Source organism: Symphalangus syndactylus, chromosome 20, assembly GCF_028878055.3.
Source record: "Symphalangus syndactylus isolate Jambi chromosome 20, NHGRI_mSymSyn1-v2.1_pri, whole genome shotgun sequence".
NCBI classification, from domain to species: Eukaryota; Metazoa; Chordata; class Mammalia; order Primates; family Hylobatidae; genus Symphalangus; species Symphalangus syndactylus.
The window spans coordinates 56,131,903-56,375,695 of NC_072442.2; the positions used below are offsets into that span (position 1 = coordinate 56,131,903).

General features: G+C 39.7%; 1 protein-coding gene, 2 long non-coding RNA genes and 2 pseudogenes across 7 annotated transcripts; 1 reads left to right on the forward strand and 4 right to left on the reverse strand.

The window, feature by feature from the left end:
• Nucleotides 1-26,874: 26,874 nt before the first annotated feature.
• Nucleotides 26,875-45,110, reverse strand: LOC129469523 (uncharacterized). 2 transcript variants are annotated; one of them, XR_010118399.1, is made up of 3 exons: nt 44,714-45,110; nt 44,071-44,207; nt 26,875-26,977 (listed from the first exon to the last, which is right to left on the reverse strand). It is a non-coding gene; the product is annotated as an uncharacterized lncRNA (long non-coding RNA). The 2 variants fall into 2 exon arrangements; XR_008653062.2 differs by lacking the exon at nt 26,875-26,977 and adding an exon at nt 41,608-41,951.
• A 64,096-nt stretch (nt 45,111-109,206) lies between these two features.
• LOC134735363 (uncharacterized) lies at nt 109,207-111,262 on the reverse strand. Its single transcript, XR_010118400.1, has 3 exons — nt 110,939-111,262; nt 109,633-109,680; nt 109,207-109,317 (listed from the first exon to the last, which is right to left on the reverse strand). It is a non-coding gene; the product is annotated as an uncharacterized lncRNA (long non-coding RNA).
• Nucleotides 111,263-115,439: 4,177 nt separating this feature from the next.
• Nucleotides 115,440-240,738, reverse strand: MAP2K4 (mitogen-activated protein kinase kinase 4). Of its 4 annotated transcripts, none has more exons than XM_055258036.2 (12): nt 240,535-240,708; nt 228,876-228,908; nt 203,958-204,060; nt 177,703-177,877; nt 163,465-163,584; nt 151,286-151,405; nt 148,749-148,800; nt 145,787-145,914; nt 133,817-133,894; nt 129,879-130,027; nt 119,373-119,418; nt 115,440-118,100 (listed from the first exon to the last, which is right to left on the reverse strand). In XM_055258036.2, the coding sequence occupies exons 1-12, from the start codon at nt 240,647-240,649 to the stop codon at nt 117,987-117,989; spliced, it is 1,233 nt and encodes a 410-aa protein (XP_055114011.1). In that variant the 5' UTR covers nt 240,650-240,708; the 3' UTR covers nt 115,440-117,986. The 4 variants fall into 4 exon arrangements, 3 of the variants coding, with proteins under 3 accessions (XP_055114011.1, XP_055114012.1, XP_063484402.1); XR_010117955.1 differs by lacking the exon at nt 115,440-118,100 and adding an exon at nt 129,582-129,672 and having other exon boundaries at nt 240,535-240,711; XM_055258037.2 differs by lacking the exon at nt 228,876-228,908 and having other exon boundaries at nt 240,535-240,738.
• Nucleotides 136,279-145,772, reverse strand: LOC129470327 (dynein light chain Tctex-type 1-like; annotated as a pseudogene).
• Nucleotides 182,065-182,156, forward strand: LOC129470783 (uncharacterized; annotated as a pseudogene).
• Nucleotides 240,739-243,793: the final 3,055 nt, after the last annotated feature.

Here is a 243,793-nt window from a genome sequence, read left to right on the forward strand (position 1 = left end):
TCCCTCTCTCCTCCCCAACATGCTCGACTGCAAAGTTATGCCTTCAGATGTCACCACAGGGTGGCCCTCCGTGCTTTAGTTACCCACAGACTTCAGCAGACTCCTCCTCATTTCTTGAAGATTTATTTCTTAATTCTCTAATAATAATCCTGCCATAATTCCTGGTTATTTAAAATCCAAGTCAATGATTCTTCCAGAAGCCTGGCCTCCCAAATCCTTATTCTTGCCTCTAATTATACTGTCCTCTGCCTTCTCCCAACCACCACTTTATGGTCATGCTTTGGACATGATTATCACCAATAACTGCACCCACTACTGCACCATCCCAATCGCTGGCACCTAACAACTCTCTCATGACTGCCACCTACTTTCTCAGCAGTTCTTTTGAATGACTGCCAACTGCAGCATCCTTCAATCCCATGAGGGCCTCAGTCCACTTATCCAATCAGCGCCCACTGTCCTCCACCCTTCTCTCATCCTCACTTCCTCTCACCCAGCTTAGATTCCAGAATCTATCTTTGTCATCACTTGTATCTTCCCTCAACTCCCTTCCTTTTCCTCTCTCCATTTATCACTCTTTTTCCCCTCTCTGACCCAGAACCTGTGCAGTTCAACATGGCTGCAGAAATCTATCCAATCATGCTGACCTGAGTCCATTTTTCGATCAATGACCACCAATTTCAAGCAAGGGCTGCTCAGCCATCCGACTGTATTTCTCAAAACCAGTCATTCTTCCATGCACCTGGGGAACTCTTTCACATCATCACCTCTATCTTCAAGTCTTAAAGAACTCCCTACGTTCTTCACAAGTGCCCTTACTGCTAATCTATCTGATGAAACAGAAGTCACAACAGCAAGCCTTCCATACGCTCTTACCACCCTCTCTACCAAGCTGCCCTTTGGAACCTCCTTCCTTTGCTGCCTTCCTGTTTCTATGGGTTAATTGCCTGTGCTCCTGGACTTGATGCTGGATCCATAACTTCTCACCTGGTCAAAGCTATGGCTTCACCAATCCTGCCATCTCTCCCCATCATTAACTTTTACTCTGTTGCATCATGTCCATCAGAATATAAAATGCTGTATTACCATCCATTAAAAAAAGAATTTCTCCCTTGGCCCTAAATACACTTTTAGCTACAGTAATTTCTCTGCTCCCCTGTAAAGGCAATTTTTTAAAGGAGTTGGAGATGCTGAATGTGGCCCTATTGAACCCACTATAACCTATTTTTAATTCCATTTGTTCCCTAAAAATCCTCATATCAAAGTCACCAGTTATTTCCACATTGCCAAATCCTATGGTCAGTATCCCGTCCTTACTGTACATGATGCAGATTCTCTGCCCCATCTGCAAAAACTCCCTTCGTCTAACTCCACGGAATCCTCTCTTTTCTTGGTTCTGTTCCTACCCCATTGGCCACACATTTTTGATCCCCTTTGCTTGTTCTGCTTCACCACCCCAGCCTCTAAATGCTGGAGAACACAAGGAGCAGTCCTGGAGCTCCTTCTCCAGCTCTACTCATTCCCTTGGTGATTAAACCCCAAACCGTCTATACCGATGACTTCCTGAATGCTGGATTTGTATCTCCAACCGCCTATTTGCTATCTCCACTTGGATGCCAAAACTCATCTCAAACTTTGCATAACTTAAATTCAACTCTTGTTTCTGTCCCGGTAAAACCTATTCTCCCCATTTCTATAAACAGCAAATCCATCTTTTCAGTCGCAGAAGCCAAAAGCCTAAGAGTCATTGAGTCACCTCTTGGTTTTACATCCTATGTCCAATCCACCCCCCAATCCTGTTGTCTCCTCCTTGAAGATATGTCCCAAGTCCAATCGCCTCTCATCACTCTACTCCAGGCCACGGTCAAGTCTCTCTTGCAATGGTACCCCCATTTCTGCCCTCACCCCATTCAGTCTATTCAAAAGACAGCCATCAGAGTGGGCCTTTCAAAATGTACAAGAGATTATGACACGCTACTACTCAAACCCATCAAGGGCTCTCCATCTCATATAGAGGAAGAACTTCATAATCTGTCTGAGCTTGGGCTGTCTCTCTCTCTCTCTCTCTCATCTGGCTCCAGCCACATGGGCCTCCTTGTTGTTTCTGGAACATGCAGAGTATTCTCCCACTCTCTGCCCAAATGGCTCTCTTCAGATATCTGCATGGCTCATGCCCTCCATTTCTTCAGGTCCATGGTCAGATGACCGTTATCAGGCCTCACCTGACCACCCCTATAAAACAGCAACCCACCACCACTTAACCTTTCCTATGGGTTGAATTGTGTCTCCCCCAAAAATGTTGAAGTCCTAATCTCCAGTATCTGTGGACGTGACCTTATTTGGAAATGGGATCTCTGCAGATACTCCCATTGAGATGAGGTCATTAGGATGGGCCCTAATCCAACATGACATGTGTCCTCATAAAAAGAAATTGGGGCTCTGAGATAGAGACACGGGGAAGATGCCATGTGAAGACTAGAGTCATGCTGTCACTGTCACAAGCCAAGGAACCACCAGAAGCCAGGAGAGAGGCCTGGGACAGATCCCTTCCCAGTGCCTCAGAGGGAGTGTGGCCCTGCTGAATTTGATCTTAGACTACAGAACTGTGACATAATAAATTCCTGTTGTTTAAGCCACCTCATCTGTGGTAATTTGTTTCAGCAATCTCAAAGCAAAGTAATACAATCCTTCTTCCCAGATTTCTTTCTTTTCGCTACACCACACACCCAGCTGATACTTTTTATTTTGTTTATTGACTGCCTTCACCAAGAATTGTTTTCTTACAGAAGATAGGAGAGACTATATTATCTTTATATAGAGAACTGTCTCTCTCTCTCTCTCCTCTCTGAATAGATACATTAAAGACAAAGAAAGAGAGAGAGAGAGTATTTGGGGCTGGTAAATTCTTTCTGGACCATATATAGCAGGGTATCTCTATACTGCTATATTCCCAGAGCCTAGAAAATTGCCTGCCTGCACCTAGGAAATGCTCAGTAAATACCTGTCGAATAATTAAATAAGGGAATGAATGAAGTCTTTCAACAGAAATTGGCCACCTAGTCTGTGTGAAGAACTGAGCCGAGCACTATGACATTATGAATAAGACAAGAGAAATGCATTGAGAAACAGAAAAACACATTTCCTTTCATACTTTATGGTCTACCCAGCCTCGGTATTTTTCTATACTCCTCAGTAATTGGCCTGATGAGCCTTCCCCAAGCAGTCATATCCCCACTGTTCTGGGCTTCCAGATTGTTTCATGAAGCGGTTTCCTTGTTTCGTAAAGAAGAAATGTGTCCAAGATTTTTTTTTTTTTTTTTTTTTTTTTTTTTTTTTTTTTGAGACGGAGTTCACTCTTGTTGCCCAGCCTGGAGTGCAATGGCACGGTCTTGGCTCACCACAACCTCTGCCTCCCGGGTTCAAGCAATTTTCTTGCCTCAGCCTCCCGAATAGCTGGGATTACAGGCATGCACCACCATGCCCAGCTAATTTTGTATTTTTAGTAGAGACAGGGTTTCTCCATATTGGTCAGGCTGGTCTCAAACTCCCGACCTCAGGTGATCCGCCTGCCTCGGCCTCCCAAAGTGCTGGGATTACAGGCATGAGCCACCACACCTGGCCGATTCCCTTATTTTTAATTTAAATTGTGCTACAAGGCATCGTGTGAGCAAACTAGTCTCAATTACTTCCTTTTTATTCTTGTTGAATCTTTAACTGATGGTTCCCCCCAAAAAACAAACAAACAACAACAAAAAAAAACCCACCACCTCTCTCACCCATACTGTATGGATGTCAAGTGATTTTCTTGCTTCTGTTCTCATTTTTTATATAAGTTCAGCCTTTGCTGCAAACTCTCCACTCACATCTTTGCTGGAGCACCAGCTCCTTCATTTCTTAAATTCCCTGAAGATTAGCGGATTAAGATTCAAAGATGAGAATCTGGTGAAAAGAAAATACTTTGATATAAATTTGATGAAGAAAAAGAGAAATGTTGCAAGCTTTTTTCCATAACTGTTTCTTCTCAACTATACTGCAAGTGTGTGGCTTCTTTCCTCTCCTCCATGATCATTCTGGGAAAATGAAACCTTAAATCTAAATGGACTCAGAAAGTCTCAGATTTTAAAGTCAAAATGATGAATGTCAACTCCCATACCCCAGTTGTAGCAGCAGTTAGTTTCAGTGAAATGTCATGTTTTTTTTCTTTTCCTGGCTGAGAAATCATCAAAATGTCTAACAAAGAAATATACCAGTATAGACTCTCAAAAAAGAGCATTCCTCAGAATCCAACTGCAACATGTTCCCTACTCCATGCAGCCTTCCCAGAAAGCATCTGAGTTAAAGGCTCTCCCTTTTCAGCATGCAAAGGTCACAGTGTTTGCGCACCTTGGACTCAATCACATCTGCTTTGGCCACTGTTTTCCTCTACATGCCATATTGCACTAATTATTACTATTGCATTATTTCCTTTTTTATTATTATACTTTAAGTTTTAGGGTACATGTGCACAATGTGCAGGTTTGTTACCTATGTATACGTGTGCCATGTTGGTGTGCTGCACCCATTAACTCATCATTTAACATTAGGTATATCCCCTAATGCTATCCCTCTCCCCTCCCCCCACCCCACAACAGGCCCTGGTGTGTGATGTTCCCCTTCCTGTGTCCATGTGTTCTCATTGTTCAATTCCCACCTATGAGTGAGAACATGTGGTGTTTGGTTTTTTTGTCCTTGCGATACACATGCACACGTATGTTTATTGAGGCACTATTCACAATAGCAAAGACTTAGAACCAACCCAAATGTCCAACAATGATAGACTGGATTAAGAAAATGTGGCACATATACACCATGGAATACTATGCAGCCACAAAAAATGATGGGTTCATGTCCTTTGTAGGGACATGAATGAAGATGGAAACCATCATTCTCAGCATTATTTCTAAATTATAAATGCTATGAAAAATGGAGTCAGTGCCCTTTTAAATATTCATCACAGTGCCTTGTACACCACAGAGGAGACTCCCAATAAAGATTCGATTAGTGCATACAGGAATAGAAAAGGCACGTCTTTAAAAGACAGATAGCCTAATCATCTTAGAAGAACTAAATCTATTCTGAATGGTGGGCTCCCTGCAGGGAGATACTTTTACTACTACTCTACCACCTGCACTTTTCTCAGAATCGATGGCATTTGTGCTCAGCCTATTTCATCACAGAGGTTAAATTCCACCACCATTTATAGGTAAACGTAATATATATAACTCCACCACCATTTATATATATGTGATATATATATAACTCCACCACTATTTATATATATATGTGATATATATATAATTCCACCACCATTTATATATGTGATATATATAATTCAACCATCATTTATATATATAGTGATATATGTGATATATATGAGATATCATATATGTGATATGTGATATGACATATATTATATATCACATATATCTGAATAGGATATATAATATATATGAGATACATATATATAATATTCTGCCATATGTATATGGTGAGCCCTGGAAGTCTGTGTAGCTAGGCATATATGTGATATATATGAAAAAGAAAATTCTTACACATATTACAATATGCATCAACCTTGAGGACCTTATGCTAAATTAAATCAGTCACAAAACAAAAAAATACTGTATGATTCCACTTACAGGATGTATCTAGAGTGGTCAAATTATTAGACAGAAACTAGAAAGGTGGTTGTCAGGGACTGAGAATAGGGCAAATGCAGACTTAGTGTTTCCTGGGCGCAGAGTTTCAGTTTGGGAAGATGAAAAAGCTCTGGAGACGGATGGTGCTGATGGCTGCAGACCACCATTAGGTACATTATGAATGTACTTAATACCACTGAACTGGACCCTTTTGAGATGATACATTTTATGTTATTTGTATTTCAACACAATTTTAAATTTTTTATGTTGGGTTCAGAAATAAAAATAATTTGAGATCAGGAAGAGCAGAAAAGGCATCACAGATGAATACACATTGGGGTAGCTTGACTGGACCTCCAAAGTCAAGTAGAAGTCCAGCAGGTGGGGGTGTTAAGGTGCCACACATTCCAGGAAAAGGAATTGCAGGAGAGGGTGAAGCTTGCTTGGGGATGCCTGGAAGTCTGTGTAGCTGGTGCAAACAGTCTGCATGGAGAACTGATGGAAAAAAAGAATGGAAAGATGCACCAAAGAGAGTGTGCAGCCAGGCGCAGTGGCTCATGCCTGTAATCCCAGCATTTTGGGAGGCCGAGGCAGGCACATCACCTGAGGTCAGGAGTTCGAGACCAGCCTGGCCAACATGGTGGAACCCCGTCTCTACTAAAAATACAAAAATTACCTGGGCGTGGTGGCGTGCGCCTGTAATCCTAGCTACTCAGGAGGCTGAGGCAGGAGAATCACTTTAACCCAGGAGGCAGAGGCTGCAGTTAGCCGAGATCACGCCATTGCACTCCAGCCTGGGCAACAAGAGCAAAACTCCGTCTCAAAAAAAAAAGGAAAAAAAAAGAGAGAGAGAGAGAGAGAGAAAGAGTGTGTGCAAAATCTTTCATGGCAGGAGTTTGGGCTTTCCTCTCTGAGCTAGATGTCAGTCAGTTCCCCAAGGCACCCGTGGGCCCTCACATCTCTTAAAGGAGTCACACTTCAGTTTGGCCTAAGAGAGAATCTGAGTCAGCCTTAAGTGGAAAATGCTCCTACCTCAACTAAATCACAGCAGAGACCTTGCTTGGCTCTAAGTTTCCCACTTCCCAGGTCTAGGAAGCCTACCTTGCTGCCCAGACTTGGCCAAATTACCATGTGTGCCCCCTTTCCAATAACCCCAAGATCTGGCAAAGGCTGTAGCTCCAGGCAGCCCCCCTTAGACCCCTGAAGGGAAAGCATTGAGGGCGGATCTCTCGGCAGAGAGCATGGCTATTCTTGCAGCAACCTAGGGGGAGAAGGGCAGCCTGTCTTCTGGAGGGAGCAGGTGGGGGAAACTTGTAGGGATAACAGTGTAGCCCACAACAGTCAAGGCCTTCGGAGCGTACACTGCTGAGATCCAGCCTTCCCAGAACACAGGAGGAAACCTGGCCTTCTCCCTGCTTTATCCCACCGTCTTCCTTAGCACATTGCTGGCATGACACTGTTTCGTAATTATTTAATAACATTTCTCTCCCTTCCCAGTCTGTGACTTCCTCGAGGAATGTGGCCATCTCTTAATCTTTCTAGTTGTAGTGCCCAGAAAAAATGCTCAATAAATTCAATGAGTGAACGAATGAGCTCCAATCTTGAGGATAGCTTTCTCCTGCTGATACTGTTCTCTCTGAGAAAGATCTTGGATTTACACAACAAACTTTTTAAGTGGAAGTATACATGAGCTTTCCAACAGCAAACACCCATTGGGCGAGGAATACCTGAGACTCTCACATCATCTGGTCCAATTGCAGCAATGGTGAGGAACTTCCGGAATGCTCAGGAAGTTCTGCAACTGAACTCAAAGACACCTTCCCCAAGTAGGGTCCTTGGGACACTTTGGTCTTTAGAATCTTCAACCATTTCTGCTTCCTGAAGAGGCTCATTGTTTACATGTCAAATCTCAAAAGATACTGTCTCTGTATCTTGGTTTTATTGACTTAACATCATTTTTACCTTCTTGCTTCCTCTTGAGCACAGTAGCTATAATGTAAGTAGCTTTTACCTAATAATAAGTATGATGGTGACAATGTCACTGCTGCTGATGATAGCTAACATTTATTAAGCATTTTATTAATGCATTTATTAATGCTATATGCCACGCATTCTGCTAAGTGTTTTACGTACATTATCTCATTTATTCCTGGCAGTAATATTAAGGAGTTACTTTTATTATCCCTACTTTACAGATGAGAAAACAGGCACAGGAAAATTAAATAATGTACTTAAGATCATACAGCTGGTAAGGAATAGATTGTTATACAGTATAGTATGGTTCAAAAATTTTCTAGGCTGGACTTTCTAAGCCAGATGGACTGTTTCCCTTGAGCTAGTAAGTCCTTTCTGACAATATTATCTCCATCCCCTGATGTAAAACTGCATCATTAACCAATGCAGCAGAGAGTACTGATTAGAGATGGGCTGTGGAGTCATGAGTTCAAGCCCTGACTCTGTCATTTAGCAGCCTGCTCGTCTCCCTAAGACTCCATTTCCTCGCCCATAAAACAAAGATTTAAGTAAAAACTCATTGTGATGGTTGAATAAGACAGTGTATGGAAAGCACTTGGCATGTAATAAAGTTATTCCACAGTAACCATTAACTTTATTCTTATTTGGTGCCTGCACAGACAAGGAATGTCACTGTAGACTCTGGCTAAGAAAATCTCAAATAGTTTAGTTTCTAGGAGCCAGGCAGGTGGATAAAATCAAGATACTGATCAAGGAAACACCTCAACACTCCAGAGAGGTGGACATAATTATTTACTGTGGTTCTGAGTATATAATTTATAATATGTAAAAATGGTAGCTTCTTGAATTATCCCGGACAACATCAGAAGGTAGTCAAACAAACAGGCTTATGGTGCTGCCCCATTCAGGGGTACCAGTCTCAGAAAAGAGCATGCGGGGTGATAGCCTATCTGAATGGCATCTCTGGGACATGTGCAGTGTGGTTGGCGTGCCAACAAACATTTGCTCACCTCCTCCTGTGGCCCATCTGTCCTCCAAAGTTTGATCACCTTGGGAAAACCAAGGTTGGATCAGAAACAATGATTTCAGTCCCAGTTTCACAGCTGACTGGCTGTCTGAGCTTAACCAGGTTATTTAACTTCTCTGAGCCTCGTGCTATTTATCTTTACAACAGAGATGATCACAATTGTCACATACAGGTGTTGGGAGGATTAAGTGAACTCATTATGTAACAGGACCCATAAGAGTCTGGTAATCACTCCGCTGGTTCTATAAGAGTAGCAGTTTGTGTTGTTTGTTATTTCATTTATCAGTGCAAGAGCTATTAGCCAGAAGGATTCTAAACGATGCTGAGCTCAAAGCAGGTCTTGCAGCTGATACAATACGGCCTGAGTAAATGTTCTCCTTACAAGACACCAGCTTTCCCCACATGAAGGTGCCCCCTTAATTATAAATAAATTATAAGATGTAAATCATTATAATAAAATTATAAAATGTGTTATAATATATATTTAAATTATATAATTATAAATAAATTTCGATTATCAATAAAGTTTTGTGCAATCAGATTCCTCTAAGCATCAAACATATAGTCATGTTTTTTCCCTATTTTGTCTTGAGTCATTTGAACAAAGAAGACAAGCCCCTCGGTAACCCTGCAGTGCTTAATGACTGCCACTCCCAGTGTTCCCACGACACTCAAGCTTCCCAACTTCAGCTCTGAAATTAGGTTTGCAGATAAAGGCACCATTAAGCAGCTCCATTTACCTCTGCAGTAGCAAAAATCTTACATAAAAGGAGACACCAAGAATATGCATTCTGCCCAAGGATGAGTCCCCAGCGGCCTAGTTCCTCATCCAAGAGAAGCTTCTTGATTCTCCAGGTCCCTGATCTTGCTGCTGCTGCTTCTCTCCCACCACTCCCCTCAAATGCAAAACACGGCTTCATCTTTTGTGGTTACAACCTGAATGATGTGACCTAGCATGTGCAAGGACAAATCCGAGTTTAGAAAATGTGACTCGTATCCAGACCCAGCTTCCAAAATCACCTTTGCTTCCTCCCACAGACTATCAAACTGCCCCTGCTGATAACACTCCCACAGCTGATGCTTCCTGGGTTTGTGGGCTTTGATTTTTCCAGAATGTTCCTTGTTCCTTTCAGAATTATATTTGCACTACTTTCTGGAGGAGTAGAAAGTTTACATAGAACTCTTCCTTCTGCACAGATTTTATAAATCACAGTGAGGGGTTAAACCTGTCTAGCCATATGCGAACACCTTATCTTAAACATTTAAAACATCCTTCATAAAATGTTGCCAGTGGTTAATTTTCTGGCAATTCTTCATAAGATTTACATCTCTACTCTTCATCCATAAGTACAAGATAATTAAGACATATTCAACAGGAGAATAGTGACATACCCAAAGATATTAATTTTAGGAAGTATTTAAGTATTACGGTATTGTACTAGAATCTCTGTCACTAAAATAGAATCTAGATGTGAGTTGTTACAGACTGTCACTTCGTAACTTCTGGTTTGTAATTTTAGCACTTATCAGGGTCTAGTAGTCAGACAGTCTTGTAATTGGGGTACACTGCCACCAAGTGGCAGTAAATGCCATGCTCACATTGAAATAAAAATTCGTGCCTCAGATTCATAGGCCAATTATTCAACAAATATGTAAACCAGGGATTGTCTACTTTTGAATGCAAAAATTTGTGTCTTTTTTTAAATAACTGAAAGTTATAAACATTTTAAGAAAATTTAAATCAATTCCAGAAGGAAAGAAATATGTGCGCTAACCAGTATCATTTAACTGTATGCAATTATTAAGCACCTACTACTGGTTTTCAGAAAAGGCCCCAAAGATAAGCAAGAGCATAGTCTCTGAACTAAAATTACAAATCCGAACATCAGTAATTAATTAGTCATGCACACAAATAACTGATTCACAGCTCAGCAAACATTTCCAAGCATGCCAGCCTCTGTGTGTAAGAATGTAAGAAGGCCTATAAAAAAGGTACTTAGAAAATGCTATGAGAACATAGAAAAATATGAGATTTATTCAGGCTGTGAAATTCAAGGAAGGATTCTCTGAGAAGACAAAAATTTGCGCATGGCTTAGAGAAACTGGTTAGCTTTTGAAAACGAAATATGGTAAAGAAGGGCATTCTAGACAGACAAATAATACCAGCAAGGCACAGAGGTCGAAAGCATTTGTGGAGAAGGTGAATAGTCTGGTTTGTCCTAATGTGGGAGAGGTGAGCCTTGAAAGATAAGCCGGAGTGGGAATGCGAAGATCCTTGAATGCACATGAACACAATGGATTGTCCACCATATGCAATGGGGAAGGCTTTCCAGTGGAGAAACTGTATCCCACAGCTGTGCGCCAGCAAGAACAATCAGCTGAAAGCAGGGAAGATAGAGGAGATTGAGTTTGGTTGTTTGGATGGCACATGACAGGAGCTCATTCTCACTTTATACCAGGACCCCAAACATTTGCAGAGTTTTACTTTTGTGGGTATTGTAAGGTATGTGGAGAGGCAAGAAGAGAAGGCAAGGGAGAGAGGAAGGGAGGGTGGGATAAAAGCGGAAGGTCTGATGACAGCCTTCAGCTGTCGGCTGCCCAGTTCTGTGCACTGCCAGGCAATAGTTGGAGCTCCAACCTGTTCCAACAATTTGGAGGTAGAATTTGGAGGTGGAATTCCTCAAAATTGATTTCTGAAGGATACCAAACCCTGAACACACACTAACACATTTAAAAACTACTTCTTCAAATGGATTTTGAAGAAATAGCAATAGATGTGCCATCTGAGGGAAGATAGCTTTTAAAAATAGAGAATGCCCCAAACAATAAGGATGGAATCTTTGTGTAGGGCAAAGACACCAGTCAGCAGTTGGGTACATCCCTATCACAATTCCCACATGTGCAGCAGAATCCATGATCAGAAGCTCAATCAAAAGCCAGAAAAACCAACCTTTTCTCCTGGGAGTCCACCAGTGGGAGAACTTAAGTGAGGTTGTTTTAGAAACAAAAGGAACTAGAAACAAAAGGACCCTGCTTCGATCTCCTTTAGCATCATCTCACAATGGATGGGACCTGCTGAAACCCGGCAGGACCGTGCCAGACTGGGAAACATGACACGCAAAGAGCATTTGTCTTGCAGGAACTCCACCAGATTCTTGGCTAGAGAAAGGGGGCCAGGTGTGGTGGCTCACGCCTGTAATCCCAACACTTTGGGAGGCCAAGGCGGGTGGATCACCTGAGGTCAAGAGTTCGAGACCAGCCTGGCCAACATGGCAAAACCCCGTCTCTACTAAAAATACAAAAATTAGCTGGCCGTGGTGGTGGGTGCCTGTAATCCCAGCTACTTGGGAGACTGAGACAAGAGAATCGCTTGAACCTGGGAGGCGGCGGAGGTTGAGTGAGCCACGATCGCACCACTACAGTCCAGCCTGGGGGATAGCGTAAGACTCTGTCTCCAAATGAAAACAAAGAAAGTGAAAGGGTGCCATTACCAGGTTTGTGAACTTGAGTAGAGAACACCTTGGCAGCAGAGGAAAAATAAGCACACTCCTCTTAGAGAGCTTACGGTGCTGGTGCCTGGAAGGGCTCCTCGTGAGGTGAGTCCCTCAAGAACGACAATTGCAGTCAGACATTCAGATCCGCCTGCCCTCTGTGAGCTTGGCACGTCACTTAACATCTCTCAGCCTCTGTTTCCTCATCTGTACAAATGAGAGTCTGAATTCTGTAGTTCAATGGAGCTGTGAAAACTAAACAGGAAGGTGCAATATGGGGGAGTGAGCCTGCAATAAAACGAGCTTGGTGTTCATGAGGGATTCATTACATCCCAGGTGATGTCACATGGAGGTAAGACTGGGGTCTGATGGGCTATTCCTGCACAACATTGCTGCCCTCTGAGGGACAGGACTTCAAGAAACTGTCAGGCTAGCGCTGAATCTTCAACACACATAATCAACTTTTGCACAAACCATATCTGCCTGTGGCTGTGCATGTAAGGTGGAGAGGATATAGTGATGGAGTATGTCATGAACAGCAATATCCCAGGCTCTGCTGCCTTTATCTGCTTCTGTACATCAAGGTCCAGGCAGAGGGTGTATAGAGCTTTTGTACAACAACCTTCCCACCCGCCAAGTACTTCTGGGAGTTCCCAAAGGGTGTCTCCATGTGATACACCCAAGTCCAGTCAGCTAACACCTGCGTCGGCCACTCTCCCTCCCTCACTGCATGAGGGGACCCCCATGTCACACACAGGCAAGCTACCTCATTAGGGCACTGTCTATACTCGACAACCAGGCTCTACCATCTCAGGGACAACACTGCTTTCCTAGGAACCCACCCTAGGCCGTAGCTACTCTAAACCGCCTGCAGAAGAAGAGACAGTGCCAGCATGGCAAATAAAAGATTACCATAAATCCTTTGACCCTCCTTCTCACTAAAGCTGGGCTTACTTTCTCTGCCTTCAAATCCAGGCTGGCCTGCAACTACTCTAACCAAGACAGAATGTGAAAGCAACTCCATTTCACCCTGCAACAAGACTGGCAGCTGCTGCCTTGGTCTCTTGAAGCTCTGAGCTGCCAGGTTGAAGCTGAGTATCCTCCCACTACCAAGCAGAGAGTCCCCAGAGAAGAAGCAGGACTCGGCTGAGCCAAGCCTTCCAGCCATCCCTGCCAGTGTGCCGGGGATGTAAATGAAGGCATCTTAGCCTAGAAAAGCATTAGCTAGATACCATCACATGGCCCAACAGACGCCACTCGAGGCAGAAGAATCACCCAGCCGAGGCCTGTGCAACTTCCTCACCCACAAAACCATGAGAGCTAATACAATGGTGGTTGTGTTAAGCCACTGTTTTGGAATAGACTGTCCTGCAGAAACAGATCATTGAAACAGCCTCCCTCTCTCTCTGCTTCACTGTTTGGCTGTTTCACTCCAGCACCAAAGCCACGCCATTTGTGTCTTGCCTTCCTTAAGACTGTAGGTCACTGAGATTTATTTCACATCCACAACCCACATTAGAAATCCACAGTTTCCCCCCAATACCCCTCAACCATGGGGAGATCGGGCTAGGAAATAAATATAAATAACACGCTCTGCTTTCAGAATTACTCATTCCTCCAACAACTATTAAAGGCAACAAAGAATGTGCCTGACCCTTGTACTCACTCAGAATCAGTTTTCTCACTGGAAAGTCCTTAGACTCTCAAGCAAAGGCCCCCATGGGAAAGGGCCAGCATCCCAGCAGAGAACACAGCTCCAGGTTAAGCTGGAGTATCTCTATGCAAAATTGTCTGTCCATTAGCAAAGGACACGTCCCTAGCAATACCCAAGGCTTTGTCTGGATCCCAGGAGGTTTCATTTCTCACCCATCTCTCTTGTAAGAGAAGTGAGACACCTCGCAGGCCTCTTTCCTCCCAGGATGTGCCTGGATTTCAAGAATTTGAAAGGGTGCTGTTAGCACAATCCAGGCCTAGGGTTTTCAATAGGTTTTGGCACATCAGCTGAACACGTTGGAATATTGTCAACACAGATCCTGGAGCCACTCAGGGCTGTGCACGGGGGCAGCAACAGGTCAGATAAGATCTGTTTGACATTTTGCTTGCTGAAAAGCACGAAGTTCTCTCCATGCAAATGCTTTTCATTTCAAGATAAATAGAGAATCTAGGTAAATAAAGGGTTGGGTTTTTAACGGTACTTTAGATGCACAACTGGATGTCAAATTGGCTCCATGTGGGGATTCAGAGCCTAAAAATGTATTAGACTAGAACATGCTTGCATTTCCATGGGACGTTTAAAGTTTTTATGCTTTACTATCAAATCAGTGCCTTCATAGGGAATCCATACAAAGTGACAAAAACACACTATCTACGAGATGATGGAGATTCAGGAACAGAAGGAATGGCGTAGTTTGTACTAATGTGGTGTGAATCATATGGTGGCTTGTCATTTTTATAGCATTTATAGTTACTTGTCTCAACAATATGGTAAGGTAGGTATTAAATCCCTGTATATTATAGGTGGACAAAGAAGTCCATAGAAATCATGACCAAAATAATCAGTGACAGAGAAGGAGCTCAAATATGGCTTTTCTGAAGCTAGATCTGGACTCCTTATGTGCACCTGTCTACCTGTAATGAGCATCTTTTGATTTTTCCAACTCAGATTTCATAGCCTCTTCTTTTGTTACTAGCCCTTTATTTTCCTCTGGGAAACCACTCCTCATTCTTTATGACACAGTTTTGATGAGAATGTCAAAGATCCCCCCAACCTCAAACCTCTGGCCAAGGATCCTCCCTCCCTGGAACCTGACTCCTGGGCATACAAAATGCTTTGGCAGCTGGAAGCCAACAGTAGCTCTCTGTCTTTCAGAGGCCTAACAGTCACTTTTCCTTCCCCTTGAGCTACTCTACACACATTTCACAGATCGTGGTTTTGCTGATATCAACCAGTCGAATTCTATTGCCTGCAACCAAAGAATCTTTGGACCCTGAGCCCCAGTCAACAGTGTAGGCCATTTCAGCATTTGCTGCTTTAATTTCTAATAGGAAAGTCAGATAGTATGCAATGTCATGTTTTTCACTAATCACTGTATAGCAGAACGGTGAGCTATTTCCTGTTGTCTCAGAATTAACAGCCAGCACGCAAAGCTGAGGACAAAGGGTAAAAAGTAACATACATTCTAAAAAGACCCAACAACAACCAGAACCCCTCCACCCCCACCCCCGGCCCCCCGAGCTCACTATGAGATAATCAGATTGGCTTTATTAATCATGTCTTTTCTTTTCTGCATTAGGGTGCTCTGACTTCTTGGGACTTTGCTGACCCTTGGGAGTGCCCTTCCCAAGGTTAGCTCATTCCTAGATACAGTAAATGCGTCAGGTTGAGCATGTCTTTCAAATGCGAACCAACCAATCCAGAGCCTCCATCCCCAGCCACCTCCTCTATTGGGCGCTCACACTCTGGGCCACACTCCACCTGCCCTTAATCCCCCCAGGGCCAGGTCCCAGACAACTAGGGACAGCCCCATGCCCCGAGCCTGCTGAAATCATGCAAACTAACCAATCGTAACCCTGCTCACCCTGCCTCACCTGTTCCTTCTGTGGAAACCCCAGTAAAGGCTCTTACTCACACTTCCCCCCCTCCCTCCCTCTGCCTCCTGACCCACCTGGTGCTTCCCTGTGTGGCCCTACATGGCATCCAGTGCCCCCTGCTTCTACAGATCTGTGAGTATAAAAACTTGTTTTCATGACAGTCATTTCTCCGTCTGCGTGTCTTACCATACCAAGGTAAAATAAATCCTAGGTACCCTTAAAACACTGTCCTTGCTCCACAGACACTCCCTACCTTGCCTCCCTTTTAAAGGAGAATGAGTGGAGGAAAATTGATTAGGCACAGGCCGTTGTCAGCCTCATGACAAGCAGTGGCTTTCCTCACTCTTCCCCAAAGCCAAGCGAGGGGCATTATCCAAGATCATCTCCTACAGTAATGATGGGGGCCTGCAGGAAGGGGTACTGGCACCGGCATTCCATTCTCCAGTTGGAGATCTCCATCCATCATAGCCTTAATAACAGGAGAAAAGAGAAGTGGAGGGAAATGGGAGGGGGTCGTGGAGCAGCCTTTGGCCCACTGGCATGGCCAGGATGCATGAGTTTCCCATGGCTGAGCGGACACTGTGGAATGTAGCTGGGCTCGAGCCATCTTTCCGGTACCCCACCAAGAGGGCTGCCTGCCAGGCGAGTAGACTTTAATAATGGAACTGATGAAGAACGGACATCAGTCCAGAGCCAGAGCGCCTGTGTCAGGGAACTGGGCAGTGGGGAGACCCCACAGGGTCTTCCAAAGAACTCAAGCAGCACCCCTAAGACAGACAGCACTTGGATACCTGCCACCCAGCACTAAGCCAGGCAGTGTCAGCCAGAGAAGCAGCAACTCCAGAGGGGATTGTAAACGGGCCCAGCTGAGGAGGAAGGTTTGCCTTGGTGATGATGATGGATGGGGGATGGGAGGTGGGCGGCGACAGTGGCCTTTGGGGGAGCAGTGTTAATGATTGGGAGGGGTGCAAATGGAGCTTCTGGAGGACTTTCTATTTCATAATCTGGTTTACACAAGTGTGCTAGTAGAAACTCAATGAGCACATTATGATTTGTGTAAATTTCTATTTGTATGTTGCATTCCAGTTTAAAATCCACTTTTAGGCTGGGTGCTGTGGCTCACACCTATAATCTCAGCATTTTGAGAGGCCGAGGCGGGTGGATCACTTGAGGTCAGGAGTTCAAAACCAGCCTGGCCAACATGGTGAAACCCTGTCTCTACTAAAAATACAACCACAACAAAAATATTAGCGTGGTGTGGTGGTGGGCACTTGTAATCCCAGCTACTTGGGAAGCTGAGGCAGGAGAATCACTTGAACCTAGAGGCAGAGTTTGCAGTGAGCCGAGATCGCAACACTGCATTCCAGCCTGGGTGACAGAGTGAGACTCCGTCTCAAAAAAATAAATAAATAAAAATAAAATCTACTTTTAAAAAAGGACACTCATGCCTAGGCAACGTAGTGAGACCGTATCTCTACTAAAAATTTAAAAACAGTAAGCCAGGCATAGTGGCATGCATCTATAGTCCCAGCTATTTAAGAAAATCACTTGAACCCAGGAAATTGAGACTGTGGTTAACCATGATCACGCCACTACACTCCAGCCTGGGCAGTGGAGCAAGACCTCTGCCCAAAGACGAGTCCTCCACAACCCAGTTCCTCATCCATGTCCTGCTGATGCCCAGAGTCCCTGGTCTTTCTGCATCTTCCTTTGTATCTCTAATATACCCTCAAATCCAGAACACAGGACTTTGTTTCCTTTAGTACTTTTGGATGGTTCTTTCCCTAGCTTTGGGGACATTTCTTCAAGTACTTGAGCTACTCCGCTCTCATCTAAGGCTCAAGGGGGACCCTCTGCAGATCTCTGGAGCTTTCTCTCCATAAATCCCTCTCCTCTCTTGTATACATGCCCTATGATATCCAGCTGCCTTGCGTTTCCACACTCCCATCTCTGTCTTCTCAACACAGGGAGACCATCAGCTCTGCCCAAGTTCCTTTCCCTGTGCTGCAGCCTGGAGACTTTCTCCAGGCAGTAAGCTGGGGCCATCATAGGGCTCACCCTTTTTGTTTCCCCCATTCTGATCCCTGTCCTCTGCTACCTGATTTCTAATGTCCAAAAACCCTTGTTTCATATATTTTGTCTTATTTTTTAGTTGTTTCTGGTAGAAGGATAAATCTAGTACTAGTTACTCCATCACGGCCAGAGCAGACATCCCTGGACTTAATTTTTTTTTTTTTTTTCCTTTGAGATAGAGTCTCACTCTGTCACCCAGGCTGGAGTGCAGTGGCTCAATCTCGGCTCACTGCAACCTCTGCCTCCCGGGTTCAAGTGATTCTCCTTCCTCAGCCTCCCGAGTAGCTGGGACTACAGGCGCCCACCACCACACCCAGCTAATTTTTGTATTTTTAGTAGAGACAGGGTTTCAACATGCTGGCCAGGCTGGTCTTGAACTCCTGACCTCATGATCCGCACACCTTGGCCTCCGAAAGTGCTAGGATTACAGGCATGAGCCACCGCGCCTGGCCCCGTGGACTTAATTTTAACAGTGAAGAATCGCCCCAAAATTATGGTCTGTGCTCAAGATTTACTAAAAAACAGAAAAATGAGGCTGGAAGTCAGATTGGAGGCATCATTTAGAGCAAAAAATAAAAAACTATTTCCATCAGAATTCCACTGAGTCCAGGCCAGTGATTAAACAGGTTATGTGCACTTGTATTTTATTAATATATTAGTACTATTTCATATTTAATATTTCTAATATGTTGTCTATTTGCTCTTTTTAAAGTTGTGTCCATGTGGACGATTCTGTCTTAGATTTTAGTTAATGGGGAAAATGAAGGGTAGTTCTCTAAGCTGTGCCAAATGTACTGACCCTACCGATAGGAACCGACAAGTGCTTGGGCATCATGATGATAAATATGGACATTTAATGAAGCAGAAAGTGTAAATACCATAAGCTAAAAAGGCTTTACCGATAACATTCTCTAAAAATGGAAACTTCCCCAAAGATGCCCCCTCTTCTGTGTCTGTAGAAACCGCAAGAGACTGTTAGAGAATTATATAGAGCCATTACAGTACAGATCCAAGCCAGCCTTTGCAGCTAGCTCATTGGCACACCAGCTCAGCAGCTCAAATTTCACAGAGCTTGCACTGCATCCTGGCTTTCTGCTAGGATGTTGGGAATAAAAGATACAAATAATACAAGCCCTCTGATTCGATAAATCAGGACTCATAATTGATCAGGAGAGCAATGATAGGAAAATAATTTCTGAAAATTGGGCTGGGCATGGTAGCTCATGACTGTAATCCCAGCACTTTGGAAGGCCAAGGCGGGCAGATCACCTGAGGTCAGGAGTTCAAGACCAGCCTAATCAACATAGTAAAATGCCGTCTCTACTAAAAATGCAAAAATTAGCCGGGCGTGGTGGCAGGTGCCTGTAATCCCAGCTACCTGGGAGGCTGAGGCAAGAGAATTGCTTGAACCCGGGAGACGGAGGTTGTAGTGAGCCAAGATCGTGCCACTGCACTCCAGCCTGGGCAACAAGAGCAAAACTCTGTCTCAAAAATAAAAATTAAAAAAAGAGAATAATTTCTGAAAATGGAATATGCATGTGTTAAACCTTTTATTTTATCTTAACATTCAAGTGTATCAATCGTGAATCACCAATCATTTGATATAGGGCCAAGGCCTTTGAACAAGTTAGCTAGTAGGGAGTTCTACCTCACCTTTCTCACAGAAGCAATACCCATAATGAATCATCTATAATTCCCAGTTTTGATATCTTTGAAGTGGAGTGGAAACTTATAGATACTTGTAAAGCAATCTAAATTAAAAGTTCTCAGGGTTTTGGCCAGGCACGGTGGCTCACTCCTGTAATCCCAGCACTTTGGGAGGCCAAGGTGGGTGGATCACAAGGTCAGGAGATCGAGACCATTCTGGCTAACACGATGAAACCCAGTCTCTACTAACAATACAAAAAATTAGCCGGGCGTGGTGGCGGGCACCTGTAGTCCCAGCTACTCGGGAGGCTGAGGCAGCAGAATGGCGTGAACCCAGGGGCGGAGCTCGCAGTGAGCCGAGATCGCACCACTGCATTCCAGCCGGGGCAACAGAGCGAGACTCTATCTCAAAAAAAAAAAAAAAAAAGTTCTCAGGGTTTTTTAACAGGTTTGTTGTTTGTTTGAATCCTTCGCTCTTACAGTTAACCAAACCATATCCAGTTTCACAGCATTTTTTTAAGTAAGTTCACTTTATCAAATTCTTTACAATGCTTCCAATATGGTTTTCAGAGCATCAATGCCCTTCTTGTTCAAATTTCATTATTTTACAGGACAAGTCTTAGTACCAGGTTTACTTACATAACTAAGTTTGAGAGTAACCACATTCACTCCTGGGAAGCACAGACCGATGGAAACAGAAGGGTAGATGTGGTACTAGAGCTCACCAGAGCTCTGCTGCCATTGTGACTGTGACTTACAGAGAGGATGGCGTGAATTTGTTCAACCCAGAAACTAGGTAATGAAGCTTGATTAAGACTGCTTCTTCTGCAGTCAATCATTTTTGTTCATGCTCTGTTTGATCAGCTGAGGGACAGCCACATGGAGATGTCCAGTTTCATATTTAAGAAGAATGTCTGGGCTGAAGATACTGACTTGGGGAGTCTTCTGCATATAGGAGATGGTTGAAGCCGTGTATGAAGGCGACAGAAACAATGGAAAGCGTAGAGAATGAGGGGAAAAGAGCACAAAGGTAGGGTCCACAGAACCTTGACATTTAAGAGACAGCCAAAAAGAAAATGTTGAAAGCAGGAGTCACTTTAGATGGCCCCTAAGTCTGAGTTACCATGGTAGCTAGTAGGGCAGGCAAGCCAGGGCCAGTCAATGAAGGATCAATATTAATCAGCTTCTCTGATAAAACTAGCAAGAGTTAGAAACATGCAGACTCTACAACTCACAGTTAACACCAAGAGCACACTAATAAAAATGGGGACACAGTCAAGCTGGCTCTCAAGTTCAGGACTAAAGAGTTTGAATAAACATCTACTCTGCATTTGATAAACGCCATCTCTACTCTTCATTTTGGACTAACATAACATTGCTACTGTAAGAATGAACAGGCCGGGCACAGTGGCTAACGCCTGTAATTCCAGCACTTTGGGAGGCCAAGACAGTTCTATCACTTGAGGTCAGGAGTTCAAAACCAGCCTGGCCAACATACTGAAACCTCGTTTCTACTAAAAATAGAAAAATTAGCTGGGTGTGGTGGCATGTGCCTGTAATCCCAGCTACTCAGGAGGCTGAGGCAGGAGAATCACTTGAACCAGGGAGGCAGAAGCTGCAGTGAGTCGAGATGGCGCCACTGCACTCCAACCTGGTGACACAGCGAGACTGTCTCAAAAGAAAAGAGAAAAAGAAAAAGAATAAACAAAGAAAAATCACTAAATAAAATGAAAATATCTAGCAATTCAAAAGAAGAGAACTAGTAAGTTAAAAACATGTATTAGTCCATGAAATAAGAGAAAACTTTGAGGAAAATGTCTTGGCATTCCCAGTCTCATCTTAAACTTCTGTTCCCAACTGCCTCTGAGTGGAATCTCAGTGAAAGTGAAGGGCAAATTGCATCTATAAAACTAGAGAAGAAACAGAAAAAAGGCTGAAATCAGGAAAAAGTCTGAAATTAGGAAAAAAATACCTGGAGATGGAAAATATAAACATCAAATTTTAAAACACAGTGGAGGTAATGAGCAGCATATTATGTACTGAAGAGAATTAATCAGGGAATTAACACCAGCTCAAGACATTCTCCAAGGATTTGAAGCAAAGAACAAACAGAAGTTTCAGCCAATGTACTAAGAAAAAGTATAAACATTAAAACAAAGGAATGAATTATCATAATTTGAAAATTTCATAGTTGTAATCTTCCCAGAAATTACCATTGTTATCATTGTAATTTGCTCAAAAACATCTAAAAGCAAGAACTAAGACATTATTCAACTAATAAGATGATTCAATTAAGTTGACTATTTACAAAGGCAAAAAAACTTAAAAACATGAAAAGCTAATTGAAAACCATGAAAGTTAAATTAACAGTAAACATACAAAATGTATCATCAGTAGTTATCAAATAAGTGCTTAATAAGACAATGGTGTAGTATTTATTATTTATAAATTAGTAAAAAATAATAATTTATCATTGTCAAGTATAGAGGGAAATGAGCCTTCTGACAAATAGGTGGTGGGAAGATAAATTTATACAACTTTTAGGCAATCTTTTCGTGTCTTAGAATTTTTGCACACATTTTGATCTGGCAACTCTACTTCCAGGAATTTATCATAAAGAAATAATCATGGCTGTGCACAAAGATATAGCTACAATGGTTAACATTATAGACTGCCAGTAATGGTGAATTATTGAAAATAATCTAAATTCCAACAATAGGAGATTCACTAAATAGAGTATGGTATAGCTATATGGTGGGATGAATATATACCCATTAAGATAATATAATACAAAAAAATAATAAAAATGTTTAAAATAAAATATGTAAAAGGGAATTTTAAAGTTCTATTTTTTAAAATTCCATTTTATTTTAACATATCTATACATATCAAAAAAAGAGAGAGACTGGAATTGTTTACACCAAAGTGTTAAAGTCTAAATGATACAATCATGACTTTTAATTTCTTAATTTTTCTTTCTTGTGTTTTCTGAAAATTCTAAAATTAGTATTAAGCAAATATTTTAGAAGCTATCTTAATACTTTTCCCTGAAGTCTCTCTCATAGTTGCAATTTCAAATTAAAATTGCGGATATGACAGAATTTTGAATACAGGATAATAATCTGGTTCACCTCTAATGTGCAAGATTTTACACGTATTCAAATATTATATACATGGAGGCACGAAAAGATCAAAGAATGTCAAAGATGTCAGCGTGAAAACATACATCTCTGTGCAGATTTGAACTTCTATATTTATAAAAGTACAAAAAAAAAAAGACTACAGATAAGAGATGATAGAACTTTTAAAGCTAGAGCCTTGCTGATTTTTCTTTTTTTCTGTATAAATATTAGCTGAATAAGTAAGCTGCTCAGTAAGGCCTCCAACCAGTGGGAGTTTCATAATTTGAAAATTGCATAGTTGTAATCTTCCCAGAAATTACTTCTGTTATCATTGTAATTTACTCAAAAAAAAAATTAAAAACAAGAACTGTTTTCTGTTCCCAAGGTAAATAAACTAACTGCCTCTGAGTGGAATCTCAATGAGAGTGAAGAGCAAATTGCATCTATAAAACTAGAGGAGAAACAGAAAAAAGTCTGAAATCAGGAAAAAAAATACCTGGAGATGGAAAATATAGACATCAAATTTTATAAACATCTCATTTCTCTGCATTTTTCCTATGTTCCTTACCTACTCTGCCCCTCCCTCACTCCATTTCTTCTGGAAGCCACCAAAGGTAGGGTAGCCTCTTGTCAGGTACCCGTCACTGCTTGCATGGAAGGAGGAAGGGATTTAAACTCACCTGGTTGGCACAGTTCCTTTGAGCTACACTGTCTGTCACGAGAGGCAGCTGCTTCATCACCTAGGTGTCCCTTCAACTCACTCAACTGTGCACATACTTTTCTAAAGCAGGTGGTTTAGCTTTATGCAGTGTGGCCTCTGCCCTCTCCTGCATATCTCAAGACTGCAGTGTACTCCATCAGTCAATTTGTCTTAGCCAGGGCAGAAGAGGACATGGGGCATGATTTGAGGGAATACCATTCACAGCATCCCCAGGAATCGATTTTACAAAGTATAGGCGTAGTCTCAAGGGAAGGCATTTTCTTACCTTTGTTTGTTGTCTCTGGGTTTGTGTCTGTATGAATGGAATGCTTCCACTCCAGGGCAGCTGGTTTATTTACCTTGGGAACAGTTTAAGACGACTCCAAGCGGGCCAGCAGAAATTATTAAAGCATTAGGGAAATCCCAGATCTCCTTTGGGCTTAATGCCAGGATCCCAGAATTTGAGGTCTAAAATCTGTCCCACTGTACCATGATTCTACAGACAGTTGGAAAGTGGTATAAACAAATCAACAAGCCTGGGTCCTAGAGGTTGAGAAGAGAATAAATGATCTTCCCTTCATTAAATCCTCGTCACCCCCTAACATCATACCATAACCTTAATTCGCTTTTGCATTTCCCATTACTCTCTTTGTGACGAGGGAATTCAAATGGGCATTGAACATACCCGTTTGACACATAGGTGGGTTTGTACGTGTCCTACACAAAGTGGAGGGAAGGGACCTTTCTGAGCCTGGAGTCAGCTTACCCTGTTCCATCAGCGTCAAAGAGAAAGCCAAACAGACTCGCAAAAAGTTGGCTTCTGCCAAAGGGTTCCTCAGGAGTGCAGACAGACAAGCAGCAAGGCTCCTGGGTCTGAGAACTGCCCTTTTTCACCAATGTCAAACACGTTTCACAGCTGACCTGCCAAGAATGTGGATCCTGCTTCAAGATACACAGTCTGAGACAGCACACAGCAGCCAAAAGAGGGAATCTCCATTTAGCCTGAATTCTAGTGTATCCCTACAGATGGACACTGTGTATATGGACTGGCAAGTATCCCAGCCCTTGGCTGTGCTCTAAAAGTTAAGGATTACTTCACAAGTAGATTGAAGAGATAAAGCAACTCCTCCAAATATGCCTTTGTTTTCCCTGGGGATTTGTAAAGCTCAGTTGATGGAGATTTGCAGGGTCAAACCTTTATGAGCGGTTTGACTAGGACAGGTCCCGCTGCAATTATATCTCCACAACAGAGCCCAGAGGCACCCATGCTATGGAACTCTCCCTGGATTTAGAGTGTTTAAACTCCACCACATTGATCATTACCTTTTCTCTATGTGTATGGCCTCTAGGTCTGTTAGATCAAAACCAAGGGCACTGTGGTGTTACAAGACAGCACTATACCAGGAGTAAAGAAATCTAGGTGCGAGTCCTAATTTCACCACTGATTTTCTCTGTGGCCTTAGAACATCCATTTGCCCTTACCTAACCTTAGTTCTCATATCCTTAAAATGAGGAAAAAGGAAGGACATGGATGAAGCTAGAAACCATCATTCTCAGCAAACTAACACAAGAACAGAAAACAAACACCACATGTTCTCACTCATAAGTGGGAGTTGAACAATGAGAACACATGGACACAGGGAGGGGAACATCACACACCGGGGCCTGTCAGGGGGTGGGGGGCAAAGGGAGGGAGAGCACTAGGACAAATGCCTAAGGCATGCAGGGCTTAAAACCTAGATGACAGGTTGATAGGTGCAGCAAATCACCATGGCACGTGTATACCTATGTAACAAACCTGCACATTCTGCACATGTATCCCAGAACTTAAAGTAAAATTGTTTTAAACAAAAGAGAGAAATAATTTTAAAAATGAGGAAAAAGAAAGATAGCTTTTTAACTAGAGGTCCTACACAGACTTGACATTCTATGATTTATTTTCCTGCCCAAATACCCAAAAATACCTGATCATACCAGTATAGTGGTGAAAACAGCTGTAAATCTCAAGCTGGGCAGAAGCCCTTTGCAGGAGGCATAACCAAATCTTGTGTAGCTATTAGCAGAAAGTAGTCTAAGAAGTAGCACTGGAGGGTGGAAACAATAGTCCTCTCTCTCTCCCAGAGTTCCGTGTTGCCTCTATGCTTCCAAACTAGAATATCTACCAAAAAGAGCTTCTAAGAGAAGTAGGCATAAGCCTAGTTTTCTATGTTAATGGCCTACCATCACCTAGACCTGCCCAAAGTACCCAAGAATCCGCCCCTGGGTTCCAGTGTTATTTGCTGCAGCAAACCTCACTGTTGCAACACATATACCTTACTAATTCCCATTTCTGCATTAGACTTACAAATCTGGAAGGCTCTACCACTTCCTCCACAAATTAAACAACATAAATAGCATGCCTACTCATGAAAAGAAAACGTACATCTGTATTAGAAATCCAGAAAAAAGATACCAAATATACATACAAGAATAAAATATGCTAGGCAAAACACCATCTATTAAATTTCAAAATCACAATGCAATTGATCATTATATTTTTAATTACCAAAAACTCTGACATTTAGAAGATGTAGAAGACCTTTATAGACATGAAATTATACGTTTTTTGTTTTGTTTTGTTTTTAGAGATGGAGTCTTGCTATGTCACCCAGGCTGGAGTGCAGTGGCATGATCATAGCTCACTGCAGCCTTAATTCCTGGGCTGAAGCAATCCTGCTCTGGCCTCCCAAAGCCCTGGGATTATAGGCTTGAGCCATCACACCCAGAAGAAATCAGGAAAATTCTTTTAAAAGGTTTTTAAAATTTTACCTCCAAAAAGACTTTAGACCCAGATGGTGTTATCAGTGAATTATTTGGAACTTTCATGCAAACAAACAAAAATATCTAAGTCATTCTAAAGGATGGAACTAGAAATCACAAATCACCTAGTGGCTCAATTCCAATGAATAGAGAAGAAAAGACAAAAATGTAACTTTATAATGGAGAGGACTTGCCAGCATTACCTTCACTAAGTGACCAAGGTTCCCTCTGATACAATGTGATGAGAAGGGCGCTTCACATCTATGGCTGCGTTCCCAAAAATCCATAACCCCGATCAAATTAGGAGAAAAATACAACAGACAAACTCAGACTGGGGGACAATCTACGGGATGCCCAGCCAGTACTCTTCAAAACTCTCAAGGTCATTAAAAACAAAAAAATACTGAGAAACTCACAGACCACAGAAGCCCGGGAAGACGTGAAAACTTAATATCATGTGGTATCCTGAACTGGATCCTGGAATAGAAAGAAAACATTAATAGAAAAAACGTTGAAATCCAAATAAAGTCTAGAGTTAATTTAACAGTAATGGAGCAATGTCTGTTTTTCAGTTTTAACAAATGTACCACGGTAACATACGAAACTGGGTGGGGGGTATCCAGGAATTCTTTAAGCTGTCTTTACAATTTTTATGTAAATCTAAAATTATTTCAAAATTAAAACTATAAGTAAAAAGTTAAAGGGGAAAATGTTTATGATAATCGCAATAGATACAGGGGAGATATAAGGCAAAAAATAAAACTTACGGTCTGTGGCTTAGATGCTTATAGGATCTGTGGGGTGTGACTATGCTCTAAGAAACTCCCATCCAAGATTTCAGGGGAAGCTGATAAGCTAGAGGCATGGAGCTTCACCTAAGGTTAAGAAGATAAAAGTAGCATTTGAGTTTCCCCTATGAAAGAAAGAAAACTTCGGGAAATCAGACCAAAATCAGGCTCCAATTTAGGGACCCAACCCCTAACTACTTCTAGTGAGTGTTCTCTTTTATCTTTTTCTTCCTCTGTAAATTTTCATCAAGGCAAATCCTGAAACCATTCTATGAAAAGTGCAGGATTTCGGTACCCTCACATCAAAACCGGTCTCTTGTTTAAACCACCTCAATAAAACATGCCCAATTTCAGGACTCCTCCCCTGACCCCACGGGCACCTCTGATACAATCATCTGGATATAATCTCCAACCTGTCCTCTCCCTTGCACATACCTGGCAGTAGAGGCTCTCTTTAACATTGAGAAGTGAAGCCAGCTGAGCTTCTGGGTCGGGTGGGGACTTGGAGAAGTTTTCTGTCTAGCTAAAGGATTGTAAATGCACCAATCAGCACTTTTGTGTCTAGCTAAAGGTTTTTAAGTGCACCAATCAGTGCTCTGTGTCTAGCTAAAGTTTGTAAACGCACCAATCAACACTCTGTAAAAATGGACCAACCAGCACTCTGTAAAATGGACCAATCAGCAGGATGTGGGTGGGGCCAAATAAGGGAATAAAAGCAGGCCACAGGGAGCCAGCAGCAGCAACCGGCTGGGCACCTTTCCTTGCTGTGGTAGCTTTGTTTTTTTGCTCTTTGCAATAAATCTTGCTGTTGTTCACTCTGGGTCCGCGCCACCTTTATGAGCTGTAACACCCCGAAGGTCTGCAGCTTCATTCCCGAAGTCAGCAAGATCACGAACCCATGAGAAGGAAGAAACTCCGGACACGTCGGAACGTCAGAAGGAACAAACTCTGGACACACCATATTTAAGAACTGTTAACACTCACCACGAGGGTCCACAGCTTCATTCTTGAAGTCAGTGAGACCAAGAACCCACCAATTCTGGACACAACATGACCCACTTTATGCTTTAAGATGACCACCTAATCTCATTAAAGCCAACTCATTTTTCACTATCAACCTTTAGTCACTAAGAATTACTTAGTTGCTAGGTTTCTGCCTGAAACCCACATTTTGATTCAGCATATGTCAAGTATCAGAAAAAAAGAAGTGACTTCAAAATAAACAAAAATGCAGAGGCATTCAATGTGTCTAATTCTTGCTGGCCACAGCAGTTACTACCACAGAGTCTTCTGGGAGGGGCCGTTGTGTTGAAGGAGGCTCCTGCCTGATGGAGGGCATCAGGCAGTGGGCTCTGTAGAGCCAGAAACAGGTGGACGCCTTCTGTGCCCAGCTCAGAGTCCTGCACCACTCCAGGACTGCGTAAGACAAGAGCTACTGACCCAAGTTCCACTCATTCCACTCTGTGGGGCAGAAGCGGGGGGCCTTGTGCCTCTCCTGGAAGGGCTCTTGGAGAAGGAATTGGAGTTACGTACAAGTGATCTAAATGGGAAGCTTTTCTAGAGACTGGATTAAATTTACGTGATTTCTCTTTCCCTTTAATTCAGGCTGGGACTCGTTTCTTTCTGGTGGGTCACAGCTGCCCAGATGTTGCAACTGATTTTTATGTTTCTGTAGAGAAGTATTTTTCTTTCATCTTCAGGATTTTTTTTTTTTTTTTGAGATGGAGTCTCACTCTGTCGCCCAGGCTGGAATGCAGTGGCGCGATCTCGGCTCACTGCAAGCTCTGCCTCCCGGGTTCACGCCATTCTCCTGCCTCAGCCTCCTGAGTAGCTGGGACTACAGGCACCCGCCACCACACCCAGCTAATTTTTTTGGGGGGGGTTGTATTTTTAGTGAAGACGGGGTTTCACCATGTTAGCCGGGATGGTCTTGATCTCCTGACCTCATGATCCACCCACCTTGGCCTCCCGAAGTGCTGGGATTACAGGCGTGAGTCACCTCGCCCGGCTATCTTCAGGATTTTTTTTTGCCACCAAAAGAAAACATTGGAATTCTGTGTTTCCTCTTGTGACTTCCCAGTGTTGACAGTTAAGTCCTTAGTGTTGTAGGTCCCAGCCCATCAATACTATATCGAACACTGTTATGCACATAATGCAGCACTGTGACCTAATTTAAATAATACTTTTTTATTATTTATACTACTATATATAATATACATCAACACTTTTGCCGTATAACCTAAGTGATAACTCTCTTTTAGTTACCTGCCAAACTCTGGACTTGGTTTATATTGCAGTGAATGCAGTTACAAAGTTGTAATGGTGTCCTTTTTTTCCTTTGTAACGGAATGTGTAAATCAAAGTATATGCATTGTGTGGTGTTCCTGTTTCTGGAGTTTCATGAGAATTTACACATGGCATTCAGTGTTCTGTATAGACCTGCCTACCTTTGTGAATTCATCTGTTAATCCCTCTTCCTTTGAGAGCACCTGCGGTGGTGGTGAACTCCTTATGTTTTCTCTCTCTCCTACTGGTTATTCTTGAATTAAGCACCGACTTGTCAGCTCGGTTGCTTTATCATGAATAATGTGTGTGACCTTGCAGTTCTTCCACAGTTCAGCAAACAAGTGCTAGCTTCACTGATCAAAAATTAAGGAAGGAAAACACAGTTTTTAAAATGATCCATCTTTTAACAGCCGAAACCGATGTGTCTACGGTGCTGCATCTTGCTGTTGTACTTGCGAAATCAGACCTGTGTGAACGATCATTTCTGACTTAACCGTGAGATGATCACGAGTACCCTTCCGGTTGTTTTATTAGCACTGAAATCAAGACGATTTATTTGGAATATATACAACAGCGTTTTTCCACTGTATTTCATTTGCAAAAGTTGAGAACTGCTTTCTCTACCTTTTGCAAAATAATTGATATTCCATATTGGATTCTCAAAAACTTCGATATGGTGAACCTATTAAACCTAGAAATTGTATTCATCCTTTCATGACTGTGGCCTGAGTTCCTCCTTTTTTTAGATGAGATTTAGCACACTCTCAGTTATTTAAACATGTAATATTTAAACATGCAACATTTCTTGAGTATGTATGTTGAGGCCATCTGAGCTCATAGCTGATTCAGTAACCAGTTTCATGCTGTGTCATTCACACTTACTACTTAATACTGCCATGGTAAAAATGTGGAGGAAAAATGTATCCTTGTGTGTCTGGGAAGCATATACACTTGTACATTTTTTAATACTCTGATTCTGTAACATTTCTGAGTTTTGTTTTGTTTTACAGAAAAAAAAACGTGATAAAGCGATCAGAAGACCAAGAGGTTTACTACTGATGCTTAGGGTCGTCTGACCTTGGCTGGCCAACAGAACTACGCGGCCAAATTAATTTACAAGAGTAGTAATTTTTCAAAAGCTAATTTTTTTCTGTATTTTCTGGATGAAACTGCCAATATCATGAATAGAAAGGGAGGACCATAAAGAAGAAAGAACGTGATGTTCAGTGATGTTCGTGTGAACCTAAAGAAATAATGTGGAGGCAGGCGCAATCAGCCCAACCCTAGGGACTTGATGGTGTTGCTTGGAAGGCATCCATACCTGCATTTTGCATTCTTCGTATGTAATCATATTGCCAAAGACAAACTATTTCATCATTTATTGTAAATAACACTTTTCCCCAGACCTACCATAAAGTTTCTGTGATGTATTTTTTTCCAGTTGCAATAAAAATTACTGAGTTGCATCAACTGAAAAAAAAATAAGCAAAAATGTTTACTGGGTGTCCTTTCAATCAAATACCAGGTACATCCTTCTGAGTTACTTGATCTACAAAGATCTGTGCCTTGTTGCTACTGAGAAATTTTACTGCTATGTAAGTTGTGGAAAACTGATAGTAACGCAAATGACTCTTGTCCATAAAAATACAAATGGATTTGTCTACTGGAGATGCAGTTGGTTGTTACTCAGTGGATATTAACCATTTTGCATATATTAGAAAATTGATTTTAGTATTTGATTGCCTATGTGTGTGCATTCTTTGAGTTCTCCTTTGAACTGGTTTAATCATCTTACTGGTCCTCTCATTAACAGTTAACTGAAATGTTTTATAGAATTAATTTTATGTTTCTATGGCAGTTGTGATATTTACCTTTCTAAAAAAATGTTGTCTTTTAATGCAGCCTATTATGCTCAGATCAGTGATCAGCAGGAGTACCTAATTTGGGTATTTGAAACTAGTACCTAGTTTCAGCAAAGATTCTCATGGCTAAGAAACATGCGAAACTATCAAACATCAAAGGACCACTTTAGTTTGAACAACAGGTACTTCGACAGTAGTAACCATAGACCAAAAGCCACAGAGGCCTTGCCTACACTCTGCTCTGTGCTAGGCCTTTGGAACACTGAGAAGGCCCTGAGTATGGTAGAGGGAATGGGGGAGATGAGAGAGCCCCAATTCTGTCTGAGATGGAATCTCTGCCCCCCAGGAGGGAGGAGCCTCAACGTAGATTTTAATGTGAGTTGATGGAATAGTATTCACACCTGCTACATTGGCCTTTGGGAAGTAAATGGAAAAGACTTACGCTGTGGATGGATTTACAGATTTTGAACATGCCCCCCATTGAAGGGTTGGGGTCTTTTCAGCCTGACTTTAAGGTAGACTCTCTATCCCTATCTTATTCTGTCCTTTTGACCATCCACATATATGTTGGATCTTCTTTCCATCCAATTTTTCTTTCTTAAAGTGTAATAATAGAATCTGTATACAGTCTTCAGGTGTTGATTTAAGATGTAGCTGTTCGTTTTATTAACAAAACCCTTTGCAACAACCCTTTGTTAACTGCCCAAATTAACAATAGACTACAAGCTCAGGTCACAATAAACAATGACTTCAGAGTCCTTTAACTAAACTGTAACTTGAAGCACCCTGCCCTTCATCATAGGCATGCAAATTGATAGTTCACTCTAAAGGAATTACAGTGCATTCATCCATATTAAAAACAACTTTTTCTGCTACCATTTATTCTCATTACATTTGCACTTATCTACCTAAAAGAGATGACTTTTTTATTTTTTATTTTTTTTTTTTTTTCTAAGATGGTGTTTCACTCTTGTCGCCCAGGCTGGAGTGCAATGGTGCAATCTCGGCTCACTGCAACCTCCGCCTCCTGGGTTCAAGTGATTCTCCTGCCTCAGCCTCCCCAATAGCTGAGGTTACAGGCACCTGCCACCATGCCCAGCTAAATTTTTTTTATATTTTTAGTAGAGACAAGGTTTCATCATGTTGGCCAGGCTGGTCTCGAACTCCTGGTCTCAAGTGATCTGCCTGCCTCAGCCTCCCAAAGTGCTGGGATTACAAGCATGAGCCACCACGCCCGGCCAAGAGATGACTTTCATATCAAAACATGATCACTGTGGGTTTTCTCCTACAGATGGTATATCATGACACTTCGTAAGACTTGCTTTGGCAACACGCCCAAAAGTTCCACGCTGAATAGCGTCCATCCCTTCCCTTCATAGCTACAAGCCATTCCCTTATCTCACCTAAAACAGCCTCTGTTAACTCTAAAAATTTCAAAGATGACTTGAATGTCAAATTAGATATTTTTAATTGTACTGACATATAATTTGCACCCATGTGCAAAAGGCTTAAGCATCAATTTGACTTTTACACGCCCTTCTACTATTTTTGAAAACTCTCATAAGTGTTACGCAATGTCCTTTTTGGATTAGTGCCTCCCCCTCAATTGTTGGTTTGTTATAAAGGAGGTGACTCGGTTCTTCATCATGGGCTCTGTCAGCATCCTAGGATTTGGAAGTCACTCTCACTGGATGTAAGTACTCGGTAAGGTCCCCGGGTCACTTTTCGTCAATAGGGCTCATAGTTGAAACCTATGAGCACTGGACCAGCAATAATGAGATGAAGAAGAGGGACCATTTTTCTATTAGTGCTCCCTTTATTTTCTAGGGAACATCTAGACTTTGGCATGGCCATCATAAGCCCTAGGGACTTAGTCCTACTCTTACGCGATGTGGCTTAAAAAAATGGGAGGCTGTCAAGTGTCGTGGTTAAGATGACAGCCTCTATAGCATGGATTCAGAAGCTGCCTCCACCGTTTAGTAGGTATATGATACTGAGCAATCTCCCTAGCCTCTCTCAGCTGCAGCTTCCTCTGATGGAGTGAGGGCTTTGGATGCTAGCAGAGTCCAGACTTAATGGGACTAGCAGTAGGGAGTCACTTGAGGTCCCTAAAACAAGAATGTAATCTGTAAAATGGGAGTAATGCTATGTGCCAACCTCATAATTTCTCAGATAATTAAGTGAGTTCAAATATGTAAAGCTCTTAAACCAGGACTTGACACACAGTTAACGCTGTAATAAAATTTTTTTTAATTCTCATATGAACTGCCGTACTACCCAATACCTCCAACTTTTTCATTTGCCATGACTTTCTTCTAACAGAGACAGGCAAATCCAGCAAGAAGTCTTCTCATAGGCTGTGTCTCTAAGACACAGAAACCACTTCCCAATTAAGTGAAAAAAAAAAAAAAAAAAAAATCCATGGCCAAGACATTGACTGATTGAATTTTCACGTTTCAATCGGCTGTTGTCAGCAAAGCCTTGTTAATGAGCTGTGATAGCAAGGCTAATGCTGTAGACAGCAAAGTGGAGCCCCCCAGCTCAGAGCCTTTGTGCAGTGTCCATATATAACTTAAACGATCAATTATGCCTCTGAAATTATTTGGAAGAGTCTCCCTTTTTTTTTTTTTTTTTTTTGAGATGGGATCTTTCTTTGTTGCACAGCCTAGAGTGCAGTGGCACAATCTCCACTCGCTGCAACCTCCACCTCCCAGACTCAAGCGATCCTCCCTCCTCAGCCTCCCAAGTAGCTAGGACTACAAGCGTGCATCACCATGCCAGGCTAAATTTTGTATTTTTTGTAGAGACAGGGTTTCGCCCTGTTCCCCAGGCTGGTCTTGAACTCCTGAGCTCAGGCGATCTGCCTGCCTTGGCCTCCCAAATTGCTGGGATTATAGGCATGAGCCACCGCACCCGGTCTTTTTTTTCATGACTGCAAATCTTTTGACAGATTTTCCTTCATTCCTTAGTCAATACTATTTCAAACTAGCCTTTCCACAACTGCCAAAAGAACCTTCCACAATCATTACATTCTCATTTCAGGACCTCGAGTGGCTCCCTACTGCTAGTGTCATCAAGTCTGGCCTCTGCTAGCACCCAAAACCTTCACTCCCCATCAGCCTCTGCACCACTCCAGAGTCATCTCTCGTTCTTCAACTCACTCTTCTCCAACCAACTTCTCTGCTCATCCCTCCCTCTAGGATGCTTTCTGTGACATCCTTAGCCCCCAGACTCTTCTTCTCCTCTCTACAAATCCTTTTGTCCTTTTGTCTTTGACCCAAACCAAGCACAGACCACAAGCAACAAATCTTCCAGCAAGGACTGTAGGCTGGAAGTAGGCGGGAGGAACAGATGGCAAGCAGATATGCCAGACTTCAGAGTAAGAATAAAGCAGCAAGATTCAGGCCACACAGTGAGCGTCAGTGTCCTGAGAGCTGGGACCAAGAGGGAAACAAAAAAGGCTGCGTCGGCATTGACCTGGGAAGCACAAAGTTGAGTGATCGTCATCTGTCCCTGAGGTGGAGAATTTTGCCTCTTTTTTCTGTGGAAGGGTATTCTGATTTAGAACCACATGATAGGTGATAAGTCATACACTGAGATCATGCAGAGTTGTATCTTTATAATCCAATAAAATACCCCCATCGCCTACTAACTGTTTCTTTCCTGTGTGCACAGAGCACTTTGTTTACTTTGCTACTTCATTTTATTGTACTAGAATACATGGCATTTTCACCTGTACTTGGCTGTGATTTCCTTGAGGAAAGAGACTGCTTTTTTGCTTATTTGGTTTTACCAAGGAAAAATCCATTTAGCTGCAAATGATGAAAAATGTGATTACAGTGGTTTAAAAAAATAGATGTTAATTTTCATCACTTAATAAGAGATCTGGAGGTAGGTTATCCGGTGGTTACTCAAACATAGCCTTAGAGACCTGGGTTCTTTCTTTTTACCACCTTTAGCACATTGACCTTTGTCCTTAGGCTGTGACCTCAAGGTCACAAAATGGTTGCTGTATCTCCAAGCATCATAACCAGCTTCCAGGTCAAAGGGACCTTTCTTTCTCTTTTGTTTTTTTCCTTTATTGGTCAGAAAAGCAAGAAAGTGTTCATTTATATCCCATTAGCCAGAACTAGGGATCAGGGCCATTCCTAGACCAATTGCTAGCCAAGGGGAATGAGACAACTAGTTGTGACACACGCACAAGGCTCCTCAGCCATGACTCAGAGCCAGCTTTGCCAAACAATAACTCTGAATTTCACCTTTAGGGAGAAGAGCCTGCCCTTTCTGAGATCAAAGCATCTCCATAGCTATGCATCCAACACAATAGCTAACATTTATAAGTACTTACTAAATGTCAGACGCTGTTCTTAAGCAGTTACATGAATTCTCATTTAATCCTCAGAACAACCCTATGAAGTAGGAACTGTTATTCATCCTGTTTTACAGATGAACAAACAAATGGAGGTGCAGAGACATGAAGTAACTGGCCAAGATTACGCAACAAGTAGGTGACAGAACCAAGAACAGAACCCAGGCCTACTGGCCATGAAGTCTGCGTTTCTGCTATGTTCCCCAGCTGCTCATCTCTCTCCTATGCCACACAGGGTTAGTAAAGTCCGTTGAATGAATGAATAACTGAATCAATGAATGCACCTTCCTCCAGAAGGAGCCCTGAGCTGCTAGGGTCTTCCAGTGCTGTTTGAAATCACTGTTCTTCATCCATCTTCTTAACGAGGTCAAAGTGTTGTTATATGTACAAGATTTATTGCAGTTCATTGTGCTCTTGGGGCAAAAAAAAAGTCTGAATTTTTTTCTGGGTTTCCTGCCCAACAGAAACTAAGAAAAAGAAGTCTGCAGAAGTCTGAGCTTTATCAGCAGACTGAAGTAAAACAACTGTACATACATGTGAGTCTTGGGCCAAAAAATGAACAAAATGCAAAGCATGTCCAGACTTCAGCTAAATCCTTGAAAATTGTAGTAGCATATCCCAGCCTCATTAAGAAAGGAGGGGAGAGACACTAAAGGGTCATCACAGATCAGAGAGCTGGGCTGTAGATACCGTCCCAGCACAGGACGAACTCCAAGGCTGCAGCTGCAAGATGCCAGACTTCCAAAGGACAATTGAGCAGTTCTGGCAAACATTTCAATATTTTGTCTACCCGGTGCAAACATCTAGACTGTGAATAAGCGATTGAATTGTTCTGGTTTCATATGGAGATTTGGCACCACTGCAGATGTAGCTACAGGCCTCCTAAGAACTTTCAGAAAGCACTGAGATTCTGCCTCTAAGTGGAGACCAAGACAAGGCTGCACAGCCATCGTTTGGTTTGCTAAATAGTTTTAATGTCAATTTCATCTATACAGGGTTGCCAGACTTAGAAAATAAAAACGGAGGATGCCCAGTTCAGTCTGAATTTCAGATAAACAGCAAATAAATGTTTAGTGTACGTACATCCCAAAAAGCCTTTGCCGACCTGGGCATCCTGTATTTTACCTGGCAGCTGTCGTCTTTCAGGACACATAAACCCAGTTACGTTTATGTCACTCTGCTCTAGCCCCAGCCACAAAGATGAGGCAGGTTCTCCTTTCCTTGTGTTCTCAGCCACACACAAATGAGAAGAGCACCTTGAGTGGCTATCAGGGGACCGGAGCTTCGTCCCAGACCAGCCACTAATGAGTTGTATGAGCGTAGACAAATCATTTTCATGGCCTCATCTATAAACTAGAGGCTGAAATTCTGAAAGTACATAATTCTTCTACTACATCCCTCTGAACCACACTGGGGGCTGACCAGTGACAGGTGCATGGCCACATTTAACCCTCACCACAGCCCTAGCACAGTGCACACCAGCAAGTGAGGAGCCCAGAAAGTCATAAGGTCTCCAGGGTCCAGCCACTGTTAACGGTGATGCTGTAATTTGCCTTTGTATTCTACGAAAGTGGAAATCCAGATACTCGCAGCTAAGCCAGGCTAAATTCCACTTCAGTGTAAATGATTTTCTACATGATGACACAAGAATGAAGGCAATTAGGGGAGGAGGCAAGTTCCCCTCTTGGAGAGCCTTGCGAGCTTCACAGGCCACCTGGCCCTGAGCAAGGGAGAAGCAGCAACTTCCGATGTCAGCTAAAAGAGAGGCAAGGAAGTCGCCAAGCTAGCCATGAGGCCAGACCACACACCAGGCGCTATCGTCTAGGAAATGTTGGAAGGGCTACTTCTCCTCCCTGTCCTCACAAGCTGTTGCCTCCCTCTGCCATTGCCTCACCCTAACTCAAGCCTGTGCCTCTTCTCATTTTCCCTTTTCTGTCTAGCTCTTTGGAGCTGCTAGAATGAAGTGTTAGGAACATCCTCTCACTTTGAATGCCCTGAGAGCTCAGCCTCCCTCCTGGCAACTGAGCACACTCCTGAGCTGTAGGAAGACTCTCAGGAACCTCTGGTATTCAGAGACTTTTCAGAGTTTGCAAAACCCAGATTTCAGTTCTCACAAAGGTCATAGGAGGTTGATTCATTCCATTGTGAGTATGGTGGCGTCCTCTCTCCATTTAAAGGTGTGAGAGCAACATGGTTATAGAAAGCAGCAAAGCCATGACTCCCAGACAAGTGTTCAGATTCTATGACCACTGTACCTTATGGATGCTAACTTGTCTACATGACAAGTTATGACTTGAGTATAGGACAATATTCCGTGACTGTGATGGTTAATTTTATGTGTCAACTTGACTGGGCTAAGGAATAAAAGTATTTCTCAGCGTATTTGTCAGGGTGATTCTGGAATTAACATTTGAACCAGTGGAGTGCGTAAAGAAGATCCATCCTAACCCATGCAGGTTAGCACCACCCAATCCACCAATGGCCCATCACATCCACCGAGGGCCCACCCAGCCCACCGAGGGCCCACCCAGCCCACTGAGGGCCCATCCAGCCCATTGAGGGTCCATCTAATTCACTGTAGGCCCATCCAACCCACTGAGGGCCCACCCAACCCACCAAAGGCCCAAATAGATCACAAAGACAGAGACGGCAAATTCTTGCCATGTTTGCTGGGACATCCAGCTTCTGCCTTCCTGGCTTTCGAGCCTTTGGACTCGGACTGGGACTCAAACCACAGCACCACCCGATTCTCAGGCATTCAGACTCAGACTGAACATTACACCACTGGCTTCTCTGGTTCTCCAGCTTGCTGATGGCAGATTGTGGGACTCCTCAGCCTCCATAACCAAGTGAGCCAATTTCTATAATAAATTTCCTCTTACATAGAGATATCTGTAGATACAGGCATATCTATAGATAGAGTCAGAGACATATCTATAGATAGATAAAGATATAGATAGAGATGTTCTGTTTCTCTCGAGAATCTTAATATGTGACTGACATGTATATAGGCAAATGACAACACAACAGGAAACCATCAAAACGGGGTATTACCTGTAGCACTCCTCAACAGCCGAGCTAGGGAGAAGGTACTGAATGGAGGTTTTTTACAAGGATTCAGAGTTGACTGTGGTTTCGCCTGCACTCTCATTCAAACATACTGAGAACTAGCTAAAACAAACAGGGAGTGGAGACAACCCTGTTAGAATTACACTCACTCTGGGCAACTGCTTTTCTAAAAATAATTTTAAGTTCTTGCCATCCAACTGGAGACAGGAAAATACTCCATTATTCAAGTCCCACAATTTTTTGCTGGGAAAGGAGTGCGCAGTGAGAATAGTTATTAACTTCAGGAAGTAAAAAGCAAAATGCAGCTTAAAACACATTTGTTTGTTAAATAAAGACTGGATATAAACTCAGATCTTGCAGCTAAAACTACAGTCCTTCGTGTATGGAAAGAATGCCTGAGAAATGCTCTGTGCCCTGATAAGGAAGTGTAAGAGGCCCACCTCTGGGGACTGGAGATTAACTGTAAGAGTGAAGTGAGGAGGAGCCGGCTATTCTGGGAGTCAGATAACAATAGTATTTTTGATTTTCTTTCAGTCTGGGCAGAAGCCATTTCTCAGGTTTAAAAGCAATCATAGTTACACGTTGTTTATTTCTCAATGAGATTTCATCAAGATTTACTGTGGTGTTATTCACAATAGCCAAGATATGGAAACAACCTAAATGTCCTTCCGCAGACGAATGAATAAAGAAAATGTGGCATATATACACAATGGAATATTACTCAGCCTTTACAAATGAAGATAATCCTGCTATTTGCAACAATATGGATCTACCCAAAGGACATTATGCTAAGTGAAATAAGCCACATTCAGAAAGACGAATGCTGCATGAGTCCACTGATATGTAACATCTAAAATAGTCCAGCTCATGGAAGCAGAGAGTAGAATGATGGTTTCCAGGAGCTGGGGAGTGGGAGAAGTGGGGAGATGGTCAAAGGGTACAAAGTTCCAGTTACGTAAGAGATACAACACACAACACAGGGAGTATAGTTAGTATATAGTATAATTAGATCTGTTAAGAGACTAGATCTTAAGTATTCTTACCACAACAATAATCATGATAACGGAGATGGGAGGAAACTTTGAAATGTTGAATATGTCTATGGCCTTGATGGTGATGATGGTTTCATGCTTTAATCTTTTTTTTTTTTTTTTTGAGACGGAGTCTCGCTCTGTCGCCCAGGCTGGAGTGCAGTGGCGTGGTCTCAGCTTACTGCAAGCTCCGCCTCCTGGGTTCATGCCATTCTCCCGCCTCAGCCTCCTGAGTATCTGGGACTACAGGCATGCACCACCACGCCTGGCTAATTTTTTGTATTTTTATTAGAGACAGGGTTTCACCGTGTTGGCCAGGATGGTCTCGATCTCCTGACCTCATGATCCACCCATCTCGGCCTCCCAAAGTGCTGGGATTACAGGCATGAGTCATGCTTTATTCTTATCCCTAAACTCATCAAGTTGGATATATTAAATACATATAGCTTTTTTTTTTTTTTTTTGAGATACAGTTTCCCTCTTGTTGCCCAGGCTGGAGTGCAGTGGCATGATCTCAGCTCACTGCAACATCCTCCTCCCAGGTTCAAGTGATTCTCTTGCCTCAGTCTCCCGAGTAGCTGGGATTACAGGTGCCCAGCTAGTTTTTGTATTTTTAGTAGAGACGAGGTTTTGCCATGTTGGTCAGGCTGGTCTCGAACTCCTAACCTCAAGGGATCCACCTGACTCGCCTCCCAAAGTGCTAGGATTACAAGCATGAGCCACTGCACCCAGCCCTATGTATGTACAGCTTTTTATATATCAATTGAACCTCAATAAAATTAGTTTTCAGTAAGAGATATAGAGTCCTGTTACTGTCATTCAAAATTGTTGGCAAAAGAAAGTGTCTTTTCTCTGTCCTTTTTTTGCCATTTCAGAGAGGCAGGAATGGAAACCAACATTCCCCAAGCGTGTTCTGTGTCTCAGATGATCAGATGCGGGAGGCAGCCTCACGTATGCTACCCTCTTTCATCCTCACGACATCCTATAAAGAAACTGAGGTCCAGAAAAGACACAACCTGATCCACGTTGCTCTTAAAGAAAGAGAAGACTTGGACTTCAGGCCCCAGGCAAAGCAGGACACAGCACTGCCACAGCAACCTGTCCCACCTGCACAGTGGTCCCAACAGGTCCCAGAAACAGGAGGGAAGGATGGGGGGCATGAAAGGAACCTGCCTGTAGACCTGGCTGCCTCAGAACGCATGGGTAGTTGGCTGGTGGTGAGAAGCTGCCTGCTTTCACCTTTAGAAATCACTGCTATGGAGGCAAATCATTTCTCCCAGCAAGCCTGCACCCTGCAGATCTGACTCTATGTCTATCCGTTCTTTCATTTCTCTACCTTGGTTTTCTGCTGTCAGTTTCTTCCTCAAGGCATACTGGCCTTGTTTATTGGTCCTGAAGTATCCCAAGCCAATTCTTGTCTGAGGACAGGTGAACCCCCAGTTCCCTCAGCCTTGAGCACTCCCGCCCCAGACATTTCATGACAGGTCACCTCTTTCAAATACCAGCCTCATTGTCACCTTCTCGGTGAACCTTCCAGAAGCATCCATATTAAGTGAACACCACACCTGCCTCAGGCTCCCTCCGTTACACTCCCTACCTTCATCCACAGCACATGTCACCGTCTGAAATTACTCTGGTTACTTATGGTGAGGCTTATTTAGTGTCTGTCCTCACTCCTCAACTAGAATGTAACCTCCGCTGGAATGGGGAAGCCGGTTTGTCTTTCTTATCGCTATATCCCCAGCCCCTAGGACAGACAGTCCATAGCATGAGACATCACTTGATCATCATTCATCAATCACTGTTGATTGTTGATTAGTGAATGATTAAATGAACACCAATACCCAACTCCAAAAAAGAAAAAACGGATCTCTTTATACGAAGATGGAGCTGTACGTAAGTATTATTGAAACCCTGTGGGTGGTTCGACTTTGCAGCCAGCACTAGAGAATCCTTGCTCTGAGGCAGATAAAGAACTGGCTCAAATATCCACCTCTTTGGGGGAAGGACTGTAGCATATTTTTACCCACCTTGGCAGGAAGAAGTGAATCCATATTCCTCCCCATTTCTATGAAATCAGCCATCCACATAAGTGCCCACAGTGATAGGGATGGGACAAACGCATCAGCTAGCTGTCATTTTGGAAAGCAAAGAGCAACTTTTCACCATCAAACCATGACAATAAAACAGGTTAATGGCCAGGGAGTTATGGGGGAGAGAACTGTCGGGAGCATGGAGAGCATCCTAGAAGGCCAGGCCCAGGAGTGGAATTGAAATAAAGGAACGATAGCAACAGACATCACGGCAAATAACTAGCACAGGCATCGAGGGACAGAAAGGAAACGGTCCCTTTGGACTGGAAAGCAGATCCCCGTGGACAAGTCCAGGTGAAAGGCAAAAATGAGATGTCTTGAAGGGAAGATCGGGTTTCCTTCTTGCAACTGCTGGAAAACGCATGCCAAAATCCAAATTTGTGCTGTGTCCGTATCTGCCAATGAATTCTTCCTCCCCTACTCTCTCCAATCCTGGCCAAATATGACCTGTGGCTCTGTGCTCACACTTAAACCAGAGTTTTATATAGAGTAGGAACGTAGAAACTATTAAAAGGAAAGCAGGCTGCTGTGACCAGAAATGCCATCTTGATAGCATAAATACACCCTGCCCCAGACGTCACTCCCTATGGCTCTATCTGACCAAAATCTGTGTCACTCTCCATTTACTCCACCACCCGAGTTATACCCCCACAGGGTACCAAGCATGAAACAACTCCAGTTAAACATCACCCGTTTTGCAATTTCTCTTTCAAGAATTATTTGTCTCCTCCCATTATATTCTCAGTATAGAATAAGCACTTAAATGCATTAAGGAGGAAGGAAAAGAAAATGTGGGAAATTTCAATGAGAAAGAAAATTTCCAAATGTCCAAACTATTACACGGGCTATCCTTGCTAATAGGATCAGCAAGGCTATGCTGTGGTAACAAGTTAGGCTAAAAATTTCAGTGAAGATTTACTTCTCCCTTATGCTACACATCCAGAGGGGGTTGGTGGGAGTCTCTGCACGAGATGGGAAAGCCTGGAGACCTCGTTCCCACTCAGGCACGTTTCAGCCCAAAAGTGATGTGTGTCTCTTCCATTCCACTCATTGGCCAGAATTAGTCACATGCTCCCAACCCATCTGCTAGGAAGGCTGGAAGTACAGTCTTCCCCAGTGTCCAGGGAAAGGAAAAAACAAAGCAAGTGAACCTGTGGCATTGTCTCCACCTCGATAGGACACAAAATCAGGGAGCCCTGGAACATCCGAGGCTTGAGCCTAGAACTTTTGGCTCAATAGAGCCTGTGGGAGGAGCTACTTTCCAAGAGTTCTGACTCCCCACCCTGAGGCTTTAAGAAGGGGACCAAAACGCTCCTGGGCGAGACTTGTTTCTGGATGTAGGACCTATCCTGGATTTCCTTATCTATGGATGGGACAAGGCCACATGGGGAGATCTGCATCCCCTTTAGTCTCAGAACATTGGTCTCCCTTCCTCCTTTTTCTCCAATTAGTCAGTAAAATGCATGTGCTGTTAGCACTTTCCCTGCAGATTGATGCTGGGTCCTGATCATAGTAATCCAAGAAGAACACGGGGGAATCTGAAAAAGGTCCTTCTTGCTGAGTAGTTTTAAGTGTCCACCCTTCTTTGGGGACTTTCCTATGCTCATGGGCACGTGTTTAAAAAATACTGAGAGACCACTAAGACAAAATGAGATTGGTGGAAGACCCTACCCAGAACAAATATCATTGAATTGGGGGCAGAAGTCACAATTGCAGCTCATTCCCCCAACCTGTCCAGATACGCCAACCACAAATTATGATGAATGGGTTAAGTGGAGAGCAGTGAGTAGATGACTAAGATAAAATTATTAAAATGCCACAATGGTGATACGGGTCAGGGAGCCCAAAGGGATTCCTAGCCCTCAAATTTGAAATATTATTTGAACTGTCCCTGTGATACCAGTGAGCATTGTGAGGCCAATAGCATTCCCTAAAGTCACCAGATTGTTCCCTGCTCTCTTGAGAGGTATCTGCACCCCAGAAAGGACACAGCTAGAAAGAGGTGAGGTGGAATGAGAAGGCCAGGCTTCCGATGAAGGTAACACTGAAAACTTCTAATACCCAGGCCTAGGCATCAGCTCACTGGCTGCCACCAAAGTCCCTAAGGAAAAACAAACATTAGGCTGGGCATGGTGGCTCACACCTATAATCCCAGGACTTTGGGAGGCCAAGGTGGGTGGATTACTTGAGGTCAGGAGTTCGAGAACAGCCTGACCAACATGGTGAAACCCCGTCTCCCCTAAAAATACAAAAATTAGCCAGGCGTGGTGGCATGAGCCTGTAATCCCAGCTACTTGAGAGGCTGAGGCGGGAGAATTGCTTGAACCTGGGAGGCAGAGGTTGCAGTAAGCCGAGATCACGCCACTGCACTCCAGCCTGAGTTACAAGAGTGAGACTCCATCTCAAAAAAAAAAAAAAAAAAAAAGAAAAAACAAACATTAGAAAAGTGTACTTGGGAGAATTCACTTACCTCCTGTGTGAATCCCTCTTTTTCCTCTGGATTCTCCTCTCCTGCTTTCTCATCTTCTTGTGCACCAAGACCCATTCAGGTCAGACTTCCCCCAAAACGGCCTTTGTTCTTTACTCAAATACTCAGAGAGTGTTCATCTGCTTATTTAATGAAAATAATTGTCACCAAATGTGAGTTGCATATTGAAGGAGCAACTCATTAATAGAAATGAATCCACAGCATGGCAGAGCACAGGCAGGCAGTGTCTAGAACAAAAGCAAGAGCCCCTCTCACCAGGCCTGGCGGCACACCTACCCTGGTCAGAAACCAGCCACCTGTAGCAGGGACCATCTCAATACTGCGTACTCTTTAACAGCTTTCCTTCCCCACTTCACCTTCTTTCTCTATTTTGCTCGTTCTCAGAAAAAAACACTCACACAGATGCCTTATCTCGGGTTCTGCTTTGAGGGAGAGGCAGGCTGCTGCTACAGGTGTTCTTAAGAAATAATTTCCAGGCAGCTAGTAAGGGTAAACGTTCTCGGTGGAAATATTCCGGTAATAAAAAAACAGCCCCCGAACCATCTCTTTTCTAACAGAAAACGTGGCTTGAAGGGCCGGGCATGCCGGCCATTTAGAAACTTGGTTCACTCAGTGTGGCAATTACCGCTGTCTTTTCCTTGTCACTGTGTCCAGAATTGGTGGGTTCTTGGTCTCACTGACTTCAAGAAGCCTCGGACCCTCGCGGTGAGTGTTACGGTTCTTAAAGATGGCGTGTCCGGAGTTTGCTCGTTCTGACGTGTTCGGAGTTCCTTCTAGTGGGTTCGTGGTCTCGCTAGCTCAGGAGTGAAGCTGCAGGCCTTCGCGGTGTTACAGCTCTTAAGGTGGCGCGTCTGGAGTTGTTCGTTCCTCCCGGTGGGTTCGTGGTCTCGCTGGCTTCAGCAGTGAGGCTGCAGACCTCCACGGTGAGTGTTACAACTCATGAAAGCAGCGTGGACCCAATGAGTGAGCAGCAGCAAGATTTAATTGCAAAGAGCAAAAGAACAACACAGGCACACGGAAGAACGCGACCCAAGCAAGTTGCTACTGCTAGCGAGGGCAGCCTGCTTTTATTCCCTTATCTGGCCCCACCCACATCCTGCTGATTGGTCCTTTTTACAGAGAGCTGATTGGTCTGTTTTACAGAGAGCTGATTGGTCCGTCTTGACAGGGTACTGATTGGTACATTTACAATCCCTGAGCTAGACTCAAAAGCTCTGCACGTCCCCACTAGATTAGCTAGATACAGATGTCCATTGGTGTATTTACAAACCCTGAGCTAGACACAGAGTGCTGATTGGTGTGTTTTCACACCTTGAGCTAGATACAGAGTGCTGGTTGATGTATTTACAATCCCTTAGCTAGACATAAAGGTTCTCCAAGTCCCACCAGACTAACTAGATACAGAGTGCCTAATGGTGAATTCACAAACCCTGAGCTAGACACAGGGTGCTGATTGGTGTATTTACAAACCTTGAGCTAGATACAGAGTGCCGATTGGTGTACTTACAATCCCTTAGCTAGGCATAAAGGTTCTGCAACTACCCACCAGACTCAGGCGCCCAGCTGGCTTCACCCAGTGGATCCCACACGGGGCTGCAGGTGGAGCTGCCTGCCAGTCCCGCGCCGTGCGCCCGCACTTCGGCGGTCGATGGGACTGGGCACCGTGGAGCAGGGGGCGGCGCTCGTCGGGGAGGCTCGGGCCGCGCAGGAGCCCACGGCGGGGGGAGAGGGAGCTCAGGCATGGTGGGCTGCAGGTCCCGAGCCCTGCCCCGCGGAGAGGCACCTAAGGCCTGGCGAGAAATCGAGCAGCAGCTGCTGGCCCAGGTGCTAAGCCCGTCACTGCCCGGGCCGGCGGGGCGCGCCGGCCGCTCCGAGGGCGGGGCCCACCGAGCCCACGCCCACCCGGAACTCGCGCTAGCCCGCAAGCGCCTACGCCCGCAGCCCGAGTTCCCGCCCGCGCCTCTCTTTCCACACCGCCCTGCAAGCTGAGGGAGCCGGCTCCGACCTTGGCCTGCCCAGAAGGGGGATCCCACAGTGCAGTGGCGGGCTGAAGGGCTCCTCAAGCGCGGCCAGAATGGGCGCCGAGGCCAGGCGGCACCGAGAGCGAGTGAGGGCTGTGAGCACTGCCGGCACACTGTCACCTCTCATCGCCAGGTGTACCAAGTGTCATGGCCACCTCCAGATAACACCGTGTGTTCAGAATATCATGGCAACCCATATTTGCATATTTAAAGGGCTAAGGTTGCAGGGCCAGGTTTTTCACGGGTTACGTAAATGACACACCTGGTCAAACCAATCCCCTGGGCCCTATGCAAATCAGACACTACCTCCACCAGCATAGGAATATAAGCAGCCACTTTTCCACCGCACACAGGGTTTTCTCTTTGTTCGAATCCCCCCTCCCTCTGTGTCTGTACAGGGGAGCTGTCTTCTTCTTCCTTCCTTCCTTCTTGCCTAATAAACTTTTCGCTCCTTAAAACCACTCCACGTGTGTCCGTGTCGTTTTATCAAAATCGGTGCGAAACTAAGAACCATGGTGTTCCTCCAGCCATTGAAGCCGTATCACCGGGACAACTAGGCAGGGAACGTTGTTCTGACTATCCTCACAGCCCATCACCTTCTTCCTCTCTTAGCCCCTCTGGCCCCACATATTCCACCTGCTTCCAGGAGATCAGCAGTCCAGGTCCACAGCCCCTGGCAGCAGCACCCCTGGCCCCTCCGGAGCCCAGTTCTGCGTCTCCTGTTTCCTGTTCATCTTGACTCTTCTGCTCCTTCTGTTTCCTGTTCATCTTGACTCTCCTGCTCCTTTTCTTAAGTGTTTTTTCCTGCATCAATTCATTTTGCCTTCTCTCTTTGTATGAATTTCCTATCTGCTGTAACAAATGACCACAATCATATTGCCTAAAACAACAAACATTTATTATCTTACAGTGCTGGAAATCAGAGGCCTGAAATGGGTTCACTGGGCCAAAATCAAGGTGTCAGTGGGGCCATGCTGCCTGCAGGGGCTCTGAGGGATAACTTGTTTTGTTGCCTTTTCTGGATTCTAGCAGACTGGTGAATTCCTTAGCTAATGCCCCTTCTGCCAATCACACCACTCCAGGCTCTGTTTCTGTGGACACATTCCTTCTCTGCCTCCCTCTTCCATCTTTTCGGAGCTCCTATGATTACACTGGGCAACCCAAGATAATCTCATCTCAAAATCCTTACTTTAAGCACATCTGCAAACTCTCTTTAGCCCTGTAAATTAACATATTTGCAAACTCCTGGGATAAGCACTTGGATATCTTGGGGAGATGGAAGATACGTTACTCTGCCTTCCACATTTTTTAAACTTAGAGCATGGTTTTAATAATTTTTTTAAAACCTAATGCTTCCAAATTTTGCTCTGTGTCCATCTCAGGATTATAAAACGTACTTGCTCAATTTAGAAAGTATCTCCTCTTTAAGAGGGATTCATATAGCTAAAAATGCACAAGTAACTTGCTAAAGAAGTCACCTCACACCTCCCCTGCTGGCATGCAAGAACTTTTTTTAAGAACTTAGAACCTGGCATTTACATTTTAATATATTAACTTCCATGCAAATTCAAATTCACATTTTTAGGGGGTGGATCCTTTAGATAATTTCATCCCAGAAAAAAAAATAGCAATGTATTATTTCCTTATAAATTTCCAAGAAACTGGCATTTTAAAACATCCATTGTTTTCTCCTAGAGAAAAAATCCTCAAAGTCAAGAAGCTCTGCCTCAGATCTCATATTTTCCTCTTTTGTTGCAATGGAGTTGGAAAACAGACCCTTGCTTATGCATAAAAATCTTTCATATATGTAATTTTTCCTAGAATCACAGAATTTAGGGCCAAAAGCAACTGTATGGATCATATTGTTAATCTCCTTCATTTCCCAGATGAGTAAACTGAGGCCCAGAAAAAGGACGTTCTCAAAATCAAGCTACCATGTAAAAGTTGTCTGCTTTTAGGTGCCTCTGCTCAAGGAGAAAAACTCCCAATTCTTTTCATATTTCTCCTACCATTCTCGCCTTCCTAGCTTCCATCATTTTTCCTGGGTTTCCTTGACCTCCCTGCAAAGATCAAGTCTTCCACATGGGCCAACAACGTCATTTGGGGCCTGGCCATCAGAACACCACCCTCCACACAGCTGTGAAAATTCTTCCAGTCCAAAGTGCATTCCTTGGCAAGTCTGCTGGGAGGGACGCTCCAAGGTAAAATCCGTCTCCTTCTCTTTCAGCAGACACAGTCTAAGGGTGAGGCACAAACGTGTGTATTTCCTTTTGTTCATACACCCCTTTGCGAACTGCAAAAACCTAAACTTGGACCCACTGAAGTGAGCAAGACACTGCACAGGATCTATGACACCAGAGGCCAGGAAGGACACAAGAGGGTCAGGTCCACGGAGTCCCGAGGAATCGACACGTACATACTGTAAGTCTGCTGCAAAGACACATGGCCGATGCCCTCATTCGTGTGAAATCCCCCTAGCTCAGTTTCCCGGTGTCCACAGTGGGGCTGTGGCACATGTTTCCCTGCCCAGCCCATCAAAGGCAGGCTCGCACCCTCTCTTCACCACACATCATATGACCCCATTTCATTTCATTGCATGCTCACCTCATTTATTTATTTGTTTCTGTTCACTGTCTCCTCCCTCCTTCCACTGTTCCCCACTCTCACCACAAGAGTTCTCTGCAATTCGCTCATGTTTTCATCTTAGCTCATGTCAGCTTTGCCTTCCTCATGATGGTAGAGTGGCTTCCAGCAGCAGAAACTAGGCTTTATGATTCCTCAAAGAGAGCCATTTCCCACAGAAGTCCTGAGTTTCTTTTTTTCTTTTTCTTTTTTTTTTTTTTTCTGAGACAGAGTCTTGCTCTGTCACCCAGGCTAGAGTGCAGTGGTGCAATCTCGGCTCACTGCAACCTCCGCTCCCCCAGGGTTCAAGCGATTCTCCTGCCTCAGCCTCCTGAGTAGCTGGGATTATAGGTGCATGCCACCACGCCTGGCTAATTTTTGTATTTTTAGTAGAAACGGGGTTTCACCATGTTGGTCAGACTGGTCTTGAACTCCTGACCTCGTGATCCCGCCCCCCCCCACCCTTGGCTTTCCAAAGTGCTGGGATTACAGGCATGAGCCACCGCACCCGGCCCCTGATTTTCATGCTACCAGAGCAACTCTGAGCCAATCCCTGTGGCCAGAGGAAAGCTATGGGCTGTGTCTTAGTTCATTTGGGGTGCTCTAGCAAAATACCATAGACTGGGTAGCTTCTAAACCACAGAAACCTATTGCTCTCGGTTCTGCAGCCTGGGGAGTCCAAGATCAATGGGCCAGGAAATGTGGTGTCTGGTGAGGGAGGGCCATTTACATGGTGGGAGGGCCAATGGGGTCTCTCTCGGGCCTCTTTAATGAGTGCTCTAATCCCATTCGTGAGGGCTTTACCCTTGTGATGTCATCACCTCCCAAAGCTCTCACCTGTTAATACTATCACCTTAATGGGGTAAGATTTCAACGTGAATTTTGGGAGGACACAAACATTTAGACCATAGCAGCCTGTTTGGCTAATCCAAATGAGATGGGATTTCCTAGATGTGCTTATTCCAAGCAGGGCTTACCCTGGAACTCCAAACAAAATGCTATACGGCTACAAAATGCAGGCAGACGCTTCCTCCAAAGGGGAAGGAAGCAGAAAGGAAATGGATACCAAATGTGCCACCAGTGAATGTCCACAGCTACCAGCCTACCCAAATCTGTTTCCACACCACCACTGTACTCCTGAGTCCCAAACAGGCTGCACACATTTCTGGCCAAATTATTAGTCTATGTACACATAGATTGTACTTTAAATAACATAACTTTTCTAATAATGAAGAACTGATTTTATGAGAGACTTCTGTGATCACCTGAAAATATGGTTGCAAAATTCTACTTTGAATGGCTCTATCCATCTGTAGCTGTAGTCATACATAATCTCCAAAGAGTTTTTCCCAAACCTTAAGCCGCTGCTTCATTAGGGCAAATGAGAAGCGGGGTCCTGTGGCTAAATGGCTTTTTGCAACATCCAAAATGAGTCTTTGACTTTGAATCATTAAAAAGTTGGTCTTGATTTAGAGAATTGCTTTCCAGGGAGGAAGAAACTTTTGGCTGCATTCCTTCATGAAAGGGATGGATCAAGATGTATCTGGACAATGTGTTCAGATAAAAAAAAATTTAGAGTGGCTCGTGTGTTTGGGGGAAAAAAATGAAACCCTGAATTTTAGAAAGTTGAATTGAGGGCTGTAAGTTTTCCAGATTCATACCGTTTTTAAATTTTCTGTACATAATTTGTAGATTTATTTGTCTCCTAGGTTTGGGTAGAGTGAGTATTGTTACAGAAATAAAAGGTCACTGTATTATTTTCTGGCAACAAAAGTGTATAAATGTATTGAATCGGGTTATAAATATTTAACAGGCTTAATGTGTTTAATGCTATACTAGTCCTAAAGGAAGTAAGAATACAGACCAACTGAGTAGAACAGAAACAGGGGTTTTAGGAAGATGGACCTCAGAATATGGACTTCTCATTTTTTGTTACGCCCACCCCTTTACTTTCTCTCCCTATGCTATGAGTTGAATTTTGTTCCCCAAAAATCGAAAATTAGCCAGGCATGGTGGCGCATGCCTGTAATCCGAAATTTAAAAGATTTTGATCACTTTTAAAAATAATTGGAATGGTAAGGCTGAAAGAACTCACTTACCCTGTGCTATTGCAGGTGAGGAAACCAAAATCCAAAATGGTGAAAAGACTTGCTTCAGCTCCCTGATGCTCAACTCAAAGCTCTCACCATCCTAACACAGCCTTCTTCTGGGAGGTATCTTCTCAGGCAACTACCATCTCAAGTAAGCTATTCAGTGCTCCTGGGTCAACCTCACTCAAAGGTTTAAGGTATTGTTTTTCCAACATACTGGGCTCGTATTTTACTAGTGTATTCATAGAAACACAAAGGATTAATCAGGGGAAGAAGTTTGAACTCTGAGCCTCAATTCAATTTTATACACTTCACATGAAGATTTTCTAATAGTAAATGTTTCTCCAACAGTTATAGTTTCCTCCTTTACAAGCAATGGTCCCTGTATTTTGACAAATGGGTATAACTGCCATACTAGCCCTAAAGGAAAAATATGGGAAATTTCAAGGGCCAACGTGAGAACTTTCTCACCCTAGCAGTTTACCCTGGGATTCTCAGCACTGAGACACAAAAGCAGTCCTCAAGCAGGTGGCTGGAGCTTGGCTCCTAGCAGATGGTCGAATCGGTGAGGTCGGGGAGGAAGGGGACTGACTCTAAGGCAAGATTTCTGGACATGTGAGGCTCATTGTGTGCTGGGCAAGAAGCCGAAGAGGCAAGATATGTATCCTGTTGGGGAGGGCAAGAAGGTCAGGGCTGTGACCTTGTGTGAACAGCAGACCTAGGTGAGTGGGCTGGGGGGGGCACCGAGGAGGAATGATGAGCAGGATCCATCATGGCGACCAAGACATAAAGTGGGTGTGAGGGTGGAGGGCAGTCTTCAGGAATGGAGCAGAGAATTAGGTAGAAGTTCAGAAGGTCAAGAGTCTTTGAAGCAGGAAGTTTATACCAAAAGTTTATTGAGGAAGTAAGGATACAGACCAACTGAGTAGAGCAGAAACAGGGGTTTTAGGAAGATGGACCTCAGAAGATGGACTTCTCACCTTTTTGTTACCCCCACCCCTTTACTTTCTCTCCCTATGCTATGAGTTGAATTGTGTTCCCCCAAAAAATATATGTTGAAGTCTTAGCCCCCAGCACCTCAAAAAAGTGACCTTATTTGGAAATGAGGTTGCTGCAGATGCAATACATAGTTAAGACGTGGTCATACCGGAGTAGGGTGGGCCCTTAATCTAATACAACTGGTGTCCTTATAAGAAGAATGACATTTGGGCCAGGCACGGTGGCTCACGCCTGTAATCCCAGTGCTTTGGGAGGCCAAGATGGGCAGATCACTTGAGGTCAGGAGTTCGAGACCAGCCTGGCCAACATGCCAAAAACCCCATCTCTACTAAAAATACAAAAATTAGCCTGGCATGGCGGCGCATGCCTCTCATCCCAGCTACTTGGGAGGCTGAGGTGGGAGAGTCACTTGAACCCAGGAGGCGGAGGTTGCAGTGAGCCGAGATTATGCCACTGCATTGTAGCCTGGGCAACAAAGTGAGACTCCATCTCAAAAAAAAAAAAAAAAGAGTGACATTTGGACACAGACACATACAGGAAGGAGAATGTCACAGAGGAAAGACAGCCACGAGAAGACACGGAAAAATTGGAGCTTTGCTGTCACAAGCCAACGACTGCCAAGGGCTACTAGAAGCCGGAAATGGTAAGGAATTATCCTAGAGGCTTCAGAAGGAGCACAGCTTTGCTAATGCCCTGAATTTAGACTTCTGCCCTTCAGAACTGTGAAACAATGAATTTTTGTTGTTTACAGCACCCAGATTGTGGTAGTATGCACTATTTTTATAATTTTTAACCTCAACCAATTAAAGGAAAGAGAAATAAAACAAAGATATTTCCAACTAGTTTTTAAGTTAGTCAAAGTCTACCCAGACATCGGCTGTCCCCAGGGCAGGCTCTGGTTTTGCCGCCCATCAACTCTGGTGCAGGATCGTCTTTGTGGTGAAGAGAGGAGGGAGATCTCAATATCAATTTTCCTGAAGAAATCTTCTTCACCAAAATCTTTTCTTGTACATGCTCTTAATCCTTTGGATTAAGGAGGCAACCTCTGCCTCCTGGGTTCAAGCGATTCTCCCACCTCAGCCTCCCAAGTAGCTGGGATTACAGGCATGTGCCACCATGCCCGGCTAATTTTTGTATTTTTAGTAGAGATTGGGTTTCTATTCTTCAAGTAGTTGAGAGAGTCTCAGTGTTTCTGAGCAAGTTTCTCAGAAATTCCTGATGAATATCTGCATGTGGAGATTTGGCACCTGCATTTGAAAGTTCATATCTGTTGTAGCTTGGTGCTTAAACAAGACTTTGTTTTAACAACTGTTGAAAGATTAAAAAACAACAGAGGCCTGCAAATATGATCAAGGAATGAAAATTTATTTTTAAATATTAAGAGATATTGAAAAGAATCAAATACGATTTCTAGAAATAAAATATGTAAGAATTGGGGTTTAAAATGGGATGGATGTGTGATGAGGTAAGGTTTGACTGCCACAGAAAGAGGCCTAATAATCATTCAACAGGTTAAAAAAGATGATAGTTTAATTCCCTCTCATGTACAGTCCGAGGTGAACATTGCAGCAGGCAGACTGCTCTGCTCTGAGTGGTCATTGAGGGACGCAAGTTCCTTCCTTCTTCTTTCTCAACTATCCCCTAGGACATTAATCTCAGCTGGTCACAGGTGCAGGTGATAAGATAGTTTTTATTTTTCAATGCTTTTCAACCATTCCTTTTTTAAAATGTAATAAAATGAATTATCAGAAAAATGACTACGTTTGGGTATTGTGACAATGTTGAATTACTGCCATGTTTTTGAGTGCTTTCCTTTCCATTTTCCAACTTATCCCATTGCAAACCAGTGACAGTTTAAGGACTTGCTGTGTTCTGTAGACAACTTTAGGATAGCATTATTCTAGCTCACAAGAAGGAGAAAAGTTATAGAAGAGATCCACCCGCTCCGTTAACATGGCCCACATTACTTCCAGTCACATTCTATTGAAGCATTAGTTACCTGGCCACATCCAACTGCAAAGGTGTCTGAGAAATGTCACCTAGCTGAGTATTCAGGTGTCCAACTACAGTGTCATTAATACAAAAGAAGGAGATAATGGACTGTTGTGTTCAGCAACTTGTCTCCATCACAAATAGATCTCAAAGCATATTGGACAGAGTGTATCAGAATAGTAATAACTTAAAGGCTAGAAACAAGAAAATTATTCAGAAGTTCCCCCAGAGACAAAGAAATAGAAATACAAAAGAGATGAGTCCTGAGGAAGTCAATAGGCTGTGTCTTAGTCTATTCTAGCTGTTATAACAAACACGTCATAGACTGGGTGGCTTATCAACAATAGAAATTTATTTCTTACAGTTCTAGAGGCTGGAAAGTCAAAGATCAACGTACTGGTAGGTTTGGCTCTTGGGGAGGGCCCACCTCTTGGTTTATAGATGACTGTCTTTTTGCCATGTTTTCACATGATGGAAGAGGCAAGGGAGTTCTCTGCGGTCTCTCTCTCTCTCTCTTTTTTTTTTTTTTTTTTTTTGAGATGGAGTCTCACTCCGTCACCCAGGCTGAAGTGCAGTGGCCTGATCTCGGCTCACTGCAACATCCACCTCCCAGGCTCAGGTGATTCTCCTGCCTCAGCCTCCCAAATTGCTGGGACTACAGGCAAGTGCCACTATGCCCAGCTAATTTTTTGTATTTTTAGTAGAGATGGGGTTTCACCATGTTGGCCAGGCTGATCTCTAACTCCTGACCTCAGGTGATCCACCTGCCTCAGCCTCCCAAAGTGCTGGGATTACGGGCATGAGCCATCATGCGCAGCCTCTGGGGTCTCTTCTATAAGGGCACTAATCTCATTCATGAGGTTACTGTTCTCATGACCTAATCACCTCCCAAAAGTCTCTTCTCCTAATACCATCACACTGGGGATTAGGTTTCAACATATTAATTTTGACTAAACATTCAGTCTATAGCAGTCAGAAGGGGTAGAAACAACATTTAAAGCAATACAGGTCAAGAATTTCCCTGAATTGTTGAGAGATACCAATACTCAGATTAACAAAGCACAATGAATCCCAAGCCGGGCATTGTTATAACAGCTTTATGTATTAACACATTTAATCCTCATAGCAACCCTATATGGAGGTGCTATTATTATTAGCATTTTACAGATGAGGAAATTCGAGGCACAGAGAGGGTAAGTAACTTTCTCAGTGTCACATAACTAGCAAGGAGCAGAGATAGTTTACCAGTCTCCCACGACAGTGCTGTATAACCTCTCAAAAAAATCTTCACTGTTTTAATGTAATAACAAAGGCATTGCTTTAAAAAATAAATATCTTGACCGGGCACTGTGGTTCATGCCTGTAATCCCAGCAGTTTGGGAGGTTGAGGTGGGCTGATCACTTGAGGTCAGGAGTTCGAGACCAGCCTGGCCAACATGGCAAAACCCTGTCTCTACTAAAAATACAAAAATTAGCCTTGTGTGGTGGCAGGCACCTGTAGTCCCCGCTACTCAGGAGGCTGAGGCAGGAGAATCGCTTGAACCCAGGAGGTGGAGGTTGCAGTGAGCCAAGATCGTGCCACTGCGCTCCAGCCTGGGTGACAGAGCAAGACTCCATCTCAAAAATAAAAATAAAATAATAAATATGTGGAATGTTTTTATTTATGTCTAATTATTTACCTTAAAACTTTCCCTTGGTCAATAAATCAAAGTATGACTCAACTGTAAATCTTCCTGGGAAATATGGCTGACTTGGTGCATATTTCTATAAATCTCTCCTAGGAACCCACCAAAAATAATAAAAAATAAAACCAAAGAGTATAGAAGAAAAATTGTATTAGCAGTGAAGCTGGGAAATGGCGACCTCTCCACAGCACAAACTGAAGACTCTATAGCAGAACTTACCTGTCTTCATCTAATCACCAGAGACACCAGAGGACTAGAGGTCACACGTGCATTGCACTTGATCTCAGCCAAAAGCCAAAGAAGCGATTCACACATTAATTGTTGTTCTTGTTGATCATTGTGGAGATGCCATCTTCTGTCACCCTAGAGGTGTTTCAAGGGCCTGTCTTACTCGGCATCCCAGAGAGACGGAAACACAGTACACTTTCCTATGTTCCATTTTCTCTCTGCTTCTCAGAATGATACCTCTCTCTACTCAGCCCCAGACAACAGGGAAGCTAAAGGACTCCTAGCTCCAACTCCCTTACCAAGAAGCTTTGCGACCTTGGGCAAATCACTTTGCGTTACTGGACATGAGCTTCCTCATCTGTGAGAGGTTTGATTTGCACCAGCAGATTTCAGACCTTTCCAAGACTCAAATCTTCTTCTCCTTGCAAAACTTGAGACAGAAATCACATATGTAGAATCAAAAAGAAAAACAAAGCACTGTGGCTGAATCAGAGGAGGGATGGAAGCCCCGCCAATCAGGCCTTCAAGTTTCATCCCTCAGATTGGGTATTAAAACCCTTCGGCTCCTCAGAGCAGCTTGAAAACCACCAGTTTCTGTGCACTCTGACATCCTTTTCAGCTATGACAGCTGATGATTCCTTCACAAGCCAGATGACTACATATTGGTCTCTGCTCTACTCTTTGAAAAAGAAACATTAAGGGTGGAGAGAGTAAGAGGCAGAGGAAGGGGAAGAGAGGAAGAAGGAAGAGGAAGAAGAGGAAGAGGAAGGGGAGGAGAAAGAGGAAAGGGAGGAGGAAGAGGAGAAGAAGAGAAGAAGAGGAGGAGGAGAATAGGGAGAGGAAGAAAGAGAAAAAGAAAAACTAGGTATTTTTTAAAAGCTACAAGTTATTTTCAGGCTTGAACCCAAACAAAATCTGACAACTGTCTTTGCTTTGAGATTAATTAACATGAGATAACTAAACAGGACATTTATTAACAAGAATTATGTAGCCATATCCCTTTTATGCACCATCCTATTAATGTGTCTTGCAAAGTAAGAGTCATCTATGGGTCACAGATCTCACCTGGGGAACAGGGAAAGGGGGAAGCAAGAACCCCAGATTGGTGATGACAGCTCTGCTTTAAACCAAACAAACATGTCAGCATCTAGTTTTTTCCACCTGAAAATTTATATCATCACTCTATGTAAGCAAATCTGAAAAGTACCAGCAAACTGGAAACATGGAACAAGAACAAAAAGCCTCTTTTGTCTTGAGGGCAACAAAATAAAGTGGGCTTCTTTTTTCAGACCATAAGAAAAGAATTACTCACTTTAAGCTCTCAAGCTGACATTTTCATGAGAAAACAAATTTGGACAATTTCATTTACGGCTTGCAAATACTGAATGACCTGGAGAGCAAAACAGTATTTCCACAGACATCTGACCTCCTCTTCCTGGCCCATACATGTTAATTCAGCCTTGCCTTTTCTCTTCCCTATATATCCCTAGGGATGCCTTTGGCATTTTTCTATTTATTTGGGGTGATTTGGAGAGTGAGTATTGTGTCTATCTGCCATATGTTTCTTCTCAATGTCAGTAGCAAAGTAATTCTTACACTTAAACTGTACTGACGGCTATTAAGATGAGAATGCAGTGATGTTGCAGAAAATGGCCCATTAGTTCAATGTCGAAGAAGCTATCCCTTCTCAGTGCACACCATGACGGGCCACTGATCAGCCTCCTCCCACCAACAGGGGTGCTCCTCACCACCCACTTGCCCACGTCCCCTGGTACTGTCCAACTCAACCCATAGATCCTCAAACCAATCTTACCGTATTCCATCCAATCCAAGATCTCACCAATTCTAAGATGTACTGTTACTTTATGTAACTTTAAGAAATAAAAATCTCTGCTGATGAAATTTTGACACTATGCTTTCTTAATGATTAATGCTTAGAATTGTTATTTCATGCTTCTCAAAGAGTTCTTGTAGCCTTCTTTAGACATAGGACTGAATCATTTATTGCTCTTATGCCTACATAAAAATGAAAATACATGCCGAACTCATTGATTACGGTATTTCCAAAATCTCCTCGCGCTGAGAGTCTGGCACTTCTGAATCGCGTTCAGCTCTGAGACATCGGTGTCTGTGTTATTTCACATCCTCTGAGCTTTCTTTCTCTGAGCCCTCAAGAGTGTTGATGACTCGGTATCTTCAGTTCCCAGCTTCTCTATTGCCTTCTAGATTTTTTTTTCCCCAAGGCCTGGACAGGCATTCTCAAATTTTTGATGTTGGCACTTTCTCGGCCTAACCAGAAGGTGTCAGTGGGAGTTTTTCAGAAGGCAATTGAGACTGATAAGCCTCCCTCAGATGGCTCTTCAGTTGTCCAGCCATGCCATCACCAACAACAGTAGAGATCTCGTGAGTCCGGGCAATGACAATATGTCACGGCTGCCACCTGACCAAAAGTGATCGTGAGATGGCTATCGATTCTAAGCCTATTCCAAAGTCAGAAAGGTGAAGATCTGAAGAACTATGTGCCATAACATTGAGGAACTACAGTGTGTATACTGTTTTCTCTGCAGTGTTCTTCCCTGCACTTCACTCAGTCAGTAGACTACTGCCGTTCAGTTCCCAGCTCAAAGGGTGCTCTCTCTGGGAGGCCTTGGTCTATCTGGCCTCCCTTCAGAGCCTGTATCTCAGTCTGTAATTACACATTTACAAGGGTGGTTACAATACCAAGGGAGAAATAACATATTAAAAGAATGAGGATGTGAATTCCTGATTGAATTTGCATGCAAATGCACAGCCATATTTGTAGTAAAGTTTTATCCAAGTATAAGGAATGGACATCATCATCACTCATTCACACATTTATTCATTCAACAGCTGTTTATTGAGCACCCTTATGTAGTGTGCATTTGTGTAGAGGAAATAGATAATAAGCAAATAAGTGTATAATATTTAGCCCCAGCAATATATATAGCAAGACCCCGTCTCTAACAAAATTTTAAAAATTCGCCAAGAATGGTAGTGTGTGCCTGTGGTCCCAGCAAGAGGATTGCTTGAGCCCGATAGTTCAAGGCTGAAGTGAGCTGAGATCATGCCACTGCACTCCAGCCTTGGTGACAGAGGGAGACCTCATCTCTAAAATATATATATATATATATTTAAATTTATGTATATATAAAATATCACATCATATCTATATTGTGTGTGTATATATATACACACAATATGGTGTGATATATAATACAGAGTAATGGGTTATATCTAAGAAGATAAAGCAGGAAGAGAGAATGGGGCTATAAAACAGCTGTTGTAGATACGACTTCCAGGAAGACCTCTCGGAGGAGTTGACATTTGAACTGATCCCTAAATAAAGAGAGAAGAAGCTCATGGAAGTATCTGCTGGAAGAGCATTCCAGGCAGGGTGTGAAGACAAAAGCCTGGACATGGAAGCATTTGGCATGTTTGAAGGACAGCAAGAGGGATATGTAATAGGAAGTAGTGACAATGGGTGAAAGCCCTTCCTCCGGCATCCTGAGCAAGGAAGAGGGGAGTCACAGATACCCTGAAGGCCACGTGAGAAGTACTTGGGACTGGATAAGCGGGCTGGTTGTGCTGATACGTACTCAAGGGCCCTTTGACTCAACCATGATGATTTCCTCAGTGATTTTAGGGACAACATCCCAAATAGTAACATGAGTGAGCTTCACCACTCCCCTTTCCATACCTGGCCATCACCCACTTGAATTCCCACCTACCCAGAGTTCCTATGGCTAAGGACATTTGTGTCTTAGGGTCATCTTCACTGCAGGGCGCGGTGGCTCACGCCTGTAATCCCAGCACTTTGGGAGGCCAAGGCGGGCAGATCACGAGGACAGGAGATAGAGACCATCCTGGCTAACACAGTGAAACCCCGTCTCTACTAAAAAATACAAAAAAAATGGCCAGGCATGGTGGTGGGCACCTGTAGTCCCAGCTACTCGGGAGGCTGAGGCAGGAGAATGATGTGAACCCGGGAGGCAGAGCTTGCAGTGAGCCGAGATTGCGCCACCGCACTCCAGCCTGGGTGACAGAGCGAGACTCCATCTCAAAAAAAAAACAAAACCCCTCTTTACAATAAACATTGAACAAGAGGAGCATGTAGGGCACAATTTTTCTTTATCCCCCTTTCACTTTCAGTCATTCCCTACGGGACTTGTTAGCCTCCTGGCCCTGGATGAAACCTCGAGGTGACTCTATAGACACTCATTCTTACATCTGGGTGGGAAAAGTAGGTAGCATTGACACAGCGTCAAAGAGAGGAATAGCAGAATTGTTATAGTCATCCTGAAATCAATTTGTCATAGAGGCCTCATAGTAAGCCAATGACAATGGGATCATATCCAGAAGAATGTAGGTCCAGCCCAGACGACATCAAAGGTCTGCTCTGACTTTCAAACAGGGGTTCCTGCCTAATATTTCCAATGAAAAGCCAAAAGCAGGGTTGGGCCTGCAGGACAGACCAAAGTGCAAGGTGATCAAGGAAGGCCATAGGAGCTCTGCCTTCGGAACAGACAACCACGCTTGCATCCTGGCTTATGTGTTCTTTCAGTTTTCAAATCATTCTAAACAAACCCAAATTTATATTTCTAAATTTAGCAGCCCCCAGTTTGATCCTGATCCTGTCTGGAGACTGCATGGCCTCCTGCCAATGATTAAATTAGTCTGTGGGATATCTATTGCTGTGAGCTAACCAATGGTCATGTGATATTTTTAGCAACCGTAATATAATGTTGGTAGAATTGTGCATTTTTATGACTTTGTAATCTCTAAAATAGTTTAGAAATGGTGTCCCTTATTAACCCCACAATGGCCACAAAGGCAATAATAGACAGAGACACACTGGGAGCTCGATTCCTGAGACTGGTAAGGTCAGAGTACATCTGTGTGTCAAGTTCCTCCAACAGACACCACCCTCAGGCCGTGTTGGGCAGGGGTCTCTTCTTTCTCTGATAAGCGATTTCTTTTGTCATGCTAGAAAAAGAGGTAAGCAAGAAGTAGGGAAGGTCAGGTGCGGTGGCTCACGCCTGTAATCCCAGCACTTTGGGATGCTGAGGCAGGCAGATCATTTGAGGTCAGGAGTTCAAGACCAGCCTGGCCAACATGGTGAAACCTCGTCTCTACTAAAAATACAAAAATTAGCCGGGCATGGTGATGCACGCCTGTAATCCCAGCTACTCAGGAGGCTGAGGCAGGAGACTCGCTTGAACCCAAGAGGCAGAGATTGCAGTGAGCAGAGATCGCGCCACTGCACTCCAGCCTGGGCAACAAGAGCGAAACTCCATCTGAAAAAAGAAAGAAAGAAAAAGAAAAGAAAAGAAAGAAATAGGGAAAGCGGGTGAGCGCTCTTCCTAAACTAGCCATGTCTGCGTGCCCTAGCCGGCCCACTTACTGCACTACATGCATTTCTCAGGGCCCCCACCCGCCCTATCCCTGCTGCACTAATTCCCACTCCCAGAGCGCATCAACACATTCCCACGGCTGTGGTTTTACTCACACAATCACTTCTGCCCAGAAGCTTTCTGCAGCATCTCTGCCTACAAAGCCACTCTTTAAGGCCCAGTTCAAATCATGCATTTTCCAAGAAGCCTTCTCACACCATCCCAGGCAGAATTCCTCTATCGCTGGTCTTTATATAATGCCTTTAATGATAGAGAAGAAATCTTCTCTTCTTTTTTTTTTCTTTTTTTTTGAGACAGAGTTTCGCTCTTATTGCCCAGGTTGGAGTGAAATGGCGCTATCTCGGCTCACCGCAACCTCCGCCTCCTGCGTTCAAGTGATTCTCCTGCCTCAGCTTCCCAAGTAGCTGGGATTACAGGCATGCGCCACCACAGCTGGCTAATTTTGTATTTTTAGTAGAGACGGGGTTTCTCCATGTTGGTCAGGCCGGTCTCAAAATCCCAACCTCAGGTGATCCGCCTGCCTCGGCCTCCCAAAGTGCTGAGATTACAGGCGTGAGCCACCGTGCCCAGCCCAAATCTCATCTTTTAAAGTGCTGTATGACGGTCATTTGAAGCAAGGAAAATCTGACAAACTGTCTCAGCCAAGAGGAACCTAAGGAGACAAAGCAACTCAATCTAATATGGTTTCCTGGATGGGAACGGGAAGCAGAAAAGGGGCATTAGATAAAAGCTGAGGAAATCTGAGCAGAGGCTGGGCCTTGGCTAATAGTAATGTGTCAATAGCAGTTCATTCATTGTAATGCATGTACCACACCAGTGTAAGATGTTCCTAATGGGGGAACTGGGTGTAGGGGATATGGGAACTCCCTGCGCTATCATCACAATTTTTCTGTAAATCTAAAGCTGCTCTAAAAGAAAATGCTTACTAAAAAGAAGAAAATGGGAGGCTGAGGTAGGCGGATCACAAGGTCAAGAGATCAAGACCATCCTGACCAACACAGTGAAACCCTGTCTCTACTAAAAATACAAAAATTAGCTGGGCGTAGTGGCACGCTCCTGTAATCCCAGCTACTCGGGAGGCGGAGGCAGGAGAATCACTTGAACGCAGGAGGCAGAGGTTGCAGTGGGCAGAGATCACGCCATTGCACTCCATCCAGCCTGGTGACAGAGCAGAACTCTGTCAAAAAAAACAAACAAACAAAGAAAAAAAAAAAAAACCACCTCTGCCAGCCTGCTGTGTCATTGTTCCTGAAGAACAGAAAGGACCACCACAGTTGAACCTGCTAAAAATTATTAAATCAACAGACAGTCATTGCCGACCTCATCTGCCCCAGGAGAGTATACAGAAGAGCCCAGAGCATAGGGAACAGGTCCCTGGGGGCAAAGCCTTCTTGTTCATCCCGGCTCCAAGTGCGTTAGGGGCCCAGATCTCTTCAAATATGTGAAAATGAAGATACCATACAAAGGCAGAGACTGAAGGATGTGTGACACTACAGACATGTACAAGGTCTTTCTGAACAGAGAATAAAATGTCATTGATACAAAAAAAAACTATACAAACCTTTAGGGAAAGTAATATTCGAATATCTATTACATTTAAAAATACTTATGCCATTGACAAAGCAGTTTCATTTGGGGACTCAACTTTTAAAAACTGGTAGTATAGGGCTGGGTGCGGTGGCTCCTGCCTGTAATCCCAGCACTTTGGGAGGCTGAGGCAGGAGGATCACTTGAGGCCAGGAGTTCAAGACCAGCTGGGGAAACATGGCAAAACTCCATCTTTACAAAAAATACAAAAATTAGCGAGGCATAATGATTCACACCTGTAGTCCCAGCTACTTAGGAGGCTGAGGTGGGCTGTCACTTGAGCCCAGGGAGGTCAAGACTGCAGCAAGCCATGATCATACTACTGCTCTCCAGCCTGGGCAACAGAGAAAGACCCTGTCTCAAAGAAAAATAACAACAACAACAACTAATAGTAGCAAGCCAGACATGGGGCTCATGCCTGTAACACCAGCATTTTGGGAGGCCAAGGCAAGAGGATTGCTTGAGGCCAGGAGTTCAAGACCAGCCCAGACAGCAAAGGGAGGCCTCATCTTTGCAAAAAGTTTTTTTTTTTAAATTAGCCAGATGTGGTAGTGCACATCTGTTGTCCTAGCTACTCGGGAGGCTGAGGTGGAACAATAGATTGAGCCCAGGAGTTTGAGGCTGCAGTGAGCTATGATCACATCACTGCACTCCAGTCTGGGCGACAGAGTGATTTAAAAAAATAAAATAAAATAGGCCAGGCACGGTGGCTCACGCCTGTAATCCCAGCACTTTGGGAGGCCGAGGCAGGCGGATCACGAGGTCAGAAGATCAAGACCATCCTGGCTAACACGGTGAAACCCCGTCTCTACTAAAAATGCAAAAAAAAAAAAAATTAGCTGGGTGTGGTGGTGGACGCCTGTAGTCCCGGCTACTTGGGAGGCTGAGGCAGGAGAATGGCTTGAACCCGGGAGGTGGAGCTTGCAGTGAGCCAAGATTGCACCACTGCACTCCAGCCTGGGCGACAGAGTGAGACTCCGTCTCAAAAAAAAAATAATAAAATAAAATAAAATAAAATAAAATAAAATAAAATAAAATAATTAAGTAGCAGATCCTGAGAACATGCAAACAAGGATCACTGAAGGGGCTCAGACAGGGAAACGACTGATTGTCAACAGGAAAAGGTCCACTAGTTCTGGTATAGGCAAGTCACAAGATTGCGTTGCAGCCATGAAAAAAAAAATCAACTTTTAAACTGAAAGGGATGTTTCTGATGTCTCAAGTGAGAAAATTAAATCATAGAGCCATGTAAGTGGAACCAGTTTGGTCAACACAAATAACTGCCGGTGGCTGGGGCAGCAGTAAATGAGGAGTGAATGCTTAATAGGTACAGGGTTTCTTCTGGGGGTGATGAAATTAATTGTTCTGGAATTAGATGCTGATGCACAACATTGTGAATGTACTAAAAGCCACTGAATTACACACATTAAAATGGGTAAAATGTTGAATTTTATGTTATGTATATTTTACCTCAATCAAAAAACTAGTAACTAATTCATGTCTTAGTCCATTCAAGCTGCTATCACAAAATACCATAAATTGGCTGATAAACAATAGAAATTTCTTTCTCACAGTTCTGGAGGCTGGGAAGTCCAACATCAAGTTGCTAGCAGATTTATTGTCTGGTGAGGGCCTGTTTCCTGATTCCCAGGTGATGCCTTCCTGCTGAGTCCTCATATGGCAGAAGAGGCAAGGGAGTTCTCTGGGGTCTCTTTTATAAAGGCACTAACCCCATCCATGAGGGCTCTGCTCTCATGACCTAATACCTCCCAAAGGCCACACCTCCTAATACCATCACATTGGGGGTTAGGTTTCAACCTGTGAATTTGCGGGTACACAGCCATAGCAACTGGTAAATCCCATGTCTGTGTATATTTTCCAAGTACTGCTCTTAGCGTTCCTTTGCAGGGAAAGAGCTTCTTGGTAAAGAAGACACTTGGTATCGATGAGGGGTCTATGGAAGGAGAAAGAACCTCCCAGTCCTGTTTGGAACCCAGGGTTTCTATGCAAGGAAATGAATCTGCCAAAGGAAAATGGCAGGAGTAGGGGAGAGGCCTAGGGGGAGGATGGAAGAGGCTCAGGCCTCATGGCTGGGGCTGAGAGGGGAGATTAGGGAGAAACCTGTGGAACTGGCATGTTTTAGGTAAACCCTAAGTGCTGAGAATTTTACCCCTCCACCATCACATCCCACAGCTCCAGTAAAGCATCAGACATGCTCACTGACACTCAGCAATGCATGCTTAGAGTGTTTAATTTTCAAGTGGAGGCCAAGGAAGGAGATGAGCTTTGTGTGGAAATCCAGATGCAGCCAAAACCAAGAGCACCCATGAGGCTCAGAGGACAACCTTCAGTGGGTTGACTTCTTTACAAGTCATGTCCCTTCGTACCTCGGTTTATTGAGAGCACACCTGCTCCCAGAGGACATGGTTAGGATCTTGTTCATCTTTAGGGTCCCCACAGTACTTAATACCATGCCAGGCATGCAGTAGGTGTTCAATAAACATTTACTGAATTGAATTGAATAAAAAAATAGATTTGCCTTTTCCATTCTTTCTTATCGAGAGAGAAGTTCCCAGCTTCCTGATACTGACAAAGTTAATGCTCATCCCCAACATCCAAAGGACTTTAAGGCCTCTGTCCAGTCTCTCTGTGACTCTCCTGCATCAGGGCTTTTCTCTGTGCAGCCCTGCCATGCAAGAGCAGGCACACAGGCACCTAACACATGCTTACACCCAGTACTCCAGTCTGTGGGGATTCTATTCAGGCCACAAGCCAGGATGTGAGGATAAACTGTCAGTGCCCCTCATGAGCAGCACAGAATCCGTTGAACATTTTCCAGGCTGGAGTCCACTTCTACCTTCTGGTTCCTTGTGCACCATTTGTAGATTTGCAATCTGCACCCGCTCTGCTGCCCTGAGAAAGAGGCTGCAAAACATACACATGAGCAGATCACATATTTGGCCTCACACCACCTGGAACAAGTTTAAAGTCAAGGTAACAGCCTCTGACATCTGCTTAGCTCTGTACAGTTTACTAAATTCTTTTATGGGCAGTATTATTTTGACTTCACAATAACCCTAGGAGGTATGCAGGGCAGGTTTTATTAGCCCTATGCCATGGATGATCCAACTGAAGATCAGAAAGTTGGAGCTACAGCAAGCAACGGGGCTCCCACTCCAAATCTAAATCCTAGGGATAGTTTTGTAAGTTAAGTCAACCCTTTTGGGAACAGAATCTACCAGGTTAAGCCAATGTGTTTGTTCATTCATTTAATCATTTCTCCATGTTTTAATCTTTGTGTTTCTCCCATCTGGCACACTGTTTAACACATTACTAAGCCTCACTAAATGTTTTAGAATTAGTCAAGGGTACATTTCCTTCTGTAACAAAGGAGCACGCCATCAAGTTGCAATGATAAACAGGTAAATAATCACAATTTGGTGTTATAAATTATTATTATATTTACTGACTCCATTAACGCTTGTTGAGCACTTACTATACGCGAGGAGCTGGAGAGAGATGGAGAGGCAGTTGCAGTGCTGAATTTAAGCGGTCCGTGAGAGTTTGACTGCCTGGATCAAATCCCAGCTTTGTTATTTTAGCTTTGGAACTTGCACAAATTATTTAACATTACAGAGCTGTTCTTTCCTCTGTAAAATAGAAATAATAAGACGTATTTCACAGGGTAGTTGTGAGGATTATGTTAGTTAATAGATGTAAAAGTTTTGAAATCGTGCTAGGTATGTGGTAGGTCCTTAGTAAATGTTAGCTATTATGACACCAGTTATTACTATTAGGAAGCAGTGATGTCAAAGGCGGAGTCTACAGCTAGAGGGAAAGTCAGATTTTTTTATTGCAAATTTAAAGTAAAATCTATCATTTGAAAAATAATTACAATACACAGACATACATATAGCCAATTGATTTTTGAGGAAGACGCAAAAAGAATTTGATGGGAAAATGAGAACACTTTCAACCAATTCAAACAAAACAAAACAAAAAAATGAAAAAAACCCGCTTCAATCCTTATCTCACACTATATGCAAAATTTAACTCATAATAAACCACCGGCCTAAATATAAAAGCTAAAATCACAAAACTTTATCCCAAAACATTCCCTCATGCCCTTTTGTAGTCAATCCTCTTCCCCCAGCCTGAACTCCAGACAGCTAATTATCTGCTTGCTTTCTGTCACCATAGCTTTGCTTGTTTTTTTAAGAAGGTCACGTGAAGTAAAATCATACAAGATTTAGTCTTTTGTACCTGGTTTCTTTCCTTAGCATAACGCCTTTGAGATCCATCCATGTTTTTGCATGTTTCAAGGTTTGTTCGTTTTTACTGCTAAGTGGTATTCCATGGTACGCATATACGACAATTGCTTATCCATTCACATTCTGATAAACACCCGGATTATTGTAGGTTTTGGCAATTATGAGAAAAGCTGCTGTGAACACTGAGGTACAGCCCCTTGAGTGAGCATGTTTTCTTTTCACTTGAGTAAAAATCTATTCATAAGGTAGGAAAATGTTTAACTTTACAAGAAATTGCCACACTGTTTCCCAAAGTGGTCATCAAATTTTGAATTCCCACAGTCTCTAAGACAAATCGGGGGAATGTGAGGGCATGCAGACCCCTGACCTAGCCTCTGACCTTCTGACAAGACACACATATGGGACAGACCAAGAAAAAGAGCAACTTTTCCTTCTAAAATAGAAGTCTTTAGGAAGACAGAGGCAGAATTGTCCAAGATCAAACCTAAGGCAGGGCCTCATGTTGGCCTAGTCTCAAAACATCTTAAATGCAAAAGAAGACAATTTTCTTACCCTCCAAGCTCACATTCTTCACTTGTGGGCTCACCCTTTGGCATACAGAGTTGCAAATATTTAGGAAACAAGAAGTTGGGGACTATTGTATATATATAAAGACCAAGGGTCCTCCTCTTGAATTGTTTTTATTATAAATGAGGATTTGATTCGTATTTGCCTCATTTGTTTAAACTCATCAGACAAGGGCTGAAGTCACAGTGAAATCCAATAGTTTGCTGAAATGCTAAAGGAAGCTAAGAGCAGTGGAGCCCTCTGTGAAGATGCCCTCTGGCAAGTCCCGCACTGACCACATCAGCCTCGAGGCCACTCAGACCCAGGCACACCGGTTGTTAAGCCCATCAGAGAAAGAGGGCGGTGTGAGCTAGACCGGGCTTCAGGTAGCAAAGGGAACACGGCAGACCTGAAGGTCTATTGGTTGCTACTATGGTTATAGATTGTTGCAGCAAGTGGCTACAGGGTCAGAGTTTGAACAAGGGGCAAGGGATTCCAAACTATTAATACATACTTCAGAGCCCCAAGACTCCCCTCAGTGGACATGAGGGAAGATGAGGTTCCCTGCTCTCTTTTCCTCCAATGAAAGCAGCTATGGTTTTAAGTATTTTATATATTTGGGTTTGCATAAAATTTTGCTTTTTCTTTTTTTGTAAAGGCATTTTCTTGAAAAAAAAAAAAAAAAAAAAACTTGAAAATTGCTAGATCAGAGCCAGATCCAAAAATCAAACCTCTACAGGGGCAGGCTGGTAACCTAAACGAGCGAAGCAGGCTGAGGAACGTACAAAGGGGAGTGGTGGGGACTGCGGCACACTGGCACGTGCATGCTTCCTCTAAAAGGTAGCTGGTAATCAACTCCTGCAGGTTGTTGCTCTGGGAAAATCAGAACCCAGGGCTGTCAGATCTGCTTATTTTCAGGAGAAGCCAGAAAAACAGATTTTGTTATGTAAAATCTCTCAATTATTAAATGTCATCAACCAATGCAGCTTATTTTAGAATATTCTAAAATAATGTGCAAAAATGCATATCAATGACCTGGATTTGGCTTCTAGGTAACCAACTAGCTCTGGTCTGGAAAAATATTACAAACAATAGTAGCTTTCCATTATTTGGGGATTCCACCTTCCATGAAGGTAGGAACTATTTCTTTTTATTTTCCTTTAATCATTAAATCCCCAGTACTTAGCCAAGGGCCTGGCATATTTGGTGTGCAAATATTTCTTGAATGACTAACTGGGTCACTTTTATCTGGCTCTCCCTGCACCAAGATAAGGCTAAGATCCCAAACAAATCTCCCATCTTGCTCTAATATTCCAGGGTGACAGCCCTGTTCCTTCAGAGACAGCTAGTGCTCAGAAGGCAGAGTGAAGCTGGAAGGACACAGATGTGGGAACAGATCATTCCTGGGTGTGTATTCCTTGCACATGTGCATCTTTCTAGATATTGGCAAATATATATATTTATTTATTTATTTATTTATTTATTTATTTATTTTGAGATGGAGTCTCATTCTGTCGCCCATGCTGGAGTGCAGTGGCATGACCTCATCTCACTGCAACCCCTGCCTCGTGGGTTCAAGCGACTCTCCTGCCTCAGCCTCCTGAGTAGCTGGGATTATAGGCACCTGCTACCACGCCTGGCTAATTTTTTTCATTTTTAGTAGAGACAGTCTCGAACTTCTGACCTCGTGATCCACCCACCTCAGCCTCCCAAAATGCTGGGATTACAGGCGTGAGCCACCACACTGGGCCTGGCAAATAATTTTTAAAAGACAGGCTGAAGCTCCACTGGTCAAAGGCACCCCTCTTCAGTTCCCAGGCATTTTTAGGAAAAAGTAACTTGTGCTTCATGCCAGGAAACCGTCTGCCACCGATGCAGGACAAGCAAGCTCCAAACTGGGGCTCAGCCCAGGAGAGTTCTTGGCTTCACTGAGGAAAAAATTTAAGAGGAAGCCAGTGGTAGAAGCTTTACTGAGGTAGCAGTGTTACAGTCCTTCACTGCTCTTGCAGAGCAGGGCTACCCCTTAGGCAGTGTGAGGGGTTAGCAGCTCAGAGGCAGTTTTGCAGTCACATTTTTTTTTTTTTTTTTTTTTTTTGTGAGACAGAGTCTCACTTTGTCACCCAGGCTGGGGTGCAATGGCACAATCTCTGCTCACCGCAACCTCCGTCTCCTGGGTTCAACCAATTCTCCTGCCTCACCCTCCCAAGTAGCTGAAATTACAGGCACCTGCCACCAAGCCTAGCTAATATTTGCATTTTTAGTAGAGATGAGATTTCACTATGTTGCCAGGCTGGTCTCAAACTCCTGACTTCAAGTGATCCACCCACCTCAGCCTCCCAAAGTGCTAGGATTATAGGCATAAGCCACTGCACCTGGCCTGCAGTCCTATTTATATTCACCTTTAGTTATATGCAAATTCAGGGGTGGATTATGGAGAAATTTCTAGAAAAGGTGGTGACTTCAGGCCATCAGGTCATTGCCCTGGAAAGGGACAGTAACTTTCAAGTATTGCCATGCAATGGTAAATTGTCACGGCACACTGGTGGGCGTGTCTTATGAAAAGGTGCTTCCACCCCGTCCCTGTTTTAGCTAGTCCTCAGTTTCGTCTAGTTTTCAAGCCCGACCTCCGGAGTCTGGTCCCACCTCCTGAGTTGAGTCTCGCCTCCTACCTCACTATCATCATTCATACTTGAGGAGGATAGAAGCCTCACTGTCCTCTAAGGAGGAGACGCTTGAGCAAAATCTTGAATGACAATGTAGACAGACATCAAAGCAGGGTCAATTTCAGCAGGGGATCCAAAATACCAAACACAGGCTTTCCCTTTGACCAACTCCGCAGGACTTACAAAGGAAGTAATGGAATGATTTTGTGGCCCATAGCCCACCTTGAGCTACCCAAAAACTAGAGTTAAAGTTGGAAAAGTTGGAGAAATGGTCTTTGAGATGGGGTGGTGAGGTCCCTTGTTGGAGGGATATTTTCTCTTCACCTAAGCCTAGTAAGAATTCCAGGCACCGGCCGGGCGCAGTGGCTCACACCTATAATCCCAGCACTTTGGGAGGCCGAGGCAGGCGAATCACGAGGTCAGGAGATTGAGACCATCCTGGCTAACACAGTGAAACTCCGTCTCTACTAAAAATATAAAAAATTAGCCGGGCATGGTGGCAGGCGCCTGTAGTCCCAGCTACTCGGGAGGCTGAGGCAGGAGAATGGCATGAACCCGGGAGATGGAGCTTGCAGTGAGCTGGGATCGTGCCACTGCACTCCAGCCTGGGTGACAAAGTGAGACTCTGTCTCAAAAAAAAAAAGAATTCCAGGCACCATTCTGGATGCTTCCCTTGCATCCTGGAGTTTGGCTAGCACAATGGACTGTTCTCAGGAACTTTCAGCCTCCCTATAATGGTGTCTCTTTCTAAATAGGAGAAGCTGTCACTATGAGCCAGAAGAGGTAGACATGTCCACCCACATCAGCACAAAGATGCACAACTGTTTCTAATGGATCAGGTATGGGCCATAGGAGAGAGTGGACATTTGTAGAAACACTCAAATACTGCCCCTGAAATCTGCCTGGGGAAGAATGAGGACCCCAGCCTGGGGTGGAACGCTAGATCTGGATTCCTAAGAATAGCAGCAGAAAACAAAAATAGCATATACTATAAGAAACTTGGTCAAATATTCCCAGTGAAGACCCCAAAGGGCCCACAAATGTACTCCAACAAATGGAGTCAGCTTTGCATCTACTAATTTGCTGTGGTCAGAAGCAGTCAACTCACATTTATGTAAATACCAGTTCTGCTAGACCTCTCCTGGACCTCACCTGTCCCCATTCCCTTACCCCCATTCTGACCTGGAAGGTCAGAAACCTCAGCTAATAAGCTGGTGGCAGGGCAGGAGGAAGGAAAACACAAGATGGGGAACAGAAAAGAAGCTTCCCACTCGCTCCCGACTCCCCATCTGACCCAGTGCAGATATGCACGCACACACTCATACACCATACACACACACATACATGAACATGCACACGTATGCACATGCACACATATGCACATGTGCACGTGCATGCACACATACATACACATGCATGCACACACATAGCATACACATGCCTGCACACATACACATAGACACACACATACACCTACACATAAACACATACACATAAATACACATACACACCTACACACACATACCTAGGCATACATACCTACATATATATACACACACACATATATACACATACATACATACACATATACACACATCCACACACACTATAACTTCGACAATAGGCATAGCTGGGGTAAAAGAGGGGACAAAACATTTACCTTGAATAAAGTTGGGTGCCTTTTTTTCCTTAAACATTGCCTTGGGCTGGATATATTAATTACTAAAATAAGAATTATTGTGTGGTTAAAAAAAATGACTGGAGGACTTTTTAGTTCCGAAGAATGAGCCGGCAGACTCAAACACCCAAGATTTCATTAAAAGGCAGAGGATACATTATCCATAGACAGCTGAGGAGGAAAGAGTAGCACTATTCAAACAGTTGTTTTTTTTGATGTGTAGGAGGCAGAGAAGGACATTCCCGGCCTTGGCAATGGGAATACACAAAGATCTAAGGTGTGAGTGTATGAAGGAAGAACAAGCAGGCTGGCGTGGCCAAAGCTGTGTGGAGGGGCATGGTGACAGACAGCATGGAGAAAGTGGATGGGGCCAGCTCACAGGGAAGACAGGAGATGCTTCTAAGTGAGTTATTTTTAAAAAAATTTTTCTATTTCCATAGGTTTTTGGGGAACAGGTGGTATTTGGTTACATGAGTAAGTTCTTTAGTGGTAATTTGTGAGATTTTCGTGCATCCATCATCCAAGGAGTATACACTGTACAAATACACCAAGCAGAATTTGTTGTCTTTTATCCCTCACCCGCTTCCCACCCTTTCCCCATGAGTCCCCAAAGTCCACTGTGTCATTCTTATACATTTGCATCCTCATAGTTTAGCTCCCACTTATGAATGAGATCATAGATATTTGGTTTTCCATTCCTGAGTTACTTCACTTTGAATAACAGTCTCCAATCCCATCCAGGTTGCTGCAAATGCTATTAATTAATTCCTTTTCATGGCTGAGTAGTATTCCTTCATATATATATACCACAGTTTCTTTATCCACTCATTGATTGATGGGCATTTGGGTTGGTTCCATATTTTTGCAACTGCGAATTGTGCTGTTATAAAAATGCGTGTGCAAGTATCTAAGCGAGTTCTCGATTCTGACTGAGAGAGAAGGCCTCTAAGAAGGCAAGAAATGGGCTGTTTTGATGCTCTCAGAAGGTGAACCTGGTGATGGTGTGGACAGAGACTAACCTTTGGAGGTCATCACAATACACAATAATACAGTGAAAAACAATGACCTGGGTTAGAACAGCCGTAGCCGGACTGGGAAGATGGATCTGAGGATCTCTCGGGAAGCAGAATTGACAGGAACCACCCACTCTTTGGATAGGAGAAGTAGCGGAATGGGAGAAGTCAAGGATAGCAACTTGTTGGAGCTTGAGCAACAGGGAACTGAGTGACGCGAATAACCTGGCTATGAAATCGAGACGATCTTGCATTGGTGCATTGCACAAAAGGAAAGATAAAATCAAGAAGAAGAAATTTGGAAGGAAAAATAATGAGTTCAGTTTCTAACATGTTGAGTTTGAGGTGCTATTGTCAGGACAGTCTTGGGAAGACATTTGAGAAGCAGCTGGACATTCAGGTCTTGAAAGTCCAAAGAGACCAGGGCTGGTGACCAACAGGTCTGTTCTCCCAGCTCAGAGTCCTCCCCAGGCGGCAACTGTGGTATAAGACACGCATCCACACTTGGAAAATTGTCTCAATTATTTTTAGCACATCTTAGAGGTAGAAGAGAAAAATGGATCTCCTTTGACATTTTCATTACGTTCATTCTAAAATTATACTCTCTTGATTTCGAAGGACTTCCAGTGCCTTGTGTTGATATATAACCACATAACTTTACTCTCTGTGTATAATGCTGAATTACTTACTCCTCTTCCAGGGCTCAGTTCTGACATGGGATGTCAAACAGAAATAGAACATGCATCTCCTGCATCTGGGGGTAAAACCTTACAGAGAATTCTATGGGCTGCAATAAATAATTCCTGATCTTCCTGGAAAGGAGCTCTGTGAACAGACAGGGTAGGGTCACTGCAGATTTATGACTGCATCCTTGAGGCAGCAGGCTATCCACAGCCCAGGGCAGAGGCCTACAGACAGGTAGGAGGTCCAAGGAAGCCATGTTGCAAAAGGACAGTTGGCCCTAGGGCTGTGACACCTGGCACCTCAAGAGCCATGTGACAACAGCTAGGAGATGTTTTCATTTCCTAGCCTTTGTTACTGCTACTTCCACTGCCAGAAAAAGAACTTGAGGTTTATTGAAATGTGAGTGTGTTTGCTGACAGTCATTCAAGCCTGATACCAAGGACACTGAGAAAAGCTTCTATTATGGTGAATAAAACTTCTGGCTACTCAGCATGCCCAGAAGTTGGCCTCAGATGAACTGTATCCTGGGGGAAGTCTGCCTCTCCATCTGCCTTCTCCTCACTCATTTTTCTCATTTTCCACTGCATTCATCTGTCTCTTGGCTTTCTTATTCTCCCTTTCTCTCTCTTTCCCTCTCTTCCCCCGCCTAATTTTGCTATGAAAACCTCCTTCTTCTACATAGTCTTGGGTAAATTACCTTACTTCTGAGGCTGTTTCCTCACCTACAAAATAATGGTGTTAGACCAAGTGTTTCTCAAACTTCAATGCCTAATGATTCATCTGAAGATGTTCAAATATAGATTTTGATTTAGTAGGCATGGGCTAGGGCCCGATATTTTGCATCGCTAAAAAGAACTCCCAGGTGATTGCAATGTAGTCCACATTTTAAGTAGGAGAAAGAATCATGGATGGCAAAGAATCCTCACCTGCAGTGCCATCTCCAGCAATACTGGGAGTACCAGGATGCCTTTGACCTCAGTGCGGGGGAAATGAACGTGAACCATGCATTCAAAATGAGCACATTAACTATTTGCCCTTAATGGAATAAATCATCTCTAAGCATGCTTACAATTCAGTGCTCTGAAACATCTGTAGTTTTCTTCAACAAGGGGCACGTCTCAAAACCTGTCCATGTATGAAAGAGTCTGATGACCTCATTGGCTGTGTGTTAATGATGGACTATTGTTGAAAACCTTAAAAAAACAAGGAGAACAGACATAATAAAGGTAAAGGTCAACAAGGCACAGGACAAAGAAAATTATAGACAACTAACAAAACAAGAAGTTGGTTTACAGAAAAGGCTCATAAAGATAAAATTTTGGAAAGAATGATTAAGGGACAAAAAGAAGGTGCAAATAAACACAATAGAGAATATAAATGGAGAAATAACTATAGATACAAATGATGTTTTAATAATTTAAAGGAATATTATGAACAAGTAAACACCAATAAATGTCAAAACCCAGAAGCAATGAATAATTTTAAAAGTACAAAATGCAAAAAAATTAAACAAATGAATAGAAAATGTATTTATACCAGTAATGCTTAAGAAATTTAGAAAGTAATAAAAAGACTTCTCTCTAAACCTCATACCCACACAAAGCCAGGTCTAGGTTTTACAGGTTTGCTACCAAACTTTCAAATAAAAACTGATCTTTATGTCAAACAAGTTGTGCCACACACACACACACACACACACACAAAGAAAACAGAAAAAGAAGGAAAGCTGTCTCACTCGTATGAAAAAAAGTATAACTTTGATAGCAAAACCACACAGGGGAAAATCAAAGAAAGAGGATTATAGGCCAATTTTACTTATGAATGTAAATGAAAATCCTAAATAAAATATTGACTACTACTAAAATCCAACATATATTTTAAAATAAGCCATCATAATCAGACTTTACCTCAGATATTAGAGGATGATTCAACATTAGAACATCTATAAATCTTACTCACAAAGATAAAGTAACACAGAAAACTCAGAAGATTTTCTTAGTAGACAATGGAAAGCATTTTTATAAGCCAATACATTCTCATTTAAAACTCTTATAAAACAGGAATATAAAAGAGGTTCCTAAATTGATAAAGCCTACCTACAAAAACCCTATAGCAAACACACACAATGGAGACACTTTAGAAGATACAAAAGAAAGCAAATATACTTGTTGTAATCACTACTTTTGCCAAGCTTTGAAAGGTCTTGTGTAATTCATTAAAATAAAAAAAAAGAAAAAGTCAAAAGATTGAAAAAAGTGAGAAAACTTGCAATTATTTAAAGACATAATTTTTTTAAATTGTTTAAAAATCTCAGCTTCCAGAAGACAGAATTATTTTTTATTTATTTATTTTTATTTTTTTGAGACAGGATCTCTCTCTGTCACCCAGGCTGGAGTGCAGTGGCATGATCTCTGCTTCACTGCAACCTCTGCCTCCTGGGTTCAAGGGATTCTTGGGCCTCAGCCTCCCGAGTAGCTGGGATTATAGGCATGTTCCACCATACCTAGCTATTTTTTATATTTTTAGTAGAGATGGGGTTTTGCCATGTTGGCCAGGCTGGTCTTGAACTCCTGGCCTCAAGTGATCTGCCCACCTCGGCCTCCCAAAGTGCTGGGATTACAGGCATGAGCCACCATGACTGACCCAGAATGATTGTAAAAGTTGCAATTCTTTGAACTCATTTACTTAGAAATCTCAAAACAATCAAACTAATGAATGTTTGTTGAATTAATGAGAAAATGAATGAATGAATGAGATGAAATGATGCAGCAAGATTTCCTGACACAAGATCAGCACATAAACCTAACAGCACTCAAGAACCACTCTGGAATGGCAATCTGAGAAACTCCACAGGACTTCCTCCCAACGAACAGCCATAATGGGTGAAATTTATAAAACAACCAACTAAAGTCTCCAGAAATAATACTAAAAACAAATGGAGAAACATTTATTTAGAAAAAAATCTACTAAATATCAGTAAAACAGTGAGAATCTGGTATTTTAGCTGCAACTCAACTCTTTTTTTTTGTTTGAGACGGAGTCTCGCTCTGTCGCCCAAGCTTGAGTGCATTGGCACGACCTCGGCTCACTGCAAGCTCCGCTTCCCGGGTTCACGCCATTCTCCTGCCTCAGCCTCCCGAGTAGCTGGGACTACAGGTGCCCACCACCATGCCTGGCTAATTTTTTTGTATTTTTAGTAGAGACGGGGTTTCACCGTGTTAGCCAGGATGGTCTCGATCTCCTGACCTCGTGATCTGCCCGCCTCGGCCTCCCAAAGTGCTGGGATTACAGGCGTGAGCCACCGCGCCCGGCCTAGCTGCAACTCAACTCTTTAGAGGCCACTCCCCCTGCAACTCAGTGTGACAAAAGCTCAACTCTGGGCAGATGCCACCAGGAACAGAGCTCTTTCTCCCCCAGCTCTCAGTCCAGGGGTACAGTTGCCCCTGGGAGAAGCATATCACCAGCAGTTCTCATCCCTCTCCCCCAGCTCCATGTTTTGGAAACTCTATTGAAGGAGGATAATACCCAGAGATCTGGGGCCCCCTTCCTCCACCCAACCCACATGTATAGGGTGAAAGCTAGACACAGCAGGCCAAAAATACTTGGTTCAGATCGCCCTTTCTTTAGCTCACTTATGGAGTCCATACTCCATAGTGAAGGAGATGAACCAAGAAAACCAGAGATTACCACCCATGCCCAGGGCTATGCTCATAAAGCAGGGATATCACACCAAGGTAAGTGGACCATTGCCCTGCTATGGTTTGACAGCATCCCCCAAAATTTATGTGTTAGAAACTTAATCCCCAATGCAACAGTGTTGGGAGGTGGGCCTTATATGAGGTCATGAGGACTTACAGGCCTTATAGGTCATGAGGACTTTGCCCAAGTGAGTGGACTAACGTCACCATAAAAAAGACTTGTGGGAGTGGATTCTCTCTCTGTCTCTCTTCTACTCTTCTGCCATGTGAGAAACAGCATTCCTCCCCTTTAGAGGATGCAATGTTCAATGTGCCACCTTGGAAGCAAAAACCGGACCCTTGCCAGACACCTAACCTGCTGGCACCTTGATTTTGGACTTCCCAGCCTCCAGCACTATGAAATAAATTTCCGTTTTTTATAAATTGCCCAGTCTGTGGTATTTTGTTATAGCAGCACAAATGGACTAAGACAATCCCCAACCCCAGCTCCAGAGCAATGATGCAAAGGTTCTGCCCAGTGGGTAAGGCAGGCCATAAGAACAGAGAGCTGAACTCCATACCTCTGTCAGAGGAGATTGATTTTATCTTCAGCAGACGGTATGGAAGTTCAGGCCTAAGGGCACTTGCATCATTAATAAGAAGGATTTTGTTAGTGAGCAGTTAGAGGAAGCTGGTAGCTCCAGAATAGCAATAAACAAGCAAAACAGTAGATCAGCTAGTTTACCAGAGAGAACCAGGGAAGACAGAAAGACAGCTAAGAAGAGCCATCGTGGGAGTAATACAAGCCTCAAAGACTGGCCTCAAAAACTCATCCCTCCAGGGCTTGACCTTAATTGGATCAGACTGTAGAGCAATGTATGCCCAGGGGCATTGTTAAAAACAATAGAATGACCAGCTAGCCATGGTAAAGAACAATAGAGGCAGACCAGCCAGAAACTTACAGGAATATCAGAAAAAGGGAAAGTCAAGGAGAGCCTAAAATCACTGTCATCCCTAAAAATAAGAATGCCCAAGTCTGTGCCATTTGAGGAAAAACATTCAAGGTTTCACACTGCATGAAAAATTAACTTCACTGAACTAGTGCAACAAAGTCACTAAACAAATAAACTATCAAATAACAACACCACAAAGCCCTTCCTGAGGTGGGGGTGGGGGTAGACAGGAAATCAGTATTCAGATTCGCTACAATATATTATCTGAAATGCCTAGTGTTCAAAAAAAAGAAAGAACAAATAAGATTTTCAAAGATGTAAGAAAGTGTGCTCCATACACAGGAATAAAAGCAAACAACAGAAACTGCCTTTAAGTGGAGGTCCAGATGTTGACTTGGTAGATGCACATTTTAAAGGAGCTACTATAAATATGTTCAAATAACTAAATGAAACAGTGCTTAAATGATTAAAAGAAGATATGATAACAATGTCACATTAGATCAAAAATAGCAATTAAGGTAGAATTTAATAAAGAACAAAATGGAAATTTCAGAATTAAAAACTAGAAAAACCAAAATGAAAAATTCACTAGAGGGGCTCAACTGTAGATTTCAGCTGTCAGAAGAAAGAATCAAATCAACAGAGGGAAAAAGAGGCTAGGGAAAAATAAACAAAGCCTTGGAGAAAATATGAGACGTTATGCACACCAGCATATGTCTGATGATAGTACCAGAAGGAAAGAAAAGAGAGATCCAGAAAAAAAAATTTGAAAATGTAATAGCCGAAAACTTCCCAAATATGTTTTTTAAAATTAATATATGCTTACAAGAAGCTTACCAAACTCCAAGCGGGATAAACACAAAGATACATAATAGTCAACACATTCAAAGACAAAGAGAAAATTAGGAAACCTGCAAGAGAAAAAATAATTCCTTGCATACAAAGGAATTCCAATAAGATTAATAGCTGACTTCTATCAGAAACAACGGAGACCAGAAGGCAGTGAGCTGGCCATATTCAAAGTACTGAAAACAGAAACTGTCAACTAAAAGTATTATATCCAGCAAAACTATGTTTCAAAAGCAAGAGAGAGATTAAAGCATTCCAAGATAAACAAAAACTGAGAGAATTTATTGCTAGCAGACCCACCTTACAAGAAACTGTAAAGGAGGTTCTTGTGAATGACACAAAGTAATAATTCAAATTCACAAGAGAAAACAAAAAGCTCTGTTAAAGGTAATTATGCAGGTGAATATAAAATACAGTATATGTGTATATGTATTTTTTCTTCTCTTAACTACTTAATAACAATTGCATATCATTGTGTTCACGTGTCTGTGTGTCTACGTGTGTGTGCGTATTTGTATTGTTGGGCCTGTAGCACATAGAAATGTAATATATTTGACAATAGCAGTACAAAGGAGATGGTAATAATAAAGCTGTATTGTAGTAAGGAAATAGCACCATATAGTAAGTTGAATCCACAGGGAAAATGAAGAGAATCAGAAGTTTAAATAATAGGACTAATATAAACTTTGTAAATATATACTTGCTCTTTTCTGTTCTCTTAGCTTCTCTAAAAGACATACTTTATAGAAGATCATAACTATAACAATGTATTGATAGGTTTGTAGCATATATAAACATACTATATGTAACAATAGCACCAAATAGTGAGTAGGGAGTAGAACTTTATAGGTGTAATATTTCTATATCTCACTGGAATTAAGAGAGCAGAAATCTGAAGTAGGTTTTGATAATTTAAGATTTATATTGTAGCACGAGAGCAAGCATTAAGAAACTATCTCAAAAATATAGATACAAAATATAGAAAATATCTCAAAATTATACATTAAAAGTCAGTTAAAAATTAGCATGTTACAATAGAAAATATTCACTCAATGAAAAACAAAACAGTAAATGAGAAATAAGAAGGAAAATTAGATGAAATATATAGAACACAAAATATCAGACAGTTATCAGGTATAAAAAATAGAAAGAATAAATAAGGCCTAGTATTTGCTAGCACAATAAGGTGACTATAGTCAAAATTAATTTAAATGTACATTTTTGATAACTAAAGGAATATAATTGGATTGTTTTAACACAAGAAATAAATGCTTGAAGTAATGGAGACCCCATTTACCCTGATGTGATTATGATGCATTGTATGCTTGTATCAAAATATCTCATGTAACCCATAAGTAGATAGACCAACTATGTACCCACAAAAATAAAACATAAAAATAAGGCCAGGCACAGTGGCTCACACTTGTATTCCTAGCACTTTGGGAGGCTGAGGTGGGCAGATTGCTTGAGCTCAGGAGTTTGAGACCAGCCTGGGCAACACAGTGAAACCCTGCCTCTACAAAAAAATACAAAAATTAGCGATGTGTGGTGGCACACACCTGTAGTCCCAGCTTTGGGGGTTGAGGCAGGAGGATCACTTGAGCCTGGGAGGTCAAGGCTGCAGTAAGCCAAGATTGCACCACTGCACTCCAGCCTGAGTGATAAAGTGAGACTCTGTCTGAAATAAAAATAAGAAAAATATCAGACGTAAATTAAGTTATATTAATAAGTGTATAATTAGAAAATGGATTAAGCAATTCAATCAAAAGACAGAGATTGCCTGACTAGATTTTTAAAAAACAAGATCTAACTATATGATCCAACCACAGGAGACATACTGTAGATTCAAAGATACAAATAGTTTACAAAAGAATGGAAAAATATACACCATATAATAGCAACCATGAGAGAGCTGGAGTAGCCACATAATAACAGATAAAATAGCCTTTAAAACAAAAATATGTTACTAGAGATAAAACAAGATATTTTACAATAATAAAGGCATCCATCCAAAAGGAAAATATTACCATTATAAACTTACAATGCACCTAGCAGAGCCCCAAAACACGTGAAGCAAAACCTGTCAACTAGACTCATTAGACATCTATAGAACTTTCCTCCATCCAGCTACAGCAGAATACATATTCTTCACAAATGCACATAGAACATTATCCAGGATAGACCATATGGTAGCCCATAAAACACGCTTCATTCAATATAAGAAAATTGAAATCATATAAAGCATGTTTTCTGAACACAGTGGAATGAAATTAGACATCAGTAACATAAGGAGACAGAAAATGCCTAAGTACGTGGAAAATAAACAACACTATTAAATGGCTAATGAGTCAAAGGAGAAACCATGCAAATTAGAAAATAGTTCAGGGTGAATAAAAACAAAAACATGACATACCAAAACTTATGTGACATAACTAAAGCCAGGCTTAAAGGGAAATTGTAACTGTAAATGCCTATATTCATAAAGAAGAAAAATACCAGATCAATAACCTAAGCCTCCACCTTAAGAAGTAGAAAAAGAAGATCAAACCAAACTCAAAGCAAGCAGATAGGAAGATATAATAAATATTAGAGCCCAATCAAATCAAATAAAGACAAAAAACTGCAGAGAAAAATCAATGAGACAAAAGTTCGCCCTTTGGAAGTTCAACAAAATTGACAAACCTTTAACTAGACTGACTTTAAAAAAGGAGAAGAGACTTGGATTAGTAGAGTCAGGAATAAAAGAAACAACATTACCAATGACATTACCAAAATAAAATGGATTATAGGTGAATATTATGAACAACGTATGCCAACAAATTAGATCATTTCGATGAGATAGACAAACTCCTAGAAAGATACAATCTATAAAAACTGACACAAGAAGAAATGGTAAATACCAGTAGACCTATAACAGGTAAAGAGATAGAATTAGTAATCAAAAAAAGTTCTCAAAAGGAAAAGTTTATGACAAGGTTATTTTGCTGGTGAATTCAACCAAATAATTAAAGAATTAATATCAATACAATTTTATTATCACCCATCTCCTTTGTACTGTTATTGTCAAATATATTACATTTCTACATGTTATAGACCCAAGAATACAAATACACACACACACACACACACACACACACACAGAGACACTCTTCCAAAAAATAAGAGTAGGAAACACTTCCCAATTCATTCAATGAGATCAGTGTTATCCTAATACCAAAACCAGACAAAAGCATGACAGGAAAAGAAAGCAATCTATCAACGTACCTTATAAATTGCTTATAAAAATCTCCCTCCCAAAAAGTACTATCAAATCAAACCTAGCAATGTATAAAAATTATTATACACCATGACCAAGTGAGATTTATCCCCACAATGCAAGTTGGCATAGCATCCAAATTCAATTAGGATAATACATCACATTAATAAAATATAGGACAAAAGCACATGATTATCTCAATAGATACATATGATATTGTGATAGAATAAGGAACATATATTTGGACTTCATCTTCTGTTCCTGGCACAGAGCTCCTAAAATCCTTGGAATTTCCTTAGTGATAGGAGTAAAAATAAAGCTTTGCTATTTATAATAAGCCCCTTTCAACTATACCTGAAGTGATGCTAATGAGGAGACCCTCGAAGGAGCAGGGCTGGTTGCTAGAGGAACTAACCACGTGATTAGAGGGTTTTAGCCCCAACTGTAGCCTCTGGGGAGGGAAGTGGGGGTGAAATTTTGACTTCATCTCCAGTAGTCAATAATTAATCAATCGTGCCTATGTCATGAAGCCTCCATATACACTTTTTTTTTTTTTAAGACAGAGTCTTGCTCTGTGGCCCAGGCTGGAGTGCAGTGGCATGATCTTGGATCACTGCAACCTCCGCCTCCCAGGTTGAAGCGATTCTCCTGCCTCAGCCTCCCAAGTAGCTAGGATTAAAGGTGCCCACCAACACATCTGGCTAATTTTTTTATGTTCAGTAGAGATGGGGTTTCGCCATGTTAGCCAGGCTGGTCTCAAACTCCGGACCTCAGGTGATCCGCCTGCCTCGGCCTCCCAAAGTGCTGGGATTACAGGCATGAGCCACCGCACCCAGCCCGTGTTTTCCATGGTAGGTGATATAGGCAAAGATGAATACTTTAAACGTATCTGTGGTAATAGTAACACAAAAGACCAAAGTAATAGTAAGAAAACTGCCATGAGGCCGGGTGCGGTGGCTCACGCCTGTAATCCCAACACTTTGGGAAGCCGAGGTGGGTGGATCACCTGAGGTCAGGAGTTCAAGACCAGCCTGGTCAACATGGCAAAACCCCATCTCTACTAAAAATACAAAAATTAGCTGGGCATGGTGGTGCATGCCTGTAGTCCCAGCTACTTGGGAGGCTGAGGCAAGGAGAATCGCTTGAACCCAGGAGGCGGAGTTTGCAGTGAGCTGAGATCCTGCCACTGCACTCCAGCCTGGGTGATAGAGAGAGACTCTGTCTCAAAAAACAAAACAAAACAAAACTTTAAATGATGAGGTTTGGAAAGCTTCCAGGTAAGTGAGCACAGAAAGGTGTGGGAGGGTGGCCTTCATAAAGAGGGCACAGCGGCTCCACACTCCTTCCCACAAACCTCACCCTGTGCATTTCTTCTGTTTGTCTGTTCCTGAGTAGGCTTTCTAGTAAATCAGTAAACATAAGTGAAGCACCCTCCTTAGTTTTGGGACTCATTCTATCAAAATTATTAAACATGAGGAGGGGATCATGGGAACTCTCAATTTCTAGCTCATTGGTCAGACGTCTGAGTGACAACCTGGGCTTGAGACTGGCCTCTGAATTGGGGACAGTCTTGTGGAGGCGATCCCTTAACCTGTGGGGTCTGTGCTAACTTTGAGTAATTAGTGTCATCATTGAATTGTAGGACAGCTGTTGGTAACTGGTGCATCGGAGAATGGCTTAGTGTAGGAAAACCTCCACACATTTGGTGTCAGAAACGTGGGTGTAGAAGACACAGTTTTTTCTTTTAACACAGAAAAAGCATATGACAAAATCAAATGCTTTCATGATAAAAATACTAAACAAACTAGGGATAGAAGGAAACGTCTTCAACCTAATAAAGGGCATCTAAAAACCCACTGCTCCGGGCCAGGTGTGGTAGCTCATTCCTGTAATCCCAGCATTTTGGGAGGCCGAGTTGGGCGGATCACCTGATGTCAGGAGTTCAAGACCAGCCTGGCTAATATGGTGAAACCCCGTCTCTACTAAAAAATACCAAAATTGGCCAGGCATGGTGGCACATACCTGTAATCCCAGCTACTTAAGAGGCTGAGGCAGGGAGAACTGCTTGAACCTGGGAGGCGGAGGTTGCATGAGCCGAGATCACGCCACTGCCCTCCAGGGATATCCACTCTAGCCATTTCTACTTAATATTTTACCAGAAGTTCTAGCCAAGGCAACTAGACAAGAAAAGAAATACAGTCATGGATCACATAGCAACGTTTCAGTCAACAACAGGCCACGTGTATAACAGGCCCTGACTCATAGGTGACCATCTTTTTGCCATGTCCTAACATGGCAGAAGGGGCCGGGGATCTTCCCAAGGTCTGTTTGATAAGGGCACTAATCCCATTATGAGGGCTCCATTCTTATAACCTAATTTCCTATTAAAGCCTCCACCTAGTCATATTATTATGTTAGAGATTAGGATTTTAATGTCTGAATTTGGAGGACACACAAACATTCAGACTACAGCAGATGCCATTGCAGGTTTTTGAGCAGCAGCCTGCCTGATACTATTAAGATTTCTTTTCTTTTCTTTTTTTTTTTTTTTTTGAGACAGAGTCTCTTGATGGCTTATTAGGACTCTTGTTGTGTGTGTGACAGGGTCTCACTCTTTTGCCCAGGCTGGAGTACAGTGGGGAGATCTCGGCTCACTGCAACCTCCACCTTCCAGGTTCAAGCGATTCTCCTTGCCTCAGCTTCCCAGGTAGCTGGGATTACAGGTGACCACCACTACACCTGGCTAATTTTTTTTTTTTTTCTGTATTTTTAGTAGAGACAGGGTTTCACTATGTTGGCCAGGCTGGTCTCGAACCCCTGACTTTGTGATCCGCCCACCTCAGCCTCCCAAAGTGCCGGAATTACAGGCCTGAGCCACCGTGCCCAGCCCTGTTAAGATTTTTAACAACATCACTCTGCCACTGTGCAGGGAAGGCAAGGTTAGATCGGGGGAGACCAGTTAAGAGGCTGTTGCAATAACCATCGTAAGATGGTGGTGGGAGCGATGGAGGCAGCAAGCAGTGGGTGGATCCTGGATTTATTCTGAATCTAGAGCCAAATATTTGATGCTGAATGTAACGTGGAGTATGAGAGAAAGCAGAGGTTTAAGGGAAACACAAAGGTTTTGGCTGAGTAAATGGATAACAGAGTTGCCATTACCTGAAATGGGAAAATCTGTTGCAGGAGCAAGTATGAGAGAAGATAGGAACTTGGCTTTAAATATCGAGAACATGAGATGTCTCATAGGCTTCCAAGTGGAAATGTTGCATAAGAAGTTAGATAAATAAGCTAGAAGTTCAGGGGAGAGATCCAGGTTGCCAATATAAATTTCAGGTGCCACTGAAAGCTCTGAAATTGAATGTGATCATCAACCGAGTATGTACGTGTGCGTGTGTGTGTGCGTCCTTATTTCAACGTATAAGTAAGTTTCTTGAAAACAATGCCCGTTTGCCTGTGTTTCATAAGAACCGTATATACAACAAGGCAACAAATGTCATGATATGTATTACCCATATCTGTTACCCTGCTACTTGTTAAGCACAGACCTCAACAAAATCAGAAAGCATAACACAAGTTCATCAGCAGAGAATTTGAGAACAGCAGGATTATTTTAAACTCTACACAGACACACGGCAAACAGAGCAAGTTTAGCTGTGCTTGTAACCTAGTAGGCATTTAACTACACTTGATTTGTATTAAGTAATTTGTCAGTGAAATGGGAAAGACAGTCTCTAGCCTTCACACTACCAGTTACTTGTATGACTATGAATAAATCATTTCTCCTCTCTGAACCTTTCTTTCTTTGTATGTAAAAGTAAGCGAGTGGAATTAGATGACCCTCAACTCTCCCTCTCTTAATAGTCAGCAACTAAAATCTTTTCTAAAATAAACCTTTCCTGAAACCTGCTTGTTTTACAGCTGTATGGCTCCCCCAAGTGGTCAATGAAATGAATGTAACTGAAATGAATGCCTTGTGTTTTATGCAGTGGTTATTAATAACTGAGTTCATTTATTGATCGTTCGTCACGTGTCAGACACTGTAGTAAGCATTTCGGGTGCATTTTCTCATTAAATTCTCACCAAAGCACTATAAGACAGTTACTGTGTGTATATCCTCATCTGTAAGAAATTGAGACATAGGATTCCACGTAGCAACAGGAAATGATGATCCGGGATTGAAACCCAGGCAGTCTAAATCCAGACTGTGAACTCTTGACAACTAAGCTGTCCAGTATAAGTCACTGTTCAGGGGTAAGAATGGATGAACAGCCAAGGCTGGAGAAGCTTTTGGGGTATTGGCCCTTGACTTGGAGAGGTTATGAATGGCTACCTGCCTGTGGAGAGACTTGGCTTGCTGTCTTCTCACTTCCTGAGGTCAGAAAGGATTTCAGAAGCCAATCAAGGTCCCCTTGAAAAACCATTGCTATCCATGTTGTCCAGGACCCCAGTGCTATAGGAAAGAAGGCAGGCTTCTAAAATCCATCAGGACTGGAAGAAGCATCTTCTACTCAGGCAGTTTCCTTAGATCAACGTCTTCAATAGCACAATTAGAAACTGCATAGAAATTGACTTGCCTTGCTTTGCTTGTTTGCCTCCAGGTAGTTTAGGGGAGCCTTTTGGTTTTAAGATTTAGTAAAGTGACCAAGATAAGCAACTAATAATTAGCTGAGCCTGTGGAATCCAGGTTTTCTGGACCCGTATCCCGTTCTTTTTCCTCTTTCACCTGCTATTTTTAAAAATAATTTTCTAACTTCAGTAAAATTTACCCTTTCCGCTGTACATTTCTATGAGATTTGACAAAGCATAGCCATTTCTTCAACTTTTGAGTTCTTTCCCCAATCCACCCGCTGTAGTTAACTTTTCAGCACCCTCAGGGAGTGTGGCCTCTTGTATTCTGCCTGGAGTTTTTAGTTGTTGTTAATGGGAGAGATAGTTGAAGTGGGCTTCCTGCCTCTCTGCCAGCCCCGGAGCCCTCTAGATAGTTTTAACATTTTGGAAAGAACAATCTGTTTGTATAGTAGTTGGGCTTAGTATGTAAGGAAGAAAGAACTTTCCTTACTGGCTGGGGAGCACGTCATGGATTGGTCCATGAAGGGGTCCCAAGGAGAAGGAAACAGGAACCAGAGCCAGGTAGCCCCAGGGCTCAGACTGAACCTTCAGGGATGCTCAGATCTAAGGCCTTCAGCAAAGGTTGCCTGGGTGGTTGAAGGAATTTCACTCTATGCTTCCAGGCCTGTAGCCTGTCCGTTTCTCTTCCTACACGAATGGGCTTTCCTTTCTACGAACATTCTCCACCATGTAGCTTCTGCTCACAAATGGCTTCTGTTCCCTTGGAATTTGACTTATGTGTGACTTACACGTCATGCTTCCCCTACGCAGGCGTTCCGTATTTCCATTTTCTTTCAGCCTCAGTTCCCACCGCCACCTACTTATCTCAATATTTCCCAGTTCAAATTCTTGACAAAGAATAAATAATTTGTCCACTCATCGTTTTCCATCAGCCCTGTCATAGCCTTGCCTATGGCTCAATTAATTCTCCATTGTCCAATAAGTTACAACCAGCAGGAGAGGGTAGAAGGTATTGTCACCTGTTACTCTGTGGAGGCCTGAGGTTGTTCCTGTCTTCGCCCTATCTAGAATAATTAGAACTGCCAAGGTTCTTCCTCTACTATTTTTGTTGTTGTTGTTGTTCTCTAACAGCTTTTTCTCATAATTTTTTATTGTGGCAAAATACGCGTATCATGACATTCACATATATTTAAGTGTACAGTTCAGTGATATTAAATACACAGGCGAGGCCGGGCGTGGTGGCTCACTCCTGTAATCAGCACTTTGGGAGGCTGAAGTGGGAGGATGGCTTGAGCCCAGGAGTTTGAGACTAGCCTGAGCGACATAGGGAGACTTCATCGCTACAAAAAATTTAAAAATTAGTTAGATGTGGTGGTGTGTGCCTGTAGTCCCAGCTGCTTGGGAAGCTGAAGTGGGAGGATCACTTGAGCCCAGAAGGTCGAGGCTGCAGTGAGCTGTGATTGCGACTGCACCGCTGCACTCCAGACTGAGTGACAGAGTGAGACCTTGTGTATAAATAAACAAACAAACAGGCATACCTCAGAGATATTGTGGGTTTGGCTCCAGACAACCACAATAAAGCCAAGCCAATATTGCAATAAAGTGAGCCACACAAATTTTTTGGTTTCCCAGTGCATGTAAAAGTTTTGTTTACAGATTCTGTTTTTTTTTTTTTTTTAGACAGTTTCACTCTTGTTGCTCGGGCTGGAGTGCAATGGAGCAATCTTGGCTGACTGCGACCTCTGCCTCCCGGGTTCAAGCCATTCGCCTGCCTCAGCCTCACAAGTAGTTGGGATTACAGGTATGCACTACCATGCCAGCTAATTTTGTATTTTTAGCAGAGACAGGGTTTCACTGTGTTGGCCAGGCTGGTCTCAAACTCCTGACCTCAGATGATCCACCCACCTCAGCCTCCTGAAATGCTGGGATTACAGGCCTGAGCCACTGGGCCCGGCCTGTTTACAGATTCTGACGGTGCAATTGTTGTCTAGGTGGGGAGACAGATCCCTGGCGCTTCCTACTCCTTCATCTTCTCAGACTTCTCCTCTCTAGAATCTTTTAAAAATTTTTACTGTGAAATATTTCAGATAAATAAGCATATATAAAAGATATATGTATGGTTTTTCAAATAAAGCAAACATCACTGTACCCACCACCATCTGGCTTAAGAAACAGACTTAGTCAGACACGGTGGCTCTCATCTGTAATCCTAGCACTTTGGGAGGCTAAGGACTGTGGACTACTTGAGCCCAGGAGTTCAAGGCCAGACTAGGTAACATGGCGAAACCCCATCTCTACTAAAAATACAAAAACTAGCTGAGTGTAGTAGCACACCTGTAGTCCCAGCCACTTGGGAGGCTGAGGTCAGAGCATCGCTTGAGCCTGGGAGGCAGAGGTTGCACTCCAGCCTGGGCGATAGGGGGAGACCCCATCTCAAAAACACAAGCAAACAAAAAACAAGAAACAGACTTAATACTCTAATACTCTCTTAGAGGCAAGCTCCTCTATGCCCCCTCTCTTCCTTTCTCTCCAGAGAAGACCAGCATCTTATATTTTGAGTTAATCATTCTTTTGCTTTTTATGAATTTTAATATCTTTAAATGTATTCCTAAAATATATTTTAGTTTTGCCTGATTTTGAACTTTATATAAATGGGTTCAAACCTTATATAGCCTTCTATGACCTGCTTCCTATATTCAACGTTGCTCTTTGGAGGTTCATCTATGTTGATGTGTGGAGGGATTTTTTTTTTCATTTTTAATTCCTTGCAACATTCTGTATGTATATATATCTGTATATATGTCTATATATGTATAATTACACATTTGTTAATATTCTATAATATATGTATAATTATACACATATAGATGCCCAATTATACATCCATTCCACTGTTAGTAGACATTTTAGTATTTCTGAGTTCTGTTTTTATAAGCAATATAGACATTTGTACATACTGCCAATATATTGGCAAGAGTTTCTCTGGCGTACATACTTAGGGCGGGTTTCTGGGTCATGAAGTATTATTATTCTCAGACTTATTCGATTACAACATTTTCCCCCCAAAGTATTTATATAGATCGACTCTCCCAACAATAGGAGATGAGAGTTCTCACAGTTCCACATCCTTCCCAACTTTGGTTTTGCCCAGCTTTTTGAGTATTTTCAAATAGTTGAGTATGAAAATGGTATCTACAATTTGCCTATCAATAAGAACAAGCTTCCTTTCATATGCTATTAGTCTCCTGTTAAAATGCCTATAGATGGGCCAGGCGCAGTGGCTCACGCTTGTAATCCCAGCAAGGCCGAGGCAGGCGGATCACTCCTGAGGTGGGTGGATCACTTCCGAGGTCAGGAGTTCAAGGCCAGCCTGGCCAATATGGTGAAACCCCGTCTCTACTAAAAATACAAAAATTAGCCGGGCGTGGTGGCACATACCTGTAATTCCAGCTACTCAGGAGGCTGAGGCAGGAGAATCACTTGAACCCAGGAGGCAGAAGTTACGGTGAGCTGAGATCACACCACTGCACTCCAGCCTGGGTGACAGAGCAAAACTCTGTCTTAAAGAAAGAAAAGAAAATGCCTATAAATGTTTTTACACTTTTTTTACTGATTTGTTTCTATTTCATTTATTGATTCACAGGAGTTTTTTTATATATATATTTTAGATGTCCCAAGCCTTCAAGATAATATTTTCTGTTGTCTTCTAAAGTTTTAAAATGTTGCCATTCACATTTTCATTCTAGATCTATATGTAATTGATATTCGTATATGCTATAAAATTAGGTCTCTAAGATCACTTTTTTTTTCCATTTGAAAGACTTATTGGCACAGAACCATTAATTTACCTTTCTACACAGAGAATTTCCACTCTGCCAAAAATTAAGTTTTTTATGCATGCTTGAGTTTATTTCTGTGGTTCTATTCAATTTCATTAAAAAAATGACTCACAGGGCTGGGCACGGTGGCTCATGCCTGTAATCCCAGCGCTTTGAGAGGCCGAGGCAGGCGGATCACGGGGTCAGGAGATCGAGACCTTCCTGGCTGACACGGTGAAACCCCATTTCTATTAAAACTACAAAAATTAGTCGGGCACGGTGGTGGGCACCTGTAGTCCCAGCTGCTCGGGAGGCTGAGGCAGGAGAGTGGCTTGAACCCAGGAGGCGGAGCTTGTAGTGAGCTGAGATTGCGCCACTGCACTCCAGCCTGGGCTACAGAGCAAGACTCCATCTCAAAAAAAAAAAAAAAAAAAAAAGTCACAGCATGTCCCGCTCTTATTCTATTATCTGAAAAATTGGGGAAAATTTGAAATTGTCTGTTCTATTGTATTTGGTAGAACTACCACTAAAACCAAGCATTAAGGTATGGTATGTTTTTTAATATTTTAAAATTATGTTCCATTGACTTTAATAATTGTAGAACTAATGTTTTCTATTTATCCTTGAATAAGTTTTGGTAAACTATAGTTCTCTATTTGTTTTTTTTTTTTTTATTTCCACTAAGTTTGCAAGTTTATCAGCATACATTTTTTCCCTAACATTCCACTGTTTAGTCTCTGCAGCAAGTCTAGTTACAGACCCCTATTCAATCCTAGTGTGGTTTGCACCTTTTCTTTCTTTACATAGAAATAGAAATCTTACCAATGGTTTATCCTTTCATTACCCCTTCCAGATAAATACATTTTTTTCTTGATTGATCCTCCCTATTAAATTTTGTCATTGGATTCTCCCTCATTTATTTCTGCGATTAATAATTTCCTTCTGGCCAGGCGCGGTGGCTCTCACCTGTAATCCCAGTGCTTCAGGAGGCCGAGGCGGACGGATCACGAGGTCAGGAGATCGAGACCATCCTGGCCACATGATGAAACCCCGTCTCTACTAAAAATACAAAAATTAGCTGGGTGTGGTGGTGGGCACCTGTAATCTCAGCTACTCAGGAGGCTGAGGAAGCAGAATTGCTTGACCATGGGAGGCAGAGGTTGCAGTGAGCCAAGATTGCGCCACTGCACTCCAGCCTGGCGACAGTGAGACTCCATCTCAAAAAATACTACTACTACTACTAATAATAACTTCCTTCTGTTTTCTTTTACTTTTTATTCATTCATTTATTTAAAAATATTTATCAAGAGCCTATTCTTTCAATACAGGTCAGTATTATGAAGAAAGGGTACAGAGTGAGATGAGAAGGCCTACTTATTAACAGACATGTGGCTATGTCAGGGAATCACCTTTCCTCCAAAACAATGATGCTTCCTTGTCTTAACAAGATCAAAACTATAATATCTCCTTTCTTTCACATCTACAAACCTTTTGTTGCAAGGCATAGAGCATAAATTGAACAGCGAATCAGTTTATTACAATTAATTTCTTTTCATCTTTTATCTTAGAATCAGGGGTACATGTGCAGGTTTGGTATATGGCCATTTTATGTGGTGCAAGGTTTGGGGTATGATCAAAGCTGTCATCCAGGTAGCGAGCATGGTACTCAATAGGTAGTTTTTCAGTCTTTCCCCTACTTCTTCTCTTCACGCTCTAGCAGTTTCCATTGTCTACTGGTCCCATCTTTATGTCCATATGTACCCAAGGTTTAGCTTCCACTCATAAGTAAGAACATGAAGTATTTGATTTTGTTTCTGTGTTCACTTAGGATAATGGCCTCCAGCTGCATCCATGCTGCTGCAAAAGACATAATTTCTTCCTTTTTATAGCTGTGTAGTATTCCATGGCATATATGTATGACATTGTCTCTATCCAATCCACCATTGATGGGCACCTGGGTTGATTCCTTGTCTTTGCTATTGTGAATAGTACTGCAGTGAATGTACAGGTCCGTGTGTCCTTTTGGTTAAATGATTTATTTTCCTTGGGGTATATACCCAGGAGTGGGATTGCTGTGTTGAATGGTAGCTCAACTCTTAAGTTCTTTGTCCTTCTTTCTATTTTCTTTAAATTTACTCTGCCATTAAACAAACAAAAATCAGCAAAAATATAAAAGTTCTGAATGACAAAGTAAACAAGCTTGATCTAATACCCATAGAAAATTCTGAACCTAACAATTAGAGAATGCACATTTTTCTCAAGCACTGAGAAAAAAAGTTGTTTTTTTTTTTTTTTTGAGACGGAATTTTGCTCCTGTTGCCCAGGCTAGAGTGCAATGGTGTGATCTCAGCTCACTGCAACCTCTGCCTTCCAGGTTCAAGCAATTCTCCTGCCTCAGCCTCCCAAGTAGCTGGGATCACAGGCATGTGCCACTATGTCCGGCTAATTTTTTCTTTTTTTTTTTTTTTAGTAGAGATGGGGTTTCTCCATGTTGGTCAGGCTGGTCTTGAACTCCTGACCTCAGGTGATCTGCTAGCCTAGGCCTCCCAAAGTGCTGAGATTACAGGTGTGAGCCACCGTGCCTGGCCAGAAAATTTTTTTAATGATCATTTATCATTCCTAAAAAAGTTCAATTTCAAATAAGTACTATATGTACTAATACCTCTGACTGCAATATAATTAAGTGACAATTTAATAACAAAATATATTTGAGAATATTAAAACATAATGCTAAATAACCCCTGGAGCAAAAAATTAATCACAATTGAAATTTGAAGGAAACAAAACAGAAATATAGTGAAACCACTATATATTGAAATGTATGGTATGCTTCAATACCTATACTTAGAAATGTATAGCCTTACATGTTTACATAAAAAAGAATAAAGGTTCAAAATTATTGGGTCTAATGTACATGTTAAGAAGTTAGAAAAATAACAACACTGTAAACCTAAAGAAAGTAGATGATGAGGTAATAAAAATAACAGCAGAAACGAATAAAATAGAAAAGAAAAGCAAAAGGTGATTTCAAAAAAACTAACTCAGTAGACAAATCTCTGGTAAGATTAATCAACGAAAAAAAGGGAAGATGAGAAAAATATCACTAATGAAAAAGGAGAATTGATGTATTGTATTAAAAAGAAAAGTATTGGCTGGGTGCGGTGGCTCACGCCTGTAATCCCAGAACTTTGGGAGGCTGAGGCGGGTGGATCATGAGGTCAGGAGATTGAGACCATCCTGGCTAACACGGTGAAACCTCATCTCTACTAAAAATATAAAAACTTAGCCGGGCGTGGTGGCACGTGCCTGTAATCCCAGCTACTTGGGAGGCTGAGGCAGAAGACTGGTGTGAACCTGGGAGTCAGAGCTTGCAGTGAGCCAAGATCATGCCACTGCACTCCAGCCTGGGCGACAGAGCAAGACTTCATCTCATAAAAAAAAAAGTATTAATATTCATATGCCAACAAATGTAACAACTTAGATGATATAGAGAAATTAACATGAAAATGAATGAAAAAGAAATTTTTTAATTTCATAAATCATCCTCTAAAAAATTAAAGCAGGGCTGGATGCAGTACCTCACACCTGTGGTCCCAGAATATTTTGGGAGGCCAAAGTGGGAGGATCACTTGAGCCCAGAAGTTCAAGGCTGTAGTGAGCTATGGTGGCTAGGTATGCCACCATACGCTGCACCTTTTCAGGAGCAGCACCAGGGCTTAACACACTGTGTCGGGGGCAGGGGGATGGTACAAAGGAAGTAAACTTCACTAAACTAATCCAACCAGTTGCTAAAAATGAAACAGGCTAATAAAAAACCCCAGAGGGGAAGGATGAGTGCTGATGTTGCTACAGTACCTAAAATGTTGAATTTCCAACAAAAACTTAAAGGCATGTAAAGAATCAGAAAGTATAAACCATACAACATAAAAATAAAATTAAAAACAGGCAACATAAACTTCCCATGATTACAACCAGATATTAGATTTAATACAACAAGATTTCAAAATAGTCATTATAAATATGTTCATGGAACTAAGGAAAATATAACTAAAGGAGTAAACAAGTATGATGACAAAGTCACATCAAATAAAAGATACCAATAAAGAGAAAGTATTAAAAAGAAACAAATGCAAATTATAAAGTTGAAAAGTACAACTGAAATTTTAAAAAATTCACTAGAGAAGCTCAACAGTAGATTTGAACTGGCATAAGAAATAATTAGCAAAACTTAAGACTGATCAAACAGATTATGCAAGCCAGAAAAAGACAGAAAAAAACAGAATGAAAAATATGAACAGAGCTTCAGAGAAATGTAGGACATCATCAGTCACATGCATTTATGTAATGGGAGTAACAGAAGAAGAGGAGAGAAAGAATATGAAAGATTATTCAAAGTCATAGAAGAAATTTCCCAAATTTATTGAAAAACAATAACCTACACATCCAGGAAGCTCAATGAACACTAAACAGGATAAACACAAACAAATCTAGAAACAGATGCATCATGGTAAAGATGCTGCAATTCAAAAAAGAAATAAGGGGTTGGGGGAAGAAGGAAGAGAAGAAATCTTGAAAGCAGCAAGAAAAAAAAGGAGTCATCAATTACAAAGAAACTCCAATAAGATTAACAGCTAATGTTTTCACAGAAATTGTTGAAACCAGAATGCAATGGGATAACATATTTAAAGTGCTCAAAGGAAGAAACAAAACTGTCATCCAAGAATCCTATATCAAGAAAAGCTATCTTTTAAGAATGAGGGAGAAATAAAGACTTTCAAGGATTAAGAAAAAACTGAAGTAAAGCATTATGGAAAACAGTATGGAGGTCCCTAAAAAAAAGTGAAAATAGAACTACCATATAATCCAGCAATTCTACTTCTGTGAATATATCCAAAGGAACTGAAATCAATATGTTGAAGGGATATGTGCAATTCCTAGTTTATTACAGAATTATTTATAATAGCCAAAATATGTAATTGATCTGAGTGTCTATCAACAGACGGATTGATAAAGAAAATGCGGTAGGCTGGGCATGGTGGCTCACGCCTGTAATTCCAGCACTTTGGGAGGCCAAGGCGGGCAGATCATGAGGTCAGGTGATCAAGACCATCCTGGCTAACACAGTGAAACCCCGTCTCTATTAAAAGTACAAAATTAGCTGGGCATGGTGATGCGTGCCTGTAATCCTAGCTACTCTGGAGGCTGGGGCAGGAGAATCGCTTCAACCAGGGAGTCAGACATTGCAGTGAGCTGAGATGGTGCCTGGTGACAGAGCAAGAGTCTGTCAAAAAAGAAAGGAAGAAAGAAGAAAGAAAAAAAGAAAGAAAGAAAGAAAGAAAGAAAGAAAGAAAGAAAGAAAGAAGGAAGGAAGGAAGGAAGGAAGGAAGGAAGGAAGGAAGGAAGGGGAAGGGAAGGGAAGGGAGGAAGGAAGGAAGGAAGGAAGGAAGGAAGGAAGGAAGGAAGGAAGGGGAAGGGAAGGGAGGAAGGAAAGAAGGAAGGAAGGAAGGAAGGAAGGAAGGAAGGAAGGAAGGAAGGAAGGAAGGGGAAGGGAAGGGAAGGGAGGAAGGATGGAAGGAAGGAAGGAGAGAGAAAGAGAAAGACAGAAAGAAAGAAAGAGAAAGAAAGAAAGAAAGAAAGAAAGAAAGAAAGAAAGAAAGAAAGAAGAAGAAAGAAGAAGAAAGTGTGGTAGATATACAGAATGAAACACAACACAGCCTTTAAAAAGAACAAAACTGTCACTTGAGACAACATGGATGAACCTCGAGTACATTAGGCTACGTGAAACATGGCAGGCACAGAAAGACAAATACTGCATGATCTCACTTATATAAGGAATCTAAAAAAAATTAATTCATAGAAGTGGAGTGGAAAATGTATAGCAGAGGTCGGGGAGATGTGAGGAAACGGGGAGTTATTAGTTAAAGTGTACAACATTTTAGTTAGGAGGAATAAAAATTACTTTTTTAATAAAACAGCCTCTAGAAATGGTTCTGACAGCAAAGAGTAAATGAAGAATCATCTATTCAAGAAAACCTGCAAAACTTCTGTAAGACAGAAGACAGTCTGTTATTCAACAATTAAATATACATTTATCTCAAATGCACATAAAATATTATCTAGGGTAGACCATATACAAAGCCATAAAACATTTTAATACATGTAAAAGGACAGAAATAACACAAGGAATATTCTTTGAATACAAAGGAAACAAATTATAAATTGATAACCTGAAAAAAATTGAGAAACTTACAAATGTGTGAAAATAAAATAACATACTCCTAAATAACCAACAGGTCAAAGAAGAAATAAAAATGGAAATCATAAAATGCATTGAGATGATAAAAATGAAGACACAATTTATGGGATACAGCCAAAGCAATACATAGAGAAAAGTTTATAGCTGTAAATACCTATATGACAATCTCAAATCAATAACCTAATCTTATATATTAAGACCCTAGGAGATGAGCAAACTGGACCTAAAGCAAGTGAAGGTATGAAAATAATTAAGATCAGGGCAGGAATAAATGAAATAGAGAACTGACAAACAACGGAGATAAATCAATAAAATAAAAAACTTGTTCTTGGAAAACAAACTTGGCTAAACCGACCCCAATAAAAATACAGAAAACTCCAATTTCTAGAATCAGGAATGAAAGAGGGTATAGGACTATAAACCTAAAACAATAAAAAGGATTAGAAAGGAATACTAATTAATGATTATATGCCAAAAAATGAGATAACTTAAAAAAATCCCAGGAAGACACAAAATACCAAAATTAATATAAGAAGAAATAGACAATCTGAATAGACCTTTAACACCTAGAAAGACTGAGTTAGTAGTTTTAAAATTACTCACAAAGAAAATATCAGGCCCACAGGGCTTCACCTATAATTTCTACCAAATATTTAAATAAGAATTAATACCAATTCTTTATTTCACAAACTCTTCTGAAAATCGAAGAGGAGAAAACACTTCCCAAATTATTTTAGAATAAAATGACAAAACCAGACAGAGACATCACAAGAAAATAAAACTATTTATCTCTTAAGAATACGTACACAAAAATTTTTGACAAAATGCTAACAAATCAAATACAGCAACATATAAGAATTACACACCATGACTAACTAGGATTTATCCCAGGAATGTAAGTTATTTCAATATCTGAAAATCAGTTAATGTCATACATATCAATAGAATAAAGATCACACAATCATGCCAATGGATGCAAAAAGAGCATTTGACAAAATCCAGCATGCCTTTATGGTATTAAAAAGAAAAAAAAAAAAAAAAACATGACCGGGCACGGTGGCGCACACCTGTAATCCCATCACTTTGGGAGGCCGAAGTGGGTAGATCACCTGAGGTCAGGAGTTTGAGACCAGCCTGACCAACATGGAGAAACCCCATCTCTACTAAAACATTTACCAGAGATTTTATCCAGAGAAATTTGGCAAGAAAAATATATAAAAGGCATCTGAATAGGAAAGGAAGGCCAGATGCAATGGCTCATGCCTGTAATTTCAGCACTTTGGGAGGCCAAGGCGAGCAGATCACTTGAGGTTGGGAGTGTGAGAACAGCTTGTCTGACATGGTGAAACCCCATCTCTACCAAAAAACACAAAAATTTGCTGGGCGTGGTGGCGTGCACCTTGAGTCCCAGCTACTCAGGAGGCTGAAGTGGGAGAATCACTTGAACCTAGGAGACGGAGGTTGCAGTGAGCCAAGATGGTACCAATGCACTCTAGTCAGTGCCATTCAAGATGGCACCAGTGCACTCTATGTCTAGCTAGACTTTGTCTCAAAAAAAAAAAAAAAAAACCCAGATAGGAAGGGAAGAAGTAAACTATCTTGTATATAGAAAATATGAATTAATCTACTTTTTTAAAAAAGAATTCGAATTAATAAATGAACTCAGCAAGGTTGCAAGATACAGTATCTATATAAAAATCAATTGTATTTCTATACATTTGCAGTGAACATCTGAAAATGAAATTAAGAAAACAATTCTGGGCCAGGCACAGTGGCTCACACCTATAATCCCAACACTCTGGGAGGCCGAGGATGGAGAATCACTTGAGGCCAGGAGTTCAAGACCAGCCTGAGCAACATGGCAAAACCCCGTCTCTACAAAAAATAAAAAAAAAAATTAGTCAGGTGTAGTGGTGCATGCCTATAGTCCCAGCTACTCGGGAAGCTGAGGCAGGAGGATCTATTGAGCCCAGGGAAGAGAAGGCTGCAGTGAGCTGATTGTGCCACTGCACTCCAGCCTGGGTGACAGAGTGATACTGTGAGGAAGGAAGGAAGGGAGGAAGGGAGGAAGGAAGGCAGGAAGGCAGGAAGGCAGGAAGGAAGGAAGGACCTAATAATTCTGTTCATAATAACACCAAAAAATAAAACAAGGCCAGATGCGGTGGCTCATGCCTGTAATCCCAGCACTTTGGGAGATCGAGGTAGGAGGATCATTTGAGGCCAGGAGTTCAAGACCAGCCTGGCCAACATGGTGAAACCCCATTTCTACTAAAAATACAAAAAAATAGCCAGGCATTGTGGTGCATGACTGCAATTCCAGCTACTTGGGAGGATGAGGCACAAGAATTGCTTGAGCCTAGGAGGTGGAGGTTGCAGTGAGCCAAGATCATGCCACTGCATTCCAGCCTGGGTGAGAGAACAAGTCTCTGTCTCAACAAAATAAATGAAATAATAAAATAAAAAAGTAAAATAAAAAATAAATAAAATGAAATATTTAGGAATACATTCAACCAAAAAAGTGCAAATCTTATACCCTAAAAACTATAAAATATTGTTGAAAGCAATTAAAGAAGACCTAAATAAATGGAAAAACATCCCATGTTTATGAATTAGAAGACTTAACATTGTTAAAATCATAAACTGATACCCAAACTGATCTAAAGAATGAACACACTCCCTCTAAGAATCTCAGCTGACTTCTTTGTATAAATTGAAAATTTTATCCTAAAATCTGTATAAAATTGCAAGTGATCTAGATTAGCCAAAGGATATGATGTGTGTCCCATCCAAATATGTTGAAATGAGATCTCCAGTATTGGAGGTGGGGCCTAGTGGGAGGTGTTAGCTCATGGGGCAGATCCCTCATGAATGGCTTAGCACTATCCCCTTGGTGATAAATGTGCTCTTGCTCTGAGTTCACATGAGATCTGGTTGTTTAAAAGAGTCTGGGACCTCTCCCACTCTCTCTCTCTCTCTCTCTCTCTCTCTCTCTCTCTCTCTCTCGCTCCTGCTCTTGCCATGTGACATGCTGGCTCTCCATCACCTTCCACCAAGATTCTTAGCTTCCTGAGGCCTCACCAGAAGCAGATGCTGATATACTTCATCTACAGCCTACAGAACTGTGAGCAAATTAAACTTTTCTTTATAAGTTTTATAAAGAAGTTTTATTAACCTTTTCTTTATAAATTACTCACCTTCAGGTATTTATTTATAGAAACACAAGAATGAATTAATACAGATAATTGGTACCAAGGAGTGGGGCATTGCTACAAAAATACCTGAAAATGTGGAAGTGGCTTTGCAACTTGGTAATAGGCAGAGGTGGAAGAGTTTGGAGAAGATGATAGAAAGATGAGGGAAAGTTTGCAATTTCTTAGAGACTGGTTAAATTATTGTGATTAAAATGCTGATAAAAATATGGACAGTGATGTCCAGGCTGATGAGATGGAAATGAGGAAATAACTCCAGTTATTGGAGTTATGCCCTATCAACTGGAGTTACCCATGTTATGCCCTAGCAAAGAACTCAGCTGCATTGTGTTCATGTTTTAGAGATCTGTGGAAATTTGAAATTAAGAGTGATGATTCAGAATATCATAGAAGAAATTTCTAAGCAGCAAAGTGTTTAAGAAGTGGTATGGCTGTTTCTAACAACCTATTATCAGATGTGGGAGCAAAGGAATGACTTAAAGTTGCAACTTACATTTAAAAGGGAAGCAGTGTCAACATTTAGAAATTTTGCAGCCTGGCTTTATGGTAGAGAAACAATCCAAGCAGGCTGTGGAGAAACCAGTTGCTAGAGACATTAGCATGACTAAAAGGGAGCAAACTGCTAATATCCAAGACAATGGGAAAATAGTCTCAAAGGCATTTCAGAGATCTTCAAGGCAGCCCCTCCCGTCACAAGCCCAAAGGCCTAGGAGGAAAAAATAGTTTCAAGGTTCAGGACTGGGACTCTGCTGCTCTGCATTACCTCTAGAGGCTGCTCCCCATAACCCTGCTGCTACAGCTCCAGCTGTGGCTCAAAGGACTTCAGGTATACCTTGGGCTCCCACTTCAGAGTATGCAAGCCATAAGCCTTGGAAGCTTCCATGTGGTGTTAAGCCTGTAGAAATACAGAATGCAAGAATGAAGGAAATCTTGGTTTGGCATCTGCCAGCTAGATCTCAGAGGATGTATGGAAAAGCCTGGGTGCCCAGGCAGAAGCCTGCTACAGGGTTGGAGCCCCCATAGAGAAACTCCAGGGCAATGCTGAGGGGAAATGTGGGGTTGGAGCCCCCTACACAGAGTCCATACTAGTGGAGCTGTGGGAAGGGTCCACCACTCTCTAGACCCCAGAATGGTAGGTTCACTTGTAGCTTGCACCCTGAGCCCAGAAAAGCTGTAGGCACTCAACTCTAACCCATGAGAGCAGTCACATGGGCTGTGCCCAGGAAAGCCACAGGGATGAAGCTACCCAAGGCCTTGGGAGCCCACCCCTTGCACCAGGATGCAAGATACAGAGTTAAGAATTATGCTGGAGCTTTAAGATTTAATGTCTGCCCTGCTGGGTTTCAGACTTGCATGGGGCCTTTTACCCTCTTCTTTTGGCCAATTTCTCCCTTTTGGAATGGGAATGTTTACTCAATGCCTGTACATCACTATTGTATCTTGGAAGTAAATAATTTGGTTTTGACTTTACAGGCTCATAGATGGAAGAAACTTGACTTCAGTTTCAGATGAGACTTTGGACTTTAAACTTTTGAGTGAGTGATGCTAGAATGTGTTAAGATTTTGAAGAACTTTGGGGAAGGAATGATTGTATTTTCCAATGTGAAAAGGATGTGAGATCTAGGGGGAGCAGGGGAAAAACATGGTTTGGATGTGTGCCTCCTCCAAACTTCATGTTGAAATGTGATCTCTAATATTGGAGGTGGGGCCTAGTGGGTGGTATTGGATCACGGGGGTAGATCCCTCATGAATGGATGGCATGGCACCATCCTCTTTGTGATAAATGGGCTCTTACTCTGAGTTCACATGACATCTGGCTATTTTTAAAAGTCTAGGACCTTCCCCCTTTGTCTCTTGCTCTCCCCTTGCCATGGAACATGCTGGCTCCCTGCTCCCTGTCACCTTCTGCCAAGATTATAAGCTTCTTAAAACCTCCCCAGAAGCAGATGCTGGCACTGTGCTTCCTTTATGTTCAGCCTGCAGAACCTTGAGCCAATTAAACCTCTTTTCTTTATAAATTACCCAGCCTCAAGTATCTCTTTATAGCAACATAAGATGGACCAATACACTAAATAATCCTGAAAAAGAACAAAGGGGATGACTCATACTTCCCAATTTCAAAACCTACTGCAAAACAATGATAATCAAGACAATGTGGTACTAGTACAAGGGCTGATATATCAATAAATGGAGTAAACTTGAGAGTCCACAAATAAATCCATGCAACTATGGCCTACCGATTTTCAGCAAAGTGCTAAGACTGATCAGTGGGGAAAGAACAACTGGATAGCTACATAAAAAAGAATGAAATTGGTCTCTTATTTTACATCAAATACAAAGGTAACTCAAAATGAGTCAAGGATATAAGTGTAAGAGTTTTGCTCTTTATAGTTTTAGACTATGAAACTCTTAGGGAGAACAAAAAAAGTAAAGAAATCAAAATCCTCATATACTGCTAGTGAGAATGTGAAATGGTACAGCTGCTTTAGAAAACAGTCTGCCAGTTCCTCACATGGTTGCACATAGTGTTAACATATGGCCCAGAAAATCCACTTCTAGGAATACTCATAAGAAATGAAAACATACATCCACACCGAAATCCACACATAAATATTCATAGCAGCATTATTCATAATAGCCAAAAGGTGGAAACAACACCACAAATGTTAAGCAACAAATAAATGGATTAACAAAGTGGTATGTTCATATAATGGAATATTATTTAGTCATACCCATATTCGTACAATGGAATATTATGTAGTCATAAAAACAAATGAAGTACTAATATATGGTACTTACATGAACTCTGAAAATCCATTAAGAAGCCAAACATAAAAGTCCACGTATTATCTAATCCCATTTATGTGAAAGTCCAGACCAGAGAAATCTATAGAGGGAAAGTAGATTAGTGGTTACTTAGGACTGGGCAGGGTTAGAATAAGAGAGAGCTTGTCAGAGTATGGGAGTTTGTTGAGGTAATTAAAACATTCTAAAATTGACTGTGGCAATGGTGGTACATATCTTTGAATATACTAAAAACTATCAAATCGTACACATTAAATGGCTGAATTATGTGATATGTGGATTATAGTTCAATAGAGCTATTTTTAAAATACATACGGAGGAAAAGGGTGTCAAGAATAACCAAGATACCTGTTAAGAAGAGCAGAGAGAGGGGATCAGATATGAGGATTTATTATGGAGCTGTAATAAAGACAGTGTGGTATCAGTTCAGGGATAAATAAATTGGTCAATGGAATAAAACAGACAGCCTAAAAATGCATGTACGTTAGGAACATTTTCATATGATAAATATGGAATGCATGATCGATATGAAAAGGAGAGGTTGATTGTTTAATAAATCGAGCTGGAAAAAATGATTATCACATGGAAAAAATTGAAATTGAATTCCTACCACACACCGTTTACAAAAATCAATTCCAAATGGATTTAGGGCTTAAACTCAGTAATAGCACTTTAAAACTCTCAGTATAAAATACAGGGTAAATGAGAAAGAATAGAGAACCCAGAAATAAAGCCACACACCTACAGCCATCTGATATTCAAGGAAGTCAACAAAAATAAGCAATGGGAAAAGGACTCCCTATTCAATAAATGGTGCCAGGATAACTGGCTAGCCATATGCAGAAGAATAAAACTGAACCCCTACCTTTCACCGTATACAAAAATTAACTGAAGATGGATTAAAGATTTAAATATAAGACCTCAAACTAAGAATCCTAGAAGAAAACCTAGGATATACCATTCTGGACATTGGCCTTGGGAAAGAATTTATAACTTAGTCCTCAAAAGCAATTGCAACAGAAATAAAAATCGACCAATGGGACCTAATTAAACTAAGGAGCTTCTGGACAGCAAAATAAACTGTCAATAGACTAAACAGACAACCTACAGAACAGGAGAAAATATCTGCAAACTGTGCATCTGAGAAAAGTCTAATATCCAGACTCTATAAAGAACTTAAACAATTCAACAAGCAAAAAACAAATAACCCCATTAAAAAGTGGGCAAAAGACATAAGAAAAGACACACATGGCCAACAAACATATGAAAAAATGTTAAACATCACTATCATCAAAGAAATGCAAATCAAAATCACAATGAGATATCATCCCATATGAGTCAGAATGGCTATTATTAAAAAGTCAAAAAATAACAGAAGCCGGGCGCGGTGGCTCATGCCTGTAATCCCAGCACTTTGGGAGGCCAAGGCAGATGGATCACGAGGTCATGAGATCGAGACCAGCCCCACCAACATGGTGAAACTCCGTCTCTACTAAAAATACAAAAATTAGCTGGGCGTGGTGGTGCATGCCTGTAATCCCAGCTACTCGGGAGGCTGAGGCAGAAGAATTGCTTGAACCTGGGAAGTGGAGGTTGCAGTGAGCTGAGATCGCACCACTGCACTCCAGCCTGGTGACAGAGCGAGACTCTGTCTAAAAAAAAAAAAAAAAAACAGATGATGATGAGGCTGTGGAGGAAAGGAAACACTTATTCACTGTTGGTGGGAATGTAAATTAGTTCAGCCACTGTAAAAAGCAGTTTGGAGATTTCTCAAAGAACTTAAAACAGAACCATTTGACCCAGCAATCCCATTACTGGGTATATACTCAAAGGAAAATAAATCTTTCCACCAAAAAGCCCTATGCACTCGTATGTTCATTACAGCATTATTCACAATAGCAAAGACATGGAATCAAACTAAATGCCCATCAAAAGTGGATTGGATAGAGAAAATGTGGTACATACTACACCATGAAATATGTCATAGCCATAAAAATAATAAAATCAGGTACTTTGCAGCAACATAGAAGCAGCTGGAGGACATTATCCTAAGCGAATTAATGCAGGAACAGAAAACCAAGTGCCACATGTTCTCACTTATAACTGAGAGCCAAGCATTGAGTACACATGGACATAAAGATGGGAACAGCAGGCACTGAGGACTAATGGTGAGGGCAAGGGCTGAAAAACTACCTATTGGGTACTGTGCTCACTATGTGGGTTATAGGATCGTTTATACCCTCAATCTCAGTGTCACTCAACATACCCTTGAAACAAATGTGCACATATACCCCTTGAATCTAAAATAAAAGTTGAAATTTTAAAAATTTTAAACAAATAAAATATGAGTTAAATATTTTTAAATCTTAGTATTAAAATCTTCTTTTATCTTTTTTTTTTTTTTTTTTGAGACGGAGTTTCGCTCTTGTTGCCCAGGCTGGAGTGCAATGGCGCGATCTCAGCTCACTGCAACCTCCGCCTCCCAGGTTCAAGCAATTCTCCTGCCTCAGCCTCCCGAGTAGCTGGGATTACTAGCCCCTGCTACCACGGCCAGCTAATTTTGTATTTTAGTAGAGACAGGGTTTCTCCATGTTGCTCAGGCTGGTCTCAAACTCCCGACCTCAAGTGACCTGCCCACCTCGGCCTCCCAAAGTGCTGGGATTACAGGCGTGAGCCACTGCACCTGGCCTTTATCTTTTAATAAGATACAAGATCTATAAATTTTTATAAGTACTAATGTCTGAATAATTGGTGTTCATAACTATTGTTCATCAAAACGTATCTTAAAAACATGAAAAGAAAAGTTACTAAGAGAAGATATTTTCAATACACACCTATGAACAATTTGGATCAATAATATATAAATGACAATAACAAATCAATAAGGGAAGGATAAGTAACTTAATGGGAAGATGAGCAGAAACTTGAGTGAGGAAACGTATCTGTCCAATGAGCATACATAGACTGCTCATTGTTAGTGATCAGGAAAAGTCATATCAAGATCTCAATGCAATACTATTTTAAACTGTGTCAATTGGGAAGAACTTAAAAGTCTGAAATATCAAATGTTGGGGAAGATCTGGAGAATAAATTGGTGTAACCAGTTGGGAAACCATTTGGCATTACCTTTTAAAGTTGAGCATTCACAGGCTTTATGATCCAGCAATGTGACGATGTAGCAGCAGAGTTTCCTATATCAAAAGAAACTCTGACACTTGTACAGCAGAACACATATACAAGAATGTTCATAGTAGTACAGTTCACTAGAGAAAAATCTGGAAATAACCAAAATGTTCATCAATGGGAAAGTGGATTTTTTTTTAAAAAAAAGAACATGTAATGAAATATTATACATCTATAAAAAACAATATGAAGCTTAGCAAAAGGTTATTAAGGGAGAAAATCCCAAAATATTATAGATATGGCTTTTTCATAAAATATAAAAATAGAACCTAAACTCAAATATATATCACATTAACAGAATTGAGAACAAAAACCATATGATTATTTCAATAGATTCTGAAAAAGTGTTTGATAAAATTCAACATTCCTTCATGATAAAAACATGCAACAAACTGGGTATATAAAAGGAACATACCTCAAAACAGTAAGAACCATATATGACAAATCCATAGTTAATATAACAATGAATGGAGGAAATTAAAAGACTTCCTTTTAAAGTCTGGAACACGACAAGGATGCCCACTTTCACCACTTTTACTCAACATAATATTGGAAATCCTAGATAGGGCAATTAGGCAAGTGAAAGAAATGAAGCACATCCTAATTAAAAAGGAAGAAGTCAAATCATCCTCCTTTGCAGACAACATGATCCTATATTTAGAAAAACCTAAACTAAAAAACTGTTATAGCCGACAAACTAATTCAATAAAGTTGCAGGATGCAAAATCAACATATAAAAATCAGTAGCATTTCTATACACCAACAGTGAACAACCCCCCCGCCCAAAAAAAAAAAAACAAAAAAAAACAGCCAGGCGCATTGGCTGATGCCTGTAATCCCAGAACTTTGGGAGGCCAAGGCGCATGGATCACTTGAGATCAGGAGTTCGAGACCAGCCTGGCTAACATGGTGAAACCCCGTCTCCATTAAAAATACAAAAATTAGTCAGCACAGTGACACATGCCTGCAGTCCCAGCTACTGAGGAGGCTGAGGCAGGAGAATCACTTAAACCCGGGAGGTGGAAGGTGCAGGGAGCCCAGATCACACCACTGCACTCCAGCCTGGGTGACAGAGGGAGACTCCATCTCAAACAAATAAATACATAAATAAAAAAATAAAAAATTAAGAAAGCAATCCCTTTCTTAATTGTAAATCTTTGTAGTAAGTTTTCTTTATTGTAAATTCCATTTACAATAGATACAAAAAAATACCTTGGAATAAATTTAACTAAAGAAGTGAAAGATCTCTATAATAAAAACTATGATCAACACTGATTAAAGAAATTGAAGAGGAACCAAAGAAAAAAAAAAAAAGAAAAGAAAAGACATCCCATGCTTATGGGTTGGAAGAATTAATATTGTTAAAATGTCCAGTCAAAACTATCTACAGATTCGATGCAACTGCTATCAAAATACCAACCACAGCAATTTCTAAAAATCCTGTAATCTGTATAGAAACACAAAAACAAAAACACAACAAATAGCCAAAGCAATCCTTAACAACAGGAACAAAGTTGAAGCCATAACACTACCAAACTTTAAAATATACCACAAAGCTATCGTACCAAAAGAGCATGGTACTGGCATAAAACAGACGTGTAAACCAATGGAATAGAGTAGAAAACCCATAAATAAATCCACGCATTTATAGCCAATTCATTTTGACAAAGGTACCAAGAACATACAGTGAGGAAAGGACAGTCTCTTCAGTAAATGGTGTGGGAAAACCAGATGTCCATATGCAAAAGAATGAAACTAGACCCCTATCTCTCACCATATATAAAAATCAAATAAAAAAAGAGTAAAGACGTAAATATAAGACCTGAAGCTATGATACTACTAGAAGAAAACATTGGGGAAGCACCTCAGAACATTAGTCTTGGCAAAGATTTTTTGGGCAAGATCTCAAAAGCACAGGCAACTAAAGCAGAAACAGGCAAATGAGATCACATCAAGCTGAAAAGCTTCGGCACAGCAAAGGAAATAATCAACAGAATGAAGAAATATTACACTGAATGGTAGAAAATATTTGCAAACAATTCCCCTGACAAGGGATAGTACCAGAATATATAAAAAATGTAAACAACTCAATAGCAAAAAACAAAACAAAACAAAAAACAAACAAAAACAAAAAAAAACACACCAAGCAACCCTATTTTTAAAATGGGCAAATGATCTGAAAAAATATGTAAAATATTTAATATCATTAATCCTAAGGGAAATGCAAATCAAAACCACAGTGAGATATCATCTCACTCGTTAAAATGACTACTATCTAAAAGAAAATAATGATGCTGGCTGTGGAGAAAGGGGAAGGCTCATACACTGTTGGCAGGGAGGTAAATTAGCATTGCCGCTATGGAAAACAGTACAGAGATTCCTCAAAAAACTACAAATAGAGCTACCATGTGATCCAGCAATCCCACTGCTGGGTATATATTTAAAAGAAAGGAAATCTGTATCTTGAAGAGATATCTGCATTCTCATGTTTATTGCAGCATTATTCACAATAGCCAGGATATGAAATCAATGTTAGTGTCCATCAGTGGATGAATGGATGAAGAAAATGTGGTATACATACACAGTGAATATTATTCAGCCATAAAAAAATGAAATTCTGTCACTTGCAGCAACATGGATGGAACTGGAGGTATTAAGTGAAATAAGCAAAGCACAAAAGACTACTATTACATATTCTCACTCATATGCAGGAGCTTAAAAAGTTGATCTCATGAAGGTAGAGAGTAGGATAATGGTTACCAGAGGCTGGGAAGGGTGAGGTGGATGACAAAGATAGGTTGGGTAATGTGTACAAAAATACAGTTAGAAGGAAGAAGTTCTAGTGCCTGATAGCACAATAGGGTAACATACTGTATTGGGTTGTTCTTATGTTGCTCTAAAGGAATACCTGAGACTGGGTGATTCATAAAGAAAAGAGATTTAATGGGCTCACGGTTCTGCAGGCCGTACAGGAAGCATGGTGCTGGCATCTGCTTGGCTTCTGGGAAGGCTTCAGGGAGCTTTTACTCATGGTGGCAGGCAAGCAGGAGCAGGTAGGTCACATGGCCAGAGCAAGAGCAAGGTGTAGGGCCAGGGAGGTGCCACACTCTTTTAAACAACCAGATGTTGTGAGAACTTACCCACTACCAAAGAGATAATGCAAAAATCATTCATGAGGAATCTGCCCCATGATCCAAACACCTCCCACCAGGCCCCACCTCTAATATTAGGGATTATATTTCAACATGAGATTTGAGGAAACAAATACACAAACTATATCATATAGTTAACAATAACTTATTGTATATTTTTAAATAACTAGAAAAGAAGATCTGGAATGTTCTGAACACAAAGAAATGATGAATATTTGAGGTGATGGATATCTTAATTACTCTGATTTGATCATTATACATTGTATGCAAATATCAAAATATCACATGTACATCATAATTACATACCTTATTATGTATCGACAACAAAATATATCCATGTATCCATTCATTCACCTATCAGGGGAGGGAGGGGGGAAAAGATATAACAAACTAATTAGGAGGAAAAGCAAGCAAACCCTTACCACCTGGATTCAGGATGATTACCTTTTGTCAGGAAAGGTGGGAAAATGAGATACTGAGTAAAATGTATGGTTAGATATAGGTTATTGCTAAAGTCATAACTTCTGTTTTCACAGGAGTTCATTGCTTTATTATTGGTTAATATAATGTAATAACTAACCACATATCTAAATTAAAGCAAGAGAGGAAATAGTCACTGGCTAGACAACTGCTTACCAACATAAAACTCATGTTTTTATTCTTTCTTTGCTAAAATGAGAAGGGAAATTCTGTGTGTGTGTCAGGGTGGAGGTGATAGGAGTCTCCATCCCATCATTCACTGAGTTTATTATTTCAATCTTTATATTGCTCAATTATTGAAGTTTTATTTGATCCTTTTCTTTTCTTCTAAATAGACTTGATAGTCTCCTTTTCCTGGCTCTTTCAAGCTTTCCTTTTATTTGAACATATTAAACATTCATTTTATATTCTGTATCTGATAATTCAAGTAACTCTTACTGCTTATTTGCTCTGCTAGTTTTCACTCATGGTATCTTGTGCATTTGTGACTTTTTTTTTTTTTTTGAGATGGAGTCTCGCTCTGTTGCCCAGACTGGAGTGCAGTGGCACGATCTCAGCTCACTGCAACCTCCACCTCCCAGGTTCAAGCAATTCTCCTGCCTCAGGCTCCAGAGTAGCTGGGATTACAGGCATGCACCACCATGCCTGGCTAATATGTACCACATTTTCTTTATCCAGTCTGTCCTTGATGGGCAGTTGGATTGATTCCACGTCTTTGCTATTGTGAATAGAGCTGCAATGAACATACATGTGTATGTATCTTTATGATAGAATGATTTATATTTCATTGGGTATATACCCAGTAATGGGATTGCTGGGTCAAATGGTATTTCTGCCTCTAGGTCTTTGAGGAATCACCACACTGTCTTCCACAATGGTTAAACTAATTTACACTCCCACCAACAGTGTAACAGTTGACTTGAGATATGGCCATACTTCCTGAAGTAATTAATTCTTTTAAAATTTGTATTTTATTGTAATTTGTATTGTATTTCAAATACAAATAATTTGCCTTTATTTGTATTTTTAGTAGAGATAGGGTTCCACCATGTTGGTCAGGCTCTTCCATAGGACTGCTGCAGTTTGCTGGGGGCTTGCTCCAGACCCTAGTTGCCTCAGTTTTTCCCAATACCTGGAGGTATCACCAGCGAAGGTTATGAAATAGCAAAGATGGTAGCCTGCTCCTTCCTCTGGAAGCTCTGTCCCAATTGAACAGTGACCAGTTGTCAGCCTGAACGCTCCTGTAGAAGGTGTCTGGAGACCCCTGTTGGGAGGTCTCAGCCAGTCAGGAGCAATGGGATCAGGAACTCACTTAAAGAAACCATCTGGCTGCTTTTTGGTAGAGCAGGTGTGCTGTGTTGGGGGGACTCTTCCTTGCCCAGACCACTTGGACTCTCTAAAGCCATCAGGCTGGAACAACTGAGTTGATCAATCTGCAGAGATGGTGGCTGCCCCTCCCCCTGGATCTCCATCCCAGGAAGAGATCAGAGCTCTGTCCATATAACCCTGGCTAAAGTGGCTGAAGTTCCTGCAAGGAGGCCCCACCCAGTGAGGAGAAACGAATTGGGGTCCCACTGAAAGAAGCAGTCTGGCCACAATCTGGCAAAGCAGGTGTGCTGTATTGTGGGGGACCCTTACTCATCTGGACCATTTGGATTCTCCAAAGCCATCAGGCTGAAATGGCTGAGTCAACCAAACTGCAGAGATGGCGGCTCTCCCTCCGTTCAGGGAACATGGTCCCAACTCAGGCAGACTCCAGCCTGTTGCCATTGGTGGGCTGGAATTCCAAGCCAGTGGGTCTTAACTTGTGAGGTGCCGTGGAAGTTGGACTCACAGAATGATGCTGCCGGGCTCCTTGGATTCAGCCCCTTTCCCCGGGGTATGTACAAACGGGTTTCCCACCTTGCCAGGGATCCTGGGAACAACGAATGTAAAACTCCTGAGTCTGTGTGTGTGTGCCTCAGTGGCCAGTCTGCCAGAACTCCACACAGCTCTGTGTATTGAACCCAAGGCCTTGGTGGTCTGGGCTCATGAGCAGGTCTCCTGATCCATGGGTTGCAGAGATCCATGGGAGAAGCATGATTCCCCAGGCAGGGTCGCACATTCACTCATTGCTTCCCTTGGCTGGGTATTGGGGTTCCTTTGGCTCTGTGCCACTCCTGGGTGGGCCATTGCCTCACCCTTCTTTCCTCAGTTCTTCGTGGGCTGTTTGCCTAGTCAGTCACAATGCGAGAACCTGGTGATTTCAGTTGAAGGGGCTGAATTCACTCACCGCTTTCATTCCTCTCCCTGAGTGCCATGGACTGCAGCTGCTTCAGCCATCTTGGCCTCTCTCTGTGTTTGTGATTTTTGACTGTGAGCTATTCATTTCCCTTTGAACCTCACCTGTAGTATTCTTTGAGGCCTGAATTGAAGGAGATTTTCTCAGAAGATAATTTTTATTTGCTTCTATTGGCCACCTACATACTACCAACCTAGGTCCATTTAAATTCTCTGGTTGAGGGTTTTGAACCACAGAGATAGTGAATTTAACCATGAACCCACATGGAAGTTGACTTGTGGTTATGGATTCTTGGAAATTTCCTCCAACATACGCCAATATGAAGGCAAAGATGTTTCAATTCATCTCCAACAGATTTTCGTTGGAGATGAATTGAGCGTTTATTTTCCTATTTTAAACTTTGTATGGAGCCCTTGGGGTCTCAGCTTTATTGGAGGACTTCCTATTAGATATCCCTCAAAGCTCAAGGTTCCTAGCATTCAGCAGAAACTTTCAGCATGAAAGACCTACTTGTTGGCACTTGGTCAGGCAAGTTTCAAAGAAAGGCCCTGACATCTTCAGACACAAAAGTTGATCCTAGCAAGTTTTTTTTTCTGTCCTCAATTGAAGCAACTCTTCATGCTTTGGAAATGGATTTACTTTCTAGAAAAAAGTAAAAGCAGGTTAGAATTCAGAGTCCCTGCTTCTATTTATGTGGGAGCTTGACAGATTCCTTATTTTTTGCCAGCTCAGAAAAGCATTTAAAAATAAATATTTTTATTTTGTAATTGCCAGTGTAGTTACTCCAATTGGGAGTATAATTAATAGTATATAACCTAGCATTCTGTCAGAAATGGAACACACTAGTACTTTCTTAATGGCTACTGACAATTGACTACTTTTGTTTACACAATACCTAAAATTTGATTGCTAACCTTTTTGTGGTAGGATAGCCCCAATTACAAGCCATGTTCACTTTGGGCATTTAACAGAAGTATGCCATGGATACATTAATCCAATTTATTTTGCATTCTAGGGGAAAATCATCTAAGCTAAATAGAATAAAATACCATCTTCAACAAGTGTGATAAAATCAGGTGTATGTGGCCTTTCTAACAGAAAGTCAGTATCATAATATGACAGCCTAGGCTGACTAGAGGACTGGATCATAAATATGACTAAGACTGACTTCAAATTACCAAGTAAGAAAACATATGAATGACCATAACTCAACATGATCAAATGTAACATAAATATATGTAGAAATACATATTCTGTTCTCTTGAGCTCAAACAATAGACTTAGGAAAGGGTTCCTAAAATGTCTGACATTAACCTAAGGTCTTAAAAGATGAGTAGGTGCCTTCAAAAGGCAAGTTAAAAAAAAAAAAAGAATTCCAGACAAAAGGAACGAGCTTATGCAACAAGAAGGCAAAAAAGAGCAAAGCAGATTTGGTGAACCATGAAAGGTTATGAATGGTGCAATAGATGGTATAAAACAACTCAAACCACTCAAACCAGAAAATATTATTCCAGGCTTCTTTACCCCACACTTTTGATTGGGAACCAATAAAGTATCTTGTAAAATCCAGCTAAGACAGTTGGATCGAATCAATTAAAGGGAGGCCAGGCATGCTGGCTCTTTGTAATCCCAGCACTTTGGGAGGGCAAGGCAGGTGAATTGCCTGAGGTCAGGAGTTCGAGACCAGCCTGGCCAACATGGCGAAACCACATCTCTACTAAAAATACAAAAAAAAATTAGCTGGGCGCAGTGGCAGGCGCCTGTAATCCCAGCTACTTGGGAGGCTGAGGCAGGAGAATCGCTTGGACCTGGGAGGCAGAGGTTGGAGTGCACCAAGATTACGCCATTGCACTCCAGCCTGGGCGACAAGAGTGGGACTCCATCTCAAAAAAAAAAAAAAAAAAAAAAAAAGAAAAAATTAGCCAAGTGTGGTGGTGTGCACCTGTAATCCCAATTACTTGGGAGGCTGAGGTTGCAGAGCCAAGATTGCGCCATTTGCATTCCAGCCTGGGCAACAAGAGCAAAACTGTCTCAAAAAATAAATAAAATAAATGAAAGGGCACTTTACTCATTCTCAGTGATTGCCACATTAACATTATCATGCTAATGGATTCAGTCCATGACACTGAATTCTCAGGTGTTGCACTTAAGAATTACAACCTAGAGTTCCTCTAGTTAATTCTAAGGTAATTACACAGTTGCCTTTGTATGGATCATTTTGTACGTAAGCCCCACTGTGGCCCCCAGAGCCTCTGCCTTCAACTCATTTCCAAAACAACAAAGCAGGCCCTGGTCAGGTTTATGAACAGAGTATCCCCAACTATATTCATTCTTCTCAACTCCACAACACTTCTTTAATAGCAGTGCTTTTAAATTAACGTAACTTCTTAGGGTAAATGTTATAGCCTTGAATTTGAATCTTGGCTCTGCTCCCTACTGTTATTTGAGCCAGAACTTCACTTCTCCGGACCTTGGTTTTCTTATATCTAAAAGGGGATACAGCCACTTGATTTTAGTGGGATGCATTTGGAATCAAATGAGATGAACAAATACAAGGCAGTGTCCTATGAAACATGGAGTGTGTAGTCTCTCATGCCAGTATTGAAACCCAATGAGTACCCTTTCCCTTAGCAGCTGAGGCTTAGCTGGAGAAACCAGAATTCCTGCTTTCACACCCCTCTCAGGGAATGTTTGATACCACATCTGGCTCTGTAATAGTATCTCAGGTACAGTTAGGAGCAGGCACAAGGGTAAGGTGCAGAGTCACCATAATATCAATGAATCTGTTATCTGATCAATCACTGGTCAGAGGTAGAGTACAGCAGATACATTCAGTGCTGGAGCCGCAAAGTGCTTTTCTCCAACAGTTTTCAGGCTCCCATGGCTTTTTGTTCACTTCCATTGTCCTCTCATCCATAAACCTCCCAGGTCTGACCCCCACAGGTCTTTTACACCCACAATCCTCCCTACCCTTCCTAAGGTAACAGTGAGTGATTCCAACCCAGTAATCTAACCTGACATCTAATGCTCACCTGGCAGCTGTAGCACCAAGAGCCGAGAGCATGGCTGGAAACCATACACAGGGCCCAGATAGACCTACAAGCTGTACCTCTCCACCATGACACAGGTTGAAGAACTGTACCCACTTCTTTTAGCATTAAGAAAGCTGGGGCAGGTCAGGACAACAAACAAAGAAACTCAAGAGACTGTGACACCTGTTTAAGCAAAGCTGTGCTTAACAGATACATCTGTGGTTTCAAGAAGGATAAGCAAAAAGGGTAGCCACGAGAAGGAAGAAGAAAAAGAAAGCAGCCATAAAACACTTTCAAAAGGAGGTCATTTTCCCCCGGTGTGAAATGCACAGATAATTTAATGTAATTTATTTGATTTTCCCCTCTCAGGGTCTGATTTCAGAAAATCAAATTACAAAGTCATCATCACATCCTAGATTTATTACAACTGACCTGCAGGCAAAAGGATAGAACTATTACATAAACACTTCGATTCCATGTATATATCTTAAATAGAGGAGGAATTCAAACAAGAATACAGGATAAAATATTCCAAAGCTCCAAGAAGCAGTTATGTTACTGAGCTCCATATTTTACAGACAAATAAGGCAATATCCCTGCACATTAGCTTTTTGATAATTTTTATACATTTTTCTATGGTACAAGAGAAAAATAACCAGAGCTCACAATGTACAGTTCTTACACTATTTTCACAGTTTGTGAACACTATACACCCTTTTGTTTTAATAAAGATACATTGTAATAAACTCCTTGCCCTTAAGTTTATAGTTTATAATAATCTATGATTAATACACTAAAATTGCCTTTTTATGTGGTCATCCACACAATAGAACGGTCAGATTAGCTCCTGGACAGTCAGAATTGCTTTTATCTCCATTTGCATAATGGCAAAGTGACCCTATGCTGAGCCAGACGGGAAGTTGACAGCAGAGAAACAGATTCCTCTTGAGTCCCCGGGAGCAATGGAGGATGATGGCTTGCTGTGGTGGAAGGGAGACATAAAGCAATGTCTCCTTTCAGAACAGTGGGAAGTCTAAAGTTTAGGATACCGTGGGGGAGAAGATAGGGAAATGAGGCAAGTAGATCAAAGAAATAATCACTTTTGAATTCTGCAATTTACAGGGATGTGACTTTAAACAGCACCATTCTCCCTTTATTGATAGTATTTATGACTGTCACTCTGAGAGGAGACACAGCAATACCTGCCACGATTTGGTTCTGCAATGGCATCACCTGCATCTCAGGCCATGGCTGTTTTATATTCCAGTGTGCTTGAACCACTCACAGTGCTGCTTCACTGTCATACAAAGCGTAAGGTTCAGTGCCAGGGTGGCCCAAATAAAACCTAATGAGAACCTGGCTAATGAGTAAGTGAAGAAGCACAAGATACTTAAATGGCCTCTTGTAACAGTGCTGAAGGTTTTGTTTTGCTTTTTGTATTTTTTTCCAGTAGAATTCCAATGCCAAGAAATGGTGGTGGACTACGAGAGGTTCTAGCAGGTGATGAACGTAAAGGCTGCCGTTTCAGATCCTCATCTGGTCCAATGTGTCTCTAGAAAACATGCCTCTTTATCACCTACCACATCAGCTGGGCCCCACTATTCTTAGCCTTTTAAACACTAGCGCACATGAGAGATTTGGGGCTAAAAATCCTTGGTAAGGAACATCCCTGCTAATTGTAAAGGTTTTTTGATATAGAAAAAAGGCAAAATATTGGATTAAGCGAAAGTCACATAGCGACAATAGACCACACGGGAAGGGAAAGAGATTCGGAAACTGAAGACCTGGACCAGTGATGGCAAGAAGCTAACAACTGAGATTTGGTCTTTTGCTGCCTACTAGAAATCTTTATCTAATCAATCAAGGCACATTGCTACTAGCTACTTCTCCCTGTTAGTGAGTTATGATGGCTAAAGTATCAGGCTTGGGACCAAGGGGAAATATATAGCTGCTACAAGTTGTTCCAGATAAAATACTAGAATTAAAAACATCTGTAAACTTTGCCTTCTGTACTGCTTTCTTCTTTCAGTCCTGGTGGTTTGTGGCAGGTGGAACATCAAGTTGGCAGCACACCAAATTCTGAGAATGAAAAATTCTTAGGATCAGCACCTTCTTTGACAAGTGGCAGACTCCTGAGTCTTCTCAATGAAAAGTAGGACTGGTAAAGGAGAAAAGAACACATTCTGTCCTGTCTCAATATTTTAATGTTCACCTCTTTGAACGCAACATGGTTTTTGGTAAAGATAAATTCATTCTAATTTAACATGATATTTCAAACAGGAAATTTGGCTGAGCACATCGATCCCCAAACATCAACTGTAACTGTAAAGCAACAGAATATCACATCAGTAATCTATTGCACTTGGTGAAGAAAGTAAATTCCTCCTTTGTCTCCCAGCTCCAGAAGGCAATGTGTCTCGTTGGCTGTGCAAGCTCTTCTCACTCAAGCCCGAGTTTCTATGTTCAGACATAGTACATCCATCACTGTGTCCTTCCAGGATTTGGAAGTCTGACAAAACACCATTCCAGTAGCTGCATCTCCAGGTTCTGAGTCTAGAAATGAATTTAAGATGTGATCTAATCACAGTCAACAACTTGATCGTACTGACTTCCACATTTCATGAATATGTTCATCACAAAAGAGCAGGATGAGGTCTCTCTGACCAGCACTAACACTGTGTGATCAATCAGGTATTACAAGGATGCACGTTCTAGGTGACAGGAGTATACAGACATGATGGAAACGAACACCAATCTTATTGCACATGGTGTCTGGGCGAGCAATAAACACTGTGATACGGGATGAAAATTCTTTACGTCTTGCTTCCTCTCAGCCCTTTTTTCTAGAGTCTGATGTAGCAGCGATATCAATCGACATACATGGGAGAGCTGGGAGTAGCTGGCATTTGATCCAGGATTTTACAAACATAGCATGCGACCTCAACAGCACGTTCTTCATACATCAAAATAAAGGGATGTTTCTGCAAGAAAATTGAAAACAAAAAAGTCAGAAGTTTGTACGACAGCCCAAACTGAACATTTTCCAATTTCTATAGAACACAGAACTCCAGGCTCCCAACCACACATAGCTGTGAAATACCACAACACTACAAGTTCAGGGAGGTGAGTATGGCCTTTATTCCATGCAGATATGCTAATGGGCATGGGCATGCCTAGAGAGGATATGTGGTAATGATTTCAAGGTGCCACCTTGGCAGTGAGGTCTGGAAAGTTATCTGTATACCAGGGAGTGTTTGTTGAGGAAGACAGCCGAGTTGTTACTCAGCACAAAACGTAGCTGGAGCCTCCACCACACCATCTAAGAGCTAGGAAGAATGACGCAAATACCAGTCACTATTCCTCTTGGGACACCAATATAAATCTCAACCTCCATTTCCCCCATATACAACAGGAGGATCTTTTTACAAAAAGGTCGCAATCCTTTTGACCTCTTCTTTTGACCTTTTAACAAAAAGGCTGTAATCCTTTTGACCAAAAGAGGCCCAAGAGAAATTTGCCCCAGGAGCTTCTTCCCTGTACTCTCCAGAGCTAGGGTCCCAGTATCTGCTTCACTAACCCACCTTTTAAAACTCCATCTCTAGCAACAGTTTTCTTTTACAGCCTAAGTATGTTGACTAGATATTTTTACAGTCATTGGTGGACTGTGATATCATATGTTCGTCACAACATCCTTGGAGAGCTAGTAGTTAAATGTGACAAACAAATGGATCTTTTCTTAAAATACTCCCACATTATTAGATTACAATACTTTCTCCCTGCCCTACCAATGCCACACCCAGTAGACTGCTTAAAACACCCAAGTTCCATGGGATGAATGAGAACTTTCGAAGAAATGAGAATAGGCTGTATGATGTAAATTTGTGTGAGTTTTTATAAAGGCAGAATAAACACAAACTTTTCACTGATTTTTTTCTTATGGCTGCATCCCATATACATAGACTATGCAGTGGAAAATGGCTTCTTAAAGTGAAAGTCAGAATTCTTTGGGGGTAATTTTTATAACATGTTAAGACCAAAATTTTCCATGAGAATTTAGCTAGTATTAGTAGAAAAATCGTAACTACAAGTTTTCTCTTTCCAAATCTTTGTTTAAAAACATTAACAAAAAACACTCAATATAAGTTGAGATGTTTGTTTATAACAGAGAGGCCCACCGCTTGCTTAGTGAACCAGCATGTTAAGAGAGTTCCGGGGTGAGGATGTACCTACAATCCCCACAGTCCCACACTCACCAGAAGCTCTTTATACTTTGGCCTTTTGGATTCATCCTTCGTAAGGCTAAAATAACATAAAAATAACATTATTAAAATGTAGATTCATTTGCCTAAGTATTTTTCTTTTCACAGATGAAATATTACAAAGAATGAAATAGTTCTTTCCTTCAGATCCAAAGTAACAATGCAGACAGCCTGCTAAACACAGTAAAGCACATACAAAAAATTATGACAATCTATAATCTGAAGATTCATCTCTAGGATAGTCAGTGTAGGATGATTAGTTAAAAATTAGAAAAAATATTAATTCTTGAAAATTGACTAAATTGTGGCATAGCTACACAGAATACTACAGTTAAATATATAAATGTTTTATAAGTATAAAATTATTTGTGTACATATATGCTTTTCTAAATGTAAATAAATAGGTAGACAGATACTTATGCAGATACTACCCAAGAGAAACCAGCAATCAAGTAATTCTGGGAGATAAATTATATATACATTTTTATCAATTTATCCTTAAGTTTTTAAAAAGTTTATACTCTGTATCTCAATATGTTCTTTGGTCCAAAAGTTTAAAACAATATAACTTCGCTAAAGACTATATCAGTATATAAAAATGTCTGCTCTGTTGACATTTTCTCCTTGAATTCTACCTTGCCTAATTAAAGCTGCCAAAAGTATTTTCATTTTGTTTATATTTACCTCATCTATCTTTGCCCATATCTTAATCACCATTCCCTTCCAACCTCAATTAATATTTTACCATCAAACATGAATTAATATGGGTAACATAGTTCACCTCTTTCTAAACTCATTGCTGTTTTCCGTATCCCACAACTTCTGTAATGGATACTGCAATGTGCTATGTAGATTCCCTCTTTAAGAAGGAAGGACTTATTCTTTCACTGTGGGGCATGCTGCCAGCAGACGACCCTTTACTATCAGCCTCTTCAGGATTACCACAGCTAAAGAGAGCCACCTTAGCCCTCCTGGGACAGCCCGACTCTAACGACTGATCCACAAAAGTGAATAAAAATCCAAGACCCTCATTCCAAGGCGTGTCAACATAGAGTCGGCTGAGGCCTTCACTGACACAGCACTGCAACTCAACTTCTTCTGCCCAATCTCATTTCCTTCTCATTGGTAGTGCTGATCCCAAGATCACTACCTAGTCAACTTCCTACACTCTTATCTCTGTCTCGAAAGCCTGCTTTCCAGGTATCCAACCTGTGACATCCTTCTTCTGGGTTAACTTTTCTTCTTGGTCAAATACAGTTGGCCGTTGAGCAACACAGATTTGAACTGTACAAATCCACTTATACGTGGATTTTTCTTCTGCCTCTACCACCCGGGATAGCAAGACCAACTCCTCCTCTTCCTCAGTCTATTCAATGTGAAAACAAGGATGAAGATCTTTATGATGATCCACTTCCACTTAATGAATAATATATTTTCTCTTCCTTATGATTTTCTTAATAACATTTTCTTTTCTCTAGCTTACTTCATTGTAATAATACAGAACATAATACATATACAAAACATATGTTAACTATGTTATCAGTAAGGTTTCTGGTCGACAGTAGGCTATTTGTTAGTAGTCAAGTTTTGGGGTAATCAAAAGTTATATGCGGATTTTTGACTGTACAGGGAGTCAGCACCCCTAACCTCCACACCGTTCAAGGATCAAAACAGTCTATGAATTGTAAGTGCTCAGTCTTCCCATTCCTAAAAATGTCTGTATTTCTTCCTTATTGTGAATATTTGAGTGCCTGAGTCTAAAACTTTAGGACCAGGCTGACAATTATTTTCCCTCAGCACTCTGGTGCTGTGACTCCACTTTTTCCTGCAACTATTGTGGCTGGGAACAAATCTGCTGTCAGTCTTATTATCAATCCTTAACAGCTAATCTGTTTTCTCTTCCTGATATTGCTTGGTAATTTTGCTTCAATACATAAATGATGATAAACAAAGGTATAAATTTAAAGGTAAATTTATACCTTTATCATTTATGTATTGAAGCAAAATTGCAGAGTATCAATTAAAATTTACTTTTAAATTTATATTTAAATTTATCTTTAAGCTTATACCTTTGTTTATCCTACATGATAAAGAGACTTCACTTTCAATCTGAAAACCTATACTAAATCAGTTCTCAAATGTTTTCTTTCCCCTATGATCTCTGTAAACATTGCTTCTCCACTTTCAGAGTTGCCTTCTCTATTTCCATTACATGCATCTTAGAACCTCTTACTCTGCAATCTGTTCTGATTCTTTATTGTTTTTCATATAATCTGTGTCATGCTGGGGGAACTTCTCAGCTCCACTTTCTATTTCCCTAATTTTGTCTTCAATTATCTCCAGTCTAGAGAACATCAAGTCTGTTGTGTCTTTTATATCAACAGCTATGATTTTTCCATTTCCAAGACTTCTATTTCCAACTGCTTCATTTCTTCCTCAGTTTTAATTGAATTTATACCTTTATTTCCTTGAGCATCCTAAATATACTGATTTTCTTTTACAGCATATTTCAGACAATTTCATAAATCTATTTCAACTTAAGTTTCTGTTCCATTTTGTTAAATGCTTTCTTAGCATTACACTTCAGTATTCAGGAATTTTGATTTGCAGACTCATTTTGAAATAACATGCTTACCCTCCACGCATATCCATTCATTTGTTCAACACATGTCTGAGTGCCCTACTAATCACTATGAACTGAACTGGGAGCCAGGGATACACACATAGAGCCGTTTTACAGTTGCCTCTATTTCACAGGGCCACCAGTATCAAACAGGGTCCTGTAATGGACCTTTCAAGTTCCACTCCTATGTTGGTATTAGGACAATTACAGTTCCAGTCCTCTGGTTGCAAAACCAGTATCTAAAGCCTTGTCCTTGTATAGTACCATAGCTTGCTTAAAGCTGTGGCCCAGGAAGTAACTGACATCATTTTTTTCATTCTCCAGAATGAAAAATGACCTGGAATCCAGAAAGTCCATCGCATCAGATCTACACAGCATTTTGTAAGTATTTTTGTTGTGTTTTTCACCCACACAGATGTTTTCTTTGCTTTTTTTTCATCTACTGGAGCAGAAAATTATGTCAGTGTATAAACTTATGATGCTATTTGGGTGGAAATCTTAAACTATTAACATTGTCTTCTGTTTCTGAATTACAGCTGACATTAATAATCTGTTATCAATAATTACATTAGCTCCTCTTAGACTATCTAATAAGGTAGCCGTTAGCAAAATTAATTCCAATAAAAAATGTATTTCCTTAGTTACATTAGCCACATTTCAAGTGCCAGCAGCTACCACACTAGACAGAGCAGATTATCGGACATTTCCATCATCTCAAAAAGTTCTATTGGGAGAGCTTCAGCTCTATCTTCTAGTTCATTAATCTCTCTTCAATGATATCTAATCTGTTGAATCCAGCTATTGTTTTATTTTATGCCTTTTATTTCTAGAAGTTCTATTTGGTTCTATTTGTGTTCCCTACTTCTATTTCTAAGCTGCCTCTTTTTCTTTAAACTTATATATTTTTTTAGTTTCCTTTCATTCCAATATTTGAAGCCTTTGCAGATCTATTCCTACTATCCATTGTTTCTGATTCTCATTTCTTTTGTGAGTGTTGAGATTTTTTTGTGGACTACATATTCCACTTGACTTTATTTTTTGGAATCATTTAGTCCTGGGCTGAATGATTTGCTTTTGCTTCTGCCCATCAACTGCGGGCAAGAGGAGGGTATCTTTCCAACCAGGGACTTTGAAAAGTAATTTTTCTTAAAATTAAATTCTCTAAGTATTTTTACCATATTCAATATGAATGTAGATGGCAAATCTACATTTGCTTGGGTTATCCTTTTAATTTACTTTGACTTTTCCTTCTCTCCCATAATCTCCCTCCCTGAATTTCAGTCAACTTCAGAGCTCCATGGATTCCTCAGTTTTGCACCAACTCTTTTACATTTTAAGAGGGACTTGAGGTGGGGCATGGTGGTTCACCCCTGTAATGCCAGAACTTTGGGAGGGTGAGGCAGGCGGATCACCTGAGCTCAGGAGTTTGAGACTAGCCTGGCCAACGTGGTGAAACCCTGTCTGTACTAAAAATACAAAAATTAGCTGGGCGTGGTGGTGCGTGCCTGTAGTACCAGCTACTCAGGAGGCTGAGACAGGAGAATCACTTGAACCTGGGAGGTGGAGGCTGTAGTGAGCCAAGATCATGCCACTGCACTCCAGCCTGTGCGACAGAGCCAGGCTCTGTCCTAAATAAATAAATGGCACTTTAAAATGCTTATCCAGGCCAGGTACAGTGGCTCACGCCTGTAATCCCAATACTCCAGGAAGCCGAGGCAGGAGGATCACTTAAGCCTGGGAGTTTAAGACCAACCAGGGTAATACAGTGAAATCCAGTCTCTACAAAAAAATTTTTTTAAGAAATTAGCCAGGTGGGCTAGGCGCGGTGGCTCACGCCTGTAATCCCAGCACTTTGGGAGGCCGAGGTGGGCGGATTACCTGAGGTCGAGAGCTGACCAACCTGACCAACATGGAGAAACCCCAACTCTACTAAAAATACAAAATTAGCCAGGTGTGGTGGTGGGCGCCTGTAATCCAGCTACTCTGGAGGCTGAGGCAAGAGAATCGCTTGAAACCGGGAGGTTGAGGTTGCGGTGAGCCGAGATCATGCCATTGCACTCCAGCCTGGGCAACAAGAGCAAAAGTCCGTCTCAAAAAAACAAACAAACAAACAAAAAACAAACAGAAATTAGCCAGGTGTAGTGGCACATTCCTGTAGTCCCAGCTACTTGGGGGGCTGAGATGGGAGGATCGCTTGAGCCTGGGAAGTTGAGGTTGCAGTAAGCTGCGATCATGCCACTGCACTCCAGTCTGGGTGACAGAGTGAGTGAGACCCTATCTCAAAATAAAATAAAATGCTTATCCAGCATTTTAGTAGTTTCAGTGCAAGTGTTGTCCAAGATATCTAACGCACCAAAGTAATGTGAAGTGACCACATTCATCCTGTTACAGCTGTTTCTCTGCTCTTCAGGTATTGCTGACTTGGTGTTTTGTATACATTTGTGTGCATGTGTTTTAATTGAAAACTTGTCAAGTCTGATCTTTTCTCAGAATACACCTAGATGTGGCTTCCCTCTACTCTTGTTTAATTTGGTCTGGTATTTTAATCTAAGAACTTGAGTTATTCTTCAAGTAGAAGGAATTTTAATTCTTTGTCTACAATCAGTTAAATAGAATATTTTGGATTTTTCTTCTCTCTTACCATTTACCTCATGTTCATCTTTTTATCCCTTTATTCTTAAAGATTAACTAAAGGGTGTTACTTACAGATCTGGTTAACCTGCAATACTCAATCGGCTATGTGCCACCATTTTCCCCCATTCAGTTCAGGAATCATGTTTACTATCTGAAGATAACGTTTCTGGAATTCAAATTATTCCCTCCTTACAATTTTTTATCTTGAATTTTTTTCTGTGACATTTTAAAGGAAATACTTGTTTACATTTTTTAGGTACAATTCTCCGAATCACTGAATGTTTTCATCTGTTAGTGATTTTTCTTTATCACAGTTAATCTCAGCTATGGATTCAGGTAACTCTGAGAAACCGGTGGAGAGCCACCATTGCAGCATTATCACCTAGGTGGAGAGCCACCATTGCAGCATCATCACCTAGGTGGAGAGCCATCACTGCAGCATCATCACCTACTATAGGGATTTATTTTTTGCATTTGCTCTAACAGCGTGCACTGTGTTCCTGCCCTCTACACAACACAGGCATTGCCGTTAGAAGTTATTTCAGCAAAGCTTGAGCTTTTCTTTACAGGTCTTGCCTGCTAAGAGAAAGGCAGGAGTAGATACTACCACACTGTCCCAGCTGCCTGTGAGACCTAGCACAGAAGGCATTTCCTTAAGACATTTCAGGATCGAGCTTTACTTCCTAATTAGCTGTCCCACAAGTTGCCTCTTCTTCCAGGTCTGCTGCCCAAGCTACAGAGTTGTTTATGGGTCTTATATCCTCCTAGTGACTTTTTATATTCCCCTCTGCACACGATAAATTTTGGATTAGGCAATCCATCCCTGAATTCGGTCTTATCCACAGCCAGAGTTTCACAAAAATTCCTCAAGGATAACATTTTCTTTTCCCCCAGGACAAATAAAGAATTTTTCCCCTTAAAAAAAATTCCATTGGTGATTTCAATATATAGTTAAATTGGGAAACAGTTTAAAATATGGGCTGAGATCTGAGGAGAGCAAAATCACTTGGTGACCACTGAACAGGCCCTAAAGACAAAAACTCCTTATCTGAGCAATTTAGAAGGGAGCAAAAACCACCCGATGACTATCAAACAGGCAATCTGGAAGCAAAATTCCTTATCTGGGGAAAATCAGAAGTAATTAAACTTCCCAGCCTGGCACAGTGGCTCATGCCTGTAATCCCAGCACTTTGGGAGGCCTAGGCGGGCATTATTACTTGAGGTCAGCAGTTCAAGACCAGTCTGGCCAATGTGGTGAAACCCCATCTCTATTAAACATACATAAATTAGCCAGGCATGGTGGCATAAGCCTGTAGTCCCAGCTACTTAGGAGGCTGAGGCAGAAGAATCGCTTGAACCTGTGAGGCAGAGGTTGCAGTGAGCTGAGATCGCGCCACTGCACTCCAGCCTGGGCGACAGAGCAAGGCTCCATATTAAAAACAACAACAACAACAACAACAACAAAACCCAAGAAGTAATCAGACTTCCCTATTATCTAAAGCAGGCATTGGTTCCAGATTTTTTCCCCCCAAAAATTTTGTAAGTAACTAGAATTTCTATACGTCTCCAGAATGCCACATCGAAATTCACTGTGCAACACTTGCTGACATTAAGGAACCAAAATTACTATAAATGTAATCATGTATTGTGACCTACGTGGTTAATATGGTCCAAATTTCCCTCAAGCTTTAAGGTCCGTAAATATCCCTAAGGAAAAATCCACTGTGGCATGCTCAGCACCCTTCTGCACTCTTCTGCAGCATTCTTTCTTTCTAATAAACTTTCCTTTTTCAAACCTGTACTGTTGTCTGTAAATTCTTTTTATCAACCCATGAGTCGACCATTTCCCAATGCCGAGGACTCAGATACCTCAGTTGGCAAGGTCTTCCTTTTGAACCATTAAGTCTTATCCTTTTTTTTTCCTTAGAAAAACTTTTAATTGAAGCAGACATACACAAAACACAGCTCCTAAGTGCAGAACTAAAATAAAAGTTGACAATATTCTGACTTCCAATACCTTATATTGTTTGCTTTTAACTTTCATATAGAAATAGAACCATACATGCTGCTTTCTGTCTTCTTTCACTCAACATCATTCGTGAGATTTACTGAAGTTGCTGAGTGAAGCAATGGTTCTATCTTCTCTGATGCTATATACTGCTGTATACATAATGCTACAACTTATTATCTGTTCTACTGCGGGCAGTTTCTAATTGTAGGTTATAAATGTGCTTTTCTGGACATTCTTACATGTGTCTTTTAGTGTATTTATGTCCACACTTTTGTTGGATATATAGTTAGAAATTGAATTGCTGAACCATGGTGTATACATCAACCACATCAGATCAGCTATACTGGATATTGCTCGTTTTTCAAAGGAACTGTACTAATTTATACTCCTACAAGTTATGTATGAGACTTCTGGTTGCTTCAGATCCTCATCAATACTTGGTACTGTCAGTATTTTAAACTGTGGTCATTCTGGTAATTATAGTGGTATTTCACTGTAGTTCTGACCTGCATGTCCCTGATTACTAATAACGCAGAATGAATGCAGTAAATTGAGTATGTTTACTGGCCTCTTGAATATCATCTTTTAAGTGCCTTTCAAGCATTTTGCTATTTTTGGTTGTTATTTTTAATAAGTGTTTTACATTTTTAAGTATTCTTTACATATTCTGTGTAAAAGTCCTTTGTCGAATATAGGTATGAAAAATATCTCCTCCTACTGTGTGGCTTGGCATGTCATTCAGTGCTGTCTTTTAATCAATGGAAGTTCTTAATTTTAATGAAATCCAATTTTTTTATCTTTCTCTTAGGTTTGGCTGCTTTCTACGTTCTGTTTCAGAAATCTTTACCCAAACGTAATGAAAACATTCTGCCATATTATCCCGTATGTGCTTTTAATTTACATAACTGAAGAAATTCAGTTTGGCAGAAACCATTCAAGGAGAGGGAAGTCATGAGAAATGTGGCCAGAGCGGGCCGGGCGCAGTGGCTCATGCCTGTGATCCCAGTGCTCTGGGAAGTCGAGACGGGTGGATCACGAGGTCAGAAGTTCGAGACCAGCCTGGCCAACATGGTGAAAACTGTCTCTACTAAAAAAAAAAAAAAAAAAAAAATTAGCTGGGTGTGGTGGCAGGTGCCTGCAATCCCAGCAGTACTCAGGAGGCTGAGGCAGAAGAATCGTTTGAACCCGGGAGGTGGAGGTTGCAGTGAGCCGAGACCGCATCATCACACTCCAGCCTGGGCAACTGAGACTCCATCTCCAAAAAACAAGGGAAAAAAAAAAAAAAAGAAATGTGACCGGAGCAATAAACCAAGTCCAGATCATTATGGGTTCTGAAAGCCTAAATTAATTAATTTTAAGGACAAGAGGAAGTCTCTAGGATAATATTTCTCAGTATTTTTTTCATTATTTATCCTCCCCATCATGAAATTTAAATATGATAGATACAGTGCATATCTGTTTATATTCTATGCGGCCCTTTGGAGGACTAAAAACCATTATACAATCTAAGATTTTCATTTCTCCAAGATCAATTTTTGCCTCCTTAGGGTCAATATCACCCTGTTAAGAATGCATACTTTAGACAGAGAAATAACATGATCAGATATACATCATAAAAAATACAACTCTAATAAAAAGGGGAATAATTTGGAACAAGGCAATATTGGATTATAAGAAAATCAATATTGGATTATGAGAAATCTGAATGATCCAGGTTAGAGATTACAGGCAATGTCCAAGACAAAGAGTGGCAGAAAGAATGGACAAATGTGAAGAGCTAATATGAGCAAATTATGAACATAAGTACACTTCAATGTCGACTTTAATGATTTGAAATGACATGGAACTATGAACCTACTCAGGGAAAACAATGGGACTCCAATGTCTAAAACTGTCACTCTATTACGGCATCAAGGGAAACAGAAATAAACATGTACAAGTACCAACACATACAGAACAAAACCAATAAAGAGATCAAGAAATTAAAAAGAAACCCTGATGGAAGGTTCACAGGTGATCATTTTAGATATTATACTCTATGACTTACACAGATTATTTTAAGCAAATATGTCATAAAAATGACATACATAAAATGATCACATTTATGCAATTATATAAACTATCCATATTGTGTGCAAATTAATACAGAATTGATTGTTTTTTAAAAGGAGGAAACAGCCAATTTCAGTCATCCTTATGTCCTTCTTCTACCTAGAAAATCTTGAAGTATTCCTCTCCCCTCTGAAAAACCAACACAAAAGTAGAATTTGGTTACAGAAGATGAAAGAGACTTAAAAACTATAGTCAAACAAATATTTTTTAATTTTTCATACAAAGGAGGGCAATGTTAGATCCTGATATAAGTCTATAAGACCTAAAATGAGTAGAGAGAAACTGCATTCTTAGCAGAAAAAAATTATGAGAAACCAAAAGGTATTTTCAGGAATAAACAGAAGATACACAAAATGCTCTGAGGCTTTTTGTTCATAGCATGTCTTATATTTAAATCATGTTGGATAAACAAAATAAATGTCAAAAATATTCAAATGATAACACAAAAAGATTTTATTTAAAAGAGACTAAAACAGTATAAAGCATGATTATATTACTGCATATCTGCATATGTTTATTCTTAGGTGCTACATATACACAAACACACAACAAACTATTAAAAAGGTAGACAACAACAGGTGTGGGGTTCACATCCTCCTTGGAGTAAGGTTTCAGAGAGCAAAGATATATAGTTCTACCAACTACACTTTGCATGTGGATGTGACCCTACTACATATAACCAACTGTTTTCTATGTTCTGTCAGAACAGAGATCCAACCCTGAAAGTCTGATCTGGCAAGGTCTTGATTCAGTAAATGCTTCCAGGTGATTTTGGTGCAATTGCACTGTGAGAACCACATTAGAGTAAGATGATCAGTCTCACCTAGAAGTTTAACCTGGTATTTCTTGTACCAGGTACTGGAAGTCTGGAGACAGCAGCTTCTCCACCACTCATGGCTGTTTTTCACCAATACCTGAGTAGCAGAATAAGAAGATGATGCCTCTCCCAGCTAGCTGTAATCTTCCATACAGCCACAGTGATCCAGAGTCCCAGCTTGAAAAGTAGGGTGATGTGACCACGGGTCCCCTTCCTCCATGTAAAGTACCAATGCTGCTAAGACCAAGTAAATCTCACTATTCTCGCCATGTGTGTTCGAACATTCATAAATCAGGTACTCACCACAAGTTGACAAAGTTGATGAAACTCGGGGAGAATTCCCTTTCCTCGGAATTACTCAGCTGCGGAGGATCTCCTTTCACGACTTGTGTTAGTTGATCAAATACACTATTCCACTTTGGATAAGGAAATCGGCCCGTGGCCAACTCATACTAAGAGAACAAAGAGGAAAGGGCAAAATACACCAGGCATCATTTACTACTCCCCACTGGAACGGCCACAAAAAAATCTAAACTACAAGCAAAACTCTTGTAAAGCCTTGAATTAAACACAGGTTAGCTTGGGGAGGAATCTTCAGAATCATAAAGGCTAAGTAGAAGTTATATTTAGAAATCAAGATAATATAGAGAATTCTGAATCAACCAAATTCAAAGACTTGGAATACATGGGAACACAAAACTTAAGCCTAGACAATGTCCCTAAAATGCATGCTCCAGGGCAGCCTCTGGTTCTGACTTCTTTATAAGAAAGTCTGGAAGACTGGTTTTAGAACTATTTTAGTATACAATATGCACAATTTGTAGCCATCTTAGAGGAAGGCCTTGGTCCATAATAGTGGTTAGATTCCTTTTTACGGCAAAAGAACATCCAACAAACAAAAGCCTAATCTGAGCTTGGAGGAAACAATGTGCAAATCCTGCTCTACAGCTATTCTGTAGATACTACAATTTCAACCACAACCAGATTTTACAAGTAGTGAAGAAATCAAGTCAGGGTCAAACCCTGCACCCTGAAGCCCCAATAAAGGGCTCAGGACAGTACCTCTAAGCCACACCAGAAGAGATCCGAAGAGTCTTACGTATGTTCCAATCCTATCAAGGGTCAAAAAAAATATATTCTCTAATAACCAGTGAATCGTATTCTCATCTATCTCCCTTTCTGTTCTGAAAAATAATGAAAACCTACAAATTAGGCCGGACGCGGTGGCTCACGCCTGTAATCCCAGCACTTTGGGAGGCCGAGGCAGGTGGATCAGGAGGTCAGGAGATGGAGACCATCCTGGCTAACACGGTGAAACCCCATCTCTACTAAAAATACAAAAAATTAGCCGGGCATGGTGCCTGTAGTCCCAGCTATTCAGGAGGCTGAGGCAGGGGAATGGCACGAACCCGGGAGGCGGAGTTTGCAGTGAACCAAAATCGCGCCACTGTACTCCAGCCTGGGGGACAGACAGAGACTCCATCTCAAAAAAAAAAAAAAAGAAAGAAAAGAAAGAAAAGAAAAGAAAACCTACAAATTATGCTTTTTCCAAGAAACGTATTTAAATCTGCACCATGGCATAATGAATCCCATTTTACATGCACTAACAGGTTACTGATAAATGAGGATGAGGCTCCAAACATATTACAGAGGAAGACGGCATACAGGAAGAGAGAGAGAACTCTCAGAACACTGATTCCGTTTCCTCCCTAAAGGATGCCTCTGTCAGCTCACTGTTGTTTCTAATTACACACATGTGTGCACAAAAGTAAGCAGGCATGCATGCATACACACACAGAAAAATGTATTCCATTAGCTGAAGTTTCTTTTTGTTAAAATTATAAATGCTTTTCAAGACATAAACCTTCCTGGTTATTCACAGAATTAGGAATAACTTCATTAGATTCCTTCTTGTGTTTTAATAATAGAAGGAAAAGTTGGCTGCATATCATAAAATAAAGGACTTAGGATCTTAGAAATTAATTTCATACATTTCATAATTTTTATAAGATTGTCCCTATGAAAAATAAATTATGAACCAACTGTTAAGTACAGAATACCTTTTAAACAACAAGGTTTAGCTAAAAGTACTAAAAGAAACTTGCTAAAAAATTTTCTGTTAAAACCTTTCACAAAACAAAATTTTCTTTCGGTAAAGAAGTACATACTTGCTTTTAAAACGTAATTGTTTAGTCATAGATAAGTATTTCTGAATTGTAAATATCCTGTGTATGCAAATAGTTGCCTCAGCTGGAAGCTCTAGGTCTTGCTGCAGTCTTTGGGACCAGTTGCCAAACCTAAAAGATGCCCAAGATCCATGTTCTCTCCTGTTTAAAGAAGAATCTCTTCTTTTGCTGGTTGGCTTCACAATGAGAAAAGATTCCAGAAGGTATTTCCTACATTTGGTCACAAAGTAAAGTAAATGAAAGCCCTCTGCAGAGGTGAGCTGTTGGCCTTCAACTCTCTATACGAAGAATTCTCTAGGCCTAGCAATATGATTCATCAAGAATAACTAACAAGGGTATGTGCTTCTGATCACAGAGAAGATCCCAGAAACATGTAATACCAATAAACAAATGAAGATTATTTAATAAGCTACAAAAAAAGCTTATTGCTCTGAACCTGTGTATTTCTGGGATATAGAGTCTTAGGTAGCAAAAACTGAAAATGGGAGAAAACAAAAGAATAGGATTGGCCTGCCTACCTACAGGACAGCCTCATCTAGGGATAAGAAAATTCACCTTCAATGTAGAAGCAGCTAAAGAAGCTATCCCAAATCAGAAAAACCCAGCAAGTCCTAGTAGAACAGTAAGCACAAGAAAATAAACCTAAGACTTCAAACAAAATTTGGTAAAAAGGAAATGAGCAAAGATACTGCTAGAGACTAAATGTTTGTGTGTCCCCACCCCCCAACAAATTCATATGTTGAAGCCAAATCCCTAATGTGATGGTATTTGGTGGTGGATCTTTGGGAAGTGATGGGGTCACAAGGGTGGAACCCTCATGAATCTAATTAGGGCCCTTGTAAGAAAGACCCCAGACAGCTCTCTTGCCTCTTCTGCCATGTGAGACCACAACAAGAAGACGGCTGTTTATGAACCAGGAAGCAAGCCCTCACTAGCCACCAAATCTGTCAGTGCCTTGATCCTGGACTTCCCAGCCTCTGAAACTGTGAGAAATTTCTGTTCTTGATAAGATTATCGCCCAGGGGTCAGCATTTGGTTGGAGCAGCCTGAACTAATATAGATATTTTAAATGAAACCAAAATTTCAATACAGTCCATAGGTAAGAAAGAAGAGTTTATATAATTGCGCTTGCTGGTTGCAAATTAAGTAGCTTTCTTATTTTTCTTTCTCAGTGTTGTTCTAAGGTAGAACTTTCATTTAGAATTATCACCTAGGTAGTTCTTGTCTGACATGGTTTGGCTCAGTGTCCCCACCCAAATTTCATGTCGAATTATAATCCCTGTGTGTTGAAGGAGCGGCCTGGTGGGAGGTGACTGGATCATGAGGGTGGTTTCTAATGCACCATCCCCCTAGTGCTGTCTCATGATAGAGTTCTCATGAGACCTGGTTGTTTAAAACTGTCTGGCACCTTCCCCTTCACTCTCTCTCTCCCCTGCTCCTGTACGACCTGTGGAGCTGTGAGGCAATTAAACCTGACTTCTTCATAAATTACCCAGTCTCATGTAATTCTTTACAGTAGCATGAGAATGGACTAATATACTGTCCCTCAAAAACTGAATTACTTTCAGCTCATTCACTTGTGATTTTTCTATTCAGTGAATAGAATATTGCAAGTAGAAACTATTTTCCACACATAAAAATATGTATACTTAATATACACACTATATACAGTATTACTGGACATACTACACCTTGCCTGAGGTGGGAGAAGCCTATGTGCCTTCATCAATGAATTGACTGCAGGTAAGCTGGCTTCTCCTGTTCCCATTCTGAGTGCAGTTGCAGATAATAGTTGACTCCTATTATCTGTGGCCAAGAGATCCAGTTAAAACATTAAAGGGCTCTAGACACTTCACATAACTTCAAGGGAAATAATCAAGTCTCATTTGATTTTTAAAGTAAATAAATACATGCTTTTTTATTTTCAGCGACTTAAAACCATAGTGTCTGTGATTATAGTTCTTAACGAAGAGGGAAGTCTAATTAAGTTTTCTTTCACTTCTAAATTTCTTATTGTTACGCTACTGTGGCAAGGTTGAATCAGCATAAACATACCAATGTGATCCCCAAACTCCAGACATCAGAGCGGACATCATATCCTTGTCGTGATGCACTTGGGTCTATTCTTTCAGGCTGGAACATAAAGACAAGTGTAAGTTACTAATTGCCTTACTCTCAAGGAATAGGCAAATAGAAGCGACAGCTGGGTAGACAGCCAAAATGCCAGTATATTCCTAGAGGAATCCACATCTAGGGTCAGAATGGAAGTAATAGGAAGTCATCATTATCATAAAAACAAACAACACAAAACTCAATGGCTACTTCCATAAAGAGAACACTAAACAATTCCCATTTAACTACTCCCCCCAAAGACTCAAAAGCATTTACAAAGCTGAAGCTGAGGGAAGAGGGAGACAAACGAAGAAAACTGGAAAACATAAAGAATCACAAGGTCACCAGGTGCGGTAGCTCACGCCTGTAATCCCAGCACTTTGGGAGGCCGAAGCAGGCGGATCGTGAGGTCAGGAGATCGAGACCATCCTGGCTAACATGGTGAAACCCCTGTCTCTACTAAAAATACAAAAAAGTAGCTGGGCATGGTGGCAGGCGCCTGTAGTCCCAGCTACTCAGGAGGCTGAGGCAGGAGAATGGCGTAAACCCGGGAGGCGGAGCTTGCAGTGAGCTGAGATCACGCCACTGCACTCTAGCCTGGACGACAGAGCGAGGCTTCATCTCAAAAAAAAAATTAAAAAATAAAAAGATTTAAAAAAAAGAATTAGGTCAAATTTGTGGCAATGAGTGACAAACAAACAAAAAAGACTGTCTTCGATCTTTAAAAGACTTTGTTCGGTGGATGAGGCCATAACCACAATATATTTGAGACACAAAAGCAAAACAAAAGCTAAATTTATCACAATTATTCCACCCATACTTCATAATAAAGCTAAATTTATCACTACACATATGTGTAAAGATATTTGTCTGTTAGTCATTTGTAGCCAAATTAAAGCACTGCCAAGACAGTAATATATTATCCTATGTACTGCAGAAATCATTTTTGGTAAATTCTGTGAAAGGAACATCTTTACATTTCCTTGAAATTAGGGACCATCTAAATGATGTGTCAGGAAAAGGGAAGAGAGAGAGAGGGTCCTGGTGGCACAGAGTTGACAATGGATCCTTCGCTAAGTCTGAAAGTAACTGCTGTTGAAAGAAATGCCCAGAGAAGCATAATAGTTGACTGTGTTACATTCTCTGCCTGTGAGCATCAACTAAAGACCTCTGTATATTGCTTTGAGCATGAGTACTGTGCTGCATAAAATTCACTGTAAGCTATTTACTTTGTTTTTTGTTGTTGTTGTTGTTGTTGTAAATATATGTATTTGCCTGATAAGGTACACATTAAAATCCCAGATATTCAACCAAGAGAAAAAATACTCCATCCAACATCATCAAAATCAACATTTCCCCCAAACTAGCATGGAACATTCATTAATCCTGACCACATTCTGGGGCATAAAACACACCTTGTTTTAAAGGATGGAAAGCATGCAAAGCATGTTCTCAGATCACAAAATAAATAAATTGGAAATCAGTAACAGGAAGATATCTGCAAAGTCCTCAAATATTTGGAGATTTAACAACACACCTCTAAATGACAAATGGATCAAAAAAGTCTCAAAAAATAGTTAAAAAATTGAACTAAATGAAAATGAAATTACAACTTACCAAAATTTGTGGGATATAGCAGAAGTAGTGCTCAGAAGAAAATTTATGATGTAAAATGCATACATTAGAAGAGAAGACATCTCAAATCAAGCCTACTTTATAGCTTAAAGAATTAGGAAAAAAAGAACAAATGAAACCCAAAGCAAGCAGGAGGAAGAATGTAAGAAAAAGTAAAGTGAAGACAAGTAAAACAGGAATAGAAAACCAATAGAGAAAAGTCAAGAAAACCAACAGTACTTTGAAAAGATCAATAAAATGGACACACCTTTGGCTAGACTGACCCACAGAAAAAGAAATTATTAAAATCAGAATGAGAGAGGGGGCATTACTACTGTTCTTACAGAAATAGATGAAATAGAAATATTTTCTGAAAATGAAAACCTACCAAAAAGAATATCAAAGTGTGAATAACCTTTAAACTATGTTACTTAATGAATGTTATTAAAAACCTGCCCAGAAAGAAAAGTCCACACCCAGAAGGGCTCACTGGTGAACTCTTCAAATATGCGAGAAATAACACTGGTCTTACGCAAATTTTTTTTTCAAAAAAATGAGAGACGGTATGCTTCCCAACTCATTTCACGAGGCCAGCATAACGATTTTTGAAAACCTGACAAAGTCATTACAAGACAATTAATAGCCCTTGTACACAAAGACACAAAAATAACAAAATATGAGCAAACCTAATACAGCAACATACAAAGAGGTAATGTATCATAACCAAGTAGAGTTTATCTCAAGAATACAATACTAGCTTAATACTTGAAAATCAATGCAATGCACCATTATTTATAGAAAGGAAGAAAATAATGTGATCATCTCAATAAATTTAGAATTAGCATCTGACAAAATTTAAAACCCACTAATAACAACAGAAATAACAACACACTAAGAGAAGAAAACATCTTCATTTCCATAAAGGGCATCTAAAATAACCAAGAGTTAACATTATACTTACTGGTGAAATATAGAACACTTTCTTTTTAATTAATATTGGGCATAAGGCAAATACGCCTACTATCACTATTCAGCATTCTACTGGAGGACCCAGCCAGTATAGAAAGGCAAGGAGGAAAACAAGCATTACCTTTATTCACAGACACAGAAAATTCCTACTGAAACTAATAGTAAAACTAAACTAGCAAGGTCACAGGGTCCAATGTTAACACATGCAAAGCAGCTCTATTTCTATATAATAATAGCAAGATATTGGAAAATATTTTTAATTCCATTCCCAATAACAGTATTCTAAGACAAAAAGAAATCTGAGACAGGTCTCGATCAATTTAGAAGTTTATTTTGCCAAGGTTAAGGACATGCCTGAAAGGGAAGTTTGTGCCTTTCTCCAAATATGATTTTGAGGGCTTCAATAATTAAAGGAGAAAAGCAGGCAGCAGGGGGACGAGGGAGGGTGTGATCACATTACTGAATCCATATGTTGCAAGAGAAAAGGAGCAAGCACGGAATAGTCGATTATGTATTCCTCTCATCCTCAGTAAATTAGCACTTAAATAAGATAAGGTGAACAGAATAGCTACCTGTGGAGATATTTAACACTTTATCTGTAGCTATCTGCTTAAGAACAAAAGGAAAGGCAGTTTTTTATTTACATCACTCAGCTTTCATCTGAATTTTTTGTTTTGGCATAGTAAATTGGGGTCCCAAGTTTTTATTTTCCTTTCACAGTATCGAAAAAACATGAATTTCTTAGAAATAAATTTAAAAGGTCTTCAAAAGCTGCACACTGAAAACTACAAAACATTTCTGAGGGATGGCAAGAAGACCTAAATGAATAGAGAAACATACCAGTTTCTATTCTGCAACTGTTTTAACTGCTTAAAAAAAAGGAATGTCTGTAAACATTAAATAGTAACCATTATGTGCTTTGCAATGTTATGCAATAAAAAGCACTCCTCACACATGAAGTATGCATGTCTAAAAATAGTTGTAGTCTGAATCTAATCATGAGGGAACAGTCAGATATTATAAGAACGCGAGACTTTCTGAAAACACTTCCAAAACCGCCAATGTCACAGAAAACAAAAAGAATGATCAGGCCCAGTATATATTAAAATAAAGAAGGTAACAACTAAAATCAATGTGGAATCCTTTTTCTTTTTTTTGAGACGAAGTCTCGCTCTGTCGCCCAGGCTGGAGTGCAGTGGAGCGATCTCGGCTCACTGCAAGCTCCGCCTCCCGGGTTCACGCCATTCTCCTGCCTCAGCCACCTGAGTAGCTGGTATGGAATCTTAATGTGACCCTGGATTGACAGCTAAAAGAGTTTTTTTGACATATGGGAAATCTGAGTATGAACTATGTATTAGATAATACAGATTGAGTATTCCTCATCCAAAATCCTCATCCAAAAAGCTTGGAACCTGAGTGTTTCGATTTCGGATTTTTTCAAATTTTGGAATATTTGCATATACATAATAATACATCTTGGGGATGGGACCCAAGTCTAAATGTGAAATTTATGTTTCATATACAACTATATACATAGCCTGAAGGTAATTTTATATTATATTTTAAATAAATTTGTGCATGAAACAAAGTTTGTGTACACTGAAGCACCAAAAAGCAAAAGTGTCACTATCTCAGCCACCCAGGTAGACAATCTGTGGTTGCTGGGCATCACCATCATTCCGGACTCGGAATTTACATGCTATTAATAGGCAATCATTGTCTTACACTTGTTCACACACAAATACTTAACAGTAAAAAATATGACGTATCAATACAGTGAAAAACAATGAGTTCTGAGGAACTAATCAGCACAGTAGCATCGCCAGAATACCTGCATCAGCTGTTCCACAGCAGCAACAACAAACAGCTGCAGGCTTTCAACCTCCAACTACGATGCTGTGTTTTGATTAAAAGGCTATTTTACACTGTATTTTATTTTTTTAGGTGAGAAGAAACATCAGAAGCATTTGAGGGGCCAGAAGTGGGTCCTCTAGTAATGAGGAGGCATTCTGCTAGATGGCTTTGTAAAATGTTTCCTCCCAAGTCATCTGCCTCGTTAACAATGGTTTTTGTCTCAGGAGTCTCTCTTCAGCTTTATAAATTGACATGATTTCTTGTTGTGTTATGAATGCATACTGCTCTAACCCTTTAATAAGTCCATTACACATTTTAATCAAGAGCATTTTTTCTTTTTTTGGGGGGGGGGATGAGGGAGCTTGTTTCCATTTTTTTTATTTTTATTTTTTAGTTTTTTTTCTTTTTATTTATATATATGTTTTTTGAGACAGAATCTTGCTCTGTTGCCCAGGCTGGAGTGTAGAGGCACAATCTCAGCTTGCTGCAATTTCTGCCTCCCAGGTTCAAGCAATTCTCATGCCTCAGCCTCCTGAGTAGCTGGGATTACAGGCATGTGCCACTGTGCCTGGCTAATTTTTGTATTTTTAGTAGTGATGGGGTTTCACATGTTGGCCAGGCTTGTCTTGAATTCCTGGCTTCAAGTGATACGCCTACCTTGGCCTCCCAAAGTGCTGGGATTGCAGGCATGCGCCACTGTGCCTGGCCTAATTTTTATTTTTTTAAAACTTTTACTTTAGGCCCAGGATTACACATGCAGGTTTGTTATATAGGTAAACTCATGCCACAGGGGTCTGTTGTACAGAACATTTGGTCACCCAGTTACTAAGCCTAGTACCCGATAGTTATTTTTTCTGATCCTCTCCCACCTCCCACACTCAAGTAGGCCCCAATGTCTGTTTTGTTGCTCTTTGTGTCCATGTGTTCTCATCATTTAGCTCCCACTTATGAGTGAGAACATGTGGTATTTGATTTTCTGTTCCTGCATTGGATTGCTAAGTATCCTTAGATATTAATGGATGGCCTACAGCTCCATCCATGTTCCCACAAAGGACATGCTCTCATTCTTTTTTATGGCTGTAGAGTATTCCACAGTGTGTATGTACCACATTTTCTTTATCCAGTCTTCCACTGATGGGCATTTAGGTTGATTACACGTCTTTGCTATTGTGAATAGTGCTGCAATGAACATATGTGTGTATGTGTCTTTATGACAGAATGACTTCTATTCCTTTTGGTATATACCCAATTCCAATAATGGAACTGCTGGGTTGAATGACAGTTGTTTTTAGCTTTTTGAGGAATCACCACACTGCTTTCCACAATAGTTGAATTAATTTACATTTCCACCAACAGTATATAAGTATTCCTTTTTCTCCATAACCTCACCAGCATTTTGTTGTTTTGACTTTTTTTAACAGCCATTCTGACTGGTGTGAGATGTAGCTCATTGTGGTCTTGATTTGCATTTCTCTAATAATCAGTGACATTGTGTTTTTCATATGCTTGTTGGATGCATCATGTCTTCTTTTGAAAAGTGTCTGTTCATGTCCTTTACCCACTTTTTATTGAGGTTGTTTTCTTTCTTATAAATTTAAGTTCCTTATAGATGCCGGATATTAGAACTTTGTGAGACACATAGTTTGTAAATATTTTCTCCCATTCTGTAGATTGCCCGTTTACTCTGTTGATAGTTTCTTTTGATATGCAGAATGTGCACTTTGTCTATGGGCATTTCTTCCTCGGTGTTAAAGTCATCTTCATTATCACTAAGTATCACATTTACCTTGATTCAGAACCATTTCAGCTATTTCATCATTGGTCAATAAATGAAAAACTGAAGTTTCATTATTTGATAATAAAAACTTTGATATCCCCTTCTTTCAGTTTACTGACAGACTCTAAAGATGTATTTTTTGCATAAAAAGGAGGTCAGATATCATTTTTTTCTCACTTTAACATATGGAATCCATCCAAGTCACTACTTTGTTCATCATCATCATCATCATCATCACTGAATAGTCACAGGCCAGAGGTTATGCCAAGCAGGCACAACTGTGTCTTAGTCACTGTTGGCCAAGTGCTGGCAACAGCATGTATGACATCCTTCATGCTAAACGCCTTCTGAAAACCTTCCACACCCACGCCGCTGTTCACTGCTGCTAGCATGATGTTCAAGAAAGTGTTTTTATATTTACCCTTCACTGATCTAAGGATATCCTGGTCACATGGCTGAACTAATGAAGTCCCATTTGGGTGAAAGTACATGGCATAAACATTATTTTTTATGAGAATTTCGGTTGCAGCATAAGCAGAACAGTTGTCAATGGATAACAAAATCTTTCACTCTTCTTTCAGTCCAGCTTCCCTGCAATAAGCGTAAGGCACTGGAACAAAATGTTTATGAAGCCAATCAGAAAAAGGTATCCCGAGTGATCCAGGCCTTTTGATTAGCATAATAATGGACTGGTAAGACATTCACTTCTTGAAAACAGGAAGGATGCAAGCTTTTGCCTCCTATAGATTTATACCTATATGGGCCTACTGTATTAACACATCCCATCACAGTTTTTCTGCCCTTGGCATCCTTAAATCTTGCAGGGGCTGTCTCATCAGCTGTAGTGTCTTTCTGGGGCAATCATGCCAAAACAGTGATGTTTCATCAGCATTATACCTGTTCTGATGTTGAATTTTCATCATCAATAACCCTGGTGAATTCATCAATGAATTTCTCCACTGCTTCATGATCAGCAGATGCTTTATCACCATAAACCTTTAAAAAGTTAATGCTATGTTTTTTCTTAAATTTCTATAACCAGTCTGTTGAATCTTCACAGTTCCCTTCAATTTTCAGTTCTTCATGATAGATGTTCATTTCACGATGAGCATACCATCAAGTGGCATGTGTTTACTGTGAGTCTGACAGATCCACTCTTTTAATACATTACCAAGATCTTCATTTTTAGCTATTATGCGGTGTTTTTCTATTTTTCAGTAACTTTTGTTCATCACTTTCAGCACAGAACTTCAGCAGTTTCTCCTTCTGTTTCTTCAGGTCATATATGGTGCTCATACAAACACCACACTTTTCTGTAAGACATTTCACATTTACACCATTGTCCAGTTTCTCTAACAGCTTGACTTTCTGTGCTATAAACATAAACACTTCCCCTTTATCCCCTTTAACAAACTGCTGTCTCTCTAGGGGTATCTGCAGGCCTCTTTGACATTTTCAACATTAACTTTAAGCTACTGAGCAAAAAAACCCCAAAAATACAGTGAGTAATGCAGATAGGTCTTGGCCCCATGTGGGGTATAGTGTGGAACCTGTCATTAGCACATCTGGCCTGCATACATGCCATTTTATTACCCTTTGTAGGCATGCTTATGTGGGGAAAATCTGGGCATGTGTGGAAAAGATACATTGCAGCTAAAGGGGGCCACAAGGGTCTTTTTTTTTTTTAACTTGTGGTGCACTTGCATTTTGAATGTGACCCATCGCGTAAGGTCAGGTGAATTTTCCACTTGGGTCATACTAGTGCTGGTAACGTTTCATATTTGGGAGCATTTTGGGTTTTGAATTTTTGGAATGGGGATGCTCAAAGATGACATTCTTGTTTGTTTTTTTTTAGGTGTGGTAATGATATCGTGGTTATGTAGAAGAATGGTCTTTTTCTTGGGAGATATGCACTGAAGTGTTTAGAATAAAATGCATGATATCTGCAACTAACTTTCAGGTGGTTTGGCACATCCGTACCCACATACAGAAATTGTCTTGTGCAGCAAGACAACATTTTGGTCAACGACAGACCACATATACAAAGGTTGTCCCATAAGGTTATAATGGAGCTGAAAAATTCCTATCTCCTGATGACACTACAGCCCTCATAATGTAGAGTGACACATTACTCACGCTCGTGGTGATGCTGTTTTAAACAAACCTATTGCACTGGCAGTCATTTAAAAGTATAGTACATACAATTATGTACAATACACTATACTTGATGTCCCTCTACTTATTAAAAAAAAAAAGTTAACTATCAACAGCTTCTGGTAGGTCTGTCAGGAGGTATTACAAAGAAGGCATTGATATCATAGGAGATGACAGCTCCCTGTGTGTTACTGCCCCTGAGGACCTTCCAGTGGGGCAAGATGTGGATGTAGAAGACAGTGATTGATCCCGCCCATGTACAGACCTAGGATGATGTCTTAGTTTTTAACAAAAAAGCTTAAAAAGAATAAACAAGTAAACAGAATAGCCTTACGGAATAAAGATATAAAGAAAGAAAATATTTTTGTATGGCTGTACAGTGTGTTTGTGTTTTAAGCTAAGTGTTAATACAAAAAAGTAAAAAAAAATTTTTTAATTAAAAAGTGTATAAAGTAAAGAAGTTACAGTACACTCAGGTTAATTTATTACTGAAGAAAAAAATTTTTATAAATGTCATGTAGCCTAAGTGTACAGTGTTTATAAAGTCTACTGTAGCGTCCTAGGCCTGCAAATTCACTTACCACTCACTCACTGACTCATCCAGAACAACTTCTAATCCTGTAAGCTCCATTCGTAAGTGCCTTATACCAGTGAACCATTCTTTATTTTTTATACCATATTTTTTAGATTTGAATAATTTAGTCTAACAAAAGTATAAGGTATGGAAAATTAGTGTATCTGAATCATTTCAGAGAGTATAGCAAGTTTCACACTAGCAGATTTCAGATTTTAGCACCTTTGAAAAGAAATATTCAGAGCTACAAGTGGCAATGCAGGCTGCAGGCGACCTACAGGGATACTCATCTGACTTCAGCACACAGTTCATGTAACAGTGCGGTCATTTGTTTTTTTCTCTACATTTTGAGAGTGCCACAAAACAGACTTAAAAACAACGAGAAAAGAGTTCACTCAATTCATAGCTGGTGTTAGAAGATGAACTACCGGAGGAAGGTCATAGGCTGGACTAGGAGGTCCAATACACAGTCCAAAGGTGCCGACGATGCAGTACATGGTTTTATTCTCCCATCGCACAGTGCAACTCCTGGCAGCAGAGCTGTCCCAGAAGCAGGAACTTGCCATGTGTAATCCAGCTCCATTCTTTTGCATAATTACACAGGTCACAATGTATTTAAGTGGTTTTCCCAGCTTGGTGAGTTGGCTTGAAGTTTGTTCTACTGCATTTGTTGTCCACTGGTTCACTTTGCTGGGTTGATAAGCGATACCACCAATTGTGCTTTCTATAGCCTCTTTTACAATTTGCTCACTTCATCAACAACAAAAGCAGTCTCCTCTGCAGCCTGGTAGTCTTCCATCTTTCCTCCGGCCTGTCGCCTCTACCTCCTTTATACCATATTTTGACCGTACCTTTTCTATATTTAGATACACAAATAGTTACTGTTGTGATATAATTACCTACAGTATTTAGTACAGTAACATGCTGTTATAGGCTTGTAGCCTAGAAGCAATAGGCTGTACCATATAGCCTATGTGTGTAGTAGGCTATACCATCTAGGTTTGTGTAAGTACACTCTATGATTTTGCACAACAAAATTGCCTAACAACACACTTCTCAGAGCATATTCCCATGGTTAAGCCACATAAGACTGTGTACCTGTATGAGGGTATGGAGTTGGGAAAATGTTTACAGGAAATCAATTTATGGGAAAATTTATGTGTAAACTCTACATTTTATTTACTTTTTTATGTTGCACAATCTAATGAGTAATCCTAAGTCCTGTAGACTAAAGACAATTATAAATCTCAAATAAAATGATATACCTCCGATAGGTTTTGTCAATATTTGAAGAAAAGTCAAACCACTTGAAGGCTTTTAAAATTAACATTGATTGAGTTCTTGTCTATCTATAACAGGCTTTGAAAGATGAGAATGGACAGAAGAATTTCATTTGGTCCAGTAAAGATTAGAGGCAGACAGTTTATCAGCCTTTGTGTTCCACAGATGAAGGTCAGCAGGAAAGCAGAAGTCTTACATCTCCTGGGCCTGCAAAGCATATCTCTCCACAAGAATGAAGAAAGTCTGTTTTAAAGAAAGTCTGAGTCTTTCTTTAAAAGCTGAATTCAAAATATTCTACTTTATCTGGGCTGCAATTGCATTTTCAAAGCCTGCTTCAATCAAATATAATTCTTAGTCAGTGTCACACAACAAAAACATTTAGTCACTGTTAGTATTGAGACAAGCCCTAAAACTGTAGATAACAATTTCAGTTCATTCTCAGGGTATCCTTAATAAATATGTAAATCACATTTCCCAAATGGTCCATGTCTAATTTTTTTTATTTCTTGCCTTTGAAATGATTGTGCCATTTATCCCTAGTTATCACGATAAACAAATGATCTTCCAAACTGAGTCAAGAAATCTGTGCAGCCAGTCAACATCCACAAAACCAAAAGTTTAAAAGGTCTTACCACACAGGTTAGGTGTCTACACACACACACACACCCCTTTTACATGTTCATCTGAAGAAAAAGTGATATGGGAAGATATAACAAAACCAAAAGAGGATTGAAAAATGCAGTAAGTTGAATTTGTAGTAGCACTAAGCCTACCCATTCATAAACAATCTAGAACACCTATAATATCTAGCCTGTGACTCTTACTTTTTTGTTATTTATAGACTAGGTTTGAAAACATATATCAAGGAGGAAACCAAGAAAGAACAATTTTATTCAATTCTAAGCTTATCTTTAGTTTAAAAGAATATACAAAGATGGAAAGAAATGCTGCTGGCAGGAAGTCCTCAAGAAACAACCACAAAGCCTTATGTGTCACATTTAGTAGTGTGCTGGTCCCCAAAGAACCATGGCAACATTGAAGAAAGACATTAACACCTAGGGAAATGTCTGAAATACAGACACTACATTTTCATTCAAATACAGATCAAAATCCAGGCTGTAGGAACACTGTATGCAAATATACTGGGGTAAGATGAGTGTGATATCTATGGATGGATAGTGTACATCTGTCTCTTTGCAGGAAAAGAGGCTCCAGGTTTCAAAATACTGAAGGCCTCTACCTTTGCATTTGTTGGTATGCTTCATCTACCCCTAAAAAAGGGACTAACAATATTCAAAACATACAGCTTCAGACTCTGTTAATACATAGTGAATTCTGCTAATGAACTCAAGGCTTCCCATTTGTCTCACTAAGGGATGGTGGGAACTTTCTGAGAAGTTAACATCTGTTTAATGAGTTGAGTTGAATAAAATGAAAAAACAATAATCAGAGAAGACCACAACTGCTAAATACCAAGTAAGAGAAATAAAGCAAGACAATGAAGCCAGGAGCTGACTGGGATAATTTAGCAAAGTTTCATGGAGATGCTAGGACCTGAGCTTGGGCCTTAAGGTAAGGGAAATATTCTAGCAGTTTCATGGTAAAACCATATGACTAATGGTCAGCACAAAAGAGCACAGGCTCTCTGTGCAATGACTATCAAGCAAGAAGGCCTGGACTTAACACTTACTGCCATGTATGGCCTACAGCCAGCATCTCTTGTCTTGGCAATAGAGTCCACAAGCTGTCCACTGATGCCGAAGTCACAGAGCTTAATGTTTCCACTTCTGTCCAGAAGAATATTGGAAGGTTTGATATCTGCAAGACATAGATATTATTCAGGATACAATTAGCTTCTTCCTAAGTTATATAAGGCTTCACTTTAAGCAAAAATATTGAAAAACCTTAGACAACATAAGTGGTCAAGTCCTTAAATTCAGATATATAAGAAGTAAAAACATCTTCATTTATCACATACAATAATTATTCATGTTTTAAACATGTAGCTTTAATAACTATAATTGTGTAAATGTAACGGCAAAAGTCATTTCACAAACATCTTATTAATCTGTAAGATACAGATGGGGATTGATTTTTCTCTTAACATCTTCATATTTATAAAACACAGAAAAAACAATGGTTTTCTTCTATTGAAAATGAGAAAGGAAAACAATTTTCTGAATGCCAGTGCTTAAAAACTGAATATCAAAAAAAATTTTCACAAGAAATTTAGGCATTAAATTGTTTTCAAGAGGCTTGCACATTGATTTACTTAGTCCAGATTCACTGCATAACAGTCAAAATATAAGGAATGTCAAATATCTTTCTCATTGAGTCAAGTCACTAACAGTATGTGCCAACTAATTCTCTATCCATAGCTCAGTCGTTTTATCCATGTCCTTGTCACTATCCTGGCTCAATGAATAAAAAATAAGGTTTTAAAATATAGGATGCAGAAAACATCTAAATGTAACTCAGAAGGTGATCCACAAAAAAATTCAGTAAAGATCTCTTACCATGATTGAAACAGCTGTGGGCCTATCAAACATCCATTCCTAACCATCCATGCTTTCTTTTTTTTTTTTTTTTTTTTTTTTTTTTGAGACAGAGTCTCACTCTTTTTTACCCAGGCTGGAGTGCAATCCCCACTCACTGCAACTCCGCCTCCCAAGTTCAATCGAGTATTCTGTTTCAGCCTCCCGAGTAGCTGGGATTACAGGCATGCGCCACCACACCCGGCTAATTTTTTATTTTTGGTAGAGATGGGGTTTCACCATGTTGGCTAGGCTGGTCTCAAACTTCTGACCTCAAGTGATCCAGCTGCCTTGGTCTCCAAAGAGCTGAGATTACAGGTGTCAGCCACCACGCCCAGCCCCATCCATACTTTCTAAAAGAACCTGTGTTTTATTGAGGTATCTCTTCTCATCAACATCCACACTTCGAAAACCTGGCTGTTGGCTGGTATAAGTTTTATAAGGGTAGTCTCATGCTTCTTGATAGTAGCTGCTTTAAGGGCATGAGGCACTTCTGGTGAATGAGCCAAGAAAAGGTATTAGAGACGTGGGAAAAGTTTCCATACTCCCTACAGAGCTGCCACAGCTTGAGAGCACCTCTTCTTCACGAGGCAGCCACATCTAGACATGATAGCGGGAACTGCTCTAGTTGTTACTACCCTGAGGACAGAGGTAACACATGAAGGAGGACAGAAGCAAGAGGAGCAAACTTGACCCTTAGTCATATTGTGCTTTGAGCCACCCCATCTTTTGACTTATTATAACAGATAATGAATTTCCCTGAAGTTTAAAGAGAGTTATCAGGATTTTCTATTACTTGTAATCAAAAGCACTGACTCCAACAAAAAAGCTAACTGATCCTAACTGATAAAAGATGGCTTTAAACTCACTACTTTATTTAGTAAGAGAACAATAAAAGTTACTTCTGAAGATTTTTTTATTTTATTCAACTACTCCCCAGGCAGTACCTTGGTGCTTTACTGTGATCAGTAAGTATCCCTAAGGTAACTATCAAATGCCTCAAAGGTGCTACTCTCATAATTATAGAACACAGCTAACAAAGAAGGGAAAAAAAATTATCAAGCCAAGCACAAGAAGAAATACAAGAGAAACATAGAATTTTGTTTAGGGACCTAACTCTATATAATTTTAGGCCAAAAGAAAAAATGATATTATTTCTAACAAACATTAAGCCAAACAAAATTAAATAAAATTTACTGATGTTCAAGGTTCACTAATTTCAGTGGCCTAGTGTCAACCACAAACAAAGGAACTTAAATATATGGTCCAATTACTAATTTCTTTAACCACTAGAAATTGTCTCCCAGAATTAGAAATTTTTCACTTCTCTTCATTTTGACATTTTACTTACCTTCCTATTTACTGTCAGGCTAAATCACACACTGCCACGTACTGTCTTAGGTTTTTCCATTACAAATTTGCTGAGGGGTAGTGATCCGGTGTGTTTCCTCAAAGCCAGCACCTCATTACCCTGAGTCTAGCACAGTAATAAGTAAAGCAAGCACTTCATCTATTTGCTGGATTAAATTCAGGATTCCCACAGGGTTACTACTTTTCTAGGTTTGGCCTTCAACTACATCAAATGCTTCATTTGAATATGTATCTAATAAGGGCAAGATCACTGTTTACACAAATACAACATGCTTTAGAGAAATTTCAACTTATAATACTAATTACAAGATTTCTCTCAATTTAGAAACATCCTCTAATGTGAAGAAGAAACAACAGACAGGGATAGCGTGCCTTTAAAATGCTTGAGGGTACTATCCCTCAGATTCTTCTTTGAATGTCCACAGGACCACCTCGATGCCTTATTTGTATGCAAAAAAACATTATCTATTAGGCAAATGAATAATTATTTTCAACTAATAGTAATAACAACGTGCAGCAAAATCTATTTCAGTTTCTAAGTCCAACATACTAAGATAGACTGAAATTTATTGAATCCCAAAGAAAAAAATAGTAGTAATAGAGTTTTAGAGTACATAAAGCATTTTTTGCTAAAAATACAAATATTTTAGGAAAGTTTATACAGTGACACTGTAATTTTCAATTACTGTTTCACCAATTAGGAGAAAAAGGTTAATTTCTATTAAAAAAATACCAATCCATACCCACCTCTGTGAATTATTTTCAAGTTTTCTTTTAAGTGGTTTAGTGCTTTCACAGTCTAGGGAGAAAAAGGAGAGACGGGATAAACAACTTGTTTCTTTTTATTCAAACAGCACAATAGTTTATCACAAGTAATATCCCGTGTAGTCCTTTGCATACATTTTAAGCTTAATATTTCAATATTTTGTCATTCCTTGTTAACCAAAGATATTGAATAATTTTAGATCTAAAAGCTTAGTTGCCTTTATATGCTGTTCCCTGACAGCTCAAACAAAAAACCCAGTAACTTAGACTTATAATTTAATAATTCATTTAAAATTTTATCTTTTTTTCTATCTCCAACCTAAAATTTCCTTGTTTTTTTTTCCCCCTTTTAATTATGAGACTGGGTCTCGCTCCCACCACAGCCTCCCAAGTAGCTGGGACTACAGATGCATGCCTGGCTAACTTTTTACATCTTTAGTAGGGACAGGGTTCTCACTATGTTGCCCAAGCTGATCTCAAATTCCTGGGCTCAAGTGATCCTTCTGCCTCGGCCTCTCAAACTGCTGGGATTACAGGCGTGAACCATTGTGCCTGGCCTCTAAAATGTTCAAAAATAAAAACAGGACAACAATGATCACTGAGTTGGTTCCATTTCAACTAGGAGTAATAACTTGCAGCAAAATCAATTTCAAATAAGTCCAGTAGTAAATAAAAAGTTTTCTAAACTCTCAGTTCCTCATCATCATCCACCCTCATTGGATGCTAAGCCTTCAAGGTGATTTTTGAAGAGCTAGTGTAACTCTGTTCACCACCGTGGGAATTTATCCTGTTGCCTGGTCCCTGATCATGATAAGAAAATTACATATTTCTTCAGGAAGGGAAGGAAGAGAGACACAACCTCAAACTAGAGGAGAACTAAACAACAGGCCAACCATTTGCTGTAAGGTGAAGTCTTTGCTGACGTCAAGCTGCTAGGTACAAGAAATGTAGAACACGTAAATTTGTTGTGAATAGCTATGCCTGTGTGTTCGCTGGTTTATTAATTAGCAAGAAGAGACTAAACACAAAGTAATTTTACATGTGTGCTTAATATATATAAAGTGATCACCAAGTCTTGACTTAGGCAAATATGGAATAAATCATTTTTTACAGTATATATTCTTTATATTGCAATATATGATAAAATAATTTTCTGTTTTCGAATTTCATGGTCACCCTGTTATACAGCGGTTAAGAGCAGGGTTCAGGGATCAGGCTGCCCGGATTTAAATCATTTACCACTTACATACTTCAAAACACATTAATTACTTAATCTGTCTATGCTTCAGATTTATCATTCATAAAAATGGGGTAACACTATTTACCACATAGAGTTGCTATGAAGATTTAATGTCACAAACAGTTTGATGCAAATAAGCATTTAATAAACATTAGCTATTACCATTTTTCTATTATTATAATTATTACGAATAGTAACAAGTTTCAAGATAACACGGGTTTAATATATTAGAGAGAGATGGCTAAACTAATCACTGTAAAATTTCATATATCCTGCTAAATAACGAATAAGTTTCTAGTCTAAGTTAGCTTCTTTTTATACAATTATTTTAAGAAAATTTGAAAATAAAATGATTTCATAAAATCTTATGAAATTATTTGAAAGGGTATATATCTTGGTGAACTACATTGGAGGGGGAGTATACAGGTAAGGAAGAACTAGGAAATTACATGCAACCAAAGTATCTATTTTATAATTTCCTGTATGATTTAGTTTACATATCAACTAACCTAGAACATGCCATTAGCTCAGATTCTCAGGAGTTTCTAAGAATCTTATGAATTTTGCTCTATAAAAAGTAAATTATCTATTTCCTTTAGGAAAAAAATTTTACAAACATTTGCCAACTTAAAGATTCAGAACAAGAAACAAAGTGATCAATTCACTTTCAAAACTATAAACGCATATGTAAAAAAGTACCTATTTTCTTTTTTGGTACTCTGGTAAAAGTGAATTAACCAAATTTAGTAGTAACACTGGCCCCTGAAACTGCTAGTCAAAATTTTAAATAGTTTAGACTGAATAACCAAAATCTTAAATCACAGTAAACATACTTTGTCCAAAGGCTTCAATTATGGAGTAACCAAAATCTTAAATCACAGTAAACATACTTTGTCCGGGGGCTTCAATTATGGGGCTTCAAGGAGACTGCTGTGTTTCTGATTAATTTCAGGATAACTGTGGTAATATAACCTATTTTAAAATAGTTACAGCAACAGGGAAAAAATGAACAGAAAATTGCTTTTCCTAGCTTTATTTACAGAACAGTCTGTTATGACTCATTGAGATTCAAAGGGAAAGGACATTGGCAGTATTTATCGAGACCATTATGACCTATTGTGTTAACTACCCCACAGAAGTGACTTTGTCTCTGGTTATTAACTATGAATTATTTTCAGGAAGGTACTGTGAGTGACACTCAAATATGTGCATTCAAAACTCCAGCAGCATCTCTATATAACTATATATACAATGAATAATTTAAAGACCAGGTACTTACTGCTAAAGTGATTTTGCCTAAAATTTCTTCTGGAATAACATCATCTAATACACTATATACATATTTGTAAAACTTATCAAACGAGGTAGACATGAGTTCCATACAGATCCAACAGTCACCCTATAAAATAACAAATATCTGTTATTCTTATACATCTTAAATATCACCTTGCCTTTACTTAAAATGGAAATACAATAGAAAGGAGCAATCTTATTCTTGTTTATTTCAAATGTCAAACTAGTAATAATTTTTGTTTTCTTGTTAAAGCCTTCAACAGAATATTCTACTCAGGTTGAAACATAAACAATGTAGTTAAAGCCAATTTTCCCACTCTTTTAATTGTATCGACAGGGACAGGCTTACACAGAAAACTTCTGTACTTTTATAAAAATTTCAAATTTTGCCAAAATAGAAAAAAAAACAGGAAATGTGTAGAAAACCATTCTTACTAACAATGAAAATAGATGACAGTAATCTTAAGAGACTACATAAACTTCTTAAATTAGCCAAAAAAAAAAACCAAAAAAAGGAAAAAGACAAAAATACATAAAGTAAATCCCATGCCTCAAGACCCTATTCAAATGCCACCTTCTCAGTGAGGCCTACTTTAAGTGATGCAAAGCGCAAGTCATCCCATCAGGCACTCCCTTATCCTGCTCTGTTCTGTAAAACCTTCATCATCCTCTAATGTAAAGTGTAATTTACTTATTTATTATGTTTGTCTCATATATTCCCTACTAGAATGTAACCTCTGCCAGAGCAAAGACTCAATAAATACTTGTTAAATGACTGGATGCTGGCTATAATTAAACTGAATCATTCAAACATTTCTTGCATTATAGATTGTTTTAAACCAATTTGAAAGCAATTTGACAATAAAACAGAAATAAATGTGTTGATACCATTTTATAGAATCATCCTATGACTGGGAATGTAACTTAAATGTTCCATAAATTACAAAAAGAAAAAACAAAACAAAACTAGAAACCGATGAACTATCTCACAAAAGAGAATACAACAACGTTAAAGAGATTATCTAAAATCAATTTTTTTGAAAATGAATACAGTTCATGAGAGAGATGCATGAGTCATGAAAAAATAAAAAATAAAAGCAGACACCATGATTATAACTGTAAAAGGACAGGATACACAGATGAACAAGAACTACAAAGTACCTTACAAAAATGAAAATACTATCAAAATGATTTTTAAAAAATTATCTTATACAGTTCTGTATCTTGTTACTTATTTATAAATACAGCTGTATCATCAAAGATTTTCTACCCACTAATCTCCTATCCTTCGATTATATAATAATTATATAATCAATCCTATCCTTGGATTATATAGGAGATTAATGCCTGTTAAAAGTAAAATTACTTGCCCAGAACAATACACTACCCATGAATAGAATCCAGTGTCCCTAATGTGTTTCTTCTATCAACGTTTGCAATGCACTCTTACAATAGGACCACTTTCTAGAACATTCATGTAAATACATGGCTATACATAATATGTTTTTGTAAAGCATATTTGACATAGTAAACTTTTACTTATTATTTCTGCATTTAAGTCTTTCTTCTCTCTGTAAACCTCTTTTTCTTTAGAGTGATCTATGAGAATGGCTATCATGAAAGATCGAGTAACACCCTCCACCCAAAAGAGACACGGCTTTATTTTAGAGACACTATCTAAATAGGTTTACTAAAAAAAACTTATTAGAGACATACAGCACATTTACCTCATCCATTTATAAAAAGAGTAGAAAGAAATAACCTCAATAATATAGCAAAGTGGAAAAAAAATGACATTAGGAGTCTGAAAAGCCTGACATTATCCAAGCTCTCCTACTTTCTACTTATATAAGCTTGGGCCTCCTCGCATCCTCATCTATGAAATGAGACTGCCCCACCATCCTCAGTGGACTGTGATAAAGGGCAAATGAGTTAACATATGCAAAGCACAAATTAAAGTGCCTGGCAGGTGCTAAAAACTATAGTTATCAAATGGAAGGGAGAAGGAAGGGAAATATGGGCAAACAAAAGAGAAAGATGGACATGGGAGTGGGAGAATAAAGGTAACAAGTAACTGAGAACTGAAGATGAGAAGGGGGGACAGAAAAGAGCAATGAGCTCCAGAGAGAGGTCTTTGTAATTTTTAAGGAACATAACCTAATGTAACCTTCTTATCTCTCTGACAGGTCCTTTTGGTCATACAGAGAACAAGACAATGGCAATGAGCTGCATTTAAAAAATGAAATGCTCTGAGCTGCCTGAAAAAGTAGTGACAACAGCATGACTGTCATGCTCAAGCAGAAAACAGGATGACCACAGGTCTGAAATGCAGAAGAAGAATAAATGTGGGTTTATTGGGGGAAAAAAAGCTGGAGAATGATGAACAACTCAACTACTAAGGTAACATAAGGAAGGGTTCCTAAAGATCCGTATATAACCAATAACATATACCAATAACTAATTAGAAAATAAACTTTAAAAGATATCATTCTCAATAAAAATATAAACTAAGTCACCAGGAAATGTATCTAATAAAATAGGCAGAACCTTTATGAAAACAAATAGAAAATGTTACTAAAGGACATAACCATAACCTGAACAAACGGAGTGGCAGACCATGATTACAAATGTGAAGATTCAGGATGAGAAGCATGGCAAATTCTCCCAAATTAATCTAAGAATTCAGTTAAATTCTAATCAAAGTTTTCAAGGACCTGAACAAGCTGACCCTAAAGCTTATATTAAAGTAGAGCCAAGAATAACTAAGATAATTTTAAAGAAGAGATACTGACCTACCACACAAAGACTTTTTATGAAGCAATCACAAATAAAAGATAAATACACCTAAGAAACAGAGGCAAAAGTTCATGCACATACAGAAATCTGATATATGACAGAAGTCAACAAAGCAAATCATAGCAAAAGAATGCATTATTCAATGAATGCTGCTGGGACAATTGGCCATCCACATAGAAAAACATTAAATTCTGACATTAAATCATTCACAAATATATATACAAAAACTCCCAAATGGGTTTTGCAAAAAGCAAAAGTTTAAAACTTTTTTCTAAGAGTTCTCCATGACTTTTATGTAGGAAAAAAATTTTTCCCAAGAACACACATAAAAACAACAAATCACAAAGGATAAGACCTATTAAATTTAACCCCATTATAATGAATACTTGTGTATAAACAAGGACAACATACCAGAAGTTTAAAAATAAGAGACAAAAACATTTGGATATAAAGAAACAAAAGATCAGTATCCTGAATAATAAAGAGTTATGCTAAATTAATTAGGGAAAGACAAAACTTAGTAGAATTATATCAAAGGCAATTTTTTTTAAAAAAGCCTAAATACATGTAAAAAATTCTATATCTCACCAATCAAGGAAATGCAATTTTAAAAGTGAGATACCATTTCAAACTGCCAAAAATTAAACGTTTATTATCAAATGTTAGTACATACCAGGTAAAAGGAGATCTGTGACAGTAAATGCTGATAGCGTACTCAATAAACATTCCCCCTTTCCTCTGTACAATGTATGTGGCTAAAAATCTACATTTCCCAGTCTTTAAATGTAAAGAAAGGCAGCCAAAGAGGTATCAACACAAAACCATTGGTTCGTGACTCCAGGAAAATCCTTTTAGCTCTTCCCTTTTCTTTTCCTTCGTGTGGACATGATAGCTGAACTCTAGGAGCCAACGTGGATCATGAGGTAACCTTAACAACTGAAACTATAAAGTAAGCAAGCTACTAACAGTCAGGAATGGCTGATACCAAATACAATTCTTGATATAGAAATTTTGGTGGAAATTTAAGTCGGTACTCCAGCCGGAGACATTTGATCATTAAATCTAGCAATTGTATTTCTAGGGACATATAGTAAATAATCTGTAACCTAAGTTGTCAAAGAAACATGCAAAACAATTCTTCATTTTTGTGCTGTTTATAATTATAAAAAAATTAGAAGCAATCTACATTACGATTATTTCTAAAAAATAAAATAAAATAAGGTGTATTTAATCATTAGAATACTACAGTTAAAATAAATTAACTAAATCTGTATATTATGAATCTATATTTACATAAATCTTGAAAATGTTGAATAAAGCTATGTTGAATAAAATGTACAATAGAGAACGCATACAGGATTCCATTTACTTAAACTGTGAAAATACATAAAGCGATATTATGTAAAATGTAGGGGAAAATGCACATATGGATGACCTAAACAAACAAGTTAAAGGAAACACTCAGCGTAGTGATGAGATCTGGAAAGGGAAATGTGATGAGGGCTTTAATTGTATTTATAATATTTAAAGACATACAAAGAGTAAATATGCCAATATAGGATTTGGGTAGCTGTTTCTCCTCTGTAATTTAGTCTATGTTTAAAAAATTTCACAGTTTAAAAGGAACATGAACCATCTTAAGAAACAAACAAAAAAAAGCAAATTAAGCAAAAATAAGTAAAAGGAAGAAACCACAATCAGAATGGACCCCACTCCCCGTCAAAAAAAATAATAATAATAATAGAAAAGCAATACAGAAAATCATGTAACCGAGGCCAGACGCAATGGCTCACAACTGTAATTCCAATGCTTTAGGGGGCCAAGGTGGGAGGATGGCCTGAAGCCAGGAGTTTGAGACTAGCCTGGTCAACAAAGTGAGACTCCACCTCCAAAAAAATAAAAAAAAATTTAATTAGCAGGGTGGTGGTAGTGCATGCCTGTAGTCCCAGCTACTTAGGAGACTGATATGGGAAGATCCCTTGAGCCCAGGAGTTCAAGGTGGGGTTGAGCTAAGATGATGCCAATACACTCCAGCCTGGGCCACAGAGCAAGACCCTGACTTTTTTTTTTTTAAGATAAGAAAAGAAAATCATTTAACTGAGAGCTAGCTGGTTCATCGAGATTGTCAAGAACACTGATAAACCTCTAGCAGGACTAATTGGGAAGAAAAAAAGAAGACATAAATTACCGGTATCAGAAACAAGTGGGAGGGAGGGGGAGACAGGGAAGACAGAAGTAACACACTACAGACTCTACCAATATTAAAATAATAAAAAAGAAATATTATGAATAATTTTATTCCAATAAATTTGGAATTTAGATGAAAGGGATAAATTTCTTCAAAGAAACAAATACCAAAGATCACTCGACAAGAAATATGTAACTTGAATAGAACTATATCTTTGAAAGAAGCTGGATATTCAGTCAAAAATATTCTCACAAAGAAATTGCCAAGTTCAAGTGGCTTCATTGGTAAATTCCATCAAATATTTACAGAAAAAATAATACCAATTCTATATAAATTCTTCCAGAAAATTCAGGAAGAGGAAATATTTCCCAACTCATCCTATGAGGCTAGCATTACAACGATGCAAGTCAGACAAAAATAAGAAAAGAAAACTATACATCAATGTCTCTCATAGATATAAAAATTTTAAATGAATTTTAGCAAATTAGCTAAATTTTAGTAATTTAACAAATTGAATCCAATGATAGATAAAAAAGATAAAACATCATAACCAACTGGATTTCTCCCAGAAATAAAAGCTATGTTTAATATCTGAAATCAATTCATATAACTCACCATTATTAAAACATCAAACAAATCATACATCTCGAAAACATCTCAAGGATCTGGAAAAAGAATTTGACAAAAATCTAACATCCATTCCTGACAAAATCTCTCAGCAAACTAGGAGTAAAAGGAAACTTCCTTAACCTGATTAAAAAAAAAATTATGAAAAGTCCACAGCTACTATCATATTTAATGATGAAAACATGAATGCTTTCCCTCTAGGATCAGGAAAAAAAAAAAAAGGATGTCTACTCTCACTGTATCCACTCAACAGCATACTGAAGGTTCTAGCCAGTGCAATAAGGCAAGACAAAAATAAATAAAGGAACTAATTGGGAAAGAAAGGAGTAACTCTCTTTATGCACAGACAAAATGATGATCTGTGTAGTAAATCTAAAGGGAGGTAAAAAAAACTACTGGAATTTTGAGTTTAGGAAGGTTGCTGCACATAAGATCAATATAAAAAAATCACATGATATTTGTGCATATTAGTCACATGAGAAAATTAAATTTAAAAATATGTATTATAGCATTAAAAATATTACACACTTAAGGGCAACTCTAGCAAAAACATGAAAGACTTATACAGTGAAAACTATAAAATATTGCTGAGAAAAATTAAAGAAGATGTAAAATAATAAAGTGAGATGCCACAGTAAAGGGTCAACAGACTTAATATTGTTAAGATATCAATGCTCCCCCAGTAGACCTACAAATTTAGCAAAATCCCAATCAAAAATCCCAGCAGGTTGTTTTTTGTTGTTGGTTTTTTTCGGTTCTTTTTTGGTAGAAATTGACAAGTGGATTCTAAAATCCACATGAAAATAGAAAGGATACGAAAGAGCCGAAACAACTTTTAAAAGAACAAAGTTTAAGGACCAACACTCTCAAATCTGAAGACTTTCTATAAAGCTGGAGTAGTCCAAGACCATGTGAGATTAGTGCAAAGAGAGAAAAACAACAGATCGATGGAACAGAGCAGATAGTCCAGAAATAGACACACATCTGTATGGACAACTGATATCTGATAAAGGTGCAAAGGATATCCACATGCAAAAAAAAAATCATCAATATATAACTCTCAATATATATAAAAACTAACTCCAATGGGTAAGTATAAATGTGATACCTAAAACTATAAAACTGCTAGGAGAATACATAAGAGATAATCTTAAGTGAGCTTGAGTTAGACAAGAGCTCTTATATACAACATCAAAAGCACAATACATAAATTTAAAAATTGGCCTATATCAACGTCAAAAACTTTTGCTCTCCAAAAACACTGTTAAGAATATATATATAAAGATAAGCACAGACAGGAGACAGTATCTGCAAATCATAGGTCTGATAATAAACTTGTATTCAAAACACATTTTTAAAAACCTCCCAAAACTGAATAACAAAAAAAACCAATTTAAATAAAAATGTACAACAGATTTTAACAGGAACTTCATCAAAGAAGACATACAACTGGTAAATAAGCACATGAAAAGACACTCAACACTGTTAGTCATTAGGAACATGCAAATTAAAAATACAAAGAGATTCCACCATACATTTACTAGAACGGCTAAAGATTAACACAACAGATCACACTAAGTGCCGGAATAGATATGGAAGAAGCTGAACTCTCAAAAACTACTGGTGAAAGTATAAAATGGTACAACTACCTTAGAAAAAAGTTTGTCCATTTTTTAAAAAGTTAAACATACACCTACAATATGATCCAGCCATCCCACCCCCATGTAATTACCCCAGGAAAATAAAAACTTATGTACAAACAATTGTACATAAATGCTCCAAGCAATTTTATTTGTAACAGACAAAAACTGAAAACAATCCAAATGGCCATCAACAGGTAAATGAGTAACAAACTGATATATCTGCATAATGGAACATTACAGATAGTACTCGGCAATAAAAAGAAATAAACGACTGATAAATGCAAGATAATTATACCGAATGAAAGACAACAAACTGAAAAAGAGAAGTACATACTGTAAGATTCCGTTTATATAAAATCTAGAAAATACAAATTAATCTATAATGGCATAAAGCAGGTCAGTGGTTATCTGAGGATGGGGACAGCAGAGAGGTGGCAGGTATTATCTACGTGGTGTAAGGAAACTCGTGAGTGATGGGTATATTCATTACCTTGATTTTGGTGATAATTCTACAGGTGTATACATTTGTTCAAACATATCAAACTGTACACTTTACCTATGGGAAGTTTATCAGATGTCAATTTTACCTCCATAAGCTGCATTTAAAACTTGCAAGGAGAAAGAAGAGGGAAAGGAGAAGAGGGGTGGAAGTAAGGATAAAAAAGAGGGAGGTAACTCGCTTCAGCCAGCATCACTGCTTTCTATAATCTGATGAACTTCTACATTCACAAGTTACTGAGAACAGTGCTTTCTGCACTAGAATTTATTGCCCAACCTCAAAAGATGTTTAAAATAAGAGTTTACCTGTTATGAAATTCTCAAATTTTATGTATTAGAAAAATTTTTAAGTGATACTAGGTTTCAGCACTGTTAAGATAAATGATAGGTCTTTTTTGTAAAATATAGGCTAAAAGTTACTTCCATTATTCAATTATCAAGCTCTTTTTTCCACCTACCTACAAAGCCTGAAAATGACTTTTAGGAACCTGCGCAATTGAGTGACCTAATAACTTATCTAAACCAAATCCAAGCTGTACTTTGGACTTTTTTTTTTGAGTTTGATTCCATCCTAGAAAGAAATATGCATGGTTGAAGACAATGGCAACATAGAAGTTACCAACTTCAGTATTAAGTATTATTCACTGCTCTGAATAAGTGACGGAACTTTCAGAAGCTCAATATTACCCAACAGCAAGATTAATCTCTAATTAGTGGAACTACCATTTGATCTAGCAATCCTACTACTGGGTGTCTACCCAAAGAAAAATAAATCATTATATCAAAAAGATATCTGCACTGGTATGCTTATGGCAGCACTATGTATAATAGCAAAGTCATGGAATCAACCTAAATGTCCATATTTTTTAAAATGTGACATATATACACAATAGAACACTGACAGCCATTAAAAAAAGAATGAAATCATGTTTTTTTGTTTTGTTTTGTTTTTTGTAGCAACATGGATACACTAGAGGCCATTATCTTTAGTGAAACAACCCAGAAACAGAAAGACAAATACTGCATGTTCTTGCTTATAAGGGGGAGCTAAATCATGTGCACACATGGACAGAATACGGAACTGGAGACCTTGGAGACACAGAAGGGAGGGAGGAGTTGAAAGGGGTGGATGATGAAAAATTACTTGATGGGTACAATTTACATTGTTTGGGTGATGGATACACTAAAAACACAAACTGCACCACTACTCAATATATCCATATAAAAAAACTGCACTTGTACCCCTTAAATTTAAATAACATTTAAATTGAAATAAATAAATAGTTGCTGCAAGAATGAGAAAAGGAACATCTCATAAGCTCCTTGATGGATGGCTGACAACCAAACCAAGAGCTGAAGTCTAGTAGTTGTATAAATTAGGTGAAATGAAATCCCTGGAGGGTGTCTCACATTAACAGGAATTGAAAGCACTGTCTCTCTCACACTGATAGTAAGGTAAGCTAAAAAGTCCTGACTACATACATTCATTTCTACTATTTCCTTTCATGAACTCAGATTTTGTGTCTATTACTGGAACTGAAGGTCATGTCACCAAAAAAGATGCATGTAAGTCATCAACTGCAAAACAAAAATGTTTCTTTAAAGTCTTATTCAATCTGTTTATTATTTACATATATATGTAAATATATATATATACACACACACACATACTTTTTTTTTTTTTTTTTGAGATGGAGTCTCGCTCTGTTGCCCAGGCTGGATGGCAGTCGCGTGATCTTGGCTCACTGCAACCTCTGCCTCCTGGGTTCAAGTGATTCTTCTGCCTCAGCCTCCCGAGTAGCTGGGACCACAGGCATGTGCCACCACGCCTGGCTAATTTTTGTATTTTTAATAGAGATGCAGTGTCACCATATTGGCCAGGCTGGTCTCGGGCTCCTGACCTTGTGATCCACCCACCTCGGCCTCCTGAAGTGCTGGGATTACAGGCTTGAGCCACTGTGCCTGGCCATTTCAATATTTTTAACCTTTGTAACTTCGGGAATACACTTTTACTATTCACTCTTTAAAGGTGAATAATAAAAGTAACACTTTTATTGTAAAACTACGCTTTTATTGTAAAACTATTGAAAAACTATATTTTTATTGTAAAACATACTATTGTAAAAGTTACTTTCTGCTTTTCTAAAAATCTTTTATTATTCAGAAAGTATCTATTACAGATTGCATTCTAATTTGGGAGGAAAGTTCATGTTTCATCTACTTAGGTATTTTGTGTCTTTGTACAGTTTAACTGTGTGGTTCCTAAACCTTCACCTTATCACACATCTTATCAAAAATCTTATTTAAAAAGCATACATATATCTTCATCTCTGGACCACTTCTAATAAAATAGAAGGAACAGCAAGATTTCTGTCTCTGGAATCCCATCTCTGCCACTTGTTGGCTGTGTAACTTTTGTAAAACACACTAAATTTCATTTTCCTATCTGGAAAAAGGGGATAGATAATAACACCAAATCCCGAAGATTATTGGGAAGAAAACATATGTGAAAATGACAAAGCGTTCAACAGATGTTAGTGTTTACAGTTGCGTATGTCAACTCCCTTCAACCTTTCTGAGACATAAAACCAAATGTGACTCAGCTATCCATGGTAACAAAACCATGAGAATATTGTTCAGACACTACTCCAAGCTTCCGTGCTTTGTTTCCACATCTTTGTCAATCATGAATATGGCTTACTCTGCTTTCTTTCCACACAATCAGACTCCCACACTATCTAGCCCGAGGCTAGGTATGTAAATGGTACTTGAATGATTAAATAAATGAACAAATGAAATAAACTGGTATATTCCAGCACTATGGAGGTGATTTAGGGTTCAGGTAGAGCTGGGGAAAGTCTATAGTGAAAACGAATACAGCACTGAAAAAGCTAACCACAGAATCTAGTTCAGTCCCTAATTAACTATTGTTCTGCATATGGTGTGATGATTTAATGATTGTGAAGAAATTTCATAGTTTGGGAACAAAGGGAGGAGGATATGGCAAGATTCTTGTGCAACATGAAGAAAGTTTCAAACATTTAGAATAACATTACATAATATTTAGGTCCAAGATATAGTCATGCACATGAATACATGACTGTATACTGATGTAATGGAATGCTGATGTGAAATGATGGAAGAAAATTAATAAATTCAGTATATCTGGTCATAAAAATGAATATTCTCATTATTAAAAAGTAAAAAGACAGGAATAGAAAGAAACTACATGAGTTGAAAATTAACAATTAGTGATTCAACAAAGAAATGGGCTCTGTCATGAAGTAGAATGTGTTGTTACTAGTTACCTAGTAAGAGCCCAGAAAAACAAAAATTTCAGAATTAGGTTTAGAATTAACTAACCTCTAACATTGTTTCCAATTATAAGATTTCATATATTTCTATTCAGTGCTACATTCAGCCCTGTTTTAAAAATATATATTAATTTTAAAGCCAGTAACAACAAAAACCCCAAGGATACACTCGATAATCCCGTCCCAAAAAGAAGAGAGCAGGAGGGTTTTTCTTACCAGTTTGTAACAACCCAGCTATTTGTCCTAACATTTGCAAAATGAGAAAGGTATTTTTTTTTAAAGAGTATTTGAAATGCTTAGCAGTTCAGTTCAAGTCCTACTCAACTAAGTATCACAATTTTTGATGGTGGTCTAGGATACCATAATGTATTAATTCATTTACAGCTCCAGTTCTACCCCTAGCCCAAACTCACTTCCACATTTCAGGCAGCTGGATGACTGGAAATGAGTAAGTGGATTGAGAGCTGGAGGCAGAAATGATAACCCAAGTTGGGACACAAAATAACCAGAGGCCAAAAGAAGAAACATGATTATGAGACCAAGAAATTAGAGCTTTAGTTTCTACACAAAAATCTGGATAACTGAATTAGAAAAAAATAATTTATATTGTAATTGTTAATTTCCATGTCTGATGGGTATACTTCAGGATTATGGGCAGAGACACATAAGTGTTTATATTAAATGCAGATATACACTTGATGACTTGATGACAGATGAGTAAAAGTTAAAATATAAAGTTGGCGGTGGGGGGCATTGCTCAAGGCCCAATGAAAATCTAAAACTATAGCAAAAGTGCTGATATTTAGAAGTCAGCTGATTTTTCAGGTTCTTAAAGAACAGAAAATATTTGTATGAGATTTACAAATGACAGCCACAAATACTAAAATACACACACACAAACACACGTGTGATTCACCCCTTACCCACCACCGCAAAAAGAGTCAGAAGTTAATATGTAGATTATCATGGTTACATACTAAGATACTGAGATATTAACTTATTACTAATGTATGGCATTTAAGAATAGAATCGAATCCTGCCATCTTCATTTGTCCCAATTAGATATTCATTAGTCAGCTAAAACCCAGTTTATTCCTACCTCTCTGAAGAGTGCACCATAAAACTGAACAATGTATGGGCAATCACTACTCCGCATTACTACATCCAAATCCATAAGAAGTTGTTTTTGTTCTTTTTCATCCACTGTTGACCGAATTCTCTGGAAAAGAATGACAAAAGATGTCAAAAAAACAAAATAATTTTGTCAAAAAAACAATAATTTTTAGTCTCGTGGTAGAGAAAAACCGCTATGAGACTAAAAATTACCAAGCAAACTTCACAAATACCAGATATGAAAATTATCATCTTTCCTTATACTTCACAAGAATTACTTTAATCACAGAAAGTTTAACAAACAGCACTTAGAAATCCTTTAAAGGAGACAGGGCAATTTAACCATGAGCATTTACTAATAATGTTGGGAGTTATGCAACAAAGTTCTTAGGCAGTAAAAATTAACCCCCACATGCAAATATAAAAAAAAGATAATGAGTTGTAACAGTTTCATCTGAATAATTATAGGTAGCTGTATACATACTTTTAATCACCGTTTCAAAATTGTACGCAATCTAGGCATTCAATGCAAGAACATCCCTCTTCACTCACTAGCATCCCCATACCACAGTGTCCTCATTCATAAAGACAGGAAATAGTCCAGAACCGGAGAAAATGAATACTAGTATAGGAGCAGTGCACAGGGAAGAACCCAGGTCTCCAAAATCCTAGATTGGGACTCTGTCCTTTAACTGCACTTTCTATACATTAAAAACAAAAAGTTCTACCTGACTCTCCAACCCATGAGTCAGCATGCAGGGCAGCATAAACCTGTGGAAGAAAACCTAAAAATGAGGAAACAGAGGGCTCTTTTTGTCTATTCCTAAGGTGCTAAAGCGCTCCCCCATATACTGCAGACCAGGAATATATTCCTAACCAAGCTGTACAACAATTTCTTTGCACATTTCTAAGAGACTGCCAGAAAACATTAAGTACCCCACCTCCCACCTCTTATTCAGGAACAGTATAGAACACAGAGGTGTTGGGAGGGACAATATAGGAAAGAATCATGTTCAGAAATTATAAAAAATTAATAATAAAATTATAGTTTAACATCAAAGCATGCAAACAACTTCTGTTCTCATAAAAAAGTTCACAATGTCACACCACGCCACCGTGTACAATACATAGTATGTACTTACAAGGCAAGTTAGTATCAAAAAATACACAAGGTGGCATTTTGTCTTCCAAAGACTTCGAGGTATCTGTCAATGTTCTTGAAAGGGATGAAGGCAGTCAACTAAATTCTTGAGCCCATTTTACAGAAAAGAAGCCAGGGGCACAAAGAGATACAAAAGATGTATTTCATGTGACATGAGAATAAGCAGTTGTTTAAGGAACAGAAGTAGGTTCTTTCAATTTCATTTTTGAGGAATTCCATATATTCCAAACAAATTTAATTTTGCTACTTAAAATTTACAGCTTGCTACCTACAGTATTTCATAAGCAAATAAAATTTATTAACTGGCATCTATGTTATATACACAGATTTACCTACAACTTTTATATTAAATATCAATGCTCAGATAAACAAGGACTAAAGTAAGAATGAAAAATAGAAACAAGACTAGTTCTATTAACGTTAAGGAAAGTTTCCCTTCTTTCTCATTTTGATTATTTTCATAGTTTATGGATTAATAATCTTACTTTTAAATCAACTTCAGCACGTTTGCTCAGAAAGGATATTTTTTAAAAGTCAAAATAGCCCAGAGATGTGATCTGTATTTGTTCAAAGCATGATGTAATAATTTTTGTAAATATTTTACCTTTATACCTGTTTTTTAAAAAATAACTCTAAAAGTGTAGCTGTGAAAATGCTAATTCAGGAAGGTAATTATTTATAAAAGAATCTTAATAATCCTATATATCTAAATTTGAAACAGATGAAGAGTTGTTAATTAGAGACAAGTAGAGAAGAAAAATCAAATAACCCTTTGGTTGGGGAAGATTTCTACCTCTCACTATTAAAAGGTGTTAACAAATGTAGTTTTTTCTATTTTTACTAGTATGAATATATTGGCAAATGGAAATACACTAACACACATAAACTACTATTTTTAAAAGGTGTCCTCTTTACTAGTTTATTTTTTGTTTCACAAAACCGGTTGTGTGGTATGCTAAATATACATTTGTACAAATATTTATATTTCAACTAGGAAGCATATTACAGTCAAAATCTCAATAGTTATCATCAATAACTGACTTTTGGGAACGATCCCGTGTCCGAAAACCCTACTGTAGCTACAGAAAGGATATATGGACTACATGATCTAAAGGCCTAACTGAAGTTCCAACATCTTACTGATACCTAACACTGAGACAATCTCTGACAGAATTGTTACTAACCAGAATGTAGAGAGTTCCTAGCACAGCTCTAACCTTTGAGATCATCAGCACTGGCAGGAAAATCTATTCATCTGTAAGTATTCTTTAATGTCACTTCTAGTACAAAATAGAACACAGAGCAGCTGAATGGCCTACTAGTCTAACATGAAATTGATTGTGCTTTTCAATAGATCAGCACCTCCCCCACAGTCTCCGAACATTTTGTCTAAGTATCTGGCAGTGGGTAGAAAAGTAGCTGCTGGTATTGCATCTGAATTGTTTGGAATTGAGCAAGTACAGCTAACTCTTAATTATACTAATGTTTTAGGGTTGAACTGTAACATTTATCATATGTGAGCAATTAATAAACTATTTCAAAAGGCCTAAAGGACCCCAAAAGGGGATTAACTACAAACACATGCCTATAACAGCAGTAACTTCAAATTAGTGATTTTAATAACTCAATAAATAACTCAAGTAGAATACATAATGACAATCAACGATTCAAATTAGAGAATACTTAAGAGACTAAAGCTACTACGAAGAAAGTTTTTCTAATGGGCCATCAAAACAATATCTATGGGAAAGACTTCTACATTTGAATCAAGTTAGTGCAGGATCTTCTAACATTAAAGGAGCATAACTACCTAAAAATTGAACATCAATAAGAACAAACTTCTCTTCCCTTTATAAAGCTGTCCTTAAGAGCACAGAAAAATGGAAGTACAAAGGTGACGCCAATTATATGACTTGAAATCCTCATAATCACAATACTCAGAAGCAACAACCATTGATAAAAAACTGTGAATAGCAGGAAAATTTCATTTATTTATATAAATTAAAAAGTTAGATAAGGCTGTTTACTTGAGCTCAACAAACCTTTTTTCCCTGGCAGTAAATAGTAGAATGAAAACTACAAGAAACCATAAAATACTTAAGAAAATCAACTCAAGAACATTAAGTTTTTTATACTATTTTCAAAATCATTCTTGTTCATTATGGGGTTACTGAGCTCTTTTACTTAACACTACTTTACTAACTTAGCTTAAGTTATTACATGCCCCCAGGACAAATTAAATTGTGTTTCTTGAAAAAAATCCACATCTCTTTCCCAATAATAAAAAGTATTTTCAGATTATTTCAAGTTTTACTTTATTTGGAATATAACATAAAGAAAACACTGAAAATCAAAACAAAAATTACTACTCTACATATATAAGTAGTTTTCTATAGTAAAGAAATTTATAAACTTGAAGTTAGTTTTTTTTAACTGGTGTCCAAATCTGTATTCAAAGTTGAGTATAAGCCCAGTAAAGCAGGTAAATGCCAATAAAAACAGCAGGCAGATACAGGTCAGAAATGCCAATATCACTCCAATTCAGAGTCACTTAGAGACACAGGGAAAAAAGATTACATTCCCAGTTCTCTGGCTTTAAGACTATTAATATTATGCATGGTTCTTGTCCAATTAAAAAAAAAATTCCAAAGAGCGTATTTTTTCTAAAAGTGCCAGTCCAACTCATGCCATTGGTTGGATCAGCCACAAATTTAGTTGTTGGGAGTTCTGTATGGATTAGGCTGCAGTAATAGAAAGTTAACAAGTCCCATAGGACAAGCTAAAAATGTTCAGTTACAAATGATCCCTTTGCCCTCTACTCTACCTCATCACAAAACACAGCAACATCCACTTGGTGAACAGTCCCAATCATACAGAGATATCCCAAATTCCAAGTTGTTGAAAGGTTGCTTTCCTTCTTTTTGTGCAACATGGCACCTGGAAGTCATTGGTAGATTTAAATGTTGACAGCTTATAACATCTATTGATCAAAATCTTGAATAATATTTAGCCTCATGTGGAATGCCTCCATTTTTAACAACTTGAATTTAAAGTACAAATAACCCTTTTACTGATACTGAAGAACTATGTAAATGTGGTGCTGTTCTAGGTGTCCTCTAACTTTACACTGAGATCTCCAGGGGAGCTCTCTCTTCACAGTGACACAATTCTCCAGCCTCATATCCAAACCCTACCAAATCCATCTCTCACATACAATTTGTTGGTGCTCATCAGGGATGAATGACTAGCAATAAAACTAACATCGGTAAGTATGAAAAACTTTAAAGCAGACTATGACACATTGTTATCATGAAAAGGGACAAGAGGAACTAATAAAACTAAACTCACTTAAGGACTGGAGTGGAAGAGCAAAGAAAAAGAAGCAAGTAAGAGGATGGACAGAAATAGGCAGTATATACTGTCAAGGAAATCTAATTTATTCCCTTCTTACTCAGATATTATGCCTCAATCTCATCATAATGGTGACTTTTTGTTTGTTTGTTTCCCTTCATTTTCTAAATTTGTTTTAATGGGTGGGAAGAGACAGGGAGAAGGGATAGTGGGAAAGAGCATGATGATGAAGTGATCGCTATTAAGGGGTAAGGTTAGGAAGACTCAAATGTGGCAAAGGAAGGCAGGCTGACAACGCAATGGCTAAGGGTGGAGTTGCAGACGAGGCAAAATAAAGGCTCACGTTATAGGTCCTAAGAAGCAGGTCACAAAGTAGCATTGTGCCTAGACGCTCAATAAATACCTGGCTGATTCTGACAGTAGTCCTTGCCAGTCACCCTGATTCGGAGTTAACCCTTACATCTCCATGTTAGGGGGCTCAAAGATATCTATCTCACTTACTAGAGAGGTCAGCACACACCTTATCCCAAAGCACCAGGGCCTGCCTTGAAATGACCCATTCTGTGACTGCTGGTGTCCTGATGGGACAACTACTGATTCTCCCAAATCAACCCAGTTTTCCTTCCTACCAAGTCAAGCTCTTGAACAATGTGTGTGAAGACGCACTCTGGGTTACCTGATCCCATTCCTGCATGGAGAAAGGGAAAATAATAGGTCATTATATACTCAAAAGACTCAAGAGTAAAAAAGGATTGGATGACAAGTCATATATGCACTTCATAAACAGAAGTTCCACAGAGGACATGACAGATGTCAGTTCCTAGGATCTGAACATTCTAGACAAAAAGGATATGAGTCATCAGCAAACATGTAAGCAATCAAGAACTTAGGAGTCCAGAAAACGACTTTAGAAAGCAGTGGTGCCACAGACACACTTGAAAACAGCAACATAATCAAATAAACTTACAAAATGGCTATCAATTCTAACTGATGCTATTTTTGTTTTGTTTTGAAATGGAGACAATGCATGGAGGAATGAGATGTGAGGAGCATAAGAAATGGGAAAACTGACATGGAAGGACATGACCATCAGTCCTGGCAGATTTCTAAATTCTCACCTGACAAATTCTTGTCAGGTGTTTGTATGGCTCAGCTGAGTGTCCCAGAGGGCAGTATAAAAAGACAGTAAGAGCAGAGTAGGAGACACATCTCCCTGCTGCACAGGTACACCTGTAGCTGCTTAGAGAAGTTAGGAATAGGTAGAGTATTCCAAAGCAAAAGACAGGTGATTTCCTGGATCAGAAATTAGGACTCAGACACAATGAAACTCAGCAAGGTGATGAATTCAATCATTAGAGGAAATCAGTATAGGGCTTTAGAGATTATTCCAGGCACCAATTAAAACAAATAGACACAAGATAAAATAATGCAAGCTACTAGTAATTTGGCCATTAGCAAGGCAAAGCATCATTTCCAATTTACCACCAACCAAAATCAGAATACCAGAAGGTATTTACTCTTCAGCAATCTGTGTGGAATCTGCTATAACTAGGTTAGCTAAAGCCCATACTTCAGTGCAGGGGGCTTGTTCCCCTACATAAGCACCTACTATCATCCAAGGTTACCAAAAGAATCTGTATTCCGGGCCGGGCAGGGTGGCTCCCACCTGTAATCCCAGCACTTTGGGAGGCCGAGGTGGGTGGATCAGGAGGTCAGGAGATCGAAACCATCCTGGCTAACACGGTGAAACCCCGTCTCTACTAAAAATACAAAAAAATTAGCCAGGCGTGGTGGTGTGCACCTGTAGTCCCAGCTGCTGGGGAGGCTGAGGTAGGAGAATGGCATGAACCCGGGAGGCAGAGCTTGCAGCGAGCCGAGATCGTGCCTCTGCACTCCAGCCTGGGTGACAGAGCAAGACTCCGTCTCAAAAAAAAAGAATGTGTATTCTGTATTTCAAGTAATTGCCAATTGTCCTGTCCAATTATATGATAGCTAAAACCACCACACCCAAGACAAGAAGCAAATCGCAAGCTCCCTATGATGACAGTTGTCTACCTTTTGTACCAGGTAGATATTGGTAAATATTTTATCACCCATGCAGAAATCCTAGAACTAGTACATGAGCAAACACAGCACATGGGACCTCCTCTCCACAGAAAACGAAGAGTGATATAGCAAAGGTTCAGCATTAAAAATCAAAAGAAGAGGCCGGGCACGGTGGCTCACGCTTGTAATCCCAGCACTTTGGGAGGCCAAGGTGGGCGGATCACGAGGTCAGGAGATCGAGACCACGGTGAAACCCCTCTCTACTAAAAATACAAAAAATTAGCCGGGCGTGGTGGCAGGTGCCTGTAGTCCCAGCTACTCGGAGAGGCTGAGGCAGGAGAATGGCGTGAACTCGGGAGGCAGAGCTTGCAGTGAGCCAAGATTGCGCCACTGCACTCCAGCCTGGGCAACAGAGCGAGACACTGTCTCAAAAAAAAAAAAAAAAAAAAAAATCAAAAGAAAAGAACAAAGATTATCTTAATATTTTATATATTATATATTTTAATATTATATAATTATATATTATATGTAATATATTATATATAATTTATACATATTACAATACAGTTGTAATATTTTGAAAATGCATCCAGTTTCTGTGATCTACAAACACCAATACTGCTATGCCATGAACATACCCTTCATTGTTCATTAAGTAATCCTTGGTAAAGATCCCTTTTAAGGTTACTGTCTATAAATAAAATGTGAAGGGGAATCCACTGCTAGTCAATGATTGACATCAGATCAACCAAAGTTAGTGATGTAGAGGATAGGAGAGCAAGGATCACACTCCTGCAGTGTCCCTACTATTCTGAGCCCTACAAATATGCTGCTTTCCCAGCAAAAATGTCCAGAATTCAGTTGTAATACAAAGTTGGAAAATCCTAGAAACCATAGCAGCACATCAATATCCTATCACCTTCCTCTGGGCTGCAGAAAATCTTGGGTATTCTTATCTTCCTAATTTGTGGTATGAGTTCCTCCTTATCAGCTAGAGTCTTCTAAACAGATCACACACGAAAATGGCCATGATATCTCACAAAGCCATCATTAATAAGGTCAAAGCAGATGGCAACATTAACCAAAACAAACAGTAAAAGAAGCAAGCAAGTTATCTAGAATGCTGATCACAGATGTAAATCTTGCTTTCCTGTGAAAAAATAAGTGTCTGTTAAGTCAATTATTTTAAATTATGAAAGCACATATGATTTTACTAAGGGCAGAAGAAAGAATGCTAATTCTTAATTGCAAAAATCATTCAAGTCTTTTAAAATCAATTTAATAAACTCCCAGTTGTATCTTAGCCTCACTAATTAATTAATTAATAGTAATACCCCATTCTTCTCACTGGGGATACTGAGATCCACTTAATTCCTTTTACCTTACCTTCTGCTACGTATTGTCAGAGCACCTGGGAGATCAGTTCCAAAAGCATGCGTTATATTACATTATGGGAAGAGCTGCCCTGAGGACCGAGTTAATGGAACAAGTCTGACATGCCTTCTTAAGAGTGGTATCATCTTCTTCCTCTTTACTAACTACATCATCCACATTTAAAGAAACAATGTCAATCTTGGCAATGAAATTTTTAAGGGTCTAAAGACCATAAATGACAGATCATCATTTCAGTACTTACGACAATAAAGTGAGGTAACAGTAGAAATCTGACATATACAACAAATTTCAGAGGCATAGCCATAAGATGACAAAGAATGAAAGAAAATACGCAGGAAATATATCAAATACTCGTTCAAATGACACCCATGCAGAGTGAGGTATGGTAAGACAGGTTTTTGGCTGGGCGTGGTGGCTCTCGCCTGTAATCCCAGCACTTTGGGAGGCTGAGGTGGGCAGATCACCTGAGGTCAGTAGTTCAAGACCAGCCTAGCCAACATGGTGAAACCCTGCCTCTACTAATAATACAAAAATTGGCCAGGTGTGGTGGTGCGTGCCTTTAGTCCCAGCTACTTGGGAGGCTGACGCAGGAGAATCGCTTGAACCCAGGAGGCAGAGGTTGCAGTGAGCCAAGATTGTGCCACTGCACTCCAGCCTGGGCGACGGAGTGAAACTGTCTCAAAAAAAAAAAAAAAAAGGTTTTTCTCCAGATAACTATATAAGCTGGCATTTAGTCCAATGTCAAAATTCATTCCGTTTAATCAAGTGATGGTAGAAGGTTTCAGAAACCAGATCTCTAGAATGTTCAAAAACACATAATGATTGATTAAAATTCATCTAGAGCAACCATTTCCAAACTGTCTTAATTGTACCCCTATTAATTCCTCGGAGCTGGTGCTCCAAAGGCTTCCAATATGGCTGCAGGTAGAGTCTCTACTTCCCACCCTCACATAACCCCGAACAGTACTGATTTTGGCTGTTTTATTTCTTGGGTTGCACATACAATTCTGTTAATGGAACAAACTCACAGTCTGAAAAACATTAACTTGGAGTGACAGCAAAACAAACACACATGTATACTGGGAATTCCAACCCCATCTACATAAGCAACCTGAGTTCAAAATCAAGGCTGCCTAGAGGACAGCCCTGCCACATCTCTTGAATATGCCTTCTCCTGGAAATGCTCTACTTACACTTTTCATATGACCACCACAGCTTTTAAGCAATATTAGGAAGCATGAAAGAATACAGCTCAATCACAGATGCCTTAATTAAGTCACATGATCTGACCGAACGACGGCATAAGATATTAGACTACAGTCTCAATTCTAAACAAAAAAGCCATGACATCTGCATCCCACAGATGATTTGGATAATCAAATACGATCACTGCGGCCCTTTGGAAGTGAATAAAATGGCCCAACAAAGTACTTATGCCATCAAAAAGGAACTTTTCCAATTGAAGCCCATCCCAGTATCATTCTAGTGCTTTCAGAACATGCAAGACCAATGTTTAAACACTAAAATGAACCTCCTCAAATCATTATTCATCATCATAATCCCCACTGAAATCATTTGGTAATGGAACTTTTGACAGAAGTGGCATGGTCTCTCCAGTGGCAGTAAAATAAGCCAAGCCATACTTCCCATACTCGCCATACTATCTACACCAGGGAGGCCTACCCAACCAGCAGATTAAAGTTCCGTTCTGCTCAGGGAACAGCTGAGCTGTGGGCTGCTGATACTGTCAGCAGAGGGCTCTAGTCCTTACTACCAAGCATCAAGATTAGGCTGGGTCTCAATTCCAGGTCAAGGACACTAAAGTCAAAATCCAAATACCAAGGAGAGGCAGGATTGCAGGAATCAAAATCAGGTTAACAGGCCAGAATCAGCAAGACTCACATCAACAAAACAGTAGAGTTGAAAGGGTAGACTTGGTGTTCAAAAGAACAAGACAAGTTAGGCAGATCTCCAACAGAAAGAAAACACTTGAAACTCTTGCATATCAGGTCACATTGCTAACTCAGTCTGGCCTATGCACCTACCCTCAAACAACAGATCTGTTTTTCCTGATTAACCCAGATAATTTCTCAAGCAGAAGACTGAAAAGTCATCACAATGATCCACAATGACAAATTTAACATGATACATTCTTATTCCCACCTACCTGCTCAATATTATTCAGTTCTTCAATGAGATGACAGCTTTATTACAGTATTAACCCTTCACACAACAATTCAGATTCCACTGCCTGCCATCATCTTTAGTGACAGGTACTTCAGTCCTTATATTCCCTCTCATTTTCATTCTTACTCTTCCACGTTCCTTTGGTTTTTCGCACATATTCTACAAATATGAAAAGGGCATGCATACCTTCAAGAAGTCAATCTGGACATGAGTCTGCTAGAAAACAACAGGGAAGCTGGTACTCTAGGCATGCAGGATTTTTTACACTGCAGGCAGAGTCAGGTGGAGAATATACTGTCAGGCATCAGAGGCTTACCGTTTTCTTCCCTCTGTCAGCCATCTGAGCTTGTAAGCCCATGGTCTAAGCTGTGACATTTCATTTACTCTTTCTCTTTTCTCCTGTGTCCCTAGATTTTCTGTGGCATCCTGATTCTGACTGATGATGCTAGGTGTTTCTCCCAGATCTGAATTTCTCTAACGGAAGCTCAGAAACCTAATCCTAACTGCCTCTTCAAACATTTGGTCTGAACTCTGGGCTTTACCCCTTTACATTTAACCAGAGAGCTGGTTAACATATAGATGAGGTATTTCTCATCTATATGTTAATTGATGTGTTGTATTGCCATCCTTTCCCATTCCCACCTGCCAGACAGCTGAGCAGGCACCTACTTTATGTAGAGGACAGTGACTGTTCATGTCTAATGTTTTCATTCAGTGGTCACCCCACCACCGTGCAAAACAGGACACTAAATAAATGTTATTTGTAAAGGATACTGATCACAGTCAGAAGTAAATCCCTGGTAAGAGTTGAAGGTTGTCCTCCCTGAGCTTTAAGAAACCCCAGAGGCAACAATGGCTGTGCCCTAGGCAGCCCTAAGACTAGTCATTCAGGCACAAGTATACAAATTACTCCCACTCACAGGAGAGCAAGACCCTTTCCCCAAGCATGTGCAATTAAAACTAAAGGGTAAACAATCTTCACATCTTAGGTCCTAATGCAGAAACTCACTGATAGCTTGGGAGACTGTCCTCAAACCAAACATCAAAAAATTGTTTTAAGTATAACTCTTTTTTTTTTTTTTTTTTTTTTGAGACGGAGTCTTGCTCTGTCACCCAGGCTGAAGTGCAGTGGCACAATCTCGGCTCACTGCAAACTCCGCCTCCCGGGTTCATGCCATTCTCCTGCCTCAGCCTCTCCGAGTAGCTGGGACTACAGGCGCCCGCCACCACGCCCGGCTAATTTTTTGTATTTTTAGTAGAGACGGGGTTTCACCGTGGTCTCGATCTCCTGACCTCGTGATCCGCCCGCCTCGGCCTCCCAAAGTGCTGGGATTACAAGCGTGAGCCACCGCGCCCGGCCAAGTATAACTCTTAACAATGTTACCTCACTAAATCTGATTATATCAAAACTGATTTTTAAATTAAGTCTTTGGGGTAATATCTCTGGTTACTAAGAAGTCACCTTTTTCAAATACTTCTTATATATGGCAAAATAAATTTGGGGAAGGACCTCCTCAAAACTAAAAATGAGGAATAATACAAAGAAAAAAATCAAGCTAATATCACAGTTCACTTTTCTACAGATATTGCAAGTAAATCTTAAGGATCACTTCCAGCTTAACATCTAATAAAGCAATCCTTCTTTATTCTCAAAGTGCGTATTAAGATGTTAGCACAGAGTTACTTCAAGTGTGTTTCTCATTTCACCAAAAGCAATGGAAAACTCTCAGCTGTGTGAACCACTGTCTCATGGTTCCTTTAAAACTGTAAAGTCTCAAATCAAACTCCTCCTTAATCATACACTGATTCTGTATATTTGTGCCTGTCAATCCAGTCAATGTACCTAAATGAGGAATGAAGGGACTCTCTCAAGTGTGATGAAAGACTATTCTTTGAAGAAACCAATAATAAATGCATTCTTGGCATACATCAGTCATCAATTGGTATCAAATTTTAATGCATATTAATGCAAAAACACTTATTCTTCCAGTATTAATGAAGTCACGGAATCCAAAGGTACTCCTCATCTATATGTTAATTGATGTGTTGTACTGCCATCCTCTCCCATCCCCAACTGCTATGCTTGTTCAAGAATTCAAGATGGTAAACAAAGCTAGGTAGTACTATGTGGTGGGTATACATGTGACAGCAATCAGTTTGTAGGTCTCATGACTGCCTTGAAAGTTCTTCAAGTACAGTTGGGATTTTTAATAGCATCCCAACTGGAACTGTCACAGTAGCCAGTAGCCACTGATAATGTAACATTACAAATGATGGACAACAATTTCCCATTTTCATTTTTGAATTCCTACAAAACTTGAGTAAGCATTATACAACCCAAAATATTATCAAATTAATCAGTGAGAAAAACTTTTAAATGCCAAAATGAAGTACCCTCTTTACCTTTATGACCTTTTTAACAATGGCTAAAATCAATCCATATTACTAAAATTGTTAATAATGTTCATCAACAAAGTTGAAGCACACATAACACAAACTGTAAAAAGCAGGAAATAATTTTTTAAAATTACTTTCCCTAGTACCTGAAAGAAAAGTTTACAACTTTAACTATACAGGAAGCCTTTCCCTTAAGATCCAGCCAACTAAAACTGGATGTCACACACAGGTAGCACAAAAGGACAACACAACACTCATCCAAGAGTCTAAATAAAATGACTCTTTCCACTTACACTGCAGTGGCACAAAATAGGAATACGGAAATCATTTCATATTCCAAGAAAACATTTTATTTTAACACATAATGCAGAGTTCTTCACCTGTGCATCTTTAGAGGTCTATGGTTTGTATGTAAAATGTTGTGTATACACACATCTGCCTATGAAGAGTCTATAGTTCTCACCACATTTTAAAAATACAGCCAAAAACAATGTTAGGAACCCATAGAGAGAATCATAAATATTTTCCCCACCACTAATTTAACATTACTTTCATATGACCCAGCAAAAAGAAATGCTCAACAATGAAGGACACTAAAATAGTTACAGTAAGGTTTGGCTCACAACAGACTTCTATACAGAAAGCATTTTATTTTAATTTAAATTCATTCTCAAATGTCAAGAAAAAACTAAGGACTCTTATCAACCACTCTGACAAACTCTCAAAATAGGACACTAATAGGAAGATGATTAGCTTGGACTATACGCAAATCCATTCTGAATTCTTGTAAGCTGAAACATTTTTGTTCCCATAGGAATTTTAAGCTCAGAGAGGGTATGGCCACAGCTAGCTTTTTTTCCTTTGTTTTTGCAAGTTGTTCCCCCTGTTGCTGATTTTCCTGAAATATCTTACACACAGCAAAGATTTGTTAAACATCTAAACAAACAAATGAATAAATTACAATTACATGAAACTAGGAGTCAGATGGAAACCACCAGTTCTTTACAGGTACCAGCATAAGCTTGCCAGGTATTGTCTATGGATCAAATCTCCGTTTCAGGCCATTTTTTTTTTAATGAACATATTAAGTGGCATGACACAATAAGGACAAAATGTGACAACATTATCACAAGGTATGCATTTCAGTACAACTTTGAAACCAGGGAACAGGGCAGTACTGAGTAGAGATGAAATAAACAAACAGAAGCCGAGCCGGTCAGGACCGAGTAAGGTTGAGGTTAGTGGCAACAGCATGTGCGTGGTTTCCAGGAAACCTTCAGTAAGACTGCTGTTAGCCCTAGCCCCGCACCTTGCCCAACCCAGTGTGCTGCGTCTTCTTCCAGCTCCCGCCTGGCTCAGTGCAGCACTGCCCTGCTCCCAGGGGTGCAGCCGCCCAGCCTGAACTCACCTTGGCAGTAGAAGGGCCTGAAGTTTAAAACATGTTAATGCATCATGCCAAAAATGCAATCAACATGCACACTTCATACACTCATGTTTCCAAAGAGATAGAAAATGTGCCACCAATAAGAAACCTCTACACAGAACACCCTCAAAGAAGTTGGAGAAACAATTTTTTAAACACCCACATTTACCACAAAAGTAGGAACACAACAACAGTGGTATTACTGCACCATGAAATTTCACCTAATGGATTAAAGTACCAAAAATAATCATGGCATCACCTACTTTAACTGCCATTATTTGCCCACTTGGTTTGTGGACCATTTTGTTGACAGAACCATAAGCTCCTCGTCCAATTTCTCCAAGGTCTTTCAAGTCCTCTGCAGTGAAATCCCAGTGTTGTTCAGGGGAGATCTTCAGTTTTCCTGATGACTCAATGCTGTGTGTTCTCAGTCTCTCTCTGTTAAAATATTGGGAAGCAATTTTTCCACATTTTAAATAGGTTTTAACTTTTTTCTTTTAGTACTGATTAATGTGTGGGAAAAATGTTTTCTAAATTACTAAAATAGTCTGACCTCCAGGTTTTTGAAGTTTTTCATTTGTGTCATCCTGGTTTTTTACACACTGGATTAAGAATGATCTAGATTTAGGTAGTCAATAGACACAGCTTCAACAGGATTCATAAAAACAAATTCCCAAGATTAAAAAAAATTCCCATTTATTGATTAAACTAATTCTGCGGATCAGTTTTCATTTCTAAATATAAGATCTTATTCAAACTTGGATAATGATTTATCCCAACAGCATTATCAAGTGAGAATCCCAAGAGCTGCAAACCTCACTGCGAAAAGGTTCTTACCCTATCTTACCCAACATTAGTTATTCCAGTGCCTCAATCTTCAGTTAGTACAACTATTCCCAAAGTTTGCTGTACCTTACAATCACCTGGGAGAGATTTTAAAAATCTCAATACCCAGGTATCATCCCATAGCAATTAAATCTGAATTATCCAGGGACAGGAGTCAGAAAACAGTATTTTTAAAGACCCCCAGATGATTCCAGTAATGTTTGGGAACTAGTGCCTTAGTATACTGTCCTGTTCTTGTTAATACCATCCTGAGGTGGGAGAACAGTTAACTGAATAGCTAGCTGGCTCTAAGAGGAAAATTGCCATGTGCGACTCAAAATTGAAATTTTCAGCCCTCGTTCGATCAAGCAATGGGATAAAAAATGAGTGGCTCATAGACAAAAGAGCTCACTCATTACATATTTCCATTAAATAAAAAATCATCTCCAAAATCTCAACCTGGAGATCAAAGTATTAACAACTTCTAACCATGCTTTGTAAAAAAGTAAATCCAATGAAAAATGTAAAATCAATCTGTTTCTCTCTCTTGCTCGCTCTCTCACACACACCACACCCCAATGTGTAAGAACAAACTATCAACCATACACACAATGAAAAGATTTCATTAAATATCAACTACATTTTTCAGTTTCATACTAAATGATCAGGATCTCTTTTAAACTCTGATCCTACGACACAAACAAGGAAAGTTTATGTGCTTGGTCATTATTTTTCTTCTTCCAAAATTTAGGAACGTTTTCTCCAATTAGTAGAACGGTTTTCTATAGCAACTTTTAAGATTCCCAAAAAACTTAGAACTTTAAAATTTACCCCCCCACCCCGAGAATAATCATATGTACTAATATTAAGGTTCAAAGTTACACTTCAAAGATTCATACACTTGGTCTAAATAACAATGTACTAAATCAGTGTTCCAAATAACAGACTTTCAAATCATACTAGGTGATAACACCAGCTTTCATTCACACAAGTGCTTTTCAGTTCAAAATCCTTTCACCCATATTATTGGATACTCTAGCATCCACAGTCACAAGAAGCCCGGAAATCAGTGGCATAAGTGACCATTTAGGTGAAGATGAAGCCGGAACTGATCTTTTAAGATGGAAATCAGGTCTAGGCAAAAATAGGAAACTCTTCTTGGTAATCTTTTTCATGAAGTAGACAGATTAAGCCTGAAAAAAGTTCTAACATGAAGAAGTTCCATGTATAATGATTATTGTTCTATAACCTTTGGCAAGTAAATACTATCTCAATGGCATAGTTTAATCACTGGTGAAATATACAGCACCAATCTACCACTGAGGGAAGCTGAAAAAAAGTTAATTAAAATTACTTGTAAATTGGAAGCAAAATTTTTTAAAGTGTTCGCTAATTGAAGGGCTGTGGCAGACAGGCTCCAAGAAGTCCCCATGATCCCCACCTTCTTAGTGTTCATATTTTTGTGTAGGCACAGTTCTTTGGGTGTGAGTGGGACCTGTGACTTGCCTCTAACCAAGGGAATATGGTAAAGATCATATGACTCTCATGACTACATTGCTATATAATACTTATGCTAGCATTCTTGAGAACTGAAATGAAAGATATTTCATTACTATATAGAAATTACAGAATGAAAACAGTTACAATATTATCTCTATTATTTTAAAGATCAAATTTTAGTATTGTGGAATATCTCTACTAATAGTTTAGCGCACTGTAGTTTCTTTTTGAAAATGAGTAAGTTGAAAGCTAAGTGATACAGGGTATCTACTTGGGTTAATATCCAAAAACTGAATAAGGTGTCAGATGCACAATTCTGTAAATATACTAAATATACTAAAAGCAAATGAACTATACACTTTAAATGTGTGAACTGCAGAATATGTGAATTAAATCTCAGCAAAGCTGTTAAAAGAGGAGAATGTGATTCCTACCCAGAGTTCCAAGTTTCTCATTTAGAAAGAAAAAGTGCTGTAAAAACCACAGAAAAACATGCCACAGTTATGACATCACCAATGTTCATACATTCGTCTTTATACTGGGCTAGCAATCTTTCCAGTAAAACTGAGTCCATTTCACAGCAATTGCTTTAACAGTTGGTACAACCACGATGGCTTCCAAAGAAGGACTATACATAGATACACCACTGGACTGACTAGATACAGGAACTGGACCAGAACCTTACCATTAAACTCTACAGTCAATCAATTTCTGTCCTAAACTACGTAAGAGGCCTAGGAAAGAAAGAACATAAACAGTAGAAAACACACCCAAAGAGAAGATTGGTGAAAAATACAAACCAATAAAGATGTAAAGTTGCCCTTGTTGATAAATATTTGCCTACGATTACAGTCTTAAAGAAAAAAAAAGTTCCCTGACTTTTCCTTGGGATATCAGTTTCTTGAGAATGGGGACTATATTTTATCAAAAATAATTCCTAGTATTATTGGATTGTTTGTAACACAAAGGAAAAGTGCTTGAGGAGATGGATACCCAATTTCCCACGATGTGATTATTACACATTGCATGCCTATACCAAAACATCTCACGTACTCCATAAATATATACACCATGTACCCCCAAAAATAAAAATAATTCCTAAATATCCCTCATCTTTCCCTTCATGATTTTCTGTGCATTATTTTACACAGATCACCCTTACCTGCCTCCAGTGAACACTACGTAAGGTTCCAACCCCAAGGTTCTCATTACCAACCTGGGAAACTCAGACAACAGCCACTGTGGCAGTAACTATCAGCTGTCACCCAACATCCATTCTCCTCTTCATCCTCCCTAACAGGATCCTCGTTTATGTGGGGCAGCAATGCACACAGCTAAAGGGCTACATTTCCCAACTACTATGAACTCAACTGTGTTTCCTCTCAAAATCCACATGCTAAGGCCCTAACCCCAAATGTGACTGTACTGAAGACATGGCCTATAAGAAGATAATGAAGGTTCAATGAAGGTTAATGAAGGGTGGGGCCCTAATCTACTAGGATTAGTGTCCTTACAGGAAGAGAGACCACAGAGTTCACTCTCTTCTCACAGGCACAAGAGGTCACTTGAGCTCAGAGTGACAGGTGGCCACCTGTAAACCAAGGGAGGACGCCTCAGGTTAAAACCTACCTTGCCAGCACCTTAGTCTTGGACTCTCTAGTCTCTAGAACTGTGAGAAATAAATTATGTGGTTTAAGCCACCTAGTGTGTGGTATTTTGCAGCCTGAGCTAAGTCACCAACATTCCTTGCAGTTAGAGGTGGAAAATAGGAACACACTACTTAAAAGGAGCTAACTCAGTTGGAAAAAAGACTCTTTCTTTTCCTCCAACCTCCTTCTTGTTGCCTGGAATGTAGGTAATGACTAGAGCTCCAGCCACCCTCAATGCCCTGCAGAATTGAAATAATGTCCTGAGGATGATGGAGCAGAAAACAGCACTGACTCCAATAACAATGAAGCCACTACACCAACCCTAGCCTGCCTATCTCCGGACTTTTCTGTGGAAAAGGGAAATAAACTATCTGGTTTAAGCCACTATTTGTTCCTATCCTTGTTGTTGTTTAGATGCAAACAAACTTACTTTTAATTAATACAGCCCCTAGCATTATTTTATTTCCCAGGGATTCTGAAAGGAGGTAGTATCCGGACACCTCCAGCATCAGCAGCAGTTTGGTCATCCCAATCACTGGGAAGTGCAAGTAGCATTTAGTGGCTGGGGGCCAATGATGCTAACTGTCTCCAAATCCACAGAGCAGTTCCAGCAACAGGCAAAAGTATTTCCTTGAATAGAAACTTAACTCTAAGACTATACTTTCAGGGGTCATTTCTATAGTGCATTACTAGAGAAGTTTCTCTGAACATGCAGAGCACCTAAGATGTTTCCATTCTCCTGAACTCATTCCTGATGTTTGATACCCTAGTTGAAAACAATTCAGTAAAGCATCCTGCCTCAGAATGACTTTCCTATAATCCTTCATGTGTCATTCCAAGGTTTCTTCATGAGTCATTCCAAGTTCTCTAGTCCATACCACAGTACCCTGCAAAAAACACATGAATAAAGCAATACAATTTGATTAAGATACACACACACAAAATACACACACACACCAAATACATACACACAAAAAATCCTTAACTCTGGTGTCCCTGATTTCAGTGCCTTACTATTCCACATCTAATAATTCTTGGTTCCCAGAGACTTAGCAGTTCCACATTCTAGAGAAAACACACACACATACACCCAGAAAAACTGCCACAGGTGTTACAGACATTCAAAAGAAGTGAAATATGAATGGTCCTAACTTTTGCAAAACATGCAAGATTATAGATAGAATACTTAATATAGGGCATGAATTCATACAATACAGGCCTTATTAAAAGTACAACTCAATGTACAGAAATTATATTTTGATACCAGAGATTTATCTTGTTAGATTAAAATCTGAAAACTAATTTTTTGAGCCTACATGTTTGCAGTGAAGTCCTTCCTGATTATTAATTTATCTTCTGGATAGAAATGACAAATGTATCTGTTAACTTAATACTGAACTAACACTACTGTATTTTAGTTGTTGTCCTTTCATTGACCCAGACTAACCTACTAGTCTGAAATTTCTGAAATCCTACAGATTAAACACACACACACACACACACAGAACCGTGACATAATGTCCCAGAACATTAATCAGACTGGACACTGAGAAAAGCTGTATTTCTATACAATGTCTAATAAAGCTGCCTGGGACTTCATATATAGGCAGGTGGCCTTGTTTTGTAAAGAAACACAGTGGCCAGTCAAGTAGGGTTATTAGGACAGCTCTAGCCACATCCTCCACCTTCACTCCCACCCTGTATTAGATGCAGTGTTTGCTGTGCAAATTCAGCAGCAGGACCAGTACTTGAACCTCTTTTTCCAACCAGATTACCAAATCTAAAATCCCTCCTAAAGCTACAAAGGTAGAAGATAAAAAGGAAAATGGAAAAATCAATCATAATCCAGAAAAAAAACACTATTAACAATTTAGTACATATTATTTTGTATCTTTCTATACTATGGGAATAGGTTGCAAAAATAGCATATTATACCTACTGCTTATAGATTTCACTTAATATATTTTAACACAGTCATTAAATAATTGGTATCACTACTGGAATGGCTGGGTACCAAGTCTGCACTGACTTAGGAGTACCATCAGCCAAAAGGTGCCCACTGTACCTAGTCAACAGCACCTTTTTCCTCATGCCAATTTGAAAGGTGTTAGGGTTAGATCATTCTTTTCAACTGCTAGAGTTGAACATTCTTAAGCTATCTGGTGAACAAATATGTCTTTTTTTTTATTATTAACTGCCTGAGATAGCACCCCTGAGCCTTCCTGGTCCAGGTGTTTGTTTTGTTATCACTGCTTCTACTAACAAGTTCCTTACCTATTAACACCATCAACCCTTGTCCTGCATTGCAAATATTTTCCCAGTTTGTTGTTTACCTTCCCTTGTGTTTATGAATTTACATTTTTAAAAAATTCACTAATTTGTATGCTTTCAAATCAATGACTACCCTCAAATTCTTTTCTTTTGCTGTCATGCAGTATCATTTATATTCACAACTGCATCAAAAGGGATTTCACTCTACCATTGCTTTTCAGGTCCCTAGCTATGTCTTTTCCTCATCTGTCCCTTTTCTATAATCTTGCTGCCTATCCATCCAGTCTGTTCTCTCCTCAAGATTTTTCCAATCCATTTTTATAAACGCCATGACTTCTTTCACTGTATTAAGAATGTCAGTCACTATATTAAGAAACTATTTTGAATCCTGCAAGATATCTTGTTTGGAGATGCTCTTTCTCAAAGTCTTCAAGATATTATTCCCTAGTTCCACAATTCCTGTTTCCATCTCACAGTGAGTGTCAGTGTGGCACCTCCACTTGTCCTACTATGAAGTATCAGGAGACAGACTTACCCTCATACCTAAAACAACTGAAAAAAACAGACAGAATATATAGGCAATCTGGAAGACACTGGAAATCATCAGGAAACAAAGGGCAGCAGACACTGAAAGATGGGAAATATGTAAGGTGAGCCCTACAACTGTCCCCAGCTTACTGCCGAAGAGTTCACCAACTGTGATACAGGGAGGGGGGATCCAGGCAGATCCTGGCAGTACCCTTGTGTTGAGGACAAGGATCTGGGAATCTAGGGAGACCAAGGTAGCCAGAGTTCACATGGCAGAGTACAGGATAAGAGACAGCTACACAGAAAGAGAACCCCACCGATATGCAGAGGGCCCTCCTTGATCAGTGGATGATTGTGAGGAACCTATACAAGCCTGAAGAATAAGCCACCTAAAAGGATTAAGAAGGAATGACACCCAGGCTCATACAAGGCAGTTCCTATTCTTAGCCACTGGAGTGGAAAACTTCCTGACTGGAATCCAATAAAGTAGTTAGAAGGATTTTACCTCACTACCGAGGCAAAATTAGCTCTAGTCTGATCTGCGAAAACTAAAAAGCAAGACCTGAAAGGATCAAAGTATCTCCAAGTAACTTAACCAAAGAACAAAACTCAAAAACATTCATGAAAATACAAAAACAGCCATCACACAATAATCTCCGGCATGCAATCTAAAATTACCACAGTATACAGAAAAGCAGAAAAACACGACCCATAATGAAGAGAAAAACATCAATCAATTGCAACTGACCCAGAAATGACAAAAAAACTAGAATAAAGACAATGAAATATTTACCACATTCCATATATTAAAAAAACGAAAGGATGGATACAGTATGTTAAATATAGACGTGGAAGACAGAAAAAATAACCAAATCAAATGTCTAAACATAAAAACTACAACGAGGGCCAGGCACAGTGGCTCACACCTGTAGTCCCTGCACTTTGGGAGGCCGAGGTGGGCGAATCTCGAGGTCGGGAGTTTCAGATCAGCTTGGCCAACATGGTGAAACCCTGTCACTACTAAAAATACAAAAAATTAGCTGGGCGTGGTGGTGGGCACCTGTAATCCCAGCTACTTGGGAGGCTGAGGCAGGAGAATCTCTGAACTCGGGAGGCAGAGGTTCCCAGTGAGCCAAGATCACACCACTGCACTCCAGCCCAGGCGACAGTACGAGACTCCGTCTCAAAAAAAAAAAAAAAAAATCTACAACAAGAAGGAAGAAATTCTGGGAATGATGGATATGTTAACTTGACTATGGTGATGGCATCACAGATGTACACATATGTCAAAACCTAGCAAATTATATGCTTTAAATATGTACAGTTTATTCTATGCCAATTATACCTCAATAAAACTGTTGAGAGAAGGAGAGAAAGAAAAAGAAGATTATCCTTGGGCCGCACTCTACTTGTCTGATATGTATTTGCCCATTACATGCCTATGGTTCAAAGGCAGACTTGAGATATCTAAGGCTTAGCATATTATGAATTAGAGCACTCATTGCTCCCATGGTAAATTCTCCTCTCTCCAATTTCCTTGGTCTCTAATACTATATTCTGGACTGACAACAGCAATATAAAAATACAATCCTAAGTCTATACTGGGCAGCATTATACTGTTACTACAATCCTTCTCTACTTCCACCTAGTACACTTCACTCATAATGACACTTTCCAGATAAAATTCATCAGCATCCATTTCTCCTCCCTCTTCCCATCCCTCCCCAGTTTTTTTCTGGTAGTTACCAGTGTGGGCAGGAGAAGAAATGAACATGAAAAGGGATGAAGTCTCTGCTATAAAAGAAACCCTAGGTAAAAATTTTCCTTATTCTGGCTGTGTTACTATTTGTATCCACTATTAGATCCTATAGGGAGTTATCTTAATTTTCAGTGTTTCATATTTTCATCTTTGTTTCTTAATAAATATCTTAGCAGGACACTGCTACTCATATATCATTTTGTACTACAAACCTCAAATTGCTTTTACAAAGTCAGAAATTTAGTTCTTAAAGCAAATTAAAAACCAAGAGTCTCAACTACTTTTCATTTGTGATGTTAGCTAATTCTTAATACTATTACTATGTGAATTGTGTTTTGAACACGTACTTATTAAACACTCTCAAGCTTACTTTTATTATTTTTGAGACACTTATCTAAACATGTTGATGAGAAAAGGAAAACAATTTTATAGAAATAAATTTTATGTATAGACACATTTAGGAACACGTGTATTTTACATAATACAAAGACCTGAAATCTAGGGTATTCATGAGTACCTTATACTGCTTAAATTTTAGCCTGTACATGTGAACTATGATCAACCAGCTTAATTTAATCCCAATCTATGCTTTATACCTGATTTTATTCTAGTTCCTTATGATATTCTTATCATATACTCAATGATACTAACAGAAAAATTAAAAGTTAAAGTCTAATTGTGTTGGATTCAAGGGAATTTGTATCTTTCTATGAAGCTATTTAGGCATACAATTCAAATGTTTTGTGAAAGGAAGAAAATAAGAAAACTTTCATTTCCATGGCTTCCTATTTGATGTTCAGAATATACATGGTCACAGACTAACAGAATTTGATTAGAAAGAAAACGCAGACTTCACTCTTGTGCTTCTAAGAAACTCCCTGAAAATACTGTATTGGGCTTCGTGTTCCTCCTCTGTGCCCATGAATGTTGAAATCAAGATACATCTAGTCTGTGCCAAACTCCTGATCTACATTCCTAGTAACACTTTCAAAAGACTGTATTAGGCTAGTTTGGAACTGCTTACTTACTCTTAGTGAATCCTAATTTGGATTAACCATTTCTATTTAATTCTTCTATGATCATCTCCATGAAGTCTGTATCAGAAGCTTCATTTCAAAGTGCACAGGTGAGAAATATAGGCAATATAAGGCGGCTTTTCTCTGCAGCTCCAGCGTCTACATTGGAATCCCTTGCCTACTATTTGATTCTTCACCATGTGAATTCATCACTTTTTGAACATTTCAGAATATACCCAAACATGGTAAATGAGACTTCCAGGGAATGCAAATAGATATCTACCACTGTTACTACGGTTTACAAATATGCCCTTATGAGACGAGGAAAATGTCACAGACCTTCTTTCCTGCCTAGGCCAATAGTTTGTATACTCCCACAATGACAAAAAGGCTCTCAACAAAAGCCAAGTCTCAGGTTCACTGGTCTATACATTGGTGTGTATGTTCTACACTGCCACTCCTCTACTTGCTTATTAAGTCTACTTCTTTTGAATCATATATATATATTTCCCAGAGCCATAATTTAGCCATGAGCCATTCCTCAAAACTGTGATTTTTGTTTTTGTGCCAACTATTTTTCATTAAAATTTCAAATTCATTTTGTTGTTTTTTCGGAGGTGGGAGTTAAGGGGAGAAAAATATGAAGAGACAAGAAGAGAACGATATGAAGCATCAGGCACTGGTCTTCATCCGTCTCCTGTGAATATTTTAGTACTCTTTCTCCTGTGAATTTTCTAGTACTCCCTTTACTCTACTGCTTATGTTTGTGTCACAAAGGCTATCTTCTACGATTCAACTATGCCTCTATCACCTTGCCTTTGAAACCTGAGTTTAATATCTTCTCCAGCAGGTCAAAGGAAACACTAAGAACTGGCTATCCTTAATATACAATGTGACTTAAGAAGCCAAAACTCAGTTCTTCAATACCATCTGTAGTAGGGTGAACTATACACCACCCACCACACAAAAAAAGATATGTCCATCCAGAATCTCAGAAAGTAACCTATCTTTACAGATGAAATTAAAGATCTCAAAAAAGAGATTCCGGATTAGGTGGGCACTAAATAAAAGAACTATCCTTATAAGAGACCAAACAAAGAAAAGGAGAAGATAGAGATGCACAAGACAGACACAGTGAAGAAGGCAATAGAGATTATGGTTATGCTGCCACAAGCCAAGGAAGAGCAGCAGTACCACTGAGAGAAAGGAAGGATCCTCCCCTAGAACCTTTGGGAGAAGCATGGCCCTGCCAACACCTTCAGATTTCTGGCTTCTAGAACTGTGAGAGAATAAATTTCTGTTGTTTCAAGCCACCAAGTTCATGGTAATCTCACAGAAGCCTTGAAAAATCCAGTACACCATCTAAATCACGAGTCACAAACTTTTTCTGTAAAGAACCAGATAGCAAATATTTTAGGCTTTGTGGGCCACTAGTCTCTTGCAACTATGCAGCCAGATGGGTGTGGCTATGTTCCAATAAAACTTTACTTACAAAAACAAGCAAACAGGATGGATTCGGCTCATGAGCTGTAGTTTGCTGACTACATGATATAAATGATACCAAATGATATCTAGCAACCTAAATTGCATCTATCATGCAAATAATCTAAATCATATTTTCTATATCCTTTTTCTCTTTTATATTTATAATTATGCTCTGTATGATAAGCACCTTCAATTGTCTGCCCAAATCCTATAGTTTTGTTTCCCGAATTTAATCTCAAGATACATTTCAGAATTTTTCTTGAAAATCCCCCACCAATCAACAGGGAGTGGAATTAGGGGCAGAAATCCTTCTAGGATTCTCTCATCACTTAGGTAAGTAGGCTAAGATGGCAGCAAACCTCCTTGTTTAATATCTTGGACATCTCTCATATCTACCTATCTTTCAGCAAGTAATAGCTAATTATCTTAACAGATTTCTTTTTCCTGGACATGAGAACCTGATTTCTCAAACTTGACAATGTCTACTGTTTTCCTTCAACAAATAAATATCTTCCTGTGCCTAGAACCACTATCCGTAAGAACCTTTTATTATTTAATTAGTTTGAAGTATGTTTTCTCCTCTTATTTCACTATCACATTCTTCTACCTCGATCATCTGATCTTGATTTCTTCCCAATGCTATCAAATATACCTTCTTTCTCAAATCATTTCTTCCTTCTTTTTCCTAAGCAACTTTGACTCTTACCAAGCCAGCATATACTAAAATGCCCCAAGCTGTTTTACTGTCTCCTCAGCATATATATATATACGACTAATCTTCCTTAGACAGGAAAATAAAGGTAAGACATACCCTGCACACCACTGCAACTGTTCTTCTGTGTCCGTACTGTTACGATCTCTAGATGAATACTGCTTTATGCATCCTTCTGCAATGCAGCTCTGTTAATTTCGGAAATTTCCACAGTAAACTCAGTCTGTCAGTTACCATGGAAACTGCCTGCTTCCTGGCACTACTAACAAATGAGTATCTTTGCTGTGATCTAAGATGAGGCAAAAGGAAAAACTGAAAAACGAAATGTCCAGAAGAATGGCTCAAACATTCTAAATAGAAAATTTCAAATTCTGATATTCATATTAGTGAACTGAATGTATTAGACAAATTAGATAAGTCTGCACTATTTTGAAGTAGTACTGATTTATAAAATACAAAGAAATGTTTTATCACCACAGAAAAGAGCAACATTAAAGAGGACAAGACAAACATTCATGTTTGCATCATGTTGCTATTGACTGTTTCCTAAGAGCTGATCCTGTGTCAGTTATACTCAAAGTTTACCCTTAGAAGAGTTTTTCTGGGCTATGCTTCTTCAAGAAAAGGTAAGGAAAATTGCCCTAAATCCATAGGCTACATGTTTTCATGAGATCCTTTCCCTGTTTAGGCCCCAATTTCCAGTGGCAGCTAAAACCTCTTCCCAAGTAAGTAAGAAATTAAGAGTAGTTTAAAGTGTATCTCAGGAGTTTTTGCCAACAAGGTAGTTTTACTAGCATTCTCAGAACATTAGACATAGTCAACTACAATTCCTTCCCAATTTCACTTAGAAACAATGCTAGATTTCTATAACATCACGCACTACCAGTTTGCTTCCTAATCATCAAGCATCTTTTAATTTTTGCCTGTCCCTCCTCTTCTATCCAACCTCTAAATGTTATTAGCTTTTCTTGGGGCTCAGCCCTGGACACAATTTTCTCATCAAAATACATTCTCACTCTCTTCCTAGGCAACCCCTTTCATCTATATGCCAGCAATTTTCAACTTTTTATCTCCAATCTACAACTTCACCTCTGGCACCAGACTCATATTTTCAACACCAGAGTATGTGATATATGCACATAAGCACAGACACACATGTATACATATACATACATATACACACACGCTATATATATATATGTGTGTGTGTGTGTGTGTGTGTGTGTGTGTGTATGTTTTGATATCGCTAATAAAATGTCACAGGTCCCTCAAACTTAATATATCTAAAACTCAATCTTGCCCTATGACCCCCATTTACAGATGCTCCATACCTAGTAGTCTCCATCACAGTAATCACAACTGAACCCATTAATTCAAGCCAGAATTCTACAAGTCACTATGAACACCTTCCTCCTTGTCATCATCTACATTCAAATTATCACCAATATTTATTAATTACCTCCAAAATTTCTTCACCGTCTCTCTACATTTACTGTCATCAATTTAATATTATTAAAGTCATAATAGGTGACTATTATGCTTTAGCTATATTACCATAGCTTTATCAGGTCTCCCTAACTATATTCTTACCTCCTTTCAATACATACTCCACACGGCAGCCAGAATAATTACTTTAGACTGTAAATAATCAGTTTAAATTGTAAATCACTCACCTACTTATAACCTTTCCATAACTCCCCACTGCACCTTGGATGTCATCCAGCTCTTTATCTACAAGGCCCTACATTATGTGGCCCATCTCTCCATATCTAGCTGTCTCTACACCCTTAATCTAAATTTGTTTTTCCTTTCTCATTCAGTCATCCTCCATGTGAATTGTCATTCCTTCCATTCCATGACAAGTTGAATATTTCCCACCTTGATAATTTCAAATACATGTGATTCCTTCCACTTGGAACACTCATCAATCCCTCCCCCAAATCTAGTAAAACTCACTCAAGTTTAGAAGCCTTCATTGACTACATTTTCACCACCCTCCTTCTAAATTAGGCCTGTATTTTATTTTCTCGTAGCACCTGGTTCTCTTCCTTTAATAGCAAGTAGGTGATTATAATTTTATACACACACACATATCTGTGTCTGCCTCTAAATCTCAAGCTTCATGAAGTAACAATCACATCTCTTTTTTCAACATGAAATACCTATGCCCACACCATAGTAACTAGCAGATGGCAGACATTCAACAAACATTTGCTAAATGTATGAAAGAACACGTACTGGATTGCTTTGGTTTCTGGCAACTATGACTTGCTCCCAAAGCTCTGATGTTCTCCCTGGGCTCTATGAGATATCCCTATAGCCATTCCCCAAATTCCCCTTTTCTGGCATCCATTCAAACCCCAAGGAATACCCCTCTTATATCTGACTTCTGCAGCTCTTCAGTCAGGAAAAAGGTTCATGTGTGTAAACCTGCAGTGCCCGCTGTACCAGTGGTCCTAAGAAGAAGCAAATTTGCACCCCAAGGTTCATTTGGTAATGTCTGGAGACATTTTGGCTGTCACAGCTAGTAGGGGGGCAGGTGTTACTGACATCTAGTGGGACGCCACTAAACATTCTACCATGCACAGGACGACGGCCTCCCACAACAAAGAATTTTCCAATCTAGTATCTCAATAGTAACAAGGTTGAGAAGACACAGTTACTTCCAGTCTCTCCTATGACAAGAAAACGGCTGAAAATTACCAATCTATGAAGAATTAAACATTGGTTAATTTTTAAAAGTACATTTCACCAGCACGAAGTTGTTCTCTAAAACATTGTTTTTAATTAAACAATGAAAATAATCTAAATAGCTATCAATAAGGAACTAGTTAAACATATAATACACCTATACAATGTAATGAATACTATATAACTAAGAATAGGTATGTGGCTGGGGCACAGTGGCTCACCCCTGTAATCCCAGCACTTTGGGAGGCCGAGGTGGGTGGATCACTTGAGGCAAGGAGTTCAAGACCAGCCTGGCCAACATGGTGAAACCCCATCTCTACCTAAAAATACAAAAATTAGCCATGTGTGGTAGTGCATGCCTATAACCCAGCTTCTTGGGAGGCTGAGGCACAAGAATCACTTGAACCTGGGAGGTGGAGCTTGCAGTGAGCTGAGATTGCACTACAGCACTCCAGGCTGGGCAAGAGTGAGAAAATCTCAAAAAACAAAGAAGAAGAAGAAGAAGAAGAGGAGGAGGAGGAGGAAAAGGGTATGTGTTAATTCAGAAATATTTTCAAGATGTACTAAGTTACTAAGTGAATAAAAAAATCAAGCTACAAAAAAGTGCAGAAAAAAACTGCTATTGTGTGTAAATATTCTTTAAGGATCTATATAAATTATGTATTCTGACATATAATAAGCTTTTCTGCAAGGCATTTTACATTTAATAGGGCTATCTTTGGAGATAAATATTAAGGGCATGAAGCTGATTTTTTGTTTTATAACTTTCTGTACCAACTGAATTCTCTTATCAGAAGCAGGTACTACTGATTTTTTAAAGGGTAACATGAACTACCTGGATGATAAGATAATGGGCCATTTTGGCTTTCTTCTTTATACTTTTTCTGTATTAAAAAAAAAAGAAAGAATAGTAAATGTTATTTTTAAAGCACACTAAAAACATGTCCCCACACACTTTTTAGGGAACTCTAGCTACTTACGGGTACACTATACCTGATGTGGTGCAACAGATACTCTAGATTAATCCTCAAAAGAAACTTGATAACCTTCTTAAAAATTTCACTCTAGGGTTCTTTCAAACATCATCAAAGGGGAAACCACATGGGCAGAAATAAAATTTATCACAGTATTGTTCCACAGGCATAAAAGCTGAATTCAATAAAAACACAGTGTTCATATATTTATCAAGTCATCTAAATTGTTGAAATATATAGGTGCTTTGAGAACAAGGACAGAAAACCACAAATACTGTTCAGTGAGAGTAAAAAAATCTATCAATATAATTTTTATTGTTACTGGCCAGGCATGGCGGCTCAAGCCTGTAATCCCAGACTGTGGGAGGTGAGTCAGACAGATCACCTGAGGTCAAGAGTTCGAGACAAGCCTGGCCAACATGGCGAAACCCCATCTCCACTAAAAATACAAAAATTAGGCCAGGCGCAGTGGCTCATGCCTGCAATCCCAGTACTGTGGAAGGCTGAGGCGGGCAGATCACCTGAGGTCAAGAGTTCAAGACCAGCCTGGCCAACATGGCGAAACCTTGTCTCTACTAAAAATACAAAAAACTAGCCAGGCATGGTGGTGTGGGCCTGTAATCCCAGCTACTCGGGAGGCTGAGGCAGGAGAATCACTTCAACCCAGTAGGCGGAGGTTGCAGTGAGCCGAGATTGCACCATTGCACTCCAGCCTGGATGAGGATGACAGAGTGAGACTCCGTCTCAAAAAAAAAAAAAAAAAAAGAAAACACCAATAATAATAATAAAAATCATAATAGTGATAATAATAATAATATATGTATATATGTAATTGTTATTGTTCTGGATTGCTTTTAAAATTGAGGCATCATTTACATATAGTGAGATGCACAAATCATAAGCATATGTGGCTCAATGGGTTTTGACAAATGCAGACACCTTTCTATTTCACAAAATATAGCAAGATACAGAGCATTGCATCACTCCAGAAAATTTCCTGGTTCCCTGGTGCCATTCTTGTCAATCTCCTCCAGAGGCAGCACTGATCTGATTTCAATCACCACAGGTCTGTTCTGCCTACTCTAGATTTCATAGAGATAGAATCAGTATGTTTTCTTTTGTGTCTGGCTTCTTCTGCTCAGCATTTTCAGAGATTCATGAATATGGTTGCAGGTATCAGTATTTTCTCCACTTTATTGAGGAAGAGTATTTTATTAAATAATATACCATAATTTGTTTCTTCATTCTTCTGTTATTGAACACTCTGGGTTCTTTCTAATTTGGAGGCTATTCTGAATAAACTTTCTATGAACATTCACTTACAAATCTTTCTGAGAGTATTTTCATCTTAGGCAAATAACAAAAAGTAGGACTGGTGGGTCAGGAGGCAGGTGCTTGTTTCATTTTATTAAAAACCTAGCAAAGTGTTTTCTAACGTGGTTGTATCATTTTCTGCTTCCTCAACAATATAGGAGAATTCTGCTTACACTACATATTTGCCAAGATATTGCCTGGTCTTTTAAATTCTAGCCCTTCGGGTGGAGGTGTAGCGGTATCACCTTTTTGTTTTAGTCTGCGTTTCTCTTATTACTGATGTTCTTATGGCTGTTTCTCATATACTTATCATCCATTCCAATACCTTCTTTGTGAAGTGTCTATCAGAGTCTTTAAACCATTTTTCAAATTGGGTTCTTTGGGCTGGCCCAGCGGCTCAATGCCTGTAATACTAGCACTCTGGGAGGCCGAGGCAGGGGGATCACTTAAGGAGAGTTCAAAACCAGCCTGTGCAACATAGCAAGATCCCACCTCTACAAAAAATTGTTTTAAATGAGTCGGGCGTGATGTAATGAGCCTGTAGTCCCAGCTACTCTGGAGGCTAAGCTATGACGCACTCCAGCTTTGGTGACAGTGAGATTTTGTCTCAAAAACAAAAAAGTAAACTGGGTTGTTTTGAGTTTTAGTTTATTATATACATAAAAGTCCTTTGTCAGACATATATACATTGTGAATGTTTTCTTCTAGTCTCTCTTTTTCTCTCTCTCTTCCCCTTCCCCTCTCCTCCTCCCTGCTTTCCTCCCTGCCCCCGCGCCGACAGAATTTTGCTCTTGTCACCCAGGCTAGAGTGCAGTGGTATGATCTCTACTCACTGCAACCTCCACCTCCCAGGTTCAAGCAATTCTCTCACCTCAGCCTCCCAAGTAGCTGGGGTTACAGCCATGCGACACCACGCCCAGCTATTTTGTATTTTTAGTAGAGATGGAGTTTTACCATTTTGGTCAGGCTGGTCTTGAACTCCTGACCTCAAGTGACCCACCTGCCTCGGCCTCCCAAAGTGCTAGGATTACAGGCATGAGCCACTGTGTCTGGCCTTGCCTGTTTATTTTCTTAAAAAACTTCTGATGAGCAGAAATTTTTAATTTTGATAAAATCCAATTTATTATTTTTTAGTGGTTTCTTTGTCCTATCAAAGAAATTTTTGCCTATGCTAGATAACAAATATATTTTAGATGTTTTCTTTTAGAAGCTTTATAGAGTTTTTGCTTTTACTTTTAGGTCAATGATCCATCTTGAGGTAATTTTTGCATATGGTGTGAAGTAGAAATTAAGATTTATCCTTTCAAACCTTTTTCCAGTTTGTTCCATCACTATGAAAAGCCTATCTTTTTTCCCACTGAACTGTATAAGCACCATAGTCAAAAATAAATTGACTATACATGTGTGTTTGTCTACTGGACTTTCTATTATATTCCATTGATCCATTTGTTTATCCTTAATATCCTTCCACCAAGCCTTAATTACTGTGGCTTGTAGGTTGTACTTGTAGGCTGACTGTGTTACAGTTAACCTTGAAATTGGGTCGTTTTAAGTCCCCCAACTTACTGTTTTACAAAATTGTTTTTAGCTAGGTCCTTTGCATTTTCATACATATTTTAGAATCAAACTGTCACATTATACATATTTTAAAAGTCTGATGGGATTTCATTGAATCAATATAGCAATGTCAGAATAACACACACCCCAGATGAATAAAATAATAAACTGTCTTTCCTAGAATGAAAGAGTGGTTTCTAGATTGAAAGAGTCCACTGAGAGCAAACTACAAGGAAAAAGAAAGGCAAGGAGAGGAGGGAAAGGAGGGAGAAGACTGGGAAAAGGGAAGAGGAGAAGTGGGGAGGAAGAATGCAAACACAGCAAGATTTCAGACACTGGGGAAAAAGAAAAATCCCCACAATACATCACAAAAGAAAAAAGAGGTCACATACAAAGGTTCAGGAATCAAAGTCACATCTAACCTTTTAAAGTAACCATGGAAAATAGAAAACATTGTCGAAATACAAACACAATTCTGGAGAAAAATTTCTACCCCAGAATTCTATACCCAATAAAACTGCTAATCTATTATGAGGGTTATTTATTTAAAGACATTTTCAAGGCCAGGCAGTGGCTCATGGCTGTAATTCCAGCACTCAGAGAGGCCGAGGCAGGAAGATAGCTTGAGTTCGAGACCATCCTGGGCAACATAGCAAGGCCCTGTCCTCTACAAAATAATTTAAAAATGAGCCAGGCATGGTGGCACATGCCTGTAGTGCCAGCTACTCAGGAGGCTAAGGTAGGAGAATCACTTGAGTCCAGTTGTTCAAGACTGCAGCGAGCTATGATAGCACCATTTACTCCAGCCAGGGCAACAGAGCAAGACCCTGTCTGAAAAAAAGACAAAGGCACATTCAGGCATACAAACACCCAAAAAGCTTAAGAAATAATTAAAAACTGCTAAGAAAGAATTCTTATCTCAGAAAGACTTAGAATATATACTCTACCAAAATGAGTGGGAAAGCGAAAAATAAAAAAAGATGAAATCCCGGAAACAGAGAATCAGAATCAGGCATTCACAAAACAATGGCAACAGCCCTGTGAAGCAGGCCTCAAGTGCAACCACTCCAGATTAAAGCAAGAGTATGGATGGATAGCTAACTCAAAAAAAGAAAAAAAGGGGGTGAGAGGGGGAGAACCGAGTGATCAACTGATGTATTTAACTATGTTCAGAGAAGATTCACAGTGGACCATAAATGAAGCAGTTATTAACTCGGGAAAACACATTTGCTCAAGAACAATAATATAATCATACTGTTACTCAGTTGTAGATAATTTAAAAAAAAAAAACACTGAAAAAAGTTACCTTCATATAGCAAATTTCCTTAATAATAGATAAAAAGTTTTCAGAAACATACATACTACAAAGGCAAAAGGCCTTATAATATTCTGATTGAAATCAGAACTCAACAACATAACTGCCTGATTAGAAATGGCTGGAAAACTCATCAATAGCTAAGAAGTCAGATGTATCTTCAAGGAGCAGCACTTAGAAGTACTGTGGGTTAAAAAACCAGGGCTATCTTCTAATGTCTGCCTCGGTCTCTGATTCAAGAACAAAGATGATTTATAACACCAAAAGCACACAACTCAACAGCATGTATCATTAATCTATGCAAATATATATTCCAGAATTAGCATCCACCACCTCAGCTATAAACATCCAGCTTGAAGGGAATGTGAATCTCAAGGGGGTAGGGGCTCACAAAGAGAATCAGTTCTACCACTATTACCACTGCCACCTCTGTCGAGAATCACTTCTCCAGTGAATTGCTGACTTATGGAAGTGTACCACAGCCTCAGGTACACTGAGGTGGAATGTGGGACTAAAGATAAGATTGAATATCCCTAAACTGTAACATTAAGAAGTACAATGATCTAAGCTTTAAAGATTATCCCAAACACAGCATCATTATTTACTAGAGCCAAAAGGTAGAAACAACCCAAATGTCCAACAACAGATGAATGGCTAAACAAAATGCTGCACACACATAACAATAAAATAATATTTATTCACCCTTAAAAAGAAGGGTGGAGAAAGATACATTCTACAATATGAATGAACCTTGAAGACATTATTTTGAATGAGATAAGCTAGACAGAAAATAAATATTGTTATGATTCCACTTATAAGAGGTACCTAAAAACTAGTTAGATTCACAGAGACAGAAAGTAGAATGGTGGGTGCCAGGGCTAGAAGGAAGGGAGAATATGGACTTATTGCTTAATGGGTACAGAAGTTCAATTTGAGACAATGAAAAAGTTCTAGAGGTGGATGATGATGATGGTGACAAATGTACAACGATGTGAATGTAATTAATCCCAACGAACTGTATACTTAAAATGGTTAAGATAAAAATTTTTACGTTATGTATATTTACTACAGTAAGAAAAAAGATTCGCAGCAGTAGCACCAAACCAGCCACACACACACACACGCACGCACACGTACACGTGCGCACACACACACACACACACGCCATAGTATTTAACACATTTGAGATTAAACATCATCTATTAATACATACCCATAAATACTTCTACCATTACCGCTATTTTGTAAAAGTGGTCCACCACAGAAACGTAGAGATTTCACAGTATCATGATTGCTTCAAAAAATTTCAGAGATAGAAAAATACTTTCAAATTCATGGAGATTAGAGGTATTCACACTTAGAAATTCACCAGAGATGTCCTGGGACTATTTGGGGAATGAAGGCAGATAACGCTACAAACCTCTCTCCCACCTCACAAACACTTCAGTCAGCACAGTTCCTCCTTTATCTTTTTAAGCCTATCAGTTTTGTACATGAGACTTTATTTAAAGAAAGCAGTGCAAAGCTGTCTTAATTCTCTCCCCTCCCAATTCATTATATAAAATAGTGTGTCACTATTCTAATTCAATGCCTAAATTGAGATCAGAATTAAGTGATAAAGTCAGGGTCACAGAGATAACGACAATGCAAGGATAGAAATCCAGACTCCTAAATTTCTACCCATTGTTATTTCTTTTTAAAAACAAACTTTTATTATTTTTTTTAATAGAGACAGAGTCTCAACTCTTACACAGGCTGGAGTGCAGTGGTACACTGTAGCCTCAACCTCCAGGGCTCCATTGACCCTCCCACCTCAGCCTCCCAAGTAGCTGGGACCACAGGCGCATGCCATAACACGTGGCTAATTTTTCCTATTTTTGTAGAAATGGGGTTTTGCCATGTTGCCCAGCCTGGCCTCAAACTTCTGGGTTCAAGCAATCCTCCTGCCTCGGCCTCCCAAAGTGGTGGGATTGCAGGGGTGAGCAACTGTGCCCAGCCTCATCATTAATTCTAAGACAGCAACGTTTAAAAGACATAGTTCTCACAATTTAACCAACAGAAGAAGAAATTCTAAGTTTTAAGATAAAGTACTACTGAGAAGGCTCATCAAGAAATACGAGGAATATTAGTTACTAACTAGGGACCTTGAAACGTCTTTAAACTACTCCTAGATGTTCTATAGCACAATTGAGTCTGTCTGTTCCAATGTAATAAACAAAGATAAGGGAGATCCTAGAGATTCTCTTGGTCTAAAGAGAGCCCTTTAAACTTAAAACGTGTGGTTCCAAAACTCTTAAGCCCCAAAATGTTATCTGCATTCATCACTATTTATTTCCAGTGTTAACTTTTAAGCTAGTGTTTCTTCTTGACAATTGTGATATGCTATGAAGATAAAACGGCTGTTCTTTCAGAATAACAATTGTACTGAATATATTCTAAACGATTCAGTACACTGAGAACACTCAACCATAACTCACCATCACGAAAACACGAATGTTTAACAGAATATCTACTTCTGTTTGTCAAATTCATATACACAACATGATTTTAACACAAGGTGGCCACATTTATAAGAATATCCCTAGAGTATCAAAAAGATTTATAGTGTCTAGTAGAATCCAAACCTGATGAAAATTTAAAAGGTAGCCACACATTTTTCCTTTGCTTTTTCTTTGTACTCTTTGGCTATCCAGTTTAATCTTTCATTTTAAAAGCCAAGGGAAAAAATGTTAGTGGGTACAAGAGTCTCTACTATAACATGCATTTTCTGTCAAAAATATTTATAATTTTAATCAACGATAATTAAAAATCAAGGTTTCCTGTTCAGGTTGTCTCCTCATCCTCCAAGATCCCCCAAAAAATCCTTTTTTAAGGAAATAAGCAATAAACAAATTAAAAGAATTAAATTTCTGAATGCCTGAGAGTAGATCACAAAGAAAAACTAATCGATTTCAAGAGAAGGAACTCTTGTTTAAAAGATTGATCAGCTAACTACATAGAATGCAAGACCTTGTATAGACCTCACTTCAAATTATTAAAAATAAAAAAACTAATGAGGTCATCTGCTTATTTGACGACATTAAAGAATTATTTATTCTACTACATGTAGCAATGGTACTATGATTATGTCTTTAAAAAGCAGCTCTTATCTTTTATAAATGCACACTAAAATATTTATAGATTGCACAACATCTGAGATTTGGTTAAAACTAAGGGGTTGGAGGAAAAAATAAAACAACATTGGCCATGCTATTAACTGTTGAAGCTGTTAAAGCTGATTGACAGTAAAGACAGATTCATCTACCACTTTACTTTTGGATAGGTATGCAATTTTCCGTAATAAAAGGTTTAAAAATAAACAGAAAAAACTATAACCTATAACAGATGGTAGGAGGCAGGCATGCAGTGAATATGAGAGACAAATCATGGTCCCAATAGAACCCTGGATCAGAGAGAATTCATGGTCAGAAGAAATGAAGGCCTAGAAACCAGAGTTAATTAAACTTCTTTCTATAAGGCAGGTCTAGGCCAGGCGCAGTACCTCATGCCTATAATCCCAGCAGTTTGGGAGGCTGAGGCAGGAGGATCCCTGGAATCCAGGAGTTCAAGACCAGCCTGGGCAATATAGTGAGACCCTGCCACTTAAAAAAAAAAAAAGAAAGGTCTAGTTAATTCCACTTTTCCTCTTTACTCTTCCCTTAAAATAAAAAGGGGGCACGTCGTCAAAGAAAACAAACATATCTGGAGAGAACCAGGCTTCCTAAGGTGAATCTTGGCTCTACTAATTCTAGCATTGGTAACATTCCTGGCCTAAGTGCTAGCTCCCAAAATACTCACAGAAAAGTAAAGCCAAGCCCACCAGGTGATGATCCATAACCAAAGCTTCCATTCAAGAAACAATCAAGAACAAGACATGAAAAAAAAATTATAAGATGTGAAAAAAACGAATGAGAAACAGGTAAAAGAAAAACTGACCCTTGAGGAAATCGATAATTCAAACAACAGAAAAGAATTTTTAAATTCCCTATTTTATATCCAAAATTAAGAATAGAATCCTAAGAAAATGCCACAATCAACTCTTGGAAATTTAAACTGATTGCCAAGATTCCATAGAGGGAATGGAAAATAAAGAAAATCTCCCAGGATACAGAGTAAGAAAACAATGAGATGGAACACATTTTTTAAAAGTCTAAGATACAGGGGATACAGGCAGTCCAACATCCTAGTAACACAAGTTTCAGGAGAAGGTGATAGGAAAAACATGAAGGAATGTATCAAAAGGAAAGCAGCAGCAATTTTCCCAGAAAAAGAGATAGATGAATCTTGAAACTAAAAGGGTTAATCTGATACATGGGAAGATGATGCAATTTGAGGCTTATCCTCATATAATTACAGAATATCAAGAATAAAGAAAACATGCTAAAAGCTTCCAGTGAGAGAAACAGGTAATCTATAAATAACATCTCTGCTACAATTAAACAGATCTACACATGGTTCCCAAAACTTCTCTTGTGCATACGCTCACCAGAATGCCATTGTCCTTTGTCTTCACTTAACCTTCCCTGCCTTTCAAAATCCAGTAAAATCTTGTTCTTCTGGGAAACAGTTCATCAAGGAGGTTTTCTAAAATGATTTACCCCTCGTACACCTTTAATTTGACATTCAATCCATATTACCTTATGCCTTGCTAAAATTACAATAGCCAATTGTCATTTATTGGAATTTTATTTAAACTGTTGGTTCTCAGACAAAAAGAACACAGTCTTACAATTTTTTTTTTTAATCTTGCAAACGATCCTGCATCCAGGAGACATCAAATGCCAAGGAGATCTGAAACCAGATCCTGTGACATATCTTAACTTCATTAGCTTACTTATTTCATCTTATCTTTTCCTAAATTCATGAACAAGTTTTATATTCACATCCGTAATTATTAAAGTTCAAGGAAATTTTAGGAGAAAAAACATATAAATGTGAAGGGATATCTTATTTCAAAACTCCCACAAACTACAAGTTAAGTTTTTCTAATTGCAAGTACTCATCCTAAACAGAAACAACTGTTTTTAGTGCTTGATGGCAAACAACTCAGAGGAAGAGTACAAAAGGATATCTTTTGGAAGGGGCTGGGAAGGTAGAGGAGATAACGCTGTTCTAAGTAATAAAACAGTTATCTCTGACCAGTAACAATGCTAGTAGTTACCTATTCCTAACCCAGAACAATTGACCTGTACAATAAAAAACTTCCAACAAAGTCTGGGTCTAAAATTTTTACATACCAGAATCAAGCTCTAAAGATTCTACCATAAGGTAAAAATACCTATTACCACGTCCTTTCAAACTTTAAATACTTGCTGAGAAGAAACAAAGGATGAGAAATCTAGCTGGCTGTAGGTTTATTATAAAACATTAGTTAAGAACAAAACAAAAAATAAAACCTGAACTCAACTTTGGAAGAAAGTTTTTTCCACCCTGTGTTTACTATTTTTTAAAAAATTTTGCTCCATGAACTCCACATATATAAAGAAACTCCAGAGGGAAGACAGTACAAATAGATGAATGTTTTTCCAGTTCTAATTTAAGTCAGGTTGTCTTTCTCCTTGTCCAAAAAGGCTTTTAAAAAAGAAAGATCTGGTAAGTTTGGTGATTACTGCTATATCCTTTCCTTCTTAGACTTCCAACATATGGTTCAGCTAGTAACTAAGGTAACAGAAAGGGGCTATGTTAAAGAATTAGTTTTGCACTAGCTTTCACTACAAATTCTAAGAATAAGGAAGGAGGTTCTTTTAAGAATTGTTTCCTTGCTGCTGAAATCCTGACTAATTAATAAGTACTAAGTTTCCTTCCTCAGGATAGCCCCTACTTGATGTTTCAGAGAAGGTAAAAAGGGTGGGACTCTAGGCTGAGTTCTGACAAGAAGTGTAATTATGAACACCAGTCTAATAAAATTAATAGACAATTGAGAAAAATAAATTGTTACTACACTTTTTATTTAAAATATCTTTCATTCCCTCTAAGGTTACGAGTGAAAGTATAAGTGTATATATACATACACACACCCCACTCCCTTCTAGACATTGCTGTTTTAAAAATATTTTAAGCATCTCTTTTGCAAGACACTACCTTCTACCAATTTGTTACTGTTTGTAAATACAATGAATATCAAATTCTGAAAGAAGAGAAAATAGCAATAAAAGTGCCTCTTTGGGAAGAATAAATGTATTTTAAGCCTAATAAGGTCTAGATGCAAATTGTTGAGAAATTATTTTTTTTTAAAAAAATGTATCTGCCAGCTTTTTAATCATACCTTACACTACTTGCTTTATAGTTCTCAATATTGAAACTAGCTCAAAATTATTTTTATGGACATGGTTATAAAAGTACAGCCACTGGCCTTCATTTTCATGATAGGTTAGGATGAGAAATAAGAAGAGACTTTTTAATATTTCACATCACTTAGATTCAATTGAAGGTTAATGTAAAATATTGTTCTGAAGGTACTGCTTTATGTTAACTAAGATGCTCTAATAATATTTTCACTAAGATGCTACAATATCATTTCCATTGTTTAATTTAAAAATTCAGTAAATGAAATAACCACTGATATCTGTACACTCACATGTACACAATTCTTTCAATTTACTATGACATAGAAATCTTGCAGGAATCTAGCTTAATAAGATGGGACTCTATTTTGTCACTAAGTGGTGTAGATTTGTACAGTTGGACAGAAGACAGTTAAATTTCCTAAATGCAACTTGCAATTTAACTGGAACTCCAGAAGGAAAAGAATAAACAATATTCCCAGAGAGTTTAGTCAGAGAAATTATACTGACATCTCATAATTGGAAAAATTTATAAAATACAGTAACTTTAAAATCTTTGCTTGAGTTGAGCCTTTTATTTGATTACCAAGAATACTCACATGTGTGGGTTCTGAACTCCGGTAGGATTGGGATTCAGAGTAAACCTTGCTGTAGATTTGAAAGGTGGATTTGCAAAATTCAACTTCAGTGCTTTGCGTTTACCTGAGAAATAACAAATAAAAAGTAAAAGTTTCAAGTACTATAAAACAGGTACTATTCTGAGGGCATAAGAAAGTCACACCAAAAGGCAAGAGAACTTGCTTTAACAAACAGTTAATATAGGACAATATTTTGAAAGGCAATGAGAAATTTCTCAGAACTAAGAAAAAATAAAATAATCTAAAGTTGTTACTAACTACAAATCATTCACTAGGCTATGATACAATAGATAGAATGCTTATCACTTCAAGTTTCCATTATTCAGGGAAGTTAATACTTTTGCAAATGAAAATACTATTATAAAAATTAATTATCTCAGCAGATATACTGAAAATTTCTAAAAATATTACCATCTATCCAGTGTTACAGTTAATGCCCTCAGTTTAATAAATATCATTTTCCCTCACTTCAATGAATATAAACAACAGAATGAAGAATCTGAAAAATTGCTAAAAACATTACGGTAGAGTAAACTTCAAGTCAGTAATACAACTATTCTAAATAATTATTTCCGTGAAGCTGTTTCCTTAGGGTAGGAAGGGAAGAGGTACCAACGTTTTTTATTACCCAAGTAAAACAACCATTGTAGAAGGGCAGAAAATGCAAAAAAAGATCAAATATATTAAAAATGTAACATATACATCTATACAACACATAGGGTTAAGATTTTACATAAACTTATCAATCCAAGTACCTCAAAATAATCAGTTTACTATCTACTGCAGACTCTTTTCTATACATAGATACGGACATGTATTTTTTCACTACAATTGAAATCAGACCATGAAACTGCTTTGTAAAATGCTTTATTCACTGACATTTCTTTCTATATCAATAAGTCTTACAGAATCATTTATTTAGGACTTACAAGGATACCTTGTAACAGAACTGAATTTTTTACGCATTTGCAGCATATCTTGGTTTCACATTCACCTTAGGGACACTTTTTCCTGCGCTCACTCTCTAGAGTTTATTACACAATTAACTACTCAAAAAATATCTCTGCAATCCAAACACTTTCTGACCTCAGTGGATGAGGATTTAATAGAGGGTTCAAACTGTAAATGTGAGATCTGAAAATCTGACAGAGCCACACTGGATGCAGAAGATAGACAAGAGCACAGAGCTCCTTGCAATGGCCCCTAGATCAGATTTCAAAGATAAGCCTCCTTTCTACCAGATTATGTGAATTCTCACGACGACCAGACACATCCATTTTCAGAAATAAGGTTAGTACAGTATGACTTTTCCACATAACGTTGAGGAAGCACATTCAAACAATATGTGCAAAGGGTACACTAGGAAAAATAGCAGATATGACTGTATTAAAAAAAAAAAAAACTCTCAGTATATTACCAAAAAACAAAACTAAAAAAAAATTGAACCTTGGGAATATTCTTCCAATACAAAAATCAGTAGCTCTAAATATATAAAGACATCACACAAACCAAGAAAAATAGAAAAAAAGTGATAAAAATATGAGCAGTAAAGACAAATTAAGGGAAAATATAAAAAGACACTAACACCAAAAACATTTTAAGCTTTTGTTCAAGTGAAAATGGCAAAGTTTGAAGGTTTTATATTATATATACATAATGATAACATGATGATCAGAATGGCTGGGTAAAAGAATCACTAATAAGATATATTGCTGGTAGAAAAACTTTCTGTGAGAGGTTCAGCAATATACAAAAAAAAAAAGGTTTTTTTAGTAAATACGCTCTTTTACTTCTTGAAAATTTTTCTTTAGAAAATATTTAAAGATAGAGGATTACTCCCAGGTCTTGAAACCAAATGGAATTTGCCCTGGATAATACTCAGAGTTTTACCCATGCCTGATTTAAATGATTTTCATAATGGGATTTGGGATTTTTGAGCTGATAATATTTAGGTGAGATTTACATTTGAGTTAATACTGTAATGAGTCAAAATTTTGGAGACGCTGTGGTAGGGTAAATGTATTTTGCACATGGGAAGGATATGAATATTTGGGGCCCAGAAAACAGATTGCAATGGGCTCAATGGTGGTCCCCAAAGACACTAAGCTCCTAATCTCTGGAACTTGAACCTATGAATTACCTTAATATGGTAAATCATTTACAGAAAAAATTAAGTTAAGAAACTTTGCTATCACAAGTTGAAGAAAATCTTTACAAACTCCTCAAATCAAAAAACTGAGCATATGTCATGTAGTTTGTGTTTGAAACCATCTGGCACATCATCCATTATCTCCATGTGAAGAAAAATGAATATAAGACTAAAATAAAATGCAAGACAAGGACAGAACAAATAACTATTGTGAAAACTATCCAAAGAAAAACAAAAATTGGTCCTTTCTTCAAAGGCCCAATTTGACAGAATAGTAGCTAACTTTACCAGATAATAAAATATATTACAACAGTTAAAGCTTAAACTGTTTTCTTGAACATAAATATTTATACTGAATACACAGAGAGAGATTTTTTCAGCATTGTATTCACATTTAAATAAAAACTAAGTTGAAAGCTTTAAAGGCCATTAACTTCATAAACGTTTACCATGATTAACAGAATGTGATTTAAGTTACATAAATTAGATTTAAACACACTCTACACTTCAGAGACATCTGCAATTATCTTGAAAAAGTCCAAATTTATACTCTGATCATTTACTAACAAAATACACTAAGTAATTCTGTAAGTTTCGAAGCCTTTCCAAGCAAAGATCACTCAGAGCCTAAAACAAGTGCCAAGGAGCTTGGCACATGATCAAGTTACATTACCGGGTCTCATCTGTGTACCCCAACTCTTCAAATGCTTATTAGTTTAAGATGAACTTGTAAGGCAGTTTTGAGGAGGAAAAGGAAGGCCCCAAAATGTCAACCAAAGGTGAGACTCAAGAAAAGTAGAAAAATAGCTTTTACAATATTCAGGAGAAGCTGTTTCTGGCTATCTGGAGGCATGAGCTTTTTTTTTTTTTTTTTTAAAGGTATCTTCTCCTCTCCTATTCACTTTCTCTAAGTACTAGAGCCTCTACTGGGGCTGGGTCCTTCTCTCGTTTACTTCTTTTTTAAGGGTCCCTCAAAAAAATCAAAACTGAAAAGCAATCTGTCACCACGTATTCAGCTATTTTTAATGATAAAAAATTACAAGCAAATAAGACATTAATATGAATTTTTTTCAAAAACTTGAAACAACTTTCACAGGGAGAAAGGAGGGAAGTGATACTATAAATGACCTGTAAAGATTTTTAGATGCTAACAAAGATTGAAATATTTGTACAACAGGGTTTAAAATAACTGATCAAAAACATTATGAATTTGTGATTATAATAACCCCTTTGGTGGGATTGTCACATAATCAATTTCTAACCAGTCAACACAGATAAACATCGTCCCTTTAACTATAGCAGGAGAGAAACGAGGCATCAAACATCCTAAAATATTTATACAGAAGCGGTTTCCTGAGAGATTCTCTGTATACCTAAAACCTTAGATCTGTGCCTGATACAGAAAACACTTTCAAATGTTTATTGATTTGGGAATAAAGCTGACATGGACAGCCTCAGACAACTTAAGCCTATATGGTTATTGGCTGGAGTAAATCTTTGTTGTTTGCAACCAAGAACCCTGACTTAGGAAAACAGTACCTGTCCTCATCACACTTCCAAAGCACAGTTCTACCCCTCAAAGCAACTCTGCCTACCTTTTTTCATGCTATGGCTTGTTTAAAAAATGAGAACATTTGTTCAACATGCTGGGAAAATTAGAATTGCAGCTGGTCCAGAGGCTGGCCTAGGCATTGAGCAGTCCTGTCCCCACTCAGCCACTCCAAGGCTGAGGGCAACAATCTGTCAGAATCATCCTTGAAATTCTGGTTTCAAAACTCTGCCTTAAGAGAACAGCCAGCACCTTTCAAACAAGCTTTTCACAGCATCGGCACAGTGTCTTCCTCAAATTTCTCATGACAAAAGCACTCCCAAACATGGAATCATCAAGAATATTACGAACTGTAATCCTGAAGAAAGGGATTTGGTCAAGTGTACCCACATTCATTGAGGCCTAGGAATATCCTTTGTCTAGTTGTGAGCAACTCACTGACTCACAGAATATTGAAGTTGGAGGGAAGACACCTTCCAGGTTTATTTAGCTTTAAAAACAAGATGATAAAGAGCCCTGAATATTCTCCCTCCACTAACTTCTCAAGCAATACAAATCTTTTTAACATTGCTTTCCACAACCAGCTAAGCTGAGCATATAGTTTGCTTCAATCTTGGCCAAAAACTTCAACAAGGGCAGTTGAGAGTCCACTACTCAATACAAAATCTATGGAATCTCTGCAATCTAGGTTACCAAAAGCATCTCCCCTTCACATTTTACAGAACAGCAAAAGATGTCAGTCCCTCTATTAAGAGCCAGCATTATTTAGTTTCCAAAAACATCAGTATGTCCCTCAGGGAGAAACACTCTTTACACTGGGCTCACCTTACCATCCTCTCTCATCCTCAAGTCTGTTTCCATCAAATTGTAAACAATTTTCTGCTTTAAATTTTTAACTATCTTCATTTATCTTTGAACTCTGCAAATCACCTATAACAGTACCTCAGACAAAAACAGCAGTTCGACAAATATTTATTAAATTAGAATTATTAGTAGATTGTTTTTCTTATCAACATTTCACAGCTCCCCCCACAATGGGCTTGTTTTGTTTCATTATATCATAGGAAGGCAAGATTCTGTTACCTGTATGGTCAGAATCAGAGAACTAGAATCACTAGAATCCTCCCGCCCAGCCTGTAAGAATGGAGACCATCTCTACAATATTTTAGCCAATCTGCATATCTTCAACACCACTGATATCACCATTTTCAATAGCCTTTGTTTAACATCTGTTGTAGTAATAGCAAAGTACTTTATTGTTCATGGTAATGAAGATCACTGAAGGATCTACAATAGCTGCCTCTAGAGTATAGCTTTTTTGATATAATGCTGAGTTCACTGTAGGTTATTTGGTAGATTGTCACAAAAATAACCACCAAGGAATCACAGCTCCCTGAGTCCATACCCATCTGCAAAGGGACCTTGCTGCTCCTTCCATAAATAGGTGAGGTCTATTTCCCTACCTTTTGAATCTGGGCTGGCCTTGGGGCTTGATTTAACCACAATATTATAGCAGAATGAATACTGTATGACTTCCAAATCTAAGCCCTTTATGAGGCCTTGTAGCTTCCACTTTCCCCCTCCTGGAAAGCTGCCCTGAGTTTGAATGTGAAGCAGCTCAGTCTGTTCTCCTTGATGAAAGACCACATGGAACAAAAGGCCCAGCAGTCCCAGTCTTCCTAATAGACCTACTAAATACATATAAGCAAGCTCAGGTGAGACAGAACTACCACCCAACTAATGAAAAGAATCATAAAAATTAAATAGTTGCTCTTTTAAGTCAACTACTCACATGCAAAAGGAGCCAGGAAGGAATAATCAAAAAGCAATCTGAATCAATCCCTTTTAGGGAACACCCACTGACACCACAGGGTATTCCCTAGAACCAACCACACAAAAAGGAGAAAACTGGAACTGCAGTGTACAAGTCATTCATAGAATACCTTTAAGAATATTGGTATTTGACTTACAAGTATTCAGAACATCACATCGCAGAGAGGGGAGCTGTCATTTAAATTCTCATTTCTTCCTTGGCTCTCACTGTTACTACCTCACTTTCTAAACAGAAACATTACCTGGAATATTTTTTTAATTATCTGTAATCACTGGTTATGAAATGAGTAACCCACAATTCCAACTATGCAAAAACAATTTCAGAAATGAGGAAATAAAGTGGTAGAAAAGAACTTACTTTCATTCTCTTTTCTCCCTAAATTACTACAGTAATGAGAGACCTAATATTTCATAAGCTCAAAAGAAAAAGAGATGTTAGGTCAGGCACGGTGGCTCATGCCTGTAATCCTAGCACTTTGGGAGGCTGAGGCGGACGGATCCCCCTGAGGTCAGGAGTTCGAGACCAGCCAGGCCAACATGGTTAAAACCCCGTCTCTACTAAAAATACAAAAATTAGCCAGGCGTGGTGGCAGATGCCTATAATCCCAGCTACTCGGGAGGCTGAGGCAATAGAATCGCTTGAACCCAGGAGGTGGAGGTTGCAGTGAGCTGAGATCGTGCCATTGCACTCCAGCCTGGGCGACAAAAGTGAAACTGCATCTCAAAAAACAAATAAATAAAAATAAATAAATAAAAAGATATGTTAGACTCGCAATATCAGGTATTCCATATATCCATGTATTAAGTGACCTGCTATCAGCTAATATTATATTGCCCTTATCTCCCCCCACTGGCAATCTTTGATACATAGGAGTGAGCAATTACTAAAAAATTCATAAAATCTCACTCAGAACTTTGAACTCTCATCAATAAAGCACTGTTATTCATCCACACAGCTAAGCACTTTGGAAACTAGATGGTTCTGAGTTCAAGAAATCAAGTAAATATCCCAACAGCAACTTTTAGCACATTTTACACTTTTGTGTGTAAAATGGATTTTTAGAAAGCCCAATATAATACTTTACACAACAACAAGTGCAGAAATACCACAATTACAAATAAGTTATATGCCAGGCAGTGGAGATGAACAATAGATAAGGTAGCTGACCCCTCCACAAAGACTGTTTTGTTGGGTATTCTGCCAAAAAATTAAAAAGAAATGTGAGGCCAGACATGGTGACTCACGCCTGTAATCCCAGCACTTTGGGAGGCCAAAGCAAAAGGATCATCTGCACCCATGAGTTCAAAAGCAGCCTGGGCAGCATAGTGAGATCCTGTCTCAAAAAAAAAGAAAAAGAGGCCGGGTGCGGTGGCTCACGCCTGTAATCCCAGCACTTTGGGAGGCTGAGGCGGGCGCATCACGAGGTCATGAGATCGAGACCATACTGACTAACATGGTGAAACCCCATCTCTACTAAAAATACAAAAAAAATTAGCCGGGCGTGGTGGCGGGCGCCTGTAGTCCCAGCTACTAGGGAGGCTGAGCCAGGAGAATGGCGTGAACCTGGGAGGCAGAACTTGTAGTGAGCTGAAATCGCGCCACTGCACTCCAGCCTGGGCAACAGTGCTAGACTCCCTCTCAAAAAAAGAAGAAAGAAAAAGAAATGTACAAGGAGGTTAAAGGGTAGGAATAGGGAAGAAAATTTTTTTCCTAGATGTCAAATGATCACCACTGAAAATACTAATACCAGTGAAACACTAATCAAGATAAAAACAGGAATATTTCTGTGGTCTAGTACACTACACATCTGTGAAACCAGGATAAAAACAGTCTGCTACTTGACAGTACTGTTAAGGATTAATATACCTTAAATACGCTATAATAGTTGGCAAACAGTAGACATGAAAAGTGGTAACTACTATGATATTAGTTATAAGTATATATTAAAACCTAATTGAGAAATTATTAAATTCTCTAGAGAAGAAAACTGGAAAATGTTTGTTTGATAGCGTTTAAACCAACAAAATATATTAGCAACAAAGAATTCAGCTTGCTTTGTAAATTTGTTTAAAACCACTTCCCCATAAAAATCCTATTCCTATCCTAATCCAGGATCCTTCCTAATTCTACTAAATTAGAAACCAGAAAAATCAATATAGACTAGCAGTGCCAATCGGCCTAGTTTTGAAGCTCAACTCTGCTACTTACTAGCTATATAATATCTCTTGGGTAAATGACTTCACCTCTCTGCCTCAGCGCCATACCTGCCAAATGGGATTAACATTACCTTCCCCATAGGGGCACTGTGAGGAGTAAAGGCATTACTATGCATAACAGTCAGCTAGATAGTCACTCATTCCAGCTTTATTATCAATTATGATAATTGTCTACATTTATGATGGCCAAAGTCCTAAACTAGGGTAAAAGTAGATTACTAACAGCCATGATTCCTAAATATTAAACATTTTCCTCATCTGACAGGCTTGGGCCTCAGAGGCTCTGCTGCCAAGGAAAAAAAAAACAAAATAATTCACCCTCAGCATTTCCGACCTCTGGCAAAAGATTCATAGCCCTTTTCTTGGATAGAAAAAAAAAATTTTAACCCAGAATACCAAGGATTATGTTACTCCTCTATCAGTTCCTGAAAGGGTACTGGTTTGACAACAAAAGGCTTAACAGCTCCTATCAGATTCTTAGAACGCCAGACAAAGGCAAAAGCAGCATTCTACTTGCAGACCACCTCCTCCTATGGGGTCCTTGTTTGGTTAACAAAAGTCTTCAGGGAGAGTTGGAAGGCTTAAAAGCCCAAAATTTGCTTCCAAGCTGCTCATCTAACAAGGAAAAAAAAAATTTAACTCATTTCAGTTATAATAACATAAGGGGTTTATGAAGCTTCATGGAATGAAGCTCCCAAAACACCCTAAATTCCTTTTAAACCTATTAACAGAAACTCATAACTGATTCATCCATTCTGATTCAGCTAACCACCAATGTCATTGATTATAATAGCCCCTCTCTGATCTCCAGTTATTTCACATCAATTAAGCACAGTGCCATCATTACAGGATTCCACAGCCAGCCACACCTTTGAGCTATCACTTAAAGCCAATAACAGCATCATTTTCTATCAGACTCTGAGCCAGATGTCTACTACCAACAAGCAAATATATAATTCCACACAGGCTAATTTGAAAATCTCTCTGGCCAAGTCATGATTAGTCCAACCCCATAAAAATTACCCAGGGAGCCAGCTAATCCAAGAAGGCCCTACTGTAGTTTAAAATGTTGCTAAATTTAACAACATTTTAATCACCCACAAAATATAAAAAGCTTATCTAAAATAACCCCCCAAACCCCAACTCCATGTTCCAGTGATTTTGCAAGTAGACTTCATGGGAACCTAAGAGTTGGAATTCCACAATTACACAACCACTCTGAGAAGGTTCCAAATGGATACCCATAAGGAGGCAGCCAGTTATCTCCACCTTTGGTTCAGGGGAGAAGAGAATGTGTTAATAGTTCTCTGAATCCTTAATTTGTCCCTAGCTCTTTGAGTTCTCTCATACCATCATCTTTCAGAGTCCTTAATAAGAACGGCCTTATCTGCTATATACCTGCACTGATTCCATTCACATAGAAACACTATTGCTATACATGTGCTGAGAGTTCTAGCCACGAAGACGAAACATTTGCAGCATAGCAAGAGTCAGTAAAGGTACTCAGCATTTTATCCAGGTGCTCAGACCATTTTTAAATCCATGTGATGCCTAAAACTCTGGCAAATCCAAAGGGCATTTGTGTTTTTAAGCCTCGAACTTGTGAATATATCAACAGAAATCCCATGAAGACAAGTGAGACACAAACCCAAATTGATCAACCCCAACAAAATTTTCTATGTACAACAGTCAACAGTGGTCTCTTACTTCGTAATACACAGGCCATTTTGATAACCTCTGCCTCCTAATCAAACTCAATATTCTAATTAAGCTCCTCATGAGCACCCCAAAGTTTTAAGTTACTGTCTCACAATGTACCAAGAACAAGACACTCAGATTTCTGGAAAACCATCCACATAACTGATGCTTATTTTTTTAGTAGCGATCTTACTAATGGAACAAGGAATATAATATGCAAACTTATGAAAGCTATGTCAAGAAAAGTCATAAGGCTTGTTCTGATTTCCATCTATATCCCAGAGCCCATGGAGTGGCTTCTAGTCTGACCTCACTGTACAGACAGAGGCACATATCAGATACTCTCTGAAGAACAGCTTGCTTGAACCCTAGCAAAGAACCAAGTGCACACAGGTCTTACATTTATTTTTCCTGCTTGGTAAATGCCATGACATCCTATCACCACCCTATTTTAACAACTTTTCACCACCTATAAGTGAAATAAAAACATTAACCATATTTTATAACTATAACATCAATATTTTTTCAATCAGTGCTTCCAAACCTTTTTCATGTGCATATGAAAAAAAATGTGTACAACACAATGAAAGAAATATAAGGCTGTTCTTGACTCAAGGACAATGACACAGAGCTCTAGTGAGTGGCCCCAGGCCACAGGGCTAAGGGCTTAGATCCATATTTCAGCTGACAGGTAAGTACTCACAACAGCACACAAATTGAGGAGCTACCAAATGTGGTAGTAAGAAATATATATTTTTGGTTTTGTCCCCATTTCCTGGCACACAACTCCTTAAATTCTTGGAATTTCCGAGGTGATGTATTTTTTGGATGCTAATGAGTTGACTGATGACTGGCAGCACCTAGCTTCAGGACGAGGGCTGGTGACCAGAAAGACCAGCAAATTAATTAACCCCAAAGGAGGGTTGTGGGAAACCCAACTGGGAGCCGGACGGTCAGAAGTTCTGAAGGCCCAGACTTAACAACTGGTATCTGAAGCAGGGGCAGCCTTGTGGGACTGGGTCCTCAACCTGTGGGATCTGACACTATCTCCAGGTAAGCTGTGTGATAACTGAACTGGAGGACACCCAGCTGGTATGTGCTGCAGAAGTGATTATTTGTTTGCTGGCGGGGAGAAATCCCCCCTATTTGGTCACAAAGTCTTCTATGTTGATTGTTGTATGGTGCGAAAGCAGAGGAAAAAAGTCTGAGTTTTTCCTTACATCAAAACAATCAGATCTGACTTCTCCTTCTTGGCAAGTTTATAATGTTATAAGTAATAATGTTATTAACTCTACAAGAAAGCCAGACTGGTCATAAGTCGTAAGTAATTAACTCTTCTGCACTTCAATTCTATACGAACTTCATTAGCAAGCAGATTGGAATAAAGAAAGCTATAAGATGCAGACAACTTCCTAGTGTAAGTACCCATTTGCTCCAAGGAAACAAACCATGTTCATCCTTTTCACGACAGAAAAATCAGCCATCCAGTAGACAACCCATTATGGGGTTACCACTGTTTTTCCCAGATAGATTCAAAGCTGTGGGCCAATTGTGTGCAAGGTAATTTTGCTACAGAAGTACCTGTAGTACAACGAAAAATATAATCGTATTTTGCCTTTGTCCCAGGTTTGGGGCATAGAGCTCCTAAAATCCTTAGAATTTCCTGAGTGACAGGAATGTCTTTTGTCACCGATAATGTGGCCCTTTCAACCGTACCTGAGTTTGTGCAAGAGTCTGGTAACTCTCAGAGGGCCCCTATATAACTTCAGGATAGGGGCTGGTCACCAGAAAAAAAACAACCAAGTGAGTAGACTGTTAAAACTTTCAGCTGCCACGCCCCCATACGCACACCTCCAGGAAGGGGAAAAGGACTATGGACTGAGTTCAGTCACCAATGGCCAATGATACAATCAATCATGCCTACCTAATAAAACCTCCAAAAAAAACCCTAACAATAGGGTTTGGGGAGCTTCCAGATTGGTAAATGAATCAAGGAGAGTGTGCCCGGAAAGGTCACAGAACCTCTGCGCTATTTCCCTGTCCCCTCACTCCCAATACCTTGCCCTATACAGGGTCCTATCTCTTCCATTTGGCTGTTTATGAGCTGTAACCTTTATAATAAGCCAGAAACAGTAAATAAAGTTATTTCCTGAGTTCTGTAAGACATTCTAGCAAATTATCAAACTTGATGGGGGTTGCAGTCAAGTTTGATAATGGGAACCCCCAAATTTGAAGTCATCCAAGCAGGAGTAGGAGTATCCTGAACACCCCATTTGTGACTAGCATCCTAAGTGAGGAGAATCTTGAAGCACTGAGCCCTTTAACTTGTGAGATCTGATGCTAACTCCAGGTAAATAGTGTCAGAAATGAATTCAATTGTTGGATACATGGTTGTTGTCAGAGAATTGCTTGGTGTCAGAAAACACCCCAAGGTGTCAATATTGGAAATATGAGATAAAAATTTCCTTATTTCCATTAATATTTGTAATTGGTTTTTATAACTATCCAAATACATAAACAAGCCTAAAAACAAGTAAAACAAATTCCAAGTGAATTAGAGATAAAGTAGGAAGATATGATTTATGAATATATTTTTCTCCATCATATATCAATAGTTGATTTACAAACTGGTATGAAAATATTATCAAAGATTATCAAGCCAGATGTCCTTCAAATACCTAGCAGACTCCTGACTTCAAGAACATCTTCTTAAAGCAAAGAAAGAGCATGTACGTCCACATCATCCTAGCTCAGGAAAGTCAGAGTCTACCTTTCTTCCTTTCGACTCCATATTGAATCACAGTTTTTTGTTTTCTGACAGAAGGTCTCACTCTGTTGCCCAGGCTGGAGTGCAGTGGCATGATCACATCTCACTGCGGCTTTCACCTCCCGAGCTTAAGCGATACTCCCACCTCAGCCTCCTGGGTAGCTGGGATTACAGGCCACCATGCCTAGCTAATTTTTGTATTTTTTTGGAGAGAAGGGGTTTCACCATGTTGCCCAGGTTCAGTTAATTTTTTATTCCAAGCTGACTTCTCTCCACCCTCCAGGGCACACCTGACTACCTTGTCCAACTGACCAATTACTTTACCCTCAAAGCAAACAATTCACACCACTATGTAACACTTTACGTGTAATAACTCTGTTTTTCACCATGATGCATCCTTAGGAATCCAGAAAGGCAAAACAATAATTAAGTCATATACATAATTTTGTTTATATTTTAATTAAGACCATTTAGAGAGCCTTCAAATAACCTGTTACTACTACATGGTACCTTTTTTTTTTTTTTTTTTTTGAGACAAAGTTTTGTTCTTGTTGCCCAGGCACAATCTTGGTTCACTGCAACCTCCACCTCCTGGGTTCAAACAATTCCCCTGCCTCAGACTCCCAAGTAGCTGGGACTATAGGTGCATGCCACCACACCCACCTAATTTTTGTATTTTTAATAGAGACGGGGTTTCGCCATGTTGGCCAGGCTGGTCTCAAACTCCTGACCTCAGGTGAGCCGTCCGCCTCAGCCTCCCAAAGTGCTAAGATTACAGGCGTGAGCCACCACGCCCAGCCTCCATCGGCATGACTTCTGACCATTGGAAATCAGACAGAACATTCTAATGAGTCCGACAGCTCAGTTCTTTCCATAACAGCACCTGTCATTTAATAGGAACTCAAATATTTCTTCAATAAATAAGGAATCGAAGCTCAAATGTTTGATTTAACATCTTTAGGACAAACAGTTTCACTAAGAGACACAATAAGGTGTTTTATCTGTATTTCCTGATGGATCCAATTTGTTTTTTTTTCTCATTAATCAAAATATGTGTAATTGGATGTTATGCAGGTTCTCTGAAAAAGTAAACAGAAGCTTTTAGTAGAAAAATGCTAACAATAGAATTTCTTGACACAAAAATTAGTCAGACATCTTCTGGCTTTGAAAAAGATATGTGGCATTTTTAACTGCCATGAGTCATAAGACATGTGGCGATCTTTTGTATACTCCACCAACTTTCCATTTCAGCGCTGCATTACACTATATAATCATTTTTAAGGAATGTTAGGTAACAATTCACAGTCAAATTTAAATTAACATCCCTTCCTTCCTTCCTCCCTCCCTTCTTGCCTTCTTCTTTTCTTCTTTCTTTTCTTCCCTCTGTGGCCCAGGCTGGAGTACACTCGGCTCGCTGCAGGCTCCCGTGATTCTCCTGCCCTGGCCTGCGGGCTGCCTGCGATTGCCGGCAAGCTCCACCACCCCTCCCTGGTTTTTCTCCTTTGGCTGGAGGCGCGGTTTCACCATGTCGGCCAGGCTGGTCTCCAGCTCCTGACCTCGAATGGTCTGCCCGCCTCGGCCTCCCGAAGTGCTGGGACTGCAGACGGAGGCTCGCTCACTCGGTGCTCGGTGTTGCCCAGGCTAGAGTGCGGTGGCGTGGTCTTGGCTCGCTGCAGCCTCCGCCTCCCAGCCGACTGCCTTGCCCTCCCAGGGTTATGAGGAGCTCCTCTGCCCGGCCGCCCCGTCTGGGAGGTGAGGAGCACCTCTGCCCAGCCGCCACCCCGTCTAGGAAGTGAGGAACGTCTCTGCCCGGCCGCCCATCGTCTGGGATGTGAGGAGCGACTCTGCCCGGCCGCCACCCCGTCTGGGAAGTGAGGAGCGCCTCTGCCCGGCCGCCACCCCGTCTGGGAAGTGAGGAGCGCCTCTGCCCGGCCGCCCCGTCTGGGAAGTGAGGAGCGCCTCTGCCTGGCCGCCCCGTCTGGGAAGTGAGGAACGTCTCTGCCCGGCCGCCCATCGTCTGGGATGTGAGGAGCGACTCTGCCCGGCCGCCACCCCGTCTGGGAAGTGAGGAGCGCCTCTGCCCGGCCGCCACCCCGTCTGGGAAGTGAGGAGCGCCTCTGCCCGGCCGCCCCGTCTGGGAAGTGAGGAGCGCCTCTGCCCGGCCGCCCCGTCTGGGAAGAAGTGAGGAGCGCCTCTGCCTGGCCGCCCCCTCTGGGAAGTGAGGAGCGCCTCTGCCTGGCCGCCCCGTCTGGGAAGTGAGGAGCGCCTCTGCCTGGCCGCCCCCTCTGGGATGCGAGGAGCGCCTCTGCCCGGCCGCCCCGTCTGGGAAGAAGTGAGGAGTGCCTCTGCCCGGCCGCCCCGTCTGGGAAGTGAAGAGCGCCTCTGCCCAGCCGCCCCGTCTGGGAAGTGAGGAGCGCCTCTGCCTGGCCGCCCCGTCTGGGAAGAAGTGAGGAGCGCCTCTGCCTGGCCGCCCCGTCTGGGAAGTGAGGAGCGCCTCCGCCCGGCCACCCATCGTCTGGGATGTGAGGACCGCCTCTGCCCAGCCGCCACTCCATCTAGGAAGTGAGGAGCATCTCTGTCTCGCCGTCCCGTCTGGGAAGTGAGGAGCACCGCTGCCTGGCCGCCCCGTCTGGGATGTGGGGAGCGCCTCTGCCCGGCCGCCTCGTCTGGGAGGTCTACCACAGAGGCCAGAAGCAATGTGGGGGCTGAACGTGGTGGCTCACGCCTGTAGTCCCAGTACTCTGGGAGGCCAAGGCGGGTTGATCACTTGAGGCTAGGAGTTCGAGACCAGCCTGGCCAACATGGCGAAACATATGAAAAATACAACTGACAAACCAACCAACCAACCAAGCGACAACAAAACAGGTCTACCCTGGAGTCGTACTCTAATTTTTTCTATTTTCCTCCCTTTCTGATCCTTTATCCCACTTTCTTTTTCTTCCTCTTCCTTCTCCTTCTTTGTCAAATAGAGGATTGAGTTATTATCATTGATCCATACAAAGTCCCTCTCTCATTAATTTTCTTTAGTTCCCACCCCCCATTTCTATTCCTCGTCTTCCCATGGGCAACCTTCCTAATATGTTTGATATGCATCTTTTTGTTTGTATGTACTCTTAGAAAATGTTTATTGTTTTGTGTGCAAAAAAAAAAAAAAAAGAACACAGCTGATTTTTTTTTCCTCTGAGTTCCTGTATGTGCCCCTCAACAGGAACCTGAGATGGAGATGTTCCCCATAATTAATTAGCAGAATAAACAGAATATGGCAGAAAAAAAATAAAAAATAAATTAACATCCAACTATGTCACTACAAAAGCAAATAACAGAGGTAGAAAATGAGCAGGCATCTTCCACACAAAGGTAATACTGTAATAATCAGCAATATTATACTCCTCTTCCCATCCGAATGGCTTCTTCTGACCCTCATTAAATAACTCCCAATTTCAAAAACATTAACATGTGAATGACACTTTTATTTCCTAGTGGACACAATAAAAAACTATTTGCTGCCCATAAATGTATTCTACAAATTGGAAGTTTTAAAACGTTGGACTAAATTAGGAATAATCGAGAGCGTGAATGGCACTCAAAGAAGATATGTTGCACTCTATCTATTTCATGTGTATACAGTACATGAGAGAATCTCGACTGAAATGTTTCTGATTTGTTACTTACAAAGACCCAAAAAGAAAATCAAAAGAGCAAATTAGTTGTAGAACATTACGAGAGAGAGACTTTAATAATTTAGTTAAAGCTAGATGATGGAACAGGAATAGGAAAAAAGGAAAGTTGGTTAAGAAATTATTACTACTGGCCGGGCGCGGTCGCTCACACTTGTAATCCCAGCACTTTGGGAGGCCGAGGCGGGCGGATCACGAGGTCAGGAGATCGAGACCACGGTGAAACCCCGTCTCTACTAAAAATACAAAAAAATTAGCCGGGCGTGGTGGCGGGCGCCTGTAGTCCCAGCTACTCGGAGAGGCTGAGGCAGGAGAATGGCATGAACCCAGGAGGCGGAGCTTGCAGTGAGCCGAGATTGCGCCACTGCACTCCAGCCTGGGCGACAGAGCAAGACTCCGTCTCAAAAAAAAAAAGAAATTATTACTACTAAAGGGTAAATGACACTAATTGGACAATAATATACTGGTCATTAAAAGGTCATTACTAATTAAAACACAAGTAGGTCATCAGATTTTTATTATTAAACCTTGGATGAGAACTCTTACTCACTTCTAATCCTCACCAAACTGACTTTTGATGACTCAATCTGATTCCCAAGTATTGGGAAGGCAATGCCCTGAAGGATCTGAGCATTCTAAGCACTGAACACAAATTTTAAAAGCTGGACTCTGATGTGGGATTGATCTTAATTTGGCAGGACTAGTCTTGTCTAACCATTGGCTCCTCAACTTCACCAGAGAACATCTTATTACTTGACATGGCTTTTGATTACCCGCAAAGATTAATGAGCCCTAATGAATGGGTCAACTCACACGGTAGAAAGGACAAGTATCCAGTTTTTACTCTATCAAAATACAGAGCATCCCAATAAATGTTTGTATATCATATGTGTGCATATAAATACACTTTCATATCCTTCAGTACTGGCACAGTTAAGTCAGAGATGACCAAGGCTTAACTATAATTTGCTTTCAGTCGTATGCCCCAAACACAAATTTTGTCTTTTTTTGGCTGGATACAACTACTATCCGCAAAGGCCACATATGTCTGAAAATAAGAGTCAACCTATTCCTAAGAAAATAATTAATGTAGGCAAAGTTAATGGGCCAGAACTACCAGAATGAAAGGCTGACAGAGAACTTTACACTGTATGGATCACATTGGCAGCACCTAAGCCCACTGGTTTATCTTAACAAGAGCTCCAACAAGAAATCATATGCCTCCTGATGTGATACAACACCACATCTAGATGTGATGTGAAGCACACAACACAGTCTATGAAGTAAGTGTTCTTGCCAAAAATCAGATCAAGTTTCTGTAACTACCAGTTAAAGGTAAATAACAGGGCATGAAGGAACATGTTAAACACTAAAGGATGCAATCAGCCAAATTCAAAATGTATAAAATGCTACAAAATAATTAACCAACTTTTTAAACAAATAAATGGTAAGGAAAAGAGAGAAAAGAGAACTACCACAGACTTAAAGAAACTTAAGAGACATATCAACCAAACACAATGTGTGCACATACCTTGCTGAGGTCTCAACTTGAACAAATTAACTGTAAATAAAGCATTTACAAGGCTTTTGGGGAAATGTGAACACTGAGTAGCTATCTAGTAATACTGTTTTGTTCATTTAATGGTAAGATAATTGTATCAAGGTTATGTACTTAAGAGTCCTTATCACTTAGAAGACATGTAACACATTTATGTGGATAAAATAATGATAATCAGAATTTGCTTTAAAGTATTTCAGTAGAGATAGCTGGAGGGAGGAAGAATAAGACTGGCTATATGTTGGTAATTGCTGATGCTATATAATGGGTACATGGGGGTTCATTACACTATTTTTGTGTATGTTTGAAATTTTCTACTATTAAAAGTTTCCAAAAATTAAATGTTCTTCTAACCCTGCCAAAAAGAAAGTGGGGTGGGGATGCATAAAAATTTTGCTAAAAGCATCAGTTTGTTCTTACGACAGTCTGTACACAGTCTGTCCTCACAGAGTTCATGGCTGTGCCACCTTGTCCACTGACTTCACAGGTCTCCTGACCTACTAATCTTCTCCAGCTGTACCCAAGCACATAAATCATTTCAGAATCCTGGAGGAATTTATTCCTTGTATCTGTCTAGGCCAGTAGAGTTTTAGGTTTTCACTAAACATTGTTTTCCCTAGTGGTAGATCCCCTGTGTTCCTAACTTCATAGCAACACGAATCTTTCTACTTTAATGTTCAGTAAGGCTTACTGGATAACCTTGATAAGCCTTACAAATGGCTTGCCAAGATATAAATGGTAGGTCCAGATCTCATAACCTAGTGCAAATGAGGACTCCTCAAAAGCCATTTGATTGAGAAAATCATTCCTGTAAGCGCCAACTGCTTTCAAGAATTAGTAAAACACTAAGGTTTACAACGTGTAAACTGTGACCAGACCAAGGTCACACAGTTCTGCCCCTTATTAGCTATATGACTTTGGAAATTTTATTTAACCTCTCTGTGCTTCAGTTTCCTCATCTATACTAACTATTAAACCTACCTCATAAGGTTGTTGTGAGAATTAAAGGAGTTAATATAAAGTGCTTAGAGCAAGGTTTGACACACATTTAAGAGCATGGTTTGACACACATTTAAGAGTTATTCTTTCTACCACATAGCTCCTATACATGTTCAATCTCTCAAAGAACATACTCTTCTTCAGGGTAGGCTCTAGATTTAATTCATCTTTAAGGATCCCAGTGCTCCTTATCATTGGTAATATCTTTATCTATCTAAGGTATATATAGATACAGATTTGTTAACTGTTACATTTGTACCTCTCTTTCCTTATCCTTATAAGAGCTTCTCTAAAGGCGAGTGAATATGTTCGTATGCACTTGATTTTCCACCAAGATGGAAGTCACAAGTTTTTCTTAGTGCATCTTATTAACTGGACATTTTTGCCTAGATTCGGATCTCATAAAACCATGTAGTGACAATCCAAATATTTACTACACCTTATCTGAAAACCATCACCCTAAATGTATGAGCTAAATTGAAAACCACTTTAACTGGAATCAGTTGGGAATACTCTCTGGAAGCGTTCCATATCATTTCTACTCCGTATCTGTTCAACTCTGAAAGTTTTGTCAACATCCCTTTGTTGCTAGTAGTAAAGTTCAAGTGGCATATAAACGAAAACTTTCTGTGAAGTGGGAAAGTCACTATTTAATTATTTTCTTATCAAAAATGTCACACATTAAGCATCCCCAAATTATTTTAAGGTGCAATAGCTGTTAGAAACCTTCCTTCTCCTGGCAACAAAAAGCATTTTCAGGACAAATTCATGTTCCCACCACTTCCAAGGTCAAAGACAACTAAGCAACATTCCCTTTGGAATGGTATAAGGTATAAGCATAAAGTATGAGAGGAATAGGTGAATCCTGACTCTGGAATATATTACTTCTACTTCTACAATTCCTGGGCTTTAACTAGTATAAACTTTTTTCCAAGCAGATGAACTTCCCACTGACAATTTATCATGGTCCCCACAAATAGTAATGAATATTAGATGTTAGTCTGGCTTACGGTTAATCCTACAAAAGTCTCATTTTTCAACTAGCTTCATTAACTATATACATAAACTGTATAAACCTCCAAGAGCAGTAAATGACATTTTGTTTCTTAGGACTGCTGACAAACTCAGTTGAATTTAATAATTTCCAAATTATATAATTTTTGTCACTGGCTGCAGACTTTTGCTACATAAAATGAGGAATTAGAAATTCAACCAGCTGAATTTTCTAAGTTCTTAGTTTTAAATGCAGAACAACTTAACCTTCCCTCTGCTCCTTACTTTTCCTGTTTTCCTAAAGTCCACTCCAATAAAGTCAAAACATCATCATTTACAGACACTTCTTAGCAGGTCAGTAAACTTAGTATCTTTCCCAAATTTCTTGGAAGATTCACAAAACATCCTTCTTCCTCTTTATGGTTTCCTTTTTATTATTACCAATTTAAAAAACAATTAGGGATACTTATAAAATCAGTCTCCAGGATGCCTCCTTTTTTTCCTCCAAATATACTGGTGTGCAGTGCCACCAAAAACCACCACCACCTGTACTCTAATTTCAATTCGTAGCATCCAGAATAGCAGCTCTGGAGCATCTAATCTTCTAAATAAATATCCTGTTGCTATGCAAACACTTCCAAGTTAAACAATTTTTTAAAAGCACAAAGTTTTTAAGGCCACCAAAAACGTAAAAGACAAAGCTACAGAAACTATACACTACCCAAAATATTTAGAGCTCCAGAACTCTTCGGCCATGAACTGATAATGTACTACAACTAAAAAAAAAAAAAGGTGGCGGGGGAGGATAGTGATAAACAGCTAAAAAGTACCTTTGTGTGAAAAATAAATGTGTGAAAAATAAATTAAGAGTATTTGCCAAATGCCTAGCTACTATCACTCTGATTAGCACACAATTCGGTTAGGCATTTTCTGAGGAAAATCCCTATGCCCAAGGATCTTTAAATGAGTCACGATTCTCATCTGAAAAAAAAAAAAAAATTAGAATGCTGACAACACTAAGGTAAATTCAACTTCATAAAAGCATTTCTTAAAAATTATGTTTCTAAAAAAGGGGGCTTCTGTCATGAGTGGCACACATTGGGCAACTCAACTGCTCTTCACAAGGAATCAACATCAGGAGGTTTCGGAATAATGATTTTTTTGGTAGTTGGGCAGCTTGTGAGAAAAAAATGTTTTCAGGCAAATCCTCATCCCTCCTCAAAAAATAAAAAATGAAAAAATGGTTTTATAAAGCAAGTAAGTCATATTCTAAACAACTATGTTCACAGGTTAGCTCATTAAAGTCAATGAGATATGGTCATAAATTATATAAATACCTTTACATGTACAAAAACATTATCTTCAAATAACTGATAAATTAATCAACCTTCTAAGGCAGGACCTCTACACGTATAACTCTACATTTACAAATGGAAAAATATTTTTTCCCTAAAGTATTCTTACATTCAGACTTCAGAAAAATTCAATGATCCAACAGTATTAAAGGAAACATGACATTACGGTCTTAAAAAAATGTAACTTGAAGTTTAATTTATCTAAAATAAATTTATATTTGGAAAATAAACTGAAGAGTAAATAAATGCATAAACTATAATCTATAAAAAGAAGACTGTGAGGAGCAGAGTGAATTTTTATTGAATTTCTATAGAAATCTGTTTCCCAAATAAAATATGTAATCTCTATTTGTGCATGTAAATACATACACACACATCTCCAATAAAACTCCACTGACTTGTAACAGGCAACTGTAATAAAGTGATTAAATGAGAGTGACGTAGCAATATAAAGAGCAAAAACTACGTGAAAGTCAATGAAAAAAATTAATCCTTCAGAGCTTCCATTAGTCATCAGAATCATCTTACAAAAAATCTTTTTTATTTGGGATAGATTTGAGCATTTGAAGCAGCCAGTACTCAGACTTATCAGACTTGAATGGTATCTAATTCCATGCTCTTTGCCCCATACCCTCCTACAACTACTGTATGATACATAATTCTTTTTAATAAATTAAACATAAGCTTATATGATAATTCTGAAATATCCTTAGAATAAAAGTGGAGATTCTAGAAATAAGTGTGCCCCAACAGTGGAGAAATCAGTCCTTTGATGATTTCAAGCCTTTATTTTTATTTTATTTATTTATTTTGATATGGAGTTATTTATTTATTTATTTATTTATTTATTTATTTATTTATTTTGAGACGGAGTTTTGCTCTTGTTGACCAGGCTGGAGTGCCATGGCACGATGTCGGCTCACTGCAACCTCTGCCTCCCAGGTTCAGCGATTCTCCTGCCTCAGCCTCCCAAGTAGCCGGGATTACAGGCGTGTGCCACCATGCCCAGCTAATTTTGTATTTTTAGTACAGGCGGGGGTTTCTCCATGTTGGTCTGGCTGGTCTTGAACTCCCAACTTCAGGTGATCTGCCCGCCGTGGCCTCCCAAAGTGCTGGGATTACAGGCATGAGCCACCGTGCCCAGCCCAAGCCCAATTTTAAAGAAATGTGTGACCACTTTTACCATAAATTTAATGTCTATATTCCAGAGCAAACCAGCAGATTGTCTGCAAACATTACAAATTTGCACTTCTAATTTTTTAAGTCATGCAAATCACAGGACCAGATTTAGATGAAGTGCTAATATATGTAAGCAACTGAGAACTTATACTAAAATACAGGTACTGATAGAACAAAAATAAATACTGTCAACTTGGGGCTGGCCATCTCTACCAAGTCTCCAGCTCCCCTCCCTGATGTGTGCACTCCCATTCCCTGAGTCTTTCACTGAGGTATGAGCCAGCACAGACACATCTGCTTAACTCCAAAGCAGGGTAGGCCCATTGCTGGATCCCTAAGACATAGTGTCCAATCAAGAAAGCAGTTATCATGAGACTCACAGCACCCTTTATGCTCATTCTCTCTCATGAGAGAACAGCAGGAGCAAAGGTGCCCAGGACAGATCCACTCCCGCACCATCCTCGCCCTGGTTCCAGCTAAAAATCAATTAGTATGTAGCATCGGTGGTTGAACACTTACGTAATCAATGTAGGATCAACTCTAGTCCACTACACTAAGAGCTTGCTAAGGGCAGGGGCCTATTCCATTCATTTCTGTACCAAGAATCTTGCTTACTGTATGGTTTCTAGGTGTCCAATATGTGATTTCGTGAATGAATGTATATAATTAACTGTGTTGAATCTCAAAACTGGAAAATAAAGTGGAGCCTTCCAACGGGAAGAGGCAGAAATAAAAAGAGAGATGTGAAAAGCCAGCAGAAAGTAGCCACAGTGTAAAGAGACAGTGAGGGCAATCAAGGTGAATAATCAAAGTGGGAATACATATGCCCCTCCACCACATAATTAAGTTCTAATAGGTTCTGCTGTCCCAAGCCTCCATTGTTAAATTCTTCCATATGTATCTAAGCAGGCCGCACTGCAAGCCTATCATTTCTATAATGACAAAAACAGAGCCATTTAGAAGATTCAAAGGCATTTTTAATCCACATACAAAGCTACTTATAGACACTGTATATACAATTTTACTATAATCAATGTTTCTCTTGTTTTATATCTACAATAGAACTAAGTTAAATAAAAAAACAATAATGTGAGTACAACTTAAAATTTTTAAAAAGTCAGGCCAGGTGTGGTAGCTCATGCCTGTAATCTCAGCACTCTGGGAGGCTGAAGTGAGACTGCTTAAAGCCAGGAGTTTGAGACCAGCCTGGGCAACACAGCAAGATTCCATTTCTACAAAAAAATTTTAAAATGAGCTGGGTGTGGTGGCATATACCTGTAGTCCCAGCTGCTTGGGAGGCTGAGGTGGGAAGATCACTTGAACCCAGGAATTGGAGGCTGGGCTCCAACTTGGGAAACACAGTGAGACTCTGTCTCCAAAATGAACAAAAGTAGAAGACAGTCTTTTTTTTCATTAATTAGATTTTAGGTCAAAACACAAATAAAAGCTAAACGTTGTCATGCTAAATATTACGCAGACATTTTTAAAAGTCAAAGCTAAAAATTATCACAGTGAATGTGTCAAAATTAAAAGAATAAAACAGAAGTTGTAACTTCATTACATATAGATATATACCGTATATAAAGGTTCACTATGAGCAGGAAATCATATATTACTTTTAGTCAGTTATTTAAGGCAAGGGAGACGTAACAGTAATGAACCAATTAAAAAAACTTTTATCCTAGGGTCTAACTGCTTGATCTCTATTATTTATATACAGTTACATTGTGGGTGAACCATTCAAGAAATAAATTTTTGCTAACTACATTTCAAAGTAGTCATAACAATCAATCAGTGGAAACTATGCATTCTCATTCCAAAAAAATTTGAAACATAGCAGAAATGTTTTTTCCAGGTTAATTTTTTTTGCCTCTGAATCAATTTACTTAAGAATGATACATATCAAAGCATCATTCTTCTCCAGTTCATGAATAAATAAGCAGAAGACAAAACGACCTATATCACATTTTGGTACATTTTTATGTTAACTGGAGAGTAGTCTCCTTCAGATGAGATTTTTTAAACTGTACTTGATACAGATGACATTTAAGCTTAAATGCATTTTTTTTTTTGGCCAGGTACAGTGGCTCACACCTGTAATTTTGGCATTTTGGGAGGACAAGAAAGGAGGATCTCTTGAGCCCAGGAGTTCAAGACTAGCCTAGGCAACAAAGCGAGACTGTCTCTACAAAAAAGTTTAGTCAGTCAGGCATGGTGGCATGCACCTGTAGTCCCAGTTACTTAGGAGGCTGAAATAGGAGGATCGCTTGAGGGAGGTCAAGGCTGCAGTGAGCTATGATTGCACCACTGCACTCCAGCCTGGACAACAGAGTGGGACCCTGTCTCAATAAATAAAATACAATGTTTATAACTTTTTTTGATATAGAAAGTCTGTTTTGTATTATATGAAGACTAGTGTCCTAATACAGAATAAGGATGGTGAGGGAGGCAGGAGAAAAACACAGTTTTGTTTTAAAGAAAAAAATTAAAAATATATTCAATGTATGGTTTATAATAATTCAATCTGAAAGCATAAGATGTCTGAATATAACTCTATACTTTCTGCACCACGATCTTAAAAGTGAATTCTCTTCTATTTGTAATTTAAATTAGGGTTAAGTCTGAATATCTATATATACTTTTCTATACCTAAATACATATTTCCATATTATATACATCTAAATACCTATATATATTTTGCTATTTCAATTTCAAGTGAAAAAAGTACAATTTACAATCAAGAATATAATTTTTTTTAATATTTGGAAGAAGAAATGAAAAATGGAAGCTCTTCGAATGTAAAATTGCCATGGCTGGTTAGCTGAAACAATAGTGGACACATTCCCAATACCAAGATGGATATGAAAAAAATAAATAGCATAATATCATAAAATTTGTAGCTTACTTTGTGCCTTTTCACAGAAGTTTATCTGAAAGCCTAAAGTAAAAAAGATAAGTTCCAGTTCATTTACTGTAAATCAAACAAACCAAAATTGGAACATGACATTGCATTTTTATATTAAATTTTGAATAAAACGAATTCAAAAACAGGTCAAATCACATTACCCCCACCAGAGACAACAATAATACATGAGCTTTCTTTAAAAACTTAGCTATGTCAGATGTAGATGTAATACATTACATGAAACTGAAATCAAGTTTAAACTGTGTTGCAGTCTTAATCTTTATTTTTCATATATATTTAATAAAAAGAACTATAAGCCCTTAGAAGTTAACAGTAACCTTTAAGATAGTTCTGTCCATTTTTTCAATGTTTTCAACCTACAAATACAGAATATGAGTTACTTAACTAACTTAAATTACTGATTTAGAGTTACCCATGATTAATTACCATCTATGATGCAAAAGTTTTAACAGTTCATAAATTGTGAAATTTACACACACATAAAACATTTCCTAGTAAATTAGCTAACTTCAAACAATAAGACAATGAACTGCTGAAGAGGGGCTGAAATTCTTCTAAAATGGGCCTGAAAAAAAGATAGTGTCCCTAGGAATGAGAAAGCCAAGTACTTTAGAAGTTGGAAGAAGAAAACCTGTGAATTCCCCCTTAGAACCCTAAACACATTTCTAAATCCAGTTGGATCTGGTTACACCTTATGTATACACTGTATACAGATATAATTTTTAATAAGATGCACCCAGTAAAGTAAGCCACTTAAAACAAAACCCTTCACAAAATATTCTTTCGACCCTAGTTTAGTGAGTGGATGGATATCTGGTTTTGTTAGTGGTCCATCTATGCTTGTGTTTATTACTGTTTTGGGGAACAAAATGAAGGAAGTAAGCTTACAATAACTTTGTGTTTAAACAAATTCAATCAAAACATGCAGAAAAAAGAGCCAGGACTGAAGAAAGGATAGTTAAGTAGTCTTTCCTATCCAGTTATCAAAATTCTTAGGATTCTAAGAAGATACCATCTATAAAGTACAAAAACTGAAAAATGCTAATGTAGCTACTTTGACATGAAAGTGCCTTTGGTGCACCACCGAAGTAATCCACTGCTGACTACCTTATCACACAAATGACAATGCAGGAAGAAGTGAGAATGGAGACTTCATGGGAAAGAAGTACTAGGGCAAACCTAGAAGGTCTGACCCTGGTCTCTCTACCACTGAAGGTCAATATGCTGCCCCACCAAATGTGCAGTGGGAACAGAATTCAGAAAGAAAAACAGAGATGTATGGGTCTTCTAAGCCTAAGCAACTAAAAGCCACTGGCCTCCTACCACGCAAACTGAGCTGAGTACATTCAGGAAGAAAAGGGTTCTCTGGAAGTAGCAGGCAAGTCTTCCCCGCATCCCACTGGAAAACGGAAGGTAAAACTCACCTTCTACTACAACTGGAGAGGAGGCTGGGAAACAAACAACTTTAAAGCAAAATACCCTGATTGACTGTTACTAGGTAGCAAAAAGAGGTGAAAAGGTGAGAGAAGAGGTGAACAAAATAGTAATATGGATGGGTGAAAGGAGCAAGAAAACAAATTTGTAAGGTATATGAAAAAGAAATCAGTTGGATCTGTATGTAAGGTTGTGTAAAAAAAAAAAGTTACATTGCTTAATAAGTGTATATTAAAAATTTTAAGGTATATGTGACTGAGGATGATAGAATGTCACCAATGATTGCTCTAACATATTAAAAGCTAAGCGCCAGTTTAAGTGCTAAAAAATTCTCCAAACCTGAAGTTCTGTTACCAGTACAGAATCTATATAAGTAGCTACAAAGGAGGTGGGAAGGGGATTAAAATGTCCAAAGCGTAAGTATAGACTTGTCCTTTGTATCTAATTATGAAGTGACCAGGTGAACGAATTCTGGGGTCTCATCCAAACATCCATCTCTCCGCATTATTTCTCACTAAGAAAATACTTGGTAACTCGCCCAGAGTCCACTAACAGGCAAGGGCTAAATTAACTAGAACACACTGGCTCACCTTTTCTTTAGCAATTCTATAACTTTCTTAACATTATCAATTAAATTAGGTAAGAAGCATTTTAGTCTGTCTGTCTAAACCTCTAAGACCTGCAAAAGTCAGAAAGTTAGTGCTTATAGTACAGATTTGGGGAAGTACCAAATAGCTCCACTAGCTCATACTCAAAGGGTAAGGATGGGCAAAGGGGACAAGCAACAATCTTGTACAAGAGAAAGATGGTGGGAAGGAAAAGTGAGGAAAACTTCCAATATCCTCAACTTTACAAAATGCAAGTTTTAGTTATGCTATAATATTCATTAGTATTCACTCACATATGTTCAATTTTTCTTTTTTTTTTTTTTTAGAGACAGGGTCTTGCTGTCGCCCATGCTGGAGTGCAGTGGCATGATCATAGTTCACTGCAGCCTCAAACTCCTGGGCTCAAGCAATCCTCTCATCTCAGCAGGTGCAAGCCACTACGTCTGGCTAATTTTGGGGGTTTTTTGTTTTTGTAGAGATGGAGTCCCAACATGTTGCCCCGGCTAGTCTCAAACAATCCTCCTGCCTCGGCCTCCCAAAGTTATGGGATTACAGGCATAAGCCATCTCACCTGGCCAATATGTTCAATTTTTGAAGTCTCCCTTGTTTCCGAAATTCTGACTTCCTATTCACTTACTTTAAGTCCTATCTCTGGAGGTACTAGATAACCCGTTGAACCTGTTGACAGTAACTGGCTACATTTTAAATCTTGTGTGCCTCACTTTTTTATATCTGGGTGAACTATCTGTACCCTAGGGCTTAATTTGACATGATCCTCCATTTAAATTTTACCCATTACAAGTAGGGGTAAATTTGAGTCTTTTTCATTTTTCCTGGCCCCAGGCAAGCTTAATTAAATCTTAGAGTAAATATCAAGAATAATATTTATTTAAGAATTTAAATTCTTAATTCTTGATATTGATGAATCAATGTCAAAATGCATAGGACAGAATGCTAGTAAGCCTATAAAACAAATAAAGCTACATGAGGGTTTTTCCTCCTCCTTTTTCTCTCTACGTCTCTCCTACCCTTGTTCCCATATTTGCCCCTCATTCTCGCCCTCTTACCTCAATTTTAAGATCTTTTATGTGGCCATAACTTGAAACCTACGATTTACTGTTCTTACCAAATACAGTGAGGTAAGCGGCTGCTTAGGATGTGTAAGTGTTTATAAAACAAAAAGCAAATAGTATTTGATAAAGTAAAAAACAAAATGAAGTGTGTTAGGAGACCAGAGTTCTAGTTCCAACTGTGAAATTGAAGTCATTTCACTTGAGTCCTAGTTTTGTCATTTTTAAATAAAGAATATTATATTAAGGGTTTGAAAACAGTGTGCCTAAATCTAATTTTGCTTGTGTAATGGCCATTACGGGGTTTTGTAGTTATCTCCATTCCCATTCCTCTAGGTTGATAATATAAATTAGAGAGGGTGTGGTGCGGGACATAAGTGGTTTCCTATCTCCTCAGTAGTTGCTTCTGATTCCCTGGACATTCTGGATTTTTGCACTGCTGAAAGTGCATTATGAACTACAATATGAACCCACACTAATGTAAAGAAAATCAGAGCTGCCTTACTGGTCATGCCCATAAGACCGTGCTACAAAGTCTTTCCTCTGTCACAAGCATGAAGGGTCTACTTGTCTGACACCTTCAAACTTCCAACTTCAAATTTCTGGCATGTGCCTTAAACCCCAGCTACCCATAGTATATCATTATGGCTCTAACATGTAAGGCGTTATCTAAACCTACCCTAAATTTGTATTTTCATTGTACTCAGAGCAAGTTCCCCAAGATTTATTTCCTGCTGGTTTATTTCTTTTAGATTTCCTTACTTCAAATTTCTGAAACTATCAAAAGGAAGCCACCCTAAGTTAGCAATTCCAGGTTGTTAGAATCATCCACCAGTCAGGAGTTGATAAAATACTAATCAAATCCCTTCCCTTCCACACTTTTTTAATTCAAGATCTTGTCCTCCTCATAATGCCAGCTCTTTTTCTCTTTGGGCAATGACCACCTTATTTATTCTTTGGCCACAAAACTAAATGCCACATTACCTTCTCAAGCCTGTTTAATGAAGCTCAGTATACTGAGACAGTAACTTACAATTATGTTCCTTTGGGCAAGTATCTAACTTCTATGAGCCTCAATTTCCTCATTTGTGAAAAATAAATAATGCCCAAAAGAGCTTTGTGATGATTAAATGGGAAAATATACCTAAAATGTCCAACCAAAAGCCTGGACTAAAGCAGGTTATTATTATCACAGGCACTATTATTCCTGTTCTCTCCCTAATGGGAGCAACGATTATGGCACCTTCCCTATCTTTCTGGTGCTCACCAGACCAGCTTAACCTACACAAAACCAGTCTTTCTCCTTTCATTCACAGTCACCTTGAGAGAATTAAAAGGGAAGGACTCCAAACAGCCCTGGGGATCCCCACCCCACCCTCTACACCTCTGCCACAACCCTTCCTAGGCACAGCCTGGTATCCTGAGGACTCTAACAACCCCAAAAAGATGGATGCTTCCCCATGACAGGCACATAACTAGATACCAGGGAAACTGCCAAAATCATCAGGGGAGCTCCTTAATGTCACTGATTTCTTTAGCAAAGCCAGGCAATAAATAGACATAGGCATGTCAGATATATACACATCTGACATATATATATATATATCTCAGATATATATGTCTCGTAACACTTTGCTTGATTCCTTTTTTTAAATGTTTGAACAATTTGGTGTGTGTGTGTATGTGTGTGTGTGTGTGTGTGTATGTTCAGATATATATGTCTGGCAACACTTTTCTTGATTCCTCGTTTTTCAGTGTTTGAGCAATTTTGGGTAAGATGAAATACAATATAGCTTGAAAAAGCTGCTGTGATGTCCATTTTAATCCTCGTTCTCCATGGTGGAGAATAATGTGTTGTTCTTAAAGAGCCAACCTGCATACAATGTAACTGTTTTTTTCATTCAAAAGGCCCACCTTGAGTTGTGTAAACTACTGGCTAATCATCTCCCTTTCACTGTGTAGCTACAACCAAGGCCAATCTTACGACTTGAATACTTTCTATTAATGTAAGTATACATTAAGCTCCCAACCTTACAAAGCGTGAAGAGACACCTGAAGATTTTCTGGAGTTGGGAGGAAACAGCTAGAAGCTAACCCACATCCACTAGCAAAAATAGTAATTTGCCCAGATGACAAATTTAGCCAGAACGACAACATTTGTTAAATTTTATGCCAAATGAGTTCCTTTTATATATAGTGTTAAAAGGATTCTATTACCTTTCAAATCTGCACTGGTTTCCTCTAATTAAAGTCTTCTACTTACTTGGAGATTCCCAATCGAAATGTCTCCAGATTCAAAATGCCACTGTAAACCCTCCAGCAAGTTTAGAACATTGTAACAAAGTGCACCATTCTTGGAGCACCAAGGCTCGAAAATCATCTCAAAAGGTGGCTGGTTGCTTGGAGCTTCCGCCTCCTGACTGAAACCTAAAATAATCTCTCTCCTCTATTCCTGAATCTGCATCACTTCTGGCAAAGATTCTTCCTTCAGACCTGAATGGCCGAAATGACTTAAAGAGGCTCAGAGAACCATGCAGTAGAGTAGTAAGAGGAGCAAAGGCTACCAGTCACACAGGTGGTTAAAACCCACCTCTACCAGAACAAATAAATGTCTACCCCCTCATCTATGAAGGGGACTATGCCCACTTACCTTTAAAGGATGGTTGTGAGCATCAAATTAGGTAGGAACAGTGAAAAAAGTTGTTAACTGTTAGCTTCCCTTTCTTTTTTAAGCCTCAATTAAAGTTTCTCAGGTTTTATCATTGGAGCCATCTCCATTTCCTAGAGACTACAAAGGAGACTGACCTGGGTTACGTAGAATAGAGTCAGGATTATGATATCCAGACCCCTAAAAATAAGGAAACTCTGTGGGCTCACATCAATCCAGCTTCTCAAATTAGTGAAAGAAAAAAAATTTACTAAAAAAGAAAACAACTCAAAATACAGGGTTAACTATATCCCATCTGAAACAAGTTTCAGCACACATTCAGGCTAGTAAGGTATTTTAAAGGAAAATGTGAGAAAATATGTATTCTAAAAGTGAGGTGAGATGTTTTTCCACTTTTTTACTTTAATACTAGGGTTGCTCTAATTTTTAAGGGAACATAAGAAAAAATGCAGTCTGAGCTTTGAGGGGGGACTAATTTGCTGAGGTGAACTTGTATGAAGTTATGTTAAACAGTAAAAGAAATGTTATGCAACACATTGGGAAGGGCAAGCAGTTCTGGGGTTTGAAACTCTTCACTGTCTGAACAATTCAGTTCTTTAAAATTAAGATAAAGGTCTCCCATGGTTCTCGAAAACCAGACTAATTAGTAAAAACAGATAAAATCAAAAGCAGGACATTTCATACACATTTTATATTCAAATATTTTTGGGAGAAATAACTACATTGATTTTAAATCTCAACTTTTTCTTAACAGATATACTTCATTACATTTTAAAGTACTGGCTGTGTTTTCTAAAGCAGAATCAAGCTATCATCTTTTTACTTAAACTGATATATAAAAATGCTCAGCTAAGGGTAAGTAGCTAAGGACTCGACTGGTCCCAAAGTTTTCTGTTGTATACCTATATTAACACCTAAGAAGAAGAAGGAAAAAAACTGCCTAAATCAGCACTTTAAGAGAATCAGAGGCACCTACAACATATACTTTCTAACTATTTCTTGTAACAAGTATTTTACAAATGGCTCAATGTTTTTCCGAATCAATTATAGATTCTATTCTAACCATTTTAAGAAAACATCTATTGAAAACTGACATTTCTCAGCTAAGAGATCTTTGAAATCTATTACATTTTAAGTGACTAGTAACTACAGCAGGCAAATAATCATGTCTAATAACAATCTGTATATACTCATAGATATTCTATAATTTTCAAAGCACTTTCACATGCATTAAGAATGTGATTCTTACAATGGCCCTACAGGTTAGGCATTATCCCTATTTTAACAGATGAGAAATTTCTGAACAGAGAGTTCAGAAAAGTTAGGTAATTTCCCTAAAATCACAGTGTTTGTAAACAGCAGAGCGGTTACCTTAACCATGGTTTTCTGGGTCTAAGTCCAGTGCTCTTTCCACTTCAACATCCTTTTGTTTCTTAAACATTACTACATGCTATGGGAACGCTAGCTGCTACAGCTACTACTGGAAAAGGAATCATCCTGCCTATGCAATTTCATTATAGAAGCTGTTGAATTCTCATCTAACTGGCAAGCTCTATTAATCAGAATATGGTATTCTCTAACATGCCAACCATGATACTATCTAGTACTATTTGCTATACATATCTAAGATTAATTACCTGGTATAACGGGATCTTCTCTTTACAGGATTCACACTAACCGAGCTAAAGTCACAAGGCTTTAGATTTGCCACAAGAGAAAGCCCAAGCCACGGCTAGGAAGGTTCTTGAATGTTACAAGTCAATTCCTTACTTTAGGTTGACTAAAATTTCTTGGACTAAAGAATAATACTTTTCCACAGAATGAGGCCCTAATATGCAAGAAATTTTCCTATTAAATCTATCTACATTAACAAATTATTGATGAAACATTAAGAATAAAAACATTTCTCAGAGTAGTTTATTTGAGTATTGTTTCCTCTGTCAAATGCAAACTCATCCTAATGCCAAATATACTTTCATAAAACCACTTACCTAACTTGGCAAACAGATCTACATTTTGTCAGCGTTAGTCATCAAAGAACCAAAGCCTAAGAACTACTCAACTTATAAAGGTTGGGTGTGTTTGTGAATGAACATGAAAAAAAAATGAGTCAGAATGAGTGAAAACACTCAAATCTATTGAGTAATAACAAAACTAGCAGCTATTCCCTATTTTCTGAGGGACAGTGGCAAAAATGGCCAGATTAGAAGCCATAACTGTTAGTATAAACATGCAACCAAAACTACGTCTGTTGATTACTATTATAATCAAATTCACTATAAATCCCATTCCAACCATCTACCCATACCCTATGAAAAAAATGAGTAGAGCAAATTGATAGCTAGACTTCTGTTTCATATCGTTCACACTGTAATTCATTTGAGAGTCCTCAGATCCAGAAAAAAACAGATCCGGAGTTTGAAGTAGAATAAAATCTCATCTAGGATACTCTGAAAGGACTGCTCAGTAATGAAAAGTGGGGAAATCAACAGGCTAGAGAGAACAGTGGGACCTAGTAATATGAAGCTAAAGAAATTGTGTGGTAAATAATGAGAGGTTAGGGACTCATTTACCAATAATAAAAGGGACCATTAATGAGACCATACCAATATTGTCGCTACTAACAATGATGGCTAATGTGTATTGCATCCTTACTACATGCCAGGTCCCAGGCTTACATGCATTCTCAAAGCCACTGGGGAGGTAAGCGTTATTCCTACTTTCCAAGTGAGAAACTGAGGCTTCGAAAGGCCAAGTTCATTGCCCCTGGTCACAAAACGCATACCTAAATCCTGGCCAAGAGATTCAAACCCAGGACTCCAGAGCTCTGGTTTTTTTTTTTTTTTTTGAGACAGAGTCTCGCTCTGTCGCCCAGGCTGGAGTGCAGTGGCGCAATCTCGGCTCACTGCAAGCTCCGCCTCCCGGGTTCACACCATTCTCCTGCCTCAGCCTCTCCGAGTAGCTGGGACTACAGGCGCCCGTCACCACGCCCGGCTAATTTTTTTAAATTTTTAGTACAGACGGGGTTTCACCGTGGTCTCGATCTCCTGACCTCGTGATCCGCCCGCCTCGGCCTCCCAAAGTGCTGGGATTACAAGCGTGAGCCACCGCGCCCGGCCTGGTTCTTAAGCATTATATTAAGAAAACAATATTGCCCAGCCTGGACCACTCTTGGGCCATAAACATGAAGCCATGAAAAAGTATTCAAGGTTATCCAGCGCCCACCACAGTGCTTACCACATAAGAGGATGTCCAATGTCTACTGCATGAAACATTCCTTATGTTCCACAACTGAATCCTGCGGTTTCAAAGAGCATGGTCATTAACAACTCCCAGAAAGGAAGTTTTTTGAGTGGCAAGTATAACTAGATTGGGGGAGAAGGAATGGAAGTACATCAAACATCTTCTAAGGCCCACTCTGTGAAGTCTGACCTAAAACAAAAGAAGATCCTTGGTAGATGAAGTATAGTATGGGAGGTATGACTCCCATACAATTGGATGGGAATCTTTCTTTTTGGGTTCTTATAAGATTTCCTCTTCAATGGCCTCACAATTAAGATACAGAACAAAACAAACCAAAAAGAAAGATCCTAAATTGCTGCTTAAGTTCAAGCTTTATAACTCAGATTGTGCTAGACAACATCCTGAGAATTTCAAGCACTTCATTCTGACTAACGAAAAAAATTTCAAGAACAAGATATAACACATTCCTGAATCAATCAAGACTAGACACAATATTGATAAAAAAGAAAATTCGACAATAATTCATAGAGAGGTCTTAGGTCCTTTTTCCTTCTAAAATGGCTTCTGCTTATTAGAAAGTTTAGTTAACTGGGTATCAACATACAAGGGCTGAGGAGAACGGAGAGCATCAGAAAAAGTCCTAACCACTGCCTTAGGAGTTCCTAGAACACTCCAAGCTCTTCCCTGCTTTGGAACCTTCATACACACTGTTCCCTCTGCCTAGAACCGTCTTCAGGTAAAAGAGGGTTAGCTTTCCAGACAAGCCGCCTCTGACCATCTTACCAAGCGGACTGCCCCCTATTATCTTCTATCACGAAACCCAGCTTGTTACCTTTATTACTTTCCCAACTAGTAATTTTTCATGTTTAGCTAAATAGCCTTCCCTCCCCCATCTTCACAGGGGGATAACCTCCATGAGGACAGTTAGAGACTGTTCAAGTCTCTATAAACTCAGCATGAGCGTTTTATGCAGATGCTCAATAAATATTTTTTGAACCAAAAAAAAAAAAAAACACTGTATCCAGCTATTTCAAACTGTCAGCCTCCCCACCAATAAAACAAACAAACAAACCACCTTGTTTTTATAAGCTTTATAAGTCACCCGTCTGGAACAAGAAATACAATCCTAAATTGTCATTTTGCCATTTCATTTCCCCCCACCACCACCACCTAGATTGTAAAGCTGTACAGTCAGGAAGTCAATCTTATACTTCATCAGTATAATGTGCTGTGCAACACAGTGGGCATCCAATAACTAATTCAATTTGAATGAATTATCTTAGGACCTGCACAGAAAGTGTCCTCTAAGCTCTGACATCATTCTGTCTATATATCTATCACTGGTTTTTATGTATATTAAAATTATTTCATGGGGAGGGTGACAGCGATGTAAAGATAAATAAAATCTTGTCTCTTCTTCCTGAATTATGGCATGCTCTATAAACATGAAATATTGAATAAATGTCTGTTGAACCTAACTAAATGCTAGAAGCCCTTTAAGAATGGAATCAAAAAGTAACCATGGTCACATTGACTACCAAGGGTACCCCAACCCTTATTCTGTTAATAATTCAACTCAAGCAGTTTGCTAAAGTTGTCAAGAGATTTCTGAGATTCCCTGTTTTAAAAATAGCATTACTACTCAAAATTCCCCAGTAAATTTAAGGAAATGGTCCCTAACAGGCTCGGGCCTGGCCTGGTATTTTCACAACACCCCCTGTCAAAAGCCATACAGAGCTAATAAGCATTCCCAGTGGGGAAAATCATTAATTAGCAGAGCTGCCTCAAATGTCCAGACACTACAGTATCACTTTGACCCCTGTCTATTTCCTGTATCTCTCCATTTAAACCAAATTCAGTCCTCTTTTTTTTTTTTTCTTCCTGCATGCAATGCTAACACAGAAATCCCTGGCCTGGAACAAAATGCCTCTCCCAGGCCAATGGCAGCCTACCTACCTACCTTACAGGTGGCACAGGCCTGGGCAACCCGCCCCCCACCCCATCCCTTCCAGCGCACAGAAACCCTGCAAAAGTTTGAAAACGCAGGTTCCAAGAGGCCCCCGGAGCCCGAGGTCAGCTCAGTGGTCCGGCTCCAGCTGTGCCCGGCGACAGCCAAGATGGCCCTGAGCGGGGCCCACTGCGGCGGCGGGGCCGAGGGGCGCCGGCCGGGGCCGCTGTCTCTGCCGCCTACCTGAGCAGCGTCAGGGACCAGGAGGCAGGCCCGACGCCCCTCCCGCCCCGCCGCAGCCCCGAGCCGGCGCGTTCCCGGAAACGGGGGCCGGGCGGGCGCCAGGTAAAGCGGCGGGGGCAATGGGGACGGCCGCGGGGGCGGTCCCGGACCAGGTGGGCCCCGCGGGCCGGCTGAGAGCCCGGTAGGGCCCAGGGGCCAAGCGCAGACAGAGGCCGCGGCCGGGGCCTATGCGGGCCGGAGCCCGGATCCAAGCTGGGCCGGAGGCGGCCAGGAGCGGGGCGGGAAACCTGGGAGGGAGAGAGGGAGAAGCCGGCGGCTGCCCTGGCTTCCTCAGCCGGGTCCGGGGGCGTCCGCTGGGGCAGGCCGCGACGACGCGGGTTGCCGCGCTAGGGGGCTGGGGTCTCGGCGCGGCCGCGTTCCTTACCCTGCATGCTGCTGACGGCCGGGTGGCCCGGCGCCGGGGACCCTACTGGGCCCGGGGTGCCGCTGCCGCTGCCGCCCCCGGACCCGCCGCCGCCGCTCGGGCTCGGAGCCGCCATTGTTGGGAGTGAGGAGCCGAGCGGCGCCCCGGCGGCTGCAATGCAGCAAGCTCGGCCTCTCGCACGGCCGAGGGGCGCGGCTTGCCCCCGCCTTGGCTCCGCCTCCGACACGCCCTGGACACGCCTCCTGACACGCCCCCGCCCGAGCCCGACGCGCAGCCCGCGCCAGATGCTGAGCTGAAGAACCGCCCGGCTCCGGGTGCGCGACCTGTGAAGCAGACAGCTGTCTTGGACGAGGGTGGCGGGCCCACGGGGCCTAAAGTGGTTTGCAGAATTAAAGATGGGCCTGCATTTGTGCGGAAAGAAGGTACACAGCTTTCATTATTCCCATGGAGGTCTGTGACTCCCAAAAGTCCCCCTTCTTGGAATCTCAGAACCCCAAATCAGAATAGTAAAGCTGAAAAGGATCCCAGGGATCCCTTTCTTCTCCAGTCGCTAACAGATCACTTCCAGAGGGCAGTTACATGTAGCTATGGTTACAGTCTGGAACTCCTCTTAAGCCCAATACCCCAACCCTCTACACTTCTCTGAGGGGAAAAGGGAGTCCCAAGGGGAACTAACAAAAGTGCTATCCATGGACCCATCCCAAAACTACTGAATTAGAGGCTACATTTTAATAATACCGCCAGGTAATTTGTATGCCCATTAAATTTGAGAAGCATATATTTAAGCACTCAACACTCCCCAGCCTCCTGAAATAAGCTATCTACATCACCATCTTCCCCTAAATGCACGCTAGATTCCCTCCCCCAAATCCTTTACATCTTGTATAAGACTAGCTGTAGTCATTATTGTAAGTTACATAAAATGACAACCCCAAAAAACAATATGAGGTTTCTTCCATTGCTTTGCACAGAGACTTTTATTTTAGGAAGACAGTAGCTAAAAGAAGAAAAAGTTCTCTATGAGGCTAGGATTTGTGAGCCAACTGCAATGTACTCGAAATGGTAAGACATGGGTTTCTTGCCTAAAATGGAATAGCCAGTTATCCTACTTCACAAAGAATCTAAGCCATGGAGCTTGGATTTTTTCTCCCATTTTGAAGCATTGTGTGATCTACACCTAGACTTCTTTCCCAAAACTTCTTCCACTCAGACCTTATTTGATGCTGAGAGTTCATCACAGCATGTTGGAAATGTGTCCTGGGTCAAAAGAGTCCTGCCTTCTTGTTCCAAACCCAATTTCATCCATCATCTTGATGGCTCAGATCCTAAAAGTGGCCAGCCATAAACATCAAGTGGAGAGGCATTAAAGGCAAATTGAAGGTGAGAGCAGGAGGTGTACTTAAGTGGAGAGCCTGCCAGAATTCTCCTCCATGGGCCTCGTTGGCTGCCCAATATCTTCAAGTCCAGGTCTTATAAACATGGCCAGATTCCCATCTGGAAATCAGTAGCCCACCCAGCTCTTGTTGCTCCTAGGGCATCTTAATTGTGAGCCACCATGACTGGCCTTTAATAAGAATTTAATATATATTCTTTTAATAGAAATCCTAGGAGCAACACTACAGATTAGGCAATAGAAAATTAAACACACACATACACACACACACACACACACACACAGACACACGAACGCACATCCAATATTATAAATAAGAAATATAAAAGAAGGCTGGGGATGTTGGCTCATGCCTGTAATCCCAGCACTTTGGGAGGCCAAGGCGGGTGGATTACATGAGGTCAGGAGTTAGAGACCAGCCTGGCCAACGTGGTGAAACCCTGTCTCTACTAAAAATACAGAAAAAAAAAAAAAATTAGCCGGGTGTGGTGGCAGGTACCTATAATCCCAGCTACTAGCGAGGCTGAGGCAAGAGAATCACTTGAACCTGGGAGGCAGAGGTTGCAGTGAGCCGAGATTGTGCCACTGCACTCCAGCCTGGGTGACAGAGCAAGACTCCATCTATAAAAAAATATATATAAATATATTTATATTTATATTTATATTTTATATATATATATGGGAAAACATTCAACCTAGCAAATTCATTAAGGGAAATTGGGAAACTGAATTAAAAGAAAAATACAATAAAAATATAACTAATCTTATTTTTTGTCTAATAATACCTAATTCTGAGTTTGTGATAAAACTGACATATACTTGCATTGCTGTTGGTACTGTAAACTAGTAAGAGCCAATAATTAGATGTGCATATGGCAAAAACAAGAAAGCACTTTGATTTGTTCCAACTGAGGAAGCTATGTATGAGCTTTTTAACTTTTTCTTATGCTCACATTTCTCTTACATATTTGTGTTTTATGATTTCTTATGGACTAAATTGTATTCTGCTCCCTCTCCAAATTCACATGTTGGAGTCCTAACCCCCAGCATCTCAGAATGGGACTATATTTGGAAATAGGGTCTTTAAAGTAAAATGAGGTCATATGAGTGGGCCCTAATCCAATAGGACTGGTGTCTTTATAAAGAGATTAGGATGCAGACACACAGAGCGAGGAGAAGATGATCATCTACAAGCCACAGAGTGTGTCCTCAAAAGACACCAACTCTGCCTACACCTTGGACTTCCAGCCTCCATAACTGTGAGAAAATACATTTCTGTTGTTTATTGGTTCTTTTGCTATGACATCCCTTAGCAAACTAATACACAATTCAGAAAAATGAATTGCTTAAAAAAAGTTAACCTTTTTAGTAATAATGGTGGTAGCTGGCATAATCTTTGGAGAGACAGGAAGGCAATTAAGCAATACATATGAATATCCAGCAAATTTACATTTATAAGATATCCTTGAGGAAATCCCCAAATGGGCCTGAAACTCCTCGCTCTGCCGTGTAGTGATTTTATCTTCCCACTAGAGTAGATGAAAATAACAAATTAAGATGATTGCTAAGAGGAATGTATGGCAATATCAAAGTGCCCCATCCTGAAAGACGCTGCAGAGAAAGAGTAATGTCTGTGTATTCCTTGCTTAGAGAACCTTTGTTGAGAAATCTGTCTTGCTTGTTCTTTATGATACATGTCAATGGTTAGACTAAAAATGCGTTTTTTGTTTTTGTTTTTTTTTTGAGACGGAGTTTCGCTCTTGTTGCCCAGGCTGGAGTACAATGGCGTGATCTTGGCTCATTGCAACCTCCGCTTCCTGGGCACAAGTGATTCTCCTGCCTCAGCCTCCCGAGTAGCTGGGATTA

Coding starts and splice junctions, on each gene's coding strand:
- MAP2K4 (XM_055258036.2), bottom strand. CDS start 240,649: ATGGCGGCTCCGAGCCCGAGCGGCGGCGGCGGGTCCGGGGGCGGCAGC. Junction 228,909..240,534: donor GGCCGTCAGCAGCATGCAGG/GTAAGGAACGCG, acceptor TTTTTACTTTAG/GCTTTCAGATAAACTTCTGT. Junction 177,878..203,957: donor GGAGTTCAGAACCCACACAT/GTGAGTATTCTT, acceptor ATATTTTAACAG/AGAGAGACTGAGAACACACA.